Source organism: Giraffa tippelskirchi, chromosome 10, assembly GCF_054371585.1.
Source record: "Giraffa tippelskirchi isolate mGirTip1 chromosome 10, T2T-mGirTip1v1.2.pri, whole genome shotgun sequence".
Taxonomy (NCBI): domain Eukaryota; kingdom Metazoa; phylum Chordata; class Mammalia; order Artiodactyla; family Giraffidae; genus Giraffa; species Giraffa tippelskirchi.
Window position 1 is genome coordinate 19,627,191 of NC_137284.1, and position 288,358 is coordinate 19,915,548.

Sequence of the window (288,358 nt, forward strand, 5' to 3'; positions counted from 1 at the left end):
GGGAGTGCAGGCATTATGGGAAACTCCGAGAATTGCTAAGGCAGCGCATCCTCCCCCATCCTAAACCAAAGCAGAGACGGTCCTCTCCTTTCCTGGTGGGGGGGTGCCTTGTAGCGCAAGCAAGAGGGGGACAGGGAGAAGGGCCTGCCCGGAGCGCACCCCCCCCACCCCGCTCGTTGGTACGGCCCGTCCCCCCGCCGCTGATCTGGCAGGCTGCGCGCGCACCCTCCGGCGGGGCGCTGGGCGCGGGCCGGCGGGGAGCTGTGGCCTCCGCGGCCCGGTTCCCTCCTCCCGCTCCTCGCGTGCTGTTCGCTGGCGCTGCGCCCGCCGGGTGACGCGCCCGCGCGCCTTGGCGGGGAGGAGCGCGGCCGCGGGGGCGCGCCCCGGTGACTCCGCCCACCCACCCCCGCCTCCCCTCCCCTGAGTCCCGGTTGCCCGGCTCGCGCGGCTCCGTGCGAGGAGATCGGGACCCCGCGCCGCCCGCCCCCACGCCCCCCGACCCGGCGTGCGAGGCGCCGCGCCCTCCCGCTGCCCTGCCCGGTGCATGGAGGGGCCCGTTCGGATCGCAGCCGCCGCCGCCGCCGTAGCCGCCGCCAGCGCGCGGGGGATGACCTGGGGGTGGCTTTCGGAGCCGGCTGCCGCGCAGGAGGTCTGGGGGCTTAGCCAGCCCCGCTGAGAGGTGCGGGGGTGGGGTCGCACCTAAGGGTGGGCGGGAGGGTGGCCTGGGGACACCGGGCTTGGGCGCCACGAGGCTTGGGAGCTGGAGGTCCGGGGGAGCGAGCTGCCCGGGAGAGGCTGGGGGTCCAGGCTGCGTGCGGGGTCTGGGAAGGGTAACTGAAGGATGCGCAGCGGGGAGCTCCTAGGTTCCCGGTCCTGGGGACTCTGAGCCACCTCGTGGAGGAGGCGGGGTGAGGTGTCAGTGACACGATGCAATCTCTTTGACAATGATCCGCTGGGGCAGGTGAGATGAAGCATAGCGGGGTGCAAGGGGCGCCGGGCACGTTTTCCCAAGGGAGCCGGATCTCTCGCCTCTCTCAACCTCCATCCCCGCGGAGCGCCCGAGAGAGACAGTGATTTATGTGTAGGGAGAATCAAGAGAAATTTCCTGCACAATGTATCTTTCTCTGCCTTCACAGACTCAGTGACTTCCCAGCCCCAGGGAGCGTATTTTTTCCTTCTCCTCTGTAAAGCATTCTGTGGATTGCATTATCGTTTGCTAAATACATTACAGCCCGCTATTTATTTCACTCTGCAGCTTCCAGACCTTTGTTGCATTCTCTCCACATCTAGGAATTTCAGTAATAAATCACCGAGGGGCTAGAGAGCCTCTCTCGCCCTTCCCTTCATTGTTCTCCCCAGCCCACCAAATCAGGTGGAAGGCTCTCCAAAAAGAGATTTCTCCAGAATGCCTGTTTTTCCCAGTTCAGACTCCAGAGGGTGGCAGGTGCCTGAAGGGCAGGCTGCCTTCCAAGTTGACATCTAGAATTGAGGGAACCTCATTAACCTCGGTGTCCTTAAATCAGACACCTTGAGAAACAGAAGACTGGGCTAAAAGGAAACATGAGATACTGTCTCAGACCAGTGGCCAGTAAAGGTGAACAAGGCCAATTCTCCTTCCTTGCCTCACTGATGCCGCAAGCCGCAGACTTACCAGCTGACTCTTGGCATACCTAGTGGACAGTGTCTGGTAGGACAGGGTGGGAGGAGGCTGGAGCATGAAATGGGTTTATTCTCAGTATAATTCTAAACAGTCTATTACATTTTATAGCTCATTTTTGGGGGGTAGTCTATTTTAGCTGAGAATGTGGGAGTAGTTCAACTTTTAGGACAAGATGAAAGCAACCTCTAGAAAATTTCTGGAAAATTTAAATGAGTGCTTAACTAGAAAGCATTCTTAGGAACCCAGAGAGGCACCAAATACTGTAGTTTCTGTTTTGCACATGTGGAAATAAACTGCCTCATACTCTAAGTTATATGAGAAGGATGGAGAAAACCTGTTTCATTTCGTAAAGACGTGCCCTGGGTGTGTGTTTGGCAGCGTGTGGAGCAGAAACATTTATATTTCTGTAAAACACGCACGCACGCACACACACATGTGTATATTGTTTAACTTTCATGCAAAAACTCGGATATAGTATTTGGGAAATCTGTCTTTGTTTGAATAGTTTAGTCAACCAGGAAAATCAGTTACTAGAGGTACTGTGCTATTGTTTGTGTAGTAACTCACTTGGGACGCCTTGATTGATTGCCATGGTTCTCATCAGCCTCCTCTTCTGTGGAAAGTACTTAAACAGCTCTGACCGTCCAGCCAGGAAGCACAGAGAACCCTTAGGACTTGGAGCATACAGATCTACCTTGTGTAGGCTGGCTTCTAAATCAGTGTTACTCGTCTTCTTTGCAGGTGGCTTGACTGTGCATAGAAGGAATTAAGTTCATTTTAAGATAGGACACCCCCTACCCTCCCATCTGTAAGGTATATGTAAAGAGGAAGTCTTTATGTTGGAGTAAGAACTTCTGCCATAGGGCTGGGCTCCAAGAATTTCAGGTAAAACTTGTTGACTAGTTCTCATGCTAGCTCTTTCTTTTCCCACTTTTGCCCTTATGCTTTTGTGACTTTCTAGATGATTTCATTTATGATTTTGTCAAAATGGAAGTTGAAGTATAATGTTGCTTCTTTAGAAACGTTTCTTATGCAGACATTTGGACTAAAAATCGGTACTGTTTGTAAGTGAATGAATCAGTACTGTTTTTAAGTAAAATACTGGAGAAATGATCTCAAGAATTAAGCCTTATTGTAGCAAAATCAGGCTGGAGATGGGAAATTTAGAGCAATTAAGTGAAAAATTTGTTATTTTTTAACACATTGTTACATTAGCTATTTATTGCCTTGTAGTTAGCATTTCTACTGTGTAAGAGTATAGCCAAGGCAACACATCAGAAGAGAAGCCTTGACCTCTAGGGATAGTCTTTCTATAGACATATGATCTTACTACTTGATAGAAACTAATTAGATTAGAAAGGAAATTTGGAGTCTGGTTGCTAAATAGATTGCTCTGAAGGACTTGATTTAATGTGGGTTTTGATGGGTGCTTTTTTTCGAGAAATTTTATTAACTTGAATTAGAGAATGCTTTATTGTTTGTATTTAAAATTTTACATTATACGTAAACATTTCATTGATTTATAAGCACTCCATTTATAAATGTTGTATATATGGTACTGACTCATTTTTCAGGAAAACAGAAAGGAGAGCTTGACTCTCTTCAATTACAATGAAGAGATAGTATATGGGATATATTTAATTTCACTTTAAATATATTGGATTACAATTAAATGAAAAACTGGTTTGTTGGTTTTTTTTAATCCTTCAAGTTCTCCCTCATTGTCTGTGCTCTTTTCCCCCATTGTCAGGCTTAAAACATACAGTATCATTGTCATCCGTCCCCTGAATAATGGTCCTGAGGTGATATTATTAATGTGGCTTTTTAAAATCAAACTAATTATACTTGCCTAAAAGAGCCACATGTGTGTGATTCTAGCTGCCTGGTGCCTTTTGAGAGCCCTGGAGACAAGCTAGTGAATAGAGCTGAAAATTCATTCTGTATTTGATTAAATGGAACAGACTTGCTGCTCCTTACCCCAGCAGGGGCGATGAGATCTCTTGATCCCCGAAGCGGCTCCAAGACCCTGGGAATTCCATTAGCGAGCACCTGAGGAATTTCTGCCCTGCAGTGCCTTTTTTGTATGTGTGTATGTGTGTGTGTGGAGAGGGAGGGGAGCCGAGTGGTGATGGGGGGTGGTGGTGGTGGGCGTGGGGACAGAGAGAGGCTACATTAGAAGACTCCATATGTTAGCGGATCTAAAATCAAGGCAGGACTTAACAGCTTATCTTGTAAGAGAAGAGCCCAACCCATAGGCAGATTGCTGGCCAGGACTTTCTTACCAGCACGACTGTGGTGATGCGCCTTTACCCTGAAGTGCATGCCACTGTAAGTACAGAAAGTCACTTTTCTGCTTTCCCTCCGAAGCACAAGCGTATACACGTTGCAGACCTGGTAAGTTTTCGCTGAATGATCTTTTGATAACTATGTAAAATCATGGTACAGTTCGGTCTCGCCTGTAAGGGCTGCTTTATTGTTTTAATAACTTTTTCAGCCAAGAGCAGAATCAGACTTTTCTGTGAAGCAGAGTGTTTTGCAGAGATGAAATGCTTGTTTGAATAGGCATATTTGAGTTTGCTGTCTTGTTTTTATATGACGTTTATTGTGTTTTTGTAACATTATTATCACAGAATTTACCTTCGTACAGGGTATGTCTCTCTCTTCTGTTGTCTTTTGAAGAATTCTCTGTGATTGCTAGGATTTTTTAAGGCATCACTTTGCGCACTTGCCAGCGGCCACAAATAAATGAAAATATATCTATCAGAAATATTCTGTAAAATCTTTGGAGCAAAATTTTTGAGAAACATAGGCATGTCCTTCCACTCCACCCCCGCCCTAGCCCTCACCCCACCCTTCTTCCCCTGCCCCTGAATGATTTTTGAATTACAGACGCTTTTCAGACTATGAGCCTGGTTTGTTTCTTGTGTGTTTTTCAAGGAAGAGCAGTTCTGAATCTTGGACGTTCTACTTAATTGATTTTCATCTTCCAAGGATAGTTAAAAATGAGTGAATTCCAGTGCTTGTAGCTTTGAACTAGAGCAGAGAGCAGTAGCCTATTTGATGGTTAATTTGATAGATTTTGTTTCTGATTAAAATCTTGTCGTGTGTCACAGATCTCTCCATTCGATTCCTGTGTAGTCCTCTACTAGAGCCTCCTAAATGTTTAACACTAAATGTTTAAAAAATAAAGAAGCCTTTTAGAGAATATGTTTAACTTTTTTTTCTACCTTCTTCCTGGGCTTGCATTCTACTAGTATGGCCAGATTGAAAAGACTCTGGAATGAATGGGAGTAAACACTAAAGTTAGCATTGGGCCCCTCTCTGTTCACAGTTGTTCAGGCACTTTGCTGTGTGGTATATTTTGATGGCCAGAGATAATAAAAACTATTTCAAAGCAGATTTTGTTTTGCTACCTGTCAGTTGGAATGTGAGTCAGGACTTCAATTCTTGAGAACCAGTGCTGTGCTTTTAACCATAGAGTTAGGAAACTGTCAAGTTCCTTATACTTGAGAAGGGGAGAAATACACAGGTTATGTTACTGAACTGAGACATATTCTGCTTACATTTGGTTACAATATTTTTGTATTGCTCTTGTGTAAACAGAATTAAGAAGCTGACATACAGCTTGCTTTTCTGCCGTTCTTGTCATTGATTAGCTCATCTCTTTTTATTTGTGTGAGTTGGAAAAGTGATTTTGATCTAAGCCTTGATTTCCTCACCCCTACAATGGGGCTAATAACAGTAGTAACTGTTAGCATTGTTTTGGGGATTATGTGAGATACTGAAAGTAAAGCACTTGGCATATAGTAAGACCTCTTTGAGTGTTAGCTGCTATTTTAGGTAACTCCTCCTGTACACAGTAGTCTGTTACTTTGATCCAGAAGTGATTTCTTTTGAAGATTAAATAATGAGGAATTCTCTGAAGTTAGTAATAGTGGGGACACATGAAAATGCTCTAGTTTCAGTATGCTACAGTTCTCTTCATTTTGCAATTGAGACTTAAAAGGCACTTGGAAACAATATTGCATTCCCCCCCCACTTTGAGGTATAATAGAAAAATGTACACAAGTGTACAGTTAATGTATACTGAGCTAACAGCCAGATGAAGTTTTATATATGCACATGTGTGGTAACCGTTACCCAGATCAAGATGTAGAACATTTCTTCATCTTGGAAGGCGCCCTGGTGCCCCTTCACGACTAGTCTGCCGCCCCCAGCCAAGGACAGCTATTTTAACTAGTCTCAACCATACGTGAGTTTGCCTGTTCCTGAACTTTATAAAAATAGACTCACATGATAAATATTCTTTATATCTGGTTTCTTGCACTGCTCCTTATGTCTGAGAGCCATCTCTGTTACTGTGGTAGGAATTCATGCTTTTCAAATTGTTTTAGCATCTTTTGCCTGTTTTGAAATTCATAGTAGTTCATTTTATTGGCACATTAGATATGTGGTTTTTGGGAAAACAAGAAAATAACAACATCTCTTCCTCAGTCATTAGAAAATGAGATCCTAGTCACTATCTTAGAAAGACCTTACGTTTGTACATGAAGTTGGGTTAAAGGTTCCATCACCTTCAGTGACAGTTCCATGAACCAAATCCTTTGATAACTGCCTTCATTTGTGTGTGTGTTTAGAAAGGGAGAGAGGGAGCCTCAAAATAAGGACCATCTAAGGTAGCTAATAATGTTCATGCTTAGGCTTTAATGTCAAAGTCAATACTAAGCATGGTGCATTCTAGGAAAGCAATAACTAGCTCAGCATTAGCGTCGTATTCTGTTAGGAGAAAGTGAAACAACCCAGTGGATTCTTGAAAAAAAAAAATCCACCCATAATGGAAGAAAATGGAGCAAGGATGTTGTTATACTGTGGGAAAGTTTTGAAGAATGGGACCTCACATTTATATCAGGAAGAATTTTAGTCACTAACATTCTGGACAGTTGCTGTCTGTTTCTGCCTATATGTTTGGAATTTCTATCAGTATTGTTGGAGTTCCCTATTACAAAATAAATAAAATTGATTTCACCAAACTGTGAAATAAGAATACTAGATGATATGGATGAATCAGAAGTGTGTTTTTTGTTTTTAAATTTTGGAAGGGACTGTGACTGAGGTTAATAGTGTGTGTTTCTGCTCTTGGAAATGTTGATGAAGCATTTTCTGGGTGTTCTGCTGGGACACAAGCCACTTTTCTCTCCGGAGACATTGTCTTTTTCAACGTTTGTAATTTTATTAACTCTTCTTTTTCATAGCTCCTCGACACCAGGTCCATCTTCACATACAGCCGTGTACAGGATGGGTTCCTTTGGACTACAGGGGGCAAGTGGTCCCCTTTTCTCTTAAATCAGAATCCCCCCACCAAGATTTCACTGGGGGTGGGGAGAGTTGAAATAGTGATATATGATTCATCTTTTGTCCCAGAGGGGCATTCGAAAGATGCGGATTTTTTTTTTTTTTCAAAAGAACTGTTGACAAATGAAGTTGCCTCAGGGTAGAAAATGCTCCTTTAGAGGGCGTGAGCTCCTTGTTGCTAGACATGTTGTAGTGGCATTTGCAAAAGATGCTGCAGAAGAAATCTCTCCCTTGGGTGAGAATTGGGACCTCATGACCCCCAAAGGCCTTTTTACTATGAGCCCACGAGACGGGCTTTCCTGAGGGGGCTGTGCTGCTTAACTAGCACATTCAGAAGTGCCCCCTTACCCCGGGGATCACTTGCTGCAGTTTCATTTTCCTGGGATCAATCGCAGTCCAAAAATATCACATGGAAAGTTCCAGAAATAAACAATTCATAAGTTGTAAGTTGTATGCTGTTCTCAGTAGTGTAATGAAATCCTTTCCCCCCACTGCCGCCACCCAAGATCCCCAAACCTTCAGTGTTTGTCCTGCTGCTGATATCCAACCGCTCACTTCGCCATGCCTGGGTGATCCAGTGTTATCAGGAGCTGGTGATCATCCTTCTGACATATCGCCAGAAGGTCAGTACTAGCCTAATGCTACGTCACAATGCCTGTTACTCACCTCACTTCATCACACCTGGGTGGGCACTTGGTCACCTCCTACCATCATCATCATAAGAGCAATATTTACAATAATGCAATATTTTGAGAGAGACCACATTCATATAACTTTTATTATAGCATATTGTTAAAATTGTTCTATTTTATTGTTAATCTCTTACTGTGCCTAATTTGTACATTCAGCTTTATCATAGATGTGTATGTATAGGAAAAAACACAGTATAAATAGGGTTCAGTACTATACACAGCTTCAGATGTTCACTAGGGGCCTTGGAATATATCCTCTGTGGATTAGGGGGAACAACTGTACATAATTTTGGAGGGAAAAAATGTGTCGAGTCCCAAACAACCATTGGATAAATAAAATTTCTCAAACCAGCCCTAGTTTAAAGTTGAGGACTGCCTCTTCTTGTAGATCCTTTCACTTTAAATGTAATTTTGTTTATCAGTAACAAGTAAATGTCAAATATTCTTTTTTACTTAAAGAGAAAACGGGGCCCTTTCCAGTATTCTAAGAATATCATTAGCAGAAATGAGAACACTTTACAAGTATCTGCTACCTTTTTAGATAAGTACACACCTGAGTTTACTTGAAGCTCCACCACTGGCCAAGTTACTGACTCACTCCTACAGAGAATTACGAGGCTTCCCAAATGGTTCAGTGGTCAAGAACCTGCCTGCCAATGCAGGAGACACAAGAGGATTCAATACCTGTGTCAGGAAGATCCCCTGGAGAAGGAAATGTCAACGTACTCCAGTATTCTTGTCTGGGAAATCCCAGGGGCATGCAGAGTCACTGATCTCACTGGATTTTTAAGGGTAGAAGTGTGTAATTAAGATTAAAAGAAAGCTTTAGATAAAAAAAAAAAGAGTTAAATGTTAAAGATATTAGGACATCTATCATCACATTATCACTGGAATGCTTGTCAAACATTTTACGTATTTAAGATGTTTATTTTTGTTCTGTGCTGTTATTTTGTGCCCAGAGACCTGATGTCAGATATTGTCTGTTTTTTAAATACATATTATTAGAGGAGTTTTCCTGGATTTCTGGCACTAAAAAGTACACTCTGCCTTCTGTCTCTTGCCAGGGAAATTTCTGACAGTTATTGGCTTTTTAGGTATCAGAATAACAGTAATTAGTATTTTCTCATTTACTATCATTTGAAATCTGTTCAGTGAGTAATTGCATACACTGCCTGGTTGGAGGTGAAATTGGCAAAGGGGACGAATGTCTAATGGATAAAATACTACTTTTATCAGGCCATGAAATTACTGTAGTGACATCAGAACTTGGCAGCCTCTGTATTCCAATAAAAAGAAAAATAGCATCATAAGCTAGGGATAAGATTTTTCTTGCCCATTTATTTTGGCTTATTTTCATGGTTTTAGCCTCAGGGCGTGTGTGCAACAAACTAGCACAGTGAATAGCAGGCAATAAGAAGGAGTGAACATAGCTTCAGCTGGAACGGATATACTTTTTTTCACTCACTTCTGTTTCTGTGGTTTAAACTTCCCCTAGATTGGTGAGTGTGAAGTTATGAGAGTAGGTATGAAGAATGCTCCTCTATGAAGTGGAGTTGAGCTTCATTATTTGATGTTACATAGCTTTCAATATCGGAGAAGGCAATGGCACCCCACTCCAGTACTCTTGCCTGGAAAATCCCATGGATGGAGGAGCCTGGTAGGCTACAGTCCATGGGGTCGCTAAGAGTCGGACACGACTGAGCGACTTCACTTTCACTTTTCCCTTTCATGCACTGGAGAAGGAGATGGCAACCCACTCCAGTATTCTTGCCTGGAGAATCCCAGGGATGGCAGAGCCTGGTGGGCTGCCGTCTATGGGGTTGCACAGAGTCGGACACGACTGAAGCGACTTAGCAGCAGCAGCAGCAGCAGCAGCTTTCAATATATTGAAAAAGTTTGATAATTAGCTGTTGTAATGGTCATATGAGGGGGAATGTCTAAATGTGATTATGAGTGGGATTGTGTCAGACAAGTGCTGTTTATTCCTCTTTATAAACACCAGTAAAGTAACATTGTTTGAATCTAGTGTTTCCTCCTGCCTGTATTACCCTGTTCACTCTTGAGATTAGACTAATTAGGCTTTTAGGTATTGCCATGATTTAATGACAACTGATGCACTAGGATTTCAAATTGGTTTCCATGCATCTGAACAGTTGTTCCAGTAGATCTTGGGACTGCTGAATCCTGGGAAAATAGTTTTATGTTTCTTAATAGATTATTAAAACACCCAAGTAGAACCACACTAGTCTTACCATTGTGTTGTGTCCATAAATTACCATGTGGGTTTTCCTGATCACTTTTTTAAACCAGGTCATTTTATTGTTTCTTCCATTAAGTCTTAGATGGTCTTCCAAAATGAAATTACACTTTTTGTTTTACAATAAGAAAGATTATAGTATGGATGGGTTAGATTTTAGACCTAATTTTCCATTTTTACTCCTCCTGAAGAACATGTTTTCAAGTCATATTATAATCTGATTAGAATTGGTCCTGACCTCTAAATTAGTTCTTATGATTTCTATTTATTGAATGTTAGGCATACTTCCTTTACTACGGTCAAGTCCTTTTTGAGAGTAAAACAAAAACAGATCAAACTTCTACTCCGAATCCCTAATTCCAAGCTCTAGTTATTAAGTTATTCATGTTTTGACTGTAGATCCATATAAACGCCTTTCACAGAATTTTCATCATTTTCATCATACATTTTAGAGCCAAAGTTTATTTTTTTTCTTAGCCTCATGGCTGACTAAAGCCAATTTTGAATCATTCTAAGATGGGTTTTTAACTGTGGTCTCCTATTCGGTTGGCCAAGGAAATTGTCATTATTTGTTATTCTTTTGTGTTCGAGGATGCATTTTAAAAGAGCTGTTGTTACCGTGGTTAGGCCTTAAAATAATTTTATGTTTGTCACTGTGACTGCAGCCACAGTGGGATTTTTAATCATAAACAATTCAGCTTGTGCAGAGATTTGATAATCTTTTTTTGCAGCATCAAATAAATTTTAGCTCAGGGATTTGACTCAATACATCTTGTTAGTGTTAATAAGGTCTTGTAGCTAACTCCCAAAGTGAGTTTCTAAATATGAGCTTGGTAAGTCCAGGTTGTATCCTACCCTACAGGAAAGTAACAGTAGAAATTGTTTTAAAGAAAAATTGCCAGTGTTTTACTTATTTGGAGATTTTCTCTTCCAGATAGGCGGATTATTAGGAAAAAGATAAGGAAAGAATTGACCCTGTAGAACAAAGACAACCCTTGATCAGATGCATGTTTTCTCAGCTTGGTGTCGTACCTGTATACTGAATACTTAATGAGTTGTGACTGTAGATGTCAGCTGGGCATGGAATCAAATTAACAGGCACCACATACTAAACTCCTGAGGCCTTCAACGATCAAGAATGAGAGACTGAGTTCTGAGTTTTTCGTTTGTGCAATTAAGATTTCTTTTCCCCCTTCACGTTGAAATGTGAGTTTTCTGGAGAAAGAATCCATTCACTTGCCATTTCCTAGACAAACAGTCCCCATTTGCTTTAAAAGTTCTTTCAAATTCACTGAGAAATACTAGCATCTTTTGTGCCTGAATCATCTAGAGGGATTGTACTACAGAAATACTTGGGCAATTTAACAATAAACAGTATGGTGACAAAGGAGCAAAGTATTGCTTTGGCTACGCCAGGAGCCTTGATTGAATGAGTGCCCTGCAGACTTATCAGAATGATGCTTCCAGAGGATTGGGGAGCGAAAGACGGTCCTGACACTGCATGCACAGACAGGTTGGGTGGAACCCGGACACCCCTACGCTCACTCAGTTCTGTGCTGAGGAAATGCTAGTTCAGTTAGACTCCTGTCCTGTGGTTCTTTTCGTTCTGTTTACAGAATATTTATCTCCTACTCTCTATTTCTAATGGTCGTTATTTCTTAAATAATTCTATAGAGTCCTTTGTACTTTGCAGAGTGTTTTAAAAGTTTTTTTTTTTTTTTCCCTGTTTGCCATAATGTATGAAATGGTAAAGTTTTCATAAGAAGGGAAGTCATGAGGAAAATAAAGATTGAGCATTGGTTTCACACACGGGTTTTTACTGTAGTTCAAGGTTGGGTTAAAATATCTAATGTTGGAAGAGGAGATTATTTGAAACTGTGGTCTTTGTTTTTAAGCTTAATTTAGTTTATAAGTGCACATTTGTCTGATTAGGAATAGAATAAAATGGTTAAATTTTAAGGTTTTGTTTTTGTTTTTTTGGTTGTACCATGTAGCTCATGGGATCTCGGTTTCCCCACCATGGATCAGACCCTGGCGCCCTGCAGTGAAAGGACTGAGTCCTAAACATTTGACTGCCAGCAAGTTTCTTCTTTTGTTTTTGTCTTTGACATTTGTAAACCACAAACTGCATCCTAGATTCTATTGACCTAATGGAAGATACTGAGATAGTGAAGTAAATTTTGCCCAAGGTAAAATTGACTCCCGGGTGTTTTTAAGCTCTTTCCTCTTTAAATAGGTCTTTTCATTTTTTTTTTTCCTCCTAGCAACAGGGATCCTTACTTTCCACCACATTTTTTTAGAGCAGGTACCTGGATTCTTAGAAATTCTTTAATGGTGTATTCCAGCTGAAAATGAAGTTTGAAAGCCCTTTCCAGTTACATGCCCAGTAAGGAAAATAGCAAAGAGGGCTTTTAGAAATAAATCTCATTTTACATATACATTTCTGCTTGTGGAATAAATATCAAATCTAATTGAATGCTCTTTTTCTTAATATTTGTTCCATGATGCCCCTGTGTTCTGAGCATGACAGATAATGTCAATGCTTAATCTTATTCTCTCTTTCTTGGATATGTTAGAAAATGAATACAAACTTTGCAACTTTAAGTGATTCTTCTCATATGTCTTTTGTCAATCATTAACTATTTCTTTTCTTTTTAAATTTATTTTTAATTGGAGGTTAATTGATTTACCATATCATATTGGTTTCTGCCGTACAATAATTTGAATCAGTCATAAATATATATATATCCCCTCCCTCTTGAGCCTGCCTCCCAATTATTAGCTATTTCTTTTCTGTTTTATATCATTGTACAAAAGAAAGTGAAAGTGTTAGTCAGTCAGCCATGTCAGACTCTTTTGCAACCTCATGGACTATATAGCCCGCCAGGCTCCTCTGTCCATGGAATTCTCCAGGCAAGAATACTGGAGTGAGTAGCTATTCCCTTCTCCCGGAGATCTTCCCCACCCAGGGATCAAACCTAGGTCTCCTGTACTGCAGGCAGATTCTCTACCATCTGAGCCACCAGGGAAGCCCCATATCATTGTATAATATTGGCTAAAACAAATGTTAATGCTACAGCATTTAAGGATAGCTTACTTGTGTTCTTTCATTGTAGGTCAAAATAGTTTAATGAGATAGTTTAAAAGTTTTGATGACCAGATTGAGAAGGAAGGAAAGAAAAATAGGTAACTTAAAGGCAAATCTTGCCCCTCCTCCTGGGCTGGAGAGAAGCTCAGTTACAAGAGCACAGAGTCCAGCTCCTAGTTTGAGGTGTGAGGCTGTTTATTTTCACTCTGGAGATGTATATACTATAGAAGGAAGACTCTGGCCTTGCTTAACCTAAGCAAGTCATTACTTATCTACAATCTGGCAAGCGATTTGATTAAGGTTGACAGAGCTCATATAATATCAGAACCAGGCCTTCTTAATGATTGATGAAGCTTGTCTGTAAGTTTTTTTTTTTGAAAGGACAAAAACGGAGCAAGAATGAATACTTGTTCAGATCTCTAACTGCCCAGTATCAGCCAAGTCTGTAATGTAATGTAGTTTTATCTGTTGGGATTAATAGGTATTAATTTGTACGTTATTTTTAATGGTATAATTAAATGGATTTAAAAGAATATTTTTAGGTCAGCAGGTTAATTTGACTTCTACATGATAAAATTCTTGAAATTTTGGAGATCTTGCTTCATACCTTAACATCTTTCTTACAATTTTCTTTGATGTTATATATTCTTTTGTCTAGTGGAATTTTATAACCTACAAGGAATTTTCTTATTTATTTTCTAACGAAACTTGAGTTCTTTGCCAATTTTTGGCTTTAACCTAAGGCATTTTTACCTTCTTGCTGTCTTACCATACAACATGATTTAGAAACTTGTAATAGAGTGTCATTGAGTGTCACTGCTAACCTTTGCTACATGATTTGTTCCTTATTCTCATTACCAGCACGTTCTCTGTACGACTGAAATGTGCCAGATGTTCTTTTTAATTACTTTTTAAAAATTTTAAACTTTTTATTTTGTATTAACAAACAATGTTGTGATAGTTTCAAGTGGACAGCAAAGGGATTCAGCCATACATATACATGTATCCATTCTCCCCCAAACTCCTCTCCAGTCAAGGTCCTGGCAACACTTTTAAATCATTAGTCTACATATTCTGTGTCCAACCAAGACGATTTCTTGTGTTTTAATCATTCATATGTTGCTTAGTAGAAATGAGTATAGAACCAGAAGAACCCTCTCCACCTTATTTTAAGTAAATTGAGCATAAGGAGTTTCCAGATGAGTGAAACAGTTGAGTTGAGAATGAATTCGTTTTCTGTAAATGGAATTTTCATAACCTGGGAGCTTTCAGGCTATTGATCATACAGGTTTAGACTCCGGTAAACTCTGGAGTCAGTGCAAGTGGGATCAAAGCCCGATCCCACCGTCTTCTCGTGACAAGGCCTCTGTGTGCCTTTGTTTCCCTGTCTGTATAATATTGTTAGGACTTGGCTTCCATCGAAGAGAGTGATTAGGTTAGGTGAATAATGTAATAGCTGGTGGTGATTTTCCCATATCCCCAAATAGTTGAATGCATCTTAACTTAATTACCCTAAATTTCAGTTTTGTTTCTTTGGGATCTCCCCTTTGTCCTTCTCATCTCCCCAGACTCAATAGAAACATACTTCAGTACCAGGAAAATAAAATTTTAGGTATGAGATGAACTTCATACCTAGTCTTATTGACATGTTCTTAAAAGCAAGAGCTATCTATGGTTGGAACCCTTTGTTAATTGTTCTTGATAATTTTCCCACCAAAGGTACAAATGTTCTTATCTGTGGGAGATCCCAGTGCTTTCTAGGATTTTGATGTATACGTACTTAATGATGAGTTTGGCTCTTACTTCTCTTTCAAATTACTTTTTTTCTCTTGGGCTTAGATATGGTCAGAGCAGATAAACACTTAATTGGGATTGATAGCTTTGAAGACCACCAATAAAGTATCATTCCCAAGTTGTTTCTAAGAAAGAGATAGAATAGACATGCGATCATCTGATGCAAATGTTTGATTTGGAGGGAGGCCAGTGAAGCAAACTGTCAGCCCCACCCTAGCCACGCCCTTGGGTTGTTTCTCCCTGGCAGGGATAAGCCCTCAAATGACTGTTGAAGGTTGAGATTTAGCAGTAGAGGGGAATCCAAAGAACTGGAGCCAGGAGTTGTGGAATCAGAACATGAAAAGGTGGGGGGCTGCAGGCGTCACTTTCTACCTGATTGTGGCCTGTCTGTCCTGGAGTTCCTTTCTGTCATCAGCAGTGACAGTACTAATGCTTCAGGAAGGAGATACTTTTCTGTCTTACTTTCTTGTTGTTGTTTTAAATACTTTTTTAGTTAAGGTTTGAGAATTCATCTGTTTCTTCTACCTTACAGGTTGGCCTCATTATTGTATTTTTATTATATTACTGGAATCCGGGTTTTCAGGGAAGCACAGTTAATTTTGCAGCAATAATGAGCCTGTTTGCAGAAAAAAACATTGTACCATAACTCTAAAATGCACAGATTTTTAAGATATTCCCTCTGGGGCCAATGGATTAGAGGATAAAGCTTGGTTGAATTGCATTTATAGAGTTTTCTTAAGGTAGTGGTCTTGGTGGCTATGGAGGTGGGTAGCACTTACAAGATTCTTCTAACCTTTTTGATTTGGGGGAATGTGAATCTAGTATCTGAAACTATAATTCTTGTCCTGTCACCCCCATTCTCAGTTGAGTTTTTCAAAGATGTATATAATCAAGGAATTAACTTTGTGTGTGATTAGTTAACGTCTTAACGGAGGTGATAATGTCCTGTATTTTGCTAAAAAGGAGTGGACACTTAAACTTGAATAATGTGCCACTTATCAAAGGGAAAAATTTTTATAAACCCCAATATTGTTTAAAAAAATTTATTATTAACCTCATTTAATCATGTACAAAATAAACTAGATGCAAACTTCTGAGAAAACTAAATTGGCACGTTGTGACAAAAATCACAAAACCAACGTAATTCAAAAATGTTAAAACCTTAAAAATTGTTTTGTTACATTGTCAGTATTGAGTTGAGTAATAGGAAGATGCATGTATGTTAAGTCGCTTCGGTTGTCACTTTTTGTGACCCCTGTAGCCTGCCAGGCTCCCCTGGGATTTCCCAGGCAAGAATACTGGAGTGGGTTGCCATGCCCTCCTCCAGGAGATCTTTCCAACCCAGGGATTGAAGCTGTGTCTCTTACATCTCCTGCATTAGCTGGTGGGTTCTTTACCACTAGAGTCACCTGGGAAGCCCTAATAGGACGATACTGTTGCTTTTTTCATATTTGACTTGTCTTTTTGATTTGATTCTTTGATTTTAAGCATGTTTAACATTATTTTTCTTTTCTTTTTTTAAATCTTTCATTTTTATTTTAATTAATTAATTGATTTATTAATTTTTGGCTGCACCTCGAAGCTTGTGGGATCTAGTCCCCTAACCAGGAATCATACCCACACCTCTTGCATTGGAAGCACGGATTGTTAACCTCTGGACTGCCAGGGAGGTCCCTATTTTTTTCTTTTTAATAATGAACTTGTTTTTAACTATTGGTCCAATATTTTGTGGGCCACTTTAAAAGTACACTCTGATGCATAATACTGAAAAAAAATTTAGAATTCATTCAATAAAATGTATGTATGCATTCATATTTACTTATTGTTGATGAGCCATGGTAATGTGGGATATTTGTAGTACGCATGTTTCTAATGTTATATTATACCATCTGTGATGTCATCTGCTTTTCAAGTTTGGTGCACTTATGCTACCATGAGCTAGAAGATGATTTACAGTTCCTACTTTTCTTTTCACCTGTTTCAGAACTTTCTTTGAATGGTATTGTGTAACATCATTTGACCTTCACATGTCATGGATATGATCCAAGAACACAAATGTAAACCGGGCATGGAAATCTTGTGTCATGTCTTTATTGTTTGGCTGATGACTTAGAATAAGATTACAATAATTCAAGTTTCAGAGTGCAGAAACACAACGAAATTTAAAAAAAATTTTCATACCTTCAGAAATTCATCTGCAGATTAAAACTAAAACAGAGAAAGAGAACTAAAACCTGGTAGATTTAAGCATTCTTCTAGAATGAGAAGTGGCTGTGGATTCACAGTGAATTCAACGGGCATAAAAAAGAGACCTGTACTCAAGGCTCTTCTTTGTTTAAGAAGCTATGTGGGTGAAAGGGTGAAGTGGAGGCCTGGGCTCACCCTGGGTTCGGGCTCACCCCCGTCATTTATTAGCTGTGCAATCTTGGGGAAGTTATCTGAGCACTGATTTTGTGCAGGTGACCAAACTAGATGTGGTTCCCTTCCCTCACGGACCTAATATTTAATCCAGGTCCGGTAGAAATTTTTTACGTTTATATCACCTACAGATATCTAGCCTAGTTCTTTATTTTCACAGTGTAATGAGTCAGGTAAAACCAACTTCTGTACATTCCCTTCAATACTCTTCCTTGGTTACCATTTTTTCTCAGGAAATCAGATTCAAATGAAAATCAAAGCCATTACTGAAGAAGGGAAGTTTTATTTTATCTTCTTTAAAGATCTTGTAGATAGGGCCATCTTTATTTGATGTAACATGATGGTACAGAGAGAAAATTGCTTTAATTTATAGAAGATTACAAGAATTTATTATGGAAATGCTACAGATTCATGTATATACTTGTTCATTGATTAAATTTAATGTGCATTCAAGGAGATATAGGGCGTCTACAACATAGTATTAGAGTGAAATTCCTTATGTTTTATCTCAGTAATTTCTTAAAAATTTGCTTTTTCTTTTTTGTAAAATTTTAAAACAAAGTTTGAAAATAGTCTGCAGAGAAAGTAAGGGGATAATGGGAATTTTGCTTCCCAATAAGGTCTAGAAGTTTGGCCTATTTTGGAGAGGAATGTTAATAATGAAAAGTACAGGTGGTCCTGGGACCAGTGGGGTCTTTTTGAGTGACAGAAACCTGTCAGTACTAGGAGTGAAAATGCTGCTTTTGGGAGATTTGTTGGTTAACATTCAAGATGAAAATCTGAGGGGTGTGTGTGTTTAATGCTCCATTAAGAGACATATTATTTAACCTATTTTATAACCAAATGTTGGTGATGAGCTGTTGTAACATAATCTACTGATTATTAAGAGTGAAGACTTTAAAGTCTTTAGATTACTGTTTCTCAACATTGATCTTTAAACCAGCATGATTTATAATGTGGATTTTATATTCATCTGGAGTAAAATGAGAAACAACCAACTGAAAGACATGGAGTGATTACTTTCGAAAGCCAAATTTATTCTAAAATTACTTTTTGTCTCATGTTCTGTTCTGTTCTAACGAACAATGATTGTAGATGGCAGTTCTTCTTTTCCTTTTTTTTTTTTAACTTGGTAAATGGTTGATATTCTTACATGGGACATATTGGTGTTTTGTTTTATTTTTAGGTGTCTGGTTATTGAAATCCAAAACTCTGGGAACCATTGCTCTAGATTAAATTTGGTAAACTATCAGTGTACAATTTTCTAAATTGGATATGACGTCTTTGCTGTGTCTCATGCTGGATGTTTCTCCATCTGTAATGTTTACGGCCATGTGTTTATGATGCATCAGCATCAAGTCGGATTCTCCCTCTGACCACAGACTTAAGTTGCCTTTTTATCCTTCTCCAGCAGAAATGGTAATGCCTCACTTAGTTTTACGTGTACCTTCATCGTTCCATATACTGAGGTCAGGAGGCAAACACTTAGAGAGTCTCTCTCTATATAAAAGTTGCTTTTAGATGTTTTATTAGTCCTGCTGTTGGTTATTTTAATTACTTGTATGTTTTATTTGTACCCCGAGGCTGTTCAAGCAAAGAATGTAATTCAAATAAACAAAATAATATCTGATTTTTGGAACACCCACACCTGCCAGCTGGGTCTTTCCTCTTAAGTTCTTACTCAGGTTGGCATGGAAGCCGGGCAGAGAAAAAGGAGGTGATTATGTAGAGTTAGGAAATGTTTTCTTCAATGTAAGTTCTTGGAAAGCTTGACAACTTAGTAGTTTTCAAATCAGTGCTGCTGTTTGCTTCATGACCAGCCTTTCTTTTGTAAGACAACTCTGAGTTTTCACAAGAAGGTCTGTCTTAACCTCACAGATAATTTGACTGTAAGATACTGGATGACGCTTTCACAGAGCAGGCAAATTTGCTAGGGAAATTTCTTTAGTTTCTTTGTTACTATTGTTCAGTCGCTAAGTCGCGTCTGACTCTGTTGGGATCCTATGGACTGTAGCCTGCCAGGCTCCTCTGTCTGTGGAATTTTCCAGGCAAGAAAACTGGAGTGGAGTTTTCCTTCTCCAGGGGATTTTCCTGACCCAGAGATCGAACCCCTGTCTCCTGCATTGGCAGGCGAATTCTTTACCACTGGGCCGCCAGGGAACCTCAGTTTCTTTACCAGAATACAAAGTAAAGGGTCTGCCTCTTCAAGTTCTTACAATGAAATCATAAACTTGTTTCCTGCTCTTTTTTTCAACTTGGTTTTTTTTTTTTTTTTTTAAATAAGAGTGAACACAAGCAGTCTCTTTTTTGCTTGCAAACTGGAGGGCTGAACTACATGCTTTTGACTTAATTTTTAGAGCTGAAATTTTGTTGATTTTGGATACCTTTGCTGTTTTTTCTCCCCCTTTCCTCTTCTCTTCATTAGCGCAGTCATGTTTGGAGTCTGCCAAAGATGAGGCAAAACTAGTGTAAGAGGTGCACACAGGCTTTTAAGTGCTTTTTCATTTAAACATAGCACTTGTAAAATGTTTGTCATAGAATTCTAAAACTGAGAGAAAATTGTGGGGTTTTTTCCCCTCTCTTTGCAGACAGAACCTAAGCCACACTAATTTACTAAATGTTCTACCTGACTGAATCCTCTAGGAAAAAAAAGTACATCACTGTAGACTACAACTGTTAATTTTTTAAAAATATATTTTGAATATTCTTGTTAAATATTTTAAAAATATGTTATTAAAAAATTCAGACTCCTGTCACTTTTGGAAACTTTTTTTTTACTTCAAAAAAGTTTTAAATGCTGCTGTTTATATGTAATCCAAGAGTTAAAGATGTCAGAGATTTAAGAAATGAGATCAAGGTCTCTGTTATCTTATTCTACTTTTATGTCATCTCTTCTCTAATCATTTTTTTCCCCCAACTGCTTTGAATATGGACGCTCAATACTTTTTTGTTGTATAAATGAATTGAGAAACTGCTTTTTGTGTTTTTAGGCTACAACTTTCAACTCTACTCATAATGTCTTAGAAAATGGGTTGAAGGAAGAGATTTTAGAAAATTAAGCAAAGGATCCAACCCACAGCATTCTTATACTTTTAAGATCCAAATTAATCATGTGTCATTATGTAAACAATCAAGTTAATAATTCTCTTCAAAATCTCATCAAAAAAGAAAACCAAAAACTCCTCAAGTTGTTCTGGAAGCCAATAATAAGTCCTTAAGAGTTCAGCTACAAGGTATATGCATGTATCAACATATGTGTTTCACAAATGTCAGCTATGATGTGAGTATAGTGTGATATGAAAAAAAATATACCAGAACTATACCAGAACTTAAAACATCTAAATCAGAATTACGTCTTTAAAGAAGTCTGTTATCTTGGGAAGCTGTATAGTTAATATCACATTGCAGTTATTGTACCAAGAAATTTGGAGTTCTTTTGAAATTGCCTTTACTGTTCATGGCACTTTAAAAAAATTTTTTTTATGTTCTTGAGTATTTTGGAACTAACCATTAATAAATTAATTGGGTGATGTTAATGGAGTTAAAATTATATGGGGTTAAAAATCAAGTGTAATCATAATCTAATGAGATGATTTTTATGCCTTGTTTATACATGGACACCAAAAATAATGAACAAAGGATTTTCAGAAAAGTTTTACACAGAGGAGCATCTCTGGAATAAGTTTATCTGTCTTCCTAGTCGGGTCTATCTGCTGTTCTGGTTTTCCGATGATGTCCGTGTGTACTGTGTATGTCTGTGTGAATCTCCTGTATCAGTGTGTTCTTGAATTCTTTCTTTGGACCTTCCTGTTTACCATTGTCCAATATAATGTCACAAAGCAGCTGCTGCTCTTTGGTATACATGTGTGCAGCCCAGCAGAGTTGTCCCAACAAGCTTTGTTTCATTTCTGGTGGACAAGGTGGACCCACTGCTAAAATGGCGTCTCGGGCTCTCCCAGTTGGACTAAAACTTCATGCTGTATTGTGCTGTGTTTAGAAAGATACCCCAGTCTTAACTGATCCATTTTTCTGTGTTCACTTCATCAGGACATTGTATCTTAATCATTTCTTTAATTTTATCTGTCTATCAAAGCTTCTAGGAATGCAAGTTTTTTTTCCTACAGACCTTTGTGTGTTTTTACTTATCTCTATATTTATCTGTCCATTTGTGGTGTTTGTGTGCTAACTGCACAGGAATCTGTGATTGACATGTATGCCAGCCTATGAACGTGCTTGAAGAGTCCCGTTGTCAGTGCCTAGTGCACAGACATGATGCTATGACAGCTCTGACAAAGCCACGTCTGACCTAATTCCCATCATCAGCTTGAACAAAGTGGGCCTCCTGAGAAATATAGACCCCTTCCGTTATTTTATTCAGCTAGGTTTATTTATTTTTGGTTATGTTTATTTTGCGTTTTAAAAATTATTTGTTTGGCCATGCTGGGTCTCAGTTGCAGCATGTGGGGTCTAGTTCCTTGACCAGGGATCAAACTCAGGCCCCCTGCTTTGAGAGTATGAAGTCTTAGCCACTGGACCACGAGGGAAGTCCCTATTTTATTTTTTTTTAATTGGAATATAGTTGCTTTACCATGTTGTGTTATAGTTTCTGCTGTACAACAACGTGAATCAGCTCTGTGTATGCATATATTCCCTCCCTCTTGAGTCTCCCTTCTACCCTCCCTCATCCCACCCCTCTAGGTCATCACGGAGCACCAAGCTGAACTCCTTGTATTTTATGCAGCCAAGTTTAAAGATGGAAGAAAGTACTTGGAGACTGGTATCACTATGTTCCAGGTCTCTAGGAAACTCATAACTCAGCAGGTCATATAATATAAAAATCACCCTGATGGAGGTCCAGTGCCCAACTATCATTGATTCAAGTTTGTTTGCAGCCAAGGTATTTTTTCTTAGATCTCTAATATTTTTCTGTTTTGCTTTTTCCTCAGTATTTTACTGTATACTTTAGAATATACTGCATGGAAATGAGTTTCTCCTTCAGTCCTTATTTCCTCGTTATGAAAATGAAATCTAAACCAAAACCCCATGAGGGTGTCTTTCTTCATGGCCAAGGAAAATTCATCCCATTTGGTAAGGTCTGAGCAAGGCATTGTCCTTATTAACAACTATATTAATTTTATTGCCTAACACTTATCATCCAGAGCTCTTTTTAGAATGTCTTCACATTCCTCCTTCTCATTCTCCATCAAAGAACATTAGCCCAGTGTCTGTCTGGGTCTTTATAATATCAGCCTGTTCAAGTTTAGATAGTTTGCAAACTTAAAATTTTGCATTTGGCATTTGTTTTGTGGTTACCATTACGGTGTTACATTTTCCCAGGAAGCCAATTCCAATGACAAACCCGAAAATCGACTGAGAGTTGGAATTGTGGCAAGTGTTGATTTTGTGATACTTGCAAGGGATTCAAGAACAATTTCCTTGAAACTTGCTGTATTTTGTGTTTTTAATGATCCCTCCTAAGTCATGCTTTAGAATTTCACTTGTCTGTATGCAGCTCTGCTTTTAAATATTTGGAACACTCCTGTACAGCTCACTGTGGATACCAGAATTATCTTATCTCCACAATTCTTGGTTTCCTGTGCTCTAGAAGCAGGAAGAAATAGCCTCTTTGAAAGAGAGTGGAACAGGAACACTTGACTTTTTTTAAAAAAACACACAAATATATGACTAGAACCCAACTCAGCCCTGGCTCAGACTCCTTCTCTTTTGGTGAGTAATTAAGACCACATTGGCTCCCATTGCAGCTGGCAGCCCCTCACGGGTGCCTTTTTCTGCTCATGACCTTTGATCTCAGTGACCTTTCCTGGGGTTAGTCCTAGGCCCTTTTCATTGTGTCGGAGCTGAAGTAGCTCATGTGCAGTTGATTATTTCTTTGCTCATTTGGCCTTTTTGGTGCCATAACTCCAAGTCATTTCCATCTGCTTCCTCGACTTTTGATGGTCCACAGTGAAAGGAAATGCTTGTGGAGGCAGCAGGATCAGCGTGTCTGCTCGGCTGACTTGATTGAGGCTCTGGAGAAGTGGGGGAAGGGCTGTGAGGTCTGTAGGTGTCAATGGTTTAAAAAACTAGATGCTCATAACTTCGTGATCCTTCCGAGCTCATGGAAGCAGATGCCACCAAGAGCTGCGTTTCCAATGGCAGTGGGGGTGGGGGAGTGGGAGTGGGGGGTGGCGGGGTTGGGGGGTGCTGACTGCTGGTGAGAAGAGAGGTCTGCCCATTGTTGACCTGGCCTACATGCTGGATATCCTGCATGTCTGCTTGCACAAGATTTATACACTCCTTGTTCTGCCTTCCAGCTTTGCAGCAGGTCACAGAATGCATCCTTGTCAATTGCACATGACTGCCGGAAAGGATGCTCTGGTTTCTAAAAGCACTAAGAATAGCCCCCAGAGAGGAACATGCTGACTCTTTGAGGCTGTATTTGCTGCCACTGGACTTAGGAGAGCTCTTTCTTCCCTTCTCCTTCCCTCCTCCTTTGCCTGCCCCTACCCACGCCTCCAGTCAGACCACTGAAGGATGCCTGCCAGCTGTTGCTCTCATTTCTTGGGACCCCATGTGGGCAGCCTGAAGACTGTCACTGATCAAAGGCTGCAGGGAAGGAATGTGTCTGGTTACCCTAAACCGTGGTTGGTACCTTTGAAAGGTATACGGGGGCGTGCAAGTCCAGGGACATTTGGGAACTCATTTTTAATTGAGTGTCTGATTCCATCCCTGGAATATAATTTTCTGTCATTTCCTCTTCTGTTAAGACAAAAAACTTTTAATTAGTACCATTGATCATGAGCATTATTTTTGAGAGAGGAATTGGTACCCCTTTAAAGTTGATTTTGTTTCATTTTTAGGCTTTATCCCAAGACTCCTTCGCCCTTAGGGAATCACAGTTTCTCTGTCTGCCCTTGCCTCCCTCATCTCTTTTAAGCTTTTCAGCTTGCCTGCTAGGTCTTTCCTAGAGTTTCTCTTAGATCCAACTCAGCTTATTAGTTCCACACCTTAAGATGCATCCTTTTCATTCCCTGCTAACTCCAAACAGTAACAACAAACCACGGAAAGCCCTGCTGATTCTCGTGCGTTTCCTGTCTCAGTGAAGGCAGTCTTCCACACACTCTTCCACGTCCGAAATCTGGACAGCAGCCTCAATGCCTTTATTTATGGCTGAAGCCAAAGGGAAACAGAAGTGAACAGACAATGGATTCCAAAGATGTCTGAGAGACGTATTCCTTCCCAGGTCACATCATTCACTACCCAAGTTCTATCAGTCCCACTTCCTAAATAGCTTTTGAACTTATCCATGTCTTAACATTAAAAAAAAATCTTTCACATGTATCCCCTGTTATTTCTCTAGTACAGGTCCCCTTTCTTTCTCACAACAGCCTCCTAAACCCTCTTCAGCCTTTCTCCACATGGCAAGGTAAATGGTTTGTCAGAGGCACAAGTCTGATCTTGACTCTTGCTGCCTAAAAGCTGTTAATACTCAACTCGGAGGAAAAAAGCCAAATACTATAACCTGATTTATTTTGTTCTTAATACTCTGGCATCTACTCACCTATGTGGCCTTATCTCTCATGGCTTATTATCTCCTTGTCCTTACTCTCCACTCTAGTCTGCTCTTCCTTACTCTCTGTGTCTCTGATTCTGTGCACATACTCTTCCTTCTGCTTGGAATATGTCCCTCCCCTTGCTTTTTCTCCCTCCCCCCAGACTTCTCCATCTGACTCACCTAATCATTGTCTCCCCTGGGAAGTCTTCTCAGCCTCTGAGTCTTGGTTGGGTGACCCTTCTGTTTTTCCAGTAGCACCTGTGCTTGCTTTATTCTGTAGCTCATCTAACCCCTCCTTACCTACTTTAATTCCTGAAAACTTGTGTATCCTAAAAGCCTTACTTCTTTATCTTCTTCTCTTTGTTTTTGGCCATACCCTACGGATTACAGGATCTTAGCTCCCCGACCAAGGATTGAACCACGGGCCCAGTGAAAGCACCGAATCCTAACCATGGACCACCGGATCATTCCACTAAAAGCCTTGCTTCTTAGTGAAAACCATTTCCATTGCTTTTGATGGGGAAAAAGTCGTGACATGTCCCATCCCAAACCAGGAGAGCTAAACTGTTTTCACGGATAGAAGAGTAAATCAACTTAGCAATAAAAACCAATTCATGTAGGTGATAAACAATGTTTAGAAAGCAAATGGATAGTTTCTTCCTAAATATGTTGCAATGAGTTATTTTCACTTAGCAAAGGAGAAAGAGAAGACTTGAGGGTGCTGGCTGGTGAAGGAGGGCTGGTGAGGAAGTCCTGTTGAGGTGGCAGAGTCCTTTAAAGCATGTAGTTACCTTCCGTTCACATGGCGCTTAAAGTCATAGCACACAAAAGCACCTGATGGCAGAATAAAGGCTAAGCACCAGAGTGTTCCACAGTCGTGAACATGATGTACTCCTGCTGCAGACAGAAGATTAAACATTCACCATCCTTTCTTTCTTGGTATCTGTTCACAGAACATCCAAATAAATATAGCAGGCCATTCAAATTCCTCTAGATACTTTCTGACAAAAACTGTGGCATCATATAAACTGGTGGGTGTATCTTTGCTCACAGCTGTCCAAGTTCCGTTGTTTAGTTTCTGATTGAAAAAGTTATATAAAAGTTTATACCAAATAAAAAGAAGCCATCCACTTCTTAGATACAGCCATCATTTAAAACTGGACATTTAATTTCCAAATACATTTGTGGTTTTTAAAGTGTCTTTGGTAGTAATCTCTCATTTAAATGCTTTCTTCTCTGCAATCACCCTCTATGTTTTCTCAGTCTTCTAACTTTAATGAGGATTTCAGTGGTCAAGTCAAAGATCTCTCTTGGTAAATGTCACATTGCACTTGAAACTATGTGGGGTATTTTCAAATATCTTTTGATATCGACTTCTAACATAACTCCACAGTGATAAGAGAACAGACTCTGTATGATTGCAATATTTAGACCATGAAATTTTTGCATCTTGTTTCACATCCTTGGATATGTTCCCGTGTCTCCTAGTTTATAGTCTATGGAAATTTGAGTAGAATTTGTATCCTACTGTTGTGTGGAAATTGAATAAATCTTAATTCTGTTGAATTGGTTCATGGTGCTTTTCAGGTCTACTGTATCCTTCTACTTTTCTGTATATTCATTCTGTTAATTTTTGAGAGTTTGATGTTGAAACTCCAACTAAAAATCTTAATACTTAAAATTTAATTGTAATATATAGTGAAACAGTATGTAACTTTGTTTCATATTTTCCAAGTCTCCTGTAAACGTGTTATCATACTTTCACAATTTAAAAAAGAAAGAGAAAAAAAAAAAGGCATCCACAACATGCAATAACCTTGAAGGAGCCCTTGTGGCAGCAAGTTTAGTTGTTCTGTTAGGTGAATCAGTATCGGAAGGGCTTCTTGAGTTGTCACCTGTCCTTACCTGATTTGAAGCATCTTGAAGGCAGCTGTCCTGCCTGTTTCGCCCCTGGCTGAGTTCCCAGGATAGCACAGCGCCTGACACGGAGTAGGAAGGCACTTAGTGTTTTGTCAAATAAATTCCTCTGCTTTGAGCTCTTTTAATACTTTTTACATTCTCGTTTACTTATTGTATTTTTATTTATTTCAGAGTTAATTAACGCAAGCCCTCTTTCCAAATTAGGCTGCCATATCCTTTAGCTCAGAAATTATGCCTTCCTCATCTTCCTCATCTTCGTACCTCTCCCAGGATCTTGCCCCAAGTAAATACCCTCCATATGGAATTAATTGATTGAATGAATATTTCTTGGAAAAAGTAAGATTCTCTGAGAAGTCTGTGCAGGAAATGTTGTTTGCTTAGCTAAATTACTCAAATATTCAGAATGAAGAAAACTTGGAGAGGAGATTTAAAGTTTCTTGTGATTAAGGTCAAGGTGGTTCAATGGGTTTAACAAAAGGTTTTTGACTTCCATAACCAAAATTGTACAGAATTAAGCAGTATCTAGTAAAAAAATTTTAAGTAGACCTGCTTTATTTTTTCTTTTGTTTCTTTATTGCCAAAATGCCATTTTTTTTTCCTCCACAGTTGAGAAATAGGACGCTTTGAAATAGTTTGAAAATAAGAATTTTTTTTTTTAAAAGGAAATTACTATTTTATGAAGAAGATGTCTTTAAAAGAGAAAACTAAGAATGTTTTGTTTTGAAGAACAATACTGATCCCAAAGCTGAATTTTTTGTTCACAAATTAATCACAGTTATTCCCTAAGCCTCAAAGAAAACTCGAAGAACATCTGATGTAGGAGTCTAGGGAGGGGATAATGCAGAGAGACCGCTTTGATCATCCTTAGGAAAGCAGAGGCGTTCCTTCAAAAACAGAGGAATCAAATCTAGAAATTCAGGAAAGACTTTTCCCAAAGGATTACTCTGGCAGTGTGTTGAAAAGGGGTTATAAAAGCAACAAGTTCACAACCTGAACAATAAGTTAAATAAATGTTAGGGAACTATTTCCTTTCTTATTCTGAGATGAGGCATACCTTTAGTTTCTCCTTGCCGACAGAAATTCTCTTAAGCCTGGGATGACTTAAAAGTACAGTTTGTAATGCAAGACAAATTGCCTTCTCTGTAGGCATGTGGGAAGGGCTTAGAGAAAGCCCTGAAACTCAGGAGGAACCAGCGAATCTTTAGGTCAGGACTCAAGGAGCAGCACTTGGGCTGTCCGTTACTCTTCTGGTGGTAAGGGATGTTGTTTGTGAGGTTGGACCTAGGTTGTCCTTGGTGGCTGTTGAATATAATTTCAAGCTGCCTGATGCGTAGAGCAACGGAACACAGGTCCTTGTTGTGAATATCACAATTCTCTAACAAGCTGAGCAGGCCTGCCAGGGATAAATATAAACCAAGTCAACAAATATTTAGTCAGTAACTGTTAGGGTGGTAATTCCTTTCCAACCACTCAAATTAACTGACAGAGTGAGCCTCATAGAAACATGGGCATATTCCTGTGTGATAGTGTTTAGGTAGCAATAATGAGCTGTGACGTTTTAAAGGACAGCTGTAAAGGAACTCACTAGATCCCATGCTGGGGTTAAAGTTGACTCTGGAATTTGTTTCACTGCTTTTCAATAAATAAATAGTTGAGGAAAGATTTGGCAAAAGGAAGGAACTCTCCTCCTTGTCCTCATCGTCTCAGGAAAGTGTCTGCTGTTAACAAGTTGTTTGAATGTTTACTTTGCCTTGACTGCTTAGCAGCGGTGTGTCAGTTCTTGCCCTTGAAACAGGGGAGAATTCAAATAAACCAAAAAAGGCTTTCACACAGCTGGCCCTTTCTGCCAGTGAGTGGTACTGCAGTATTTTCTCCCACTTTTAAAAGAGCTCATCAAGGAAACATTTAAAAGGCAGTCCTTGAACTGATAGTAGATGAACTTGAGTTTGCAACTTGGAGATTTTGGAGTCTGTGGTGCAGAGAAGAAGCTAGCAGATCCTGAGAAGTACTTGATTTATTCAAAGACATTCTTAAGATGCTTGCCTTGTATTACTATACCCAGTTTTATCAATGGTTAGACTTAAGCTTTCTTTTCACAAATAAGTATGCATGTAGAATTCTCACTACTAAAATGTCATTAATATAACTCTGGCCTTACATTTTGTTGTGTTTTGTAGTCACAAATTCTGTGTCCTGGCCAAGCAGGAATATGGGGAGTGTAATTTGTCATCAAAATAACCACTCTTTGGATCTCTAGCCTAGCAATAGTACCTGGTATACAGTAGGTACTTACTGTATGTTTGCTGATTTTTGAAATCATATCTATGAATGAATAAGTGAATGAAGGAATACAACTAAAGCTAGATCACATGGAATTCAGTTGAGATAACAGTTCTCATTAAATACTACTTTGTTAAGGTACTTCTGGGAATTACATTCTTTTTTTTTTTTAATATTTATTAAGTTTTTTTTTTCTTTTTCTTTTTTTTAAAAATAAATTTATTTATTTTAGTTGGGGGCTAATTACTTTACAATATTGTAGTGGTTTTTGTCACACATTGACATGAATCAGCCCTGGGTTTACATGTGTTCCCCATCCTGAACTCCCCTCCCACCTCCCTCCCCATCCCATCCCTCTGGGTCATCCCATTGCCCCAGCCCTGAGCATTTGTCTCATGCATCGAACCTAGAATGGTGTTCTGTTTCACATGAGATAATATACATGTTTCGATGCTATTCTCTCAGAATGTCCCACCCTCACCTTCTCCCTCAGAGTCCATAAGACTGTTCTATGCATCTGTGTCTCTTATTCTGTCTCGCATATAGGGTTATCATTACCATCTATCAAATTTGATATATATGCATTAGTATACTGTATTGGTGTTTTTCTTTCTGGCTTACTTCATTCTGTATCATGGGCTCCAGTTTCATCCATCTCAACAGAACTGATTCAAATGTATTCTTTTTAATGGCTGAGTAATATTCCATTGTGTATATGTACCACAGCTTCCTTATCCATTCGTCTGCTGATGGGCATCTAGGTTGCTTCCATGTCCTGGCTATTGTAAACAGTGCTGCGATGAACATTGGGGTACACAAAAATATGGAACGCTTCACAAATTTGCATGTCATCCTTGCGCAGGGGCCATGCTAATCTTCTCTGTATCGTTCCAATTTTAGTATATGTGCTGCTGAAGCAAGCACTGGGAATTACATTCTATGAAGGTATTCCTTTCATTTTCAGAAACATCAAGTGCCTCTTTTCTGCTAGGCATTAGAATTTGCAAAGTTGAGTATGACATCATTCTTGCCTTTAAAGAGGACACAGTTATGTAACCAGATAAATTGCAGAACAGAGCAGTGAGTGCAGTGGTAGGCAGTGATCAGGGTATAGAGTTAGCACAGAGGAGAAGGAATAAAACATATCTGGAGAACGGCATGGATCTTGTAAATATTCCTAATTTATTTGTCTGGTTTATTGTTCATCTCTCACACAGAATGTAAGGTATTTATTTTTGTCTGTTATTTTTTACTTATATATGTATTTAAGCTGCTCTAACCCCAGTTCCTAGAATAGTACCCAGCATATAGTAAACATTCAAAGGGAGGTTCAGAAGGAAGGGAATATATATATATATATATATATATATATATACCTATGACTGATTCATGTTGAGGTTTGACAGAAAACAACAAAATTCTATAAAGCAATTATCCTTCAATTAAAAAGTAAATTAATTAAAATAAAAAACTGTAAAAAAATTCAATAAATACTTGCTGAATGAATGAATAATTTTCCTTCTGAAAGGAGTTTATCAATTTTATTTCCACCAATGAGATATTATGGTGATTTTTACCCACATCTTTACCAGTGCTGGGTTATGTGAAACTTCTTTTTTAGCTTTGTTAATGTGTTATAGAATTTCTATATTAAAAAAACCCCCACAAACCCCAATATTTCCATGGCTGTCATCCATCTGTTCTTAGCAGTTCAATTTTTCTGCTGCCATTTATAGCAGTGGGCTTCCCTGGTGGCTCAGATGGTAAAAGAATCTGCCAGCAACGTAGGAAACCCAGGTCTGATCCCTGGGTCGGGAAGATCCAGATGGCCAAAGCATAGCTGTTGAGCAACCTTCTCTTCAGCTGTTTTCCCCTCTCTAGTCCTCCCCATTTCAGGAAACAGAAATTTATTCTGTTATATCAAAAACTAAGAGTTGTCCTTGATATCTCTTTATCTCGCCTTCTCTACCCAAGCCTTCAGCAGATTCTGTTGGTTTGCCTTTAGAGTTTGCTTTGAATCTAGCGATTCAGTGACTGCCTCTCTTGTATCTGATGCACCCTATAGACCAATGAAAGGCAGTCCCTTATTACATCTATATGTTTTGGTCCTTGGAGCTTGTAAAAGTTCTAGAAACAGTCTTATATTTTAAAAGAAATAAGGCAATGTCCTGACACAGAGCTTAACAACTAGGGCAGTATAGATGAGAGAATCCTTATGATATAAATGAGACAAAATACTAATTCTATAAATGAGAAATGGTAAATGGCTCTTTGAATGAAGCGTGTTGGTCAATTGAAAATTCAACTATTCAGATCCAAATTCTGAACCCTTACAGACACTGCTGTATGTGACTCTCCCAACTCTGTGCCCTTCTGTGAGTCCAGGTAAGAAGAGAGAATGGTGGTTTGGGGGCTGAAGCTTTTCTTCATCTTAATCCTATGAATCACTGGATTCAGTGGCAGCCCACCATTTTGCAAGCTTTATATAGAGTGCATCAAATACAAGACAGGCAGCCACTAACGTAGTGCTTCCACCAGCTTGGTCACACTCTTCCGTTCCTGCCCCACTTCATCTAGTCTCTCCTCCAGTCAGTGATCTTAAAGCGTAATGAGATCCCATTACTCCCTTCTCTAAGTCCTCCAAAGGCCCACCGTTGCCTTTAGGATAAATGCCAACATCTTCACCGTGGCTTTTGAAACTGGGTGAGATCTAGCCTGGCTTTCCTCTGTGCTCTTTTTCTGGCTCATCCCACTCTCACCACCATGGTCTTTGGATGTTCTGCAGAAGGCTCAGTCCCCACCCCAAGTCTGCCCTTAGTTTTCTCTGTGCGATCCATGAGTCCTCATCTGAAAAACAGAGAAGAAAACCAGGAGTACCTAACTCATAGCGTTGTTACAAAGGTTCAGTTAATATATGAAAAGCACTGAGATGGTGTCTGGCCCGTACTAAACACTGTATAAACGTTAGTTATAATTTTGTTGTTTTTGTTATTGTTTGTATTTTAAGGAATGTAGAGAAGGAATGTGTTTTGGTTGAGTTTTAGATGGTTGTGAGTTGTACAAACAGAAACGGGTGAAAGGCCATAATGGATTCATTTGGAATGATTGGGTTCCATGTAAAATAAGTGTCTTAGTATCTTGGAAGAATGAGCAGAACTTCTAACTTTAATGTCTACAGATTATTTTGTGAACTGGGAAGATGTGGATCATTAAATGCCTTGTATTTGATGCAGTCTATATAAAGCTTGAGAAATTGAAGGCTGCCACCACGTGCAGGACTCTGGCTCTTCAGAGAATAGATTTCAACTGTTTTTGTACTTTAGAATTTCCTTCTTCTTTGTTTTTTTCCCTATGTCTCTTAGTGAGCCAAAGCCTGGGTTTTGCCCTGGAAGTCTGCCCTGCCCGCTTCTGTAATCTGGCGCTATGCATCCAGATTCTAGACCCTTACAGACGCTGCTGTACGTTACTCTCCTGATGCTGTGTGCTTCTGTGAGTCCAGGTAAGAAGAGAGTAGGGGGACTTTTGGGCTGAAGCTTGTCCTTATCTTAATCCTATGAAAAACTTCAACTTTAATGCTTTGCCAATAGTAATGGTTTATAAAGACGTTTCTAAGATTTGTTTGACGAGCGGAACAATTTTAAAAACTTTAATTAAACAATTTAAGGATTTCTTAGTAGTGCTTCTAGGCACTCACAGTCCTTCCCATCATCGTCCTTGTAATTTATTCCTTTTGTTGCCTTGAAAATAAATATTTCCTGATCGTGCTTTTTTTCCAACGAGGATATGTTACAGATTTCTGAATTTGGAAATTATAATAGGAATAAAGTGCTGACTACATACCACCAAAGAGGAGTTTTAGAATCAGTATGTAAGAATACTCAACTTGCAATGAGAGAACTTGGTTTGAATCCCAGGTCTCATGACCTTGCCTAATTTATTATCTCTTTGCATTACTGAAAAGCTTAAACGTGTTTATTATTAAATGTACATATAAGCTCAAGGCTGATACATGGCCCATATACATTTCTTTTTATTTTAGATTTGTGTGAAGATTTATATAGAAGTATATACAAATACAATGATGTTTATTTATTAATATCTATTTATTATCTTTGTTAAAAATACTATAACTGTGTTTGATTTAGTAAGGGAAAATTGATTTAGTGGTTTTATATCTGCTTTTTGTTGGGCTAAATAGCAACCTCAGATTCAGTTGAGGCATTTCCCTTAATCTTTATTTCTGGTAAAATACCCTATAAAAGTAGATTCAGCAATTTATTGTGTTTTTTTTTGTAAGTATTTTATTATACCAGATTAACAGGATTCCTCCCCCATCCTCTTTTATGGGTGGAGGAGAGGGATCTGTTTTGATACTTGAGTGCAAGAACTCTCTCCCAAATTCCTGGAAGAATAGACATAACAAATGAAACTATTCCAAACACCAAATAAAAATGTTCAAATTGATACCCCGTTTATCCTTACATCCCAGAAAGGATAGGCTTTGTATTTCAGTGTGGCTTCCTGACTTTCTACTTCTGCTTTCTTAAAAGATGAACATGATTTATATTAAAGCGAAGTAGTCAAGAAGTTATTGTTTTGTTGCTAAGTTGTGTCCGATTCTTTTGCAACTCCATGGACTATAGCCCACCAGGCTCCTCTGTCCATGCGATTTCCCAAGCAAGAATGTTGGAATGGGTTGCCATTTCCTTCTCCAGGAGATCTTTCCAACCCAGGGATCGAACCCCTGCATTGGCAGTCAAGTTCTTTACCACTGAGCCACCAGGGAAGCCCAATCAAGAAGTACCATAATCTTTATTGATAAAACAATTTGCTCTTAAAGTCAAATCCTGTTGATAATATGGAAGAGAATTCTCTTTATTTTGAAAATCATCTTCTATTTTTCAGATGCCTAATTTCCAGTTTTTAAAAACTGCTTCATTCAAAGAGCAGCTCACTATTTCTCATTTACAGAATTAGTATTTTGTTTATTTAGATCGTAAAGCTTGTTATCTGTACGCCCTAATTGTTATGTTTTATATCAGGACATTGCCTTGTTTCTTTTCAAATGTAAAGCTGTTCCTAGAACTTATACAAGCTCTTAAGGACCATAACATATGGATGCAGTAAGGGATTGCCTTTTGTTGTGTATATGCCAATAAGTATATTAAATGTGTTCTTCTTTCTCTCTCCCCTTATCTCCTCTTCTCTCCCATTCCCTCCCCCCACCTCCACCCCTTTGTATACGGGGAATGTTCCCTTGCAGACTTGGCACCTTATTTTGTTTCTGAGCCATTGTCTGCTGTCCAGAAACTTGGTGGACCTGTAGTACTGCATTGCTCTGCTAAACCTGTGACTGCTCGTATCTCATGGTTGCATAATGGAAAAAGATTGGACAAAAACGTGGAACAGATTAAGGTTCATCAGGGCACGTTGACTATCCTTTCTCTTAACCCCTCCCTTTCGGGTTATTACCAGTGCGTAGCCAACAACAGCATCGGTGCCATCCTGAGTGGTCCTGCAACCATATCCACTGCAGGTGAGTTTAATTGTTGCCCCTGTGATAGATGCTTTTTCCTGAAATTACTCTTGGTACCTGCGTTGTTTGAGTCGTGGAAGGAGCACGGGCTTTGGAGTAAGATACATATGAGTTCTCATCTCAGCCTTGACATTTGTTGTGTGTTTAACCCCGGGGGAATGATACTTTAACCTCTGTGAGCCCAGCTTGGTGTCTTCCATTGTAATAAGGGATGTGAAAATTATTTTGTGAAGAGTTAGGACAATTTTCTAATGTGAAACTGAATTTCCTTGTATTTTAAAGTTCTTAATATCAGCAACAACAGCTGTTGTCTGCTTTGACACAGTTATTTCATGCAGTCCTTTATCTTTTTCTCAAATCTAATTGTTTTATTTACTTTGATGACAGAGTGACTTTCATTTATTTAATTGAAACCAGGTTAAAAAAGTGCACAGGGGAGAAAATAATGGCAAAGAAAGGAATGTTGAGTATTGAACTTATGGAAAATCTAGACTGCGTGGTTTTCTTAGTAAGTTTGAGCCATCTGCCTTTCAAATGGTGATGGCTTCCAGTAATGGAAAACGTCTTTGTGAGGGCACCCCTATTTACAGAACAAATCTGGATTCCCGAGGAGTAGTGAGTTTGTCATAACTGAGAAGAGTAAATGTTTTTGTAGAGCTGTGACCCATGGACAGCTCCAAGTCACACACTGGAGGGCTGAATTCCTAGGGGCAGGCTGCAGAGTGCTTTCACCATTGGCCATAATAAAGAGCACTTCCATGCTGGCTCCATCTGTAGTAAACTTAAACAGGGAGAAATTGAGACCTAGTTAGAGGACTTCCTTGGCAGTGGTTAAGACTCAGTACTTCCACTGCAAGGGGCCTGAGTTCCATCCCTGGTCTGGGGAACTAAAATCCCACCCACACACACAAAAGTTTAAAAAAAAAAAAAAGAATTAATAGTATATTTGGGGCTTCCCTGGTGGCTCAGACAGTAAAGAATCTGCCTGCAATGCAGGAGACTTGATTCTCTCCCTGGAAATTCAAATGATACACTGCTTTTTTTTTTTTTTTCTCTATGTCCTAGGTTCATTCTTGTAAACCATTTTATTGCCACGTGAGTAGCTACAGACAGAATAAAGATGCATAGGGAAAGAGAGCTGTGATGAGAGACTGGATTAAAAAGGATTTGTCTTGACAGAATGGGGAACAGTTGTGCTTTATAGTTCTCCCTAATGTTTCAGGAATAGTTTGCTTGTCTTATAGTCTCCTGGAAGCATTGACTTCTGGGAAAAGGTGCCATGACTAAGCCCTAGCCCTCAACCGCACATGTCTATCCCAACTGCTTACTGAGATAAAAAGATTCTGCTACTCTGGGAACTGGCTGGCGTTAGCTCCCACACACAGCTGTGATGCTAATGTTGTTTCTGGTTTTAAAATTTCCTTCGGGGAAGAGAGTTCAAATTTTCATTTATTTATTGATCTGTCTACTTATTTACTTATTTATTTCAGTTCTTGATGATTTTGGTGCATCCACAAAACATATTATTATGGCAGAAGAAAGGAGTACTGGTTTCATTGGCTGCAAGGTACCAGATAGTAACCCCAAAGCTGAAGTGCGCTATAAAATCCGGGGAAAGTGGCTGAAGCAGTCCACAGGTGAGAACTCTAATGAAAAGCCAATGGCACCCATGGAACAAATGTCATTCACCAGCTTCCTTTAAGCTCTGTGGGCTGAGGGATGTGGACGCAAAAATACTTGAGATACATTGTCCCTCCTCTTCAGAGTCAAGTGGAGGAGACTAGAACAAATGGTTACAGTATAAGATAGAACATAATATAGAGTACAGGATAGAAATGATTATAGGAAATTTCCAGGTGGTCCAGGGGTTGAGACTCTGGGCTTCCAATGCAGGGGGCGAGGATTCAGTCCCTGGTCAGGGAACTAAGATCCTGTATGCTCAGAGGAGCAGCCAAAAAGTAAAAATTAAAAAGAAATAATTACAACCCTGCTCCTCCAAGGCTCACTCCTTCAACCTGTTCAGGAATCTACTCAGATGATACTTCCTTCAAGATCCCTCTCATGGCTCTATCTAAAATGATATGCCGTGTTTTCTCTGTCCCCCTTTATTCAGCTTCATCTTTTCTGTAGCACTGTATTATATCAATGATTGTTTGCTTGTCCTTTGCCTCTCTCTTGGCTACCCCATCCCTGCACCGGAATGCTGGCCGTGTGGGTGCAGGGTTTGCTCTATCTGCTTGCTTCATTATTGTATCGCTTGGGCCCAGGCTGTTGCTGGCAGAAAGTAGGCTTTCAGTACATACTGTTGAGAAGAAAGGAATGAAGATGTGAACAAATACTGGGTGGTCAGTGCTGTAGGCAGAGGTTTGCCCGAGGTGATAGCTGTGGTCATTATGTCTTTGTCCAAATATGTTTCTTGTGCTTTTGATTTTCTCAGTGAGTGGTCTGTAGTCATGGGCTTGATTTTGTTACTCAAGTGCTATTGACTTTTTTTCCTGTCTTGGCTTTCCTTTTCCTTCATTTAATGACTTTTCCCTGATTGCTTATCGGCTGCTTGTGTCACATCTACATTTAAAGTGTAACTATCAACCTTTGTAAGTTTTAACTGGTGTCCTTCATAAAGAGAGAAGCCTAACTGCATTCCCTTCCTTCCTCAGAGAATTACCTAATCCTTCCATCAGGAAATCTTCAGATTTTGAATGTATCCTTAGAGGACAAGGGATCTTATAAATGTGCAGCTTTTAATCCTGTCACACATGAGTTAAAAATTGAACCCATTGGCCAAAAGCTCCTTGTGAGTCGTAAGTATTTGGGGGAATCATGGTCACTGGGGAGAGTCCTTGGAAGCATTCCACGTGAAGAGTTTGGAAATGGGAGTTCATTTTTCTTTCACATCCTGTTTGTTTATCATGAGAAAGTCTTATAAAAAATTACATGCCTAAATAGCATAATTCTGTACATGTTTTATTAATACGAATATAATGGCTTTTTAGGAGAGAAGTTTGGTCGAATTGACAGAATAAAATTCATGCGGGGAACTCTGCCTTTTGCTCAGAGAAAAAGAAATTAGAGAGACTTCCCTGGTGGTCTAGTAGTTAAGACCTTTCCTTCCAATGCAGGTTGGGGGGCTAAGATCCCACGTGTCTCAGAACCAAAAAGCCATAAACAACAGAAATTAATTGTAACAAATTCAATAAAGACTTTAAAAATGGTCCGCGACAAAAACAATCTTGAAAAAAAAAAGAAATTGGAGAGCAAATATCACTTTATATCAGTGATAATCAAATTGGTGGCTGATTGTGAGTTATGAAAAAATATTTCTCAGTTCTCTTTGAGATATGGTAATTCATATCTGATTTTTAGCTTAGTGTGGTCAAGTTGTGAGTGGATCAGTAGTCAAAGCACAGTGAAGAAGTGGTCCGTGTGCTTGGTGTGAATTTGACATTTCAGAACTATTAATTCAGAAGTAACCCTAAAGGATCCCCAAGTCTTTTAAATTTAATTCTCAACTGAAAATGGCTTCATTACCAAATAGGACCTTGAAGTGTAAAAAGAGTAAATGGGAAGATGGGGATGCTCCTAGCTTTGCTAAGGAAGAAAGTGGAAGTGGATACTTAATGATAATGATTTTTTTGCTTTACCTTCATTCTCCAGGTCATTCTTCAGATGACTTTCACATTCTTCACCCCACCTTTTCACAGGCATTAGCTGTTCTTTCTCATAGCCCTGTGACCCTGGAGTGTGTGGTGAGTGGGGTCCCGGCTTCTCACGTGCGCTGGTTGAAGGATGGTCAGGATGCTATGGTGGGAAGCACTTGGAGAAGGCTGTATACGCATCTTGCCACAGACAGCATCGACCCAGCGGACTCTGGCAACTACTCCTGTGTGGTGGGAAACAAGTCTGGAGATGCCAAACATGTGACTTACATGGTGAATGTACTTGGTAAGACGTTACTTGTTAAGTGTTTTTTCAAGTCAGGCTATTTTTCAGATCTAACTGATGTTTGAATGGAAGATCTATTTGTGAACACTAAATGGAATAGAGACTATCTAGAAATAGCTACTCCAGTAGCCAAAACAAGCTTCATTTCTCTAAAGCACTGCTGGGACTTCCACGGGGGTCCAGTGGTTTAACATTTGGCGTTCCCATTGCAGGGGGTGGGGTTCAATCTCTGGTTAGGGAACTAAGATCCCACCACATACTGTGTGGTACAGCCACGGAAAAAAGAAGACTGCTCAGTGGGGCAGTATTTCTGTGTAGCACAGAGCCTTTCACCTGGGATGCTCTTGGAACTTCACCCCTAACCTGATTACACAAAACAGAGCTGGTTCTTCCTTCTCAGTGACGTGGAGGAAAGAGACTGGAGTTCAACAGGATGAAGGTTCTGGGCTGTATCAGTGTGTCGTGTCCAGTAACGGTAACTAAGACAGAGTGCGTGTGTGCTCAGTCATGTCTGACTCTTTTTCGACCCCATGGGCTGTAGGCCACCAGGCTCCTCTGTCCATGGGATTTCCCAGGCAAGAATCCTGGAGTGGGGTCGCATTTCCTCCTCCAGGGGATCTTGTCCACCCAGGGGGCGAACTTGCGTCTCCTACATCTCCTGCATTGGCAGGCAGATTCTCTCCCATTGAGCCCCTGGGAAGCCCAACTAAGACAGAGTACTGACTAGAAAATGTCATCTCAAAAGGAAGTGGGTTTCATTTTATTTTCCCTTTTGAAATGGTTTCACTGTAGCTGACTCATAAAATGTGTGTTATTTTCACTCACATTCTATGTGTACTATTTATTTCAACATTGTTCCCTTCTTTTAGCTACCTATCTCACTGTCGTGTGTAGCAACAAAAATGTTTTCCTTTATCAAAACAAATTTTCATGAAAACCAGAAAAAAAAGTTTTGATAGTAAATATAGTTTTTGTCAACCTTCTGTACCTGTTTATGTGCAACAGTGGCCTGACACAGGTTACATTGGCATTAGTGTAGGTGTATGGCAAGCAGGCTTTAAAATTTAATGATAATTAGGACTATATTAATATACATAATCATTTAATATTGGCATATGTTACAAATGCTGATACATGATTTACTTTGTCCAAGTAAAAAGTGGCCTGATGGATACTAAAAGATTTTTGCCCAGAATACACCTAACCTCAAAGCAGGATTCACCAGAAAAAAAAAAGAATTTCAACTTACAAATAAGTGTTCTTTTATTTTTACTCTTGTATAGTATAAAATCCAAGGAAATTATTATTTCAAAACAGATCATCTGAAACTCTGCATGTGTGCATGTGTGTGTGCACACATATGTTGGCTTGGGGGGTGGTTAATTGGGTGGAGAGATCTATTACATAAAAAGGGACTACAACATATTAGTAACATATGGTTTATCCTATTGGAGGAAAGTCGATACATTTCTAATTTTTTGTTGATCATCACAGTGGGTGGGAGAATATGAGGAAACAATATATTTTGGTTTCAACTAGTTATTGGTAGAGAGAGTTTGTATGACTTGTGTGAGGGCTAACTTTATATTTTTTATTTTTTATTAATTTTTATTGGCCTATTAGTTGATTTACAATGTTGTGATAGTTTCAGGTGTATAGCAAAGTGAATCAGTTATGCATATACATATCTCCACTCTTTTTTAGATTCTTTTCCCATATAGGTCATTACAGAGGCTTAAATAAAGGTCCCTGTGGTATACAGTAGGTCCTTATAAGTTATAATATGTTTTATTTTTAGAACATGCTTCAATTTCTAAAGGACTGCAGGATCAGACAGTGTCTCTGGGTGCGACAGTACAATTCACATGTGAAGTTCATGGGAACCCAGTGCCCAACCGTACCTGGTTTCACAACGCACAGCCCATTCGCCCTTCCCCACGACACCTAACTGTGGGAAATGGATTGAAAATCAGTGGTGTTACCATGGAAGATTCCGGGCTGTATCAGTGTGTAGCAGATAATGGGATTGGATTTACACAGTCTACTGGGAGACTTGAAATTGAAAAAGGTAGGCTTTTAGGTCATGTCATCCTAGGAAATTTCACTTTACAGATGGGATTTTGTTTTGATTAAAAATTAAATCATGTTTACAAAAAGGAAGTAATCCTATCACCATAACAGAACTGTGTTCATTTTCCATGTTCCTTTCTACTTGCTGGTAGACATTTCCATGAAGAAGCAACCTTATTTAATCAGGCTCATAAAAATTTTTTTCCTTAATATTTTTTAACAGATACATCATTGCTTTAAAAAGGTATAATTTTAAAAAGTATGTGGTAAAAATCTCACTCGTGTTCCCTAGCCAGTCAGATATCTCTTAGAACTAACAAGTTTTATAATTTTCTTGACTATTCTTGTATGCATGTATATGGTTAATTATATATAACATGTGAGTTTGTGTGCATTTAATAGCAATATCAGTTTTTTTTTTACACAAATGATGCTGGCATTCATATAAATTACCTTGAATTTCTCCTTTAAAAATTTCCTTGGATTTTACCTTAAAAATTACCTTGATTTTTTTTCACTCAGCATATATCTTGGCCATCTTCGCATATAGTACATTAAAGAATATTTTCATTTCTTTTAAAAAATGACTGCTTAGTCCTCTGTTGTACAGTTGTGAAGGTCTGACTGATACCTCATGGACGACTGTTTCTAATCCCTTGCTATTACAAGGAGTCTATGATGAATGTCCTTCTACATAGATTATTTTGCACATATGTGAACATCTTTAAAGTAAATTCTTAGAAATAAACTTGCTAAATAAAAGCATATATGCCTTGGTAATTTTGACAGGTACCTTGCTCTCCAAAATTGTTATCATTCTACACTCCTACAAGCAATGTTTCCTTATATCCTCACCAAGGCAGTGGGTTGTCAGAATTCTGTTTAATGTTTGCTTATCTGATTGGTTTTTCAAAACTACCTTTTGATCCCTGTATTTTTTATTATTATGAGTGACGTTGAGCATCTCATCATGTGTTTCTGAGCCATTGAATTTGCTTTCCTGTGTATTGACTGCTCATTGTCTTTTGTCCATTTTATATTAGGTTGTTCATCTTTTTTATTATTTATAGGACTTCTTTATATATTATGGAAATTAAGCTTTTGCTGAGAGTTATAAATATTTCAAAGAATCAGTATGACAGAGACCAACTCTCTGAACTTGTTGCAGTTGCTTTAGACTCTGAACTTGCTACTTCGATGAATTACTTTAGATGTTAATAATAAAAAAGAATTTTTAAATGGCATGTATTTGGAAATTTAGAATTATAGTTCTCAATGGCTGGGTGAAAAAATCGTAATGGAAATTTAAAATTCAAAATAATAATGAATGTCAAAATCAAACTGTGTGGGATATAGGAGAGAGGAATATAAAAGGATTTATACCGTTAAATGCTTATAAAAAAAAGCTAGTAAAACTAAAAATTAATGGACTAAGTAAAATAACAGAATAGATTTAAAGAAAACAGAAGAAAAGAGATAATAAAGATATGGACAGAAATCAGTTAAATAGAAAATTAAGATAAAATAGATAGGATCAGTAGGGATAAAGTTTAACCAAGGATTTAGCCCAGTAATCAGTCACAAAATTTAAAGTATTGTTCATCCAATTTAATGATAAAGGAGAAAAATAATATGATGATCCCAATAGAAGCAGAAAAACCATTTGATATAATTCAGTATCCATGTTAGACACTCTTGGAAAAGTAGAAGTAGGAGGGGACTTTCTTAACTTGATAAAGAATATCCAATAAAAAACTTACAGGAAACATTACTTTTAGTGGCAAAATGTTAAAGCATTCCCTTTAAAATAGCTTTTAGTTGTCATCATAGTGCAGATTCTAACCAGCGCAGAATGATAAGAAAAAGAAATAAAGATATTAGGATATAAGAAGGCAGGAGGAGAAGGAGATGGTTGATGGCATCACTAACTCCATGGACACGAGTTTGAGCAAACTCCTGGAGATAGTGAAGAACATGGAAGTCTGGCATGCTGCAGTCCATGGAGTCATAAAGAGTTGGACAGGACTTAGTGACTGAACAACAATAAGGATAAGAGAAAGAAACCCAGCTATTATTAATGTTATTAATTTACAGCTCCTATGGTTGTCATTAGAGAGAATCCTCTATAGTTTGTTGGCAAATTATTAGAAATAATAAAAGCTTTAGCAAAGTGGCTGATGAAGACCAATAAACAGGAATCAGTTGCCTTTCTATGCACCAGTGCGTTAGCAAGTTTCTCTAGAGAAACAAAACACAATAGGATATATAAGATACACATCAGAGGAGATATATTGTAGAAACTGGTTCACACAGTTAAGGTGGTCAAGTCTGTTATCTGCAAACTGCAGGAGGAGATAAGCTGATGAAGCAGTTCAACTGTGGGAGAAGTGATGATAAAAGTCTCAACCTAAGCTCCATGGCCGGAGGTCCAGGAGCGCTGATGTCCAATGTCCTTAGGGCAGGAGAAGGATGACTAGGCTCATGGAGAGAATTTGCTCTTTTTCTGCATTTTTGTTCTACTGAGGTCTTCATCAGATTGGATGGTGTCCACCCACGTTGGGGAGGGCCATCTGCTATCCTCAGTTTACCAATTCAGGTGCAAATTTCTTCTGGAAACACCCCTCTCAGACACACCTAGTTATTTGGGCATCCTTTAACCCAGTCAAGTTGACAGATAAAACTAACCATTACAACCAGCAACAGAAAATGTCATTTAAAAGTCACCTTTTTATATTAGAAACATAAAAATGTTCCAAGTATACAGAAGTGTGTAACAGTTCATGGATACCAAAATTCAGTATTAACATACTTCTCAGGTCTTTCCACAAGCTTTTTGTAGATTCGTGCAATTCCAACTAAATCCTATCACTAGTTTGAGGACCTAGACAAACTAATTCTAAATCATATGGATGATCAAAAGCCCAACAATAGCTAAGACACTCTAAAAGAAGAACAAGAATGTAGGGGGCCTTGCTTTACCAGATTTTAGAATATACACAAAAATTTATAGTAATTAAGACAGTGCTGTAGGGCTTCCCTCGTGGCTCAGTGGTGAAGAATCCACCTGCCAATGTAGGAGACTGGAGTTTGATCCCTGATCTGTAAAGATTCCACATGCCATGGAGCAGCTAAGCCCATGTGCCACAACTGTTGAGCCTGTGCTCTAGATCCTGGGAGCCTCAACTACTGAAGCCCATGCACCCTAGAGCCGGTGCTCTGCAATAAGAGGAGACACGGCAATGAGAAGCCTGCACACTGCAACTAGAGAGTAGTCCCCACTCCCAGCAACTAGAGAAAAGCCTGAGCAGCAGTGAAGATCCAGCACAGCCAAAAATAAGTAAACAAATACACAAATAAAATTATTTTTTAAAAAAAGGACAGTGATGTATTACTGGTGCAGGAAAAGGCAAGTAGACTCTTGGAACAAGACAGAGACCATCATCAAGGATATGCACGTAAGGATTTGACCTGGATGGCACTGCAGATCACCAAGGGAAGGATATCCATTTCAGGTTTGCATGTGGGATAACTAGTTATCCAAATGGAGAAGAAGAAATTAAATCTCTGACTCACAAAGACTAATTTCCAGTGGATTAAAGACCTATATATGAAAGGCAAAATGGTGAAGTTTTTCAAGAAAATATAGAAGAATATATGATCTTGGTAAAACTTTTTAACAAGAAAATTTAGGCTAATTTTTAAGAAAAGATTGATGTGACCATGTTAAAATTAAAGCATCCTTATTATTAAAAGATACCATTAAAATGAAAAGAAAAACAGAGAGAAAATACTAATAACAATGTAACTCACAAAAGAACAATATGTAGTTAACAAAGAATCCAGAACCATTATGAAAAAGATAAAGGACCCAAAAGAAAAAAGGACAAAAGGCATTTGACAGAGGAAGAGAAAATGAGTAGCTAGCAGATAAACACGTGAAAAGATGTGCAACCTCATTAGTACTGAGGGAAATGCACGTTATGACCCATGAGATAGCATTTTACACGTACTAGATGGGCAAAAATTCAGAAATCTGGTAATCGTTGAATAACTTTGTCAAACATAGGAAGTAGGACTAGAAAAGGAGAAAGATGTGCTGGAGAAAACATCAAATGTCAAATGTCAGTATTCTGTTGTGAGGTCATGAAATATATGCCCCCAAAATATCTGGGACCAAAAGGAAGGAGGTGGTGCCACTTTAGTTTAGAAACAAAAATTTGTTCATGTATATGGTCAGAAATACATTTATCAACCATAATTCAGAACAAGTTTTTTACCCAGAGTTTTGTGATCTGATTTTTGCCTCCTGGAACCAACTATTTTTTTTTTTTGAAGGACTATTGCTTAGTCTTATACTTCTTTACACTGTTGTCATGGTAAAGGCTGAGGCTTTGGCTTCACATGTTCTGTATTTGCAGTGACCAGATGTGCTGAAGATACCTGTGGGCAAGCTCTGTTCACATGTTCTGTATTTACAGTGGCAAGCTCTCTTCACAGTTCTGTATTTACATTTATGCAATAGGATGAAATTATTTTGCATTGTAGATACTATATATAATGTACTTAATTTTTGTATGTGAATTATTATTTTTTTTAATAGGCAGTGGACTCAAGCCCATTATAATTAGAGCACCAGCGAGTGCAGAGGTGGCAGTTGGTGACTCTGTGACTTTGTCCTGCAATGCCACTGGGGTACCGGTGCCCGACATCCGTTGGTACGACAAGCACGGATTGATAACCAGTCATCTGTCTCAAGCCCTTAGATCTAAATCCCGAAAACCCCACTTACTAAGACCTGGGAGTTCTGACGCAGAGCCTGTCACATCCCGGGCGGGCTCAGGCTCTCTGTACATTCAGGCTGTTGCTCAGGAACACGCCGGGAAGTACACCTGTGAAGCCACAAACGCACATGGCACCACACAGTCGGAAGCCGTCCTTATGGTTGGTGAGTTGTCATTAGTATCTTTTCCCAGGTGAATGGGCTTCTTTGATAGTAAGGGAAAAGCAAAAGATACATTTTTTAGAGATTGTTGAACTTATTAAGTGAAAGTTGCTTAGTTGTGTCCAACTCTTTGCAAACCCATGGACTGTAGCCTGCCAGGCTCCTCTGTCCATCGAATTCTCCAAGAAAGAATACTGCAGTGGGTAGCCTATCCCTTCTGCAGCGGATCTTCCCAACCCAGGAATCGAATCGGGGTCTCCTGCATTGCAGGCGGATCCTTTACCAGCTGAGCCACCAGGGAAGTCCTCATCTATGTATTTCCCTCATCCTTCTGCAAAGTTATTTTTCTAACAAGATGTATACTATTCTTTATATTTTTATTGACGTTGGGTGATGATGACTTAATTTGGAGTACTGGTATATAGAATATCAATATTATTCAAATTAATTCAGATTAGACTTAATTCACAATCAAATCTAATATCAGTGGGCATTAGTGAAGGTGCCCTACCCATAGGACTGGTGTGAGAATTCAAGGAGATTATATCTGTAAAGTGCTTAGAACAGTGTCTGAAAGTATTAATAGGAAGCCTTCAATAAATACTAAGTATTGGGTTATAATTATTGCTATCTAATTATTGTTAAATTATAATTATCCCCTGTGCTTCCCTGGTGGCTCAGATGGTAAGAATCTGCTTGCAAAGCAGGATACCCAGGTTCGATCCCTGGGTTGGGAAGATCCCCTGGAGGAGGGCTTGGCAACCCACTCCAGTGTTCTTGCCTGGAGAATCCCCATGGATTGGAGCCTGGAGGGCTACCATCCATGGGGCTGCAAAGAGTTGGACACAACTGAGCAACTAACACTTTGAGGTAGTGTTTAAGGAATGAAGAAATAGTTCCTGATTTTAGTAAACCTTAAAGAATCCTTAAGTATAGAAGGTAGTTAAGTGTTGCATAAATTTATACACACTTGTGGATGTGTATATGTATATATACATGTGTGTGTTTATGTATCAGTCTGCCAAGCAAAAATAGGAGTGGCTCTGCTCAAAATTGTTAGCTGCAAGATGTGTAATGCAGGTACTGCTAGGGTAGAGCATTTGGCTGAAGTGGTCCTTTTATGTAAATAAGGGGAAGATGGAGCTGTAGACATCACAGTATAGCTGTTGGGATGAAATAAGTGTCTAGTTGTCTGACTGCCTCATTTACTTACTCATTTATTTAATTTTTAATTTTTTTGGCTGTACTGTGTCATGTGGGATCTTAGTTCCCCGACCCAGGGATCGAACCCAAGTCCTCTGCATTGGAAGTGCGGAGTCTTAACCATTGCACCACCAGGAAGTCCCCCTAACTGCCTCACTTTAAATATGAGAAATCCGAAGTTCTTTGAAGATACATAATTTGTTTAGATGAGATATTTTTAGATTTTGAAGATCCCCCTTACCACCAGGATTTTATGTCTTGATAAATATCATTTTTTAATGTATAGTAACCCCATGAACCACATCCTGCCTGAGTGGTCCTCCATTGTCCCTTTTACATGCTCTACAATAATTATCAAGTCTAACTGAGTCTATTAAAGCTCAAAACAGCACGTAACAACCCAATTCTTTCCCTGGAAGTTTCAGCCTATTATTAAATTCTAGCGGGCTGACAGCCTTTGCTTTGTTTATTGTGAAGAGGGCAGTAAGCAAGATGAATCACTCCCTCACATTTTTTTCTTCCCAGACACCTTGGGTTTTTGAGGTTCTGGATGTACAAATATTTGTAGAGTGAGTTGTAACTCTTCAAAACTATAATGACAATTGGCCTAGGGTCCTAAATAGTTTGAGGTGGGGTTGCTGGTTTGAGTGGTCACAGTGGGAACCACTTAGGCAGATTTGGTTCTGTTCCCTGTTGACTTGGTTTCAACTCAGAGTCATTAGGGAGAAGGCAATAGCAACACACTCCAATGTTCTTGCCTGGAGAATCCCATGGACGGAGGAGCCTGGTGGGCTGCCATCTATGGGGTCGCACCGAGTCAGACACGACTGAAGTGACTTAGCAGCAGCAGCAGCAGAGTCATTAACTCATAAACATGGCCACCATCATAGTACTCAGAAAGCCCGTGTTTTATCAATCTCTTTTCCAATTCAAAAAACATTCTACCTTAAAAAATGCTGGATATCTCTTTTAGATGACCATTTCAGAGTTGTTTTGAAGATAAAAAGAGTTGTTGTTCAATCGCTATGTCCAACTCTTTGTGACTCCATGAACACCAGGCTTCCCTGTCTTTCACTGTCTCCTGGAGTTTTTGCAAACTCGTGTCCATAAAAGTCAGTGATGCCATCCAACCATCTCATCCTCTGTGGCTCCCTTCTTCTCTTGCCCTCAGTCTTTTCCCAGCATCAGGGTCTTTTCCAAAAAGAGTTGCTTTGAAGGTAAATTGAGATCATGGATGTGAAGAACCTTTGGAAAGTACTGTGAAGGCTTTATGCATTGTATCTAGCATCTTGTGAGCGCTCTAATTGTGCTATTGGGAACAGTAGAAGAAAATTAATTGAATCTCCTTTTCAATAAAAGTTACGGAAAAGTCTCATTGCAGCCTGAATAACACAAGTGGAATTTTGATACTTCTGCAGTAGACACGGGCTGTAGCATTGCATTCTTCTCATGCCTCTGTATAAACTGCGGCATGTGGTATTCAAACTCTTCTACAGCCAAATACCACTTCCCAGTGGTGACCTGCCCAGAGGATGCATGAAACACTAATGATAAAAAGGTCCTTCTCCACTGCCCTAAGCCACAACTAATTGCCTCCACTTGCTAGAATCCATCTCTGCATTAGCAGGCTCCCAGCCACACCCTTCACATCCAGCCTTCATTCTGACTCACTAAGTAAACACGCCTGTTCCAGGAGCAATATTTGGAAGTTGTCTCAGTGAACTTAATTAATTTTCTTCTATCTTATTTTTCCACTAGCTTCTTGTTTTCTTTGATGGAGAAAGCTTCTGGGACACCTTTTCTCTCTTTTAAACAAACAGAGAACTGACCTCCCACTGTTAGCCCTGTTTTCTGGTTGGTTTTCTATGAAGCTGCAGTTGTTCTAAAAATACTCCCACCTTTTACCAGGAATCTGACTTCATCGTGGAAAAGAGACTCTGCTGTTGTTTCCTAGGCTCCCTTCCTCCGCAAAAGTAGGAGACCTTTTCATTGTCTGTATTAATAGCACTTTAGAAGGATCAGGCTGTCAATCCTCGGGTTTTATTGTGTTGGCATTTTATTTGTTTTCATAAGTTGCTCTCTTATTTTTTCACGGCAGCACCACTAACATTCTTCTGCCAGCTGTTGTCTCTTAAAATCTCAGAACCCAAATTTCATCTGTAAAACGGAAATATTACTATCTTCCTGAGAATGTTGTTTTGAGAATTAAATGAGATGATGGTTATTTAATGTCTGGCTCCATGCTGAGCTCATAATATGTGCTCTGTGATTCTTTTTGGGTGTAGGTGACCTATTTATTTTTTCAGCACAAATAAATTATTTTTACCTTCCTCTGTATTCTGTACACTCTTAGTAGTGAATATTAAGGCTGTTTTTAGATTGGCAGTTTTTGAAAAACTTATTTTCTTGAAGGATAGTTGATTTGTAGTGCCATGTTAATTTTTGCTGTACAGCAAAGTGATTTAGTTATTCATATAATACATTTTTCATATTCTTTTCCATTCTGGTTTATTACAGTATATTGAATATAGGTCCCTGTGCCCTACAGTAGGACTTTGTTGTTTATCTATTCTATATATAATACTCTGCACCTCGGCTAATACCAAGCAACTAGTCTGTCCCTCCTCCACCCCGCTTTCCCTTTGGCAACCACAAATCTGTTCTCTGTATCTGTAGATAAGTTCATTTGTGTCATATTTTAGATTCTGCATATAAGTGATACCCTGCGGTATTTGCCTTTTTCTTATTTCACTTACTATGATATAGACTGGCAATTTCTTAAGCCAACCTTCCATTTTACCCAGAAAAAAAAATTGGAAACAAGTAAAGTCTTCCTTTACCTTTGCTAGTCTTGTTTCACTTCCTCCCTCTTGTCTATGACTCGTCTTCCGAGTATAGGAGAGGTAGTTAGTTGTCTGTTGTTGTATGCAGTGAAAGTTTTAGTCGCTCAGGCTTGTCTGACTCTTTGCAACCCCAGGGACTGTAACCCACCAGGCGCCTCTGTCCATGGGATTCTCCAGGCAAGAATACTGGAGTGGGTAGCCATTCCCTTCTCCAGGGAATCTTCCCAACCCAGGGATCGAACTCAGGTCTCCTGCATTACAGGCAGATTCTTTACCGTCTGAGCCACCAGGGAAGCCCAGGTGTTAAGTTGTTCATCTTTTGTTGTTGTTCAGTCGCTCAATCATGTTTGACTCTTTGCGACCCCATGGACTGCAGCATGCCAGGCTTCCCTGTCCTTCACCATCTCCTGGAGCTTTCGAAAACTCATGTCCATTGAGTTGGTGATGCCATCCAACCATCTCGTCCTCTGTTGTCCCCTTCTCCTCCTGCCTTCAATCTTTCCCAGCATCAGGGTCTTTTCCAATGAGTCGGTTCTTTGCATCAGGTAGCCAGAGTATTGGAGCTTCAGCTTCAGCATTGGTCCTTCCAATGAATATTCAGGACTGATCTCCTTTAGGATGGACTGGTTTGATCTCCTTGCAGTCCAAGGGACTCTCAAGAGTCTTTTCCAGCACCACAGTTCAAAAGCATCAATTCTTCAGCATTCAGCCTTCTTTATGGTCCAACTTTCACATCCGTACATGACTACTGGAAAAACCATCTTTGGAGGTAGTTATAACTGAAGAACAACTTAACAGGACCTTTATTACCTTACAGGTCTGTGGGTTAACTGGATAAAGTGGGCCATTCTGTGGGCCTTGCTTGGGCTCTTTTAGACCTTTGTATTCAGATAGCACCTGGGGCTGGAACAGCCGAAGTGATTTCACTCACACATGTGGCGTCTTTGTGAGGGCTGGACTCCATCCGCATCCTGTCCTCTCCCTCCCGCCCTCCTCCATTTCTCTCCCTTCCTCCCTCTTTTCCTTCCCTGGTCACTTCTCTCCATGAGTAGCTTGGACATCCGTATGTGGTAGCACTATGGTGGGGGTGCCAGGCCTTCTTAAGGCTTAAGCCTGGAGGACCACAGCCTCTCTTGGGCTTGGCATTGGTGTTAAAGGCACTCACTGGGTAGCCTGATTCAACGTGGGAGGGGACTGCCCAAAGGTGTTAATACTAAGGGACCTTTGGGGACTAGCTACCCAGTAGGTAATGGTCTAACTCTTGATCTTTTCTTTGCTACTTATGTTATTTTGTTCCCAAGGGAATGCATTACTCATTGCGTTTCATTTACCAATTAGAGTAAAAGTTCCTTGTTCGCCAACTTAAAATCTTAAGAGGTTACACTAGCAAGTTGTTGTTGTAAAAGAGGGAATGCTAGCATAGAGCAGGGGAAAATAGCATCCTTTCACATCAGAAAGGAAAATCCCCTGGAGAAGGGAATGGTAACCCACTCCAGTATTGTTGCCTGAAGAATCCCTTGAACAGAATCTGGTGGACTATGGTCCACAGGGTCACAAAGAGTCGGAAACGACTAAAGCAACTTAGCACTAGTACTGGCTACTAAACTACTGCATTGTAGAACTGCTTTTTCAGAAAATTAACTTGCTCCTTCATGAATAGTAGATAGCTACTGACGATCAAGCCAGTCAATCCTAAAAGAAATCAACCCTGAATATTCATCAGAAAGACTGATGCTGAAGCTGAAGCTCTAGTAGGTTGGCCACCGGATGTGAAGAGCTGACTCCTTAGAAAAGACCCTGATGCTGGGAAAGACTGAGGGCAGGAGGAGAAGGGGATGTCAAAGGATCAGATGGTTAGATAGCATCACCGACTCAATGAACATGAACTTGAGCAAACTCCAGAAGATAGTGAAGGACAGGGGAGCCTGGTGTGAGGCAGTCCAGGGGGTCGCAAAGAGTCGGACGTGACTTAGTGACTGAATGACAGCAATAGCAACTGGAGATTAGGTGTCTCCACGAATTATAAGGTGAAATGTTACCTGTTTTAACTACTAGGGCTCAGATTGTGCTAACATTGTGTTAGATGACAGCACAATGTGTGAGAGACCCTGAAATAATGAATTTCTTCAATCTCCCCTTTCTTTCTTTCTTTCTCTGCAGTTGCTTTTGAAACAGATACCAAAGCAGAAATAGCCACACTTTCTGATCCCACTCAGAATGATAAAAGTGATGATTCAGAAACTGGATTACTGAGCTCATTTCCGGTGAAAGAGCATTCCAGTGCCAAGGAATCATCATCGGAGAAAAATGCTAGTGGCACCTCTGTCCCTGACGCCCCCATCATTCTGAGCCCCCCTCAGACACACACACCAGACACCTACAACCTGATCTGGAGGGCAGGGAAGGATGGCGGGCTGCCCATCAATGCCTATTTCGTGAAGTATCGAAAGGTAACGTCTTGTCATTTATGATCTTTCTCTCCCCACATCTTCGCATCCTGTGTATAACACATGCTTATTATCTGTCACACTTGTGGAGCGGCAGGCAGCAGAACAGGAGTATCCCAGGGCGGTGAGTTTGAGAGAGAGTCAGCGGTCATGCTGGGTTTACCGGTCTTACAAAAGCAGTAAGAGTGAAGTACAAATAACATCCCCCAGATTGGGATTTTAAGAACTGAGGAACTTGACAGTTGTTTTGTTGACCATTCCTTGGGGTTTGAGGGATCTTAGTTCCCCAACCAGGGTTAGACCCCTGACTCTGACGGTGAAAGCACCAAGTCCTAACCACTGGACTGCCAGGGATTCCCTGCTTCTTGACCTTTTTAATCAAACATTGTAACCCCTTGGGTATAAAGCTTTATAAACCACTTTTTAAAAAGTAATTCCTTCCCTCTGTGAAATGGCAGAAGACAGTTTATTTAGCGAAGAAGCAATTTCTTATTAGAAACAACTGTTTGAACAAAGTTGTCCGTTATAATCTCTGACAAATATTTTCATTTCAAGTTGTCTTCCTAATTGTATTAATATCTTTCATTGTTTGGTTACTTGTTACGGTAAACCTTGGTCTGTCTCAGCTGATTTTTCAGATGATATTTTTTATCCACAGGCTTATATTAAAACAAAATGAAAATCCTCCCCTCTTTGTTTAATGAGATTAGTAAATGAAATGGGAAGAGATGTACTCATATTTAAAATAATTTTCTATATTTAAGATATTTTGGTATCCATCATTTAAAGGAATATTTTTTATCCTTTAGGTATTTTTTTAATTGAAGTATAGTTGATTCACAATGTTAATTACTGCTCTACAGCATAGGGATTCAGTTATCCCTATATATGCATTTTTAAAAAATATTCCTTTCCATTATGGTTTATCACAGGATATTGAATATCTAGTTCTCTGTACTATATAGTAAGACCTTGTTGTTTTTCCATTCTGTATATAAAAGCTTACATCTGCTATTCCAGCCTCCCACTCCATTTCTCCCCCTACAGTAGTATTTTTAATATCTGGGAAAATTAACATAATGATACTTGAAAGTTTATTCACTGTTGGTAACTTGATGATTCTAGATGAAGGAAGTTTCACTGGCAATCCTGTCCGCATGGAAACTTCCATGAAATGTTGGCTCTTGGTTTTGTTAATGAAGGCGTAACAGATTGGATCTCTTTTTCTTTCCTTCAACTCACTGAACAGTGTAAAGACATGAAGCAAGACTGTTAGAAATATATAATGCATAATTGTATAATTTATATAGACATAAACATGTTCTATGATGTATCAGGTATTGTGTATATTACATATTATCATTACTACATATTATTGTTTACTTATTTAATTCTCCCATTAGCCCATCAAGAAAGGAGCAATGTTTCCGTTACCAGGAAAGGAAATGACTGGGTAATCAAGTGACTTACTTGAAGCCCTAAGCTAGTGGCAGCTGGTGAAGCAGTAGTCTTTTTCAAAAACAGTGAGAATCCCAAACTTCTAACTACAGGTCTCCTTCTATTTCTTAATTGGAAGAGGCTTTGTGTCTCTTTCACTTTTGACAGTGTATCGCTTCCCCAAATTCATTTTGGAATTGAAGGACTTGTAGTTTTTATCCAATTGAAATGGAAAGATTTTTCTGCCCTATATCTCCTTGTTTTCGCTCGGGTAGCTGGAGGATGGCGTTGGTGCCGTGGGAAGCTGGCACACAGTTCGAGTCCCAGGAAGTGAGAATGAGCTCCATTTGACGGAACTGGAGCCATCGAGTCTCTACGAAGTTTTGATGGTGGCAAGGAGTGCAGCCGGGGAAGGGCAGCCTGCCATGCTCACCTTCCGAACCAGCAAAGGTGAGTATAATCTCCCTTAGGAGGGAGTTGGCTGTATTGATGTCACTTTTTAATAATTAGTGTCATTTTGGGGTAGCAAAATTTCTTATATGTAAATTTACCAGATAAACCTATTATAGTACCTCTTGGGGCCACATTTAGATGGTTGTATTCTTCTAGTCCGTCTAGCATTTGACAGATATTTTTGAGAGCTTATTATAGGTAAGGCATTAGGGTAAGGGACACAAGGAAAACAAGGATAATCAACACAAGATCCATCCTGATAGAGCTTCTGCTTTGCTAAGAAAGGTAAGACATATACGTAAATGCCAACGCAAGGCAAAATTTCAGTTCAGCTAATATTTACTGAATGGCTTCTCAGTATCAGGTGGTAAACAAAATAGATAATACTCCTTTGCTGTCATGGAGCTTCCATTCTAGTTGGGAGAAATTTACACACAAGTTATAAGAACATTAGTAGGTGGTGAGTGTTAAGAGAAATAAATTAAGGGATGGGTGTGGCATGGGCCGCTCAGGTGGTGCTAGTGGTAAAGAATCCACCTGCTAATGCAGGAGACCTAAGAGATGTGGGTTTGATCCCTGGGTCAGGAAGACCCCCTGGAGGAGGAAATGGCAGCCCACTCCAGTATTCTTGCCTAGAGAATCCCATGGACAGAGGAGCCTACAGAGCTCCAGTCCATGGGGTCACAAAGAGTCGGACACGACTGAAACGACTTAGCGTGCACGCAGTGGAGTAGTAGCAGTTGTCACAGTTTGAACAGGTGGCCAGAGAACTGAGCAACTGACAGCAGGGCAGAACTTTAAGGAGGTGTGTGGAAACCCATGTGAGTATCTGGGGCTAGAATATCCCAGTAGAGAGGACAGCAAGTGGGTGTGCTTGGTATTTCCAAGGAGCACTGAGGGGCCACAGTAATGGGAGTAAAGTAAGTGGAGAGGGGAGATCGCTTGGGGAGATGGATGATCATCAGCACATTGTCCAACCTGCAGGGACACCGCCTTCAACCCTGGGTGAACTGGGAGCATTGGAAGGTTTTGAGCAGAGTTGTGATGCTGTCTCTTGTGTGTTTCAACGCTGGCTGTAGGGCCATGATGACTGTAGGGTAAGGCTAGACTGGAGGAGAGCAAAGGAATCGGGAGGGACCAGATCTGACACTGACTAGGGAAGACAAGATGCCAGAGGACAGTCTTCTGTGGGGCAGCTTGTGAGGGTGGTGGTGGTGGTTTAGTCACTCAGTCATGTCCAACTCTTGAGACTCCAGGAACTGTAAGCCTGCCAGGCTCCTCTGTCCATGGGATTCTCCAGGCAAGAATACTGGAGTGGGTTGCCATTTCCTCCTCTCGGGGATCTTCCCGACCCAGGAATCGAACCCGGGTCTCCTGTATCGCAGGCAGATTCTTTACCAACTGAGCTACGAGTGAAGCCCACCCAGTTTGTGAGGGTAGCTTGATTGAAAAGATGCCATTTCCAGGCTTCACTGGTGGCTCAGTGTAAAGAATCCATCTGCCAACACAAGAGACATGAGTTTGATCCCTGATTGGGGAGATCCCACATGCTTCGGAGCAACTAAACCCATGCACCACAACTGGTGAACCTGTTCTCCAGAGCCCAGGAGTCACAACTACTGAGCCCACGTGCCGCAACTACTGAGGCCTGTGTGCCCTAAAGTCCCCGGACAAGAGGAGCCAAGCCACTGCAGTGAGAAGCCCATAGACCGCAACTAGAGAGTAGCCCCTACTCGCCACAGCTAGAGAAAAGCCTGCACAGCAACGAAGACCCAGCACTGTCATAAATAAATAAATAAAATAAAAATTTTTAAAAAGATGCCATCGCAGGTTGGCCATAAATGAACAAAAAGACTTCTATGAGCAGAGATGGGAATTGGATACAAGAGTTTTTGGTGTGGCACAGTGTTGGAAAGGTGTTCTGATGATTGAAAAGAAATTGTCTATTGGCTTTTAAAAAAGATCCTTTTATTTAATTACTGTGTCTGGACAGAAAAATAATGAATATTTCTTATTTGAAATGTATTTTGAGTTACTACCCATAATTAGTCCTTGATTGTTTATACAGTCTGACCTGCAAATACTGAATAATGAGCATGTATTTCAGTTCTAAAATTATCATTCAATTTCATTTTTCACCCCTTGAAATTTTAAAACAGCATGACAGCTTTTGCATGAAGAAACTTAACAGAAGCTCTTAAATAATGAATTTTTTCTGCATCAGAATTAAGAAATATGTACAGTAAAAATAGAAGTGGATGAATAGTTTGAAAACCTTTACTCTAGTCATTTGGCTTTTTCATTTGTGTCATTTATTATGTGTATAAATTAAAGGTATCCTAGTGAAGAGAGACACATTTTTGTTATAGGTACTAGAAAAAGACAAAGTAATTTTTCAAGTTAATTCCTCATATTAGCTAAGTAATTACAATGTAGGTTTTAAATTTAGACACTGTAACAGATAAGTTCATATATTTATATACCAGTTGAGTTTCATAGTATCTTTTCTTGCTTATGCACAGAAGCTTATTTGTATTATATTATGTTATATTATACCTTTCCAGAGAAAACAGCATCATCCAAAAATACCCAGGCCTCCTCTCCACCTGTGGGCATCCCTAAGCGCCCTGTTGTTTCAGAGGCTGCAGACAACTTCGGAGTGGTACTCACAGATTCCTCTAGGCATAGTGGAGGTAAAGAGAAGGTTCTTCATTTATTCATTCTGTTTGTTTCCAAATGTAACTGACATGTTTCAGATTATTAGGGGGAGGAGTGGGACAGGATATTTATTATTCAAGTTATATCCTACCGTATAGCTCTTTTAGGTTTTATTTCAACCATTTTAAAATGTCTTGGGTGTTCGCTTCGGCAGCACATACACTAAAATTGGAACGATACAGAGAAGATTAGCATGGCCCCTGCGCAAGGATGACACGCAAATTCGTGAAGTGTTCCATATTTAAAAAAATAAATAAATAAAATGTCTTGGATTTGAAATCTTGCTAACCCAGTACCATGATTGATATTCAAAGTAATAAACTCAGATTTAAATGTTATGATACTAAGTTTTTATAACTCACAAAAAGGGTTTTTCTGTCTCTTCTCTGGCATGGAAACCAAATTTGCATTGGAACCCTGAACATCTGACTTGTTTTTTTTCAATGATTTGTCAAAATATGTCATGGTACCTAGGGTATAGCTTGGTTTTTTACTGAGTGATTACGTGTCATTCTCAGCTTTATTGTTATATCATGTTGATCTTACAGTGTTTAGATGTCATAGCAAAAAGATTTTTAAAAGACTTCTTTTTAGTATTTATTCATACATGAATTCTCCTGTTACAACATAATGTGCTTTTTGTGATCAAGGGAAGGCTTAACATTTTATTACTGAGCTCTAAGAATTTTCAAGCTTCTCGTCCCTATTTTTATAGTCTTCCATGAGTTGGTCTCAGACAGAAGCAAGTCATAACATTTGAATGCCTCTCTGGAGTGCCTCTGCGTCTTCAGTATCATGAGCTGCTTTTTCTTGAGTCCTTTCACCTCTGAAATCAGAAGAATAAAAACCTCATGAATTAACATACTGTACTAAAGGCTGGAGCAGCAGAGATAAAATAAATCTTGTCCTTGGAGAGGCTTACAGTATAGGAGATGATGCAGACAACTAAACCAATACCAATATATCAGGGAAGATAGATTAACTAACAACGATGGTTTTGATTCTACCTTGGAATCAAATATTTCACAAGAGAATTATCTAAATCACTTACTTGATAGGAAGGAGGCCCAGTGGCTGGCCATAAGAGATGTTCCCTAAGCTAAGCTTCAAAGGCAAGAATGTTATAGCTGAATGAAGAAGCAGGAGAAACAGTTCTAGGCAGAGACCTCTCATGCAGAGACAGATGAAGGACATGTTCTATTTCATTTAGAGATTCAGAGATTTTATTTAGTGCTATGGGGAATCATGCTACAGTGGGGGAGGAAAGCAGTTGCCTTGTATGATGTCCTTAAAGATTCAGCCTTTCCCTAAAAGCTATGAAGAAGCCTGAAGGATTTTAGATATGGGATGGGGGAGTGGCATCAGATGAGGCTTGGAAATACAGACAGTGACAGTGTGGATGGAGAAGGACACAAACGAGATGAAGGGAACTGAATCCTCACTGAAAAAAAGCAAGAAATATGGTGACTTGGGCAACTTGAACCATTTACTAAGATAGGTGATAAGAATTTCTTGCTGAAGGTTATGGATTCTGTTCTGGCAATCATGAGTTTGGTGTTATCCAAGCAGCGATAACCATAGAGAAATGATTTATTTAATCTTCACAATAACCCTGTGAGGAAGGGAGCATCAGCATATTACAAATCAGGAAACTGGGACTCAAGGGAGTTATGGAACTTGCCTAAGGTCAACCGGAGAGTGGTGGAACTGCTATCCAGTCAGATATTTAGACTCCAAGAGCCGTGTTCTTTATCTCCTTTCACATGCTGTTTCTTTTAGGTATTGATGGTATTCTTCTCTTTAGGGATTTTCCCCTAATACCATTCTTTTTCTACTTGGTCTGTGGTATTCTTTATGAGTTTTAACCTCACGTGAATCAACAAAGGAAGTTGTTTGGGTATCTTCATATTAAAAGAGCAATTCACTAACTTCTATTCATTCTGTTTCCATTGCTTTCTAACTTGAAAGGAATACAGTAAGTATCATGCCAAGTTGCCTGCTTTGAATGTATTCATCTTTTCATCCATTAAACAATTTGTTTTTAAAATGCCACAAATTTCTTCATACAGACACCATATGCAACATTACTTTGTTATGTGTTTGTATTCAGATTGAAGAGTTGTTGAGACAGAGGGGTGTTGGTGGAGGCTAGACCCAACTAGACAGAGATGGGGCTTCCTGAGTAGTTCACTGAAGTGATGTAACCGTGGGGGCTTCCCTGGTGGCTCAGCAAAAAAGAGTCCACCTGCTGATGCAGGAGATACGGGTTCGATCCCTGTGTCGGGAAGATCCCCTGAAGAAGGAAATGGCAACCCACTCCAGTATCCTTGCCTGGGAAATCCCACGAACAGAGGAGCCTGGCAGGCTACAGTCCATGGGGTTGCAGAGAGTCAGACATGACTTAGCGACTAAAGCGACGACAGTGGAACCATGGTCCAGAGCTGGTCCTCCTTGTTCTAGCTCTAGAAACATGACAGTTAGCATGTGGAAGGGTAGTCAGTCTTCTTGATAACCAGCCCATTCTTAAAAAATTCACAGGTGGTTACTGTAAAGTGGGATGGCAGTTTACTACTTTGTCACTGTCATACAGACCAGGTTGTTTCTGTCAGCATCCTTGCTTTGTAGGGACCAAGTGGGGAGCCAGTTATAACCATAAGATTGCTTGGCCAGCAGTTAGGGACATGTGTTTGGGTACACAGTTTAAATGGCTGATGAACTCACTCCTGAGGTTTCCACCTGCCATGGAAACAAGACCGTCTCATCTGTGGGCTAGGACATCCCTCCCCTTGGCCATGCTAACTGAAAGCTGCCTGGTGTTGGCTCTCTGACCCTCCTGTCCTACAGGTTCACGTGGATGATCACGTGGATCATCTGTTTCCTGATAACACTTGTCTTTATTTAACTGTGAATCTGCCTGCCTGCTTTCATCCTGAGCAGTGGTTCTCCCTTCTATTTTTATCAGTATTGATTTTGTTGGTTCAGTTTATCTCTATTTACTGCTTGCAGTCTGTTTTTTGGACTAGCATTCCTGTAGCCTTGAAGTGTGTTAAGATACATACAATAGTAATAGCTATATTGCTGACTATTGACAGGCTATGATCATACAGCTAATAAATAGAACAGTCTGTAGACTGTTGGCTGAATATGTTTTCTATAACTCAGTTGGATAAAGAAAACCATTTAAATAACACATCATTTTGAAAATTTACTAAAAATTATTACCACAGTCAGACTTGAAGCACCAAATAATAAGCACCAAATAATAATTACTTATATTGTTTTAGCATGCCTCAGTGATCATACTCATTAGCTTTCAGATTTTCAGAGATACTTATCAAGTTTATAAATTATCTCACTTTTCCTGCTGCTTCCTCTATTTCATCGCACATTAACTTTTCAGAGGACAGAAAGATAGTCATAATGTTATTAACTCTGGCAAGAATTTTGGTGAAGAGCCTTTGATAAAGTGATGTTTGGGATTTATCTCTCTCAATTCATTTGAGTAATTCTTGTCTCTGATGTTGAGGGTTATCGAAATGAAATGTTTCCATTTTCAGTCCCAGAGGCACCTGACCGGCCTACTATCTCCACTGCGTCAGAGACGTCTGTCTATGTCACGTGGATTCCTCGGGCGAACGGGGGCTCTCCAATCACTGCCTTCAAGGTCGAATATAAACGGATGAGGACTAGTGATTGGCTGGTGGCAGCTGAAGACATCCCTCCTTCTAAGCTTTCTGTGGAAGTTCGTAGTTTAGAGCCAGGTAGTAATATTCAAACATTTTGTTTTAGACCATCAATGCTGACTTTAGACGCGTATTTGTCTTTTTTTTTTGACCATGCCTGCTGCATGCAGGATATTAGTTTCCTGACCAGGGATCCAATCTGTGTCCCCTGCGTTGGGAAGTCTTAACCACTGGACCACCAGGGAAATCGATAAATACATATTCTTAATAATCTAATATTCTTCTAATTGTTAAAGTAATGTGAGCTTATTATGTAAAAATTTGAAAGCAAAATATAAAAAGAGAATAGTCACCCCAAGTCCACCCATCTAGAGATAACCGTTGTTTATATTATGTTGTATTTCTTTCTAGTCTTTTTTCCTTTCTAATACAAACTGGGATCAGTCCATAAATATTGTCTTGTGACCCCTTTTTCCCGTGTTATATCATAATTAACAATTCTTCAGAACTCAGTGTTTAATAACTGTGTATCTACTGTGTAAGTATACCATGATTGACTTAACCTAGTCTTTATTTCCGGGCTTTAGACTATTTCTAACTGCAAATGAATGGAAGTAGGGTTGTAGTGACATCTTTGTGTGCATGTATGTGTATGTATTCTGCTATGAACGAATGTTTTACGAGGAAAATTGCTTGTTATTTGACTACAATTGATCTGATGAGGCATCTTAGCGTGGTTAAACCCACTACTTTGTTTTATGGATATGAGACAACATTCAGCACCTCTTTGTTCTGTTAAGTTTTGTTTCAGCAGCAGGGGAGCTTCTCCAGACCCCCTGCGTGCTTAGTTGCTCAGTCATGTCTGACTCTTTGTGATCCCATGGACTGTAGCCCACCAGGTTGCTTTGTCCTTGGGGATTCTCCAGGCTAGAATACTGAAGTCGGTTGCCATGCCCTCCTCCAGGGGATCTTCCCAACCCAGGGATCAAACCCAGGTCTCCTGCATTGCAGGCAGATTCTTTACCATCTGAGCCACCAGGGAAGCCCATCCAGACCCCCTAATATATGAAACAAACCATAAAAGAGAAAAGCACTAATCACAAATCAACTTTCTTTACTTCTGTTTGTTTGGGTGTCATGACTATTTTTGTTGATGAACTTTTAAATGTACTTTAGCAGCAAAAACCTGTATTTGTCTGACAGGTAACAGGAGGAGCTCAGGAATATGTAGGTACAGTTAGGAGAAGGTGGCAGTTTTAAATATGGGCAAAGCTAAGTAACATTTTATAGATAGAAAAGACTGTTTTCAGAAGCTCAGGGGTTATTTTTGAGCTTTTGGGAAACTTGCTTTAGGGATCTAATTTATTCTTTAGATTCAGATTTTCAGAAACTCACAATCCTTAGAGTTTTTTTTTTTTAACTTCTTAATATCTAAGCCAAACAAATACCTTCTGTTGCAGCTTAAATCTGATCTTTCTTATCCTCTTATTAGAGGGAGCAGAGTGACATCTGTGATCAGCCACACAGTGCCTCTTCATAGCTGTATTCCCTGTGTTAAACTTCGCTTCAGTTGTTTCTTTCAAAGTGAAGAAAAACCTATTGGGTTGGCCACGTTCAGATTTTTCCTATGTTCTTACAGAAAAACCCAAACAAATATTCTTGCCAACCCGATAATTTCAGCAACCCACTCCAGTATTCTTGCCTGGGAAATCCCATGGATAGAGGAGCCTGGTAGGTTACAGTCCATGGGGTTGCAAAGACTGGGACACGACTTAGTGACTAAACACCACCACCATCACCACCAGCTAGTCCTGTATTTGATGGGTATGACTTTAGAACAGGATGTTGAAAGAGAAATGTGCTCTTTCCTCTTCTCTCCTTGCTTCCTTCCATGAGGAACAGCATCTGTCTCTCCCAGGGAACCCCAGTAAGTATTGGAATCTTGAACACACGCAGTGAATGCATGCAATACCAGCGGAGTTGGCAAGTGGGTTGAAATCTATTCACCATCTAGGCTTTAGACCATATCATTGTTATTGCAGAGAGATGCTTAAGTACGATTGTTGTATTTTGAATATTGCCCCTTAAATTCTGTTTGTTTGTTTTTTCCCTCCCTCAAAAGGTTCAACATACAAATTTAGGGTCATTGCTATCAATCATTATGGTGAGAGTTTTCGGAGTTCAGCTTCTCGTCCCTATCAGGTGGCTGGGTTCCCCAATCGCTTTTCTAACCGTCCAATAACTGGACCTCACATCGCATACACAGAAGCTGTCAGTGACACTCAGATCATGCTAAAGTGGACGGTAAGTAAAACATCTTCTCTAATGACAAAAGTTTCTGATGTGACCATGTTAATTTAATATCAGGACATGATACTATGAATGGGAAATTTTTGAACTTTTAAGTAAGAGGAAATTGAGGGGCACAAATTTATGTATAAGAGGGGGAGGTGTTTTTTTTTTTAATTTATAATGGAGTATTAAATGATTGGGGCTTCCCAGGTGGCACTCCAATGGTAAAGAGCCTTCCTGCCAAAGCAGGAGACATAAGAGATGCAAATTCAATCCCTGGGTTGGGAAGATCCCCTGGAGGAGGGCATGGCAACCCACTCCAGTATTCTATTCTTGCCTGGAGAATCCCATGGCCAGAGGAGCCTGGTGGGTTACAGTCCATGGGGTTGAACAGAGTCAGACACGACTGAACTGAAGTGACTTAGCACACACACACTCATAGCTGATCAACAGTGTGATGGTTTCAGATGCACAGCAGAGGGACTCAGCTGTACATACACATATATTATATCCATTCTTCCCCCAAATTCCCCTCCCATCCAGGCTCAGGGGGCAGGGCTAAAAATAAAATGATTGTCTCTTCAGCTCTCATCCAAGTATTAACATAATCACCATTTCATGTTTTATTGCTTTTGAGCCCAATGTACTTTTTTGTCTTTGAGCGGAGTGAGACATATTGCTTTATTTTTGTTTAGCCCTGCAGTAAGCTAAGATGCTCTCAATACCTTTGAATACCTTTAAATTAAATTTTAAATGGCCATCAAGGATGTCTATAAAATGAAGCTCAAAAAATACTGCCACACAGATAAATAAATCTTAATGGATGTAAAAGTTACATTTATTTTTGTCTTTGACAAGTCTTTGCTTCTCTTTTCTAGTACATTCCATCGAGTAACAATAACACTCCCATCCAAGGATTTTATATCTATTACCGTCCAACGGATAGTGACAATGACAGTGATTACAAGAGGGATATTGTAGAAGGTAAGTGCTGTGGACAAGCTAGAGTCTTAATAAGGGAGTTTTGGAGGGAGAGGGTTTATAAATATTATGAAAAACATCCCAGGGTAAAATAGAGTAAAAAATGAAATGACATATATACTATTACTTTTAATTTTTTCCAAAGAAAGTTAATTTGTCCAATTTAATACAGTGGACCCTTGAAGAGTGAGGGGTTGGTGGCTCAGTCTGTAGAGAATCCACCTGCGATGCAGAAGCTGCAGGAGACTCGTGTTTGATCCTTTGTCAGGAAGATCCCCTGGAAGAAGGCATAGCAGCCCACTCCAGTATTCTTGCCTGGAACATCCTATGGACAGAGGAGCCTGCCAGGCTACAGTCCATAGGATCACAAAGAGTCAGGCACGACTGAAGAGATCTTGCACGTATGCATCCTAGTTCAGTTTTGCATATGTGTGTGTATCTGAAATTATTTGCTTAACATTTGCTTCTCCCACTAAACGTTAATGTCCTTATGGCAGAGGGCCTTCTTTCCCACGGCTGTACCCCAAGCCCTACACTGTTGAGTTGTTTGGTATTTACTGAGTGAATGAATGGGTGAATGCTCAGAGTCCAGAAAAGAAGAGTGAAATGTCTAGGGTGATCAGGTTGGAAAAAAGACATCTATTATAGCCAGCAGCAGAACAGCTGTCTTCAAGTTGTTTTTAGTTTATTATTTTGGCTGCTCTAGGTCTTCGTTGCTGTGCTTGGGCTTCTTCCAGCTGCAGTGAGCTGGGGCTACTCCCTAGTGGCACTGTGTGGGCTTCTCATGGTGGTGGCTTCTCCTCTTGCAGAGCACAGGCTCTAGGTGCTGGTGGGCTTAGTAGTTGTGGTGCCCGTGCTGAGTTGCTTCACAGCATGTGGAGTCTTCTCGGGTGAGGGATCAATCCTGTGTCTACTGCATTGGCAGGCAGATTCCTAACGACTAGACCACCAGGAAAGTCTTGTCTTCAGTTATTTAAGGACTAGGATGTGGAAGAGGTACTCAGTCTGTTGGGGGAGGGCAACTAGAAGGAAATCATGTGAGGAAGAACCCTTTCATACCATATTTCTAACATGGGTTCCCTCACAGAATACTCAGTTCAGTTCAGTTCAGTCACTCAGTCGTGTCCGACTCTTTGCGACCCCATGAATTGCAGCACGCCAGGCCTCTCTGTCCATCACCAACTCCCAGAGTCCACCCAAACCCATGTCCATCGAGTCAGTGATGCCATCCAACCATCTCATTCTCTGTCGTCCCCTTCTCCTCCCGCCCCCAATCCTACCCAGCATTAGGGTCTTTTCCAACTCCCTAATTTGGGAGATGTTCAGTAGAAGCTGGATGCCTGTTTCTCAGTGGTATCTTGGAACAGATTCTTGCTTTGGGAGGAAGGCTTCTTCCGAGGTCTTTTTTCACTCTAAGATTCTTTTTTTTTTTTTTTGAAGTATTAATCTCCTAATGAATCATCTCAAAAAATTGTCCCAAGCCAAAGTGACTTTCCTCTGACTTTTCGACGTCAAATAGTTTTTTGTTATAAGTAATCTTATAATAAATTATTTTAATAGATGCCATCATGTTTCTTTAAATATTGTGGTTGTCTTTTTGTTGTTTATCCAGTGGAATTACTTTTGTGATGTGATGAAAAATTTGTTAACTATATTTTAATACCTGGCACAGAGTAGGTGCTCCCTAAATATTTTTTGAATAGAAGAGTGATTATTTCTCAGTCTGGAAAAATAGGAAAGAAATGAGTTCCCCAAACCGGCCTTCTTCATAAAGAATTGGGGAGGTGTGGAAAGATCATTGTTAGTGGCAAAAAAGATTTAGTGAAGTCAGGATGGTAGCTTCCTGGAGGGAGCAGTGGCTGGAGGGAACGTGAGGGGACCATGGGTCCAGGAACACTTGCTTCACCTGGGTGCTGGTCCCACAGCTGTGCTCTGTGTGTGTGAACATTCATCTCTACAGTGATGGACACTTTTTCATATGCATGTTCATGAAAGGAAATAGAATTGTTAGTGACCAATCTACACTGTAGCCCTGGCTCAGTCAGTCTTCATTTAGTTTTGTCCGGGTTAGGCAGCTGGAGCTGTCAGATTTCTAGTTTTAAAATCTTTTGAGAGAGGTTACACTTTCGTTAGAAGGTCATTCTAAACAAGGCAAATATAAATAAAACAAACATCCCTCTCTGTCTCCCGTCAGTATCACTCTCTCCCCTCCCCTTCCTGGTTCAACTCTACAAATCCACTGAGAAACACTTTCTATATTCTCTAGCTAAATCTTTGAACATTTACAGACTTGAATGTTGCGCCTGTGGAGTGTGGAGCTGGGAAATTGCTCTGAAGGAGCTTTTGTTTCTATTACTAGCATCTGTACATGTGAGCTTTGCCTTGTGGTTCACAGAGAACTTGTTTATGAACGTAATAGAGCAGTTAGCTGTTTAAGTGGGCTTCACGGTGCTGTGTAATTTGCTTATTCCTTATTTTCAAGTTTATGCACTTGAAATTCTTTTTGTGGCAGCTGGAAACTATTGGCTTGCTCTCTTGAGCCGAGAAACAGAAGTATTTATCCTTTATATGTAAAGTTTTCTTTAAAGTTTTAGATTACTTACGTATATCAACTCAAAATTGTTTAAGCTTTGAAACTCAATTACATTGGTAAAGAATACAGAAAGAGGAGAGCAATTATACTGGTACCCTACCCTTTGAATTAAGTTCCCCATTTAGATAAGCTGTAACCGTTTTGAACATACCAGTGTTTTTGTGGTGAATATTTTAATCTTGTAAATTAAATTAAGTTCCAAGTAAATTAGAGTATGTCATCCCGATCTTTACGCCTGTGCTTTCATTTTTTACCTTTTCTAAACCATTCTTGGTGAAAAAAACTGCCTGCTGAGCAAACAGCATGCTGGTTGGTTGATTATAAACCTGGTAGTACCCTTAGGTGTCTTATTCGTCAATGACCTGTAAAACCTATCTGGTGATATTTCCTATAATTGGAATAATTTCAGTAACAATGGGATATTATTCTAACAAGATGTGTATTACTTCATTTTCTCTTACTAATAACTTATCAGAAGCTTAGTTTAATTCCATTTTTACTAGTGCTACGAAAGGAAAACTTCAAATCTAGTGTAATAATTATTCAAGTGAATGTTGGTAAGTGAGTGGGGGGGCTGGGCCAGGAAAGACCTAAAGATAGAGAAAAAAGTAGAAGTCTTTTAGCAAAGTTTTTGGAATTTAAAAATAGATCTGTTCCCATCTCAAGTAGATTTTGAGTCAAGTTCCTTTTAGGATCCTCTTTATGCTTATAAATGGGGCCTAGAATTCCCCACTTGTGAGTTTTTCATAGTCCTTCAATCCTAAAATAAGCAGATTCTCTTCCTTATAAAGTATGGGACTTGTAAAATATGAATGAGGGGCTTTGTGTTGGTGGCCTGGAAAGGGGTATGCTTCCGGGTTGAGATGTTTTTGTCTGTGCTGAGTCAGGAAGAATCCTGGAGCCATTGGTTCTGTCAGCCAAGTCGATCTGACTTGTGTGCATGATTTTGTTTCATTTATTTTTTTTTCTTCTCTCTCTTTAATTGACTCTTAAATCAGTTGGTGGTATAGTTGAGTTTCTAAGAAACAGTGAAAACAGTTTGAAGAGGTATTTTCTAAGAAGGATTAAAGGTGCTTGAAGAGTTCATGGAGTCTAGCAGACGTGTCCCTGTTTATTAAAGTTTGTCAAGGTCCACGGAAGTAAAAACAGAGAGTGATTTATATTGAAGTTGCTCAGTTTAGAAGTGTTTCTAAATGAAATGCTGGCTGTGTGCCACGGATCACAGCTTCATTCTTTACTTGTGTGGCTTGGAGACCCTGATTCAAAAGAAAGGAAATGGTGAGAGCAGTAGCCAAGAGATTCCCATGGTAGATTTTGCTTTTTGAGCATTCATTTGTATGTTGGAGGACTTCCCTGATGGCTCAGGGGTAAAGAATCTTCCTGCAATGCAGGAGACACAGAGACATGGGTTCCACGCCTAGGTCAGAAAGATCCCCTGGAGAAAGAAATGACAACCCACTCCAGTATTCTTGCCTGGAGAATTCCATGGACCCAGGAGCCTGGCAGGCTACAGTCCATGGGGTCACAAAAAGTCAGACATGACTGAGCACACACACACACATTGTGTCCCATTAGAGTGGAACTGAGCGTTTTGCTGAGGTCTATCTTGTAATGGCCACTTGTTCTGGGTAAGACATTGTTTTCTGTCCTCGTACATGGCATTGCTTTCTGGTGGATGAACAGAGTGGGTTGACTTGCTCGCTGAAGTATGGGATCAAAGGACCTGAGGGTTTTCTTTTAACTTATGCATAAAATTAATATGTATTTTATGGAAGACTTACTACTAATTACTTGTAATGAAACAAAGTCCGAATCCCCACAGACAGGTTTAGCTTTAATTCAATTTCTCTCTTCTCTTTACCATTTCTTTTCATACCATGCTATAGAAATGCTGTTCATCTGTCATGTATTGCTAAAAGTATAAGGACATTTTTATTACTCAAACTGACTGGATGGTGATGGCTCTTGCTCCAACCTCATTTTGAAATTACTAAATAATTTTATTGACTCTGTTGTTTAGGTTGTGGGGTATTTAAAGCTTATCTTCTATTTTTCCTTTCTAGGTTCAAAGCAGTGGCATATGATCGGCCACCTGCAGCCAGAAACCTCCTATGATATTAAAATGCAATGCTTCAATGAAGGAGGAGAGAGCGAGTTCAGTAACGTGATGATCTGTGAAACGAAAGGTAGGGGAGGGGTGAGAATTAGTGGTTTTTCGCTGGACAGAGCTAGGATTCTGAACTCTGGATTCCTTCTGACTATCGATGTGTTTCCAAAGATACTTTGGACTGTTTTCTAGGTACATCCACTTAGACTGTCTCAACAGTCTAGCCTTATGTTAGCTAGAGCAGCGGTCCCCAACTTTATTGGCACGAGGTGCTGATTTTATGGAAGACAGTTTCCCACGGACCAGGGAGGTGGGCAGGTGGTTTGGAATGATTCAAGTGCATTACATCTATTGTGCACTTTATTTCTATTATTATTACATCAGTTCCACCTCAGATCATCAGGCATTAGATCCTGGAGGTTAAGGACCCCTGGGCTAGAAAACTTGCCTTAAAAGTAGTTTAGATAAGTATTCATTGTAAATTACTGCGTGCCTCTGGGTAGGTAACTTCCCCTTTTTTTTTTGGTCCTCCATGAAGGAATAGAAATATTTGCTGACTAATTTCTGAGATTGCTGAGAAATTAGAAATGCTACCCCAAAAAAGTTAAAGAGAAGGCGCTACCTATGTTTAAAGTGGTTTTTGAATGACGGATATGTATACTGCCTACTTGTTCAGTTAAGTGTAGTAGTTAAGTTCAGAATTAGTCAGTCGATAATTCTAAAGTAAGATTCTCAACTGCCTGCAGACATAGATTAGCTGTAAAATACTACAATTGTTGAAAACAGAAGATACCACACTTTAGTAACAGAAGCAGCCAAAGTGGAAACTGAGGCTCAGAAAGGTTGAATTCATATGCCAAGACTCAGCTTCATCATTTAATTCTGAATCATGTGTCTTTCTGTTTCAAAACCCACGTGTTAAATTCACATTTAAATGTTTATACACACAGACCTGTAGACTAACCTTGAATTTCATTTGTTTAGTATCTATTTGAGTACCTTTTTGTACTGGACACTGTAACATACTAATGAACATTTCTTACTTACCTCCAGATGCTGTGAAACTCAGAACAAAATTACATAAAAATGAAATTTCTTATCTCTGCTCCCAAGACATTTAAGAATCTAGCCAGGCAGAACATAAAACACAGACAACAATGTAATAACTGTATTGTTTTTAATAGTCTTATAGTATACATCATTAATTGACTTTGCTGGGGAATCAAAGGTTCCAGTTATAGACTTTCAGATCAGAGAAAAACAAAAACCTTCTTTAAAATGTTAATTGGAACTTCCCTGGTGGTCCAGAGTTTAAAATTTTGCCTTACAATGCAGGGGGTACAGGTTTGATCCCTGGTCAGGGAGCTAACATCCCACATACCTCGTGGCCAAAAAAACTGAAGCAATATAAAACAGAAGCAATATTGTAACAAATTCAAGAAGGACTTTAAAAAATGGCCCACATAAAATGAAAAATCTAAAAAACTAAAATTTGAACTATTCATGCTGAATGACTTTCTAAAATGTATTACACAATCCCCAGCCTGTTTAAGTAGAACATTGGATGCATGAGTTCACCTTTCTAAAGAAATGACTCAAGGTTCTTATTGTGAACAGCGATTATCTTATCTTAGTAATTCAGTATAGTTTTCTCGGGAATGACACAGTGTTGGAGGCCAGCCACTTCCCCTCACCATTAATGATTGTAGACTATCGTGATTTTTGTTTAGTTCTCTGCTTTCTCTTTTTGTTTTGCCCCTTACCTTGCTCATGTTATGCTCCTGGCTCTTTCTTCTTATTCACATCTCTGGGACCGTCTCACCCACTGCAAAAGTTTTTAAGTTCAGTGAGAGGTTGGCAACTGCTCATCAAGCTTGGTGGAATTATGAATAAATTCAGAGTAAACGAAGAGTGAATAAACCTGAAGGACTTCCCTATGAGTAATTATGGTCTTTCATGTACAATCTGTAACATCCATTTTGCCTCAGAAACTTGTTTGTTGTCTTAGGAATTGGCAGGGGCCTTAGAATTGTATAATCCAACATACCACCCAAAGTAGAAATTTCCTTTAGAGTCTTTGCCAGGTATTCTTCTAGCTTTCAGTGATGCAGAGCTCTTTCCTTTGAAAGGCAGCCTCTCCTTAACTGATTTCCAGCCCTGTTCTGTAGAGCTGAAGTTGCTAGAAAATGGAACCCCAATAAAATATTTGTGGAAGTAGGTTTTTTTAAAGATCACTCGGCTCCTGTAAGTAGTTAGGAACCATAACAAGAAATACAGAATAATAACTAGTGACAGTAACACAATTGATTGGCATTGCCACATGCCAGGCTGTAAGCTGAGAGCTTTTTTACATGGATTAACTCATTTATTCTTTTATGATTTTATTTATTTATTCTAATTTTTTAAAAAGTTTTGGCTGCTTTGGGTCTTCCTTGCGGTGTGAAGTCTTTCTCTAATTGCGGTGTGTGAGGGCATCTCTTGTTGTGGCACATGGGGTTCTCAGTGTGGTGCAGGGGCTTCTCTTTCTTGTGTGGTACACAGGCCCTAGAACACACAGGCTCAGTAGTTGTGGTGCATGGGCTCTCTAGTTGTGCCATAGACCCTACAGCACGTGGACTTCTCTAGTTGCGTCTCGAGGGCTCTAGTTGTGGCCTGCAGGCTTAGTTGCCCCATGGCATGTGGGATCTTAATTCTCAGCTGTTTAGTCGCTGAGTTGTGTCCAACTCTTTGTGACCCCATGGACTGCAGCACACCAGGTTTCCCTGGCCTCCACTATCTCCTGGTGTTTGCTCAGATTCATATCCATTGAGTTGCTGATGCCATCCAACCATCTCATCCTCTATCGCCCCCTTCTCCACCTGCCCTCAATCTTTCCCAGCATCAGGGTCTTTTCCAATGAGTTGGCTCTTTGCATCAGGTGGCTGAAGTATTGGAGCTTCAGCATCAGTCCTTCCAATGAATATTCAGGGTTGATAGCCTTTAGGATTGACTGGTTTGATCACCTTGTTGTCCAAGGGACTCTCAGCCGTCTTCTCCAGTACTTCAATTTCAAAGCATCAGTTCTTTGGTGCCCAACCTTTTTTATGGTCCAGCTCTCACCAGAGATCAAACCCACATCCTCTAATTGGAAATTAGATTCTTAACCAATGAGCCACCAGGGAAGTTCCCTTATTTACTCTTCATTACAACCTTATGATGGAGCTGTTATTATTATGTCTAGTTAACACATGCAGAAACTGGTTCATGGAAGTCCCAGTCATATGGCTAAGGGTAAATGGTCGAACAGGATAGAGACCTGGACAGTCTGGTTCTAGAGACCAGGCCACCAACCACTGTGCTGCCTGCTGCTTCTCTATAACGTAGAGCATTAAGAGCATGTTATCTGGGGACAGAGAAAGTGGGGTTTATGTGCCACCTGTTATTAGCTTTTGCTCTTGCCATTATCCAGAATACTAGTGAGTTAGGTAAAAGGACTGTGTTTACGTAGACCTCAAGAGTTCTTGGTTTTGGAATGTGTAATATTATGTGTGAAGTTTTTGGAACTGTATATAATTGTTCTGGTAGTTCAAAGTCATGTCTTTTAATGTGATTTCCAGGCAAAAGGCATAAAATATGTGATCGTGAGTCTCATTCAGCTCAAAGTGTGTCAGACAGGAGTTTTTGTCCCATCTGTAGGTTAAAATATTTGTATTTCAATTCTTTGGGAGTCTTCTGCCAGTACAATTGAGCAGATCATCATCGTATAGCAGTTTGGGTTAGACCGAGTGCATCTGTGTCTCTGATCTGATGATTTCTCTAGAATTTGTGGCCTAAAACCTTGGCACATTAGACTTTTAAACTTTGGAGCCCTCTTTGTGACTCATTGGTGGTCAGATCATCTCAGTCACAAGTGTAAACAGACTGGCTCGCATTCCTAACCAGACCTCCTTCGGAGAGTAAACCGTTTCATAGAGACTGTCTTCACCCTGACATCATGTTTTCCTTTCTATTTTTCAACTAGTGAAACGGGTCCCTGGAGCTTCTGAGTATCCTATCAAAGACTTGAGCACCCCTCCAAATTCCTCGGGGAGTGGAGGGAACGTGGGCCCTGCCACCAGCCCCACCAGAAGCAGCGACATGCTGTACCTGATTGTCGGCTGTGTGCTGGGTGTGATGGTGCTCATCCTCATGGCTTTCATTGCCATGTGCCTGTGGAAGAACCGCCAGCAGAACACCATACAGAGTAAGTCCTTCATCAGTGTCTCCTTCTCTTTTTTCTAAAGATGGGTAGAAAAATATTGTCAGAATAAATATTGATTTCTAACACATTTGTGCATGAGTGTTGTGGGTTAGAACACATCAGATGCTCTTCATTCAGTGGAGATGACTTTAAGATGGTGCTAGCTGTCAGCCAAAATAAGTGGAGCATCAAATTAAATTGCCCAGGAGAAATAAACAGCAAAGCCCAAACTAAGCAGGTCTCTAAATAAATAGCTGACTCAGTGCTAGGAAACTCTGGTTGTGTCAGACCACCAAAGAGGCTGAGGACTCGAAGCGTGGAGCTCTGGAATTGCTGCAGGAACCCCTCCATACTACTCCAGATCTTGTCAACAAGGAATGAAAAAGGCATGATGGAAAGGAAGCTAGTAAAAACTGTTTAAGTTACTGTCCTGGGATGACACAGATGAAGACACCACGCTCCTGATTCAGTACTTCATGTACCAAAACAGCTCCAGAGTGATGTCCCACCCCCCTAGATGTGTCCAGGAACGCTGGAGCTGTCAGTGATGGTGCTGTAGTAAAACATGTAAACTAGAACCCTCTTCCCTTTTCTTTCCTCTTTTTTCATCCCCCACCTTCTTACTGTTCCTCTTCCCCCCGCTACTATAAAAGAGGACAGTCATATCACTCAGAGGCTTTAGTCTCTGCTAGAAGGAAGTATTTCAGTTTCCTCTTTGGCCCCAGAGTAAAGAGATGAAACAAAAGCAAAGACCCCAGCAGTGATAAGCGCTCAGCAGCCCTTAGCTGGTTCCTGCCTGTAGTCCCTTTTTAGTGAACAGCTCAGGGGGGGGAAAGTGATGTATTTTCATCACCTTGTTGCATTCCAGGAGATAGGCAGGGTGAGAAGTGGTGGAGATGGTGATGGTAGTGCCAAGCCAGAAGAGCTGGCCATCTTTTGGGTCTTTTTCTAAATGGTTCTGTTGTCATTGACTTTGATTGTGTGAGAGTGCGCTAAATCACTAAGAGTACCAATCTGCTTGTCTGAGCAAGATTAATCTGGCTAAAGTTACTTTGCTTTGTGACTTGATAATATGTTAAAAGATGGGAAATGGTAATGTTCACTGATGGAAATGTTCGTTCAGTCATTCATTCAGAAGATAGTCATTGTGGCTGTTAACTTGTGTGCCCCACACTGTGGTGGACAGCGCAGGTATCATGCCCTCTTCATATAGTTTAGTGGAGAAGAGAAGTGCTGACAATAACACACCTGTGCTGTTAACACACCTGTCAGAGGAGGAGGGCCAGCTACTCCAGTCTTGGAACTCTCCTCCAGTACCTTTGAAGAGCTGATCAAAACTGACAACAAATCCTTTGCAGTTTAGATAATATACATTCTAAAGAGCATTTCACGTTTTCTAAATATATCTGGTAGGTGTGCTTCTGGAAATCAGATATTTGAGGCAGCTATAGAAATACTTTTAATGTAAGGAAAGGGAATAATTAGCCTTTCATGCCCCACAATTTCCAACTTGGTTGTAATAACCAAGGACCTGTATGAATAGTGAATGTTTCCCCAATCCCATCCTTTTACTTAAGTGGTGTTTATTGCTTTTTGAAATATTCTACCTAAAGTTAGCCTTTTGCTGGTGTTCTATACAATTTCTTTCAGCACTTTGAAGCATCGGGGAATTTAAACACATTTTCTTAGTATTGCCAGTACGTTGATAGTTGCAACTTGCACAATTTGTTCATTCTCTTTTGAGTAATTTCTCTGGTTGATTTCTCTTCCCATAAAAAGAGTCATAATTAACTCACAGTTCCTGGCTGCCTCCACACCATTAAGGAAATAACGGTAATAACTTGATTAAAGCATATCTCACAAAGAAGCTATAAGTGAACACTTTTTAAGAGTGTATTTTAGTACAGTTGTATTTTATTCAGGATTTAATTAATAAAACTTCCCAAACAAGAAGAATTGTCTCTTTCAGTCCCTTACCCTTTCTGTTTGTTTGTTTGCTTTTTTTGTTCTCTCTCAACAGAATACGACCCACCAGGCTATCTCTACCAAGGGTCAGATGTCAATGGGCAGATGGTGGAATACACCACTCTGCCCGGCACAAACCGGATAAATGGAAGTGTTCATGGAAGCTTCAGCAATGGCTGCTCACATCTGCACCATAAAGTCCCCAATGGGATCAGCGGGAGCTTAAATGGAGGGCTCTACTCCGGGCACGTGAGCTCTCTAACCAGAACACGTGTGGATTTTGAACATCCTCGTCATCTAGTGAATGTAAGAGGCCTATTTATAAATAAAAGCCTCCCTGTGCCCCACGATGTCAGGGTACAAGAACATGGTCAGCACACGTGCTTTCCCCAATAAAGAAACCTCACAGGTTCACTGGTGTAGCTTGTGTCACCGGCAGCCCCTTGATCCAGTCATCTTTGGAAGCTTTCTGTTATCAAGCAGTAGTTGTATTCATCAATCTGAATTATATCTAGAATTATTTAGCACCGAAAGTGCAGGGCCAATTGTAAACAGACTGGAAGTTATTCTTGAGATGAAGCGGAAATACTATTGGCCATGGACCAAGCCACATAGTTTAAATTTGATTTATTTAGAGCAAAGTCTAAAAGCTTATACACTTAGAGGAGTCAGGCAGATCCTGAAATTGAGTGAAACAAGTTGGGGATGAGACGGAAGTAGTGGAAGTATGGGAGAGCCATGTAGAAGCACCCCTGGGGGGCTTCCCTGGTGGCTCAATGGTAAAGAATCACCCTGCCAATGCAGGAGACACAGGTTCGATCCCTGATCTGGGAAGATCCACATGCTGCAGAGCAACTAAGCCCACGTGCCACAACTGTTGAACCTGTGCTCCAGAGCCTGGGAGCCGCAACTACTGAAGCCCACACGGCCTAGAGCCCATGCTCTGCACAAGAGAAGCCACCACAATGAAAGCCCACATACCACAACTAGAGAGTAGCCCCTGCTCACTGCAACTAGAGAAAAGCCCTTGTAGCAAGACCCAGCACAGCCAAAAAATAAATAGATAAAATTTTTTAAAAAAAAGAAGAAAGAAGCAGCCCAGGTTTAGCACCTGTTGTCCACACACCCTGTGTGGCTAGGTCTTCTGAGTTTTCACATCTGTAAATCCAGGTGAAGTCTAGATTTTTTACATGTTGGCAACTAATTCCACTTTTAGAAAAAAGCATTGCATGGGCCATACACAGCATGGCTGTGTGCCACCGGATTGTCACTTCTGACCTCCTGTGAGGGTTCCTTGATTTGTTTTGCCCCACGTGTGTTTTGCGGTTGCCTGTAAGATTTTTATATTTTATAAGATTAGTGTTCTCTTGCCACAAGGAGTGATAAACCTTTAGAACTACTTTATTTCAGTGCAGTGCGAGAGACCCAGGCTCGATCCCTGGGCTGGGAAGATCCCTTGGAGAAGGGAATGGCAACCCACTCCAGTATTCTCGCCTGGAGAATCCCATGGACAGAGGAGCCTGGCAGGCTACAGTCCATGGGGTCGCAAAGAGTCTGACACGACTGAGCGACCAACACTTTCACTTTCAACTAGCTGATGTACTTTCATTTTTGAAATGGGAATAGAATGACTAGTGTATTTTATATTTATACTGGTTTAAGAGATTGCACCAGGAAGCTTGATTTATTACATTGTTTGCATAGTCAACCGCTTTATTTTCAATCACATAAATAACATGTTTAGTTGATCAAATTAAACACTCATTTACATTTTTGTCATTGTTTCAATTACAGATAAATTTGCCATAACCTACAGTGTGCTAGAAATGAAGAAGTTTATACAGATTTATTTAAAAATCTTAAACCATAGTAAAGATTTATTAAAATCTTACCTTTGGAGACCAAAACTATAATACATATTTGTATCTTAAAGCTAGAAATCTAATGACTTTCCTGTGACCTAGCTTTACTATGTTGTAGAAAAAATATTTAATTTGCTTTAGTGCATCATTACCAAAAGTGAATAATGATTTCATTATTTTGTATGGAAAGACATGGCTTATATTCAGACTTTCTAAACTTTTTTTTTGTCACCATTCCTAGTCCAAACTACTAACATTGTCCAAGAAACTGAAGGAGAGAGCATTACTGTTTGAATAGCACATGCTGTTTCCATAAGAAGAAAAAAATAAGTCTAATGTTTGCTTTAGTATTTGAACACAGTACTTTGTGTTTTTTGAACAATGAGTTGCTATTTAAATAATAGCTGCCCCAGTAAGTGTGCAGTTTTAGATGTTATCCTCTGTGATCTTAGCTCATTCATTTTCTTACTCTTCTGGATATGTGGAAATAAGGACATTTTTTAAATGCTTTTGATCATAAAATGATTGAATTAACTTTAATATGTTTAGTGAGTCCAATAAATACACTATCCTGTAGGTTCTTAACTTCAGTTTTTTCTAAAGCTTTGGAGTTTATCCTCCTGGACTGAATATAGCATAGGAATATTCTTTCTCTCAATGTTTTCTCAAAAGCTCCTGTTGCTAGTTGGATCAGGAATGTTGCAAGAAATTTTCAGTACTTTTGGTTTGCTTAGATTCTGGCTGTTGTTATGAGATGAATGGAAATGGAAAGTATTCTGGAAAAAACAATTGCCTGAACTTTTCCTAACCTTGAGGGCCTGTTCTGGGCTTGGGGAGCAGTGTAACAGCCTCCTCCGCCCTTATCAAATTCAGCTCTGCTGTTTTGCTTCTGAAAGCAGAATTTTTACTCTGACCATAAGGCTGATTCAAGTCTTAATCCGTTTTGAAGAACTCTTGCCATTGTATATGTCAAGTGAACATTTTACAGTGAGGTATGTGTTAATCTGGGCATTTTTCTTAATTGCTGGGCAGTTTCCGCCAAAAGCAACAGCACAATATTAATACTCCCCTCCAAGTCATCGCTGGCTGAGAATCTACTCCATCTGGAAAAATATAACATGTTTTAAGACTTCGTGGAGTCAAGTGAACAAACCTAATCGAAATAATTACAGGAAAATGAAGATGGGTGTATCTTGTGACATCATTCAAACAGATTTCCACCCTGTTTCTTCAGCTAGCATCCCATAAAAATTTTCCATGACTGCTAGGAAAGTAAAAGTGAATAGGAGGTTATAACGTATAGTGTATTTTGGGCCCATTAGATTTGAAACACTGAAGGGAAATGACTAAACTTCTCCCTTCGTTTATTTCCCTCTTTCCAGTACAAACATATGTGCAAAAACCCATGGTAGTTGAGTCTGGGGAGAACAGCTTTAGTATTGTGCAAAACTCCTGTGTGAATATAGGTAAATAGTGATAAACATAACACAGCTCAAGGAGATGGTTAAAATATACCACATAACCATTTATTGTTGGTGTGGCTTTATTTAGCATTTGAGATGATCTGATTACTAGTCTGTGACACCTTCAGCACTCTTTTTTCTTTTTCCCTCTACTTCCTTCCTGACAAGGGCGGTGGCCTGTACACAGCGGTACCTCCAACTGACCCGATGGAGTGCATCAACTGTCGAAATTGTCGGAACAACAATAGGTATGTTGGTGTGTATTTGCGAATTGTGAATAGGTATATGACTCCATTGGTTATTCTGGGTTCAGCAGAGAAAGCTCTTGCAGTTTTACCTAAGTTATGTATAAATCTCAAGAGTATGAAATCTTCAGTTTAAGGCTGTTACTCAGTTTTTGCCCCAGCTTTACAATTTTTAACACTTCGTGCTTTGGTTTCTTTCGATATATTGACAATATTAAAGGCTTTATTTCTCATTGAGATGCTGTTAGAAGGTTTGATGTTTTTGAAACCTTTAAATCAGTGTCTTTCTCTTTAGATAAACTTTATCTTTTCTCACCTATTCTATTTTCAGTAGAATTTTCTTTTCTATGCTGTATGATACTTTCTACTCTACATTGTAGATGACAGCCTGTTTGAATGTTAGGGGGGAAAAACCCTGTGTGTATGGTAATGTTTTTTTCATGGTAACATTAATGAAATTTTCTTATCAGGTTCAATTTTTTTAAAAAAATCTTAAAACCTTAAGATAATTAAGTAGCACAAGCTTGCTTTCTTTTAATTTCTGTTTTTTTAAATTAAGAATTATATGTGCTCATAATATTTCAAACAAGATAGGAATATGTAGAGTGACATATACATTTAATTTTTGACAGAATAGTCAGAAAGCTTTCATGCTACTTCTTTATATATTAATCCTGAAGGATTATCAGATATTTTGTTGTACTAAAGTTACGTCTGTTGGAAATCTCAGTTCTTTCTTTTACATAATGATGGTGTTTGATTACATGGTCTCAAAAGTCCTTCTCAGCTCTAAAACTCTGCAATTTAGAAATCATATTACAGTTAGTACATAAAATACCTGGAGTATTGGAGTAGAGTTTGGATATTTCATTATTGAAATGGGATTTGACCCATATTTTGAAAATGAATTATGAAATTAAAAGTTGCATCTGGGAGCTATCAAAGCCAGAACTTAAAGAAGGATCCAGTCAGCCATTGAATTAAAAGTACATTGTTTCATCTTGTGTTTTGAGAGTTGCCGAGCAAAAGCAATAAAGCTTCCTAGAGATTTTTTTCATCATTTGCTTAACCCATTTTAGGGTTTCTGTATTACCAAGAGCCATCTGCCTGTTTTGTGTACCAAGATTTGCTTGTTGTATTTTAAAATGCTATATGACCTTAACTAAATTTTAAGATGCTTGTAACAGTAAAGCCACATTTTTGTCCTGAGTTTGTCAAAGGCTTTGTCACAACTTGTTAGGAACATGCTAAAGAATTGGTAAAGATAGTTCATATGCCCGGTAAGTAATCATACGGATTTAATTAAAACACATCCTCTGTGGCTCCTGTGGCCAGCAGCAAATATGATTCAACCCAGACATTAGAATGATGTAGCAAGAGGACCTCAGGTCTAAGAAGAAATCATCATAGGCTTTGCCGCTGATTAAATCTATGCTCTTGGGAAAGTTATGTAATCTCTCTGAGGCTGTTCCTTATCTGAAAAATGGTGAATTGTCCTAGATAGTGTAAAATTGCTCACAGTGTACTCTGATTATAGCTTTTGGTAATTTGCTGCTAATCATCTTTATAATGAAGTATCATATCCTAGTACCAGAAATACATCCCATTTCCTTAAAAGAATTTGAAAAACTTCTGCCATCTTGTGTTCACTGCCATTTTTGTTTGTGTGAGCTTGTGTGTGTGTGTGTGTGATCTTTGGGGTTTTATTATACATGGTTTTCTCCTTTAAGACAATTAATATTTCTACTGAGTTTCAAGTTAGCGACCTCTTGTATTGCATGTTTAGGGTTTTACTCTTATCTGGAAACATAGATGAATTCTCTGCAGCCTTTGAAAGCCAGCTTCAGTTTCTTCCTGGCCCAAATATTCTTCCTACCTCAGAGTCTACCTATTTAGGGAAAACCTTCAGTTTCCTGCCTGGGCTCCGAGGTTAGCCAAGTGGCTCACCTGGCTTCTTGGAACACTTATGTGATTTTGACACAGATTAACATCAGTAAGTACCTATCTTCAACTCTGCAAAATTGGAATCATTAAATGTAAAGGTTTCTGACTCTTTTTAATGTTGTAATTGAAAACAGACATCTTCTCTCAAGATCCTCAAGATGGCAAAATTTGTAATAAGCTTCAAATACTGAGAAGTAGATGATATATCATTTACTCCCCCGAATATGCACAATTTTAGACAGTTTACACTTCTAAAATATTGACATTATTGCTAAGAATAAGCTTGCATTTCCTCATGCCAACTGAAAAGAGTATGCACACAAAAAGAGGCAAAAATTCAGTTCAGATATATGAGGGCTATCAAGGGGGCATTTTAGAGTTTTTGGCTGTTCAGGCAAAATGAACATTTATTGAGTACTAGCCAGGCACTGGAGTTTCCAGGCAGAAGGAATCAAGTCATGGAAGGAGGAAAGATAAAACTTACATGAGGGTAAATAATCTAGTTCAGTGGTTATCAAACTTTAGCATGCTCTAGAATTGCTTGGAGCACTTGTAGAAACCAAATTACGAAGCTCTATTTCTAGAGTTTCTGACTCAGTAGCTCAAGGGTGGGGACTGAGAATTTGCTTTTCTAGTACTCTTGCCTGGAAAATCCCATGGACAGAGGAGCCTGGTAGGCTACAGTCCATGGGGTCGTGAAGAGTCGGACATGACTGAGCGACTTCACTTTCACTTTTCACTTTCATGCATTGGAGAAGGAAATGGCAACCTACTCCTGTGTTCTTGCCTGGAGAATCCCAGGGACGGAGGAGCCTGGTGGGCTGCCGTCTATGGGGTCGCACAGAGTCAGACACGACTGAGCCGACTTAGCAGCAGCAGCAGCAGTGCATTCCAGGGGTGCTGATGTCTCTGTTTGTGGGATCATGCTTTGAGAACCACTGGCATAATTTGGCTGGAGTAGCCAAGTACAGAGTACTTGTGAACCCCTAACTCATTTTATGAGCCTCTAAAGAATCCCCCTGCATTGCAGGAGACCTGGGTTCGATCTCTGGGTTGGGAAGATCCCCTGGTGGAGGGCACAGCAACCCACTCCAGTATTCTTGCCTGGAGAATCCCCATGGACAAAGGAGCCTGGTGGGCTACAGTCCACGGTGGGGTCACAAAGAGTCGGACACGACTGAACAGCTAAGCACATGCTCCACATCAGGGGCTGAAATTCAACCTCTCAATAAAGTACAGTACTGGTGATCAATCATGTCTGACCCTTTGCAACCCCATGGACTGTAGCCAGCCAGGTTCCTCTGTCCATGGAATTTTTCAGGCTGGAGTGAGTTGCCATTTCCTCCTCCAGGGATCAAACCTGCATCTCCTGCGTCTCCTGAATTAGCAGGCGGATTCTTTGCCATTAAGCCACCTGGGAAGCCCATAGCAGGTCATAAAACTGGAAAACCGGACGGAGTTTATATCATGGATGATCCTTACTGTCAGGGTTTAGTAGTTCATTTAATCAACATTTATTGAGTGCCCACCACGTACTATGCCTCCCTCCAGAGAGCCAACAGTTAATAAGAGGAATTCACAGACAGAGCTTGAAGTATGGTGAGTAGAGTTTGAAGAAGCACGTTGAATCTCATCATATTATATTTAAGGAATAGGAAAAGTCCCTATTGTTTTTGTAATATAAAATATAGGAGAGATATGAGATTTTTGCCTTAATCAAAAAGGGGGGGACATGGGTTAAATGTTGAGACACACTGGGCTTAGTGACATCATTATTCTTTTGAAGATGTTTGAGAAAGGGAACCAGCTATGCAGAGATGTATTTAGGCTGGTTAATGGTGGTAGGATTGGAGGGAAGAGACCAGTGTGATGACTTGTGACGAAGGCCTTAGCTTCATGAAAGGAATGAGGCTAGAAAGGGAGAACTGAGTTAGATTCTAGAGTTAGAATTTTGGGGACTTGGCCATTGAGTGGAATGCACTGATAGGAATCTAGAAAAAGGTTCAAATGAATAGAGAGTTTCAAATGTGAATGGCCTGGTAGTCACCATGGTGATAGTCATAGAAACATGAAACTTAATGAAATGATATATTGAGGGAAGGTGATGATACTGGTTGGATGTTTTTAGAGTTTCAAGTGACAGTTAAACATCTAAGTCAAGCAGACAGATGAAAATGCTGGTCTTGGGTTCAGGGAGAAGGTTGGGACAATGATCTCTATATTTACGAGTCATTTGTATCAAAGTAATAGAACTTAAAGATGGGTTGGATGTTTTGAAGTTCTCTACCTGCATGTAAAAGTTGACCATTTTAAAGATATTTGGTGGTGGTGGGGGATTTTTGTTTTATCAATAAGACATTTATTTGGAAATGCATAAGTATGTGTATATGTATACACACATATATACAGAAATTGCTATTTTTGTAGGATAAAAATGTTTGAATATCACCAATTCCATATTGCCTAATAAAACAAAGTTTGAAAGAAAAACAAATTTAAAAATAAGTGGGAATACTAATGGAGACAGTAACCTTGGCTGATTGATTATTTTTATATGTTTAATTTTTAAAGGCTTTTATTTCTTAAGTATTTAAAGTAATTAGACATCCTTTTTGTAATCCTCTTGTATTGTTATTATTTTTTTGCTTACTGCTTTGATATATTTTCAAAGAGATGAGGCAAGGGGTGTGATTAAATCAGGAGAGCGAAGATTAAAGAGGATTCAATCATTCATCATTCACTCAACAGACATTTTTTGAAAGTCTTTTGTGGACCAGTTGCCAAGCTAGGTCCCAAGGCTACAGTTGTGAACAAAACGGGCATTGTCCTTGCCTTCACTGAGCTTATAATTTGATGGGTAGACACATCTTTTTTCAAAATGGCATAAATAAATCATAAAAATGAATAAATAATTCAAACTGGGTGCTTTAAAGACAATATAAAGAATGCATTAGAAAGGAAAGACTTCACTAAGCAAATGACACTTTACGTGAAGAATTTGTAAAATTAGGTCAAAGAGAATGGGGATAGTTTAAAGCTTTCCAGGCAAAGGCAAGGTACTATTTATGCAAAACCTTTAAAGCAGAATACTGAAATCCTGGGACTTTCCTGGTGGTCCAGTGATTAAGACTGCACTCCCAATGCAGGGGGCCCCGGTTCAATCCCTGGTCAGGGAACTAGATCCCACATGCCATACTAGAAGATCCCGTGTGCCCCAATTGAGACCCAGCACAGTCAAATAAATAAATACTTTTCAAAACAAATAAATAAGTAAATAAAAAGGGACTGCCCTGGTGGACCGATGGTTAAGACTTCATCTTCCAATGCAGGGAGTGAGGGGCGTGGGTTTGATCCCTGGGTGGGTAGCTAGGATCCCACATGCCTCATGGCCATAAAACCAAAACATAAGACAGAAGCAATATTGCAACAAATTCAATAAAGACTTTAAAAATGATCCACATCAAAAAAAAAAAAATCTTAAAATCATTGGTAGCAGATACTATAAGCTATAAAAAGAATGCTGGAATTCTTGTAGAATCAAAGAAAGCTAATGTGGCAGGAATGTAGTAAGAGAAAGGGTCAGAGGTAGATGAGTGAATTAAGACCATATGGAGCTACAGTGAGTCAGCGAAAGCTAGCATGATAGAGCATTCTGGAGGATAGAGTTTGGAGACTCCGTTGGATGGCACAAGAAAGGATACAGGGGATCAGTTGGATGGCTGTGGCAGTGGTCCAGATGAGAAATAGTGCACTAAGATAGCTATAGTAGATGCGAGACAGGTAGGTGGTTTGGAGAGATTTAGAAGGTGCAATTTTTTTAAAAGCTACGAGTAACTGTTTGAGGAGGCCTGCAGAGGGGAAGATGTCAAGGATGGCGTCCAGGTAATTGGACAAGGAAACCCTGCAGGAATGAGCTTACTCCTGTCCACCCCTCACATACCTGGGAGTCATCCCCTTCAACCCCACCTTGACTCAGGGCAGGTCTCTGCAGGTTACTGATGAGTGAAGAATTGACGAAGGCCTTTCCCCTTGGAATCTACCTGCCCTGTATCTTGCCACCCTAGCTTTTTTTTTCTTTCCTGCCTTTTTAGATTTAAAGTCGAATGTATTTCTTGGAGTGGCCTTTTAAAAAGCAAATCATTGCCAACCTTAAGGTCCTTTTATCATCTTTCTATTTCAGTAGTAGAAAACTTTGCTCTTCTTGTCCAAACTGGCATATTGACGTGAAAATTTGAGAACAGGTCAAAGGGGAGTGGACTCAACGGATATGCGTTTGAGCAAACTCTGGGAGATAGTGAAGGACTGGGAAGCCTGGCCTGTTGCACTCCATGGGGTCACACAGAGTTGGACACAACGTGGTGACCAAACAACAGCAAAAGGGGAGTGCACACTCTAGCAATCTAGAGTTTTATTTGCTTCTGGGGTTTTTGTAGCATTTGTAGAGGACTGCCTGCCTCACTGCATTCAGTCCATTTGTACACTTTTCAGGTTTAAGAGTTGCGTGTAACGACTTGCTAGGAACAGCTGGAAAGAAACATATTTAATGTAGCTTTGGGGGAGACAGCCCCCTGCATGAAAGACTCAGTTGAGAAATCCTTGTGCATTGCAAGAGTTAAACAGATTTTAATCAAATAAATCAATAGCTTTCTACCCTTCTCTCTTCAATTCAGAAAACAGTAGTGCAGTTCTGGATATGTCATTAAATGGGGTTTGTCAGTTGCTTGGCTAGTTTAATGGGAAGGGATTGACATTAAGTCTGCTCTGTTTACCATCAGTCTTGATAATTTGTAAGAGAGGACACTGATGAAATTCACAGATGAATGAACTAAGAGGTCCCATCAGGAAGGAACAAAAATTAACTTTAAGTGTCCTAGAGAGATTGGAAATGGGCAGGAAGTTGCCAAGTAAAAATCAACTTGGAAAAATGTATATAATCCATCTGGGGAAAAAAGTATGAGCTGTACATGGCTGGTGGTCAAGAGGAGAAATGAAACTATTGGGAATAGTGCTTTAGAAAACAGATATTATAAATGACCTCCAAATTTTTATGGAATGATCACCTTAAAAGTCTGGGTATTGTTGGGTTTGAAGGTACTCCTTCACCAACTCGAAACCTTCCACTGAAACCAGATATACTCAGATAAACATAAGTGTGTAGAGATGAATATGAAAACATTCCATTATAATAGTAGATCTTTTAGGTGGAGGGTTTGGTTTACCCAATTGGTTTGTGAAATATGAAAACAACTGCTTATCTAAAAGACAATTAGACTCTGCTCCAGCAGGTTAATTGGTTATGATTCAACCCATCTCCTATCCCGGACCACTCAGCTACTTCAAAACTAGCCGTAAAACCAAAGGAAGGAAATACACAGAGCCCAAGATTTGGATTCTCTTCCATCTATAGTAATCTCCCTGATTCTCTGAGAAAAATATTCAAAAAACTGGGTCTAATTTCTTTAATTGATCGATACCTTCCTTTTGGGGGAAGTTACTTATATTCTACTTTTGATATGGAGACCTGATCCTGTTGTCAAGGAGTCACGTGGTTACAATAGTGCATGCTTTTGGTCTTTTTTTTTTTTTTTTTTTTATAAATTTATTTATTTTACTTGGGGGCTAATTACTTTACAATATTGTAATAGTTTTTGCCATACATTGACAAGAATCAGCCATGGGTTTACATGTGTTCCCCTTCCCGAACCCCCCACCCACCTCCCTCCCCCTCCCATCCCTCTGGATCATCCCACTGCCCCGGCCCCGAGCCCTTGTCACATGCATCGAACATGGAATGGTGCTCTGTTTCACATATGACAATACACATGTCTCAATGCCATTCTCCCAGAACGGCCCACCCTCACCTTCTCCCTCAGAGTCCATAAAATTGTTCCATGCATCTGTGTCTCTCATTCTGTCCCGCATATAGGGTTATCGTTACCATCTTTCAGATTCCATATATATGCATTAGTATACTGTATTGTTGTTTTTCTTTCTGGCTAACTTCACTCTGTATAATGGGCTCCAGTTTCATCCATCTCAGTAGAACCGGTTCAAATGTATTTTTTTTAATGGCTGAGTAATATTCCATTGTGTATATGTACCACAGCTTCCTTATCCATTCATCTGCTGATGGACATCTAGGTGCTTCCATGTCCTGGCTATTGTAAACAGTGCTGCGATGAACATTGGGGTACACGCGTCTCTTTCAATTCTGGTTTCCTCGGTGTATATGCCCAGCAGTGGGATTGCTGGGTCATATGGCAGTTCTATTCCCAGTTTTTTAAGGAATCTCCACACTGTTCTCCATAGTGGCTGTACTAGTTTGCATTCCCACCAACAGTGTAAGAGGGTTCCCTTTTCTCCACACCCTCTCCAGCATTTATTGCTTGTAGACTTTTGGATAGCAGCCATTCTGACTGGTGTGAAATGATACCTCATTGTGGTTTTGATTTGCATTTCTCTAATAATGAGTGATGTTGAGCATCTTTTCATGTGTTTGTTAGCCATCTGTATGTCTTCTTTGGAGAAATGTCTGTTTAGTTCTTTGGCCCATTTTTTGATTGGGTCATTTATTTTTCGGGAATTCAGCTGCAGAAGTTGCTTGTATATTTTTGAGATTAATTGTTTGTCTGTTGCTTCATTTGCTATTATTTTCTCCCATTCTGAAGGCTGTCTTTTCACCTTGTTTATAGTTTCCTTTGTTGTGCAAAAGCTTTTAATTTTAATTAGGTCCCATTTGTTTATTTTTGCTTTTATTTCCAATATTCTGGGAGGTGGGTCATGGAGGATCCTGCTGTGATTTATGTCGGAGAGTGTTTTGCCTATGTTTTCCTCTAGGAGTTTTATTGTTTCTGGTCTTACGTTTAGATCTTTAATCCATTTTGAGTTTATTTTTGTGTACGGTGTTAGGAAGTGTTCTAGTTTCATTCTTTTACAAGTGGTTGACCAGTTTTCCCAGCACCACTTGTTAAAGAGATTGTCTTTTCTCCATTGTATATTCTGGCCTCCTTTGTCGAAGATAAGGTGTCCATATGTGCGTGGGTTTATCTCTGGGCTTTCTATTTTGTTCCATTGATCTATATTTCTATCTTTGTGCCAGTACCATACTGTCTTGATGACTGTGGCTTTGTAGTAGAGTCTGAAGTCAGGCAGGTTGATTCCTCCAGTTCCATTCTTCTTCCTCAAGATTGCTTTGGCTATTCGAGGTTTCTTATATTTCCATACAAATTGTGAGATGATTTGTTCTAGTTCTGTGAAAAATACCATTGGTAGCTTGATAGGGATTGCATTGAATCTGTAGATTGCTTTGGGTAGAATACTCATTTTCACTATATTAATTCTTCCAATCCATGAACACGGTATATTTCTCCATCTGTTTGTGTCCTCTTTGATTTCTTTCATCAGTGTTTTATAGTTTTCTATATATAAGTCTTTTGTTTCTTTAGGTAGATATATTCCTAAGTATTTTATTCTTTTTGATGCAATGGTGAATGGTATTGTTTCCTTAATTTCTCTTTCTGTTTTCTCATTATTGGAGTATAGGAATGCAAGGGATTTCTGTGTGTTAATTTTATATCCTGCAACTTTACTATATTCATTGATCAACTCTAGTAATTTTCTAGTAGAGTCTTTAGGGTTTTCTATGTAGAGGATCATGTCATCTGCAAACAGTGAGAGTTTTACTTCTTCTTTTCCTATCTGTATTCCTTTTATTTCTTTTTCAGCTCTGATTGCTGTGGCCAAAACTTCCAAAACTATGTTGAATAGTAGTGGTGAAAGTGGGCATCCTTGCCTTGTTCCTGACTTTAGGGGAAATGCTTTCAATTTTTCACCATTGAGGATAATGTTTGCTGTGGGTTTGTCATATATAGCTTTTATTATGTTGAGATATGTTCCTTCTATTCCTGCTTTCTGGAGGGTTTTAATCATAAATGGATGCTGAATTTTGTCAAAGGCTTTTTCTGCATCTATTGAGATAACCATATGGTTTTTTTCTTTCAATTTGTTAATGTGGTGTATTACATTGATTGATTTGCGGATGTTAAAAAAACCTTGCATTCCTGGGATAAAGCCCACTTGGTCATGATGTATGATCTTTTTAATATGATGTTGGATTCTGTTTGCTAGAATTTTATTAAGGATTTTTGCATCTATGTTCATCAGTGATATTGGCCTGTAGTTTTCCTTTTTTGTGACATCTTTGTCTAGTTTTGGAATTAGGGTGATGGTGGCCTCATAGAATGAGTTTGGAAGTTTACCATCTTCTGCAATTTTCTGGAAGAGTTTGAGCAGGATAGGTGTTAGCTCTTCTCTAAATTTTTGGTAGAATTCCGCTGTGAAGCCGTCTGGTCCTGGGCTTTTGTTTGCTGGAAGATTTCTGATTACACTTTCGATTTCCGTGCTTGTGATGGGTCTGTTAAGATCTTCTATTTCTTCCTGGTTCAGTTTTGGAAAGTTATACTTTTCTAAGAATTTGTCCATTTCTTCCAAGTTGTCCATTTTATTGGCATATAGCTGTTGGTAGTAGTCTCTTATGATCCTTTGTATTTCTGTGGAATCTGTTGTGATCTCTCCATTTTCATTTCTAATTTTGTTGATCTGATTCTTCTCCCTTTGTTTCTTGATGAGTCTGGCTAATGGCTTATCAATTTTGTTTATCTTCTCGAAAAACCAGCTTTTAGTTTTGTTGATTTTTGCTATGGTCTCTTTTGTTTCTTTTGCATTTATTTCTGCCCTAATTTTTAAGATTTCTTTCCTTCTACTGACCCTGGGGTTTTTCATTTCTTCCTTCTCTAGTTGCTTTAGGTGTAGAGTTAGTTGATTTATTTGATTTTTTTCTTGTTTCTTGAGGTACGCCTGTATTGCTATGAACCTTCCCCTTAGTATTGCTTTTACAGTGTCCCATAGGTTTTGGGTTGTTGTGTTTTCATTTTCATTCGTTTCTATGCATAATTTTATTTCTTTTTTGATTTCTTCTGTGATTTGTTGGTTATTCAGAAGCGTGTTGTTTAGCCTCCATATGTTGGAACTTTTAATAGTTTTTTTCCTGTAATTGAGGTCTAATCTTACTGCATTGTGGTCAGAGAAGATGGCTGGGATGATTTCAATTTTTTTGAATTTACCAAGGCTAGATTTATGGCCCAGGATGTGATCTATCCTGGAGAAAGTTCCATGTGCACTTGAGAAAAAGGTAAAATTGATTGTTTTGGGGTGGAAACTCCTGTAAATATCAATTAAATCTAATTTGTCTATTGTATCATTTAAAGTTTGTGTTTCCTTGTTAATTTTCTGTTTAGTTGATCTATCCATATGCGTGAGTGGAGTATTAAAGTCTCCCACTATTATTGTGTTATTGTTAATTTCCCCTTTCATACTTGTTAGTATTTGCCTTATATATTGTGGTGCTCCTATGTTGGGTGCATATATATTTATGATTGTTACGTCTTCTTCTTGAATTGATCCTTTGATCTTTATGTAGTGTCCTTCTTTGTCCCTTTTCACATCCTTTATTTTAAAGTCTATTTTATCTGAAATGAGTATTGCGACTCCTGCTTTCTTTTGGTCTCCGTTTGCATGGAATATGTTTTTCCACCCTTTCACTTTCAGCCTGTGTGTGTCCCTAGTTTTGAGGTGGGTCTCTTGTAGACAGCATATATAGGGGTCTTGTTTTTGTATCCATTCAGCAACCCTTTGCCTTTTGGTTGGGGCATTCAACCCATTTACATTTAAGGTAATTATTGATAAGTATGATCCCGTTGCCATTTACTTTGTTGTTTTGAGTTCGTGTTGAAACATCCTTTCTGTGTTTCCTGTTTAGAGAAGATCCTTTAGCATTTGCTGGAGAGCTGGTTTGGTGGTGCTGAATTCCCTCAGCTCTTGCTTGTCTGTAAAGCTTTTGAATTCTCCTTCATATCTGAATGAGATCCTTGCTGGGTACAGTAATCTGGGTTGTAGATTATTCTCTTTCATTACTTTAAGTATGTCCTGCCATTCCCTTCTAGCCTGAAGGGTTTCTATTGAAAGATCAGCTGTTATCCTTATGGGGATCCCCTTGTGTGTTATTTGTTGTTTTTCCCTTGCTGCTTTTAATATTTGTTCTTTGTGTTTGATCTTTGTTAATTTGATTAATATGTGTCTTGGGGTGTTTCGCCTTGGGTTTATCCTGTTTGGAACTCTCTGGGTTTCTTGGACTTCTGTGACTATTTCTTTCCTCAATTTAGGGAAATTCTCAACTATTATCTCCTCGAGTATTTTTTCATGGCCTTTCCTTTTATCTTCTTCTTCTGGGACTCCTATGATTCGAATGTTGGGGCGTTTCATATTGTCCCAGAGGTCCCGGAGGTTTTCCTCATTTCTTTTGATTCTTTTTTCTTTTTTCCTCTCTGCTTCGTTTATTTCCATCATTCTATCTTCTACCTCACTTATCCTATCTTCTGCCTCCGTTATTCTACTGTTGGTTCCCTCCAGAGTGTCTTTTATCTCCTTTATTTCATTATTCATTCTATATTGATTCCTTTTTATTTCTTCTAAGTCCTTGATAAACATTTCTTGCATCTTCTCAATCTTTGTCTCCAGGCTATTTATCTGTAACTCCATTTTGCTTTCAAGATTTTGGATCATTTTTATTATCCTTATTCTAAATTCTTTTTCGGATAGATTCCCTATCTCCTCCTCTTTTGTTTGGCTTTGTGGGCATTTCTCATTTTCCTTTACTTGCTGAGTATTTCTCTGCCTTTTCATCTTGTTTAGATTGCTGTGTTAGGCGTGGCCCTTCTGTATTCTGGTAGTATGAAGTTCCTCTTTGTTGTGGAGGTTCCTCACTGCGGTTGGGGTTGGACAGGTGGCTTGTCAAGGTTTCCTGGTTGGGGGAGCTTGTGTCGGTGTTCTGGTGGGTGGAGCTGGATTTCTGCTCTCTTGAGTGTAATGGAGTGACCAGTATTAATTTTTGAGATGTCTATGGATTTGGTGTGCCTCTGGGCAGCCTGTATATTGATGCTCAGGTCTATGTTCCTGCGTTGCTGGAGAATTTGCGTGGTATGTCTTGCTCTGGAACTTATTATCTCTTGGGTGGAGCTTGGTTTCAGTGAATTTATGGAGGCTATTGGATGGTCTCTTATTAATTAATGTTTCCCCTGGCTTTCAGTCTTATTCTTGCAGTAGCCTCAAGACTTCTCCTTCCATACAGCCTCAATAATAAAACTTTTAGGTTAATGGTGAAAAGATTCTCCACAGTGAGGGATACCCAGAAAGGTTCACTGAGTTACATGGAGAGATGAGGTGGGGGGGGGGGTTGAGGTGACCAGGAGGGGAAGAGGGGAATTCAAATGTGGAGAGAGCAATCTAGCCAGTAAGCACTTCCCTCTGTGCTTTCCACAGTTTGGAACCCTCAGAGTGATTCACAGAGATACATAGAGAGGGGGGAGGAAGGTAACAGAGGTGAGCATGAGTAGAAAGGGAGGAATTAAGAGGGGAGAGAGAGATCTGGGCAGTATCCTGTTCCTGAAGTGTTCTCCGGTACCCAGAACACCCTCAGAGATTCACAGAATTGGGTTGAGAAGAGAAGGAGGAGGGTGGGAGATAGAGGTTCCCTGGGGGAGAAGAAAGAGCATCAATAGGGGGACAGAGTGATCAGGCCAGTGATCACACTCCTGAGTAAAAATGGGTCCTAAAGATTGGGTTCTTAAATGTACAAAGTTGATATCAAATATGTAAAACACAGATTAAAAATCTAGAGTAGAGGTTAGACTCTTATAAAACTTACAATCTAAAAAAAAAAAAAAAAAAAGGGAACAGTGTAAAAAGAAAAAAAAACAGTAAAACAGTAAAAAAAGAAACAGTAAAAAAATGTAGAACAGGAAAAAAACATTAAAAAAAAAAAAAAACACAAAAGGTATAAGATATATGTATGTAGTTTGCTTCAAAAATAGGGTTTTTTTTTTTTTTTTGCAAGTTAATAGTGGGTTATGAAAATGAAACTTAAAGGTGTAATAGAGGACTTGAAGAAAAAGGAAAGAAGAGAAAAAAAAATTTTTTTAATTAAAAAAAAAATTAAAAAAAAAATTAAAAAAAATAATAATAGTAAAAAATATATATATCCCGGACTTTCTCTGGAGCTGTTGTGAGCAGTGTGGGATCTGCTCAGTTTTAGATAGATCCTTATTCCTGCTTATACTTTTCAAGATCTGTAGGTCCTTTTTAATGCAGTCGGTATTAGCTACAGGGATCTTAATCTGTTGGCCTGTCCCTTCCAAAGCACTTCCCTCTGTTTATTTGGCTTCTGTTTGGAGATCTCTTCAGTATCTAATTTCCGCCCTGCATCAAAGCGGTGGAGGTGATCTCTTTAGGTTCGCTTGTTCAATAGTGCTGTGGGGAGGAAGGAACACTGCAATTCTGGCGTGTGTGTGGTAAGCTCGCAGTGTCTCGGCCGCACTGGGTTCGCCCCCGCTCACGGCGTGTGTGCTTTCCCCGTCTACCCTGCTCAGGCTTCAGGTTACTCGGCCGGGGAGCGGGCCCTGAGCTGCGTGCACTTCCCAGGACTAAGCCGCTCAGGTTCAGGCTCCCGGTTACTCCACAAAGGCGCAGACTCGATTTTGCCCGCGGCTTGTGCCGTTCCCGGTCGGAGCTGCCCAGACGGCCAGGAGTTTGGCGAGGGCGCTGTCCCCTGTTGGGGCGGTGCGGCTTATCACCTCCCTGGTCCCCGCCTCGGTTTACGGGCGCGCCCGGCTCCGGTGTGCTTTGTGTCGGTTCTGGGGAGCTGGTCTCTGGCTGCGACCCTCCCGGCTGCTGTCGACCCTCCGGGATCTCAGGCAGTCTTTGCTTAAAAAACTGGGAGCCTGTTTGCAGTTTGGTAGGGGGTGCCCTCTCTGGAGCCGAGTTTGCCCCTTTCCGGCTCTGGCGGGCCCCGCCTGCCCGCTGTGTCCGGCGGGGGATGGCGCAGTCCGCAGCCGGCTAGCTCTCCTCTGGTATCGCTCAGTCCTTTGTTCTGTGAGCGGGCCGGCAGTGCCTTAGAGTTGGGCTTTTCGCGGGATAGTTCTCTCTCTCGCTGTCCCACAGTTTAGGTTACTATCTCACGTTAGCTCCCTCAGATTGCCCTCGGGGCACTCGGGCCCGGTCTTTACCCTAGGCAATGCCGCCCGCTCCTCTCCGTTCAGCCCCCACTTGCTGGTGGCGGATGATGCGAGCGTCTGGGGTTCTTTGCTGGGAGTTGCTTTAGGCACGTAATCTGTCGATTTTATTTATTTTTCCTCCCAGTTACGTTGCCCTCCGAGATAAAAAATCCTCCCCCACACCCGCCGGTGAGAGGGTTTCCTGGTGCTTGGAAATTCCTCCTCTTTTACGACTCCCTCCCCGGGACGGGTCTCCGTCCCTAACTCTTTTGTCTCTCTTTTTATCTTTTATAATTTCTCCTACCTCTTTTGAAGATAATGCGCAGTTTTTGTGAAAGCCTGACGTCCTCAGCCAGCCTTCAGAAGTAGTTTTGTGAAGTTTGGTCAGCGTTCAGATGTTCTTTCGATAAATTTGTGGAGGAGAGAGTGGTCTCCCCGTCCTATTCCTCCGCCATCTTCTCCCCGCTTTTGGTCTTTTATTTGTAAGATTGTGTGTGTGTGTGAGAGAGAGAGAGTGAGCTTGCCACGTTCAGTAATGCATTCCGTCATTTATAGTCACCCAATATGTGTTTAAAGGGAGTGTTAGTCGCTCAGTCGTGTCTGACTTTGCAGTCCCATGGACCGTAGCCCTCCAGGTTCCGCTGTCCATGGAAAAGCGGGTTGCCATTTCCTTCTCTAGGGGATCTTCCCAACTCAGGGATCAAACCCGCAGCTCCTGCATTGCAGGCAGATTCTTTACCGTCTGAGCCACCAGGGAAGCCGGAGATGGCTGAGTGACTAACACCAACATGTATTGTTGCCTGTTGTGTAACAGCCACCAATAAACTAATTCCCAAAAGGAAACTTCCACTGCACGGCTCGGGTCACTGCAGCCTGTAGCAAAGAGAGTACAGTGAGAACGGAGGACCTCCCTGGCCCTAGAGGAATGTCATCAGGGTTCTGTTGCAGGGTAACTGATGACCTCCTCAAGATAAGGGCCAGGTCAGCAAAGTGACAGACACAGTGGCAAGAGGAAACAGCAAGGGTGAGGTGACCATTAAAGCAAACCACCACCAAGATGAGACCAGAAGATATTCATGGAACACATTTCAGAAGATATTCAGAAGATATTCATGGAACACATTCATGAAAATAAGTATCACGCATCCAAGAGGTTCATGGGTAGTTAGCCCCTGCCCTCCAGGGATAATCAGAAGAGGAAGCTTAAGGCAAAATGTATACAATTATCTAATTACAGAAATTCTGTAAATAATCATGCTTAACAAATATTCAGCTATGTAATCAGAAATGGGATACTTCTCTGTAAAATGTTTCAGAAGTGCTGTGTAGTTTTGCTGGAATGTCCAAAATATGTTTAGTCAAACACTAGTGCAACGTGTTCTTCCAAACACAATGCTGTGCTACTGTTTCAGTTTCTTATTTCTTAGTTTGTGCTATTCAGATGGTTGCTTCAAGAATTTTTTTTTTTTTTTTTTTTTTTTTTATGTCACTGTAATAGTCATTCTCCTATCTTCCAATTTGGTCAGACAGACCTCTCCTGTTTCCTAAAAGATACCTTAGTAATAAGCTAACAGGTCCCAGACCACCTGAATTCTTGCAAAGCAGCACAAAGTTTTGTATGTGGCAAGATGCATGGAGTTCTGTTTACTCAGTGTTTTCAAAGTTAGACAAGATCATTTCATTGAGCCAGAGACAACTCAATGAAAACTGTCACTCCACCTTAAGCCACTAATAACTGCAACTGAAAGATTATTTGAGAAGCCTAAGGTAATGAAATTACAAACTATTTGTATCGTATAAACTGTGAGATGTGCATTGTAAGAGCATCTTAATAATGTCATAAATATGCAGACATTTGCCCTTTTCTCTCTCTTTCACTACCTGTAGATTTGGGTCTCTTACATATATACAGGTACTCTTTTTGTAGTTATCTGGTTGCTTTAGAAATTTTAATTAAAGCATCAGTAAAAGAATTGTTTCACTTGTTACAAGCTTAATTACATTCAGAAGAGGTATCATGTCTCTTTTCTATAGACTATGTCCTCTGTGTTTATATCTTAGCATGTAACCCCCAGGTTAAAGCCATTTTTAGGCTGACCCATGCAGATATCTAAAAATGAACTAGAAGTAATATGACTCAGTTACTTATATTCGGTTTTCTACATCAGTGGTCCCCAGTGTTTTTGGCACCAAGGACCGGCTTCATGGAAGACAGTTTTTCCATGGACCCAGGTGGGAGATGGTTTCAGGATGATTCAAGTGCATGACGTTTATTGTGCACTTTATTCCTATCGCTATTACATCAGCTCCACTGCAGATTATCAGGCATTAGAACGCGGTGGTTGGAGGCCCTGCTCTACGTTGTTAATTACTGATAATTATGAGTCAGGATTCACTGTACTAGAACATTTTAAACCAGTTTGGTTTATCAGGTTGAAATTTGGGTAATCATCACTTTACCAGTCTAACTCACATAATGATTTTACTGTCAGCACCACCCTGTTAATTGAGACTCAAAGTTTGGAATAAAAGTATGCACAGCAGTGGTTTTCTATATCACTTACCTGAAAGATAGATGCTAAAGAACATCCAATGGGAAATTGCACTTTTCTCCTGCTAAATATCTGTAATTTCTTTTAAAACATATGTGTTTACTTGTTAACTCCCAGTTCATAAAACCAGATGACAGTATCAGCTCTCTAGATACTATTCATTGTAATTGGCCCTGGCGCCTCTGTCCTCACCATCCTGTCCCATCTTTGTCGTTCACCTTCATTATCACAATAGTGCTGTATTTTTTTTTCCCACTGTGAAAGAAACTAGTTTATTCATTTGGAAAATGTGACGCCTTGCCACTTGTTTTCATCAGTGAAGGCGGTATCAGAATCACATCTGCCATATTGTAACAGGTCTCAGGCTGGTAGCCAGTGTTGTGATCAAACATCTGTGAAATAAAATGTTCGCAAAAGTGCCCTACACTCAAACTGTTAGACTGCCCGTAGAGGTCCTTTAAAAAATCTCATCCGTTGCTTTAAAGAAATGAGCAGGACAAAAAAGAAACGAAAGGGGGAGAAAAGACAACAGAAGAATTGAAGGCATCTTGTCTGGTGAGTCTTCATTATTTTGTGTTAGCATTATGAAATTTCATTCCTGTTAGCTCTGTGAAAGCCAGTTATTAACTTATAGTATCTTGTTTTTTAGGGAACTGCCCTGGTGTTTCAAATTCTGCCAGGTATATTTTTTTCTTACACCTTAACTTTACTTCTTTAAATGAAAATGTCTCTTTCTAACCTGATCCTTTTTTTTTTCTGTCTTTCAGGTTTCAGGTACCTTTGTATTACTTCCAGATTCCTGCAGAGAAATGGGACATTAAGCCAGAAGCTCACTTTGTCTGTTTTGCATCATGATTGGGGATTTCATTAAGTGCCCGACTGTGCTCTGTCTCTCACTGATCTAAGAGCTTTCTCTGACACCGAGGACAGGCATTGCCCATTCTCCGGAAGACTGACATTTAAGTCAGATAACTTTGAAGCCAACAGATAGAAAGCTAAACAACAGAGCCAATATGAACAAGGACAGAGATAATTTCTATTGTGGTACAGAAATCTTCAGGGGTAAGTATATGCTTCATTCTCACTTTTAATCTATGTGTGTTAGTTTTGGGTGTGACCTATTATAAGATATCTTGACCAATTAGTTTAGTTGTTGCTCTTTGATAATAATTTTACTTGCTTACAGAAAAGCTTATTTAAAAAGTTTGATGTTCGATGTTTATTATGTATCTATTCACCATTTTTGAGGTCCTACGATATGCCATTTACTATGTGCTTGGCACTGGACATTATGACCTTAATTGGAGTCTAACATGCCTTAGTACTTTTATTACTTCCTAGACAGCAAAATATTTTAGAGCATTTTTAATTCTAGTTTCTTCTCCAGTGCTTTGTTATTTGTGTCATATAGCTTAATTCTATAAATATGTAAAATCTTTTAAGACAATACAGTTTCTGTTTTTTTGCGATCAGTGTTTATTCACAGTGCCCAACATTATCTTTGTTGCTATTCTCTCCTTTCTTTTTTTCAGTAAATCTTTATTGGAGTGTAGTTGATTTACAATGTTGTGTTAGTTTTAGGTGTACAGCCAAGTGAATCAGTTATACATCTACATATATCTGCTATTTTTCAGATTCTTTTCCCCTGTAGGTCACTACAGAGCACTGAGCAGAGTTCCCTGTGCTATACAGTAGGTCCTTATCAGTTATCTATTTTATATATAATAGTGTGTATATGGCAATCCCAATCTCCCAATATATCCCTCCCTCCCTGTCACTTTCCCCTTTGGTAACCATGTTTTCTATATCTGTGAGTCTGTTTCTGTTTCGCATATAAGTTCATTGGTACCATTTTTTTTTTAGATTCCACATGTAAGTGACATCATATGATATTTGTCTTTCTCTGACTTACTTCACTCAGTATGACAATCTCTGTGTCCATCTATGTTGCTGCAAGTGGCATTATTTTGTTTCTTTTTACGGCTGAGTAATATTTCATTCTATATATGAGCTTTTCTGTGTGCCTCTTATGTCTCTTAAGCTTCTTGATGTATTTTCCATCCTTTCGTGTCTTCAGTCTGAACACACTTCACGTTCAGTAAACCTCTTGTCATCTGTACTCAATTTCCACTTAACTCCATGAACTGAGTTCTTCATTTAGGTTATTCTACTTTTTAGTTTAGAAATTCCAAATAATAATTATTGTTAGATGCTCAGCCTCTGTTAAAATTCTCCATCTTATCACCTATTTTCTTGAATATAATCATCCAGTTCTTTTAAAGTCATTGTCTCTTAACTCAATATAAGCATCACTTATTTTTCTTTTATTTCTGTCTTTGGAAATGCCTGGTGATTTTTTATTGAATTCTGGACATCACATATAAAAACTCCTAGAGGCTCTGAAAGATGTTTTCTTCCCCCAGAAAGGATTTGCGTTTGCTTTGGGCAGGCAATTAGGCAAGGAGCAGGTCATTTTAACCCACTTAGAGACTAAGCTGATTTAATACTGAGTTTCAAGTCTTTTTAAAAGCCTTGTCTCTTCCTGCTTCACCGTTATTTTTACAGTGTAACCCTTCAAGGGTCCCAGTTGAAAGCCTGGGCTGTTTACTGGGCCTTTTCTCTTTGGCAGGCTCTGAACTCTTAGTTTCTGTCTTCCCAGCCCCATGAAAATGCCAGAAGTTCTCCTCAGTTCCTCAGCTGCCACTGCCTGCTTGACGCCTCAGTGTTCCACCCTGAACTGAACTGGGCAGTTGCCTTGTGAGGACAAGTGCTGCTGAAACTCACATTTACCTTCTTCCTGGAATCTTAGCCACTTAAGTGCTGGGTAGCTCTCTGATGACTCCAACAGATTTAAACTCCAGTGTCTCCATCTTTTTCTTTTTTTTTTAGTTGCTCTTGGCAGGAGAGTTGTTCTGATATAAACTAATCAGTCATAGCCAGAAGCCAGGAACGTAATTTTTAAGAATTATTTTCAACAAATCATGGTAGTCATATAGATTCCCTTGACCAGAGATATTTCTGGGTTTTGGAAATCAGAATCTTTCCTACCCTCTAATTGTCATCTAATGTAATTTCCTCAGTTATACGACACTTGAGTCTGAAATAGCATGGAAGGATACACACTCGTCTCTAGTTGAAATGCAGAAAGTGCCCTACTCTCATCAGCCATACAGCCCTAACCCATCTCAAAGCTGAGTCCCCCCAGTGTCTTACATCTTCTTACATTATACTTACTACACTATAGTGTAACCATTTGTTTACTTGCTCTCCTCTGCTAGACTGGGAGCTGGAACCTGTTGTATTTATCTTTATTTTCAGTGTCTACCACATTGTCTGACATTTAGACGGTATTCACATGTCACATGCTTTTGGAATAAAGGGTTCTTCTAAGTAATTTTTTTTATATAGATATATAATATTCAGTAAATTCTCACTAGAAGTAATTTGAAGACAAAAAGATTTTTCCAGGAGTTCCCTGGTGACCCTGTGGTTAGGACTCAGCACTTTTCACTGCCATGGCCTTAGGTTCATTTCCTGGTTAGGGACCTAAGATCCTGTAAGCCACCTGGCAGGGCCAGAAAAAGAAACAAAAACTTTTCCCCCTGACCTTGCCACACATTTTGGGTGAATACCCTGTTTAGAATCTGTAGTTTCTCATGAAAAGAGACTGATAACTTGGACATTTTTAAATGGATGTCATTTAAAAATGAGAGATTAAATGGAGATCTGTGTTCACCTTTGTTGGCATCCCAGAAAAAATTTTAAGTTCAGAGTTGAATGAAATGTCCAGCAGACCCATGAGGAATGCCTTGCTCTCCTAGAGTCTTGGTCTGCTAGCCCAGTACTTTGATTCTGACTCCAACAAACTTTCTTCCATACCAGTGCTTCCTCTACTTTTTCTTGCCTTAACACTTGCATCAGAATACAGATTTTCTTTGAATCAAGTATGTATTTTTTCTGATAGTATTAAAAGTTAGGATTACCGTCATACTAGATTATGCTGTAGTCATATTTTTCTGTGCAGCTGAATACCTGACAGACATACTTTACTTTCATGCCAGATGACTGGTATCTGAATTCTATTAAGTGTATAGTCGATATATTTCTCTCTTTGAAATTAAAGTTGAACTTATTTAAATTAAGGCTTTGGTTTACTGACAGATATCTTATTCTCTTTCAGGTTCCAGGACTTCAAGCTTAGCATTTGTTATTTCTAATAGCTTGAACCAACAGAGATGCTGGTAACAGTTGTGTGGACTTCCGTTTACTGATTTTATGTTCCAGAAACATACTATCCCATGTTAAAAGGCTGGAAGTCCAAAGAATTCTTATCTTTATTCCCTAACATGCCTAACTCTAGCATACTTGTGTATTTCCTACCTAACATTCCCAACCAAAGCCACATGAAATATCTTCAGACTTTTCTCTCACTCCTAATTTTATAAATAAAAAATATTTTTATCTCATATGTAAATACTTCTGAGTCTCCAGTTTCTGTTAATGATGGAATAGCTTATCATCCACAGGTAATAATGATGAAATCTGGACCATCTGAAAGTATTGTAGAATAACCAGAAACAGGCAGAAACTGAATAAATCTAACCTTGAGAGACAATGGGTAACATTTATCTATGGGTTGTTGCTTGAGGACATTCTTCAATCTTGTATCAAGAGCACAAACTGAAAGTATTGAAAGTTGTTCAACAGAACAACCAGAAAATCGGAGGGAAAAATCCAGTTTAAAAAAAAAAAAGTTACTCTACATGTGAAAAATAGGAAAAAGTGATACTTACTCAAGGGAAAAAAATTGTCAATAGAAACGGACCCTGTTACAAATATGCTCAAGGACTCAGTGAACTACACACAATGCCTTCATGTGGGGAATTTCATCTTAGAAATAGAACCTATAAAAAAGATCAAATGAAAGTTCCCAAATTGAAAAGCATAAATAACTGGAATGGAGAATTTACTGTTTGGGCTTAATATCAGATTGGAGACAACAGAAGAAAGAGTCAATAAACTAAAAGATCAATAGAAATTATCCAATCTAAAGAACAGGAAGAAAAAATTAGAGAAAACATGTATCTTGGATGAAGACAGAAAATAAAAGTAGGGCAGAATTGAAGTGAATGTTTAGTACTAATAAGTCTAGCAATTCTGCAAAGAAAGAAAAATTGAAAAATAAACAAAACTTGGATTTTGAGTATCTAGTTCTTGTAGTGTTTCTTCCAAGAGTGAAAGGGAACATACCTGGTTTCAAAACTGTATTTTTGTTGGCTTTCATAAGGTCATTTCTCTCATGTGGCCGTTAAGTTTCTTAGCTTTCTGTCCTTTTCCTCTTTTCTTGTTTCACTCCTTCCAGCATGAATGGCCTTTTCCTTCTGTGTGCTATATTCATGAGCTAGTTTATTATGAAAGACAACTTCTAACAGTGGACTGAGGCAAAGGATGCATGGGATGGGTCATCGTGTACTGTTCCATTTTTCGTTGGTTTGCATTTTGATGCATTCTCCTGTTGTATTTCACTTTAACTATAATTTTTGAGATCTTGATAATTCAAATCATAGTGAATCATTTAGTTATTTTTAAGCACCAGTCTTCCTTAAGAATCTGTGAATACAAAATACCAAATGATATTTCAGAATAAGTGAATTTTAATTATTGATCCCTCTAGACACAATTCTGTCTCTTTTGGTTTACCCTTTGTAGGTGTTTCACCAAAACCAGCAGCACTTTCAGCAGCAGCCCCCTTCCTGTGGTCCCAGTAATAGCACCTTATCCTCAAGATGGTTTGGAAATGAAGCCCTTCAGTCACATGAAGATGCCTGTGTGTCTGGCTTCCTCGGTCCCTGACTGTGTTCAGTCACCCGAGGAGGGCATCAAAGAGGACGTGACACCAACACCTGCTCAGCCCATCTGCTGTCAAGACAACAGAGATGGGACCAACTCTGATTGTGTGGAAGATACAGCAGAGTTCCACAGAGGTACAGCAAGACATTATAAATCTCAAGTTTCTAGATAGTCTTCAGTTAACTAAAAACTGTATCGAGAGATGATGCTTTCAGAACGTTCTCTCTGTGATCAATTCATATTTCTTAGATTACTGGGTGGGGGTATTGGATATGTCAACAAAAGTTGACTCTGTAAAGGATTCTTTGAAATTCTGGGGTGTTTGAGGATGTTCTTTTGTTCGCGTTTTTAAATTTTTTGGCCTCACCTCACGGCACGTAGGATCTTAGTTCCCCAGCCAGGGATCGAACCTGCACTCCCAATGCAGGGAATCTTAATCACTAGGTTGCCAGGGAAGTCCCTGAAATTCTATGATACATGTCCTTCATCTCTGATTGTTCATCCTATTACATTCTGGAAAATAAATCCAAATAGGCTTTGATTCAGTTTGTACCTGGACAGTAGACTTGCTATAAGGATGCATTTTGTGATCCTAGGCTTCTTTTCTCATCTGAGTTGATTCTGGAGTTGTAGTGATTCTTGAACATGGTTATTTGGGGGCTTTTAAGGGGTTTGCTGTAACCCTCAGATGAATCATGTAACTGTCCATGAGAGCTCAACTTTATTTTAAACCTCTGCCTCCCTCAGATTCAAACATAAACATAACTGGGCTCTAATTTTGCTCATGGTTCTTTCTTTATGACTGAAGATACTGTTTTTAGACTGCTTTGATAAAAATCAGCCTTTCTCATTTCATAATGCTTCCAAACCTTTGTTTTCCAGGAGACAGCTGTGTGCCTTCAGAAGCTGAGAACAACATTTTAAGTTGGAATCCTCTTATTTTGCCACCTGTCTCAAAGGACTGTACTGAAAAGACACCATGGTCTCCTCCTGGCACTCCTGTAGACAGTCCTCCAGGGGTCCTTCAGCAACCCCAGGAAACCTGAGGATGCAGCAATGCCCCGTCATGTTCCCACCGCAAGCCAGTAACTGCACAAAACAACCCTAGGAGTGGACTGTGTAAAGGACATCAATTCAGAGAAAGATCGTTATTTATTTTTTGTTGTAGTGATGCCATATGAATGTATCTTAAATGTGTCCCCTTTTATGTTATTTATGCCTTAAAAGTTTCCCTCCCTCTTCCTCCCCCCACCCCTCATCAGTAAGCAACCTGGTTTGGCACAGTTTCAGTCACCTGAGACCATGTTGTCCAAGAGCCTCAGAGACAGTAAGAGCCCCTCCTGCAAGGATCCTACCTGTTGGCTGATTCAGCTAAGAGGGAATTGCACAGGCCATTAGGAGTTCTCAGATGGAAAGCTGTCTTTCACCATCACATTATCAGACTGTCTGAGAACATTTGAAATCAACCACAGTTGTAATGCCTAACATTTATAATAGATGTCTTGTGAATTTGATGAGTGCCTTCTACAGAAGTGATAGTTGACCTGTAGGCTATCTGCATGTGGGCACAGGTTACATCCAGTTATCTAGGCAGTAATCACGTGTTGTGGGCATGGCGGAGGTTAAGGCGGTCTGGTTGTGTTATTGCAGAAGGCAGAAAGGGAGCCAGAACCAGAAAGAAAAAGAATGCCTTCAAATCCTATTATCATTTAAAATCGCATTCGTTTATAACATGGTCACCATAGGGCTCTTTTTGACTGTTTCTAAGAGAAAAATAAGACTTTAAAGTGGTGACTAGAAGAGAAAGATCCATATTTTAAGAAGGAAAGGAAGGTTCCAGGTGGATCATCTTGGCGGAAGCTCTCCCGTTAGTATAGGAAGTGTTGTGGTGCCACACCCCCTAAAAATCTGTGTCTTCTAAGTTCCAGCTTGGGCAATACCTGAAAGATGTGAGTGTCAGAAAAGAATCTGGAGGTCTGAGGTTTCCTGATGTTTTTCCTGAATGTCGTCATTGTAACAGGCACCTATAGCTTTGATTAGCAGAGCTCGTGAATCAGTTATTGCTGCCTTTGAGTGACGAGGACATTTGCGGCTGCCGTTGAAAGGCTTTTCTTCTCCACGTCTGAAACAAAACAACACAGCACTCTGAGTGTATTTGATAGCTTGACTCAAGCTTTATGGATCACTGCTCTTTTTTGGATTGTGCATCCCTTTGGGGGGGGGGGGAACAGAAAACAATTCACTTTATGGAGAGTCAAGCAATTCCAGCATAAGTGAAAATATTTTTACAGTTTCCCAACAATTGCAGTGAAATAGAGTAGAATACTGTATTAATCGACTTTCTGTGTAAATGCATCCATATTCCCTTACATATGTCTATATATTTTAGAAATAGAGCTGTTAGTGGAATGTGCCACGTGAGCTGGGTCACTATGCAAGGATTACTTGGAGTAGAATGTAGTGGATACAATTTCATAGTCAGGTATCACGGATGCTCCAGAGTCAAATTCTCCATTTCAGACATCCACACCTATAGTGTACTGAACTTATTCTTCATTGTTGCCTAGATGCAGTTAGCTTTGGAGGGAGTTAGCTGCATCCTTTACTTCTGTGGCCAGCAAAGGACAAAGTCCTAGTGCACAGAATATGAAAACATACCCTGTGTCTGCCAGTCGGGTTATAGCACTACACTCACAAAGGGAGTTTTAGAAAACTGGGGAGTAAGTGTTTATAAGCAGTCATTTTGATTCAGGAAACAGAGGTGTATTAGCGTGAGCCTTAGGTCATAAACTGCTTTTAAAGATTGAGTTTGAATATGGGATTTGTCCACTAGGAAGAGAAAAATGACTTTACCTGTAGGGCAATCTCATTGTGGACTGCTTTATTTATATTATTAGTAACGCTGTTTTAAGTGTTATCCCTTTAATTGTATTTTATTTATAAAAAATGCCTTTATATATTGAGATATATAAATATAAATATATATATATATATAATTGCCTTCATGTTTAGGAGTTATGAGTGCTCTCTAACTATGAGTTGTTCTGAACTTTTATGCTCTGCACATTTACCCAAAACAGTCCTACCTAATGTTATTTGCCAGGAAGTCAGAGGACAAGACAGCATGGGCGATGGCTCTAACATTTGTGCAGTAACTGTTATGTACCAGACTGGTGCTTGCTACTACTATCTCAAATCTTCCTGTTAAGACACATCTACTAAGTAGGTGATAAAGTTCCCAGGTCACACGGGTGAGCCACAGAGCCTGAATCTGAACTTATCTGGAGCAGTAATCTGAGCTCTTGTTTTTCCAGACTGCTTTCCAAAACCATTGCGGTTCACTCTGCTGATGGAACCCGTTCTGTAAGACCCCGGTCCTCCCCACCACAGAATTCCTCCGATGCTCTAGCTCCACAACTAGAGAGGCTGTCCCTGTGCCCCGCGGGCAGAGCTCTGAGCTTATTACCTGGTGTCCCGGAGCCCTCATGTCTCCCCGTGACCCACCTTGCTACCACCCCTTCCCTGGAAATTTGACCTCTCAGCATGATAGTGATCCTGTAATCCATCAGACCTCTTCACATCCCTTCTCCTCTTAGAACTCTGTGAGTCTTTGTTTTAGCATCCAACTCCCCCTTCTGCTATATCATTTCTCTAGCTCCCTTTTTTTTTTTCCTTCTTTTGGTTATGCACTGATCCTCTGATGATGGGCGCTGTACAGAATGTAAGTGAAATGGCAATGTTTTAAACCTTTTGAAGTGGTCTTTAAAAACAAAAGGCATTTCTTTCTGGGTTTTGTTTCTGTCAAATGAGTTCACGAAGACAGATACAGATTACTAAGCTGATCGTGATGCAAGTCTCATTCCAGCTACAGGACTGCCAAGAAGTCAGCCTTCTAACTGAATTTCACCTGTGTTACTCTCTCTTAAAGCAGTGATTTTCAGATGCATGTTTTTGTATCATATTGAAAAGTATGTTTTATTTTCCTTAAAGTTGTAATATTATGTTTGAAATTGTATATATTTTAAATGATGTAGCTTTGACAGGTTTTATTTGGCTGATATGATTTTCTATTAAAAGAGAATGCTGCTTTCATGTCGAGTAGCTCGTGAAGATGTAGTTCTCTGATGCTCCCTTGTCTGTGTGAAGCTGCTTATAGCTTGTGGTGGGGGTGGGTGTACGTCTTTGAAAAGTTTTGGACCTGTCCTTCCTTGAAAAATCTCCTCTGCACAACTTAGAGTCAAGTGAGTTAATCCCTTCTGATCTGACTGCAGAGATCCAGGCCCTGAAGGAAAAGGATCTGGGACAAATATATTGGGAAAATACTTGCAGCAAGGAGCTCTGTCAAAGCAGATACATCCCCTTAGGGTGCTTAGCATTTCTTTGGAAGGAAATGGGGGCAGAGGAGAATGAGAAAGAGGGATCCCTTCTCAAACCTTGTCTATTTTTACCGTTAACCTAGAGCCATGTCCATGTGAACCCCAGAAATTTAGTCTTAAGAAGCAGCTTAGCTTTACTGCCCTAAAAAAAAAAGTGTCTGGGGTGGGACTTCCTTGGTGTCCAGTGGTTAAGACCCCACGCCCTCAATCCAGAGGGCCCAGGTTCAATGGTTCAATCCCTGGTCAGGGAACTAGATCCTGCATGCCACAACTAAAGTCTGGCACTTCCCAAGTGGCTTTTCTGGTGGCTCAGAGAGTAAAGAACCTGCCTGCCAATGCGGGAGACATGGATTTGATCCCTGGGTCAGGAAGAGCCCCTGGAGAAGGAAATGGCAACCCACTCCAGTATTCTTGCTTGGAAAATCCCATGGACAGAGGAGCCTGGGGGGCTACGGTCTATGGGGTCACAAAGAGTCGGACACAACGAAGCAACTAAACAACAACGAGATCCAGCACAGCCAAAAACAAACAATCAAACGAAAAACCCCAGTGTCTGGGCTGCTTCGATCAGAAAGCCACCAAGGACTTTTGCATGGGGTGGGGCCCTGTCACGCAGTGTTCCCCAGATTTGAACGGGCTTTTCCTTGAACCTCAGCCCCAGTCCTGAGAGCTCTGAGGGAACCCAAAAGCCCTCTTCTCGTAGAGACTGAGTCCGTGAGAAACTTAGGAGAGCTCCGTTTCTGTCAGCGATCCGTTTCCTCTCAGGCGCCACTTTCCCGATTCCTGGCAGGACCATCCCTTGGCCGTCTCGCTGTTTATCCTCCTCTGCGTCCCCCACGGAGGCAGTCCTGCTGACTCTCGCAGGCAGTGGAACAAGCACGCATTTGTGTTTCACCCAGATGTCAGACACACACGCTCGGAGCCAATGAGTCATGCCGGCGGCTGACAGAGTGTGACTTTGGCCAGCCCCGGGCCCCTGGCAGCCAGCTCCCCCAGCCTGGTGGCAGGAACCCCTGTCCCGTCTTGTTGGCACAGACTCTCGAGCCCAGCGACTGTGAGGCCCTTTGACCACGGCTGGCTCTGTGCTGTGCCTGCAGGAGAGGTAAAAGGGAGACAAGGGCTCCGGGCACCTGGCTCTGCTACCAGCCCTGGTGAAGCTTGTGTTTGAGGGGGAAGGAGCTGGAGATTGGGAAAGAGCCAGAAGATCACATCTCGGCAGCCCTACCATCCTGAAGGTGCTGGATTTTATCTGCTCTCGGAAGCTAAGCAGGGTCAGGCCTAGTTAGTACTTGGATGGGAGAAGAACACATTTCTTGCTACAGTTGCATGAAGGGCACACACACACACCTGCCTGTCTCATCTCCCATCTTCTAGCTTCCTCCCGGTAGAGAAACCTGGGTCCCGACTGAAGCTGGTCAGCCTCTCCGCATGGGAGCTGCAAGTGGAATAACCCTCCACCAGTGAGAGTGTCATGGGTGATTTATTGAGAGATTGCTCAGTGCACAAACTCAGACTGGAGGCAGGAAGCTAGGTCACATGGCTCCAGACACCGTTCCCAGCACCGTGGTTCTCACTTGCCCTCGGACAGCCGGCGATCTTCTCCGGAGTCATGTGTCTTCCTGGTTTTTCCCCCTCTGTCTGCCATGAGCTGGGCCAGGACTGGTCTCGTAACCGAGTCATTAGAGGCCCTGCAGCTGAGCCTTGCACTGGTTGTAAAAGCTGCTTATCCAGCAGGAAGGGGTAGCTGGGGTCTTAGCTACCTTGTCTTTAAGATTCAATGTGATGAGGGGATGTTCCCATCCCCCCAACAGTCTCCCCTAAGCCTGTTGGCACCTTCCCCTTGGGGCCTCATGGTGTGGCCGTCACTGTGATGGTGACATTTACTGGGGGCTCCGTGGATTCGCGTGCAGGATCTGAACCTGGGGTGGTGAGGGATGGTTCGGTGCCTACACAGAATGGACACAAGCAAAGGAGAGATGCCTGGGGGCGTCCCAGGTTGTTCCCAGAGGACAAGAGAGACTAAGCATCATGGGTGACTCGTGACTATTCTCCCGAGTTTGGGGGTAAAATTGGGCTTACCTGGTATTGCCTCGGGGCCACCCCTTGAACCCTGATATTGTTGATTTTGCTCCCTGAGGGTGAAGTAGGAGAGTTAAATTACACTTTACCAGCCTTCCTGTCCAGTTAGAAGAAAATCCTGACCTCCAGAGTGACTGGGCTTCCACACCCACCTGGGAACGAGCAAGCGCCTAAGGCCTGAAGGAAGAAAAGGAAGAGGTACGTTTCTTGAGCAACCAGCGTAGGTCCTGGGAGAATAACTCTCCTGTCCCGAGACTCAGGAACCTGGAAGGGAGTGGCCCTAAATGCACAAGGTTGGAGGTTGGAGCCCTGATGGACTTCTAGCTTTGGGAGGAGCTCATAACTAAGGAAGAACCTAGATTCTTTGCCCGGGGCAGTCTACATATTGTGTGCTAAGTTGCTCAGTTGTGTCCAACTCTTTGCAAACCTGTGGACCTTAGCCCACCAGGCTCCTCTGTCCATGGGATTCTCCAGGCAAGAATACTGGAGTGGGTTGCCATTTCCTCTTCCAGGACATCTTCCCCACCCAGGGATCAAACCCAAGTCTCTAACATCTCCTGCACTGGCAGGTGGGTTCTTTACCATCTGAGCCACCAGGGAAGCCCATCTAATATGAGGCTACTTTACAGGGTCAACAGCCCAGTCCTTGAGCTTCCCACTCACAGGGGAAGGCGTCCGGGTGCCGGGCAGCATACTGGAACACCAGCAGGGAGGCCACTGTCGCCACCACCATCCCTGTGCCTGCCGCGCCCAGCACTGATGCATAGGCGCTGAAGGGGGGATCCGCTAGGAGAGGGTGTACAGGGTAGGTTTAGAGCCACTGCTGAACTCGGCAACAGTGGCTTTAGGGCATCATGCAGGCTGTGCCCTGCTCCTCCGGTTGGCCCTTCACCTGGGGGTTGGGGGCTGCGATCAAGAGCAAGCCTTGACCTAGAGAGTTGGGAGACCAGGTCTCTCCCCAGGAGAGGGTGCTCAGCCTGCCTGAGCTCCTGGGGTGTTGAGTCCCCAGCCAAGCCCCCTCTATCTGGCAGAGCAGGCAATAGGATGGTTATCTCAGCAGCCTGGGGCGGCAGTCTGGTTACCTCCAGGATGGAGAAAGAGCAGCAGGAAGCTGAGAGCCCACCTGTGCCCCAGAAGGTGAGACTGAGGCGCAGAGCTGGGCCCTCACCCTAATTCAACTACCTGCACCTACACCTCCCCTTCACTATTTCTTCTGATCTGAGCTGGACTATGGTTCCCGCCCCTAAGCCCAGACCTCTAGAGACTCTGGGAAGGACGGAAAGACAGCAGTGGGGTTGCTTAAGAGGGGGAGGGCAGAGGAGAGGACAGAGACTGGGGCTGGAGGGGCTCAGGAGGCAGGAACAAAGGAGCGGATGCCGCGTGGAGAAGAAAATGACCCGGGTTGGGTTCAGTGGAGAAAAACAGAGTCCCTCCACGGCGCAAGCCTTGGCACCTGGTGTCTTCACCTCAGAGGGATGTCCAGCCGTGCGATGATTCAAAGCCAGGACACGGAAGGCATAGAGGACCCCCGGGTCCAAGCCCCCCAGCCGCCGGCCCCTGCTCTCCGGCTCGATGTCACCAGCCACGGTCTCCCAAGCCCCTGCCCCCAGGCCTGGGACGCTGGCCCTTCGCTGCACCAGGAAGCCCGTCAGATTGCCGGGGCCTCGGACAGCCCATTGCAGCTGCACCTCGCTCCGGCGTCTCCCGTAGGTCAGGCGGCTGATGGTGACGTTGGGAGGAGCTGGGTATCCTGGGGTGAAGGCAGGGACACATACAGGCATGTGTGTGCATGCATGTGTGCGCTCGAGGGCTTATTAGGGTTTTGTTGAGATACAGCTGGTGGTGTGGGGATGCGGAGATGGGGGTTGTAGCCTCGACCACTTCTGTGTAGTTTTGGTCTGTGTTATCCTAGACTGACACACTGGCCTCAGTTTCCTCCTCTGTAAATGGAGGTGTGCGTTAATTGCTCAATCGTCTCCAACTCTGTGACTCCATGGTCTGTCCATGGGATTCTCCAGGCAAGAATACTGGAGTGGGTTGCCATTCCCTTCTCCAAGGGAATCTTCCCAACCCAGGGATGAAACCCGGGTCTCCTGCATTGCAGGCAGATTCTTTACTGTCTGAGCCACCAGGGAAGCCTCTTATAAATGGAGGAAAAGGAGGTTATTCTGACTACATAGAGTTCTGTTTGCCTGAACTCGAGGGTATCCGATTCACGTTCACATGGGGTTTGTGCTTTTTGAGGGCCCATCTGTGCCTGAGAAAGATAACGCATCCAAGATTCGAAGCAGGGAATCCATGTGCCTTTCCACCTAAAGAGCAGTGGCTGGAGGTTCCCCATTCCCTCTGCACGCACACGTGCACACCACCCCTCACTCACTCAGGACCTCCAGCAGGACGCTCCGACTGCTGTTGCCCAAGGCATTTCGGGCCACGCACTGGTAGGTTCCCCTGTGGTGGGCTGGGTCGGCACCTTGGACACTCAGGCGCAGCTGGGCCCCCTCAGGGTGCAGCGTGAATCCCAAAGTGCCCGGCTCCACCTGCTGTCGCTGAGGTCCCAGCCAGAGGAGCTGAGCGGGTGGCGTGCCCCCCAGGAGGGCACATCCCAGCCAGGCCTCTTCCCCCTCCAGCACTGACACCCGGGGCTCAGCCACTGCCAGTTGAGGGGCTTCTGCAGGGACAGAGAGGGTAAGGTGAGAAGGTGCCCCCTGTGTGGGGGGGATGCTCAGAGGGGAGGGGAGAAAGGAGATGGGAGGGCTGTGGAGTTGACAGTGAAGCCTGCCTTGGCCCAGTCTGCCCCCTCTTTCAGGCTCTCATTCTATGTCGAATTCCCAGCACCACCTGCTCCAAGTTTTACTGACAGTAGTTGTATTTCATGATGCTTCTCTCCCTCCCGACCCCAGAACAGCTCCTACAGGTGGGCCCCCGCCCTATTTACCTCTACATTAACTACCCCCTCCCAGCACCTGGCCCAGGGCCTCCTACCCCAACCCCCAAAGGCCCACAACGCCTCCACCCCGGGCACAGGGCCGGGCCCACAGCAGGTGCTGTTTTTATAGACTGACTCTTAAAGACCCAGGGTTTCAGGTGTTCATGAATCTCCTATGATGGAATTTCCAGTCCTGAGGCTGAGTAATAAGGGAAAGAAATATGTTGAGTGGTGGACCTCCCTGAAAACCATGCTATTCACTTGGCCTTTGCAGACCAAGACGTGAAGCATTTTGTGAGAACCGCTCTAGGTGACGGCTCTGCCGTTCGCTTTTCTCGAATTTTTACTTCAATGTTTAATTCTTTGTTAATGAATTGGCGATAAGTAGGACTGGCAGGGCCAGATGAAGACAGAGGAAGAAATCAGACCAAAAACAAACAGAGGGAGCGGGAGAAGCAGAGGACTTCTGATGCCTGAATCATTAATGCAAATCAAGAATACAATTAGGCACCTTGTGCAAATTGGTGCAAATGAGGGCGACAGAATCCCTCCGGGTCTAGACCTTGCTGTACAATAACAGCCCCCTCCCCAACTCCCCAGCCACGTGTGACGATTTAGCACTTGAAATGTGGCCAGTCCACATTGAGATGTTCTGCCACTGGAAACACACACATTAGATTTTGAAGGCAGTATGGAAAGAAAAAAGAATGTAAATATCACTAATAATTTTATTATTACATGTTGAAATTAGTATATCAGTGTGTTGTGTTGTGTTAGTCGCTCGGTCCTGCCAACTCTTTGTGACCCCATGGACTGTAGCCTGCCAGGCTCCCCTGTCCATAGAATTCTCCAGGCAAGAATACTGGAATGGGTTGCCATTCTCTTCTCCAGGGGATCTTCCCAACCCAGGGATCAAACCCAGGTCTCCTGCATTGCAGGCAGATTCTTTACCATCTGAGCCACCAGGGAAGCCCAGTGTGTTGGGTATATCAAGCTAAATAAAATGTTTCATTGTTTCTTTTTACTCTTTTAAAACGTGGTTACTGGAAAATGTTAAATTCTATCTATGGTCACATTATATTTTTATTGGACAACACAGACCTAGACCAAGCCCCCTGATTTTATGCATCAAAAAACTTGAGCCCCTGGGAGGGGAGGTGACACAGGGTCTTGACTCACTTTGCATTTCTGCTCAGCCGCCAACCCCCAGAGGCCCTCACCCTGATTCCGGAGAGCCGCTCCTCCCACCCTGCCCCAGAACCAAGCCTCTAGCTCTGACTCACCTAGCCGGAGCCGGCAGAGGGGGTCAGAGGCCCTGAGTGGGTGAGTGCCCCGGCATGTGAACTCTCTGCCAGCCAGGTCTTCCTGGGCCTGCAGGAGGTAGACGGCCGGGGAGGAGCTGCTGCTGCCCAGAGGCTGCTCCTGCTCATCAAGCCAGCTCAGCATGGCAGGGGGCTCACCTCCTGGCCACTCACAGCTCAGCATGATGAACTGGTCTCTGACTGTGGCCATGGTCCAGCAAGTGGGGCTTTGGAGTGGTTCCCCTGGGTAGGGAATCATGGCTCAGCACGGCGCTACAGGAGGAGGAAGGGCTGGCAGGCCTACCCATCCCTTCACTCTTCATTAATTGCTTCACTCACTCATGCCTCTGCGTACACAGTCACTCACTCACTCATTCATTCATTCATTCATTTGAAGTTTATTGAGGGCTGACCATGTGCCTGGAAAATAGTGGGAACAGAGTGCAATATAATCTGATGTGTGCTAGAGCATAGGTAGAAAGACAAAGTCTCTGGGCCTTCAGAGAGGAGGACTGAAGACAGAATGACATATGAACTTGGCCTTGGTAGATGGGTAGGAGTTTCCAAGGTAGAAAGAAAACTAAAGGCAAGTCTCAAGGCCAGCATGCAGTAATTGTTGCTCTCTGTTCAGTCACTAAGTCATGTCCGACTCTTCAAGACCCCATGGATAACGCAAGCATGGAAGAATAGAGCAGTAAAAATAAGGTCCTCCCTGGGGGCTGGGAGATGGTAAGGAGGGTGTCATGGGACTCTAAGCCAGACTTAAGCCACCATGTGATTGGAGACCGGGGCTGGAGAGGAGAGAAAAGCTGGAGGTGGGGACTGAGCCATGCTGCCACCTCCCCATTAAGCAGCAGGTCTGGGAGACTGTGGCCTGGAGCCCCTTCTCGGATCCCATGGCCACAGTGGTCTGGCCCCTGGCCCCCTGCCCACTCCTCTGCCTGGACTGGCATGCCCTGCCATCTACCATGTCCACTCACACAGCGTGATCCTGCAGAGCACGGGCAGAGCCAGAGCTGGGTGCCTGCCAGTGCAGGTGAAGGCGCTGCTGTTGGGAAGCTGGGTGGTTGCATAACTCCAGGTGACATTGCTGAGCGCAGTGGGGCCAGCTCCCTGGGGTCCGGCCCACTGCAGCTGGGCAGCTGGAAGCCCCCCAGGCCAGGTGCAGACCAAAGTCAGTACCCCAGGGGCAGGGAGAACAGTACAGGAGGGCTGTGCCTTGGGGGGATCTGGGAGGAGAAGGGTGTGAGGGCAGGGTTGCAGCAGCCCCACGGCAGTGCACCACAGCCGCCCCCACCACCGCCCCCCAGCGACCTGAGAGCCCAGAGGCCTGAGGTGTCAAGGGTGGAGGAAGGAGGGAGAAGTTGGTGAGCCGGGAAAGAATGATCTGTCTGAGGGGCTGATAAGGGAAAGGCAGAGTTCTCAGGCCAAGGGCAGAGGCTGGGAGAGGGGTGGGTATTCAGAGCCCTTGAGGAATCCCAGAGCCCCCCCTAGGCCCCCACCTGGGAAGTCTCCCTTTCTCTGCTTTGCCCTGCTGTCTTTACCCTTCTCTGTGCCTCAGTTCTGTCCCCAGGGCGAAAGAACAATTCCCTGGGGAGGAGTCTACATATGGTCATCCCCCCTTCCTGCCCCTTCCCACTTTGGAGGGCTTTTATAGATGTGCTCTGACCACTTAGCAACTCCGTCTGGTTTCCCGAGTCCTCCCTCCCAATCCACGTCCACACCAGGGCCCCTGGACTCTGCCAGAGCACAGGTTTGGGGGCCTCCTGTTGCGAGGGGCCCCTCCCCACACACTCACAGTAGATGGTGAGCCAGACGCTGGTCTGCGTGCGAGTGTCCAGGCGGCTGTTGCGGGCCAGGCAGGTGTACAGGCCTGTGTGGGCACGGCCTGCACTGGCGATGATGTAGGTGGGCCCGGCGTGCACCTGAGTGTGGTCATGGAGCCACACGTAGAGGCTGGGGGGGTTGGATGCAGCCAGGCAGCTCAGGGTCACCTCTTCCCTCTCAATGGCCCCAAACCCCTCCTCAGTGAAGCCCAGTGGTTCCACGGTGATCACAGGATTGTCTGGACCATCTGGAGGGCAAGGAAGGCTTGTCACAGCTCCCAGCCTTCATTCCTTCAGTCACTCGTATAGTCGTCGCTGAACTCATTCCCTACCCAGTGAGTATCTATGAAGTACCAGCTGTGTCGACTACTGTGCTAGGCCCCCAGGAACTCATGGAGCAGGGGCCTTTGGCACAGTCCAGTGTAGGTGACCACAGTTGTTGGAGGTGAGCACCCTGGGCTGGGGGAGCTCAGGAGGGCAGCTGTGACTGTCGTGTGGCTTCCCTGAGGGACTGGTGGTTGAATTGGGGTGAGGGAATGGGCAAGACCCAGGTGGGCAGAAAAGAGGCAGAGTGCCCAGCCCTTCCCATTTGCCTGGGATTGAGGGGTTTCTTGGAACTGGGGCAGTTGATCCTTTTAGACTGGAAAGGGATGAAAACAGGCTGAGAAGATACCCTGAGCATGACCCTAGCAGCCAGCCCTCCTCACTTCCCATCTCCTGGGTCCTCTCTCTCCCTGATTCCCAGAAAGGACTGAGTTCTCTGCCTGTTTCATTCTGCTCCTAATTCTTTCCCAAGAACTTCTCACCTGTCTCCCCCATTCTACTCTGCTGACAATTTCCACAGGCCACCATCATTAGTGGACATCCTTAGGCGGAGTCCTAGCTCCTTAAAGGCGCTAGACCAGCACTGTCCAATAGGCATATGTGAACCACAGATGTGTTAAATTTTCCAAATCTTAGACAGGAAAAATAACTAAACCGAACCAAGTGAAAAAAACATCAATAAGTTTTAACAATTTTAATAATATTTTGTTGAACCCATACATGTAGAATATTATAGTTTCAATGCACAATCAACATAAAAAGTATTGGGACTTCCCTAGCTATCCAGTGGAGAAGGCAATGGCACCCCACTCCAGTACTCTTGCCTGGAAAATTCCGTGGACGGAGGAGCCTGGCAGGCTGCAGTCCATGGGGTCGCTAAGAGTCGGACACGACTGAGCGACTTCACTTTCACTTTTCCCTTTCATGCATTGGAGAAGGAACTGGCAACCCACTCCAGCGCTCTTGCCTGGAGAATCCCAGGGACTGCAGCGCCTGGTGGGCTGCTGTCTATGGGGTCGCACAGAGTCGGACACGACTGAAGCGACTTAGCAGCAGCAGCAGCAGCAGCCATCCAGTGGTTAAGATTGCCCGCTGCAGTGGAATGGGTTTGATCCCCGGTTGGGGAACTAAAATCCTGCATAAATAATGTACAATTATTCAAAAATCATTTTTAAAAGTATTGATGATGAATATATATGTATATATAAATATATATATGGATGTGTGTGTGTGTTAGTTACTCAGTTGTGTCTGACTCTGCAACCCTATGGATTGTAGCCCGCTAGGCTCCTCTCTCGATGGGATTTCTCAGGCAAGAATACTGGAGTGGGTTGCCATTCCCTTCTCCAGGGGATCTTCCTGACCCAGGGATTAAACCCAGGTCTCCTGCATTGCAGGCAGATTTTTTTTTACCATCTGAGCCACTGGGGAAGCCCATATATATGCACAGATATACATACTTATTTTTAGATTAAATCTTCAAAGTCTAGTGTGCATTTTACACTCAGAGCACATCTCAGGTTCAGCCACATCCCAAGAGATCAAAATCACACAGTGGCTACCGTATTGGACAGTATTGCGGTAGACTATCTGTGACTTCATCTTTCACACAGACCACTGATTTCATTTTTAAATAAAAAAAATCTTTTGAAAAAAATTTTTAGAAGTTAATTAGCTACATGTGTTCTCTTTACTGAAATAACTATTTTTGTCTTCAGTCCACTTTTGTACAGATTGCTGCTTCTTTCCTCACTTGTTTTGGAGATCTTTCTAATCCTTTGTTTGCTATGTGTGCTTTCAAGACAAGTTTCTGATTTCTAATAGCAACCTCTCAGCTTCAGACTTAGGATCAAATAACCACCCTCTTTTTTCACTGAACCTCCCTTCCTGTTTCTTCAGGGTTCAGTTGGTCAAAAGCAGAATTTCTGGGCCACCCCTGAAATTAGGGTAAACTGACTATGGATGTATGCACATTTTCCTGGGAAGAAGGGCCCTTGACCTTGAAAAGGTGAAAATGCCTTGTACTAGAGCCATGTTTGACACCAGTGTGTACAATGCCTTGACTCCCGCCTACTGGAGCCTCTTGGAGAGCTAGGGTACTCCTGGGGGTCCCGAGATGTGTCAGGAGGCCAGGTCCAGGTGGATAGGTGGGTGTCAGCCCTGACCCCTTCCCCTTGGCCATTGTGACTCACAGATGACGTCCAGGAAGGCCCCATCACTGCTCAGCTGGTTGACGGTGTTGTGGGCAGTGCACGTGTACCAGCCCAGGTGTGTCCGGTTGACAGGGTCCAGCTGGATCAGACGCTTTGTGACCCCCATGAGAACCTCTGCAGAGCCTCGGGGTGCCTGATGCTGCCAGGCAAAGGTCAGGGGCTCCGTGCCCTCCCGCACTGCACACGTGGCCACCAAGGAGGCCCCCTCCACTGGGGACGGGTCACTCAGCTGCACCTGAGGCTTCGATACGGGCACTGGCCAGAGGAAGGAGAGGCCCTGTGTTTGTTATTGCAGACCCAGGCCGTATCCGGCCATGCCCAGTGGCCCAGTACTTGCTGGCAGGCCCCTGAGCATCCCTTTCCATGATCCCAAGTGTGCTTGCTCCCAGGAGCAGGGCCCCATAGAACCCGAGCCCAGCAGAACACAATAGGCAGCACATGCAGATAGAGTCCAAGCAGCCCGCACAGCAGCTCAAGCCCGCCGGGGTGCCTGGCCAGGTCCCTCACCCAGCACAGCCAGAGAGAAGGAGGAGTAGGTGGTGTGGAGCTGGCCGCTGGCCTCATGCAGGGCCTGGCACAGGAAGTGGCCGTTGGCCCCCTCCTGCAGCTCCCACAGCACCAGGCTGCTGTTTCGCAGACTCACGGCCCCCAGAGCTGAGGCGCTGGCCTCCACCTTGAACTCCCCTCCACTGGCGACAGCCACAGGCTGGGGAATCAGCGAGCCCAGGGGGGTGAAGCTCCAGAAGACCACCAGGGGGGCAGACTGGGCGCCACAGTCCAGCTCTACTGAGCCGCCTCGCACTCCCTGGATGGAGGAGGTCTCCTTGGGGGCTCCTCGGGTCGGGTGGGGCTGCCCTGGAGACAGAGAGGCAACTCAGACTGTCTGGACTGGTCTGAGGTCTCCTGCTCCCCTTCCTTGCCTAGAATCTCTGTTATCGGTGGTCTGCAGGTCAGGCCGACTGGGCAGGGTTTGATAAGGCAGCATAAGCCCTTCTAGAGCTGGTGGACAAGAGACGGTTTCTGAGGGACCCACGGAGCTTCCTGTCTGGCTGTGCTATACGAGTGGCTGGGGTTAGGGGATTTCTTGAAATCAGGGAATGGATTAGAGCAGAGGTTCCCATTAGGCCTTTCGGAAAGCTTGATAAAACTGTAGATTCCTGGGCCTCATCTCGGAAGACTGAGTCAGAATCCCCGAGGGGGGAGAGGGGTGTCAGGGCCCAGGAATCTGTATTTTAACAACCATCCGGAAGACAATCTGATGACCAGCCAGACAACAACCCCCGAGGCTCAGGAGGTATATGTGACCACTGGTAACTCAGGCTCTGGAGATGTCTGCGTAAAGACTCCAGGGGATTCCAGACCCACTGCAGCAACAGGAAGATGATCCCAGCCTGCCGTCAGCCCACCTAGCACCCGATCATTCATCAGCTGTTAATCTGGAGCACCTGCGCCAGGCCAGGCATGGGCTACCGTGACACATGAGCCCTCCATCTCTGCCCTCATGGAGCTTCTGGTCCACCACGCAGTAGACAGCTGTGATGGGGAAGGCAGACCCAGCAGGCAACCTCATGCCTGCCTGCGCACCCTGTTCTTCTGTCGCTTGTGGTCAGCATGCTGCAAGGAGCCTCAGCAAACTTAGGAAAGATGAGTGCCTCAGAGGATGACTGAGCCCCAGGGCTCCCTCACACAAGTTTCTGCTGGCTGAGTGTACCCCCCTCACCCGTACCATGCCTGCCCTGGACTCTTCCCCTGCTGATCACCTACTCATCTTCACCATAACAACCACGGCACCCCCCCCCGCCCCGAGACTTGGAAACATGAAATCACTTCGTCTAAAACCACACGGTACATGGAGGAGCTGGGGTTGGAGCCCTGTCTAATCCCCGGCCTCAGATTCTCCCCACTGCTGTCAGCTTCCCCAGAGAGAGAAGAGGAGGAGACAGGCGTGGTGTTGGAGGGACGGGATCAGAGTCAAGATTCTGATGTTCAGCTGGTCAAGGAGAAAGGCATTTAATCCAGAAATTGGTTCTTTCCAACCCTGTGGACCTAACTTTGGACGCTATGAGCATCTCCCACTTGGACTATTGCAAAGATCTCCCCACTGCCTCCAGCACCCTGAAAACTGTCAGCTTTGGAGGGAATGTCCTGAAACCCAGGTCTGACCACGTCACACTATGCTTACACCCCAACAGTGGCCCTCAGCACAAGCTCTTATGGCTTTTCAAGGTTCAGCAGAGCAGAGCACTCTTGGTGCTCCGGCCCTGCCTCCCCAACCCGGCACAAGAGGTCACTCAGTGCAACCCTGGCTGATATCTGGCAGGTGGATGAAGTTAATGGACTTCATTGAATGGCTACACAAGTGCAAAAAGAGGATCCTGAGGAAGAAAGGGGGAGAAATAATGGGATGTGAGTAGGGGTGGGCTCCTGTGGAGGGCGGATTGAGCATCACTCACCCGAGGCCCCTGGATGCAGAAGGCAGAGGGGTGCCAGCAGCAGGAGGCCGAGGGGGCTGTGCAGGGCCCCCTGACCCACCATGGCCCCATCTCCCTGCGTGGTCATCCCGCCGAGGTTCCTGCCTGCCTCTCAGGCTCCCTCTCTCCAGAGCAGAGCCCAGCCCTAGAAGGATGGGGGGCAGTCTGGCTCAGGTTGCCAACCGGAGCCTTCCTGACACATCCACCCCAGATCTCCCATTACCCTCACCATCCCGATTACAGGTGAATTATTTACCAGATGATTCACTCCATCCATAATGCAGAGTTGGGGAGGGCGAGACCGGGCCGGGGGAGGACCTGCACGCCCCGAAACTTGATTTCAGTAATACAAAACCAGAGTCTGATCATGGATGTGGCAAAGGCCCCAACTTCGTCAGGTCCAACCATCCATCCGGTGTGGGACCCCCGCGTGCAGCCCTCCACACCATGGGGATCAGGAGGTTCATGTCTGCTGTCGCTTCTCGTGTTTCCCTCATGTTTCGTGAGGAGAAGCTGGTGGAGTGTTGGCAGGAGCCCTGGAGTCAAACACACTCCAGAGTTCAGGTTTGACTGATGAACCGAAAAATTTTAGGACATTTCTGAACCTCTCGAGCGTTAGTTTCTTCACTGATAAACAGGGATAATAACACCTCCTTTCTTGTAAAGATTATTTATTGTGACTATAAACAAAAAACTTACACTGGCATCTGGGGGGCTTCTTGGGTGCTTGTAACGTCCTGTTTCTTGTCTCGGGTAGGAGCTACAGTTCATCAAGCTGTACGTTCATTTTGCATCTATGCTTGATACAATTTATACACACACACACATGTGAATGGTGCACATAGTTGGTGCACTAACATTCAAGCTCTTGGCTAGATCTGGCCTGCAAAGTCAGGGCCCTGGAGATGGAATGGAGACCAGCTTTCCTGCTGGGCTGGCCTCTCTGAATCCCAGCTCTCTGTCTCTCTCTCTCCCTCTTTGTTCTCAGCATGTTCTGCTGCTGTAGCTGTCTCTGAGTGACAGCTTGACATAAGGTCAGAGTTTTCCATTATCTGATGGCAGGGTTGTGGGGAGGGTGAGATTCATGGACCCCAGTGAGATGAGCTCTGATGTCGGGTGTTAGGTTCCTTGGGGCTCAGCCGAGACAGGGGCTGTCAGAGCTGATGCCAGGCAGGGCATCGCTGGGCCCAGAGATGTTGGCTGTGGTACTCTCGGCCTCTCAGTGGCCATAGGACAGTGGAAAGACCCCTGTCCTTCACTCAACCCATAGCCAAGTTTCCTCCCTGTCTTCCACAGGGTCTTCAGCCTCCATTCGCTCCTAACTCAGCTTTGAGTAGAATGGTAGATGGTTCCTGGGGATTGGGGTCCCATGTAGTGGGGATAGGTAGGGCAAATAAAGTACTGTCCCCTGCTTGCCCTCCCCTTTTGGCTCTATGGCCCTTCCATTCTGAGGCCCCCATGCTAACTTGGGGAGCATTAGAACGTCCACTAGCCATTCTTTGGGGAGCAGAGAATAGGGAACTGGGATTTCCATACACCCCAGGGTGGCTGGCACCCCCTGTATCCAGAGAAAACGTGAGGATCCAGACAGGGTGAGTCAGAAACCCTTAAAGTAGGCGTCCCCAACCTCTGGGATCTAATGCCTGAGGATCTGAGGTGGAGCTGATGTAACACTAACAGAAATAAAGTGCCCAGTATACATAATGCACTAGAATCCTCCCCAAACCACCCCCTCAACATACACACACACACACACACACACACACACACACACACACACACACACACACATCCAGCATCTGGTAAACCCCTGGCCCACAGTGCATGTCCAGTCAATGTCTGTTTCTTGCCCTCTTTGTGTTTTGGTTGAACTGGAATCTGCTTTCTGGACACATCTGTCCTTGGGGTTGAGTTCTTCCAATGAAACTTGCGAAACTATTCTAACCCCCCTTTCAAATGAAAGGCATCCAATATTTGCAACAGCACATCCAGCCCTCCTCTTCTCCATCTGAGTGGTAATCAGAGTTCCTGTCCATTGACAGGCCTGTGCTGGAGGTGCCAGGTGTTTTCTGCCCGCCAGTAAAATAGCACTGGCGTCTGCATTTCACGAATGAGCTAGAATTCTCTCCATCTGCCCCCTCCAATGCCTTTATTCCCCACCTGGCTACCTACCTCTGGGCCTTCTTCAGTTTGTCCCCTCCCACCTAGGGCTCCGCCCCCTCTGGGCTGGCTAGGGGCCCGTGAAACTGCTAAGTTTCTTCTCCCTAGCAAGAAGACTCAATCTCTCTCTCAGTGATGTACTGTTAGGGTTTTGCTTATCCATCTGTTGTTGTTCAGTCACTCAGTCGTGTCCAACCCCTTGTGATCCTACGGACTATAGCACTCCAGGCTTCTCTCTCCTTTGCTATCTCCCAGAGTTTGCTCAAACTCATGTCCGTTGAGTTGGTGATGCTATCCAACCATCTTATCCTCTGTTACTCCCTTCTCCTCCTGCCCTAAATCTTTCCCAGCATCAGGTTCTTTTCCAATGAGTTGGTTCTTTGCATCAGGTGGACAAAGTATTGGAGCTTCAGCATCAGTTCTTACAGTGAATATTTAGGGTTGATTCCCTTTTAGAATTGACTGGTTTGACCTTGCAGTCCAAGGGACTCTCAAGAGTCTTCTCCAGCTGCTACTGCTGCTGCTGCTGCTGCTAAGTCGCTTCAGTCGTGTCCGACTCTGTGCGACCCCATAGACGGCAGCCCACCAGGCTCCGCCGTCCCTGGGATTCTCCAGGCAAGAGCGCTGGAGTGGGTTGCCATTTCCTTCTCCAGTGCATGAAAGGGAAAAGTGAAAGCGAAGTCGTTCAGTCGTGTCCGACTCTTAGCGACCCCATGGACTGCAGCCTACCGGGCTTCTCCGTCCATGGGAGTTTCCAGGCAAGAGTACTGGAGTGGGGTGCCACTGCCTGCTCCGTCTTCTCCAGCACCACAGTTCAAAAGTATCAATTCTTCTGTGCTCAGCCTTGTTTATGGTCCACCTCTCACATCCATACATGACTACTGGGAAAACCATAGCTTTGTCAGCAAAATGATGTCTCTGCTTTTTAATACATGCTTTTTAATACACTGTCTAGCTTTATCACAGTTTGTTTTTCAAGGAGCAAGTGTCTTTTAATTTGATGGCTACAAGTCACCATCAGCAGTGATTCTGGAGCCCAAGAAAATAAAATCTGCCACTGTTTATCCATCTAGTAGACACTGATTTCCTGGCCACCATGTACCAGGGTGTGTTGATTCCACTGCTTTGCGGGGCCCACACCCAGGCTCATAAGCAAGGCTGGATGGAACTCAGCATTCTGAGAGGACACGGTGGCTCCATGGCACTCCCCAAGCTCTGAACAAGGGAGGGGTGTGGCTGCAGCCACTATCCAGGTTTCTGGCCACTGCCTCACTTTCCAGGAACCTCTGCATTACTGTGGGCAGCATCACACCAGACTGTGACACTTGTTCAACTTTGGGGCCAAGAGACCCTCATGCCCAATCTCTTCCCATCTTGCCCTCTCATCTCTGCTTCTCTGAGCCAACCTGTAGGTCCCTGGTTCTGCGTTGTGGTTTTAAGCCAGCTCGACAGCCTGTCACAACCATCTTGAATTTTGATGCCGAAGCCCCAGGCCTCACTCAGAAGGAGCAGAGTGTGGAAGGATGGGGACAGCTGGGCTGGAGCAGAGAAAGCAGATGCTCCTAGAAATAAACGGCTTTTCCATGTGTGTCCACGTGGACTTTGTTGGAGGCCAACTATAGGCCCTGGGGACCGCGGCGGGAGATGAGCCAGGGGCTGGAGAGGAAATGGGCCAGAGGCTTTGCGGTCCACACGGCTCCCGCTGAGTTCACGGCTGAGAGGAGGGGGTGAGGGGAGGCAGAGGGCCGGAGGGTCCAGCAGGGGTCACCCCTTAGTCACTTTGTAAACTGCTCCTTGGAGGCCGGAGAGGAAATGAACAAGGCCTAGGCGGAGGGGTGAAGAGAGGGAGAACCACAGAGCAAGGGAGGCGGGGAGGGGAGGCAGAGGCCCCTCGGGGCCTGGGGTCCCTGCTGCCTCTGCCTGGAAACAAGCCCTCCTTCCCTCTGCTCGACCACTCTCAGTGGCCTCTTCCTGGCCTGCTGTGGGCAGGACACCCTGTTTCTCCTGGTCTCCATTTCCTGATGGATTAACAAGGTGGTTGTCATGCCCACCAGCTGCTTCTCGGGGTTGTAAGAGTGTGGTGAAGGAGAGGACTGTAAAAAGCATAAAAACCACTGTACAGAAGGGGGCGTGGAACCAGGGCAGACCTTGGAGTCAGATCAGTGTCCAGATCCTGGCTGCATCATCCACTAGCCGGGAGACAGAGAACAAGTCACATATTCCAAGTCTCAGTTTTTCCCCCATAAAAGGAAGCTACTCTTAGAAAAATTGTTGGTTTTGTTCTGTGTGATAATAGTTTTGTGTTTATATAAGACAATGTTTCTGTTTGTCTTTTAGTGAATACTAAGACATTCGGGGATGAGATGTAGTGGTATCTCTAAAATACCTTGGTGAACCTAGAGGGGTTGGATGAGGGATGGGAAGGAGGCTCAGAGGGAGGTGTTACATGCATGCATGAGTGCTAAGCCACTTCAGGTGTGTCTGACTCTTTGCGACCCTATGGACTATAGTCCTCCAGGCTCCTCTATCCATGGGATTCTCCAGGCAAAAACACCGGGGTGGGAGCAGGCCCTCCTCCAGAGGATCTTCCTGACCCAGGGATCGAACCCATGTCTCCTGTGTCTCCTGCATCGCAGGTTCTTTACCACTGTGCCACCAGGGAAGCCCCAGATATATGTATACATACAGCTGATTCACTTTGTTGTACAGAAGAAACTAACCCAACATTGTAAAGCAACTATACCCCAATAAAAAATTAAGTATTAAATACAACTACCATTAAGAATCCTGGAGAAGGAAACGGCAACCCACTCCAGTATTCTTACTTGGAAAATCCCACGGACAAGGGAGCCTGGAGGGCTGCAGTCCTTGGGGTTGTAAAGAGTCGGACACGACTTAACAACTGACCATGCACGTGCTATTAAGAGAAAAAAAAAACCTACGTGAAAATAAAATCAATGAATCATCTTCAGCCAAGTCTTTAGTTCCACATTGCTTCAGGGGTTTTTATAGGGCAGATGAAAAACCTGCTTAATAACAAAGTTGTTTTTTAGTCGCTAAGTCGAATCCGACTTTCTGTAACCCCATGGACTGTAGCCCACCAGGCTCCTCTGTCCATGGGATTGCCCAAGAGTGAGTTGCTATTTCCTTTTCCAGGGGATCTTCCCAATCCAGGGATAGAACTGCATCTCCTGCATTGGCCGGCAGATTCTTTACCATTGAGCCACCAGGGAAGTCAGATACCAAAGTTAGCATTTCCTTATTTTTGTGAAGCCCAAATTCATTGAAAAGTCATGTCAGGTATTCTCAGTGGAAGTGATGAGCAGGAGAAAGGAAAAAGCATTTGGAGGCAGAATGGAGAGGGAGAGATTTTCCTGAGTTGAGGATAGGTCACAGGTCCCTGGGTCCCTGGAAAAGGATCAAGGTCAGGGCCATGACTGCTGGAAGCGGAGAAGTGGAGAGGTCCCCAGAGGCTCAGGCTACAAGGTCAGCAGCAACCACAAGGAACCTGAGGTTCGAAGCTTCTCTGTTTTTGGTAACTCAGAAAACCCTGGGAGGGGCAAGGACTCCAGTATGGAATCCACTTTATCTGATTTTAGTGAAATAAAGGAACAGATACTCTTGCACATGTAAGTTTGTGGAGTGAGATTCACACCCACCTCCCTGCTGTTGTTATCATCAGTGTTGCTGTTATTGCTATTATGAAATAGCCTGGAGCCTGGGCCCGGACACCAGATTTGAGAGCATATTGAATGCTGCTCCAGTAGAGGGTCCTCTCCAAGAGAGGTTCCAGGCCCTTCCCTGTCCCACCTGGTGCTGGGGCTTCTATCATGCCTGGAGTGACAGTGCTAAGACACCTTTCTGTGATTGAGGGCCTGGTTGGAGCACTCAGCCTTGGCTGGACCCAGTGAGCATCTGTCTGGACAGGGCCATTGGGGAGCCAGGCATCAAGGTCGGCAGAGAAAGTCAGGGCTCAAGGAAAGCTCTTGCCTCTCTCTCCATCTTCAGGCCTGGGCTGCTCCCCTCCACCCCCTCCCAATCCTCTGCTCCCCAACCTGGCTTGATTCTCCAAGTTCCCTGGCTGGGGAGCTGGAAGGAGAAGGGAGTTTCCAGAATGTCTCTGTAGAGCTCCAGGGGGAGGCTTGGCAACTGGAGATTGTCAGCCGTCTCCTTGGCAACTGGCAGCCAAATAATTCTGGGAATGGAGAAGGGGGGAGCGCTCTGCAGGGCGGCCAAGAGAAGCAGATCCCCAGCCTTCTGAAAACTTCAATTCTTCATTACCTGTGTCAGTCGGGGTCCAGGAGGGAGACAGAAACCACATCAGTCAGTTGAAAAGAGAATTGACTATAAAGAATTAGTAACTGGGTATAAAGTTGCTGATTAGGTAACACAAGAGCATGCTTGGGTGTCACAGAGCTGGCAACGGCAGGGGCTGGGAAAACAAAGGAAGAGGCTGGAATCACCGAACCTTCAACATGGCGAGGAGGGGGACCCAGAGCCTGGGACCCAGATCCCTGAGGAGGAGGCTCTGAGCAGCAAGCGAGGACCCCTGGACTTGTGACCAGACCTCAGGAAGGGGCACCTGCCAGCTGGTGCTGGGTGCTCTGGGGCAGGCGTGTGGGAGTGGGTGGTGGATGATGAAGCTGTCAGTGTTGGAAAAACTGCAAACTGCATTCAGCCGCTGCTTCAGGGTGGGCCTGCTGTTGCTGGGGTGGAGAAGTGTCGTTGGAGTGAGGCAAACGGGGAACACACAGGCGCAAGGAGATGCCCACCCTTCTTTATCCATCCCATAGCTTCCCTTTAGCGGCTCCTACCGGGAAATCCGAGAAGAAATAGCTAGCAAAGCAGAAATGGGGTTCACAGGGTCCAAGGTTAGCATCGCAAAGCAGTGGACAGAGGATGGCTCTGGACCTAAGACGCGAGACCCTTAGAGTAAGGACTTCCCTGGTGGTCCAGTGGCTAAGACTCCACACTCCCAATGCAGGGGCCTGGGATTTGATCCCTGGTCACGGAACTGGATCCCACATACCACAACTGAATTCACATGCTGCAACTAAAGATCCAAATGTCTCAGTGCAGATTGAAGATCCCACGTGCTGCAAAGAAGACCCAGCACAGCCAAATAAATAAATAGAGAAGAAAAAGAGCAGTGTCCAGATCTTTACTTCTTTGAATCTCTTACACAAAGCACAGGGCCCAGCCTTATAATTGGCACTCAATAAATGTTAAATTGGTAATCATGCCTAGCTTTTATTAAGCACTTTTAATAAGGCCAGGCAGAGTGCTAAGCCACGCTGAGCATGTAGTCGGTACTCGTCTAGTATCACTGTCTGGCCTCTGTCTTGGTTGGTTCCTGAAAGGGCACATGGGCCAGCCTTCCCTGGATGGACTCTGGCTTGTCTTGAAGAGTTACTGACATTCACAGGCTCTGACAGCTGGAAGGAATTTGTATAATGTTAGAGATGAAAACAACATCAGTGAAGAAGTATTTAGGTAAAAGTGGCCTTAAGAAAATGAACTATAAATCATTGTGATCAATTCATACATTAAAGGTAAAAGACAAGATAAATAGATCCAGGGGATGGAAATAGAAACCAGTTGGGAAATATAACCCAGAACATATGGATTATAGTATAAGAATAAAGGTGGTATTTCAAACCAGTGGGGAAAAAGGATAGTTTATTTAATAAATTGTATAGACACAACTGGCTGGCTGGCTGAAAAAACAAAACAAGGTTAAGCTCTCTACCCCACGAGTTATTAAAACCAAGTTTCAAATAGATGAAAGATTTAAACGTATTTAAATTTAAACATTGAAAACAATTTAAATATTGGTTTTTATATTTAAACAATTTCACAAGGAATTATTTAAAACAATTTAAATATTTAAAACAATTTAATGAGGAAAAAATTAGGAGAATATTTATACAATCTAGGGTTTGAGGAGATTTTTCTAAACAAAGCAGAAAGTCCAGAAGCTATAGAGGAAAATTTTAAATGTTTAAATTTTGAAAGAATAAAAGGTAACATATACAAAATCAAAAGACAAATTATATACTGGAGCAAATATTTCAATTACCACCAATAAAGAGTTAACATCTATAATACACAAAGAGCTCTTATACACAATAAGAAAGAGAAATGACCTAGTTGAAAATGGACAAAACAAATGGTCAGTACATTTACGGGAAGATGCTCAATCTCACTAATAGTCAAGGAGATGCAAATTTTAAGATGTGACATCACTTTTCATTTATTGGAATAGCAAAACTTGAAAAGAATGATGATAGCTAGGGCTGGTGAAGATGTGGGAGAGACACACGCTCAAATACAGCTGGCAGGTATGTGAATTACCTTGGACTTTTGAGAAAGTGATCTGGTAACATATATAAAAATTAAAAATATGCATCTTTTTAATATATTCATGTCATTTCTGGAGTTTATCCTACAGGGGAATAGAAAAAAACCCTGACAAACTCTAGTACACAAGGTTATGGATGCAAAAAATTCTTTATAACATTTTTTGTGGTAGGTTTTCCCACCACACCAGTACTATAACATTGTGCAGCTATTCCAAATAATAAATTGCACAAACGCTGTATGATTCCACTTTAGATACCTCTAAAATGGTCAGACTTATAGAAACAGAAAGGATGGTGGTTGTCCATGGCTGGGGTAGAGGCGGGATGGGGAATTGTTTAAGGGGTAAGGAAGTTCAGTTTTGCAAAATGAAAAAGTTCCAGAGGTTGGATGTACAGCAATGTGAATACTTTAACATTACTGAAAGTTACACTTAAAAATGGTTAAGATGATAAATTTTGTGTTATATGTGTGTGTGTGTGTGTGTGTTCTGTCATGTTTGACTCTTTGGGACCCCATGGACTGTAGCTCACCAGGCTCCTCTGTCCATGGGATTCTCCAGGCAAGAATACCAGAGTGGGTTGCCATTTTCTTCTCCATGGGATCTTCCAGACACAGGAATCCCCGTGCACCTCCTGCATTGGCAGGTGGGTTCTTTACCACTGAGCCACCTGGGAAGCTGTTTTACCACAATATAAGAAAAAATAAATTAGAAGGATTTTCATGAGGTTAGGTGAGAAAAGCAACTTGCAGAGACGTTGGTGTGATATTTATGAAATAAACAGCAATGATTGCAAACAAATGTCTGTTGGGTGGTCAAGATCTGCTTGGCCATGACCCATGTCCTCTGATTCCAGAGCATTCTCTTTTCTCCTCAAAGCCCAGGATTCTAGACTGGCATTGGATTAAGCTCACTAGCTCTGTCAGCCTTTGGGCGGCAAAGCACCCTTCAGACTTTTGCTCTAGTGCTCCCCCATCTCAACCCTCCCCCTGCAGATTCCCACAGGCTCTGGCACTGCCTGTCAAGGCCCACAGCTGTTTCCAATATTCTGCATAAACTTTATTGAAGGAGAAGCCCCGTTTATCATCCTTTAGGCCCTAGCTCCTCCTGATTAGGTACATATGACCTGACCTGTCAGCAGGACCTGAGCCCCAGTCAAAGGGGAGATTGTTCTGAGCTGGGAGGTGAGAGGGGCAGGAGCCTGGGGAGCTGAAAAGGGCCCTGAGGAGACTTCAGCCAGCCTGGAGCAGATGTAGGTGTTTTCAGTCTCAAGGAGAAGGGGAGGCTGAGCTGAGAAAATTCTTTAAGGGCCCCTGGTCTGCTTGTCTTCTCCGGCCATATCTTCCGTCTCTCTAGCCTCCAAGTTTAAGGTGTCCTGGTGGTAAGTTTAGTTGCTAAGTCATGTCCCACTCTTGTAACCCCATGGACTGTAGCCTGCCAGGCTCTTCTGTCCACAGAATTTCCTAGGCAGGAGTACTGGAATAGGTTGCCATTTCCTTCTCCAGGAGATCTCCCTGACCCAGGGATCAAATCCAGGTCTCCTGCATTGCAGGCAGATGCTTTACCATCTGAGCCACCAGGGAAGCTCCCTCTAGCCTCTTCCAAGAGATGTATCCTACGGGATGACCATCTCCGCATCTCCAGGCTCTAAACTCAGCCCAATTTCTCTTTCCTCTCATCTCTCACCTGTACCACAAAACACCCCTGGATATAATAAAAAAAAAAAAAGAAAAGGTATCTCTTCACTGTTCAACTCTTCCCAAAGCTGTGGAAACTTAAATACTGAAAATAACTTCAGTCAGTTCAGTTCAGTTGCTCAGTCATGTCCGACTCTTTTCGACCCCATGGACTGCAGCACACCAGGCTTCCCTGTCCATCACTAACTCCTGGAGCTTGCTCAAACTCATGTCCATTAAGTCGGTGATGTCATCCAACCATCTCATCCTCTGTTGTCCCCTTCTCCTCCTGCCTTCAATCTTTCCCAGCATCAGCATCTTTTCTAGTGAGTCAGTTCTTCACATAAGGTGGCCAAAGCATTGGAGTTTCAGCTTCAGCATTAGTCCTTCCAATGAAAATTCAAGACTGATTTCCTTTAGGATTAACTGGTTTGATTTCCTTGCAGTCCAAGGGACTCTCAAGAGTCTTCTCCACCACCACAGTTCAAAAGCATCAATTCTTCGGCGCTCAGCTTTCTTTATAGTCCAACTCTCACATCTATACATGACTACTGGAAAAACCATAGCTTTGGCTAGGCAGACCTTTGTGGGCAAAGTAATGTCTCTGCTTTTAATATGCTGTCTAGGTTGGTCATAGCTTTTCTTCCAAGGAGCAAGCATCTTTTAATTTCATGGCTGCAGTCACCATCTGCAGTGATTTTGAAACTCAAGAAAATAAAGTCTGTCACTGTTTCCATTGTTTCCCCATCTATTTGCTATGAAGTGATGGGAATGGATGCCATGATCTTAGTGTTTTGAATGTTGAGTTTAACTTAGAGTCACCTAAGTTTCAACTTACTCTCAATGTAGAAACTCTCTCAATAGTATCCTTGACCAATGGCCATGCCAGTTGATGCTTGAATATTCTAAGCAATATGGTCCAGTAAGGTAGTCCCTAGCCTCACGTGACTGTGCTCAGTTGTTCAGTTGTGTCCAACTCTTTGCAACCCCATGGACTGTAGCTCACTATGCTTCTCTGTCCTTGGGATTTCCCAGGCAAGGATACTAAAGTAGGCTGCCATTTCCTTCTCGAGGGGATCTCCCTGACCCACAGATTGAACCTGAGTCTCCTGCATCTCCTGTATTGGCAGGTGGATTCTTTACCACTAGTGCCACCTGGGAAGCCCCAACCATGTGAGTTAAATAAATATATGTTAATTAACTTGATTATGGCAATCGTTTCACAATGGATCAAATCATCACTTTCTATACTTTAAATATATACAATTATATTTGTCAATTACATCTAATAAAACTAGGAGAAATTTAAAACTAAAAATTTAGTTTCTTAGTCACACTAGAAACATTTCCAGCTTTTAATAGCCACGTGTCATACAATGTGTCAAGAAATTCAAGAAATCTCACCTCTTGCCCTAGTTGCAAGTTAGGAAGTTAATCTGCCAGTTCTGTGGATGCCAGCAGAAGACATGAGAATTCAGGATTTGAGATAAGGACTTTATTATTTATAGCAGTATCAGCAGTCAGAGTATCAGCATTTTCTTTCTCTGGTTTCCTGAGTTCCAATTCCCACAGGGCAATGTGAAGAAGGCCAGAGATACCTGCTTATATGGACATGCTGCTGCTGCTGCTGCTAAGTCGCTTCAGTCGTGTCCGACTCTGTGCGACCCCATAGACGGCAGCCCACCAGGCTCCGCCGTCCCTGGGATTCTCCAGGCAAGAATACTGGAGTGGGTTGCCATTTCCTCCTCCAGTGCATGAAAGTGAAAAGTGAAAGTGAAGTCGCTCAGTCGTGTCCGACTCTTAGCGACCCCATGGACTGTAGCCTACCAGGCTTCTCTGTCCATGGGATTTTCCAGGCAAGAGTACTGGAGTGGGGTGCCATTGCCTTCTCCAATATGGACATGCAGTGGGTCACAATACAGGACTAGAACTCTGAGTTTAGGAGACCTGGATCTTTTCTAACAGGCAGGAAGCACAAAGTCTTTTGCTCTGGAGGAAGACACTACCTTTTCCTTCCAAAGCTGTTGGCTATATAAATGCCCTTGAGAAGTGTCCAGAAAAACAGGCATTCAGTGCCTCTGCTTTCAAATGTGAAGAAACGCAAGACACATGAAGAACTGTCTCCTCGCCTACAGCGGGTAGTGAACATTTCCATCACTGCAGAGACTTCAGTTGGACAGAGCTGCTCTAAGCAATGGGGAGCTAGCTGCTTTGCTGGGAGTTCCCAATCACTTCTGAGTTCTAACCCAAGCAGTCACTGGGAAATGAGCCAGCATTGGCTCTTTGTATCCTTACGTATAAGTTTCAAGATAAGGTGTTTTCCTTGACACAGATGTTCTTTCATACCACACTTCCTTTCTTTCCTAACTAATGAGTTAACATGTATATGGTGCTTCACCCAGGGTTTTCCTATGTTCTGTGGTCCTGGGGACACCATGAGGATACAAGATACAGGGGCAAAGGTGACTCAACCAGGACATTCCTGAGGGGTCCAACAGTCCAGTGCAATGGTTCCTGAACTTTAGCAGCATCAGAATCACCTGGAGGGTGTAAAAAAACCTTGCTGAACCCCACCCAGTTGTCTGTGATGCACGAGGTCTGCGGTAGGACCTAAGAATTAAGATTTCTAAGAAGTTCTCAGACAGTTCTGATGCTGCCAACCTGGGGACCACACTGAGAACCACGACTCTGAAACCATGGGAGCACTCTGAGCTGCTTGTAAGGTGATATATGGATGATGATTATTATCTCAAGGTTATTCGTACTCTAATGCATGTTAGAAAAATATAACCAGCATGTCAAACTAGCTATATTTTTAATAACTTTTATTTATTTATTTATTGGCTGTTCAGGGTCTTTGTTGCTGGACAGGCTTTTTCTCTAGTTTCAGGGAGCAGGCCCTACTTTCTAGTTGCAGTGCTCAGCTTCTCAGAGAAGAGAAGCAGTGGCTTCTCTTGCTGTGGAGCACGGGCTCTAGGGCATGTGGGCTCAGTAGTTGCGGCTCCCAGGTTCTAGAGCTCAGGCTCAATAGTTGTGACACACAGGAGTTGTTGCTCCGAGGTATGTGGGATCTTCCTGGATCCGAGATTGAATCTGTGTCTCCTGCGTTGGCAGTCAGATTCTTTACCACTGAATCACCAGGTAGGTCCTACCCAGTTATATTTTTAAGTAAAAATAAATTGTTTTAAGGATATATTTATATATCTCTGTCGTGTGAAGATTGGCAAAGAAGGTGAAAACAAAGAGTGATAGAAGTCTGGGCAATACTGATGCAGGGAAGGGCAAAGAACAAGGATTCAGACAGACCTGCAGTCCAATGCCAGATCTGCTGCAGGATGGAAACCACAACTTCTCAGCTGCTGCATTTATCAAAAGGGATCTTTTATTTCTTTTTCTGTCTGGTTTATTTTACTTAGCATAATGTTCTCCAGGTTCATCCATGTTGTTACTAATGACAGGTATTCCTTCTTTCTCAAGGTTTAATGATACATTTCACTTCATTTGTATACACCACACCTCCTTTTCCATTGATCTTGGTGTTGTTTGGTCGCTAAGTTGTTTCTGACTCTTTGCAACTTCATAGACCATACACTGTAGCCCACCAGGCTCCTTTGTCCATGGGATTTCCCAGGCAAGAATACTGGTGTGGGTTGCCATTTCCTTCTCCTGGGGATCTCCCCTACCCAGGGATTGAGCCCATGTTCAATCCTGCAATGGCAGGTGGATTTGTTTTACTACTGAGCCACTTGGGAAGCCCTTTCCATTGATCAATTGATAGTCAAACAGCATCTTTAGGTTTCCCAGGACTAGTGAGGATCGAGTTACTCCCTCCCTCTCTCCTTCCCATCCTTCCTAAGGAGGCAGACACAACCCCCACCTTTAGGCTGCTAACAGTCTAGGAGACACACTATGTCATCTTTAAAAGCTTAAAAATCGTAGGAGTTGTTACAGTCCTGATTCCCCATCCTAAGGTAGGAGCCAAAGCCCTCCCTCCCTCTGGCTGCAGCCCAGGACTCTGGAAGGAGTGATAAGCCCAGCCTAGGGGGCGAGTGGAGGGCCACACAGGCATCCCCTCGGGGATAGGCAGACCAGCCTCCCTCTACTCCATAGTCCTTCCCTTTGGGGCAGCTGTTCTGTTCCTAATCACACTGCCTCAGGTTAATAACACAGCTGCTTGGTGACTCCTGAGGAGCCCAAACCCACGTGAGAGGGCAGAACCCGGGCCTGGCCCAGGAAATTCACCCAGGACAGAATCCACGCTCATTTTTTTAGAGCAACAAGGCCCTGACTTCATGAGCCTGCTGTCAGTGGTAGTAGGGCAGCAGGAAAGAAAAAAATATGACTTCATGAGGCAGGAAACCCAATATTCTTGGGACTATCTGCAAGAAGAAACCTCACTGGGGGGCGGAGGGCTGTAGGGGGTGGGGTGCTTCAAGGAACTCAGACCAAACCCAACTGGGTAGAGGCGGCCTTTTAAGCCAACCCGCTGGGTTCGTGCTTTAGGCTAAGGCTTCCAGACTCCAAGTGGGGTTCCCGTCCTGCCCCCAGTTCCACGGGGCTTTCTGCTCCCTGCCCTCTTCGTTTTAATGATCTCAGACAGACATAAAAACAGCTGAGCTCAGCACAGGCGACTGAGACAGGAACGTTGCCTCAGGGTCCCCCAGGACCCCAGCTGGGTACCATGCCGCCCTCGGCTCCATTTTGACTGGATAAAGTGAACTCATTTATTCGGTTGTTTTAAGTGAGCTCACACCAGGCAGTGCCAGAGAACGGAGGAGACATAAATCTCTCCCAGCTCACGGAGTCACTGCCAAACACCTTGGATAAAACTCTCTGCCTGTTCGAGACAGTTTCCCCCCCTTTTAGAAATGAGGAGGGAAAAAGTACTAAAAATCGAAGGGAGTCGGGGGAGGGTGTTAGCAGATTCTGGGAATGACAAACTTGTCAACGCTTTTGCCTAATAAAAATTCTTCCAGTAAGAAAGGCAAACTTTTAACTCAGAGATTTTCCTGAGCGGGCTTTCAGGGGAGAGGAGTAAGGTGGAAGGCATTGCTGGTCATCTGGCCGGGGAGTGGGTTAACCCTAATGAGGGAACCAGGAGTTTTCTTACATCCATCAAGGCTGTGTCTGCACCAGAGGCGGGCGGCTGGTCACACTTCACCCTCAGTGCTGTGGGTACAGCCTCAAATGTTTCTACACTAGAGCAAACTCAGGCAGGCTGTTGGAAAACATTTTGAAAACTCCCCAACCAGAGAGCAACCTTACCTCCAGGGGTGTAGTCACTCAGGGAAAGGACATTGAGTGATGGGGCCTGGCCAACCCCCAGTCACCACGGGACCAGCAACTGCTTTTGCTTTTCCTGCACCGAGAGAGGTCCTTACAGTTTGTAGTCTTTGCAAACACTGAAAGCAACAAACACGTAGTTGAAAGTCACCCACAACCTCACCAGCCCTATGATGCAGGGGTCCCCAACCTTTTTGGCACCAAGGACTGGTTTCGTGAGAAGACAGTTTTTCCATGGACAGGGGGTGGAGGGGATAGTTTCAGGATGATTCAAGTGCATTACATTTATTTGCTCTTTATTTCTATTATTATATCAGCTCCAATTCAGATGATCAGGCATTAGATCCCAGAGGTTGGGGACCCCTGCTATAATGTATCCAACTGTTTTGTTTCCACATTTCTTGTCTACACACAAACTTTTAAAGCATCATTGTGACTAAGACTCCAGGCAAACCTCCTGTCCACTACCTCTCCTTTTTCAGCCAAGAAGTCTCACCTAGATCAGTATTCTAGGATTTCACTACTCAGAATGTGCTCTGCAGACGAAGGGCATCATAGCCACCCAGACCTGGGATCTCAGGGCCCCAGCTTAACACGCTCCTTGGTGGTTTCGTTTACACTCATGGCTGGGAGAGGGGGCTCTGAACACGTAGGCAAGGTCTAAACTCTTCTATAAGCCGGAGCAATGCCATTCCTTCCTTCCCCGCTCTTTCTGTAGGAATGGGGCCCAAGTGAGCAGCAGGCACTGGTCTGGGTGCAGGATGAGTTAAGAGGGTACCTTCCTGCACTACCATGTCTTACCCCACACGAAGCAGAGATGAGAAGGATTTCAGAGCTGGAGGGGACCTTGGGGGATGGAACTAGAAACCAGGTCTCTTGACCCCTCCAGATGGGACACTGTCTCTCACCTGGACTCCCTCAGGCAGACAAGTCAGCAGGTGGGCGTGCCCGGCCCTACCTGGGAACACTCAGAGAGACTCCTCACTTCCCCACCCTTGGTGGTCACAGCCTCCTGGGCAGGCCATGCTTGTCCATCCCCTTGTGTCTTGGCTCCACGTGCGCTTCCTGACCTTTTTGAGACAGGAAAGATCTGCCTCACGATTCAATATTGTAAAGAAATCAGTTCTCCACCAACTAATATATGGACTGAGTAAATAAATTATTTCTGCCAAGTGGGTACAGATAAAAATTAAGAGGGTTTTTGAAAGTTGAGGACATGGATCTAAAATTACTCTTGAAGAATAAAATTGGTAATGATATTTTTTTAAAAAGATGAGAATTAAGATAGCCAAAAGGAGGAACAAGTCCTTACATTAAAGCATTATATAACAATAATACTTAAAATTATAGCACTGGCACAGGAATAAACTGAAATTAAGTACCCAGAATCCTACTATATGTGTGTAGATATATAGAAATTTATTAAGATAAAGGAGATAGCAGAAGAAAGTGAAAAAAAGAAAGACTTCTCAATAAATGGCATTGGAATTATTGGCTTTTTTAAAAAAGAGAAAATATGACCAATATCTTTTTTAAAGATAAAATCACAGTAATAATCAAGAATAAAACTGAATGTTTCCTAGAGCAGGGCCAACATTCTAGAACCAGCAGACAAAATCCATACAGCTGCTGCTAAGTCGCTTCAGTCATGCCCGACTCTGTGCGACCCCATAGACGGCAGCCCACCAGGCTCCGCCGTCCCTGGGATTCTCCAGGCAAGAACACTGGAGTGGGTTGCCATTTCCTTCTCCATTGCATGAGAGTGAAAAGTGAAAGTGAAGTCGCTCAGTCGTGTCTGACTCTTCGCGACCCCATAGACGGTAGCCTACCAGGCTCCTCCGCCCATGGGAGTTTCCAGGCAAAAGTACTGGAGTAGGTTGCCATTGTGTTCTCCACAAAATCTATACAACTATTGAATTATCTCATTAAGAAAATGAGACAGTTTTGTGTGTAAAAGCCATAGTACAAATAAAAAGGGCAAACTAGAAAAGCGTACGTTCAGTAAAAAGTTAACCTCTTTATTTGGAAAAACCAAGTCACATATGTATTTCACAAACTTAATAAGGACAACATTAAAATCTCGTAAGATAAATGGGCAAAGGACATCACAGATGTTTTTCAAACAGTGAACCACATGCCAAAAAATTTTTAAAAAAGGAACTTTGTATTAAAAGAAATGTAAACCAGAAAAAGTTACCAAGCAATTTTGAAATGAAAATAGGTGGGTGAGGTGAAATGAGTCAGGGTAATATAAACTTACATAGTTGTGGCTTTGAAAGGAATTTGACAGTACCTATCAAAAGTCATGAAAATGCTCCTATTTTTTGACCTACTGGTCAAATGGAACATCTCTAATTCTAAGAAATAATTCAAAACAATGGGCAAGAAGATTTGCTGCAGCTTTTTTTTTTTTTTTGTCCTGTTGCATGGCTTGCAGGATCTTAGTTTCCCAACCAGGGATCGAACCTGAGCCCTCGTCACTGAAAGTGTGGGGTCCTAACCACTGGACCACTGGGGAATTTCCAGCATTATTTATAATGTTGAAAACCTGGACAACCACATAAATGTTCAACCAGGATAGTGATATGCATTGTGTTATATTCACCTGATAGGATAATCTGATCAATCGGTGTGATTATAATAATTCCAAAGACTATGTAGTAACATGAAAAAAACACTTTAATGTTTCAAATAAAAGGAGACAATACCATCTATGCACTACAATCAACCACAGTCATATTAAGATGAAAAGGACCATTTTCCAGACAATGTTACAATAATTTTGATAATTATCCCCATCACTTTTGTTTGCTGTTTTATTGCTTTTATTGTGTTAGTCACTCAGTTGTGTCCAACTCTTGTCACCCCATGGACTACAGACTGCCAGGCTCTGTCCATGGAATTCTCCAGGCAAGAGTTCTGGAGTGGATTGCCGTTTCCTTCTCCGATTGCTTTTATAATGTAAATATTAAATAAAAATCATCCACATTCTGCATAAACTGATGAAAATAGGTATAATGGTTACACAGGGAAGATGGTTACACAGGGAAGTTGGCAGATGTGATAATTAAGGCAGGTTAGAGTTATTCACTCCAGGGACTTCCCTGGTGGTCCAGAGACTAAGACTCCATGCTCCCAATGCCAAGGGGGCCCAGGTTCAACCCCTGGTGGGGGAACTAGATCCCATATGTAGCAACTAAAGATCTTGTGTGCCACAACTAAGACCCAGTGCAGCCAAATGAGTAAATACATTTTAAAAGGAAAACTTAGCCACTCCGTTTTCTTTTCGCTTGTGGGAAACAATCTTCCTCTGTACAAAGCTCCCATCGCTCATACTCTCCTGTGTGTGCGTGTGTGTGTGTAGGTCTGCTGTGTGGGGTCATGGAAACTTAGCATTTTAAAATGGGTGGAGTCTCAGATCATTTTATTTCCGACTCCCAGCTAATTCAAGAACCAGAACTACAGTGTCCATTGCAAATAAGTGTAATGGATGCTTCTGAATGATTGACTATTCCCTCAAGTGGGGAGCTCACCACCTCTTAGAGCAGCCTGATCAGGCTCTGCCTTCTCAGCCGCACCCAATGCTGTGCAGAAACACACCTCCAACCCTCACACAAAGCGGGGCTCCCTTGTCAATCGCTTCCTTCCACTGAGATTTCAAGTCACAAATCACAAACTAAGGGACTGAGTGAGACCGCATCACCTCCCTAACAAAAGGAAAACCAACGCAAAATAAGAGACGATCCCCATTCATGTCAAATGTATTGTAGAAATGGGAATGTAGAAACCCACGGCTATTCTATTGAATAGGAAAAAAAAAAAGTTATTTGAAAGAAATGAATCCCTAAAGTGCGACAGATAGTTGCCTATGCTTCTCCCTAAAAACTAATGACTTTTTTTTTCTTTCTTTGTTTTGGTCGTGTTGTGCAGCATGTGGGATCTTAGTTCCCCGACCAGGGATCAAAATTGTGCCCCCTGCAATGGAAGCTCGGCGGAGTCTTAACCACCAGACAGCCAGGGAGGTCTTGAAACTAAAGACTTTAAGATCTATAAAGACTCTCATTTAGAAAATTCTTTCAGTTGTTCTGAATACCAGATGGCGAAGGCCATCTTTTCTGTGCTCATCTTTCTCATTATCCTAGTGCTTCTGGTTAAGTCTAAGGTCAGCACCATCAGTCTAAGCATCAGTACAAGGCTGATGAGCACAGAAGGAGGGCTGGCAGCCCTACATGGGCAGTGGGACTCTGCCCTGGGTTTGCAGGACACACGAGTGCTTCTCTTAACCAAGAATTATCCCATTTCACGTGTGTTTCCCGTATTTTGTGAGAAGAGTCCAAAAGTTTCATGTTTAAAGGTGGGGTGGAAGACCACATTAAAAAGAGATAATGGTGCTTCTGTGTCAGTTGCTCAGTTGTGTCCAACTCTGCGACTCCATGGACTGTAGCCCACCAGGCTCCTCTGTCCATGGAATTTTCCAGGCAAGAATACTGAAGTGGGTAGCCACTTCCTCTTCCAGGGGATCTTTCTGACCTAGAGATTGAACCCAGGTCTCCTGAATTGTAGGCAGAATCTTTACCATCTGAGCCACCAGGGAAGCCTACTGTCCTCCACCCCAAATTCATATGTTGAAACTTTAACTGCCTCTTGCCTCACCATGTGATGGTATTTGCAGGTGAGGCTTTGGGGAGTTAATCAGGTCATGAGGGGGGGCCCCATGGTGGGACAGTGGGATTAGAGATGCCAGGTAGAAGGCATGTCCCTTTCTCTCGGCCATGTGAGGACACTGTGAGAAGGCAGACCAGTCTGCACTTCACCAGAAGTCGACCCTGCCGGACCTTGATCTCAAATTTCCCAGCCTCCAGAAATTTAAGGAAATACATTTCTGTTGCTTAAGCCCCCCAGTCTATGTGGTTTTTTTTTTTTTTGGTATAGCTTGTTTAAAAAAAAATTCTTTTATTTAATTGGAGGATAATTACAATATTGTGATGGTTTTTGTCATACAACAACATAAATCGACCAGAGATACACATGTGTCCCCTACCTCCTGAACTCCCCCATCTCCCTCCCCACCCCATCCCTCCAGGTTGTCAAAGAACACTGGCTTTGGATGCCCTACCTCAGACATCAAACTCCCACTGGCTATCTATTTTATATATGGTAACGTGGATGTTTGAATGCTCTTCTCTCAAATCATCCCACCCTCTCCTTCTCCCACTGAGCTCCAAAGTCTGTTCTTTATGTCTGTGTCTCCTTTGCTGCCCTGCACGTAGGATCGTCAGTATCATCTTTCTAGATTCCCTATATATGCATTTATATATGATATTTGTCTTCCTCTTTCTGACTTGGTTCACTCTATGTGGCACTCCGTCACAGCAGCCCGAGCCCACGGAGACACGAGGCAGGAAGGGAAATGGAAGAAGAGGGCAGTGTCTCTGACATGGGCCAGCTGCCCCATCCCTCCTTAGCGAGCCCAGGAGAACAAAAAGGAGAATGTTGGCCTGAGGAGGGAGCAGCACCATGGGGGAGGAGGAGTCAGCGGAGGGAAGGGAGGAGTGGGAGCCCCAAGTCTTCTCTCAGCCGTTGAGTAAAAAACAGAAGATGCTGGGGTGAGTTCTGTAGGGGTTCCTCCCAGGGCTGAGAGCTGGTGCTCCCCACTACATAGTGCAAGGCTGGGGTTTTTCTTGGTCTGTGGGTTACCACATTATGAGGGTCTTCACTATACAAGCTGACTCCCTGAAGGTGGTGGAGGGTGGAGTAGGGGGAGGAGCTAAGAGTACCCAATTCTTCTGTTGTTCCTTGGGGGAAACTACCGTGGCCTCTGGACTAGCCTGCAGGGCTGTCTGTTTGGCAGCAGGAAGGGCCCTGAGCTCCGAGGATGAAGATGAGCAGGCCCATGGGGAGCCCCTTGCTCTGGACCCCATGGCAGCATCCATGCCTGCAGTTGTGCTGTCTAAATCTGGGTCCTCTAGCTGACCTGCCCACCACCGCCTTGAGTCAAAGGGAAGGAGGCTGAGCCTCTCAGGGAACCAAAAGCAGAACCGAGGCTGGACACTGGCTCCTCTCCCAGGGTCTTGTCTGGAAAGGTACCACTCATCTCCCCAGCAATCCTCCAGACTTTCCACCATTGACCACACATGTGGAGGTGGCCAGAGCTCTCCTGGGGCCCAAGCTCTGCTGGGAGCATTAATACTTTCTCAAGGGCAAAAGCCATCACATCTCCTGGGAAGGGCTGTCAGACATCCTACCAGACCAGGACCCATGCATTCACCTTTCCTGTCATTCATGCTTGCCTCTGATCCAGCACCTAACGTCCAGGATCTGTGCCCCCGGGAGCGAGGTGTTCACTCACAGCTCCCACTGGAAATCACAGCCCTGCTATACGTAATCAGGAATTTCAATATGCTCACAGTCTGAAGCTGGCCAAGATAAACCTAATGGGTCTGGTTTAGTATCTGGTGCCAAGTAATACACAGCTGATTAACCCAGCTCCCAGATGCGCTGGAATCATCTGGCCATTCCCAGCTTCTCCATGGACTCTTTCTCTCAGGCAGGCATCCACGGAGAGAGACAATCTGGCCCGGCCAGGCACGAGGATGCGGAGACTGCTGGCAGTTCTGAGCAGGGTGCTGCTCCCCACGAGACAAGCCTTGGGAATGTTGACTTGCCAAACCGGACAGTCAGTGTGCAGACAGCTGAGATGCACACAGAATGGGGATGGCTTTCTTCCTCTTTGGTGGCGAGACAAAGGGAAGTGAGGAGAAGGGTAAAGAGGGAGGGAAGGATGCACACTATTTGCAGACGCCGTGGGAACAGCTGCCAAATGGAAGATGTTTGCCAGGGTAACTGGTAGAGCCTCCATCAGAGATGGGGTCCAGAGGAGGAAGTGGTAGAGTCTTGTTTAGGAGACCCCCAGTGCTCAGCTGACTGTGATGGAAAGTCCAACTCAATTCTCAGATAGGGAGAGAGGTCTAGCGATCCTGATATACTTCCTATGGTTATTCATCTTGTGCTACAGGACTGGGGTTCAAAACTAAGATGGCAAACATCAGGGAAGGGTGTTAGTGAATGAAGAAATGGCAGAATATTTACTCAACAGAACAAGTATTCACTGAGTGCGTATTAGGTGCTGGGGGCTGGGTACTGAGAGGACAAGCTGATCTGGCCCCGAGAGGAAGGCAGACACGCGAAAGGAGAAGAGGCAGAAGTTCCACGGTTTACAGATTCTGTCTCTGGGACTTGTCTTTGTCTTGGCAACTCCTCCCTACCACAATGGTCTTAAGGACCTGTGGCTTTACCTGTTCTCGGCTACGACAGGTAATTGTGTTTCTGGGCTCTACCCTAAAAGAGTCTGGATTTCTGTGTACACTATGGGGAAGAAATCTATTTTTCTCCCAAGTTCTCCAGGTAATTCTGGTGATGAGCTGGATCTGGACCTGTTAGGTGACAGCAAAGTGGTACTAAGTACTTGTCGGGAGGCATCTTGCAACCCATGTCCTCTCTGGTAAAAAGAAATGCAGTGTCTTCTCCTCTGGGAAGATGGCCCCCATGGTGCTGGAGGTCCCTCCTCTGTGCCCCTTATTTAAACAAAGACCATTATTAAAACAAAGCTGGCTTATTCTGAGTCTCAGCTGTGAGGCTCTGAATTCGGAAATGACTGGTACATCTTACTCATCTCTCTTCCTTGGTGTGTAGCCTACAGGATGCACAATAAATACCTGTTGGAGGATGAGGATGTTGGACGATTTTCATCTCTGTCTGAGCCCTGCCCACGGGAATAAAACACTGGCAGGTGACATGCATGTGGAATACCAGAAGCCGGGAACCGCACTCCAACCTGGGATGACAGGCACACTCCCCAAGGACGCTGGTGGCAGTCTGGTGTGACAGAGCTGCAGCAAGACTCTGGCCGCAGGTTGCAAAGCCTGCTTCGGGCTTTCTGGGAGAGTATCGATTCCCCGCCACCACCCCGTTTACTCAAGCCCACTGTTTCATTTCTCTAGAAGTAAATGTGAGAAATGAGAAGCATCTCAACGGGACTTGTAGGAAAATGTCTAGGATTCTCACATCTACCTTGAGATTCTGAAAAGCAAACCTGACAGCTCCCTGAAACGTCACCTCTTTAATAAGGCAAGTGGGTTCCCCCAACCCCCACTGACTGTCTTGAAGAAATGCCTATAATAAAACCACATTTTCATAGACTATAAAATAACTGAGGATGGATTAAATCTTCTCTCATTTGAAGACATTAAGAACTAAAATAGAAAAATATTTTGAAATTCCCTATGTCAGTTGAAACGTTAAAAAAGAAGCAAAATGTTCTCTCTTTCAAACTGTTTTACTTTGTAAAGATTTTACCCTGTACTCACAGGGAAGAGTGTGTGTCTGTGCATGGGGGTGCATGCATGCAGGGGGCGGGGCGGGGGGCGAGACCCTGGGGTGGGAGGCGCAGCGCTTGTAACCACTGAAATGCCAACAACAGTGACGTTCTACTGCCATCTCGTGGCGCCCTAAGCTGCTCACAGGCAGCATGACCGACTCAGATGCTTTATAAGAACTACATCCCACAACAAGCCAGCAGCCCTGCAAAGATGTTTATCTGTGAAAAGACTGGAGTAAGAAATTATCTCACTTTTTTATTCAAAAGAATCAACTGCTTCACATCAGTTTGGTTCAAAAACATCTCAGGTCTTAAAACTGAGGCTACCATGATATTTATTTTGCCATATGTAACAGCTTCGTGTTGAAAAAGGCTTAACATAAAAAATTACCTTCAAAACCTACATTCTCACATAAACCAAAATACATCTAAATGATAAAGTTATTTCTTCAATATTCAATCTTTTCAATTTCATCCATGTCTTCAGGGTCGAGTTGCTTAATACTGCTGTCTAAAAGAGCAAAAGAGAATGGAACAGTCTTATCCCAGGGCCCAAATGAAATTTCATTCCATCCAACTACATCTCTGAAGACAGTGACACCTCATATGGGAATCCTCAATATAGGAACATTCTCTAGATTAGGTGAGGATGGACAGATGTCCAAATAACCAATTCACACCAACCACAACAGCATCAAATGCACCAGGCAAAAGAACATTCAGGTCTATATACCTTGGGGCAGAAAAAAAGGCCAGAGTGCAGAGAGGGGAGCCTGGGAAGGGGCCTGGCTGAGTTCATGGGGAGTGAAGTGGGTGTGTACATGCATGGGGGGGAGACATTTCTGGATGGCAACAGGGAGCATTGATCACCACAGCAACGGCAATCTTAATGGGTCTTTCTCCACACCCATCCCTGCTCCATTATCCTAACACAAAGAGTGCTTAACCAACTTCCCTGAAGGGTCTACAGTTAGTAAGCAAACTTTTAAAATTATATTTCAAATTCCATATCTGTGCCTATGGGCACTCCCCCAGGGACAGTATACTTTGCTTCCCACAGAGGATAAGTACGACTGTCCTAAAGGTGAAAGATAACGTTTGGGGGCCTGCAAGGGTTGCTCTTCCCCTGCCCCCCAGCCATCTCCCCAGCAGATTATCAGAGCCTGCCTTGTTTACATGAGGGGAAGGAGGGCTGGAGGAAAGCAGCAAGTCTCAGGATTTAGGATTGCCCAAGTTGGTCGCTGGGACAACAGGGAAGAGGAAAATGCAGACAAAAAAGGAAGCTGGGGACACAATATAATCTTACAGGATCTCATTACTTACAGTCGTTCTTTATGGATGTGAAATCTGCTTCAGATCCCAGAACAAACAATAAAATAGAAATCTGAGCTCATATTAATTCCATTTAGCTTTCAGGTCTTTCTCTACCCATCTCAGGTTAGGAGCTCTGACACTAAGAAGCGGACTCCTTCAACTGTCTGGTTCCCGCCCCCATCCTACTATATCATGAACCCCGGGCTTGAGGCCCACGACACACGATCACTGTCAATGTGGGCAGGCCCACAGCTCTGACTGTGAAGGGTGCCACTCACTGAAGTGGTCCTGGATCTTCATCAGTAGAGGCAGCTTATCCACCTCAATCATGTTGAAGGCAAGGCCTTTTTTCCCGAAGCGGCCCGTGCGCCCAATGCGGTGGAGGTAGGTCTCGTAGTCCGGCTCCTCTGCTTGGTTCACAGGGAGGTCAAAGTTCACGACGATTGTGACCTGCTTCACATCAATCCCTGGAAGAGGAAGGACATCACAGGGCCCTGCAGCTTCCACCTCAGGACCCAGCTATCCAAGAACCACATTTGCTGAGGGAATTCTCATTTCACAGACAGAGTCTAGAATCAAATCTGCTTTGACATATATTTGTTTGTAAGTATGTAAGTCTAAGATGCTAGGTAAGAGTGTCAGTAGAAGTGAACTCTAAAGAAGTCTAACTATGTACCAAGTGTGCATGTGTGTGTGGCGGGGGGAGGGGGCTCTCACCAAGCCAAAAAACCCCCTCTCTCTGCTCCCGCTGGGCGAAGTCCCCTGCAGGTTCTCTTCCCCATCAGGGCCCCAGCTCCGCCCCACCCCACAGCCACTGTTCTCATCAATTTTTTCCATGGCCTCATTTGTTACAACAATTTCTGGACTTGCTCCCCAGTCCCTCAAATCCTACGCCTCTAATTCTCACTACGGTTGCCACAGCTATGTCCAGAGCACTTGTGTTTAGAACTCGGCTGTCCAAACCTTACAGGATAAAGTACAAACAACTCAAGACTTCCAAGGGTTCTCCCCTTCCTTCCACACCTCTCACATCTAATGTTTCCAGGAAGACTTCTGGGCTCACCCGGGGCCTCCACGCCCAACACTAACAAGCTGCTGGCTCGTGATCCTTATCCTCCCTGTACTGTGCTTTGACTCTGGAGCTATCTGTGCCCCCTTTCCTCTGGGGTTCTGCAGATGTGCTATATATAGTATGGTAACCATTAACCTCACGAGGCTATTTAAATTAATTCACATTAAAAATCCAGTTCCTCGGCCACACTAGCCACACTCCCAGTGCTCAAAAGCTACTATCTATGGCTTGGACAGCAGAGAATAGATTTCTACCAGTGCAAGCATTTCAACTGGACAGCGCTGGTCTAGAGGGTCAGGAGGTGGTGTGCTCCCAAAGGGAAGGCCTTTTTTCAGGTTGCTCCTCCAAAATGCCAGGCTCAGCCCTCATGGCAGGTCCTCAGTTCTGTCGGGTGAACCAGTAATAAACTAGGAAACAGGGTTTGAGTATGTGGTATAGGCAAGGATACAATGGGGAAGTGAGGAGAGTAGGAAGACCCTTTGCTTGTAAAAAAACCAAAGATTTTTTCCCAGCAGTCAATAGTTTTAAAATTAAAAACACCTCAGAGATGACCAACATCATTAGCCATTAGGGAACACAAGTAGAAAACACAAAGACACCACATACATTTACTGGAAAAGTTAAGATACCAATTGAAAAAGTGTCAATACCAATTACTGACAGGGTAGAGAACAACTAGACCCCTCCTGTACTGCTGGTAGAAATGCAAAATGGCATGGCTACTCTGGAAAACAGTTCTGCAGTTGCCTCTACAGCTAAATATACATTGACCCTATGACTGAGAAATCTTACTCCTAGGTATTTACCCAAGAGAAAAGAAAACATATGTCTGCATGAGCCCTATACATGAATGTTTATTACAGCTTCAGTCAAAAGAGCCCTGAGCTGTAAGCAATCCAAATGTCCATCGACAGGGGAATGGATGAACTAATTGCAGTACACCAATTCAACGGAATACTCAGCAATAAAAAGGGATGACCTACTGATATATGTAACAACACTGATGAATTCCAAAGTATGATGTCAAGAGGAATAAATCAGACACTGAGGCTACCAACTGCGTGATTTAACTTACATGGTATTCTGGAAGAGACAAAAATAGAGAGGCAGAGATCTGGTTCAGTAGTGGTCAGGGGCCATTAGTTTCAGAGACTGATTGCAAATGAGCACAGAGAAATTTTGAGGGGAGATGGAATTGTTCTGCATTTTGATTACAGAGATGGGTACATGACTACATATGTTTGTCAAAACTCACTGAACCACACCCTTAAAAAGAGTCAATTTTATCACATGTAAATGATAACCTCAATAAACTTGACTTTAAATACACACACACACACACACACCTCGAGCGCAGACGTTGGTGGTTATAAGGACTTTCTCCTTCCCATCCCGAAACCTCTGGATGATGGAAGCTCGCTGATCCACAGTCAGCTCTCCGCTCAGCAGAGACACCTGGTGGCCATCCTGTATCATCTCCACAGTCAACCATTTGGCATTTCGACGAGTCTGCAGAAAAATCAAAGCCCAGCACCACATCCAAGTTGAAGCAGCCTCACTGTGTGTGCAGCGCTCACGTCTGCAGGGCATGGGAGCTGGGGGTATGGGGGTTGCAGAGGGGTTTTGCTCCACCTTCCTTTCAGGCCTAGAGAGACCTGTGAATATAGCATGGAGTTCTCCTGCCCCCAGGCCTCTAAGGGGCACACCCTCTCAACCTGTCAGAACTCTGCTTCTCAGCCCTGAAACAGAATAAAATGCTCCATCCACTTCTTGTGGTGGTTGGATGACAAAATGAGGTAACCTAACAATGACGGGCTCAGTGGTAAAGGATCCACCTATCAATACAAGAGAGCAGGAGATGTGGGTTTGATCCCTTGGTCAGGAAGACCCCTGGAGAAAGAAATGGCAATCCATTCCACTATTCTTGCCTGAGAAATTTCATGGATAAAGGAGCCTGGCAGGCTACAGTCCATGGGTCTGGAAAGACTCAGATGCGACTTAGTGACTGAACAACAACAATGATGATTAAGTTGTTGTGTGTGCCAGGCACCTTGCAAAAACCTTTACTTACATCAGGCTCATCTGCTTTCATAATGATCTGATGAAGTAGGTGTCTAAGCTCATTTGAAAAAACTAAAAAATTAACCTAACGTGTAAAACCATTAAGTGATCTGCCCAGGGTTACATGGCTACCCTGTGGCAGGGCTGCACTTTCCTTTACTCAACAGGTGTGTTTCCAAGGCCGTCCACTGCTGGGCGGGGCTGTTCCAGGGTGGGGGCATGGAGGTATAGGGAACAGACTTCGCTCTCATGGAGCTGACAGTGTTCACGTGGTGGTGAGAAAATACAATCAAGAACAGGAACACGAACAATGTCAGAGAGAAAAAGTAAATATGAAAAGAAAAATAAGGGGCTATCAAGAGTGAGTAACTGAGTGGCTGCCTTGCTCAGAGTAAGTTTGGAAATGAAGAGAACATTCTTAACCTGATAAAGGGTATCTGTGAAAATGCCACAGTAAACATCAATCTGAATGGGGACACGTTAGAAGCAGTCCCTCTAAAAGAAGGATGCCCAGGGAGTTCCCTGGAGGCCCTAATCCTAATTCCAGTGGTTAGGATTCTGGGCTTTCACTGCCATGGCCCAGGTTCAATCCCTGGTCAGGGAACTGAGATCCTGCAAGTTGCATGGCATAGTCAAAAAGGAAAAAAAATTTTAAATAAACCTAAAAGGAGGATGCCCTCCTTTTAGGATGTTTCATGTCATAGGAAGTATCATTCCACTGGAATTCCAGTGGGAGTAGTCATTCCACTACCTCAGTGTCACCCATAAAATACAAGTAATCTATATTCAAAGTTGCTCTGAAAATTGAACATCATGTATAAACAGTGTGGAACACAGTGCCCGGCTCCCTGGCTCTCACTCATCTGACTGTCCCCTGCCCCCGTCCGCACAGAACTCTGGGCACGAGGAAGGTGAGTCCCAGCAGAGTTACCTGGCAGAAGATGATGGCCTGGCCTATGGTGATGCCGCCATAAATGTTGCAGAGAGCCTGGTACTTGTCTTTCCTGCTCCCGCACAACACGTAGTACTGTTGGATGTTGTTCAGGGTCAGCTCCTCTTTTCGTAACTTGATAACATTGGGGTCAGGAATGATTCGCTCGGCAAACTGCCACACAGAGTCTTCAAAGGTTGCTGAAAACAAGAGCATCTGGCACTCGGAGGGTAAAGCTCTGGGAGAGAGAAGGGAAAAGGGCATCACCCAACTGCCAGGCCTGTCCCACTCTGGGGTGGCAGCTTCCAGCAGTGGACGCCCATGGCCATCAGCTGCCCCCCACGCCCCTGCTCCTGCTCCAGGGTCACCGTGAAGGGCACTGTGGCCACAAAAACTACAGCTGTTGCAGAGTGCCACATGTCAGCCCCTCCTTCCCACTCAGGGTTTGGGGAAATGCATAAACTGAACATGGGGCTCCAGAATGAAGATCAGCTAAGCGATCTGGAGGACTTGGGGGTTTTCAAGCCAGTCTTCTCCTTAGGAGAGATGGCTCATAGAGCCTAAGGTGTCAGTCCAGGGGCCGTTTATGGCAATCATCTCACATGAACTCCATGCGGATGACGGGCACAGAGGCTCATCACTCAACGGCAGGTGTTCTATCAACTGAGTCGGAAAGAACAGTCACGTGAAGTCTATGTGGAATGGGAAGACCTGGATATAAATAAAAGGGGTGCAGAAGGGGAAGATGCTGCTACATGGAAAATGCAAACTAAACCCACACTGAACATAGGACAATTGATACCCCGGTTCAAAAATAGGTAAGATGGACCCACAGAGTCAGCAGTTAGGACAGAGCTAAGTCTGAGGGGGAGAGAGGGCTGGTGACAGGAGAGGGCTTGCAGGGCCCTTTCTGGAGCGCAACTGAGAAAGATTTCAGTCTTGATCAGGGCCACTGTCCCATGAGCATAGCCTCTTTGTGATAATTCACCCAGTTGTATACGTAGGATTTGGATATTTTTCTGTATGTATATTAAACATCAATTAAAAACTTAGTTTTCAAAAAAACAGAAGAGAGACTAGAGAGAAATCACTGCCTTTAAGAAGACAACAGAGCGCTTAAGAGGAAAAGTCCTTAGTCCTCAAAGGGAGCAGGAGAGTTCACACAGCTCGGCGATCCCCAAACATTATTTCAAGCCTGGGACCTGAATCCCCGGGAGCTTCTCACACATCTGGACCACTTTCGGGTTGATTGTAGGAAACTGACTACATGTGTTACTTTCTCAGTGTCCCACATCACACTCACGTGATTATAAAGGGATGACGACATGAACTCACAAAACGTGAGGAATCCAAGAAGAGAAATGGGTGGAAGAGACATCCAATATATTTTTGCAAGATGGAAAAGCATGATAACGGAGAAGATGGATGAAGCTAAGGTACGTGTGCTACAGAGGGAAATGCTGATGGAAAGGCAGTGGATGTCTCAGAACCCCGGGAGGCCTAAGACTGCTGAGACCAGAGAATTCAGAGGGAGGACTGGCAGGGGGTGGGGGGCTGCGAAGAGACTGGAGGAGAATCTGCAATGGCCATGTGTTTTACTACAATCTTTCATCCGAAAAAATACGGCCCCAGGACTGGTACCCCCAGGCTGGGGTCATTTCCTTCCAAAAAGTAAATTTATACCAATTATCCAAGGGAAAGAAACATGGGTTGTTCTGTAGAACACACTGGATTTTGAAGACTTAGTATGCAAAAAAATGCAAACTATTTCATTAATAATTTTTATACTGATAAAATATTGGTTGCTTGTTAAGACACTCATTTTGATATGTCAAATTAAATAAAATGATTTTTTTATAACATGAATTTCACCTGTTTCTTTTTTTAATGTGGCTATTAGAAAATTTTAAATTACACATGTGGCTTGCATTGTATGTCTATTGGACAGTGCTGTGGTTGAATGTATTTTAAACAAAAGGAAGGAAAAACTAAAAAATGGAGTCTTAAAAACATCTTGACTTCTATGAAGTTTTTATACAACACAGAAAATATAAAACAAAAGGCTGCTAGACGTTGTATCCAAACACAAACCAGCCTCTGTTCAACCCCTGGCAGGAACAGCAGACAGAGCAAATATAAATTCTGGCAGATTCCATTCAACCTATGAACTCCTTACCAAAGAACACGAACAGCTCTTACCAGCTAAATGTCCTGCATCTTTTGTACATAACACTACTAAAAAGGCATACGATTTGCTTCCCTGTGATACTAAGCTGTTCATTACCAAAGTTTGGGGGTTCTTTGTTAGGTCAAACTTGCAGAAGCCTTATAAGATTTCTTTCTGTGAAGGAATGGAAGCAGAGTGCTCCCTTGGACATGTGTCTACAAGATGTCAGCCACTGTAGCTGGCCAGTGAAAGGATTTAAAATGTTAGTCTATTTTCAAAGCTTGAGACAAAAACAATGTCCATCTCTAATTTAGAAATACATTAAGGATGAGAACAGAGAAGATTATAGTAAAACAGAATTAACACACTGTATCTCCAAAACGGTCTCATGACCCAGGAAGATGCTGTATACTGACTGTACCCGAGTTGTCTGGTGTTCTGTAAAGGCTGCAACAAAAACTCATGGCAAATATTTAAAATGGGGAACCAACAAGGACCTACTGTACAGCACATGGAACTCTGCTCAATGTTATGCGGCAGCCTGGATGGGAGGGAGGTTTGGAGGAGAATGAATACATGTATATTAAAAAGCAGAGACATTACTTTGCCAACAAAGGTCTGTCTAGTCAAAGCTATGGTTTTTCCAGTAGTCATGCATGGATGTGAGAGCTGGACCATAAAGAAAGCTGAGTGTCAAAGAATTGATGCTTTTGAACATCAATTGGAGAAGACTCTTGAGAGTCCCTTGGACTGCAAGGAGATCCAACCAGTTCATACTTTGGCCACCTGATGCGAAGAACTGACTCATTGAAAAGACTCTGATGCTGGGAAAGACTGAAGGCAGGAGAAGGGGATGACAGAGGATGAGATGGTTGGATGGTATCACTGACTCTATGGACATGAGTCTGAGTAAGCTCTGGGAGTTGGTGATGGACAGGGAAGCCTGGCATGCTATAGTTCATGGGGTCACAAACAGTCGGACATGACTGAGCGACTGAACTGAACTGAGTCCCTTGGCTGTTCCCTGAAACTATCACAACATTGTTCATTGGCTATACTGCAAAACAAAATAAATAGTTCAAAAGGAAAAAAAAACTCGCAGCAAAAAATGACTTATTTTTCCTTTTTTAGAAATAAAACTGCTTCCTAAGTCCAGCCAAGTTGAGGACTTTCTCATTTCTTTACTAAATTTGTAAGGAATCCATCTTTTAATTTCACAAGTTTAAGTCACCTCTGTGGTTTATAATCTTTTTGCCTGAGGAGGAGAGGTTTCACTTATGATGAGATCTAATAGACTTTGGGGTGTTTGAAGATGGACATTTTAGGCATGGATGACCCAGATGATGGATTTATGGATGCAAAGGATTTGAATGACAAACACTTGGTCTACCAAAACAAGTGTGTGGATGCAGTGGAAGAACATTCCGAGGCAGCTGGAAATTCTTGCAGGTCTAAAAACCACTGTTGCTAGCTCCTAAGTATTCTATGCTTGGACACTTTTATTCAGAGGATATCTCACTGGACTGATACCAAGAATCACTGTGGGCTTCTCATATATATATATATATATACACATATATGTGTGTGTGTGCGTGTATAGAACAGATAACTAATAAGGACCTACTGCATAGCACAGGGAACCCCACTCAAAACTCTGTAATGACATATATTGGAAAAGAATCTAAAAAAGAGTGGCCATATGAATAACTGATTCACTATGCAGTACAGCAGAAACTAACACAACGTTGTAAATCCACTGTGCGTGTGTACTACACTCCAAAAAAAAAATCAGTGTGGGCTTACTGATGGCAGAGCTGCAAGTCAAAATGAATTTTATATTTGACTTTATTCGTTTTACTGCCACATACAAGGAAAGAAGGCTGCAAGGAGTCCCAAGGACACTGGAAAAGAAACATCCTATAGCACTGTGAGACACAGAACAACGTGTCATTACTATCTCTGTCATTAAATACAGGTAGTATGTGTAATTAGTTCTAACGGATTTACAGTCTCTTCATAAAAAGTTCTGTAATTCTGTATTTTAAAAATACACAGTAGGGACTTCCCTGGTGGTCCAGTGGGTAGGACTCTGTGCTCTCACTACCAAGGGCCAGGATTGATCCCTGGTCAGGGAACTAAACTCCCACAAGCTGTGTGGTGCAGTCAAAAAAATAAAAAATGAAAGAATATACAATAGTGCAGCCTCCAAAATTTAAGCATCCAATCATGTTTTAAAAGATTAAATTGCTGTATCAGAGATCAAACATTATTGTATTTTTCTCATGCATATTTAACGAATTCTCCTATCAGTTTAGTTGCTCAGTTGTGTCCGACTCTTTGTGACCCCGTGAACCACAGCACACCAGGCCTCTGTCCATCACCAACTCCCAGAGTCTACCCAAACCCATGTCCATTGAGTCGGTGATGCCTTCCTACCATCTCATCCTCTGTCGTTCCCTTCTCCTCCTGCCCTCAATCTTTCCCAGCACTAGGGTCTTTTCCAATGAGTCAGCTCTTCGCATCAGGTGGCCAAAGTATTGGAGTTTCAGCTTCAACATCAGTCCTTCCAATGAACACACAGGACTGATATTCTTTAGGAGGACTGGTTGGATCTCCTTGCAGTCCAAGGGACTCTCAAGAGTCTTCTCCAACACCACAGTTCAGCACCAATTCTTCGGCGCTCAGCTTTCTTTATAGTCTAACTCTCACATCCATACATGATTACTGGAAAAACATAGGAGAAAAAAAATTCTTCTATGAATTATTACTAATTGCCACAGTTTAGTTCGATGGTTGTTTTGTTTAAATAATAGCACTATGTAACAGAAAAGTACATAATATTATATAATTTCAAATAAGCATATATTTTACATATTTTTATGTTAAAGTAATAACACATGTGCATGATTAGTTCTTCAGTATTATATTATTATATATACATGATACATATGTGTGTGTGTGTATTTCCCTGCTGTGACTGGGTTGGCTTCCTAAAAAGTTAGTCACTGTAGGGAAAGAAGTAACATAAGAAATTTCCGCAGATGTGGTTGACACAAATTCTGCAAATGAAAAGCATGTGCCATGTGTATAGTACAATGAAGAAAAAAAAAATCTGAACCAAGCCGAGAAGTTTCATTATACCATGGATAAAAAATTCCAAAATCTTCTAGAGAAGAAAGAACGTCACAGACAAAAGCCTGGGGATAAGGATGACATTAAACTTTCCAGTAGCAACACCAGAAACAGAGTATTAACTACAGTAAAAAAACCAACCAACGAAAAGAAAAACAACAACCATTTTTCTGTCTTCAACACTGTTTCTCAATTTATGGGGAGAAAGCTTTCTAAGACAGGATTCCACATTCAGGTAAAATCAATTCAGAGATCAAATTTACAGGCACAATAAAAACATTTTCAGACATGCAGGGGCTAGAAAATGGACTTCCTACACCTCCTTTTGCAGGAAGTCACTGGACTGTATGTTCTAGCATATTCAGTAAACCAAGAAAAAGGACCCACAGGACAGGAGATTCAAAACTATAAATGAGGACAGGGAACCTGTAACATGGCTGTGACTGCAAGAGTGCAAAAACCAGAGACAGTGTGTGTGGAAGATCTCCTGGAAAAAAAGAAGCCAATGGAGTTTTAAGATGTATTTGACTATCTGGAGATATCACTGACATATGACACCTCTGATGAAATAGGTAGGGAAAACACTGAAGGGCCCTACACAACGATAGTAGCCAAAAAAGGAAAACAGGCAACTTTAGGAGGAAAAGTTACACACAACAAAACATAATTAGAGACTCCCTTGTGGTCCAGTGGTTAAGAGTCTGCCTTGCAATGTGAGGGACAAGGGATCGATCCCTGGTCAAGGAACTAAGATCCCACATACCCACAAGCCACAACTACTGAGCCTGCAAGCTCTGGGGCTGGTGTAGTGCAACTAGAGAAAGTCCATGAAATGCAATAAAGACCCAGTGCAGCCAAAATAAAACAACAACAAACCCACATAATTATAATAATTCAATGCTCCACAGTGAACAATACTTGTGTTGTGATAATAATATTAATACTGACCATTAATGTAACCAAACTCTTATGATACAACTACCGAGAGGTCATAGAGGGGACAGGAAAGTGAGAGTGGGAGTGGTATAGAAGGACTAAATTCCCACTTTCTCTAATGGGAAGTCAGCTGTTGTTTAGTTGCTCAGTCATGTCTAACTCTGCATCTCCATGGACTGTAGCCCACCAGGCTCCTCTGTCCATAGCATTTCCCAAGCAAGAATACTGGAGTGGGTTGCCATTTCCTTCTCCAGGGGATCTTCCCAACCCAGGGTTCCACCCGCATTTCTTATACTGGCAGGTTCTTACCACTGAGCCACCTCGGAAGAGACAATATACAAAGAGAAGCAGCAATATGAGCTTGTTATTTAAAGATACGACAGTTAATGCCAAAATGGACAGTGTTCTCTAGGGTTTGGTGGTAGGGGATTACTGGTTTTCATTATAAGTATTTCAATATCCTATTATAACTTAACACAGTCCCCTGTAGCTCAGTTGGGAAAGAATCTGTCTTTAATGCAGGAGACCAAAGTTTGATTCCTGGGTCAGGAAGATGCCCTGGAGAAGGAAATGGCAACTCACTCCAGTATTTTTGCCTGAAAAATCTCATGGACAGAGGAGCCTGGTGGGCTACAGTCCATGGGGTCGCAAGAGTTGGACACAACTTAGCGACTAAACTACCACCATCATAAATACTTTAAAAATAAGTGATACAGAGAGGCCCACTCCCAGAAATTCTGATTCCGTAAGGTTCAGGTTCGGCCTGATAATCTGAAATTTTAAGTCCCGTGGTGATCCTGAGAGGGAGGCCTAGCAAAATAACAAGATTTACTTAACAACTTACAGGCAGAGTCAGGACTAGACCACTAGGCTGCTGACCCCAGGTTACTGCGTCTTTACAATAGTGCCATGGGGTTTTAATAAATTCTCTTTAGAATTTTGCTCAAACATAAGATTATTGGCAAAATTTGGTGCAGATCCACTATATGGATTCCATCTGTGAGTCTGCAGCACAAGAGTAAAGCAAGATTACAAGATGAAGTGGGAAATTACAGGAGGTCGAAGGCTCACTGAGCTGCTGAAAATCATGAAAATCCAATCTGCCTTAAAGGAGAATGAAGTGGGGAACAAGCAGTAAAGACAATGAAGAGCAGTGGACAAATGAAATCCCTCATCTGGTCGGAAGAAAAGGATGGATGTGAAGGTTACCTTTGAATACGAATGCTTTGGTCTGCGAATCCCTGCGTGTCGATCATCACATCGGCTTCATCCAGGACAAACACACAAATCTTAGTCAAATCAATTAATTTTTGCTTGAAACACCAATCCAGGACAGTCCCAGGAGTGCCAATTACAATCTGTTTGGTGATGTCCGTACCTCTGGGAACTAGGGAGAAAAGGGTTGGAAGGCCTTCTTTAGCTGCACACCACTCTAACCGTCTGGAATTCTGGGTCATGCAACACATTTCCTAATGGTTTCCCAAGGGCAAACCCTGAGGGTCATTGTGGTTTCTGATTTTACAGAGTTTTAGGAGAAGCCCCCGAGTTTCTCGGTTTACAGTAATGGTAACAGTCCTGAGTTTCTGATTCTGCCTCACAGTCATCTAAAAAGCCGGCCTGCAACATCTCCACTGTCCTATAGGAAAGTGGCGCAGCAATGAAAGGCCTACAGACCCTCCCCAAACAGAAAACCACCACAATGTCCATCAAGAGGTCCTATGAAAAAAATTGATGGAATATTATACAGCTGGTCAAAAGGAGGATGTGGGGCCATACACACTAACACAAAAAGATGTTTAAGATGTGTAAGTTTTTGAACAGTACAAAAAAAAGTGCTCCCATTTTTTGTCAACACTCAAAAACGAAAAACCCCACAGATTTGATAACAAAACCATAGTTGTCTTTGGAAATAGGTTTTTGAAAGATGAGAAAGGATAACTTATACGTTTACCTTTGAATTTTCTGTTTTAAAGACTTTTTTAAAGCTATATGCATGTAGCACTTTCATGAAGAAGTAAAACAATAATAGCTGTTCTGTACAAAACAACTGAGCCTCATGGAAGAGAACAGGCAAAAGCACTGAGCTGTTGTTCGGGCTGTGGGAGTGATAAGCTAACATGTACTGGATCTTTATCACATGCTGGAGGTGTACACGGTGCTTTATCTCTATCATTTCATTAAATTCCAGTTAACAACTCTATGATACAGGTGTCATTATGTCTTCATTTTAGAGACAAGAAAGCAGAGAAGGTATTAATATACCATGATTGCTGGTGGAGTCAGGATCTAAAATATGAGCCAGGGAAACTTCCCTGACAGTCCAGTCATTAAATGCAGGCAGTGCAGCTGTGATCCCTTGTCAGAGAACTGAGATCCCACATGTCACGGGGCTCAGCCAAAAGAAAATAAGATGAAATTTAAAAGCTGGCTAAAAATAAATAAATAAAATAGTTGATTTAAGTATATATATATCAGCCAGGACTGGCTCGCTGGTACATACTTCGATTCCCTCGAATGGCATACATCACTTGAACATCCACACAGAATTTCCCCATCCGTTCGACCACACGGCCAGTTTGCAGAGCCAGTTCATAAGTAGGAGCCAAGCAGAGGCACTGACAGAGAGACAAGGGGGAAGGAGAAAGATTCATAAGAGCCATTATGCAATTCTGAAATACAATTAAAATTTGTGGCGGTATAGTGACATTATGTATAAAATAGGTAACTAAGGAGAACCCACTATAGAGCTCAGGGAACTCAGTGCTCTGTGGTGACCTGAATGGGAAGGAATCCATATATCCAAAGAGAGGGGATATATGCATACGTGTGGCCGATTCACTTTGCTGTACAGTAGAAACTAACACAACATTGTAAAGCAACTACACTCGTGTCTGCTCAGTCATGTCGGGCGTGCTCAGTCAGGTATGATTCTTTTTGGCCTCATGGACTGGAGCCCACCAGGCTCCTCTGTCCATGGGACTTCCCAGGCAAAAATACTGGAGTGGATTGACATTTCCTTCTCCAGGGGATCTTCTCGACCCAGGGATTGAACCTGCCTCTCCTGTGGCTCCAGTTCTAGCCCCTGCTCAGCCACTCTCTGACAACTGTGACCTCACAGGCGACCTGTCCCTCTCCAAGGCTGTTTCCTTCTGCCTTAAGTAAGAGGGATGAGGTGATCTACAGCCTTATAGCCATTGCTCACTTTATGTTGAGCACAGTGCTAAAAATGTGTATTATTTCACTCAATCTGCATGACAATCCTATGAGGCAGATACTCATTCATTCAGTGTTTAAGGAGTGGTTTCTACAGGGCAAGCACCGTGCTTGTTGTCAGGTTTCAAGGGCAAACTGGACAACTGTGATCCACACCTTTATAGATGTTATTTTTATTAACAAGAAAATGTACTCGAAAAGATTTACTAACTCTCCTAAGGTTTTCAGCTGGTAAGCAGAGAGGCTGGTATTGGAACTAGTCGAACTATGAAGACTGTGCTCTCAGTCACTACCCTATACTGCTGCCTATAATCCTACGATTTTATGAAAGAACATCTATTCTAAAGATCATCACATCATGGCAGCACTACTGCCCATTACTAAAATATCATTGGCACTGCAAGCATTCCTCTCTCTCTCAGCCTTTCCTTACCTGTGGAAACAATTTCAAGGCATTAACTCTGCTGAGCATTGCCAAGACAAAAGCAGCTGTCTTTCCTGTTCCAGACTGGCTCTGGGCTATGAGGTTCTGAGGTCTGTAGGAAAGAGGGGACGCTGGGCATCAACTGAATATGAGACCAAAAATAACCAAGTTGCAATACTATTTCCCTGGAAACTCACGGATGTGCCAGCATCATTGGGAGAGCCATCTCTTGAATTTTGGATGGTCTATTAAATCCCATTGCATAGATCCCTTTTAGTAATTCTTCCTTGCTGTCAAAAAAAGAAATCAAATACTTGAAGGCTATGACGCATCAGTAGCCTCAGAAATACAAACATGAAAAGTGCACTTCTAAATTAGGCCACTTTGCAACTGAGTATGAAAAGTATTAATAATATATTTAAATCTCAACTCTCAAACATATACAATCATGCCTGTACATTTGGAGCACTAGAGCAGTAAGTTATGTTATTAGTTTAGACCATGCATAGTAGTAAGGGCCTAAAGGTGAACTCTCTCTTGAACCAAGAGAAAACAAAAGGGAAAACTCATCTGAGAGAAGTACAATTTTCCAGAAGAGTTTTGTTTTCCACACAAGCAGAAAACTAAGTGAGATTTATCATTTATTTCTTTTTAATCAATGACAAACTTCTATGTTTTAACTGTAATTTTCAGAGAAGACAAAATTTCATTTAGGTGATTCTTATATCAGTTCTATCTAGGAGCAGAAGATGCAATATTAGCTCATTCTTCTAAGCTGGTATTTTAAATGCCTCTTTCCTGGGGGGGGGGTCTCATGACAGGTGTTCAGAAGAGAATAAAGTGACACTACAGTGACATGCATAGTCTGGATGTGTTTAACTGGTAGATGAACTGGTAGATTACTGGCAGCCAACTTTTCATCATAGGTAAGCGTCTCCCCATTTAGAAACAGGGCATCAGGATTTTGGATTTCTCCACATCAGTAACTCTCCCTGTTAAAATACATTTCCTTAATGCCAACTGATAAATCCCTAGGAAATACAAACCAATTTGAGAAAGTTATTTACAAACCATTTGAGACAAAAAGTAAAGAGGTAAAAGTTTGTAACTTATCTCAAGGGATATTTGGGCCACCAAATTTCCTGTTATCTGTATTCTGGTATTGTTATTGCCGTTTAGTTGCTAAGCCATGTCCAACTCTTCTGTGGCCCCATGGGCTGGACTGCAGCCCATCAGGCTCCTCTGTCCGTGGGATTTCCCAGGCATCAATACTGGAGTGGGTTGCCATTTCCTTCTCCAGGTTATCTTCCCAGCGCAGGGATCAAACCTGTGTCTCCTGCATTGACAAGCGGACTCTTTACCACTGAGCCACCAGGGAAGCCCTGTATTCTGGTATGGAGAGTAGTAATGTGGCTGTGTCTGGCTTAGCTATCCCCCATAGCACAGCAAGATTAAAAATTTTACCATCAGAAAGGTTCTCAAGTCATTGTACAACTCAGATGGCCTAGTGTTTCTCTTTGAGCTGTATTTTATTTCCATGCAAAACGTCCACATCTCAGTTGAATACTGATTATTAGAACATGAAGGAGAATCTGATGGTTTTATTATTAACAGATTAGTTTGTTCTGTGCTACACTTTCTGGCATTTTCCCACACTTAAGGCACAAATACTCACAGTCGCAGCTCTTCAAATGTTTTCACTGAGTAGAGTGGAGAGCTGGGATCCTTTTGTAAGACTTCAACCCGGTGGCTGGATTCTACTAAGGACCGCCGGATTAACTTGTTTAAGAGTGAACTGGCTGCCAAATCCACTAGAAAAGCGAGGATAAAAAGGGGGATATTGCAGGGGAAAAGTCAAGCCTCCCGAATGACATCTAACAAGTTGCTTCCTTCCATTCAGTGACTGTATATCAAGCAACTGCTCCTGCTGTCATTTTTCTTCTAAAAGAAGGTTCTAGAAAGAATGACATAGCACTGAGAATACTTTTTTCAGTGTCTTAGGCTCCGCCCTACACCAGACTCTATCGTCAAGCGAGCCTACATCCATTGCCACCAGACCTACTTTGTCCTTGCCAGTTGAAAATTCTTAACCCATTCCTACATATTCTATTTCAATTTTCCTCTAAAGAGGTAATCCCCACTCCCAAGTTAGTGTTTCTTCTGACCTTCACTATTCATAAAGAAAACAGAAGCAAAGATGGTTCTTTTCCACTTAAGATATTATTCATTCACATTGTGAAGTCATGATTACATGAAACAGAATGCCAGTAAATACCCACAAATGGATTTCCTACCTACATCATCTTCATCATCTTCTTCGATCCTATTAACAGAACCGTCTAAAAGGATGTGAGGAAAAAAAACTGTAAAGATAAATGCCAAGCAGAAACATCAAGCGTTATTATCCCAGTTTCTCCTGCTGACTCTACAGTGTGCACAAAAGAGTCAAGCAGTAGAGAAGAGGGTAAAAAGACTGGGAAGGCAGTGGAGGGCCCTGAGTGTTAAGTTAAGGGAGCTAAAGTTGGGATATGAGGAAAACAACACTTTTTCAAGGAACTGAGCCCAATCTCCTTTAACAGCACTCACCTACGTTTGGGATGCTGGCACTCTTGATACCCAGAAGGTTCTTCTGGGAGTGGATGAGGTTTGAAAACTATTGAAAGACACAAATTTCAATCAATATTGGGAAGCAAACCATGAAGCAGCCCAGTGCTGCCCCCTAACATACTGGAAGGAAGAAAGGGAAGATCCCCCTCCCAATACTGTTGCAATGTTATGTATAAATGGATTCCTTTGAGGAACTGGTCTCCTGTATGAATTACCCTAAAATTGGGAGACTTTCCGCTGCCCCTGCATGTGAAATTCCTCTTTATAAGCCTCTGGTCTAAATGGGACGGTCCTTGGGGGTCACAGGACAAGCAAAGGAAAGTAGACAGGAAAGCGTGTTGGTAGCTAAGATGAAGATGAAGGCTAGCCGAGGCTTAGTGGTCAAATTGGGAGAATAGAAAAGTCAGGGTCTACTTGGGGCCACCAGCTGCGTTCCCTCCCGGCGCAGGTGTCTTCATTTTGCCCTTTCCAACCAAGGTCCTGTTTCTCTCAGAGTCTCCCTTCCGGTGGCCCTCTTCCAAATCCTTGCCACATCTCTCTACCAACTGACACCCCACTCCAAACGCTACCGGGGCTCACCCTTGCCCTCCCTAGCATATTTCCCTCCGCGGGAGTGCTGTTCTAGCTCCCACCCGCTGGCCCTCCCCGGCTCGGTGGCGGTTACGTGGCCGTTCAGCCGTTCGCTCTCCGCGGCACCCGCGTCGCCTCCCCAAAGTAACGACGCCATCGCTGCGACGGCTGCTTCCGGCCCCAGCACGTGCGACAGTCACAGGCGCGAGGCAGCGCGCGGCCCCAAGCAGCGACCAATGGGCTTTTCTGCGGCCGGGCGGGGGGTTGGGGGGGTGGGGTGCAGAGCTACCACCCGCCGCGCGCAGGCGCCCTAGCTCCGGGGAGGTGGGAGGAGTCAGGGGCGGAGGGCGTGGTCCGAGGAGGAGGGGGCGGGCGGTAGCGGTCCTCCACCTGGCCGCAGGTCGGCTCCAGGCGTTAGAAACCTGGCACCGGCGCTTCTGTGATGAATGTTAGAGTGTTAGGCGGACCTCTGCTGAGTCAGCAGCGGCGTGGGAGACTCTAAGCGGCAGGAATCTCCGCACTGATTCTAGAGTCCTACTTCTTCTCCCCCACCACCCTCTCCCCAGACTATTCTCCAGGTGGTGGGACAGGACCCCGGCACCCCGCTTCAAACTCGCATGTCCGCCTTCCTCCGAAATTTCTGCTGCTACGTTGCAAGATGTCAGAAAGGCTAGTAGTGAATGGCATAGAAAAGTGGAGTCAGACGGAGTGAGGTTCACTGGACAAATGGGAAAGATGCAGAGAGGAAGTAAAGTTATTCAAATTCTAACTACTACCCCTGTTACTCGATACCTGGTCATGTTTCCAAATACCGGCTTATTTTCACCTTAGTTCGGATACGTGCCTCATGCTGAAACAACGCGGAGAAAACTGTTTCCCCTGCACAATCAGGGATAGATTCTTTGCACCAATGACTGCTAAATCTGGACAAAAGAAGCAGAATTTTTTTTTCTTCAAGTTTTCTAACCGGAATCTTGATATTTCAATCAGCATTTCTAGAAAAACGCGCAAAATCCTAGTTATGATCTCTCCGTGGTGCTGAAGCAAGACTCCCCATCCTTGTTCGGTCACTCAGACATTTCGGTCATTTGTTATGAGACGATCACATTCCTTTTCAGCCCTTTATGTGGAGTCTAATTGTAAATGGTTTTGATTCTCAATGATAGCTTTCTACTAATTTAACTACGAATAAAATCGGGTCAAGTTCTTTAAATTTAACGTTCTATTATTTTAGCGGACTAGAAATTACCTTATTTTTTATTCTTGTCCTCGCGCAAGCCCCAGATCATGCCTTGTTGGAGGTGCACAGATAGTGGCCGCACTACAAAACATTAGGCAGATTTCAATGTTAAACCTGCGCTCCCAGCTCTTAGAACTACGTCGCCCATAAAGGTGGACTACATTTCCCATGAGGCCCCGGAGGAGCACGTAGAAGACGCAAAGTGACAGCTTCCTGTCTTGAGAAAAGCTGCGTGGCCGACAACCGGAAGGTAAGTTTGCGGATTTTAGGGGGTGAATTATTTTCTGGGTTCTACAAAGAGAAACGAACAGATGGACAAACAGGTGGACATTTCTCTCATTTCCCCTATGCTCCCTTTTCTGTACCTTGATCTTTTCAGGAAAGCACTGAGTATGGAAGTGGAACCTCGCTAAAGACCCTGTGTTTTTGTGTCTGGTGCTTCTTGGAGCAGTTGTCAGAAACGTGCAGCAGTTAGGAGCTTCTTTACTTCGATTTCTTGAGGGCCCAGGGAGTGCGGAATGTAGTCTCTTCTGCCTCAGAATTCGTTCCCTCATGAAACCAAATATTAGTAGAAGTGGAGATTCCGGTAGTATGTGGAGTGGGGAGGTGTGGCAAGTTTCCCCCTAAATTTGAAAATTGGTTTGATAATTTGGTGACCCTTTCTTGGACTTCCCTGGTGGCTCAGCTGGTAAAGAATCCGCCAGCAATGCTGGAGACCTGGGTTCGATTCCTGGGTTGGGAAGATCCCTGGAGAAGAGAAAGGCTACCCACTCCAATTTTCTGGGCTGGAGAATTCCATGGACCGTATAGTCCATGGGGTCGCAGTCAGACATGACTGAGCGACTTTCACTTCACTTCCTGGTATTACACGGCTGCTTGAGAACCACTGCGCTTCACCCTGAGGAGGGGAGGTGGTATTCTGGGGAAAGCTGTACTGAGTCAGTTCTCTTTTGCCAAAAATGTCTTATTACCGGTTTAATACCTTTGGTCTAGTTAATTGGTTTAATAAGGTAGGTAATATTGGGCTTTGAGAAATATATGAAGAGGCAAATTAGGAGTTTTTTCTAACTGATTTGTATGTAAAAAATGCTATGTGGCTGTTAACTTTTTAAAAAGAGGTACAAACTACCTTGAATCCCACTACCTGGAGTTAGGTGTGTTGATTTTTCCTTGTGCTTTGTGTGTGCAGTAAGATCGTGCAGCCTATTTGTTTGATCTAATTTTCATTTTTCTACTAGCTTCCCATATATTTCCAATGGCTAATGTCTAATTCATTATTGTTGGACAGTTTGCAGTTTTTACTTATCTGCAGTGAATGTTAGTCTCTGAGACTGCTTCATGTATCTTTGAGCCATTGATTATTTCTCTCCCTGATGAATGGTTAACAATGGAACTGGGTGAATGAATGATGTAACTTAAATATTACAGAGAAAATATATTTTAGCAGATAGTAATGGTTTGTTACATGGCCGTTTTTCCCTTGAACAAGCAAACTATTTTTGCTGTCACTCTTCTGTCTTAAATGCTAAATCTCACAACCTCCAGGTTTAGATATTATTGGACCAGAAATCAAAAACAGATCCAAGTTCAGATGAGCTCAGTTAGTGATTTGGTCTGTACCCTAACAGGCCAGATTCATTTTGGTTATTATGTCTGCATCTGGCTCCAGCTGCTAGTAGTTTGAAGTTCTGTTGCAGTGTGGCAATAGCCTTCAAATGACAGACATGATTTCTAAGAAAATCTCAGAGGTAAATTATAAAAAGTATGGTATTCCAGAAGTAACAAATGGAGGGCAACATATTATTGAAATAATTCTGAAACAAAACTTGGGTTAGAACCTTGCATGTGATATCATGCTGTTATTGAGCATCTATTAAAAAACATTTAACACGGTTGGTGGAATTACTGTATTCCTTTAGTAACAAAGGTTACCTTGCTGTTCCTTCATGTAGACTTGTGTGTCAAGGGCAGGTTTTTGTTCATTCCCTTTGGCTCTCATTTAGGCGCTGAGAGTATGATTGGAAGCAGAATCATAACCTAGGTTTGAGATTGCCTTTGGAAAATATTTAAGGGAAAATAAGGTCAAGTTCACAAATTTCCAGAAGTCTTTAATAGATAAGCTTACTGCTCAGCAACTTTAAAAACACACTGATAAAAACAGCAACTCACATTGGCCAAAGGTAACAAGTTCATGAAACGAATAGTGCTGGCTTTGCTCACTAAGACAAAACAGAAAGCCTAGGTCTGTTTTTCTGGCATGATTCTTCTTGTAGTTGCTAGATTTGATGGTCATTTGGAAGTTAAGTAGCAGATACCAACGTGACATATACCTAGGAAAGACCAGTGATGGGTGAAGTCCTTACTCTGTGTTCCATGGTATTTTGAGTTAGTTGTTTCTATTTAAATAAAAGGAGAGATACTAAGAACCAGGTTATTGCAAACAATCCTGTGAAAGGAGAGACAAGTTAAAAAAAAAAAAAGACTTAAGAAGGAGAAAGAGGGAAGGAGGGAAGTTTCTTGGGCATCACACCATTTGCAAGGTCACAACGAACACCCCAGCGAAGGGCAGATCGTTTCTTCTCAGTTGGCACTAGGTAATTGTTTGGAACATATATATGCTGAGGCTTGGACTGGGCTTCTGCACGACAAAGCATCTGCTCTCGGATACCCCAGCGTAATTCCTTCCTATGATCTTCACCAGGTAACCGTATGGAGTCCCAGTCTCGTTTATATTCAAAATAGCGGGCTACCCGGTCTACCTTGCCCCGGTTTCGGCTCAACTGGTCCAGCCTTGGGAGGATAAAGGACTTGGGCCGGCTGGCAACAATCAGGTCTTGTTCATAAGCTGGAGGGCCCATTTCTTCTCTTCGTAGATAGCAAATGAGCTGATCTTGAGAAATTCCTTGGTATTCACGTGGTAGACTAAATTTTTGTGAAATATCAACTGGAGATTCCCTGTCTTCCTGGAACTGCAGATTTATCAGCCTTTGTCTTAAGTCCCCGACATCCATGTCACTTTCTGTACCGGACTCTGATTCACTGATCATCGACTCATCCGTCACTAATACTTCCCCACCTGGCTTTCGACGCAGCACCTTTCTCTTCATAACTGGCTTTCGGAGTCTTTGGGAGGTCTCTGAGACTGCTTCTGAAGGGGCATTGCTTTCTATATGGGGATAATGCAGCCGTGCAGGAAAAGTAGGTCGCTTTCCTGAGGTTACTGAGGCTTTACTGTAGGGATCATACAGGATGGACTGGGCTTCTCTTCTGACATCTCCCTCACCGTGGCCTGCACAGATATGAGTGAAAGCTTTAGCAGCTACTAACATTCGTTCTTCTGGATCCATATCAGCCCATTTTTGTCCACCAGGTCCCACGAGTTCCTCCACTGCTTCCCCTATACTGAAAGACCTTCTGTAAGAGAAAATCACCAATTAGTTTTCTGATAATAAACTCCCAGCTCAAAAACATTTCCCTTCCTATGTACTATTTTATAGCAGTGAAACAGAACAGTCATTAAGTACAACAGTTAAGTATATGGTAAAATACAGGTTAGTACAGGCAGTAAGGGAGCACTTTGGAGGGGCATTAACTCAGTTCAGTTCAGTTGTTCAGTCATGTCTGACTCTTTGTGACCCCATGGCCTGCAGCACGCCAGGCTTCCCTATCCATCACCAACTCCTGGAGCTTGCTCACTCAGGTCCATCGAGTCGGTGATGCCTCCAACTGTCTCATCCTCTGTCGTCCCTTCTCCTGCCTTCAATCTTTCCCAGCATCAGGGTCTTTCGCATCAGTCAGTTCTTCACATCAGGTGGCCAAAGTATTGGAGCTTCAGCATCAATCCTTCCAATGAATATTCAGGACTGATTTCCTTTAGGATTAACTGGTTTAATCTCCTTGCAGTCCAAGGGACTCTCAAGAGTCTTCTCCACCACCACAGTTCAAAAGCATCAATTCTTTGGTGCTCAGCTTTCTTTATAGTCCAACTCTCACATCCATACATTAACTACTGGAAAAACCATAGCTTTGACTAGACAGACCTCTGTTGGCAAAGTAATGTCTCTGTTTTGTAATATGCTGTCTAGGTTGGTCATAGCTTTTCTTCCAAGGAGCAAGCGTCTTTTAATTTCATGGCTGCAGTCACCATCTGCAGTGATTTTGCAGGCATTAGCTCAACTCAGGGTTTATTAACCCGCTTTCATTTCCAGGCTCTTCTTAATCACTCCCAATTTTACTGCCTGGAAGTCTTGGCACCTTTAGTAGCTCCTAGAATAGGTGGGTTCTGGCATAAGAAAAGCTCAAGAGACTAATGATATGGGGCATAATGCTTCATGTACATTATCTAACTTGTACTTAAGAGGGACACTTTATGTACCCAGCACTGTTTTTTTGTGCTTTACATTTATTAATTCACGTAATCCTCACAGCTGTGGGATAAGTACTCTTAGAAACTCCTTTTCACAGATGAGTATCATGAGGCATGGACAGATTAAATAGCCCAAGGTTACAGCGCTAGTAAGTGGTTGAGCTGGAATTCTAACTCAGGCAGTCTGGGTTCAGAGTCCATGCTTTTAAGTGTGAGAGTGATTTAATCCAAAAGACCATCACATGCATACACTCCTTATGCTTAAGTACTTTAAGTACCCAAACCAACACCCAATGCCAATTTCCTGACTAGATCTAGAATAGGTATCTACTGCCCACTATTCTTGTATCTCTGATATTTTTCTTAAGCTGAAAAACTAATACATATATAGTTTAAAGCAAGGACCCCCACACACACCCAAACCAAGTTTCACTGTCAAAGGCAGCTTCTTATCATTTCTCCAGTAATTTTCCATACTCATATGCACATTTTTATACCATAAAGGAACTCTTCCGAATCGTAAACAGTCTTAGTGATCCAGCTGTGTCAGTGTCAGAAGTAACACTGACTTCATTGTTTCAAGGTACATGGAATTCCAATGTATGGATGTACCATAATTTATTCAACCTGTTCCTGAGTGATTTAATTTAGTGATTTTATTTTTGTTCTTAAAAACGAGTCTTATTTCTTCCCAGTTTGTTATTTAACTTCTGACATTTTGCTGTTAGAAACATATTCTTAGGTGGTTGCATTTTTTGGGTTTCTGCAGTGCCTTACTTATGCCTTTCCTACTTCAAGATTGTAAGAAGGTTATGTCATGTTTTCTCCTAATACTTTAATAGTTTCATTTTCTACATTTAAATTTGTAATCTATCATAGATATAAAAACTCAAAGAGCAAAAAACTAAATGAGCTACCTAGACTTTAAGTAACCATCAGTCAAAGATTGTCTAGTACTGTCCCAGTTTACAGATGTAGTACAGTTGTCCTCAGATTATTGCAACATGTCAGAAATTTCAACACTGATATCTAAATTATATGATCCAGAGTGACTTTATTTTCCAGCGTGACAATTTTAACTACTAGAGGTACAGAAATCTCTTATCAGAATGTGCATTAAATTTGACTTAAAAAGATCTTGATGCTTAATTACCTTCTTTGTGCCATCAAAGCTGCTTTAGGGGGAAAATCTTGATTCCAGATTCTACTTCCAATATGAAGTACAATCACTCACAAGTTTCTTCCACTGGGCCAGCTTCTATTGCACCACCTTTAAGACAGAACTGTTTTAGATGACAGAACATACCACCCATCCCAAGCACTAATTTTATCTGCAATATTAGAAAGCAACAGAAACTTGGAGTAGACATAAAACTCCATATAAAAAGATTTTATGATTGGAAGATAGCATGAATATAAAGAGAAGTCAAAAGGAAATGTTTTAGGGGAAAAATATCAATAACATCAGTCCTCCACCATCTCAGCTCATGAGGAATAGAGAAATGAAATCTACATTTCCCCTAAATTCTGACTACTTAAATCTTAACAATGCTAGCTGGATTCTTTTTTCTTTTTTTTGACGCTACCTTCCTTTCCCACTGTGAATTGACCAGACATGATGGAAAAGAGTAATATCTAGATGATCGACCCATATGTATCCCTGGGCAGAATCAAATGTCTATATATCCTTTAGGCCTCAAATTAAATCTTAAGATACTGTTTGAACATAATGGAATGATACCGACATCACCAAGGCAATCAGCACTAAACTTGTATCTCTTTCTTCTCTTTTCAGATAGGGTGGATCTCTTTGTGTTTATTCCCGAGGTTGTCATATCATGGCTGAAAATGATGTAGACAGAAGCCAGACTGAGAAACTCCTAAAAAGAGTACAGGAACTCGAGCAGGAGGTAGAGCGACTTAAAAAAGAACAGGCCAACAAGGGCTCAAACATTAGAGAGAATTCTCCAGGAGCTGGGGGAAAAGCTAAGCGTGCCTTTGATTTCAGTGCTCACAGTCGAAGACATGTAGCTCTAAAGATCGCCTATCTCGGCTGGGGATATCAGGGCTTTGCCAGTCAGGAAAACACAAGCAATACAATTGAAGAGAAACTGTTTGAGGCTCTAACCAAGACTCGACTGGTAGAAAACAGGCAGACATCCAACTATCACCGGTGTGGACGAACAGACAAAGGAGTTAGTGCCTTTGGACAGGTAAGGGCCACTGTACTGTTTCGCAAAGCAAGCAATAGCAATATATTCTAGGTGTACATATGAGAATTCAGATTATTTGTATCTCTAAATATCTTTCTCTTTAATTTCACAGGTGATTTCTCTTGACCTACGTTCTCACTTTCCAAAGGGCAGGGATTCTGAGGATTTTAATTTAAAAGACGAAGTCAATGATGCGGCTACCGAGATCCGTTATACCCACATTCTCAATCGGGTGCTCCCTCCAGACATCCGCGTGCTGGCCTGGGCTCCCGTAGAAACTAGCTTCAGTGCTAGGTTCAGCTGTCTTGAGCGGACCTACCGCTATTTTTTCCCTTGTGCTAACTTAGACATTGTAACCATGAACTATGCAGCTCAGAAGTATGTTGGCACACATGATTTTAGGAACTTATGTAAAATGGATGTAGCCAACGGGGTGATTAATTTTCAGAGGACTGTCTTGTCTGCTCAAGTACAGCGAGTGGGCCAGAACCTGGCCGAGGAGAAATGGCAAGAACCCTTTCAGTTATGCCAGTTTGAAGTGACTGGCCAGGCGTTCCTTTATCATCAGGTCCGCTGTATGATGGCTATTCTTTTTCTGATTGGCCAAGGAATGGAGAAGCCAGAGGTTATTGATGAGCTGCTGAACATAGAGAAAAACCCCCAGAAGCCTCAATATAGGTAAGTTAAAAACACAAACCCATACTGCCCCCCACCCAAAAAAACAGCTATTGCCCTTAGATATATTAGAATATATTTTAAAATATTCTTTCTCTCCCCACCATTGTCTAAAACACTAAGTTTCTGATTCTCCCTTCATGAGGCTTTTACTCTAACCTGTAGAATGTTATGAACATGTAACTGATTATCTTTAATTTTCTTCTATCCCTTTAGTAATGTCTGGACCAGGCCCCTTAGATAGTTTTACAGCATTATGGTGGGGCCAAGTCAACTCACTTCTAGGTGACTTGTTACCACTGAAATTTACTCTAATGTAGATCAAACCTAACTAAGTGATCCATGGTTTGCTGCCTTTTTCTTTTTTTAATTATAAAGTTGTTCAACGTTAGGGATGGTATCATATTTTCTCAACTGTTAGATACTCAATATTAACAAAATTTTCCCCCTCCTCTTAACCCAGCTAATCCTGTTTTTTTAAGAACTATTGGATGGCTGCTGTGTATTCTCATACTATTTCTTCTCTAGTATGGCTGTGGAATTTCCTTTAGTCTTGTATGACTGTAAGTTTGAAAATATTAAGTGGATCTATGACCGGGAGGTTCAGGAGTTCAATGTTACCCACCTTCAGCAACTATGGGCTAATCATGCTGTGAAAACTCAGATGTTGTATAGTATGCTACAAGGACTGGACTCTGTTGCAGTAGCCTGTGGAACAGGTATGAAGGGAACCAAAGTTATACAGGGTTGTGGGGGAGGGAGATTCACAGACAGTTTGGAAGCGATTCTGTTGTGGTAAAGTATCCATTGTAATGCTTAACTGTATACATTACAGGACCAAAGACGAATAGAATGATAGAATGGAGAAATGTTAAGCCCTCTGTCATAAAGCAGACCAGTGCCTTTGTAGAAGGAGTGAAAATGCGCACTTATAAGCCCCTAATGGATCGTCCTAAATGCCAAGGATTAGAATCCCGGATCCAGCATTTTGTACGTAGGGGACGCATTGAACACCCACATTTATTCCATGAGGAAGAAACAAAAGCCAAAAGGGACTGTAGTGACACACTAGAGGAAGAAAATACTGTTTTTGAGAAACCAACGAAGAGAATTTGTGTTGATACAGAACTTAAAAGCATCATTTAACCACAGAAAACTCACCAAGATCTAGGAGGCAACAAAAGACCATTAGGCTAAAGAAATCTTTCTTGAACAAGAAAGTTTAAACATTCCTTCATTCCTGTCCAGAAGAACTAGAGGTGGGAGAAGCAAGAAGAAATTTTTAAATGGACATATATTTACATACACCTGGAAACCTGTGCCTTGTGTTCAAATTCATTAAAACCAGAACCCACAAGTATCTGATTTGTTGTGCTGTTCTTCTTAAAAGCAAATGATACTACTCATCTGAGTTCTCAAAGAGCTTTGCCCAAGTGTCAAACTTAAAAACACAGAACTTAGTTATATATTTGATAAACTGGTTTAGTGAAAATGACCTAAGTAGATAAAACACAGCATCTTTTATGAAGCTTATCGATCTATTAATAGTGCTATGTGGGCCACAAATGGTCTTTCTCCTTTAATTTTAAGGTAAAGATCCTTCTGTTTTTAGCATAATCATGGAGTGTAGCAAAATATTCCCACTTAAACATATAAGAACCAAAGCATTTTATTTTTTTCAACTTTCTGCCTTATTTCAATGTACTTTCACTGGCATTAGTTTTCAAGTAAATAAAAACAAAAAAACCTAGGAAAAGAACAGAGTTTAGGGAATCAAAAAAAAATTAAAAATCAACTCTAAAAAATGATACATGGGACAAAAAGCAACTAACTAAAAAGCCATGCTTAGGAGAGTCTATAGTAGAAGCAAAAGAGAGAGGATCAGGGTCTTTGATCTTAAGTGAAATCCTTTCAAGGTTAACAAGATGTATTATCAAATCTAGAAGAATACGGATTTAGTGACATTATTTTTGGTAGCTGCCTTCTGAAAAACTCAGGACAGTCATCACAGATGAAGCAAATCAGAAGTCCCCAAATGTAACTTTGCAGAATTATCTGTATTGTACAATACAATGTACAAACTCCAAAGTCTGACCCATGGTAAGGACTAAGTGAATGTGAGAAGTAAAGTAGGGCTTAGCTTTTACTTTGGAAAACAATTATTTCAATAGGTTGTGAAGTTTAAACAAGATTTTATATACATAACACGTAAGTATATGTTACATATATAAATAAAATGGTGCTTTGCAAGAACTATTAGACATCCATTTCAGTGTTCATACAATACAAAACTACCTACTGAAGAGATAAACAGAACAGAGGAAAGTAGGGACAGAAATGGAACAGGGCACTGGGCTGGATGGATTTCCAACACTAAAGCCCAAAGTGACTTTTTTAATGGCATGTGTACTATACTATGATTAGCATGTTTTCTTTGCAGTTAAATTATTGCACACTTTTTCTTGAGTGTATGAAGATAGGTGTTTGCAAATAATAAAATATATAATTTAGCAAGATCCCTAAGTCGCTGTCAGTTTTTTCTTTCTTTTTTAATATAAAGAATTGATAATCCTTCCTCCTTACCTATAGGGAAACTTTCACACAGAAGCTAGAACAGCTTATATTTTGTAGATAAATACAGATACTATCAATCAAAATACCCAGCAGTACCTTGTCAAAATTTGAAATCAGTCAGAATCAGTGTTCACGTTGAGTTAGTTACAAATGAAAGGATTTCAAGGGTGGAAGGGAAGGGTTTTAAATTGGAAGAGGGGCTGGGTCACTAGTTAAGATTCTAAACTTTGCTGAGTTACAACAAATTCCTCTACTTCTTGGAAGGGAAGCATGTAGCTTCAAGCATGGCCATATTAGAACAAAAGGAAACAAAATACCCTAAAAAAAGACAACCATAATCCAAAGACACAACCGACTAGTGGAAATACTATAACAGGTTCAAAATCACTAATTCACATTCCTCTTAGAAAGCTATTAAAAGGTACAAACACCAAAATAGGGAAAAGACAGATGATTTATCAAAGAAGTCATGACTAACATAAAAAGTTCCATCTCATGAATAATGCAAATAAAAACATTAAGCTATCCTTTTAGATTGGTAAGATTTTTTAATGGAGGGCAGAGTGTGGAGAAATATCCCCTCCCCGTTTAGCCTCCCTCCCACCCTGAACCAGAATTTAAATTGTACCATCATTTCTAAGCCACAATCCATTTCCAAGAAATTATTCTAAGGAGATAAACTGGACAAGAATGCAAGCATATATGTGTGCAAGTAACCACTACCATATTATTTTCTGATGATGAAGAAATTAGAAAAACAAATGTCCATCCATTAGGGGACAGGTTAAATAATATGGCATAGTAGAGCCACAGCAAGAAATATTATGCACCCATTAAAAGTGATAATGCATGTCTACATTTGATATGAATCAAATGTCTTATTCCTAAACTACTAGGGACTGAGGCATGATCTGCTTTTTAAATGAAAATGCTTTGTTATATTCAAAATAAATACATTTTACAGTCACGTAAATATCTGAATATTGTCACCCTGCTTATTTAACTTATATGCAGAGTACATCATGAGAAACGCTGGGCTGGAGGAAACACAAGCTGGAATCAAGATTGCCAGGAGAAATATCAATAACCTCAGATATGTAGATGACACCACCCTTATGGCAGAAAGTGAAGAACTAAAGAGCCTCTTGATGAAAGTGAAAGAGGAGAGTGAAAGAGTTGGCTTGAAGCTCAATGTTCAGAAAACTAAGATCATGGCATGTGGTCTCATCACTTCATGGGAAATAGATGGGGAAACAGTGGAAACACTGTCAGACTTTATTTTTTGGGGCTCCAAAATCACTGCTGATGGTGATTGCAGCCATGAAATTAAAAGATGCTTACTCCTTGGAAGGAGGGTTATGGCCAACCTAGATAGCATATTTAAAAGCAGAGACATTACTTTGCCAACAAAAGTCTGTCTAGTTAAGGCTATGGTTTTTCCAGTGGTCATGTATGGATGTGAGAGTTGGATGGTGAAGAAAGCTGAGCGCCGCAGAATTGATGCTTTTGAACTGTGGTGTTGGAGAAGACTCTTGAGAATCCCTTGGACTGCAAGGAGATCCAATCAATCCATCCTAAAGGAGATCAATCCTGGGTGTTCATTGGAAGGACTGATGTTGAAGCTGAAACTCCAATACTTTGGCCACCTCATGCGAAGAGTTGACTCATTGGAAAAGACCCTAATGCTGGGTAGGATTGGGGGCAAGAGGAGAAGGGGACGACAGAGGATGAGATGGTTGGATGGCATCACTGACTCGATGGACATGGGTTTGGGTAGACTCCGGGAGTTGGTGATGGACAGAGAGGCCTGGCATGCTGCAATTCATGGGGTCGCAAAGAGTCGGACACGACTGAGCGACTGAACTGAACTGAAATATCTGAAGTAAACCCAAATATGAACTTTTTTTTTTTAATGTGTGGGTGATAGAATCTCGAGTATTTTCTTCCTTTTTTAGTATGTATTTAACAGTGCTTGGATTTCTAAAAATAATGAGACTGTATAACTTTTATAACCCAGAAAAAAAGGTTTGTTTGTTTTCATTCTGGGGCAGAACTATAAGGTTCTTCAATTCTATACGCTATCCTCACTAGGCAAAGAGTTCCTCGAACTGTAACATCCAGAATTTGACAAAAGTGAAAGCAACTATAAGGGGAGAGGAGGTTTCTCCCTTCACAATGACAACAAAGAGCCCGCACCAGCTGGCCCGGGGTGTGGCCAGCCTCCGGGGAAGCTGACTCCTCCGCGGGCACGGGTCCCGCCGCCCCAAGGCCCGGTCACCTCGCAGAGCCGGGTGGACGGACCACTGGGGTCCTCGCCGCTGCAGCCGCCCGGCGGGCAGTGGACCGGAATGGGAACATAACGTGACCTCGGGGTTCGGGCGCGCCGGGGGCACGCACAGCGCCGCTCACACATGCCTCCGGAGGCCGCACACCTGGGCTCTGCACCGAGCGCCCGGGGGACCGGCAACCAGGGGAGGGAGACTCCAATTCCTCGCTACTCAGAGCCCCATCTCTACAGCCGTGGGCGGGCGGGAGGCCCTGGGGGGGCCCGCCTACCACCTCTACCCTCCTTTGCCCGCTTACCCGCCTAGCCGACATCCGTCGTCCGCACCGAGTCCCGCGGCGCGGCTATCGCACCACCGCAGGTTTCCGTTAGGCTCTCACAGCTCACGCAGGCGCACGGGCCGCAAACTCCTCCAAGCTGCCGTTAACTGCCGGGCCGTGCAGGTTTAAATCCGAAGAGCGAACGATCCCCTCCTCGGCCCCGCCCTCCGCCTTCTTATTGGCCCAGAGAGTGAACGTCTTCCAAGTCTACATCCCGATTGGTGCGTATTTTCTCTTGGCCCGCCCCCACGGGCGGGAGGAGGCCTGGGACTCGCGGCTCGGATTCGGCGAGGTCCGGACGCCGCCAAGCTCAAGCGCGTAACCCGAAACCGTCGCGGCGTCGCCTGCAGGTGACCCGAAGGGGAGGAGCGGACTCGTGAGCCTCGGTTAACTCTCGAGGTTACCTACCAGCGGGATAGCTGGATTTGGGGAAAGGCATTCTAAACGTTCCGTCTACCTCAGGGGAATCAATCTCTTCCCTCTTTTGGAGCCCCCCTCCTCCGATTCCGCCTCTTCCACCGCCCCCTCGTCCCCTCGCCACCCCACCCCGCTCCGCATCAGTCTCCCTGGAGTCTGATAAGCGCAGTTTCCGTATAAAGACCCGTGTAAAGCGCAGTCCTTTCCCTGGCTTCCTCGGCTCTCTGGTTTGACCCATTGTGTGTCTCCAGCGCTTGCAAACGTGACTCAAACTGATTCCGCCACTCCGACTTCCTTGCTAGAAGCAGCCCTTGCTTAAGCTTAAATGCTCCCTTCTACTCCCTTCTCATAATCTTAACCCTTAAGTGCTGTTTTGTTTACATACCTGGGAAAAAATGTTCTAGGGCTTTGGGAAATCTTGAGGGTGAGGCCTAGAAGAGAAAAAGGGTAGAGGTCTTCACAGCTCAAGGGCCTAGTCACCTCCTCGCAACCTATCTAAAGCAACTTGTCCTTCCACCTCCTGAGCGTTCTATACCCCACCTCATGCAAATAGGAAGGTGACAGATTTAATTTACATGATTTGTTAAATTCAAGATTGAGTGAGAGGGAGAAAATTGATCTTTAACCTGTTGCTCCAAACTTAAGTTATCCTTTACTCTTACCACCTTTTTCCTAGGGCCTGTGCACTTTGGATTTGTTGAGGAAAAAGGAATAAACAGAGGAGAAGATGACAAGTCATTTTGCAAAGGTTTGAATGACCCTACCCCTAGATCTCCAGTGTCTTAACACACCTTTAGTGCACATTCTTTTCTCATGAACAAATATCCTATGTTGCAATTTGGTCACCTCATCCCTGCATGTCTTTTTCATTGGCATTGAATCTCCACTTTGTCTTAGAAACAAGAGTGGACAGAATCATTTTTCTTAACTATTGCTTTGCTCATTCAACAAACTCCTTACACACATCCCTTATCAGTTTCTTGTCCTTTCTGTTAGAATTTTATCTTTGAAACCCTTTAATAACTTGAAGCATCTATCTCCTGTCATATTTCAGGTGGAACCTTGTGTTGTAAGTCCTTGTTTTTAGATGGACCACTTTATCTTCTAACTTTGTCTAGATCTGATTTGATAATCCCCAGGATTCCTTGAAATCTATAACCCAGGTCAAGAAAACTTAACCAGGGTCATCTAAACTACAGTAAATGGAAGAAAATCCTATTCTTTTTGTTTTTTTTTTAGAAAATCCTATTCTTGTAAAGCAAACTGCATCTTCAAAAAAATGTATTGAGGAAAATTTCAAACAAAGGGAAAAAATGAAGCTACATGAACTCAATGTCCAGCTCCAGCAATTATTAACTTCTGGCCAATCTCTTTACAAAAAGATAGTCAAAGCTATGGTTTTTCCAGTTGTCATGTTTAAATGTGAGAGTTGGACCATAAAGAAGGCTGAGTGCTGAAGAATTGATGCTTTTGAACTGTGGTGTTGGAGAAGACACTTGAGAGTCACTTGGACTGCAAAGAGATCAAATCAGTCAGTCCTAAAGGAAATCAGTCCTGAATATTCATTGGAAGAACTGATGCTGAAGCTGAAGCTCCAGTACTTTGGCCACCTGATGCGAAGAGCCAACTCATTAGCAGAGACCCTGATGCTGAGAAAGATTGAAAGCAGGAAGAGAAGGGGACAACAGACAGAGGATGAGATGGTTGAATGGCCTCACGACTCAATGGACATGAGTTTGAGCAAGCTCCTAGAAATGGTGAAGGACAGGAAGCCTGGTGTGCTGCAGTCCATAGGGTAGCAGAGTCGGACACAACTGAGAGACTGAATAGCAATCTCTTTACTTCTATATCACTATCCACATAAGTCCTGTATTTATTTGAAGCAAATATCAAGCATCAAAAATCTATAAATATATCAGTATGATTTCTAAAAACATAAAAGACTTTTAAAAAGCATAACCACAATCTTATCACATCTAAAATATTTAATGTATTTCCTTATTTTCTACTTGTCACATAGTTTTTTTTTTTTCTTTACTGTGCTTGTTTAACCTAGGATCCTATCCATTTCACACGTTGTGATTGGTTGCTAGGTCTTTCAAGCTTCTCTTATTCTACACGTTCCACCTCCATATTTCTCCCTTGCATTTTGTTTGAAGGAGCCCAGTTTTTGGTCCTGTGGTGTTTCCCGTAATCTGAATTTTGTTGATTGCATGATGTAGATTAACATAGCTTCCTTACCTTTTGGTAGTAACGCAGCCCTTTTCCAGATGCTTTCCCTGATTCAGCCTAACTGGTTTAATTAACCCATCTGTGTCTTTGTACATTCAAATATTGCTATCAACTAGTTATTTACTCCGGAGAAGGCAATGGCACCCCACTCCACTACTCTTGCCTGGAAAATCCCATGCACGGAGGAGCCTGGTAGGCAACAGTCCATGGGGTCGCTAAGAGTCGGGCATGACTGAAGCGACTTAGCAGCAGCAGGAGCAGTTATTTACTCATGCTTAAGTTAATCACTCCTTTGTGATATCTTTGCTTACCTCAGCCCTTTGTTGACATATTCAAACTCCTTCAACTGTAGCCCTCTCTTACTTCTTACTTGCATGTGTGTGGATAATAGTGTAAGGAATAAGTGAGAATGAGATCTTCCGGGAGAGAATATAGAGTGAATTAGAAGGCAGCGGCTCTCTTCTTGAAAGTCTCGTCTGTTGAACTCTGGGAGATTGCCCTATCCTGCTTCTGCTCCTGCTGCTCTCCTGCCTTGCAACTTTGCTGGTCCCCAGAGAGTGGTTCTTTTTTTTTTTTTTCCTCCCTTAAAGAGCTTAAATAGTTTTGTTGCTTCCTTTACTCATTTTATGTGAGATAATTTCAAAAACCTATAATTTCAATCCTTCCTCTCACCTGAGTTTCTAAAATGTATGTTATCTGCATACTCTCATTTCTACGTGGATATCTTTTCATCTTTCCAAATGCAACATGTCTGCAATACTACTCATCTTTCTCCTCTGGATTCACCTGTGTGATTTCCAAGGGTGAATGGTATTATCGTTTCCCTGTGTTTTCACTCCTGAAGGGATGATCGTTTTTCACTCTTTCTCATCCCCACGTGTCTCATAAATGCTAAGTTCTGTCATTTTGTTCCCTTGTAAAGTCTCATCTCTTCCTTACATTTCCTTTTTCCTACTAATCACTAGTTCAGCCCTAATTATTTTGTTCTTGGATTCTTTCAGACACATTTAATAATACTGAAGGATATGGCATAGAAGCAAAGACTGTAGGCTGTGGGGTCATGTTATCTGGGCTCAAATTCTGACTCCTCCACTCCCTGGATTTGTGACCTGGGCAGGTTATGTAGATTCTGTTTTCTCATTTTAAAAATGGAGATGATAATTCGACTTCCTTCATATGGTTTTTATGAGAATTAAATGAGAAAAACGAGCATAGTGTCTATGAAATAACAGCTCACTGTATTATAAATATTGTATAGTATTCTTTAATCTATAAAATTCTTTATTATTCTTATTAGAAAAATAGCTCTTTGCCTTCCCTTTTATTCTGTTGACTCAGTCCATCCTATATGTCATTGCCATATGAGTCTTTCTAAAACGTTAGTCAAGTTATTCTGCTTAAGCTCCTGCAGTGGTCTCTGTCAGAGTAAATTCAGCCTTCCTGGGACTCTGCACCATCTTGAGCCATCATGCCTTTTCAGCCTCATTTCCCAGGTCCTAGGATTTCCTTACCTGATCTAAGTTATCCTCTTCTCTCAAATCCTATACCTCTTGAATGTTCATCTCCAATTTATCCCTAACACTAAGCCAGCCCTGATTACTTTCAGCCTTTGGAATTGGACTCTTTTTGAAATTCATATAGCACTTACCTTTATTTCTTATTTAACATCTAAAATACCTAGACTGAGACTGTTAATATTCTGTTTAGTTTAATCTTATCTCTTCATCGAAAGGTGCTCATTCCATTCCAGTCTTACTTTTTGATACTTCATAATAGGAGCCCTTCACCAGTCTACTCACTGAGCATTCACATATCAGCAGTGAAGGATGCTGATGATATGATGATATCATCATCTATATGTATGTATGATAAGGATGTACATTTCTCCTAGTGCTTATACAGGGCCTTCTCTGCTCACCTCTCTTTCTCTCCTTTTTTTAGCAGTCACAAAGGCAGTGGTTGCAAAGGAAACAGCAAAGAGTCAGGAATCAGGAGACCAGAGTTCTGTTCTCAGTAAGTTGCTATCATAATTTGGACAAGTTAGTTTCTCTGTGTTTGTTTTCTCAGTTATTAAATGGAGTTAGATATTATGTTAATTAGATTATTATGTTAATTGCTTTCCGTTCTAAAATCCTTTCATTTTAAATCTATTTAAAGGGCCAACTTAAGTATGTTATTCCCAATCATTCTTATTTACATCTTAAGTCCTGATACTCATACCTTGCTTTTTATTCTTATTACTTTTCCATGTATGTATTTCTTATCCTCCCAAGAAGATTCAGCTCTTTAAGGGCAGTATATGCATACATGTCTCATATTTGGTATTATTCAGCACAACTGTCAAAGCTATGTGTATAATGAAGTTAAGTATAGTCGAATTACATTATTATGGGGATGGGAAAAATCTTCCACCAGCAAAAGAGACTCTTCAGGATTTAGGGGCTCCGTATCCCTACATTTATCATTCCAACTTATAGTGTCCTTTTCTAATTGTAGATGCGCAGTATGAGGTTCTGTGTTTGGTTTTCAGCAATTTCAGCCCTTAGCTCCAGGAGGAGCTAAAGGTCTGCATGGCACACTTAGAAGCTTCCAGTCATTTATGTGGTCCTTGAGCTGGAAATTTCAAATCCCCGAAGTCATCCTTTTACTGCATTGTCTGACATGGGGAGTAACTAGGTAATCTTAATTGTTAGATCTCCACATAAAAGTTTGAAAGTATCAAGACATAGTCATCTGATTCTTGTTTCTTGTAAGTGGCTGATTAGGAGTATTCAGCATTGGTTATCTCTATTGCCAGATCTTGGCATGGACTGTCAGTGCTCTCTATACTGCTAGAAATAGTCATTAGTATCTTTAAATCTAATCAAGTTAGAGCGCCAATTCAGAAGCCCCAGAACTGATTCAGAAAACTCATCTTTAAAATTCTGTTCCTCTAGAACCATGCTCAGGCTTCCCTGGTAGCTCAGCTGATAAAGAATCTGCCTGCAGTGTTGGAGACCTGGGTTTGATTCCTGGATTGAAAATATCCCCTTGAGGGCATGACAGCCCACTTTAGTATTCTTGCCTGGAGAATCCCCACGGACAGAGGAACCTGGCAGACTGCAGTCCACGGGGTCACAAAGAGTGGGACACGACTGAGCAACTAAGCAGAACCATTCTCAGTACCAAAATCTGTATTAGAGATACATATTCAATAGGATTGACTGACTGATTGAATGGCTGATTGAATTGGTTAATGTGATTATGGACACCCAGAGGTCCAACAGTCAACTGTCTGCAAGCTGGAGGACCAGGAAAGTCTGGTATAATTCAGTCTGAGTCCAAAGGCCTGAGAACCAGGATTCTGGGTGCCTGTCCTGGCTCAAGCAGAGGGCATATTTGCCCTTCTTCCACATTTCTGTTCCGTTCAGTGGATTAGATGATGCCCACCCTCATTGGTGAAAGTGATCTTCTTTACCCAGTCTACTGACTCAAATGCTAATATTTTCTGAAACCATCCTCACAAATGCACCCAGAAATAACATTTTATCAACTAGCTGGACACCCCTTAGCCTAGTCATATTGACACAGAAAACCATCATATCTTCCACATGCATCCCTCCCCATGCTTTAATGTTACTTCTCAATCTTATCTCCTGAGCTACAGTCACATAATTACTGTCTTTTTGCCATTTTTACATGAATGGCTCACTTAACTCCCAGATGTAATGTGTGTAAGTTGAATCATCTCCGCTTTTCATGCCACACTTTGAGGATTCCTCAGTGAGTAGTGATACTTCTACCCAGTGACATACACCAAGTCCTTGGGAGTCTTTGATATTCATTCCTCTTTCCCTCCTAAGTAGGTCAGTACATTTTCACTCAAAATGTATCTCAGATGCTTCCATTTTTCTTTGTCTTTACTATTGAAACTCTAATACTAAACACTAACTCCATGCACCTCCTAATCAGTGTTCTCACTTCTCTACACTGTTCTTCCCACAGCAACTAAAGGAAGTCACTCTCCCTTGTTTCTCATCTCATTAATCTGCAGCCCTCTTCCTTGATTTCCTTGAATAAACGTACCCTTTTAACTTGCCTTTGGATCTTTGCATATCCTTCCCATCCACTATTCCACACTGAGCAAATATTCATCCTTCTTTCTCTTAATGGCATCATCTCCAGAGCTCTTCCCTGACCACCTAATCATTTTGTGTTTTACACCCAGGACCCTCTTTGGATTGTTAATAACACATATCAACCTTCATTCTTTTACCTGATTACTTGCGTGTACATTTCATGAGAGTAGGAACCACCGGCTATGATAGTTATCATTGTCTTCTCAGCTCCTGGGACAGTTCCTCGTATCTAGAGGTGGGATCAGTGAATATTTGCGGAAGGAATGAAAGCCTTGAGACAATGCCTCTGCTTCTCCTTGAAATGAACCCTCAAGAAGAGCAGCCTCATTCTATGGCAATCACAATGTTGTCCACCAGGGGGTGTTGCCTGGGAGAGAAAGTGTTTCCATGGGATCAGGTCTGCTTTAGGGTCTCTCCACTCCACTAGTGGAGGAGGCTTTCTGTTCCAATTGTCAGCTTTCTTACTGAGGAATTTAACTCCGCTGGGTTGTAATCACACTGTAAACTGCTTATCTTGAAAGTATGTGATTTGAGAGTGGATGTTATGTGTGAGGGGAATAGGCAAGAACATCAACTTCTTTTTGCATTCCTAAAATTGTTTAAAATTATAACAACCATCTATTATTTTATAATTAGAAAATTAAGTTAAAATGTTTAAAAATAAGAAATATAACTAGGCTGGGAAATAATAATGCTGCATGATTAATTTCTGTAATGGTTTTTACTGATCCCAAGAGACTTGGCTTCAAGCATAAAATATTTCTTTGAGCAGAGTCAGACTGAATCAGACTGTTTTCTTTATTTGCTGTTTACTTGCTTTTCTTCCTAATCTTCTAAGAATTTCTTGTGCCATTATAGCTTCGTTTTCTTTTGGTTTTGATTTGTCTAATTCTGACTTGTGTTCCGAAGGGCACTGCTCTTTCAAAATCAGGGCAGTTCTCCTTTTTTTTTGAAATTTATTTTATTGAAATATAGTTGATTTACAATGTGTTAATTTCTGTTCTACAGCAAAGTGATTCCGTTATATATACATAAATATGTTCTTTTTCATGTTCTCTTTCATTATGGTTTATCACAAGATATTGAATATTGTTCCCTTTGCTATACAGTAGGACCTTATTATTTATCCATTCTATATGTAGTAGTTTGTATCTGCTAATCCCAAACTCCCAATTCTTCTCTCCTCCAGCCTCCCTCCCTCTTGGCAACTACAAGTCTGTTCTCTGTGTCTATGAATCTGTTTCTGTTTTATAGAAATGTTCATTTGTATCATATTTTAGATTCCACATGATATCACATGGTATTTGTCTTTGTGACTTTCTTCACTTTGTACGATCATCTCTCAGTCCATCCATGTTGCTGCAAGTGGCATTTTTTTCATTCTTTTTTTATGGCTGAGGAGTACTCCATTGTGTGTGTGTGCGCACGTGCGTGCGTGCGTATACCACATCTTTTTTATCCATTCGTATGTGTGTGCGTGTGTGTGTATATACCACAACTTCTTTATCCATTCATCTATTAGTGGACATTTAGGTTGGTTCTGTGTCTCGGCTACTGTGAATAGTGCTGCTATGAATGCAGAGGTTCATGTATCTTTCTTTTTTATTATTATTTTAATTTTGATTTTATTGGAGTATAGTTGATTTACAATGTTGTGTTAGTTTCAGGAATACAGTAAAATGATTCAGTTATACTCATTGTTTTAGATTCTTTTCTCATATAGATTATTACAGAATATTCAATAGACTTCCCTGTTCTAACCAGTAGGTCTTTGTTGGTTATCTATCTTACGTATAGTAGTGTGTGTATATTCATCCCAATCTTCTGATTTATTCCCCCTACCCTGTCCATATTTTCCCTTTGGTCACCATAAGTTTGTTTTCAATATCTGTAAGTCTATTTCTGTTTTGTAAATAAGGTCATTTGTATGTTTTTAAAATTAGATTCCACATATGAGTGATATTATATATTTGAATGACAGTTTTGTCCAGATATATGCTGAGGAATGTGATTTCGGGATCATATGGCAGTTGTATTTTTTAGTTTTTTGAGGAACTTCCATACTGTTTTCTGTAGTGACTCAGCACAGTTCTTAATCTTCCCTCCAGGGAGGGAGAATAGAGGAAGATTCCATACTTTTCCGAACTAGTATGATCTTGCAGTATTCTGGGAACAATATTTGTGCAAAAAGATCATCATCCTGCCAAGGTTTTCTATTCAGGGGCTCATCAGTAGACAGCCGTGGCCAAAAATAGCACCTGTACTGCCTGACAGCGGAGGCTGTGGACAGGAACCTCCTGTGCCTGGAGGTGGGAAGGAGGAGGGAAGGATTAGAGACACTGTGGCTCAGCAGATATGCACAGCGGGCGGCTCCAGAAGGCTGCATTGTTCAGTGTGCTTTCCAAAGAATTCAGAAAGGGACTGGATTCCAAAGTGGGCTGGCTCCACCCTAGGGCAGAGAAGATGTACATTTGCAGCTCTTAATAATGGCCGGAGAGAGCTCCTCTTTTCTCTCTCTGGCCAGAGAAAAGAAAAATGTATATTCATAGAAGGGGCAGAAAAGATGGGGGTGTTTGGTATGTTTGTATTAAAATTTGTTCCTGTGTCTCTCCTTGTACACCGTGAGACACCAGAGTATCCTTAGAAGAAATTCCTCTTTTTATTTAAGCTAGTTTGATTCCTATTACTGATACTTGCAAACAGTAGGTTCCTAATTAATATTTGCATGTTGATTGCAAAACTGCCAACCAGGTGTTATGAATTAGGTTAAATTGGTTACATCTGGAGAAAATAGAGAGCAATAGAGGCTGTAAGAAACTGGACAACCTTTGACTGAAAAGGCAGCAGCTGAGGAACTTGGGCTCATGGTAGCGATGCGGTATTTCAGGTTCAGCACTGCCAAATAATCCGTCGATTCAAAATACACAAAATAGTTTTTCATGTGGATTTTAGACTATCCACAGATCTGGATATTTGTGTAACTTCCTCTTGTATTTAGTGCTGCATAATTAATAAAGCACTACTGTGCCCTGAAGGCCAAACAAAACATATTTGGTAGCAGAATACATGAATAGTATTGATTTGTGTCTTCCTTCAATCACTAAACTCAGAGAAAACAGTCCCTGGGACTATTCCTTGACCTTAATTGTCAAGGAACCCATGGATTTGTCTCATGCTAACTCCCCATGTACAGTCACACTGCATTTTTCTGGTGCTCATACTCTGTACCTGGTGAACTCATGGTCCATTTTTTATTTATGCCTCGGGCAGTACTCCCAGGAAACATAGGCCATTTTCCCTTTGCTGAATGGAAAGGGAAAGTGGCCTCTTAGTCTCCGCTGACTGAGACCTTCATTGAGCCCATTGGCTTGTTTCTCCCCAACCCATTGCCATTGCCTGCCCCCCCAACCCCAGTCTATGTCTTTAGAACATCTTTGTGTCCCACAGCAAACCCCAAGGCAGGCCCAATGGCTTTCAATTCAGTGTCCACTCCATACAGGAACAAGGGTGGTTTAGAAAAGCTCTCCTTGGGGTCCCCTTTTGCTGTCTATGCTTTTCCCCCATGGTCACTGTGAGAAGCCTCTGCCCCAGATCGGTAGAGGACAATTGTGTAAGGGGAACTTCCTCCCAATGTCCCAGACAGGAAATAGGGCAAGATTTTCCATGAAGTTTTGTCTGAGTACCTCAGTTGTAATTGTTGACTTGAGAAGGAGCTAAAGAGAGTTGGCTAATCCTTTTCCCTTTTTTTTTCCACAGTAACCTGGCTATTGTCTTCTACATAATCTGATTTTGAATGTCAATCTTTGAATATTGTCACTTTTGTTTTAGTTGTGAAACAAATCCCATTTCATCCCTGGATAATAAAGTTGGCTACTGCAAACACCAAAAGTAAAAAGTAAAATAAAGTCGGTTATTTTTTACTTTCTCCCAGTCTCGGAAGCCATGGGATCTATGTGCAGGACCCTGGTTGCCAGGCTGTATCTATCTACCTTAGTCCCTAATTAGAAGGCTAAGCTTCAACCTAGAATGTCAGCTCTAAACCTTACATATTCTCTTTTAGGCCAATGGAATGTCTTTTCTCTCTTCTTCCTCTTTAATTAAAAGTGAGAGAGCTCTTCTTCAGAAATCTAAATTTACGTAGTATTTTACTGAAAATCTTGAGTCATTGCTTTCTCCAATACTGTGTTATGTTGCTCCCTTCCCTCTGCCTCTCTAACCCCAATACCTTGGCAGGCAGTTTTTCTCTCTCTCTATTATGTGGTCGGAAATTGAACATGCTGATTTCTGCTACTATCCGTAAGGCCAAATACTTGGTCCAGGGCTATTAACAGGTTGTCATCAGCTACTTTGAAATCCTAACAATATCTAATCCAGATCGCTGAAGGCTCTCTCTCACTCTTGGCTGCCTCTCTGCCTAAGGGCTGACTGCCTTCCACACTTTAGTGGGTTGATCCAAGAGCAATTCAAACCACTTTTCTCCAGGCTCTGTGTCTGTTCTTCTTATAAAGCCCCCTTAAAGGACTTCTCTTGCAAGTTTATTTGGGAGTGAAGGGGGTTTGTGTTATCATGTTCACTAATGTACTAGTTACATGTAGTTGATGACCCATGTTAGTTTTAGCTCCACGAGAACCTTTGTTGAATTTGATCTTAGGCACATTTTAGAATTCTTTGGTTTTGCTCCCAATATACTAATCATAGTCATAAGCATCTAATGAACATTTTCTTGTAGTAAACACTCTTCTAAGCTATTTGCATATGTCATCACATTTCATTGTCACAAAATACTATGAGGTTAGTAAATTACTTTTAAAGATTAACTTAATTAATAGTAGATAAATACACTAAGATTAGTCTATTTTTTTAATTAATAAGGAAAGGAAAGCACAGAGAAGTTAACTTGTGCATGATTGCATCATTAGTGGGAGGCATGTCCGGAATTTGAAGCCAGATAGTCTGAAGCACAGTGCTCATCTGCTAAGACGCTGCTTGTCATGGTTTGGGGTTCTGTGGAAGGATAAAAGAGGGAAGGCCACACTTCTCCTGCCCACTCGTTTATTCCTAGTAAAACCACAATAAAAGATTGTAGGAATGTTTACGATTTTAGAGTGTTATGATGTTTGAAAATGTGTGGTTTAGCAAGAGAAGCAAAAATTTTAAACTGTACACAAAATATGCCTATTTTCATGATTTGAGGGACATAAACCCCCAAACCAAAGAAAACTCATCACAGGTGGACAAAATCCAGCTCCTGGCTGTGGTTGTCTCTCTGCCCTCTGTAAATCCCCTCCATCCTTTTGAAAAGGTACCCTCACATGCCCTAAGTCCTACCCTCAGGAACAGACCCACTTCGTGCCCCCTAGAATATATTCTGATGTACAATAAGTCACAGACTCTTTCACCCAAAGTGCATTATTCAGACAGGCATTGGGGTTGTATTTAAGGAAAAGATCCTCCATAGTCTAGAGGAGAACAATAGGAATGATCCGTGGTCCAAAGGTCGTCATCACTGGTATGCCCATTCAAAAGGGTTTTGAATCTTGGGACCCATAAAACAGTCCTGGATGGTGTTGCTGGGCCAAGTTCTCTCCTGCTTAAGATCACTTATCAGCATAAGGTGTTATGTCCTCCTCGATCTTGCTCACCATTCAGCAGGAAAATAATGATATTCATGTACCTGCATACACACACACAAACGCACACACACAGGCTCACACATGTGAACACAGCTCACACATATACAGAAGCTTATCATTTTCTGAAAAATTGATTCTCAGAGACAACACAGTCAGTTTAGTTCATAATCAGTAAGGGAAATATTCTCCTAAATGTAATCTGCAAAAATTTATACCAACCCTGTTTCATCTTATTAGGCAGCATGATAAAAGGACCTACTTTATTTATTCTCCTTCTAAACCATGGTCAGTGACCTCAGATATAGAGAAATATGGGGTATAGATCCAGTTTTTTTTCATTTATTTTATTGAAGGATAGTTGATTTACAATGTTGTGTTAATTTCTGCTGTGTAACAAAGTGATTCATCTATACGTGTATATTCCTTATCATATTCTTTTCCATCATGGTTTATTACAGAACATTGAATGCAGTTCCCTGCGCTATATGGTAAGTCCTTGTTATTTATCCATTCTGCGTATACTAGTTTGCATCTGCTAATCCCCAACTCCCAATCCTCCCCTCCCTCGTACTCCCTCCCTCCTGGCAACCACAAGTTGGATTCCGTTTTTATAAGCAACAGAGTCTTTGGTGCCTGATTGCCAACCAACGGTTGTGCAAAGACTTGGCTGAAATTCCGAAACTGCTGTTTTTGAACCACACTTTAAGGCTGACTGTTGTTCACTATTCTCTTTGAGGGAAGGAAGGCAGCAAGATGGTTTGTTATTCTCACATTACAAACCAAAAAGCAGATATGGGAGCTGTTTTTCTGGATACATAAAAATTTGTGACTTATAGCACAGTGGTTATCAGACCATCCCACCTTTCTTATGTAACCAAAACCTTCCAAGACAGTTGCTTTACATTTGTAGAATTTGGCTGTCTAAAAAGTAAACAGTTTGAATCTTAAATGACCTATATTACCTAAGATATAACCTGTTGTGTGTAATGACGGGAACAATTTGTGGTCTAGAAGTCCTTCCCCTTGCCTGCCAGGTAAACAGAGGAGAAAAAAAAAATCATCATTAACCTCACCCTTGTGGCATCCTAGCTTCAGTGGGAAGAAGCACATTATTAATTAGAGATAAAGGGCCCTATGAAGAAAGAAAGGTCAGGAAAATATAGGCAAAGAGACAAAGGTTGCAATAGTATCACAAAGTGAGGCCTGAGAGAGTGAGCACTTCACAGGGTACAATTACCGATGCTGTACTCACAGCATTGAAGAGTTGTGGCCCTTTGTGATCAATCATTCTCTAACTTTGTGGCTCTCTTTCAGTCACTCGTGGGTAGAGTTGAAGAGTAGGGTTTTTTATTTTTCCCAAGATGGGGGAAACGAATGAACTCCAGGTCAGGTCTTTGGGAAGGCAAATAGGGAAGAGGAGAATCAACTCAGCATTCAGGACTCAGGAAATTGTGCCTGACTCTGCACTAGGTCTAGGAATAGAGTCTTTTCTAATGATCCTGAACCAGCTCCCTTCTGCCTTCTCCTGGAGAAAAGCTACTTGTAGCTAGGAGTTTGGCATCTAGAAAGGCTCTTGGGGACTCCCAGAAAATCCTGATGAGAAGGGAGGTCTGGAGATGGGGGAAGAGATACAAGGGGATGATTCCCAGGACACTTGAGCTGAGTGCCTTTTAGAGATCAAAAATCTTTTGGTTATTTCTGCAGTCTTTGATTATTCTGAGGAGGAGCACTCTGATGTCACCCTGTTTCAGTGAATGACAGCTTAGTTAATTTCCTTGCAGCTCACTCATCTGAGAGAAACCAATCTGTGCTGAACCTGAGTCCCTGACTTCAAAGACTGTTCTGAAAGAACTTGTTCTTGATCTTCCTGCCCACTCCAACACACAAGACATGCCTCCACCTACTAAGAGTTGACCTTCAGCATGTCATTCCTCTCGCCACCCCCACCGTTGGGTTCTTCTCCTTGACAAGCCAGAACTCAGTGGCAGACCATGGCTGTCTTTGGACTGCTGACCTCTCAGGGTACTCTGTGCTGACTGAAGCCTCTATACTACTCCAGCTGGTGGGACTGTATGGCTCCTGAGGTTCCCAAGTGCCAACATCTGCCAAAACTCTTAGCTCTGTTATGTCCTTGTGCCTGGCATTGGGAAGCACATTCAGTTCACTTTTGCCTTGGGAAATAGAAATAATGAATCCCATAGAGTCATGTTACACAGTGGTAGGGCTCCCACTGTACAGCTTTATAACAAAATAACCTTTTGAAAGGGTTCTCCTACAAAGTTAGAGAATCTCCTGCCATACTGGGCCTCACGTCTAAGAGGGGAAGTGAAGTACAGCAAGAAAGGTGTAAATTCCACAACAAAAACTCAACATATCACATCTATCATGTCAACTAGGATAGTCTTTAATATCATGACCATGAGATACACCTACAGAAATATTATATGGAGATAAGGCAGGATATTCACATTGTTATTCTCAGGCTCAGGGGAACAAAGGTAATTTTATTTACTTAATAAATTTGGTGTAATTCCAAAATTTCTGTGACTTTTATTCTGCGAATAATGTTGTTCAAAGTGGCTGAACAAATGCAGGGGAAAGACTTGGGTTGCTTGGAGTTTGGGATTGAGGCCCAGGTTTCAATCACTAATGCAGGAGCATTTTTCCAGAGAGAATAGGAGGTCCTGTACTTGCAGGGCTAAGCTTCATGCTCTTAGCTCAGACCCCCTGGGACTTCTGTCCATGAATTTATGCATGGGTCTTACATGTTCCAAATGCAAGACATGCAAAGGTGGTCCCTATGTGAATTACTTCCTTGAAAATGGCCAGTAAGTCTTAAATCCCAGCCAGGCTTCTGGGAACCTGAGTTTCAGTGGAAGTTTGCCCGTGAATAATGTTTTCTCTGCGAGCAGGAGATTTTATTTTTTTATGGAGGCAGTATTTTTCTTAGCCATTCTCCACATCTCTCACTGCCATGTGATGATTCAGGGTGCAGGTCACTCTAGAGCTAGAGCCCTGGGAGCCCTTCTCCCAATTCTAGAGAAAAGGAGACAGCACGGTGGAGTGGACAAATAACAGCCCACTAAGTCAGACAGGTGTGTGCCTTGTGACATCTGGAGAAAGATGCTACACCTGTAAGCACTCCTGGGTCAGTGGTGAGATGGAGTCAATTATTCCCAACCTACGAAGTTGTTCAGAGAATTCAAAAGATGAAGTGGGTCTCATGCCCAAAGACTGCTTGAGATGCCCAGCAGGTCTTCATGTTTGGCCCCTCCCCTTTGCCATTACCCACGAGTGAGTCTATTAAGTCCTAACAAAGATATCAGATATAGCTCTGAGAGGTCCTGTCTCACCTATGCAATCACGGGGCACAGAGACGTTCAGTAACTGTTCGAGGTCACACAGCAGACAGGTAACACGCTTGGGCTCCCCTCCCAGGTGTGCATGGGGTCCTCTCCAGATGAAGATCACATGAAGGATCTCACTTGGGTAGATTGTGTGTCTGGCTCTGGGGATGAGCTTGTTCAGGTAATCAGCCCCCACACTCCCTTCCTTCCTCCCCGAGAAGGGCGACCTGCCATCACCACTGCCTGTCTTCTGTGTTGGGGCTCCTAACTGCAAGGTGAAGGCCGGGAACTTGAAACCAGGCTGTCCCAGCAGAGGCCCCACCCCCTGTGCCTCTCAGGTGAACCACACTCCTCGTGCCATCCACTTTCGCATCAGGTGACTTTGATGAACTGATCTGTGCAGGGCATCATTCTAGCTGCTGAGAAGAAAGCAGCGCAGCACACGAAACTCTTGTTTGTGGAACTTCTGTTCTTGTGAGGGGAGAGAGACAGAATAGCCATAAGGAAGGAGAAGCTAGAGAAGGACAAAGTGGGCTAAGTACTCTGGAGAAGATGTCACATAGGAAAGGGGCCTGGGAAGTGTGGTGAGGGAGTCTGGGGTATGCGCATGGACACATGTGTATCCTTAGCTCTAACTTTCTAATCCCGCCACATCCCCTTTCGAGAGAGTAATCAAAGCATTTCTTCCTTTCTCCCCATCACTCTGAGCGTTTGTCTCTCCATTGTAATCATTCTTGATCTTTGTCCCCACTCAAATTTTAATGAATAAAGCTGGAGGGAAGCAGGGATCACTTTCACCTCATCACCTGTTTTCCTGGGCTGTCCCATCCATCTCAGACAGGGATGCTCCACCGGGCAGTCAGAGGAATCGGGGAATCGGCTGAGGTGAGTGTCCGGGAGGGTTGTGGTACCTTAAGGGGCCTGAGAAACTCTCCCAGATGCTCAGTGGCCCCAGCTTTGTTGTAGCTGAGTGGACATCACGTGGCTGTGGACATACACCTGTTGTGTAGACCAACAGGCAGAAATACAATCATGAAGAGGTACTAGGGAGAGAGATTCAATACCAGCATTAATTAGTATTTTATGCTAGACCTAATAAAATGAACCAGGACATCTGCTTGGCCTGAGTTCTAAGTAGGTGGAAATAGACAGGATGTACTGTCTCCTGGGAACACTGGAGAGAGAGGATTCGAGTGGACTGACCTGAAATTTATGATTTTGCGATTCTGGTGGGATGCCTGAGGGCAGGTGGTGGGGATAAAAAAGGCTGGAGCCTCCTACTGGGACCTCTGCAGGAATGGGCCCCCAGATGTTCAGGTTGCTTCTGATGAGCATGTTCACGGTGCTCTTCATGAATGACAGTAAGCCTGCTGAGGGCGTCACCTGGTGGGCAAATTGGGGGCAGAGAATGTATGGGGAGGAGGAGGGGCTCGGTGACTTGGCTGGAGTGACGTGGTTCACGGATGTGTGGGGAGGAGGAGAGGGGCTTTGTGACTTGACTGGTGGGAAGTGGTTCACGGATGTGTGGGGAGGAGGAGAGGGGCTCGGTGACTTGGCTGGAGTGAAGTGGTTCACGGAGAATTTATCTTCTTCTTTTTACAGGAGACAGAGTCCTGACATTAAATTGTACGGTGTAGTTCATTTTCAGTTCTTGGATAAATAATGCCGCAATGGGAGGGGACATTTTTGAGTTCTTTTCACATTATCTCTCTACCCTCCCTGACTACACTCCCCTTTCCCCACTGACTGGTCTAGTGTCTTCTTTTAGCCCCCAGCCTTGGGTGAGAGGGGGAGGTCTTTAACTTCTTGAGGGGAGTAACAATCCCCTGACAGAAGCTGGGAGGGTGTCCGCATCCCTCCTGTGTGTGTTACACCACTCAAGTGTAAAGGTTTCCAGGTGGGGGTGGGCTTCTGAACAGAATCCCTGCCCCTAGAATTCTGCATCAGTTTTCCTCTCTTCCTTTAGGGATACAGTTTTGCAATTCATGTGATTTCTACGATGGATATAGTTGCCACAATGGGATGAAATCTTGCTGGAAATTTAAAACCCCTAACCTGAAGAGAGCTTGTGTCACAGACCACTTTTACTATTATGATCGTCTTGCAGGTAAGTGGGGTTAGAAAGAGACAAAAGATACTATCAGTGGTGGCGCCATGATCCCTGGATTCAACACGTGGAGTGAGACTAGGACCACGGCAGGTGGGAAAGTGGGATTCTCCGTACACAGACCTGGGATGGAGGCTGTCTGGGAGGCAGATACCTTTTGCCTGGTCCTGTTGAGAGAGACATATATGAAATGCAGACATAGCTATGTGGCAAGTTTCCTGTGTATAGGAGATTTTCGAGGTTCTGGGGAGATGTCATTGCTAGGAACATGGTGAGATCAAGCAAGGTGATCACATTTACTTTTCCATTCTCTTTAGATAGATATAACTACAGATACTCAGTGCTGTCTTGTGTGGCTTGTGAAGAGGGATCGTCCCTGGTATTTCATGACTTATATAGAGAAAGATTTTGCTGCTCTGATGACAATTGTAATGATCCTGAGAAAAATCAGGACGTGTCAAAGATACGTGTGTCATATTAATAAAACAACAAATAAAATAATTATGATTTTTAAAAACCATCACTCCCAGTTATTTTTTCCTCTTCCTTACCCTCTAGCCACATCATCTCACATTTTCTCAGAACCCGGACCCCACTACTATATTCCAGTAGATCTACTATGGATGCTCTGTCTTCTGATATTGCTTCCATTAATAGGAAAGTGCAAAGCCATAGGCCCCCCAAAGCCAACTTGGCCTTCTGGATGGATTCTCATCTATTAACTACCTGACATCTCCTGGCAGTCTTTACTTGCCCTTAGGTCTGATGCTAAATTCAGAGTTCTAAAGTTTCTGGCAAAGGGAGCAGAGTATTTTTCTGATGGAGCTTCAGGAGAAAGCAGAGGGGATTAAATTAGGGACAAGAAATCACAAGAGATTGTGGGAATATTTGGGAGGAGGGTAGAAGAGGTATTTGGTGGGGGTTGGAGAGGGCTGGTATTCAACAGGGGCTTGGGAAAGTCAGTGTGAAATTAGAAAACACCAACTTCCATGAAAGGAATCGTCAGTACACTGCACTCGAGAGTCACAGGGTCTTTGTGTGTTTCTAATCACGTTGTCATATTTTCATGTTCAAAGCCAAGTATATCAGGATGGGCACGTGGCTGAGTGGTGGTCACCTACCCTGTCTCCTGGCATGTGAGCAGTACTCGACCCCCCAGTCCTCAAAAATATTTAAATATTTTCTTGCGTTCAGTGTACTCATGGATAGAAAACTGAATGTCTTTCATCTACTGGGCACAGCCCTGCAACAGAAAATGTCAAAGAGAGAGAAAAGTTTCAGATCTTCACCGTAGTTTTTATTAGAAGATAATTAGCTGTGAAATAAAAATAAAATAATTCCCAAGTTATTACTTACTCACTTTTGGTTAAAAAAATTTCTTTTGCATATTAACCGTTCTGTGTGCTAGAATCTATAGATACTACTGTTTTTTAGGTATATAATTATACACACATGCACGTATATATATGTAAAATATATCATGCTTTGTGATATTCCACTTGATAATTGGGCTTATGATTGGTTATTAGTTCTTCTATATTCTATTTTCATAAATAGAAGGATATATTTTTAATATTTTATTATACAAACTAATTATTATTTTATTATACAAACTAAATATTTTCAATTTATACTGGAATTTCCCCCAAATTGTAGCATGTTAGAATGAATATTATACTTTAACATCTTGCAAAGTAGAAAATGTGGTAGAGCTTTCCATTCAGGGTTGTTTAATTAGTTTATAAGAGTAGAATGGAGATAGTAGCAGCAGGTTCCAAATATGAAATGATTCATGGGGGACTCACTGTGATGTGTGATTAGTTTCTAGAACGGTCTCAAATAAGTCAAAACTAGAAACCAAGAGGAAGCTTCACGTTCAACTCGAGATACAACGTGAGGACGGTAACTGGTACAGGAAGGGGAGCGGGTACACACTGAGTGATTCAAACGGAGATTGCCACCACGTTGATAGCTAAGGTGGAAGTGAAGATCCTGTGAAGCACTGTGACAAAGCCCCTCGAGTTTCATCATCGCATCCGGAAGACTCCAGGTCCAGGCTTCCCGAGTCTGTCCTGTCTGCTTCCTGTCTTGGGTTTCCATGAGATTCTGACTCCCGTACTGCCCCATGTTACAGCCCCCATCACCCCCTAATTTTTTGGGTTCAGTTGTGGTACCACTTCACTCCTTACATTTCGCAGAAACAAATGGGAAGTGGAGGGAACAGTGAGGGAGGCCAGTCCCCAAGCAAGTGCAGTTACTCCAGATTCAGGCCCCGTGTTCTCTTCCAGCCACCGGCGCCTTGGTGGGAGGTGAACCTAAGCTGGCAAAACTGATCCAATAAGACAAACCAATTGTACGGAACTTTCAAGCTGAAGGGTTTAGTAATATTAGGAGAAACAGGGTTTCTTTCGTATAAATGTGTGTCAAATCATAGATTTCCAAAAGAAAGGCATTCATTATTGAAAATTGTCAGAAAGTCGCATCTCACAACTTTTGTTTGCAAACTTTATACAAGTTGTATTGGAATCCAGGAACCTGGGTCTAAAACCTCAATAGGCACTGTTCAGAGACATTATATGATGGGGGCTTCCAATCTGACCTCATGTTTTCATGGACTGGGCCCTAAAACAACTGCTGAATTTCAAAATGTGCCTCGTGAGTATTTGATACACAAATGTGTGTGGATTTCTTGATTTATGCTGGTAAGGTGCTGCTAATGGGGACAAAGAAAAACTGGAAAAACAAAAAATGATTTGTACTCACTCTTTCAACCACGTGGGTATTTATTTCTGTCAGGGATTCACTGGGGCAGGGAAACTTGCCCACTGGTTCTCAGATAAATTAACGGCCACCAGGAAGGGTGCTATGAGCTAGCTGGAGCTGGGAAGAGGCTGTGAGTCAGGAGGCTGAGGTGTTTACGTAGTGGAGTTCCTGAGTTGATTGTAAAGCTTTGCTTAGGATTGTCTAGGCAGAATTATGGCTTCCATTTTGGGACATGTTGGAGGCTAGCAGTGTGGTTTATAAATCTCCACGACAAGTAGGATAGTAAAAAGAAAATTCCCATCTAAAAAATCAGAATCTACTAAAGTAGTGTAAGCCTTCAAAGATCTCAGAAATATAGAATTCTGCCACTCACATTCTTTCTGAAAAAATTCCTTCTGAGGAAGAAAGGAACTGTCAGTAGAAATGAAATTTAGCAGGGGGAAAAGATTAAGAAATAGGTAAAAGTTCAAGTAGGGGAGGAGACAAGAGATAGCAAATCTTGGATATTATTATAGAGATTGCTTTATAAAGACAAAAGCAAAGTTTACTTTGCTTTCAGTGCATTCAAGAGATGAAGCTAGTTCATAGCAACACTATTTATAGTGGCCAAGACATGGAAGCAACCTTAATGTCCACCAACAGATAAGTGGATAAATTGATACATACACACACACAAACACATATATACACACTGGAGTATTACTCTGCTGTATAAAATGAAATATTGCCATTTGCACTAACATGGATGGATCTAGAGATTTTCATACTATGTGAAATTAAGTCAGAGAAAGACAAATATATGACATAACTTATATGTGAAACTAAAAAAATGGTACAAATGAACTTATTTACAAAACAGAAATAGACTCACAGGCATAGAAAACAAACTTATGGTTACCAATGGGGAAAGGGTGGGGAGAGATTAATTTGGGATTAATAGATACATCCTGCTATATATAAAATAAATAAACAACAAGGAGCTACTGTATATTGCAGGGGAACATATTCAATATCTTATAATAACATAATGGAAAAGAATCTGAAAAAGAATTTATATATTATATATGTAATATATATAGATGTATGACTGAATCATTTTGCTGTACACCCAAAACATTATAAATCAACTATACTTCAATTGAGAAAAAAAGATGAAGCTAGGAAATGTCACCTGGTCCTTTTCCATCTCCCATGTAAGACTCTCCCTATGGAAAAAATACAAAAATATACTTGACCTAAAAGGACTGCAAATGAACCCCATGTATATATTAGAAGAAAAATGAAATAAATCCCGTGCATATAGAAAATACCAGAAAAGCACAGCTCCAGAACAGAAACTCAGTGGGCCATTTCAAAGTAAACTAAGTGAAAGAAATGAGGGAAATGATAGAAAAGTGAACCAAGGTGAAAGAAATGATAGAAATTCTGAAAAACCATAAATCAAACAGGATTCAATTGCTTCTTTTCTAAGAATTTGGTCTAAAAGCCACTTGGGCTGATTAAGGTAGGTCTCCATGAAGGAGATTAGGCCCATCACAGGGTACTAGAAGCCCAAACTGGGGTGAGGATAACATCCATGCATCTTGGTACAGATTGCCAGAGTCTGACTTTGGTGACGTCGGTGTCCACGCAGAGAGAAGTAGTGGTGCAAGTATGTGAGCAAGGGTAGTTGGTGACTGAGTAGATTGGGTCTGGTGTTGGTTGTTAGAGTCCACACCATGTGAGAAGGGCAACTTATGTAGAGGAGATCAGTGGCAGCCTAGCGAAGAGTGTTAGAGTTCAAGTGGATGAGTGGTGGTGGTGGTGGTGTAGTCACTAAGTCGTGTCCGACTCTTGCGACCTCATGGACTGTAGCCTGCAATGTTTCTCTGTCCATGGAATTCTCCAGGCAAGAACACTGGAGTGGGTTGCCGTTTCTTTCTCCAGGGGATCTTCCCGACCCAGGAATCAAACCTGGGTCCCCTGCATTGCAGGCAGATTCTTTACTGACTGAGCTACAAGGAAAGCCCCAAAAAAGGATTCAGAGACTGAGAGTTGTGAAGAGGGTATCTGCACAGGGGGTAGCAATGGCAGTGGCCAGAAGGGGAGTGTGGCAGCCCAAGTAGGGTAAGGTGGCAGCAGTGGGAGTCTGGTTTTGTGCAGTGGAGACTGACAAAATAAGACATGTGTTGAAGATGATGTCTCCTCATTATTGTAGATTCTTACAGTTGAAGGACTTAAAAATACAGAAAGAGGTAATGCTAGAATGAATTGTAGATGTAAGTGTGTGTTTGTGTATGTGTGTATATACCTTTGTTCTCTGACTATGGAAAGGACCTCGGAGCAGTGACACGCAATACCCTGATTTTTGGCTTCCAAATATCTTTTCCCGCTAAATAGAAGTAGGACTTCTTGGACGGAAAGTACAACAGGCTTCTTGGACCTTGGACTATTTCACTGTGACAGATTAAGGAAATGTTCTAAGAATGCTGGAGAATGTTGACAGAACTCAGAATCAAACTTGAAACGATGCTTTCTGGCCAAACTGAATATCAAGGTATGTATCATAGTATCAAAATAGAATCCACTGAATGGAGTAAGAATTGTGAGTTTATATTTATATAATCAAATACATAAATAGGGAGAAGAGAAAGACTTCCCTTGGTAGAATGTCAGCTAATAGACACAAAAGAAATGTTTGAATGAAAAAATCACCAGCTGGCAACAATCATGGTAAGAATTAATTTAGGTGAGAAATACTGATGGATGCTGAAGCTAGGTAGTGAAAGTGGAAAAATAATGGATTGTTCACATAATCTCAAAGAATTTCCCTATCAATAGTTGTTAATTACCAAAAAATGAGTGATGTTATAGAAAAGAAATAATTGTAATTGCCATGAGTTGCCATCACTAGCAATGGGATGAAACAAAATCATGTACTATGTGATAGGATACATGAAGAGAACACAGCATCACTTCTGTGATAATCCTGCCAAAGATCCCTAACCCAAATCTAATCGTGATAAATATTGGGTAGTCCTAATTTGAGGAACAGTATACAAAATACTAGCATATAGTTTTTAAGGTCATGAAAAGAAAGAAATGACTATGGAACTGTTCCAGATTAGAGGATGCTACAGAGACATGGCAACTATATGCAATATTATTATCCTGGATTGAATTCATTTGCTATAAATGATATTATTGGGAGATTGGTAACACCTAGATTGAGGTCTATGATTTCCTGATGGAATAATGTACCAATGCTATGTGATGGTTGTAGAGTGGCTACAAAGGAAAATGTCCTTGTTTTTAGAAAACACACACTAAAGAATTCAAGGATAATGAGGCATCATGTCATCAACTTATTCTCAAATGGTTCGGAAAAAAAAATTCCTTGTGGTATTAAAAAAAATTAGCACTTAAACCAAACTAAGATCAGTCTAAATTATATGATTTAGAATTTGGTCCTATTAAATACAATTTGAGAAAAGAAAAAAAAACATATAGAAAAGCTTAGATGTGCTATGGCTAGCAAACAAAAAATTAACAATGAGGGACATTCAAGAAATCCCTGTAAAAGACATTTCAAAAATGAATATTACACTTTTGGCTCTGGTTAGGATGTGGAGAGTTGTTAGAAACAATGTATCCCTCTGTGATAAATAGAAAAAATGGATAAAATAATACAAAGACAAATACTTTAAAATGATATTGGAAATCTGTGGGTTCAAATTAAAAAGAAACTCAATTCCAGAAAGGAATGAGTGCTTTTGAGGTAAGAAAAGACAGTCAAGAACTTTCTTCCTTGAAAACAACTGCCAAGGCTTTTCAAAGTGCCTAGAGAAACAGGCTTGGCATAGAAAGAATGACTGAATAGGAGAAACCAGCATAGTTCTTTTAACAGCCTCTTGGGCAGATGTGATGGTTTGGAATCTGTAAATCTCAAAATGTAGTTCTACTTCTCCCTGTTCACTGACTGTTTCCCAGTGAATATTCACAAGTGTGTGACAGTGGATTGGCAGCTGGCATCTTGACTGGAATGCACAGATAAATATCTGTAGTTGCAAAGTTCTTAGATTTAAAATTTCTGCCAGATGTTAGATGAAGGAGATTATGCCGTCCGTAGATGTAGCTCCCACCGCCCCAACGCATGGTGATGTGGTGAACTGAAACCAACTCTTCAACATAGTCCTGACCTTGCTCAAATATTGACTGGATATAGGAGAGTTTACTCCCTCTGGGAGGTAGATATCACTGTTTAGTATGCTGGGAATATAATAAAAATTTATGTGAAAGTAAAGAAGCAGGAAAATGTAATCGTTAAGCTAGAGGAATACAGTCTGAAGAAAATACAGTTGGCCCTTTGTATCTACATATCCATGGATTCGACTGAAGGATGGAAAATATTTGAAAAAAAACTTCATGAAATTCCAAAAAGCAAAACTTGAGTTTTCCACTCATCTTCAACTATTTACATGGCACTTACGTTATATTTGGGCTTCCCTGTTGGCTCAGACAGTGAAGAATCTGCTGCAAAGCAGGAGACACGGGTTCGATCCCTGGGTTGGCAAGATCCCTTGGAGAAGGGAATGCCTACCCACTCCAGTATTCTTGCCTAGAGAATTCCATGGACAGAGGAGCCTGGCAGACTACAGTCTATGGTGTTGCCAAGAGTCAGACATTGCTGAGTGACTAATGCTAAGCTAGAGAAAAAATAGCCAATAGAAGCAGATTCATAGATTATCCAGATGTTGTAATTATCAGATGAGGACTTTACATATATATAATGGATAAATTAAATGAGAGAAAATATGGAAAAGAGAAATTTTGACAGAAAAATAGAATGTAAGAGCCAAATGGATATTCAAATTGAATTAAGCAGTCATTTGGTTAGCTTAGGGGATTCCAGATCCAGAAAGTGAAATACTAAATAAACGGAAATGTAGGTCAACAGACAATCCAAAATGAAACATAGAGATGTTACTGCTACCACTGCCACTAAAGGTAATAACACATGTATTATTATTATTATTATGTTACAAAACACATTGAGCATGACAGATGTATGGGTCAATATCCAACAGTTTAACATACTCATAAATGATTCCAATTGGGAAAGAAGAGAGAAAGAACAAAAAAGTTTTTGAAGTGACTGTGATCCCAAATTTTCTAAAATTATCAAAAAAGTCATCAATGTAGAGTATCAAGAACCTCAGTCTCAAACAGGATTAATAATAATAATTTAAAAAAGCAAACAGCAATAACAACAAAAGTCTCACCAGGGTACATTATAGTCTACCTGTTATAAACCCAAAGACAATTATAAAATTTAAGTGTAGCCCAAATAAATGACTCATTATCTTAAAAAGAGCAACAATGAAAATAATGAACAACTTTTATTAGAAACAATGAAAGCCAGGAATTAATTAAATGACATGTTTGAAGTGTTGAAAGAGAAAAATGTTCACCTACAAATTCTTATACTCTAACAATTGAGATGAAATAACATTTCAGACAACTGAGAGAATGTTATAATCATACCCTCACTACCTAAATTTATAAAAGGCAAATATTAAAAAATAAAGTTGTATGGATAAAAATGCCAATATATAATTAAAGGAAAAATTTTAAAATATTTAGCAAAAGAAAAGAAATACAGGAACATAAAATAGAGGGGACAAATGGGAAACAAGTGGAAAAATGGTTGACCTAAATCCAACCATGATAATAAAATATTGGTGATCTAACAACTCCAATTAAAAGTATGTGTTGTCCCAACAGATAAAAAGCAATACCCAACTAGTTGCTATCTATGAGAAATGCCTTATAAATGTAAATAATATTAATAGATATATTAAAAGTAAAAGGGGATTGGGAGGGAGGCTCAAGAGGAAGAGGGTATATGTATACTTATAGCCGATTCACATTGTTGTACAGCAGAAACTAACACAATATTGAAGAACAATTATCCTCCAGTTAAAATTTTTAAAATACAAAAGAATTAATACCTAAATAAATAAATAGATAACCAACAAGAACCTACTGTAAAAAATAAATAATTTTTTAAAGAAAAAAGTAAAAGAGAAGGAAAAGAGGTACCTGCAAACAGTAAGCATAAGAAGGGTAAAATTACGGTCACATTACTGTTAGATAAGGTTCCTTCAAAATAAAAAATATTTTGGAGGGGGATCACGATGGCAGAGTAAGAACATGGAGTTCACCTCGTCCCACAAACACATCAAAAATACATCTACACGTGAGACAATTCTTACGAAAAACTAGCTGGAAACTGGAAGAAGATCCCTTATACAACCAAGGCTGCAAGAAAGATTCCTGTGTAACTGAGTAGGAAGGGGGAAAAAGCATTGAGTTGGGACCTGTGCCCCAGGAAGGGTCTAGGAGGGAAATAAAGAGCACACGAGTGGACTCTGTCCGTGGGGAGTGAGCAGATTGAGACAGACTGGGTGTCCCAGTCCCGAGACTCCTGCATAGAAACAAACCAGCCCCCTTGGCTGGTGGGAGAACCCTAGGACAGAGAGAAAGGCTAGAGAAGCCTAGACTCCACTCCCAGGGAGTGTGCAGCTGCTGGCTCACTCACAGGCAGTGTTGAGAGAGGTTTGCCTTAGTGGCTGCCACCTGGCCATGCTTACCAATCTGAGTTGGATGAATCCACTGGTCCTGCTTGCTCCATGCCACAGCTGAGCACAGGATCTAGGGCAGACACAAGATCTAGGGCTGCCAGGCTGGGGAAAGATTCAATCGAGGGATACAGAGGCAGCCTAGGAGCCTGGGGTGCGGTCCATGTGGGGCTAGTAGCCATGATTGGTGCTTACTCAAACAGCATCAGGAAAACAGCTCACACCTACAGCAGCGCAGTCACTTCAACTCCTACAACCATAATACCCCTTTCCCCAGTTCTAGCCTAGTGAATGCTCTGGCCCCATTCATCCCAAGCCACAACTTCGCCCTGGGTCTGGGATGACCAAAACAGAAGAAAACATGACCTTGGGCTGTGTCCAGGCAGAGCTGTGGATGCCTACTCAGGCAACACAGCAGACTTTCGCAAGCACACGAGCCTCGTTTACTTCAGCACAGCCCCTCCTTTGGGCCAAAAGCCCTACAATGGGAAGAAGAAAAAACACATCCTTAAAGGGAACACAGCCAGCTTGAGCCCCACCCTCTGTAATGACTGATACAAGAAAAGAATCTTAAGAAGTGACTATATGTATAACTGATTCACTTTGCTGTATACTTGAAATGAACAGAGCACTGTAAACCAACTGTACTCCAACAAAAAATAAAACTTTTTTTAAAAATGCTGCTGGCAGACTTAGAGAATGAACTTAGGGTTGCTGGTGGGAAGGATCGGGGGAAAGGATAGTTAGGGAGTTTGGGATTGACATGTATACACCGCTATGTTTGAAATGGATAACCAGCAAGGACCTGCTGTATAGCACATGGAACTCTGCTCTGTGTTGTGTGGTAACCTGGATGGGAGGGGAGTTTGGAGGAGTTTGGTTGAGTCCCTTTACTGTTCACCTAAAACTATCACAACATTGTTTCCTAATTGGCTATTGTTCAGTCCCTAAGTCTTTGTGACCCCATTTTTTTTTTTTTTTTTTTGCTGTTCAGTCGCTAAGTCATGTCTGACTCTTTGCAACCCCATGAACTGCAGCAGGCCAGGCTTCCCTGTCTTTCACTATCTCCCAGAGTTTGCTTAAACTCATGTCCATTGAGTAGGTGATGCCATCCAACCATCTCATCCTTGTTCACCCCCTTCTCCTACTGCCTTCAATATTTCCCAGCATCAGGGTCTTTTCCAATGAGTCAACTCTTCGCATCAGGTAGCCAAAGTATTGGAGCTTCAGCTTCAGCATAAATCCTTGCAATGAATATTCAGGGTTGATTTCCTTTAGGACTGACTACTTTGATCTTGCAGTCCAAGGGACCCTCAAGAGTCTCCTCCAGCACTACAGTTTGAAAACTTGGCTATACCCAATACAAAATAAAAAGTTTTTTTTTTTAAGTATAAAAAATAGTGCTGGGAAAATTGAACAGCTACATGTAAAAAATAAAATTAGAACATTCTTCAATATCATACACAAAAATAAACTCAAAATGAATTAAAGACCTAAATATACTATAAAACTGTTAGAGGAAAGTGTTGGCAGATCACTCTTTGACATAAATCGCAGCAATATATTTTTCAGTCCATCTCCTAGAGTAATGGAAATTTTAAAAAATTAACAAATGGGACCTAATTGAACTCAAAAGTTTTGCACAGCAAAGGAAACCATAAGCAAAATGAAAAGACAACCTACAGAATGGGAGAAAATATTTGCAAATCATGTGACTGACGGGATTAATTTTCAAAATTTACACAGTTCCTGCTCTCAATATCAAAAAAACAAACAACCCAGTTTCAAAAATGGGCAGAAGACCTAAATAGACATGTCTCCAAAGAAGTTATACAGATGGCCAAGAGGCACATGAAAAGATGTTCAACATCACTAATTACTAGAGAAATGCAAATCAAGACTACAATGAGAATATCACCTCATACCAGTCGGAATGGCCTTCATCAATAACTCTACAAACAATAAATGCTGGAGAGGGTGTGGAGAAAAGAGAGCACTACTACACTTTTGGTGAGAATGTAAATTGGTACATGGAGAACAGTACAGAGATTCCTTAAAAAACTAAAATACCCTGCAATCCCACTCCTAGGCATATACCTGAGAGAAAACATGGTTCAAAAGGATATATGCACCCCAGTGTTGATTTAGTGCTGTTTACAATACCCAAGACATGGAAGCAGTCTAAATGTCTATTGACAGATGAATGGATGAAGATGTGGTACATATATTCAATGGAATATTACTCAGCCATTAGAAAGAATGATATAATGCCATTTATAGCAACATGGATGGACCTGAAGATTGTTATGCTGAGTGAAATAAGTCAGAGAAAGACAAATACCATATATATCGCTTATATGTGGAATCTAAAAAAAAAAAAAAAAGATACAAGCAAACTTATTTGCAAAATAGAAACAGACTCACAGTCTTAATGAACAAACTTACGGTTACCGAGGGGAAAGGGTGGGAAGAAAGGGATAGATTGGGAGTCTGGGACTGACATATACACACCACTATATTTAAAACAGATGACCAACAAAGACCTACTGTATAGCACAGGGAATACTTTGCTCAATACTCTGTAACAATCTAAATGGGAAAAGAATGTGAAAAATAACAGGTACATATACATGTGTAACTGAACCACTCTGCTGTATACCTGAAACTAACACAACATTGTTCATCAACTCTCCTCTGATATAAAATAAATATTTTTTAAATGTTAGTAATAAAAATGCTAACTGAATTAAGAAAGAGTAGTGATATAAACACAGATGATTTTAACAAAAAACTGTAAAGACACAATCAGAAATAGATAGTGCCATTTCTGAGATAAAAAAACATTTTAGAAACAATCAATAGCTGAATAAATGACAGAGAAGAACACATGAATGTGGTGATATAAAAGATAGAATAGTGGAAATCACCCAATCAGAACAACAGAAAAACTAATTAAAAAAAAATGAAGCAACATATGAGATCCATGGGATAATATACAAGGTGCCAACATCCACATGCATTATAGGCTTTTCAGAAGAAGAGAGAGAATAAGCAGTAAAAAATGTACTTCAGAACATTATGGCTGAAAACTTTCCAAACCTAAAGAAGGAAATATATCCAGATATATGAAGCACGTGCATACATGCTCAATCTGTGCAACTCTTTGCAACCCCCTGGATGATAGCCTGCCAGGCTCCTCATCTGTTCAAGGAATTTCCCAGGCAAGAATACTGAAATGGGTTGCCATTTCCTACTCCAGTGGATCTTCCTGACCTGGGGATAGAACCTGCATCTCCTGCATTGGCAGGCAGATTCTTTACTACTGTACCACTTGGGAAGTCCAGAGGGTCCCAAAGCAAAATGAGTCCAAACAGACCCGTATCAAGACATATCATAATGAAACTGGCAAAAGTTGAAGAGAGAATTCTAAAGACAACAAGAGAAAGAGTCATATACAGGGGAATCCCCACAAGGCATCACCTGATTGCAGAATCTATGCAGATCAGAAAGGAGCAGCATGATATATTCAAAGTACAAAAGGAGAAGAATGTGCAACCTAGCATGCTCTACCCAGAAAGATTATTATTTAAGAGAGAATGAAAGAGAAGCTGTTTCTCAGATAAGCAAAACCTAAAAGAATTCAGCAATACTAAACTTCCCCTAAAAGAAATGTTTTCTCTAAATGAAAAAGAAGCAAGAATCTAAAGCCAGTGCATAGATTACAAAAGAAAGAAAATTGTAAAAGAAACTGTACAATAAACAGTGAAGGGATAGCATGAAGATATAGAGTTGTTGTTGTTCAGTCGCCCAGTCTTGTCGAACTCTTTGTGACCCCATGGACTGCAGCATGCCAGGCCTCTCTGTCCCTCACCATCTCTGGAACTTTGCTCAAGTTCATGTCCATTGCCTCAGTGCTGCCATCCAGCCATCTCATTCTCTCATGCCCTCCAGCCATCTCATTCTCTGATGCCCTCTTTTCCTTCCGCCCTCAGTCTTTCCCAGCATCAGGCATTTTTCCAATGAGTCAGCTGTTCGAATCAGTTGACCAAAATACTCGAGTTTCAGCTTCAGCATCAGTCCTTCCAAATAGTATTCAGGATTGATTTCCCTTAAGATTGACTGGTTTGATTTCCTTGCTGTCCAAGGGATTCTCAGGAAGTCTTCTTCAGCACCACAGTTAGAAGGCATCACTTCTTCTGCTCTCCGCCTTCTTTACAGTCCAGCTCTCATATCCGTACGTGACTACTGGGAAGACCGTAGCCTTGACTATGCAGACCTTTGTCGGCAGAGTAACATTTCTGCTTTTCAACACACTGTCTAGGTTTGTCATAGTTTTCCTGCCAAAAGGCAAACGTCTTCTGATTTCATGGCTGCAGTCACCGTTCACGGTGATTTTAGAGCCCAAGAAGAGGAAATCTATCACTTCTTCCACCTTTCCCCCCATATTTGCCATGAAGTAATGGGGCTGGCCTAGGCCCCTCTCGGCCGCCGCCTCCGGCTCCCGGCCCGGCCTAGCCCCTGTCGGCCGCCGCCCCTGGCTCCCGGCCCGGCCTAGCCCCTGTCGGCCGCCGCCCCTGGCTCCCGGCCCGGCCTAGCCCCTCTCGGCCGCCGCCCCCGGGCCCCGGCCCGGCCTAGCCCCTGTCGGCCGCCGCCCCCGGCCCCCGACCCCCGGCCCCCGGCCCGGCCTAGCCCCTCTCGGCCGCCGCCCCCGGCTCCCAGCCCCCCGGCCCGGCCTAGCTCCTCTCGGCCACGCTTCTGCGCCGAGCCGTCACAGCCGCCTCGCTTCTGCGCCGAGCCGTCGCAGCCGCCTCGCTTCTGTCGAGGCCGGGGGCGGAGGCCGACAGGGGCTAGGCCGGGCCGGGGGCCGGGGAAAGCAGCCGACAGGGCCTAGGCCCGGCGGGGGGCTGGGGCCGGGGGCGGCAGCGGCGGCGAGAGGAATTACCCAAGGCCCAAGGTAAGAGAAACCCAAGTAAGACGGTAAATGTTGCGAGAGGGCATCAGAGGGCAGATACACTAAAACTAAAATTACAGAAAATTAGCTAATCTGATCACACGGACCACAGCCTTGTCTATCTCAATGAAACTAAGCCATGCCGTGTGGGGCCACCCAAGATGGATGGGTCATGGTGGAGAGGTTTGACAGATTGTGGTCCACTGGAGAAGGGCATGGCAAACCACTTCAGTATTCTTGCCTTGAGAACCCCATGAACAGTATGAAAAGACAAAAGGATAGGACACTGAGAGATGAACTCCCCAGGTCAGTAGGTGCCCAATATGCTAATGGAGATCAGTGGAGAAATAACTCCAGAAAGAATGATGGGATGGAGCCAAAGCAAAAACGATACCCAACTGTGGATATGACTGGTGATAGACACAAAGTCCGATGCTGTAAAGAGCAATATTGCATAGGAACCTGGAATGTTAGGTCCATGAATCAAGGCAAATTGAAAGTGGTCAAACAGGAGATGGCAAGAGTGAACGTTGACATTCTAGGAATCAGCGAACTAAGATGGACTAGAATGGGTGAATTTAACTCAGATGACCATTATATCTACTACTGTGGGCAAGAATCCCTTAGAAGAAATGGAGTAGCCATCATGGTCAACAAAAGAGTCCAAAATGCAGTACTTGGATGCAATCTCAAAAACGACAGAATGATCTCTGTTCGTTTCCAAGGCAAACCATTCAATATCACGGTAATCCAAGTCTATGCCCCAACCAATAATGCCGAAGAAGCTGAAGTTGAACGGTTCTATGAAGACCTACAAGACCTTCTAGAACTAACACCCAAAAAAGATGTCCTTTTCATTATAGGGGACTGGAATGCAAAAGTAGGAAGTCAAGAAACACCTGGCGTAACAGGCAAGTTTGGCCTTGGAGTACAGAATGAAGCAGGGCAAAGGCTAATAGAGTTTTGCCACGAGAACGCACTGGTAATAGCAAACACCCTATTCCAACAACACAAGAGAAGACTCTACACGTGGACATCACCAGATGGTCAACACCGAAATCAGATTGATTATATTCTTTGCAGCCAAAGATGGAGAAGCTCTATACAGTCAGCAAAAACAAGACCAGGAGCAGACTGTGGCTCAGATCATGAACTGCTTATTGCCAAATTCAGACTTAAATTGAAGAAAGTAGGGAAAACCACTAGACCATTCAGGTATGACCTAGATCAAATCCCTTATGAGTATACAGTGGCAGTGAGAAATAGATTTAAGGGACTAGACCTCATACACAGAGTGCCTGATGAACTATGGACAGAGGTTCGTGACATTGTACAGGAGACAGGGATCAAGAAAATCCCCACGGAAAAGAAATGCAAAAAAGCAAAATGGCTGTCTGAGGAGGGCTTACAGATAGCTGGGAAGAGAAGAGAAGCGAAAAGCAAAGGAGAAAAGGAAAGATATTCCCATCTGAAAGCAGAGTTCCAAAGAATAGCAAGGAGAGATAAGAAAGCCTCCCTCAGCGATCAGTGCAAAGAAATAGAGGGAAACAACAGATTGGGAAAGACTAGAGATCTCTTCAAGAAAATTAGAGATACCAAAGGAACATTTCATGCAAAGATGGGCTCGATAAAGGACAGAAACTGGTAATAGCAAACACTTCTGTTAGGTATGGACCTAACAGAAGCAGAAGATATTAAGAAGAGGTGGCAAGAATACACAGAACTGTACAAAAAAGATCTTCATGACACAGATAATCACGATGGTGTGATCACTCACCTAGAGCCAGACATCCTGGAATGTGAAGTGAAGTGGGCCTTAGAAAGCATCACTACGAACAAAGCTAGTGGAGGTGATGGAATTCCAGTTGAGCTATTTCAAATCCTCAAAGGTGATGCTGTGAAAGTGCTGCACTCGATATGCCAGCAAATTTGGAAAACTCAGCAGTGGCCACAGGACTGGAAAAGGTCAGTTTTCGTTCCAATTCCAAAGAAAGGCAATGCCAAAGAATGCTCCAACTACCGCACAATTGCACTCATCTCACATGCTAGTAAAGTAATGCTCAAAATTCTCCAAGCCAGGCTTCAGCAATACGTGAACCGTGAACTTCCAGATGTTCAAGCTGGTTTTAGAAAAGGCAGAGGAACCAGAGATCAAATTGCCAATATCTGCTGGATCATCGAAAAAGCAAGAGAGTTCCAGAAAAACATCTATTTCTGCTTTATTGACTATGCCAAAGCCTTTGACTGTGTGGATCACAATAAACTGTGGAAAATTCTGAAAGAGATGGGAATACCAGACCATCTGACCTGTCTCTTGAGAAACCTGTATGCAGGTCAGGAAGCAACAGTTAGAACTGGACATGGAACAACAGACTGGTTCCAAATAGGAAAAGGAGTCCGTCAAGGCTGTGTATTGTCACCCTGCTTATTTAACTTATATGCAGAGTACATCATGAGAAACTCTGGGCTGGAAGAAACACAAGCTGAAATCAAGATTGCCGGGAGAAATATCAATAACCTCAGATATGCAGATGACACCACCCTTATGGCAGAGAGTGAAGAAGAACTAAAGAGCCTCTTGATGAAGGTGAAGGAGGAGAGTGAAAAAGTTGGCTTAAAGCTCAACGTTCAGAAAACTAAGATCATGGCATCTGGTCCCATCACTTCATGGGAAATAGATGGGGAAACAGTGGAAACAGTGTCAGACTTTATTTTTTGGGGCTCCAGAATCACTGCTGATGGTGACTGCAGCCATGAAATTAAAAGACGCTTACTCCTTGGCAGGAAGGTTATGGCCAACCTAGATAGCATATTTAAAAGCAGAGACATTACTTTGCCAACAAAAGTCCGTCTAGTCAAGGCTATGGTTTTTCCAGTGGTCATGTATGGATGTGAGAGTTGGACGGTGAAGAAAGCTGAGCGCCGCAGAATTGATGCTTTTGAACTGTGGTGTTGGAGAAGACTCTTGAGAGTCCCTTGGACTGCAAGGAGATCCAATCAATCCATCCTAAAAGAGATCAATCCTGGGTGTTCATTGGAGGGTCTGATGTTGAAGCTGAAACTCCAATACTTTGGGCACCTCATGCGGAGGGTTGACTCATTGGAAAAGACCCTAATGCTGGGTAGGATTGGGGGCGGGAGGAGAAGGGGACGACAGAGGATGAGATGGTTGGATGGCATCACCAACTCGATGAACATGGGTTTGGGTAGACTCCGGGAGTTGGTGATGGACAGGGAGGCCTGGCGTGCTGCAATTCATGGGGTCGCAGAGAGTCGGACACGACTGAGCGACTGAACTGAACTGAACTGAATGGGGCTGGATGCCATGATCTTAGTTCTTTTTAATATTTAGTTTTAAGCCAGCTCTTTCACCTTCATTACATTACATTACATTACATTCATTACATTACATTACCTCCCTAGTAGCTGGAAGGTACTAGCTCCCTGTATCTCCATTTGTAACTGGAAGGTTGTACATTTTGACTCCATTCTTCCAACTTCCCCTCCACCAGGGGTCTTATATAAGACATCTCATAGGTAAAGCAATCTAGTTCAAGCTGATAACAATTGAATTTTGATTATCTACAAAAGTTTTACCCTTTCACTTTGTCCTTTTTATATTTTGAAGTCATTATTTTCCTCTTTTTATATTGTGCTATCCAAGTGGCACAGTGGTAAAGAATCTACCTGCCAATACAGGAGACACAAGAGACTTGGGTTCGATCCCTGGGTTGGGAAGATCCCCTGGAGTAGGAAATGGCAACCCCCTCCAGTATTCTTGTCTGGAAAATTGCATGGACTCACTCCATGTGGTCGCAAAGAATCAGACACAACTGAACGACTGAGCACACACACCCACACACACACAAATACACATTCATTAACAAATGATAGTAGCTAAATTATTTTTAATGCTTTTTCCTTTGATCTTTGTAGTATAGTTCAGTGGTTAACAAACCATGCTAATAAGAGTTTTTTAAGTCTGACTGTATATTTACCTGTACCAATGTGTTATATGTTTCCATATATCTTCATGTCTTTAATTAGCATATTTTTATTTCACCTTGTATTAACTAACCCCTTTCTGTATTTCTTGCAAGTCAGATCTAGTGGTGATGAATTCCCTTAGCTTTTTTTTTTTTTTTTTTTATCTAGGAAGGCTATGAGATTTTTTGTGTTCTTTACACAAATTCTATATAGGATATCAGTATTGCAAATATTTTATCCAAGTCTTTAACTTGTCTTTTCACTCTCTTAATGATACATTTTGATGAACCAACATTGTACATTTTAATGAAATCTAATTTATCAATTCTTAAAAATGGTTTTGCTGTTTCAGTCAGTTCAGTTCAGTCGCTCAGTCGTGTCCGACTTTTTGTGACCCCATGAATCGTAGCACACCAGGCCTCCCTGTCCATCACTAACTCCCGGAGTTTACCCAAACCCATGTCCATCGAGTCAGTGATGCCATCAAACCATCTCATCCTCTGTCATCCCCTTCTCCTCCTGCCCCACTTCCTTCCCAGCATTAGGGACTTTTCCAATGAGTCAACTCTTCGCATGAGGTGGCCAAAGTATTGGAGTTTCAGCTTCAACATCAGTCCTTCCAATGAACACCCAGGACTGATCTCCTTTAGGATGGACTGATTGGATCTCCTTGCAGTCCAAGGGACTCTCAAGAGTCTTCTCCAACACCACAGTTCAAAAGCATCAATTCTTCGGCGCTCAGCTTTCTTCATCGTCCAACTCTCACATCCATACATGACCATTTTGCTGTTTAGGTGATGTTTAAGTAACCTTTAGCCTATTCCAAAGTTATTAGTACATGCTATGCTTTCTTCTGGAAGTTTTATTGTTTTACTTTTCACTTTAGACCTACATTCCAAAAAGTTTGAATTTGCTTTTTGTGTATAGTGTATACTGTGAAGTAGAGGTAATGTGTAGAAAAATTTAACTGAGTAGAGAAACCAGACTGTTAAGTGCTAATGGAAAGAGGCATATCAAATTAGTTGAGAAAAATACAAACTTTTATATAAATATTGTTGGGTTAATTGGCTAGTCACATGAAAATAGATTAAATTGGATCAATTGCTTACAAGGATAAATTCCAAATGGGTAATCAAAATGTTAATTTAATCCATGAAACTATTAGAAGGAAACATGAATGAATTATTTTCTTACGTAGAATAACTGGAATTCTCATACAGTACTGGTAGGACTCTATATTAGTATCACCACTTTGGTAAACTATTTGGTTGTTTCTTTTAAAGTTATGGATATGCCTACCCTGTGACTCATACATTTTACTTTTAATTACCTGCCCAAGAGAGATGAGTGTGTATGACTGTCAAAATTCTCACATGATAAAAAATTTAAAAATGGCTCATAAGAGAATGTTCATAGCAGATTTATTTACAATAGCCCAAAACTGAAAACAACTCATGTCCATCAATAAGAGAATTGATTTAATAAATTGTAGTGTATGTATGTGCTATGCTGTGCTTAGTCGCTCAGTTGTGTCCAACTCTTTGCGACCCCTTAGATTATAGCCTGCCAGGCTCCTCTGTCCATGGGGATTCTCCCATGGAGAATATTGGAGTGAGTTGCCATGTCCTCTTCCAGGAGATCGTCCCAACCCAGGGATCAAACCCAGGTCTCCCACATTGCAGGTGGATTCTTTACTGTCTGAGCCACCAGGGAAGCCCAGTGTATGTACACAATGGGAGAAAAAGAACAAACCTTTGGTACAAGTGAAAACACACATGAATCTTAAAAATATTATGGTGGGTGATCGAAACTAGATGCAAGACAGTATTTTCTGTATAACTTTCTTTATAATAAGTTCAAGAACAGATAAAATTAGTTCTATGGTGATGGAAGTTAGAATAATACTTTTGGGAGTAGATTGTTACTTGAAGAAACTTATAGGAATGATGAAAATGTTCTATGTCTTAATTGGGATGATGGTTATATAGGTTTATCTACTTATCAAATCACATCAAACTCTATACTTAAAATATGTGCATTTTATTATACATGAATTATGCTTCAATTAAGAAGATAATTGCCGGAAGTGGGAGAGAGATTCAAGAGGGAGGGGACATATGTACACCTATGGTTAATTCATGTTGATATGTGACAGAAATCAAACCAATATTGTAAAGCAATCATCAATCAGTTAAAAATAAATATTACAAAAAGAAGATTATTATTCAATTATTCAATTATTATTCATTATTCAATTCAGTGAATGACAGATCTCGCTAATAATAATCAGTAGGGGCTCAAGCTGTTAGATGCACAATTGAAGGGAAAGTTTATATTGCAGAGATAAATCTGAGAGCAACAAAACTTATATAATTAACCCTGACATTGTTAAAACTAGGAAAATGTCTGCCTTCAGATATTTCCAAGTGTTGGGCCAGATTACCCTTTCTAAACTTCCAAGCTTATTTTGTAAGGCTTTGATATAATAATAGTTTTAATTTTGAATATTGAAGTAAGTAATGAGTTTTGGAAGAATCTCATCAAAAAAATTTTTTTCAGTTAGTGTATTTGAATACTGGAGGGTCCCATAATCAGAAATGTCCTTTTCATAATTTCTTTGAGGGAGCCACATGGTATGTTGGCTCTGGAGTGAAAGTTCATGTCTGGTAGGGAGTAGTGGTTACCATTCTCAGTACACTCAACAAAATAAGTGAAAAACCAAAAAGCCATGATACACAAATGGACAAGAAAAATTCCATCAGCTTTACTGGCAGCTCTTTTAAACCCAATGAAGTCTAATTGGCCAGCTAAAGGCAATTAGAGATGAGTAAGACAAGGCACGTGTTCTTGCTGTGATTTATAACAGTCTAGGGCAAATTAGACAAACAGAAATGATTCCTTTTTTGTGAGGAAGAGGGGGAAAAAGTACCTATAAAGTGACTTGGGTATTCAGAGGAAGGAGAATTTGTATAGCAATGGTGTGGGTCGCTGGTGAGTCAGAGTGGAAGTGGGTGGCAAAAGAGGAAAGGAATTGAGAAAGACTAGAAGAGGAAGAGGAAGAAGTGAGAGTTGTAATATATCTTGAACATACATTTTGACAGGCCTAGAAGTGGCTGTATGTGAGCTGTGAGTGTCACAGAGGCAAGAAGTCCTTTATTTGCTGTTCCCTACTAACACTGTATATAGAGACACTTCGTAAATGCCAAGAAAATCATGACCGAGTGTGAGGTGGACATTGCCCATTATCCACTGGGGACAATAATTTTTGTCCACAGAGGAAAATCTCAAGCGTCCAGCATCTGTTTTTTTGCTATTTCTGCTTAACTATAATCATGATAAATGTCAGTTTCAGACAAAAACTTTTGTGAATTTTCAGCTAAAGAATTTCTAGTCCACCTCCATTAGCTAAGATAATCCACCAGGATCTAGAATGGTCTTATTTTAAAATTTTCTACTGTGCTTCTGAGGGTAAGCTTCTTGAAATACAGAAATGCCAGTTCTTGTAATGGAAGAAATCTGTTGTTCAGAATAGTAATCCTCTGATTGAGGTAGAAACCAAGCTTGAGGCAATAGCAAGGATAACACTGAATTACAGAGAGGGCTGGGGTCCCTCCAGAACAGACAGGGCAGAAAAGCCAGGGCCGGCCGACTGTGAAGGCAGAGACGTATTGGTAATGTTTTAAAGGGAGAACTCAGGAGTAGAAGTATTTCGGTGTTTTGAAGTTACAATAATTGTAGTTGCAGCATTTGTGAACATAAGTTCGACCCCGGAAACTGTATGTCAGATCTCTGCAGAATCTCTGACACACCAAATACGATAACTGGAGGATGCCACCTATAGTAAGAAGGAATCATAGAAAAATCAGTCAGTGATCTAAGTTCTTTAAAGAAAAGTCACACGTGGCACTAGTCCTGTCCATAAAGATTTAATAGGGCATCAGGGATAGGTTTGGGGTTGGCTTCCCATCTTGTACTTCCCAAGGGGACTCAGGCAGGGAGATGATGACATCACGGGTCCCCTGCAGGAGTTATTTGCCTAAGTTCCCTGGAAAACCTCAACCCTCTGTACTGATGTTTCTTCCTCCTGGCTCATTTCCCCAAGTCCTCTTCAGTCTGCATGCACAGGGGCCCATGCCCAGGGCTACGTGGCACTTTGGTTCCTCTCTTGAATTGACCTTAGCCTGAGATAGAAATTTGCTGACGTACTCTCCTAAGAATTTTCTAGGACTCTCACAGCACCTCCCCGGACCCTCAAACTTACCCTGGAAGATCTTTAAGATCATGCATGTCTCATGATTCTTAGCAACACAGACACCAAAGCCTCTTCTACAGCGATCTGTCTGTGTACGAAGGTGGCAGGTTATGCATCTCAGTGGTGTCACTGCTGGAGAGCACAGAGCTGGTGTAAGGCCAGGGGAGTCAGAGACTTAAAAGAAACTAGATCTATCTAGACCTGGGAGTGGGCTGGGGGTATAGTGCATGGGGTGGTTGGGATCAGGTAGTAAGCAGTTTGAGCTCTCACCAACTCCACATCCGGAAAAATGTCATTGTGAGTGTAAAAAGATTCTCACCCCCAATTTAGCCCTTTTAACCTGGTGAAAGTGAAGTGTCTGACTCTTTTGTGACCCCATGGACTGTAGCTCTCCAGGCTCCTCTGTCCATGGAATTCTCCAGGCAAGAAAACTGGAGTGGGTAGCCATTCCCTTTTCCAGGGGATCTTCCCAACCCAGGGATTGAACTGAAGACAGATCCTTTACCATTTGAGCCATCAGGGAAGCCCCTTTAACCTGTTAACTTTCAGCAAAGATTTAGCCTCTATGGCACGGATTTTCCGGCTTAAAGATGATTCTGTTAATGCTAACCTGGCTTTCTTGGCAGCAGTGTAGATAGAGTGGGATAATGAAGCCGAGTGCTTTAGAGTGTTTGACTCACTCTGATGGGATTTCTGATATTCATCACTTAGATATGGTTAGGTGATATAGTCTGTTTTGAACTTCAGACTGAATCTGTGTGAAAACCTCCTGAATTATATACCATAGTCAGTGCCACTTTATGTGGTACTGTGGGGTGAACTGATCAAAATAAAGTTTAATTTAAAAAAATGCTCCCTAATACACCTAAGTGAGAAAGTATCATTTCTTGAGAATCTCGTTTAGGCCATGTTCTCTTTCTTTGTTATCTGATTTAATTCTCACAAAAGCCTTGTAACTAGGTATTTCCCCATTTCTCAGATGAGCAACCAGAGAATTTAAGACAGTGACTGAATTATTTTTTAACCTGTCTGATTCCAGTGCATCCAGTATTTTCTTTCCTACAACCACTTGTTTGAATATAAAAATCCCTGGTAAGTGTATCAAAACCCTTGATGTCACTAAAACCAACTATGAAATTATTCACTGTAGACTGACCAGCTGCTCAGCAAATGGGGCACAGATTTATATATGGGAAGGATGTACTGAGGGAGACCTTGCTAGGAGTTTTGATTATGGGGAATGGTAGGGACAGAGTGGTAGGGGAACCCTCTGAAGGGGCAGCCATAGAGGCTTGAGCCCTTGGTGGGGAACGGTAGAATGTTATAAAGGTCAGACAAGTTGGCGTGGAGGGCCCAGGGAGCACTCTAAAGGCTGGCTTCCCTCCCATATAAATGTAGTCAAGACTCAGCCCAGCCTGGACACCACCTACACATACTGAGTGTCCCAGGGAGCCCCCTCGATTCTGGCTCTGGAGCCCGTTCCTCAAGTCTCCGGACTCACCCACAGTGCAGCAGAGGAGGAATAAAAGCAACAAGAAGCGTATGTCCATCTTGACAGAGAAATCCCTTGCACAGGAAGAAAAGAAGCCAGGGGCAGCACGCAGAGGCCTGTAGGCTACAAGACGAAACCTTGCTCTTCATCACAGGGCAGGGATTATTCATGCCTGAGGGGAACCAGCCCCACAAAGTCATCTCTGGGCGCTGCAGTTTCGTGCTTTCTCCACCCATCACAGAGGATGGTAGTTAAAAAATGTCGGCATTTACATGAAGTTAACTTTGTTTTTTTTTTTGTAATATATATATACTATTCATCATAGTAATTATTATTAACGTAGCTATTATTCTTATCCTAATTTCACAGAGGAGGAAGCTAAGGCCTGGTGAGGTCCAGGTGTGATCTTTCCCAAGATCACATATCTAGTGACTTATAGTGCCAGTATGCAGAGCAAGATCTTCTAGTTCCAGAAGCCATACCTTTTGATTGAATGCCTGTTGGAGGTTTGTTCATACATTCAACTAATATTCATTGAGCACTTTTATAGGCCAAGCACAGTTTCATGTATGAAAGCAGGGCAACGGATAAGATAAAAAAAAGCTCACCTAGATCCACGCCTTGTGGGTGAGCAAAAGAAGAGTGAGAGAGGTGAAAAGATGGATCATCCACGACTAAGCTGGGCCTTCCAGTTAGAACTTCTAATTCTCAGCCCAGAACTCTTTCATTTACCAGAAATCTGTTTTCCAAGGCTAGGAGATATTTACTTTGTAGGGCTGTGAAATCGTCTCTAAAATTATCACATGGCTTGATCTTTTGCGAATGTATATTGTGTATGTGGCCAGTTTGGCCCACATGCTTTAGGGATCTGTCTCTACAAAAATTAACTCAGGTAAGGTTCACCATGCGTAAACCACTGGAAAACTATGACTGGTTCAGGCACTGTCAGTCTCTGACAGTTCACTGGCCCATCAGTGAACTTATGGTACTTTGGCTAGAGATAATAGGAATCTTCTATCGTGAACTCATTTAATAACATGTTCTTTAGCTGTAGGAACAGTATGTTCTTCAAAATGTCTCAAGCATGACATTTTTAGATGACAGATAACGATTGGGTGAAATCAAGCCTTAGCTCAAGTGCCATGAAATTTATGATGTTCCTTTTATGTGAGCACAGTGTTGAGTCCATCTCTGCCTATGAAGAGAGCCATAGGCCTTTAACATGAGAGAGTCTGTTCCTTTGAAAATAATTGATTCTAGAATCGAAATCAACTTTGTGAAGTCTATGAATCCAGTTTTCTATCTTCCATCTTTCAGAAAAAGATGTTAGAAACTGGGATAGCATTTTTCAGGACTTTCCAAAGGCTTATCAAGAAGGCAAGCTTCTGAGCCTTTATGTGCCACCTGTTTCCTCTCCTCTATCTTTAAAGAGAGTGACTCTAGAATCAAAGCAAAGGAAGAAGAAATTCTAGGTTAAACCACAGAGGGTTTGCCCAGTTTCTATGCTACTGCCTTCAAGGTGCCCTCTGGCAGATATTTTCTGAAAGCCCCACTGAGTTTTGAATCTCTTTCCTGTTTCCAGTTAGGACTGTAGAATTTTGCAATGCCACCCACGCACTAGGTTCTCTGATCTTACTTCCCATCCCTCACCCATCAAATTTTCTCTTGGAAACAATATACTGTGGTATCTGTGGGCCTTCTAAAGTAGAATGGATATTTGTGGATATGAATCTGGAACTCAAAATAGAGGTCAGAGGTAGAGATATAAAACGGCATCATCAGCACGTGGGTGACCTCAAGCTCGAGCTGTGAGAACGGACCCAGTTCTCATGCAGTCTTCAATGAATCAGAACTCAATTAGTTCCCAGCTGCTAACCCACCCAAAGCAAATTAAACAGTTTGTTCTGAAACTGATGGTGTCTTCAAAGTTCATTCCAGAAGAAGCTGTCAGTCTTTCCATCTTTTCCAACACCCAAAGCCCAAGGGAAGCCTTGATGAAACAACATATGACATGATGCTCCCAATTATCATCCTCACAGCCAGGCTCTTGACCCTTGAATGCCAAAACCACAGCCACAGCCACTCCATTACCACCTTTCCTGGCCAGGTGCCCTTTCCCACACATTGCTCTTTTTGACTGAGGTTTCTGACACCTACCCTAGCAAAATGACCCAGGCTGCTCCTGAAGTTTTAAGCCCTGCACAAGGGATTCATGTTTGATAGTTTCCAAGGCCTTCACACAGACTTGCATATACTACTAACACCAATCTTACAATGAAAATTCATTCTCAACGTTGGTAACATACCCAGAGTCACAACATTGGCAAGCAGTGGAGCCAGGATCTGAACCCATATGTGTACTAGATTTGAGCCTGGGATAAAGGGAGATGTCCTTTCTAGAATTCAATATTGGTACAGAAGAGTGGGTACTTTAATGTCTTTTCCAGTCCTGGGGAAAATGATGCTTTTCATTGACTTCTTGCAATTGTAATAGTAAGCAAGAAATCCCACTTTATGTGCATGGGACTAAGTAATCTCAGTAGCAAGCACCGAGCATCATCCCCTGCAGCCCCTCTCTCTACTTACCTGCCGTCACCTCCAGCAAGATGCATCTCTCTGAGTTTCTTGCTCACCCATGTCTCTAGAACCACATGACCAGCTCTCATCCCCATGTGGCAGGTTACTTGTTATCTCTGCATTTTGGCATTTGCTGTGCCTTTGGGTGCCTGTCCTTATTCACCACTCTATTGTGGTGTTGGAGAAGACTCTTGAGACTGCAAGGAGATCAAATCAGTCAATCCTAAAGGAAATCAACCCTCAATATTCATTGGAAGAACTGATGCTGAAGCTGAAGCTCCAATACTTTGGCCACTTGATGCAAAGAGTCGACTCATTGGAAAAGACCCTGATGGTGGGAAAGATTGAGGGCAGGAGGAGAAGAGGGCAGCAGAGGATGAAATGGGTGTATGGCATCACTGATTCAATTGACATGAGTTTGAGAAAACTCTGGGAGGTAGTGAAGGAAGGCCTGGTGTGCTGCAGTTCATGGGGTCATAAAGAGTCAGACAAGACTAGTAACTGAACAACAACAACAACCCTATTCACTTCTTCTACCTATTCCTTGGTTAGGCAGTCAAATTTGAATGTCCTTTATCTAGGCCTCCAAGTCAACTGTGGTTGACGTACTTGTGTTCACCTTAACTAGCCTCTAACCTTTGTGATGCTGCAGATTAGTGGCCTGATTTCCTTGGTATCTTCTCTTTTTATAATACTTGCATTTGGTATGTGTGTAGAAAATATTTACTTTTTAAAAAGACATCGACGAATTAGTAACCCCTGAAGGCAAAGTAGGCATATCTCTCCTCCTGAAACTTCCCTTTCCTACACCACAGCAGGGACACTTCAGTGTTTCCCTCACATTCAGACCATACCTGAAATCCTGGATTTAATTCCTAGTGCCTCAGTCTAGGGCTTCCCGGGTGGTGCTAGTGATAAAGAACCTGACTGCCAATGCAGGAGACAAAAGAGACGCGGGGTTCAATCCCTATGTCAGGAAGATCCCCTGGAGAAGGGCACGGCAACCCACTCCAGTATTCTTGCCTGGAGAATCCAATGGACAGAGGAGCCTGGTGGGCTACAGTCCACAGGGTTGCAAAAAGTTGGATATGACTGAAGTACACGCTCCAGTCTAAGTGAGTCAATGACAAATCTGATTATTATGAGACTATCAAAAAGAGCTAAAAGGAACAAAGGATCCAAACCCTGTCTTAAAAGGTTAAAATGTGGCAAAGAGACTTAACTTTCCTTGCAGAGCAGAAGGCTTAGCTATAGAGGAGAATTTTAAAATAGATGGTTTATGGGCAGTGGACTGCAGTGGTGCTTTGGTTCTTTCTGGGAACACTGAGATACTGCTTGTCACTGAAATTTTATGATTATATGATTTAGAAGAATAGCCCAAGGACAGAACACAGATGGAGATCAAACAGTACCTTCCACAGGCAACTGCGCATGACCAAAGTCCCAGGATGTTTGTTCTGTTTCTGCTGTGCATTGTCATTCTAGTCTGCATGAGTAAGGGTAAGTCCTGGAGACAAAGGGAGGGCTGGTTGTTGGTTAAGAGAAAAGAAGGTGCTAGGGGAGGAGAAATTTCCAGAATTGGCTTTTGGGGCTTTGGCAGATGCATATGCAGCTATGATAAGAAAAACTTCTCTTTTCACAGGTGAATTTTATGAACATATGAAAGGTACGACCATGGCTAAAGTCCTCGGTAAAAAGGTTATTGGTGACACTTTAGGAGTAAACCTCCCCCTCCCTCTTTTGAGAAAGCTGTAATCCATTCTTACTGTAAAATCCTAGGAGTTTGATCTTACCAATTTTGTCCATTTCATGAAGTTAGGAAGCTAAAATCCCTGTCTTTGCTTCCTTTTCTCCATTACTGAACAAAATCATCAGGCTAGATAAGGGGCTCATTACTTGGGGACCAGAGATAAATTTTTAGGGGAACTCTGACCTCTTGAGATTACATTCAATGTTTGATTTATGTCTGTACAAGTTTGCTTTCACAAGATTATCCAAAGGAGTCAGGGTCCCAAGAAAAGCTGGGAAGCACTAGGCAGTAGTAAGTTCCTGTTGGGAAGCCCCCCAGCCTGGAGAACCTTCACCATAAAACCACATCCTATAAGCACCTCTTTCTGTGTCTGGCAGAGCCTTCAATGATGTGTTATAAATGTAAAAAATATCATCTCGGGATATGCTATGAAGCCATGAGGTCCTGCACCCTGAAGTACAAACAGACATGTGCTGTTGAAAACGTTTACTTCCTTACCAGAAAAGGTAGTGTTGGGCATAGAGTAACTTGAGAAGTGACCACCTTTCCCCCACTTAGAGGCAGTCACCTCCTTTTGTCATTAGAACGGAGGGGTAAGGATGAGATGGTCCTGCAAAGATGGACTTTTCTTTAAGACAGTATTGAGTGAAGGAGAGGTGAATGTCCCCTCTAAGTTAGAAAATAAAATCCATTCTCTGGGTCAGTAGTTAATAGACTCCGTCTTTTAGCTCACTAGGGTCTAAAGAAAAGTCAGTGAAGGTCTGAAGAGAGGTGATCCCCAGGAATATGGTAGGAGAAAACAGAGTCATCATGGTTGTATTCCCTTTTTTCACCTCCTCAGGGCGGAGTATGTATTTTTATTCGAAACTGTCGTGTAAGGCCAACTGTGAGGACATCAACTTCTTAAGTTTTGAGAAGAGGACAGAGCTCATCTGTTGCAAACATAAAAGCTACTGCAACCTCCCTGAAGGTGTCTAGTTCTGCATCTCTCCTGGAGTTTTGATTATTCTTCAACTCACCATCGCCTTTATGTTTTTGTGCCAAACCTGTGTTTTGTTCTCCTCTTCTAACCAGTGGCAGAGAGTGAGAAAACCAGCAGACAGTTAAAAGAGTAGCCATCATTAATGATGGAGCCCCAGACAGAATTTTTGCAAATCACTATTTACAGGGTTTTGTTTTTTTTATGGTAGTACTGCCATGGATAGTGTTGGGATTTCAATTGGTTATTCATTATGTCCTATATGGAAATGCAAAGTGTTAGTCACTCAGTCACATCCAACTCCTTGCGACCCTATGGACAGTAGCTCACCAGGTTCCTCTGTCCATAGAATTTTCCAGGCAAGAATACTGTACTGGGTGGCCATTCCCTTCTCCAGGGGACCTTTTTGACCTAAGGATCAAACCTGGGTCTCCTGCATTGGCAGGCAGATTCTTTACAGTCTGAGCCACCTGAGAAGCCAACTTTAGGTAATGTAGTAATATCAAATCTTGTTTTAATCACATAAATGTCTGTTTTTATTTATCCCATTCTGAATGGAAATGCAAAGACTTGGGTCAAAATTATCCCAAACCAGTACTGGGAATTCTGTAACCACATTTTATCCTTATTCATAGTCACTGCTCTGGGCTAGGATTCTCTGGATTAGTGCTGGCACTCTCCTTCTGTCCACGGGTTATGACAATAAGAGAAGACTAACTCGAGTTTTCTAATCTGCTGGCAACATGAGCCACATCTTTCTCTTGTAGACCTCTTTAGGGGAATCTCAGGCCAAGAAAAAACTGGACAAGCATAGGAATGAGGCTTCAAGAACTATTTTAGGGGCATTTCAGTTTGTGGAAATTAAGATTCGAGAAACAGTTTGGTGTGGGTGGAGCTGCCATCACCCTCTCTGACCAGGTAGCACTTGGTTGAACCAGGTGATTGAATTGGAAATGGTGACCTTGTGCCAGAATGGCTAATCTGTTTCTTCTCATAAGAATGTGAAAAAAATGTTGATAATAAAGCAGGTGAAGATAATCGAATGTATAGACTCCATGCAGTAGTGTTCTAGTTACAGAGAGCCCTATGTAAGATGCAGTTATGAGTAAGCAGAAAGAGTGATATAGCGAAAGCTAATGGTGGTGAGAGACCGAGACAGTCAGTCCTACAGGAAATCAACCCTCAATATTCATTGGAAGGACGGATGCTGAAGCTGAAGCTCCAATACTTGACCACCTAATATGAATAGCCACTCATTGGAAAAGACCCTGATGCTGGGAAAGATTGAGGGCAAGAGGAGAAGGGGGTGACAGAGAATGAGATGGTTGGATGGCATCACTGACTCGATGGAAATGAATCTGAGCATGTTCCAGGAGTTGGTGATGGACAGGTAAGCTTGGAGTGCTGCAGACCATGGGGTCGCAAAGAGTTGGACATGACTTAGTGTCTAAACAACAACAACAGTGGTGGGAAGAGATGCAGATCCCTCCCTCTCTCTCCCTTTTCTCTCCCTCCCCTTCCTTCTCCCTCTCCCTCCCTCCCTTCCTTCCTCCACTCTCTCTCTTTTTCCCTCCATCCCTAATATAATAAAACAGATAGGCAGAGAGAGACTGCACAGCATTGGTGGTGGAACAGCACGTCTGTGGCCAAGGTGGCGAAGCCTCCTTGGGTACGAAATAACCCCAGCATTTCTCTCCCTGTGAATGAAGTATACTGCAATTCTTGGTCCTGGATTTCCATGATCAATTTTCTCCCTTATTATGCCACATGAGATTCTCACAATAAACCAATCACGCCTCTACTTGAATAGTATTGTGTACTCTCTGCCTTTGCCTGTGTTTGAAAATATAATCCTTCCGGAGAGATTCTCATTTGAGATTTTTTTTATCCATACAAAGCTGGGATAAAGAGAGACATGTAGATAACTTTTTAAAAATAGGCAGGCAGGTTGGAAAAGTCAATCAAATAGTGATATTTTGAGTTAAGGGAACACATATTCTTAAAAATTTTATTGAAGTATATTTGATTTACAGTGTTAATTTCTGCTGTGCAGCTAAGTGATTCAGTTATACATATATATATGTATATATATATATATATTCTTTTTCATATTCTTTCCCACTATGGTTTATCACAGGGTATTGAATATAGGTTCCTGTGCTGTATAGTAGGTCCTTGTTTTTTATCCATCCTGTATATAATAGTTTGCATATGCTGACTCCAAACTCCCAACGCTTCTGTCCCCCATACACCTCCCCATTGTTAACCACGAGTCTGTTTCCTATGTCTGTGAGTCTGTTTCTGTTTCACAGATATGTTCATTTGTGTCATATTTTAGATCCTACGAACAAGTGGTATCATATGGTACTTGCTTTTCCTGTCTAACTTACTTCACTTAGTATGATAATCTCTAATGCATCCATGTTGGTGCAAATGGCATTATTTCCTTCCTTTTAACGGCTGAGTAATATTCCATTCTACATATGCACTGCATCTTCTTTATCCATTCATCTGTGTATGGACATTTAGGGGAAACAGCATATCTTTATTTCTGACTTTATATAGGCTCTCTCACCTGTTGAATTATAGGGTTGGGAGATGTCATCTAGGAAAAAAAAAAGAAAGAGAGAGATCATTGTTTTCCATTGGGTTTCAAAATAGACTTTAAAAATATTTGTGACTCAATGTTTGGACAAAACTTGGCTTTGTTGAACAATAAGTTTCTAATTATAAAACCTTTCCTGAATCTTTCAAGAACAAGCATTGGTACTCTCAGCATTAAAGCACTGAATGTTACATTATATATGGATGATTTTGATTTGACTTTGGTGCCCTGCTCGAATCCTTTTTGCTGACTAGTGCACCTGCCACTCACCTGCACTGAGTGTTGGTTTATGACAACTCACAGCTATTTCCTTCTTTGGAGAATAGCCCTCTGCCAAATGGGAGCTGCCTTGCCTGGATACTAAGCTCCCAACTAGAGCAAACACCTCAGCCAACAAATGGCCAACTCCTCCCATCAAGTTGGGACTAAGTCTGTGGCAGTTCTTGTGCCAGAGCTTTTCTGTGGAATCTGACCAAAGCCAGTCTCCAGTTGAGACCATGTTATTGTTAACATTTCCCCTGACCTCCCTTGCTTTCTTTGCTCCCCCTGTAAGTTTTAGGCTGAGAAGACCACGTGTTTTCTCCCATCGTAGGGCATGGAGCGCTAAAACAAGGTGAGGGAATTCCCCAGTGGTCCCATGGTTAGGACTCTGCACTTTCACTGCTGAGGACACAGGTGTGATCCCTGGTTGAGGAACTAAGACCCCACAAGCCATGTGATGTGGCCAGAGCAAAAATTTTTTTAAATAATAAAATAAAACAAGATGAGGTTGGGTTATAAATGTTACATTTTGGTACCTCTGAGTGATAGTGCATGTGGTGTGTGAATTGGCCTTATTAGGCTTCCTTACAGCCAGACAAAATCGCTCTAATCTTGGAGAGAATTTTCTTTTGGTTTACTGTATCTTGGGATATTATTCCTATTTCCATTTTCCAACTTGAACAAATGAACAGAATAAGACCTAGGTGAAAATTTTATGTAATAAACATAAACAACAAGAACAAAAGATCTGTTACTATGATTGTCTATTGTTGTCAAAGGAAGAATTGTGGAAACAAGGGGAAAAAAAAAAAAAGAAACTCCAGTGGGTCAGAGAGCAGAATGGAGAAGGATAGAGAATTGATCTCTGCATCCGTTTTCTTTCATTTAAGTGGAAACTACATTCCCAGTACAGGGAATGAAAAACTTCCCATTGCAACCTTGGGAGATGATAGCAATTCAGTCATATTCTCACCAAAATCTAGGAAATAGCTACCACCCAGGGCTCTTTCTGGGCTTCCAGGTGACTCAGTGGTAAAAAAAAAAAAAAAAAAAATCTGCTTTCAATGCACATGTTCAATCTGTGCGGGAGATATAGCCTCGATCTCTGGGTCAGGAAGATCCTCTGGAGAAGGGAATGGCTACCCACTTCAGTATTCTTGCCTGGACGGAGGAGCCTGGTGGACTACAGTCCATGAGGGTCAAAAAGAGTTGGACACAACCAAGTGACTAACAACTTTCAAGGTCAACTTTCAGGGCTCTTTCTAGTGGGAGTCAAGGGAGAAAGTTGAAACGATCAAGCAATGTAAAATCCTTGATGCAGTCCCCACTTTTGTAACTGGACACGAGGCCGAAGATGACAGTCACAGCTGCATTCACACTGCCTGCTCCACCTTCTCTCACTTCTGCCCATGTCTCAGCTGGACAGAGCTCTTGACCTGATGGCATATTCTAGCCTTCAATACTGTATGATCTGAACTCTTGGTGGTTTTATCCTTATCGCATCATTACAGGTTTCTATTGAACAAGACTACTGGACAAGAGAGTACTAAAGATGTTCCAGCGTATCCTACGGTTTTCAAAAAAGTTCTTCATGCTGTCATCATGTAGTAACAGCCTAAATTCCCTTGTAATCAAAATCAATTACTTCTTTTTTGCTGCCTGTGAGACTCTGATATTTTGCTCCCTCTCCTCCCCTACCCTCACCTTTGTCTTATCCTAGGGTCAAGCTGATGCAGGGGACGGGGGGGACCAGGCATACCCTTTACACTGTAAAGAGAATTGTCCCATAGGTGTCTCCCAGTTCTGCCATAAACGAAAGGGAAAGGAATTTGGGAAACTCCTCAGAGTAATTCCCTGGCTTACTAGGCTATTGTCTTGTTGCAAAATATGTTTTAAAAATATAAAACCCTACCTATTACAGGGCTTCCCAGGTGGCGCTAATGGTAAAGAATACTCCTGTTAATGCAGGAGACGCAGTTTCCATCCCTGGGTCCCCTGAAGGAAGAAATTGCAACCCACTCCAGTATTCTTGTCTGGAGAATCCCATGGACAGAGGAGCCTGGCAGGCTACAGTCCTTGAGGTCCTAAAGAGTTGGACACAACACCATGCTCACACACACACACACACACACACACACTGTGTATTGCTACATTATTTTAGCTTTCTTTTGTTTTATACCAAATCTTGTTTTATTCCTAGACAGAGGCTTACCCAGGATGTAATGGGGTCAGGTTGGTTCCTGCGGGAGGCAAAAGTGAAAAATCACATAAAAGATAAAACAGGGGACTTCCCTGACAGTCCAGTGGTTAAGACTTGATGCTTCTACTCTAGAGGATGCGGGTTAGATCCCTGGTCTGAGAGCCAAGATCCCACATGCTGCATGGCCAAAATAAATAAATAAATAAAATACAATAGAGCTTTGCCTGGTACCACTTTTCCCAGTCTCAGAAGCCTCTACCACTGCATGTGGGACTTGGGTTGCTGGGCTTCAGTGCCCGTCAACTAGGCTGGGTTTGGGTTCAGAATGTCAACTTGAGAGCCTTCAAGCTTTTCCTACCAACCAACATAGTGTTTCTCCTATCTTCTTCCTCTTTAATTAACTGTAGTAAGCAGTGAGAATTTTCTAGGACCTCCTCTTATATCTTAGGAAATCTATGCTTCTACAGTACTAGTTTTTTTAATTTATTTAATTAAAGGATAATTACAATATTGTGTTAGTTTCTGCCATACATCAACATGGATCAGCCATAGGTATACATATGTCCCCTCCCTTGTGAGACTCCCTCCAACGTCCCAACCCATCCCATCCCTCTAGGTTGTCACAGGGCCCTGGTTTGACTTCCCTGAGTCATACAGTAATGTTTTGCTGTCAAAAGCCTCAGAAATCTTCTCAAGTCCTGAATTTCCCAACTATGTTCCTATTTGCATGGCTTCCACCACAGTTTATCTAACTTCAGCATATAAGCAAAGACATTTTGAGTTTTTTTCCCCATAGGTGGCCAAAAGCTAAATGTACTCTCTCTGATACCATCCATGAAACCAAGTTTCTATTCTAGGGCTGTTGAACACTGGCCATCATCTACCCTGAGGCACTGACTGCTTTGAAGCCACAGGCAGTGAGCAACACAGGCCCGGAGGCTTTCTCACACTTGGCTGCCCTCCAGCTCAAGAGAGGACATGTTCCCACATTTGAGCAGTTTGATCCAGCAGCAATTCAAAGTACTCCTCTCCAAGTTCTGTTTCTGAACTTTCTGCAGACTCTGTATTCACAGGGTTCCTCTTGCAAACACATTTGAGAATAAAGGAGACTTGGGGCTTCCCTGGTGGCTCAGTGATCAAGAATCCGCCTGCCAATAAAGGAGACAAGGGTTCAATTCCTGGGTTGGGAAGATTCCCTGGAGAAGGAAGTAGCAACTCAATCCAGTATTCTTGCCTGGGAAGTCCCATGGACAGAGGAGCCCGGTGGGCTACAGTCCATGGGGTCGCAAGAGCAGGACACAACTTAGTGACTAAACAACAATAACAAAGGAGAGTTAGTCTTGTTCTCTCTCCTAATTTAGTTTAATCCTATAACTGCTTCTCAGTGCAATCTTGTTTCCACAATAGGCCCTTGTTCACTGAATACTGTTCGCCCTCTGGGACTCCTTCACCACCATCCTTCTTGATGTGATAAAAATTTACTATAAGCTTAATTTTAGCATTCAGCATATAATGAGCATTTTCGCATGCCAATTGTTGCTCTAAGCCCTTGACACACAGTACCTCATTTTATTCTCACTGCAACCTTATGAAGTACAGGAAGTTAAGATGCTTTGGTAAGGTTACATATGTAGTTAGAGCTGCCATTTGAAGGCACAATTCATAGGAGCATTGTTTTAAGCTGATATGACACTTCTTTCATAAAGTGGACCTCAATAAAGGAGTTCATGTATGAAGGCCCAGTTCCTTTATTCCAACAATACCATCTTTCAGGGCTGAATGAATATATCAGACTTTATGGAGTGGCTGGCCTAGGTGGAACAAAAAAGCAAACTGTTGGGTTTGTCAAAAAGTTCATTCAGGTTTTCCATAAGAACTTACAGAAAAACAGAAACAAACTTTTGGGCCAACCCAATATAAGCTAAATATGGCTATCTCCATATCTATGGTACATCCATAGTGTGGAATTTCGTTGTTGTTCTTTAGTCGTCCAACTCCTTGTGACCCTAGGGATTGGGGTATTCCAGGCAAAAATACTGGACTGGGTTACCATTTCCTCATCTAGGGGATCTTTCTGACTCAGGTCTCCTGCCCACATCTCCTGCATTGCAGGTGAATTCTTTACCACTGAGCCACCAGGGAAGCCCAGCTATCTCCATAGTCCAGTGGAAAGAAAAGGAAACTGAAATTTATCCTAGGCCCTCCCACACACAGGATTCAGGTCCTAGCTTTGTTCTGTCAACCTAAGTAAAGATGGAAACCGAGGCAAGTTTCAATGACTAGAAATTGAGGTTATTCAGGAATAGCAGGGGAACTGCAATTCTGGAAAGGCATGCTGAAGCAAGACACAAGCATGTCTGTTGAGGGCTTGGGGTGGGCTGTGTTTACAGGCAACAAGTGCAAAGAGGGGTAAGTCCAGCCAGAGTTCAAGCAGTAAGTTCACTGGCTTGAGGATGGGGAGGGATTCCTGCTGGATGTTCATCGGTCAGGAGATAATTCTCAGTCTTCTGTAAATCAGGCACGTGTGCAAAATCAGTCTCTCAGTTATCAAGTTCTATACTTCTCAGGGAGCACACATGAGATTCGTTGTTACATGTCCCCTGGTTCCATTCTTTAAAATTTGTTTATTTTTAATTGGAGGATAATTGCTTTACAATTGGCTTCCCTAGTGGGTCAGAGGGTAAAGAATCTGCCTGCAATGCAGAAGACCTGGGTTCGATCCCTGGGTCAGGAAGATCCCCTGGAGAAGGAAATGGCAACCCACTCCAGTATTCTTGCCTGGAGAATCCCATGGACAGAGGAGCCTGGCACTCTGCAGTCCATGGGGTCACAAAGAGTCGAACACAACTGAAATGACTTAGCACAATTGCTTTACAATATTGTGTTGGTTTCTGCCATACATCAATATGAATCAGCTGCAGGTATGCATATGTCTCCTCCCTCATTCTTCAACCTTCCTCCCACCTCCCTCCCAATCCCACCCTTCTAGGTTGTCACTGAGCCCTGGATTTAAGCTCCCTTAGTCATACAATAAATTTCCACTGGCTATCTAATTTTACATATGGTAATGTATGCTTCAAGGCTACTCTCTCAATTTGTCCCACTTCCCGCCCTGTGTCCGCAAGTTTGTTCTCTCTGCCTGTGTCTCCATTGCTGCCCTGTATATAGGTTCATCAGTACCATCTTTCTAGATTCCAAATATATGCATTAATATATGATATTTGTCTTTCTCTTTCTGACTCACTTCATTCTGTATAATAGGCTCTAGGTTCATCCACCTTATTAGAACTGACTCAAATGTGTTCCTTTTTATGGTTGAGTAATATTCCATTGTATACGTGTACCACAACTTCTTTATCCATTCATCTGTCAATGGACATCTAGGTGGCTTCCATGCCCTAACTATTGTAAATAGTGCTGCGATGAACACTGGGGTGCAGATGTCTCTTTCAATCATGGTCTATTCAGGGTATATTTCTGAGTGGAATTGTTGGGTTATGTGGTAGTTTTATTCCTACTTTTTAAAGGAATCTCCATACTGCTCTCCATAGTGACTGGATCAATTTACATTCCCACCAACAGTGCAAGAGGGTTCGCTTTTCTCCACACCCTTTCCAGCATTTATTGTCTGTAGGTTTTTTGATGATGGCCATTTGACCGATGTGAGGTGATACCTCACTGTAGTTTTAATTTGCATTTCTCTAATAATGAGCGACGTTGAGCATCTTTTCATGTGTTTGTTAGCCATCTGTATGTCTTCTTTGGAGAACTGGTTCCATTTTAGATCAAAATCCCTTCCTCTAGTCCTCTGAATCCTTCTTTAAAGCACTGTTTCCCCCTCTCCTTGTCTCTTTGTTCATAGCAGTATCTCCAGCACCTCAAACAATTTCCCAATATCTATCAGATGGCAAACATCCACTATATTTGTTGATGGTTGAGTAATCAACTATTAATTATTACTCTATTAGACCTGCTCCCTCCCCAGCAGTCTGATGGCAATGCTTGGCAACCCACAGAATTTTGAACCTAAAGCGCTGATTTGGACCATATTGCTGTGGGCTTGAGCATGTATATTTCTGGACAGTCTCCAAATTGAGCCAAAAGTGCAATGAATAGTTTCAGCTCCCCAAACCCTATTACCTTTGAGATCTTTCCAGCAATACCAGGTGAGGCTAAACCCCCTCAATCATGGTGAATTTAGGACTTCTCTGGTGGTCCAGCAGTTGAGAATGTTTCTTCCAGTGCAGGGGACATGGGTTTGATCCCTGGTTTGGGAAAATTCCACATGCTGCAATGAAGCCTGTGCTTAGTTGCTTTACAACATTACATAATTTTCATGTATACAACATTATAGTTCTACTTCTATATACATTACAGCATGCTCAACACCAAAAATTTAGTTTCCATTCATCATCACACGCTTGGTTCCCTATACTCATTTCATCTAATAGCCACCCCTTCCTCTCTGGTAACTACTATAGGTGACCCTTGAACAATGTCAGCGTTGGGGTGTCAACTCTCCACCAGTCAAAACTCCACATATAACTTTACAGTCAGGTTTCCTTATAGAAGATTCCACACTCACAGATTCAGCCAACAGTGGATTGTGTAGTGCTGTAGTATGTATTTAATCTTAAAAATCTAGGAATAAGTGGACCCACGCAATTCAAACTCATGTTGTTCAAGGGTCAACTGTACTCTGTTTTCTGTATCTGTGTGTTTGTTTCTGTCTAGGTTTGTCATTGATTTTTGTTTTGTTTTATATTCCATCTATGAGTGAAATCATACAATATTTGTTTTTTTCTATCTGATATTTCTCTCAGTGTAATACCCTCAAGATCTATCCATGTTGTTACAAATGTCAAGATTTCATCTTTTTGAAAGGCTGAGTAGTATATCATTGTACATATATTAATATAAATATTATGTATTTGGAGTACACAATGAAGCAGGGCAAAGGCTAAGAGAGTTTTGCCAAGAGAACGCACTGGTCATAGCAAACACCCTCTTCCAACAACACAAGAGAAGACTCTACACACCGACATCACCAGATGGTCAACACTGAAATCAGATTGATTATATTCTTTGCAGCCAAAGATGGAGAAGCTCTATACAGTCAGCAAAGACAAGACCGGGAGCTGACTGTGGCTCAGATCATGAACTCCTTATTGCCAAATTCAGACTTAAACTGAAGAAAGTAGGGAAAACCACTAAACCATTCAGGTATGACCTAAATCAAATCCCTTATGATTATACAGTGGCAGTGAGAAATAGATTTAAGGGACTAGATCTGATAGACAGAGTGCCTGATGAACTATGGACGGAGGTTTGTGACATTGTACAGGAGACAGGGATCAAGACCATCCCCATGGTAAAAAAAGCAAAATGGCTGTCTGAGGAGGCCTTACAAATAGCTGTGAAAAGAAGAGAAGTGAAAAGCAAAGGAGAAAAGGAAACATAATCCCATTTGAATGCAGAGTTCCAAACAATAGCAAGGAGAGATAAGAAAGCCTTCCTCAGTGATCCAGGCAAAGAAATAGAGGAAAACAACAGAATGGGAAAGACTAGAGATCTCTTCAAGAAAATTAGAGATACCAAGGGAACATTTCATGCAAAGATGGGCTTGATAAAGGACAGAAATGGTATGGACCTAACAGAAGCAGAAGACATTATGAAGAGGTGGCAAGAATACACAGAAGAACTGTACAAAAAAGATCTTCACCACCCAGATAATCATGATGGTGTGATCACTCACCTAGAGCCAGACATCCTGGAATGTGAAGTCAAGTGGGCCTTAGAAAGCATCACTACGAACAAAGCTAGTGGAGGTGATGGAATTCCAGTTGAGCTATTTCAAATCCTCAAAGATGATGTTGTGAAAGTGCTGCCCTCAATATGCCAGTAAATCTGGAAAACTCAGAAGTGGCCACAGGACTGGAAAAGGTCAGTTTTCATTCCAATCCCAAAGAAAGGCAATGCCAAAGAATGCTCCAACTACCGCACAATTGCACTCATCTCACACGCTAATAAAGTAATACTCAAAATTCTCCAAGCCAGGCTTCAGCAATACATGACCGTGAACTTCCAGTTGTTCAAGCTGGTTTTAGAAAAGGCAGAGGAACCAGAGATCAAATTGCCAACATCCACTGGATCATCGAAAAAGCAACAGAGTTCCAGAAAAACATCTATTTCTGCTTTATTGACTATGCCAAAGCCTTTGACTGTGTGGATCACGACAAACTGTGGAAAATTCTGAAAGAGATGGGAATACCAGACCCCTGACCTGCCTCTTGAGAAACCTGTATGCATATCAGGGAGCAACAGTTAGAACTGGACACAGAACAACAGACTGGTTCCAAATAGGGAAAGGAATATGTCAAGGCTGTATATTGTCACCCTGCTTATTTAACTTATATGCAGAGCACATCATGAGAAACGCTGGGCTGGAGGAAGCACAAGCTGGAATCAGGATTGCCGGGAGAAATATCAATAACCTCAGATACGCAGATGACACCACCCTTATGGCAGAAAGTGAAGAAGAACTAAAGGGTCTCTTGGTGAAAGTGAAAGAGGAGAGTGAAAAAGTTGACTTAAAGCTCAACATTCAGAAAACTAAGATCATGGCATCTGGTCCCATCACTTCATGGGAAATAGATGGGGAAACAGTGGAAACAGTGGCTGACTTTATTTTTTTGGGCTCCGAAACCACTGCAGATGATAATCGCAGCCATGAAATTAAAAAACGCTTACTCCTTGGAAGGAAAGTTACGACCAATATAGACAGCATGTTAAAAAGCAGAGACATTACTTTGCCAACAAAGATTCGTCTAGTCAGGGCTATGGTTTTTCCAGTGGTCATGTATGGATGTGAGAGTTGGACTGTGAAGAAAGCTGAGCACCGAAGAATTGATGCTTTTGAACTGTGGTGTTGGAGAAGACTCTTGAGAGTCTCTTGGAATGCAAGGAGATCCAACCAGTTCATCCTAAAGGAGATCAGTCCTGGGTGTTCATTGGAAGGACTGATGTTGAAGCTGAAACTCCAATACTTTGCGCACCTCATGTGAAGAGTTGACTCATTGGAAAAGACCCTGATGCTGGGAAGCATTGGGGGCAGGAGGAGAAGGGGACAACAGAAGATGAGATGGCTGGATGGCATCACTGACTCGATGGACATACTTTGGGTAAACTCTGGGAGTTGGTGATGGACAAGGAGGCCTGGCGTGCTGCAATTCATGGGGTCGCAAAGAGTCGGACATGACTGAGGGACTGAACTGAACTGAATTGAATGTCCATATATATAAATGGGCTTCCATGGTGACTCAGACTGTAAAGAATCTTCCTGTAATGCAGGACACCTGGGTTATATCTCTGGGTCAGAAAGATCCCCTGTAGTAGGAAATGGCAACCCACTCCAGTATTCTTGCCTGGATAATCCCATGGGAAGAGGAGCCTAGCGGGCTGCAGTCCATTGGGTTGCAAAGAGTCAGACATGACTGAGCATGCATGCAACACAACTCAAAAGTTTTCTTTATCTATTCTTTATAATAGAATAAAGAATTTTCTTTATCTATTCATTCATTGATGGGCACTTAGGCTGTTTCCATATCTTGGCTAACATAGACAACACTAAGATGAACACTGGGGTGCATATATCTTTTCAAAGTAGTGTTTTTGTATGTTTTGGATAAATACCCAGAAGTGGGTTCTGGGAAAGTGGGATAAGTGAATCATATGGCAGTTCTTAACTTTTTGAGGAATATCCATACTGTTTTCCATTGTGGCTACACCAATTTACATTCCAATACCGTATGAGGGTTCTGTTTTCTCCACGTACTTGCCAACACTTGTGATTTCTTGCCTTTTTGATAATAATCATTCTATTTTGATAATAGCACATTCATGGGTGTGAGATAATATCTCACTGTGGTTTTGATTTGCATTTCCCTAGTGATGAGTGATGCTGAAGATCTTTTCATGTGCCTGTTGGCCATCTGTATGTCTTTGAAGAAATAAATGTCTATTCAGATAAATAAATCTGTCTATTCAGATCCTCTGCCCATTTTTTAATTGAGCTTTGTTAAGTTGTATGAGTTGCTGAGTTATATAATTCTTTATATTTTGAATATTAACACTGTACTGAATGTATCATTTACAAATATCTTCTCCCATTCATCAGGTTACCATCCCTTTTTTTCCTTGGCCACCTTTCACATTCTTTCTTTGTCTTCGACTTTTGACCGTCTGTCTTGAAGATGGTCTTTTTGCATTGAAGCAATTAGGTGTTCTCTTAGTTTCACGGGCTTGTGTATCCAGTTCCTCGTCAGGTTCAGGAAGTTTCAGATATTATTTCTTTAAGTAAACTGTCTCCTCTCTTCTCCCTCTCTTCTTCTCCTTTTGGGATAACTGTTACCCTAATGTTGCCCTTCCTAAAAGATTTAGTTAACTCTCATAAACTTTCCTCATTTTTTTTTTAGATCTTAATTCTTATTCCTCTTTTACCTGTACCACTTCTAGATTTCCATTTTCTAGCTTGCTAATTCTCTCTTCCATATGATCTGCTTTATTGTTAATGCATTCCAATGCATTGTCCACCTACCTCATTGAGTTCCTCAGCTCCAGAATGATTTCTGCTTGCTTCTCCCTTAGAATTTCAGTCTCTTTGGTAAGGTCCTCCTGCTCATTACTTTTATTCCTGAGCTCATTGAATTGCCTTCTTAGTTTGCTTGTAGCTCATTGAATTTCATGACAGCTATTTTGAATTCTCTATCAGTTAGACTGTAATATTCTGTGACTTTTTTAATTTCTGGGAAGTTTCCATTTACTTTTTATGTATTAAGTGGTTCTTCATAGTGCTTGATGGTTCCTTTGCCAGCACATTTGAAGTAGCAATCATCTTTTTTCTTTAAAGATTTTTTTTAAACTTGATTCCAATGATTCAGCAGGTTAGAAATTAGAGGCTTCTCTCTTGTTTTCCAATGAGTGACACTATAGTAAGTTTTCAGCTTCTTATACATGAACTGCCTCTGGCTGTGAGTCTGCAGTGTGTCATAGGCGGAGCCCATTGTGCTCCTGAACGCCGCTGTGTCTCTGGGGTTGCTGGTGTCTGGCTGCTGCCAGTGTCTCTGGCCTCACCTCCTGGGGCACAGAAATGGCAGGCACTTCCGCTGCAGCTACAACCTCCTGAACGTCACTCTCTGCTGCTTAGGGGAAGGGCAGGAGCTGAGATCAGGGTACCTCTGCCATTTGTGGTACTGTTGGGTTGGTGGGAGCCACTGCTATAGGTGGTGGGTGGAGGACCTGCATTTTGGATGCCTCTGTGGCTGGAGGGAAGGGGTCAAAGGCTCCTCTGTCACTGATACCCACTTACCTGTGTCTGTGAGCACCACGGCAGCTGGGAGCCCCAAGGCATATGGCCATCTCTTCTGCTGCTACCAGGTTCTCTGGGGCTGCAGGCTCAACCAGGGTGGCTGGGGGCCAGGATTGTGGGCTCCACCTGTGCCCTGGACCTGGTTCCAACTCTTCTTTGTGTTCCAGCCCACCTACCTTTAGATACACAGATATATGGATTTTCTGTCGTCCTGAGTGTGTTGGGCAGAGCTGCTCTGTTGAGTTGTGGATGTTTAACTGGTTGTTGATAGAGGGGGAGAGACAAAGGATGCATCTCAATCCACCACGATGCTGATATCAATACCATTATCTTTTTTGGTTTGTTTTTGGCCACACCTTGCAGCATGTGGAACTTCCCTGACCATGGAACCAGGAATTGAACCCGTGCCCCTACAGTGGAAATGGGAAGTCTTAACCACTGGACCTCCAGGGAAGTCCAATACCATTATCTTTTTAATAAATATTCTATGATTTGAAAGCCCATGACTGGCTGCAAAAGTCTGAGCTGGTTTTCTTTTTTAAAAATATTTTATTTATCTATTTGGCTGCATTAGGTATTAGCTGTGACACGTGGGATCTTCACTGCAACACGTGAGCTTCTCTCTAGGTGGTACCAGCTCCAGAGCACAGGGCCTTAGTAGTTGCTCCACAGCATGTGGAATCTTAGTTCCCACACCAGGGATCGAATTCATGTCCCCTGCATTGAAAGATGGATTCTTAACTGCTGGACCATCAGGGAAATCCTGGAGCTGAAGTTTTGAATCTACTACTTTGCTTTGGGAAGAACACTGTTGTAGGCAGGGGATTACTATATTGCTCTCTATGTGTGAAGAGAGATAGCAAGAGAATTAAATAGTATTATATCCCCAAATGAATCAGCAGTCAGAGAGGTGGTTGTGTAGGTGTTAGCATATGTGCAGCGAGATGGGGTATCAGAATAGGTTGCTCATCTAGATGCATAAATTTTGTGAAACAGTGTAATAGTTTCTCTGTCATTTCTTAATCTGATACATTCAAAACTTCCCAAGAAGTCTTTGCTTTAAATTCATATAACAAATATCAAAATTATAAGATGCTTGGGATCTTAAGTGGCCTTTATGGAAGTGGAGAGAGAAGCCATTTAATCCAGGGCAAACATGTTGTTTGCAGAAATAGGAGCCTTCACACTGGGCTACAGTGCAGAGATAAAGGAACTCTCCTTACCCAAATTGGCTGGGAAGAGTGAAGTCATTGAATGAGAAAGCAAAGGGCCTTCCAAGAAGATAGGGTAGGTAGGAAGAGAGGTAGAGGGGACTGCCAGTGACAGCAAAGGCATGCATGTTTGAGAATCTGGAAAGTCCAGCAGCGGGAATCTTGATGGCAATTTATGAGCAGTGTCAGGGAATAGAGTATGAGACAGTTGGATGGCATCACCGACTCAATGGACATGAGTTTGAGCAAACTTTGGAAGACAGCAAAGGACAGGAAGCCTGGGATGATGCAGTCCAGGGGGTCGCAAAGAGTTGGACACAACTGAGTGACTGAACAACAACAAATCGGAGAACTTCCTGATTAGAGGGCAGCGCCTGCTCTTCACTACCTCTGAGACAGAAGCTCTCTGCTACTCTCGCGCTGACTTCTTGGTTCCCACCATGAACTGTAGTATGAGTGAGGGAGTTTTTGATCTTCCTATCTACTTGAGGGTAACATGTGAGTCCACATGATCTGGAGCCATCAGAAAATCATTGAGTAATTGATAAGATTCCTGCTCTGATATGTTAAAGCTCGGGAAATTTTGCCTGACCTAAACTTGGCTGGGAAATAGATTTGTCTCCCAAGAATTCTGACCCTCCCTGCAGGCTCTCTCCTTCCTTTTACCCAACAACCCCCTCTTCTCCCCCCAAGCAACCTAGGGAATACTGCCAATTCCCAGAAGTTTGGAACATCTAGAAGGGCTCTGGTGGGTTGCCAGCATTCTCTGGGAGTTGGAAACCCTAGAAGTGAAGAGGAGACACAAAGAGAGGCTTTCTAGACATTTAACACAAGCTTCTTGGGACCTCTCTGCATCCTCTGGCTGTTTCCTAGACTGTGACCATCCAGAATTTTCAGGTGGAGTCCAGTCTCACCCAGATACACTAACAGAGCTTGGTGAACATCTTTGATGTCCACCCACCAAGGAAAACCAGACAGTCTGCTCTGAACCTGAGCCTCCATCTTCAAAGGTCATTCTAGAAGAAACTGTTCCTGACCTTCTTGTTCACTTGGAACACGCAAGTCAGATCTGAGCCTTGGTGGCAGTTAAAATTTAACAGGCCACTTTTGCAGCCACCCCCACTGCCAAGTTCTTCTTCATCCCAATCCAGAGCTTTAGTTGCAGGCCCCTAGCCCACTGTACTCTCTGGGCAGATGACATTTTTCAGAGAGTGGTTCCTGCTGGTTGAGGTTTCTGACATTTGTCCTGGCTAGGAGGTCAATGCTATGATGCATATGTGGGTGCTAAGTCACTTCAGTCATGTCTGACTCTTTGCGACCCCATGGGCTGTAGCCCACCAGGCTCCTCTGTCCATGGGATTCTCCAGGCAAGAATACTGGAGTGGGTTGCTGTGTCCTTCTCCAGGGGATCTTCCCCACTCAGGGATTGAACCTGCGTTTCTTATGTCTCCTGCATTGGCAGGTGGGTTCTTTACCACTAATGCCACCTGGGAAACCCCCAAGGCTACTATGGAAAACTATTAAAAGTGTTCCATGTTCTTACCAGAACCCAACCGTGCAGGTTTTTATTTGAGTAACCTTGGTGAACACACATTTGATTCACTCCTGGCTTGAGGAATAGAGATATTGGATTCCATGGTGTCACGTTTGCCAGCCACTTCCCAACAAACTTTTGACGTCAAAGTCAGTGTTATTACCCTGGCAGGCATTGTACTTGGATTTAGCGGGGCAGGGGCCGGGAAAAGGGGTAAGCAAGAACTGGCAGAAATGCACCACTATGGGGGCAGTATAACCTCCACTCCCTCTTCTCCAGCCTGACAAATCAATGTCCCAGAAGCCTGTATGGTAGGAAGGAATGGGTGACCATCTGTTGTGACTGCAGTCCTAGATAATAGGTTGGGGATTGTTGTTTGGGGCAGCTTACAGGAGCCTCCCATCTGTACTCATCACTCCTAAAGTTGGTGGGTTACTCTCAGAGCACGGGACTTGAAGGCGATAGCTGGGGTGAAGGGATGGGGCTTGAGGGAATGGCCTCAAGGGAAAGCCTTCTCCACCTTAGAGACTGAGACCCTGATAATTCATTCCTGGAAACGTCTCAGGAGGGGGTCATGGAGAAACCCTTCAGAGGAGTCCTTGTGAAGCAGCTAGTTATTCCTGGTCTTACCGCAGGAAGACCTCCCTTTGCATGTGTTCCAGGAGTTAATCTCCTAAGCCCAGCATGGAGAAGAGCTGAACTAATGAAAAGTGGTGACTCAGAATCCAAATCTGACTCCAAGTTCACGTTCCCTGTTTCTCTTACCTGTCAGACATGCTCTCTGCCCTGCTGACTGAGAGGACATGGATCAGCATCTCCCTCTGCCTTTACACTGCCTTGAAATCTGAATCCAGTCCTGTTTCATAGGTGTGAAGTCAAGGCATTGGGCAATGTTACTTCCATGCCCAGCTCCTCTATTTTACCCGTTTGGTAAAAGCGAACCTTTGAGACTGTCCAAGCCTAGAAAGTTGAGAAGACCTTAGTTAAAGGGGGATAAGTGGGGCCAAGTCAAGAGGCTGATTTGGGTTGACTACTGAGGAAGAGAGGGTGGGTCAGTGGTTTCTGGGGTGAGATCCAGATGTGCAGGGCAATGTCCTGAGGTTGATCCAGGCAGCTTGAGGGAGCAGGGGTTGGAGGTGGGTCGCAGCGTCAGGAAATCAGCTGGTCTGGCAGTGAGGCAGGAGAGAGGGAAAAAACGTGACTGTTTCCCCAACCCACACTTTCTTTCTCCTGCTTGGCCGGGGGCTCTCATAGAACCTAGTAGTAAAACAAGTTTGTCTCCTCTGACTCCTCAGGGACAAGATGATCCACTCTCAGCCCTCCTGTCTGCTGAGCAAGGCCAGCAGCAGTGCTTGTCTGAGGTTAGCTGAAGTAGTTGAAGATATTGCTGAATGCAGGAAATATTTCAGGAGAATTTTTTTTTTTTTTTTACTTTTACGCTGCACCTGGCAGCACGGGAGATCTTCCTTTCCCAGCAAAGGATCGAACCCACACCCTCTATATTGAAAGCACAAAGTCTTAACCACCAGGGAAATCCCTGAGAATTTTTGTTTTTATTTTCCTTTGCCTTCCATGCTCTTTCACTGTCCTCCTGCAGGGGCAAAGTAAACCCAGCTTTGGGCTGACTACAAAGGAGCCTAATTTGACCTCAAAGTCATTCCTTTCCCCTCCTTCTGTAGTTCCAGCGCATGGGTATGGCTTGTGCTCTGAGGAGGACAGTGTAGGATGGCATGTCCCACAAGACCACCTCCACCCATGTCTAGTGAAGAGCAGCAAGTGGTGGAATGCCCTTGAGTGGCGGCTAGGGGTTCAGGGAGCAGGAGCAGGCCCTGGGCATCAGGAAGCTGGGGGGTGCTGAGAATCTAGTTCTTGGGACTCATTTAAAGGCAGGGAGAAAAAAGAGGGTTGGAAAGCCTGTCCTCATCTATCAGTGGCAGGGAGAGGTTCCCTAGCTGTCCTGGGTCCATCTGTGACCCACACTGAAATCCTGGGCTGAGAGGTGTTGAAAGGCTAAGTATCTGGCAAGGCTTCTGGTGAGTCAGACAGGCTCAGATTTCAGCCCTTGGGAAGGGGTGTCCCTGAGGATCAGCTCCGGAATCTCCTGCCACATCTGGGCCTCACATTCTAGGAGAGGAAGTGAAGTACAGCAATAAGGGTGCAAATTCCACAACAAAGACTCAGCATATCACATCTATCATGACAACTAGGATAGTCTTTAATATCATGACTATGAGATACACCTACAGAAATATTATTATATGGAGATAAGGCAAGATACTCACATTGTTATTTTCAGACTCAGAGATACAAAGAGAATTTTGTTTACTTTTGAATAAATTTGGTATGATTCCAAAATTTCGGTGGTTTTTATTCTGAGAATAATGTTGCTCAAAATGGCTGAACAAATGCAGGGGAAAGATTTGGGTTGCATGGATTTTGGGGTTGAAGTCCAGGTTTTAATCACTGATGCGGGAGCATCTTTCCAGAGAGAATAGGAGGTCCTGTACTTGCAGGGCTAAGCTTCATGCTCTTAGTTCAGACCTCCTGGGACTTCTGTCCATGAATTTCTGCGTGGGTCTCACATGTTTCGAACGCAAGACATGCAAAGGAGGTCCCTATGTGAATTACTTCCTTGACAACAGCCAGTAAGTCTTAAATCCCAGCCAGGCTTCTGGGAACCTGAGTTTCAATGGAAGTTTGCCCATGAATAATGCTTTCTCCACGAGCAAGAGAGAGATTTTATATTTTTATGGAGATGGTATTTTTCTTAGCCATTCTCCCCATCTCTCACTGCCATGTGATGATTCAGGGTGCAGGTCACTCTAGAGCTAGAGCCCTGGGAGCCCTTCTCCAGATTCTAGAGAGAAGGAGACACCATGATGGAGTGGATGGATAGCAGCCCACTAAATCAGGCAGATGTGTACCTTGTGACACCTGGAGAAAGATACTGCAACTCTCAATGCTCCTGGTCATCAGCGGTGAGATGGAGTCAGTTATTCCCAACCTACGAAGTTGTTCAGAGAATTCAAAAGATAAAGTGGGTCTCATGCCCAAAGACTGTTTGAGACGCCCAGCAGGTCATGTTTGGCCCCTCCCCTTTGCCATTACCCACGAGTGAGTCTATTAAGTCCTAACAAAGATATCAGATATAGCTCTGAGAGGTCCTGTCTCACCTATGCAATCACAGGGGCACAGAGACGTTCAGTAACTGTTCAAGGTCACACAGCAGACAAAGATATCAGATATAGCTCTGAGGGGTCCCGTCTCACCTATGCAATCACGGGGCACAGAGACGTTCAGTAACTGTTCGAGGTCACACAGCAGACAGGTAACACGCTTGGGCTCCCCTCCCAGGTGTGCATGGGGTCCTCTCCGGATGAAGATCACATGAAGGATCTCACTTGGGTAGATTGTGTGTCTGGCTCTGGGGATGAGCTTGTTCACATAATCAGCCCCCACACTCCCTTCCTTCCTCCCCCAGAAGGGCGACCTGCCATCACCACTGCCTGTCTTCTGTGTTGGGGCTCCTAACTGCAAGGTGAAGGCCGGGAACTTGAAACCAGGCTGTCCCAGCAGAGGCCCCACCCCCTGTGCCTCTCAGGTGAACCACACTCCTCGTGCCATCCACTTTCGCATCAGGTGACTTTGATGAACTGATCTGTGCAGGGCATCATTCTAGCTGCTGAGAAGAAAGCAGCGCAGCACACGAAACTCTTGTTTGTGGAACTTCTGTTCTTGTGAGGGGAGAGAGACAGAATAGCCATAAGGAAGGAGAAGCTAGAGAAGGACAAAGTGGGCTAAGTACTCTGGAGAAGATGTCACATAGGAAAGGGGCCTGGGAAGTGTGGTGAGGGAGTCTGGGGTATGCGCATGGACACATGTGTATCCTTAGCTCTAACTTTCTAATCCCGCCACATCCCCTTTCGAGAGAGTAATCAAATCATTTCTTCCTTTCTCCCCATCACTCCGAGCGTTTGTCTCTCCATTGTAATCATTCTTGGTCTTTGTCCCCACTCAAATTTTAATGAATAAAGCTGGAGGGAAGCAGGGATCACTTTCACCTCATCACCTGTTTTCCTGGGCTGTCCCATCCATCTCAGACAGGGATGCTCCACCGGGCAGTCAGACTGTATCTGGGGAATCGGCTGAGGTGAGTGTCCAGGAGGGTTGTGGTACCTTAAGGGGCCTGAGAAACTCTCCCAGATGCTCAGTGGCCCCAGCTTTGTTGTAGCTGAGTGGACATCACGTGGCTGTGGACATACACCTGTTGTGTAGACCAACAGGCAGAAATACAATCATGAAGAGGTACTAGGGAGAGATTCAACACCAGCATTAATTAGTATTTTATGATAGATCTAATAAAATGAACCAGGACATCTGCTTGGCCTGAGTTCTAAGTAGGTGGAAATAGACAGGATGTACTGTCTCCTGGGAACACTGGAGAGAGAGGATTCGAGTGGACTGACCTGAAATTTATGATTTTGCGATTCTGGTGGGATGCCTGAGGGCAGGTGGTGGGGATAAAAAAGGCTGGAGCCTCCTACTGGGACCTCTGCAGGAATGGGCCCCCGGATGTTCAGGTTGCTTCTGATGAGCATGTTCACAGTGCTCTTCATGAATGACAGTAAGCCTGCTGAGGGCGGCACCTGGTGGGCAAATGGGGGGCAGAGAATGTATGGGGAGGAGGAGGGGCTCGGTGACTTGGCTGGAGTGACGTGGTTCACGGAGAATTTTCCTTCTCTTTACAGGAAACAGAGTCCTGACAAGGAAGTGTACGGTGTAGTTCATTTTCAGTTCTTGGATAAATAATGCCGCAATGGGAGGGGACATTTTTGAGTTCTTTTCACATTATCTCTCTACCCTCCCTGACTACACTCCCCTTTCCCCACTGACTGTTCTAGTGTCTTCTTTTAGCCCCCAGCCTTGGGTGAGAGGGGGAGGTCTTTAACTTCTTGAGGGGAGTAACGATCCCCTGACAGAAGCTGGGAGGATGTCCGCATCCCTCCTGTGTGTGTTACACCACTCAAGTGTAAAGATTTCCAGGTGGGGGTGGGCTTCTGAACAGAATCCCTGCCCCTAGAATTTTGCATCAAAGTCTTCCTATCTTCCTTTAGGGATTCGATTTTGCCTTTCTTGTGAATATTTTAATGGACTGCAATGTCGCAAGCCTATGAAAAGCTGTTGGAAGTTGAATATACTGCCTACTAACAGGAGTTGTACCACAGAACACTTTTACTTTTATCATCGTCTTACAGGTAAGTGGGAATAGAAAGAGACAAAAGATACTATCAGTGGTGGCCATGATCTCTGGACTCAACAGGTGGAGGGAGACTGGGACCACGAGCGGCTGGGAAAGTGGGATTCTTCGTACACAGACCTGGGATGGAGGCAGATACCTTTTGCCTGGTCCAGTTGAGGGAGACATAGATGAGATGCAGACATAGCTGTGGGGCAAGTTTCCTGTGTATAAGGGACTTTTGAGGTTCTGGGGAGATGTCATTGCTTAGAACATGGTGAGATCAAGCAAGGTGATCATATTTGCTTTTCTCTTCTCTTCTCTTCGGTTCTGCTGGTAAAGAATGTGCCTGCAATGCAGGAGACACGGTTTGACTCCTAGGTCGGAAAGGTCCCTAGAGAAGGAAATGGCAACCCACTCCAGTATTCTTGCCTGAAAAATCCCATGGACAGGGGAGCCTGGGAGGCTACAGTCCATGGGGTCGCAAAGAGTCGGACAGGACTGAGTGGCTAACTTTTTTTCTCTTCTCTTTAGGCAGACAGCTCTACCATTACTCAGTACTGTCTTGTAAGGATTGCGAAGAAGGAGTGCGCCTCCTACATCATGACTTAGTGAGAGAAACATATTGCTGTATAAATGATGACAACTGCAATGATGGAAGTACCCTCCCAGAGAAGTCAAAGTTTGGACTAGAGGGAAGGGAAAGTATATATGATCTTGAACCAGTTGTCTACAAGTAAAATGATTAACATTTTGAAACCATCCTTCCCAGTAATTTTTGCCCTTCCTTTACCCAGTGGTAATACCATCTTACGTTTTCTTCTTGTTAAGAATGTTTTATTTCTTCATTTAAAAGTATATCAAGAGCAGTCTGAAAAGTGCTTGCTTTCTTCTCATTGTATAACTTATAATACTGAGCATCTTAGCTCTACTTTAGCAAATTGTCACATTCCTTCTAAGTTTGAATTAGCTTCCAAAATTTTATCCTTTGTGCTGTCAGTGTATTGCAACACCTCTGGGAGTTCCTTCAATGTGAAGTTTATCAACAGCATCACTTCCTCTGAGACTGGTTCATCCTTTACAACTGTTTTCCTCAGGTAAAACTTTATGTTCGCTTTCACTAAGTTCTTCCTCTTGCACATCTAGAGCTTATTCTTAACTGGCAACAGTGTCAACATTAACCCAGTCATCTTCATCTTCTAACTCCATTTATATTCTATTCAAATTGTATAGTTTTTCACACAGTACAGTTTCTCACTGCTGTGCAAAACAAGGACTACCTGTAATTCTTGGTGCAAATTTGGGTACACCCAAATGCAAATTGGGGTGCAAATTTCACAGTAACATCCTTATCTGCACTTGTAGTTTCACTGAATAACTTAACATAATTCATGTCGACTTTGAAACAATGAAACCAGCCTTAACCGACAGTAAATACATGTATATTATCATATGTGAAACAGAACACCATTCCATGTTCGATGCATGAGACAAAGGCTCAGGGCCGGGGCAATGGGATGACCCAGAGGGATGGGATGGGGACGGAGGTGGGTGAGGGGTCCAGGGAGGGGAACACATGTAAACTCATGGCTGATTCATGTCAATGTATGGCAAAAACTATTACAATATTGTAAAGTAATTAGCCCCCAACTAAAATAAATAAATTTATTAAAAAAAAAATAGATGTCCTTGTAATTACCATTTTCCTTCAGCACAGCAACTAACTTCAATACAAAAGGATTTGAGATTTGGTTTTGACTCCACTCCTCAATCCAAAGTATAAGTAAATGCTCCATTTCAACCATAAGTGATTTTCTATTCCCAGTGCAAAGTAAACTAAACGATGTTGAAGCAACTTTATCTTGTTTTTATATTCATCAGATTTTTAAAATATGGTTTGTACTGCAGCTTCATGTGGGCCTAGGTCTCATCCTATCTTTGCTTTCCTGTAGCCATTTTCCAATCTTCTAATCCAGTCTAATTTCACTTCCAGTACATCACTTTTCACTTCTTTGTTCTGTCATATTTGTTGACTAGTTCCCTCTTTTTATTGTCAATTTTTGTAAAACACCGCATCAGTTTATCACTGGGAGACAAGGAGGAAACACAACTATATACTTCACTATCTATGTGTAACTAATAGCTCTTCAGTGACCAATCATTAAGACTTTGAATGAAGTTATGTACTTGTTACTGTTCATGATGAATATCTTTTATTTGCATAATGATTTTTAAATAAAGGCTAGTAGCAAAACTAATGCAATTGTTCACGGTTAATATTGTGACAGCTAAAAGTTCAGCCTCATAGGGGAATAGATGTTGTTTAACTACACTGTGAAAACTGATATTCGTGCATGTTGAATTGGTGTAAAGGATTACCTGTAGCTTATTATATAAATCTTTGAATTGTTTATAAATCCAACAGTGTTCTCTAAGAAAACCATCCTTCAATTTTATTCCTCCATTGCATGTTTCTGGCAATTATCTCCCAAGACCCAAGAATCTTTTTCCAACATCTCCAAGAATATTAATTCCTTGAAATGAAACTTTTCAGCTAGAATCTGGATAAAATAAGCAAAAGAGGGGAAAAGAGCAATCTTGCTGGGAAATGTTGAATTCATTCTTGCCAGCTTATTTCCTCTTTAATTTCCCCCATTACTGCAAAGGATCTTGCAGAAAAGAGGCTGTTGAATTAAAAGTTGACTTATTTTGGTATTAGATTCTCATTCAAGCTCTTCTAGGTCACGTACTTACAGTCAACCACACATTATGGTTTCTACATTATCTCCATGTCAGAGAACTGGAGACCCATCAGCATGCCCCTGGATTCACCTCCACATTGGTCCTGTCTTTCCCATCATCTCACGTTTTCTCAGAAGCCAGACCCCACTACTGTACTCCAGGAGATCTACTATGGCAGCTCTGTCTTTCTTCCCATATTGCATCCATTAACAGGAAGGTGCAAAGCCATAGGCCCCCCAAAGTCAATGCTGCCTTCTGGTTGGATTTCTCATCTATTAACTGTCTGACATCTCCAGGCAATCTTTACTTGCCCTTAGGTTTGGTGCCAAATTCAGAGTTCTAAAGTTTCTGGCAAAAAGGAGCAAAGTATTTTTCTGAAGGAGCTTCTGAAAGAAGGTCCGGAGAAAGCAGAGGGAATAAAATTAAGGACAAGAAATCACAAGAGATTATGGGAATATTTGGGAGGAGAGTAGAAGAGGTATTTGGTGAGGGCTAGAAAGGGCTGGTATTCAACAGGGGCTCGGGAAAGTCCGTGAGAAATTAGAAAACACCAACTTCCATGAAAGGAATCATCAGTACACTAGACTCATGCGCCAGCCATCATTTTGGGGGAACCGTACCAACCACAGCTACTCCTGACCATGTGGCACTGGGTCACTGTGTTTCTATTATGTTATCTAATTTTCATGTTCAAAGCCAAGTATATCCGGATGGGCACTCAGCTGAACGGTAGTCAGTTACCCTGTTTCCTGGCATGTGAGCAATACTCAACCACCCAGTCCTCAAAAATATTTAAATACTACCTTGCATTCAGTGTATGCATTGATAGAAGACTGAGGTATTTTTGGCTCTTAGCACAGCCCCTCAACAGAAAATGTCAAAGAGAGAAAAGAATTTCAGATCTTCACTGTAGTTTTTCTTACAAAACAATTAGTTGTGAAATGAAAATGATTAATTTTCAAGTTATTATTCACTCACCTTTGGTGAAAAAATTTCTTGTATCATATTAACCTTTCTATGTGCTAAAATCTACACATGCTACTATTTTATTTTTTAGCTATGTATTTACATACACATATATATTATTCTAGATGTTGCAGTATTCCTCCTGATATGCACGCCTATGATTAGTTATTAGTTTCTACCATATTTTATTTGCCCAAATAAAAAATTTTAATACACAAATTAATTTTAAAATATTTCCAATTTATGTGTGGTGAAATTTCCCTCAAACTGTATCATGTTAGAATGAATATTATACTTTAATATCTTGCAAAGTAGAAAATGTGGTAGAGCCTTCCATTCAGGGTTGTTTAATTGGTTTATAAGAGTAGAATGGAGATAATAGCAGCAGGTTTCAAATATGAAATGATTCATGGGGGACTCACTGTGATGTGTGATTAGTTTCTAGAACGGTCTCAAATAAGTCAAAACTAGAAACCAAGAGGAAGCTTCACGTTCAACTCGAGATACAACGTGAGGACGGTAACTGGTACAGGAAGGGGAGCGGGTACACACTGAGTGATACAAACGGAGATTGCCACCACGTTGATAGCTAAGGTGGAAGTGAAGATCCTGTGAAGCACTGTGACAAAGCCCCTCGAGTTTCATCATCGCATCCGGAAGACTCCAGGTCCAGGCTTCCCGAGTCTGTCCTGTCTGCTTCCTGTCTTGGGTTTCCATGAGATTCTGACTCCCGTACTGCCCCATGTTACAGCCCCCATCACCCCCTAATTTTTTGGGTTCAGTTGTGGTACCACTTCACTCCTTACATTTCGCAGAAACAAACGGGAAGTGGAGGGAACAGTGAGGGAGGCCAGTCCCCAAGCAAGTGCAGTTACTCCAGATTCAGGCCCAGTGTTCTCTTCCAGCCACCGGCGCCTTGGTGGGAGGTGAACCTAAGCTGGCAAAACTGATCAAATAAGACAAACCAATTGTACGGAACTTTCAAGCTGAAGGGTTTAGTAATATTAGGAGAAACAGGGTTTCTAAATAGGAGACAAAAACAAAGTCAATGAAACCAAGTGGTGGTTTTTTTTAAAGATAAAAAGAATTGACAAAGCTTTATCCAGGCTCACCAAGAAGATAAGGGAGAAGGCCCAAATGAATAACAACAGCAACAAAAAAACCCAAAGAAGTAAAATAATACCTGATGCCATAGAGATACAAGAGATCATAAGAACATTTACATGCCAACAAATTGGACAATCTGAGGACTCTGAGGGAGAAGGTGAGGGTGGGACGTTCTGGGAGAATAGCATTGAAACATGTATATTATCATATGTGAAACAAAACACCATTCCATGTTCGATGCATGTGACAAGGGCTCAGGGCCGGGGCAATGGGATGATCCAGAAGGATGGGATGGGGAGGGAGGTGGGTGGGGGGTCCAGGAAGGGGAACACATGTAAACCCATGGCTGATTCATGTCAATGTATGGCAAAAACTATTACAATATTGTAAAGTAATTAGCCCCCAACTAAAATAAATAAATTTATAAAAAAAAAAAAAAGAAAAAAATGGATAAATTTCTAGAAACATACACCCTGCCATGATAGAATCAAGAAGAAGGAGGCAATTTGAACAGTCAGATCACTAGAAGTAAAATCGAATTTATAATAATAATAATAATAAACCTCCAAGGAAATGAAAGTCCAGGGCTAGGAGGCTTCAAAGGGGAAGTCTACTTACCCTTCTCAAACTATTCCAGAAAAATTGAAGAGGAGGGGACACTGCCAAATTCATTTTGTGATACCACTATTATCCTGATAGCAAAACTAGGCAAAGACACATCAAAAAGGAAAATGACAGTCCAATATATTTGATGAATGTAGATGCAAAAATTCTCACAAATCCAACAATATATAAAAAGGGTCATATACTGTGACCAAGTTGGATTTATTCCAGTCACAAGGATGATTCAACTTTCAGAAATCAATCAATGTGATACATGACATTAGTGAAAGGAAGGGTAAAAATCATACAATCATCTCAATAGATGCAGAAAAAGCTTTTGACAAAGTTCAGCATCCATTTAAGATTAAAAAAAAGTAATAATAACTCCCATCAGAGTTAGTATAGGGCTTCGGGACACCAATTCAATCCCTAGTCCTGGAAGATTCCACATGCCGAAGAACAACTAAGCCTGTGTGCCACAACTACTAAAGCTGACACGCCCTAAAGCCCATGCTCCATAGCAAGATAAACCACCAGAATGAGAAGCCAGCACTCTGCAGCTAGAGAGTGGCCCCTGCTCACCACAGCTTGAGAAAGCCCACACATAGTAGCGAAGACCCATTGAAGCCATAAGTAAAGAAATAATTTTTAAAAGTTGGTATAGAGGGAACATATCTCAACATAATAAAAGCCATTTATGACAAACTCACAGCCAGTATCACAATGGTGAAAAGCTGGGACTTCTAGCTGAATTCAGAAACAAGACAAGGATACCCACTTTCACCACTTCTTTTTAACGTAGCAGTGGTAGTCCTAGCCAGAGAAATCAGACAAAAAGAAAATGAAAGAAGAGATACCCAAATTGGAAGAGAAGAACTTAAAAGTGTCACTATTTGTAGACAACATGATAACTTCATATAAAGAATCCTAAAGTCTCCACCTGAAAATGATTAGAACTAATAAATAAATTCAGCAGCGCTGCAGGACACAAGACTAGTAAATAGAAATCTGTTGCATTTCTATACATTAATAATGAAATATCAGAATGAGAAAATAAAGAAACAATCACATTTAAAATTGCAACATAGAGAATAAAATACCTAGGAACAAACTTAAGGAAGGAGGTAAAAGACCTATACTCTGAAAACTATAAAATATTGATGAAGGAAGTTGAAGATGATACAGATAAATGCAAAGATATCCTGTGCTCTTGAATTAGAAACATCAATGTTATTAAAATTACCATACTTCCCAAAGCAGTCAATAGATTTAATGCAGTCATTGTCTATACCAGGACATTTTTCACAGAAGTAGAACAAATAATTTAAAATTTATATAGAACCACAAAAGACCTGAATGTCAATGTGATCCTGAATAAAAAGAATAAAGCTGGAAGTATAATCCTCCCAGACTTCAGACTATACTGCAAAGTTATAATAATCAAAACAGGTTGTATTGGCACAGAAGCAGACACAGATAAATGGAACAGAATAGAGCCCAGAAATAAACCCATACACCGATGATCAGTTATCTACAACAAAGGCAAGAACATACAATAGAGAAAAGACAGTCTCTTCAACAGTGGTGCTGGAAAAACTGGACAGCCACAAATGATAGTATTAGAACATTCTTTCATATCATATATAAAAATAAAATGGTTTAAAAATCTAAGTGTGAGACATGAAGCCATAAAGCTCCTAGAAGAGAACATAGGCAGAACACATCCTAATAGAAATGGTAATGCAATTATTTTGGAACAGTCTCTTAAAGCAAAAGACATAAAAGCGAAAATAAACAAATGGGACCTAATTTAACTAAAAAATTTTTGCAAGGCAAAGGAAACCGTTGACAAAGCAAAAGACAATTTATGGAATGGGAGAATATATTTGCAAATGACATGACTGGCAATGGGTTAATATTCAAAATATACTAACAGCTCATACAACTCAATATCAAAAAACAAACAACTTGATTGAAAATGGGCAGAAGACCTAGATATCCATTTTTCCAAAGAAGAAACATACAGATTTAGCTAACAGTCACATGAAAAGATTCTCGACATTATTAACCATCAGAGAATGCAAATTAAAACCACAATGAGATATCACCTCACACATGTCAGAATAGCTATTGTCAAAAAGAACACAAATAACAAATGCTGGTGAGGATGTAGAGAAAAGGGAACCCACATCCACTGCTGGTGGGAATGTACGTTGGTGCAGCCACTGTGGAAAACATGATGGGGGTTTCTCAGGAGACTCAATCTAGAGCTACGATGCTGCTGCTGCTTCCCTTCAGTCATGTCTGACTCTGTGCGACCCTATGGACTGTAGCCCACCCAGCTCTTCTGTGCATGAGATTCTCCAGACAAGAATACTGGAGTGAGTTGCCATGCCCTCTTCCAGGGGATCTTCCCAACCCAGGTCTCCTGTGTTTCCTGCATTGGCAGGCAGGTTCTTTACCACTAGTGCCCCCTGGGAAGCACAGAACTACTGTATGACCCAGCAATTCCATTCCTGAGTATATATCTGAAAAAAGCAAAAACACTAATTTGTAAAGATACATGCAACCCAATATTCATAGAAACATTATGTACAGTAGTCAAGATATGGATATAACCCAAGGGTCCATCAGCAGATGAATGGATAAAGAAAATGTGGTGTATACAGTGAAAGTAGTAGTGTTAGTCAGTCAACTGTTTATGACCCCATGGACTATAGCCCATCCGGCTCTTCTGTCTATGGAATTCTCCAGGCTAGAATACTGGAGTGGGTAGCCATTCCCTTCTTCAGGGGATCTTCCTGACTCAGGGATTGAACCCAGGTCTCCTGCATTGCAGGCAGATTCTTTAGCATCTGAGCCATTAGAAACTGCTAAAATCTGGTGTATATACACACCAAAAAAAAAAAAAAGGGATATTACTTGGCCATAAAAAAGAAAGAATGAAATTTTGCCATTTGCAGCAACATGTATGGACGCCTAGGGTATTATGCTAAGTGAAATAAGTCAGACAGAGAAACACAAACTGTATGATATTACTTACATGAGGAATTCAAAAAATACAACAAATTGGTGAATATAATGAGAAAATAAGCAGACTCACAGATATAGAGGACAATCTAGTGGTTACCAGTGGAGAGGGGGGAAAGTTGGAAGGGCAATACAGGGGTAGAGGATTAACATGTACAAACTATTATGTATAAAATAAGCTACAAGGATATATTGTACATCACAGGGAATACAGCCAATATTTTATAATAACTATAAATGAAATATAACCTTTAAACATTGTGAACCATTATATTGTACACCTGTAACTTATATAATATTGTACATCAACTATACCTCAATATTTTAACAGGTATAGGAGGCAGAAGAAAAAATAAATTGGAATACATCAAAATTAAAAATTCTATGCATCAAAGGAAAGAATCAACACAGTGAAAAGGCTGCTTATGGAGTGGGAATTTGTATACCTGATAAGAAGTTGTATTCAGAATGTATAAAAAAACCCTACAACACAGTAACTAAAAAACAGTCAGCTGATTAAAATGTGGACAAAAGGACTTGAATTTTTCCAAGGAAGATATGCAAATGGCCAGTAAGCACATGGAAAGTTGCTCAATATCACTAATCATTAGGGAAATGCAAATAAAAACCACAATGAAATAACATTTCATGCTCAAAACGATGACTACTAACAAAAACAAAAAGACAAGTGTAGGTAAGGATGTGGAGAAATTAGAACCCCAGGCCACTCTTGGTGAGAATGTGAACCAGCATGGCCACTGTGGAAAACAGTATGACAGTTCCTGAAAATTTAAACACAGAATTACCATCCAATTTAATAATTTCACACAAGACTGAGTGACTGAACTGAACTGAACAGAATTGGATGTATATATCCAAAAGAATTGAAAGCAGGGTCTTGAATGGACATTTGTATACCTACGTTCCTTGCAATATTATTTGCAATAGCCAAAAGGTAGAAGTAACCTAAATGTCCATCAATGGATGAATGGATAAACAAAATGCCATAAGTACACACTATGGGATATTATTTAGCATTAAAAATGAGAGAAATTCTGGCACATTCTATGACATGGATGAACTTTGAGGACATTATGCTAAGTGAAATTAGTCACAAAAGGACAAACACTGGATAACTGCATTTATATGAAGTATCTAATATAGTGAAACTTAGAAACAGAAAGTAGAATGTGACTGCCAGGGGATTGGGAGTATTGTTTGATGGATACAGAGTTTCAGTTTTGTAGGATGAAAAAGATGATGGGTGTAAGATCCACGTGGAGATGGATGGTGATGATGGTTGTATAAAAATGTGAAATTACTTAATGCCACTGAACTGTATATTTAAAATAATTAAAATGGCAAATTTTGTGTTAAGTGTAGCTCACCACAATAATAGTAGCATAAGAAGCAGAAATGAGTAAATGGAATCCAATTCTTATATTCAATAATATTATTGTGTTGCTAATAAATTGGCAAATGTACTAATTTAACGTAGCATGTAAACAGTTAAGTAGACATATCTATTAAAAGGATTTTTTAAGAATGTATAAGGTAGTAGAGAAGATAAAATGACAAATACTAGATTAATCCTAAAGAGTCCAAGAAAGAATGAGAAAATATTCTATAGTTGCATAAAACAAAATATTTTTGGTCATAAAGCAAGTTCTGCTAAAGTACATTGAAAACATCCACAAAGTATCATTCTTATTCTCCTATCCATGGGGAGGAAGTTCTAAAACTCTTTTTTGTTAATGTTTTTTCCCTTACCAAAAGATTTTTTTAAGAACTTGGACTTCAAAGAATGCTGGACTCTTCCATGAAAACAGCTAGCTTAATTAGCAATCTACTATGCCAGAAACAACCCTTAGACATGACTTTTTCTGAATTTATACACTGTTTTAAGTTTGTCTGTTAAGACTCTGGCATTTATTCCTTATCCCTTTATGCTTTTCATGCTATGTTTATTTATTGGAGTATAATTGCTTTACAATGTTGCGTTAGTTTCCGACACACAAGGTGAATCAGCTGTATGTATACACATATTTCCTCCCTCTTGAGCCTGCCTCCCAGTCCTCCCCAACTATCTCTAGAGTTCCAAACACACCCTCCTTTCTTCTCCAACCCCTAGCCCCAGAGAGTCTCATTCTATGCGGCAGACGATCTTTCTCTCTTCATGGTTCAGGCACGAATTTCTTTCTCCATTCTGCCCTTCTCCTCACTCTGGGAATAACATTCATGAACAAAATTCAAGAAAACTCAATTGGAGTGAGACAAGAAGAAAAATACCAAGAGAAAAAAATGAAAATATTCTGCCTCAGAAAGAAGGGAAGGAGCAGGAAAAACAAATTGACTTATCCTCTTCTTCCTTTTCTTTTCCTAAATTGATTTTGTAATTGGAGGATAATTGCTTTACAATGTTGTGTTGGTTTCTGCCACACATCAACACAAATCAGTCATAATTATGTATGTATGTGTGTGTATATATACATCTATCTCCTGTCTTGAGCCTCCCTCTCACCTCCCCCCATCGCACCCCTCTAGGCCATCACAGAGCACTAGGCTGGGTTCCCCGTGGCAACCCGATAGTTATCTGGGCTTCCCTGGTGGCTCAGATGGTAAAGAATCTGCCTGCAATATGGGAGACCTAGGTTCGATCCCTTAGTTAGGAAGATCCCCTGGAGGAGGGCATGGGAACCCACTCCAGTATTCTTGCCTGGAGAATCCCATGGACAGAATAGCCTGGCAAGCTACAGTCCGTGGAGTCACAAAGAGTAGGACGCGACTGAGTGACTAACACAGCATACAGCTAGTTATCTGTTTTACACAGATAGAGTGTATATATGTCAATGCCACTTTCTCAATTCATCCTACCCTCTCCATCCCCCTCTTCTTCCTCTCTGAAGCAGCTTGGGTGTTCAGTGAATGCACTGGATTCTATAACAACATGCAGGATATATTGATCTTGTGTTCAAGATGTTCCCCATACACCCCCCTCCCAGGGGCCATGGCAGAAAATCTGGAAAAAGAGAGGGCTTTCTTCTTACATATGCAGAAGGCAGAGCCGTGTGTTTCCAATCTAAAACGTGTTTTTTTAGATTACTGTGAAGAGGTGGAGCCAAGAATGTCACCTAGCCAGAGACTGGAACCAGAAAAGAACCAGTGATTTCTAGATGTCTTCATTGCAGAAGTCATGGCTCCTGCAACACCTGAAGTTCACCAGGTAGACACTCCACTTTATGTTGTTCACATTAGCGCAGTTCTTTAGGCAACCCCTGAAGGTTAACCAGAGAGTGCCATCATCTGCAGAAGTAAGAGAAACTTATCAGCATAGAGGTTTCTAAAAACAAAACAAAAACAAAAAACTTCCCAGCCCGCACCAGTGTACAAAAAACAACCTTGTGTAGTTCAAGTCTTGGTTATTTAAACCTGAAGAATTGGAAGATGCTGCAGTCTGGGTACTTCCCAAAAGAGAAACAATAGCAGAGTAGTTTAAAGCAAAAAAAAAAAAAAAAAAAAAAAATCCCTGAATGTGGGGCTGAAATGACAGCAGCAATTCAAGGATTGCCAGAGCTGGGTGTTTCTACTGAGAATGTTGACACTGGTATAAGTAAGGGTTAGAAATACTAAGGTATCGCTCAGCACAAAGGATAGGAAAACCGAGAAATCATGCTGTTCAGACTTACCCATGAAGGGCCACTTAGCCTGTATCTATTGCTGACCCTGTCCCCACAGAGAAGGCCAGGCCGGGAAAAAACAAAGTGCCCGACTCACTTTAACATTTAGCTCTGTTCTCCACTGGCCTTTCCTTTTCCGTCAACTTAGTCTCCTCTGTTTTGTTCAGGCTTCTCAAAATACTGATTCCACAGCCGTAGATACCCACTCCCTAGAGACCACCTCTATCTATTTTTCATCATGGCATGTGATGGGGTGGAGATATTCAGTCATCCTAGGGCTTCCCTGGTGGCTCAGACGGTAAAGAATCTGCCTGCAATGCAGGAGACTTCCAGTTAGGTCCCTGGGTTGGGAAGATTCCCTGGAGTAGGTAATGGCAACCCACTCCAGTATTCTCACCCGGAGAAGTCCATAAATAGAGGAGTCTAGCAGGCTGCAGTCCATGCGGTCCTAAAGAGTCCTACACAACTGATAGACCCACACTAGGAACACTAGGATTGATCTGAAGCAAGGTCCCTCCTTTCTCCTGTAGCCAACATGTCCCTGTCTGCTTCCACAGCCCCCTCCTCCCACCCCCAACCCACAACTTACTTTTGAAAATCCTCCCAGTTGTGCAAGCCTCGTCTTTCACTGCAATACATAGTCCTCTGCCTCTGGAACACTTCTGTCTCGGAAACTGGATGTGGCACGTCCTACACTGAATAATTTCTATAATTTGGGCCAGAGAGTAGGGAAGTAGATGTGAAAGCGCTGCTATGAAAGGACCCATCTTCCCTTTCAAATCTGAAGTCTTCTGGGAGGCCCAAGGGCTTTCTGGAGACCCATGAAGGGAGGGCATCCACCACTATCAAACAGGCTGAGCCAAGAGAAGGGCTAGAGTTTACGGTCTCTGGAGTTTTAGCTCATAGAACAGGCTGGAGGATAAGGAAAAGAGGAACAAAATTAAAGCTGAGCACATCAGGTCGTATCCTCCTCATACTCACCAGGAAAATGGCGTTCACCAACAAGTAGTTCACGGGCTGTGCTGGCAAAGAAAAATAACACGTAGCTGCAATTTTCTCTAAGATTTACCCTTGCCTCGCGTCGCTGTAATCCTCGTAAACACACGAGGCCCATTTTGAACTCTTCACCTGGAGCCACTCTGGGCCCTTCTGTCCCTCCAAAGCCTAGTTTCCATCTCAGGGCATCTCTGTAGCTCTCCCTCATTTCAGCTCTCTTCACCTCTCGAGGGCCTCTCAGCTTCTCCACCACCCCTTAGGATACAGCACAGACTCGAGGAAGAAAGATAAATGAACATTTTGTGTGTGTGTATGAGTGCCTCATTGCCTTCTTTTTTTAAATTACTTTATTTTTGGCTGAACTGTGGGTCTCCCTTGCTACACACCAACACTCTCTAGTTGCCGCGACTGGGGGTTACTTTCTGGTTGCAAGGCCCAGCCTTCTCATTGCAGCGGCTTCTCTTTGTTGCTGCTCACGGGCTAGATAGAGAACTCGGACTCAGTAACTGCCCTGGGGTGTGTAGGATCTTCTCAGACCAGGGATTGAGCCGGTGTCCCCTGCTTTGACAGGCAGATTCTTAACCACTAGACCCCCAGAAAAGTCCCACATCCCCTTCATTTTAACTGACCTCTCTGACTTTCTTATCCACAGGCAGCAGAAAGCTGACAAGGTGACAAAGCCTCTGAAATTCATGAAATTGCTACTCTGTGGATTTAGCCAGCTAGCGCCTGAAAAATCAACATTCCACTTCCCCCTTTCCCTTTCCCTCATCTTTTAACACAAGATCCTTTCCCCTGGCACCCGCTGCTTGTGTTTTTACATCAGGCTCAAAGTCAGTTTCCACCCCAGCCCCATCCTGCTGGAAGCAGTGACCAAGTGTTGGAATCCAAGGTTTGTCTCTGGATTCCTGTCAACCCTCAATGCTCATACATCCCCTCTCACCTCCCCCTCCCCTCAAATTGCCCTTCCCACACCACTGATCTGTTTCTACTCACTTTCATGTTCTTGGTCTGCAAATGACCCATATAGTACTGTTAAGGAAAAAAAAACAAAAAGATATATTCTCTGCAGACCTCATTTTACAAACTCACCTCACAGCTTTTATGAAAATCTTATCAATTCCCTTATAATCTACCTATTTCCTTCTGCAAGCAGACTAAGACTTTGCTGAAGGTTCCAGGGATGGGATGCATTGTCTGTGAAAGTCATGGCATTAGAATGACAGCTTCTGTTACATATGACTCTCATAAGAGAACCTCTGTCATGGGAACCCCGACCCATTCCAAGATCCTGGACACACCTCTCCAACTGTCAACCACAGGGACTCTCACCTCGAAAGCAGCAGAGGAGGACAGGGAGCCCTAGCAGGAGGGACTTGTCCATCTCAGAGGGAGGAAAGAGCAGGTTGGAGCAGGAAGCTGCAAGGTGCCTCTTTATATATCTACCAGGTTGGGCTTTCCCAGGAAGGGCTAGGGGTGGGGACGTTACAGATGTCCTTCAAAGGTGTTTCCTGCTTCAAGGGAAGCCAAGAACTCTAAAATGTTTCTTTTTTGGCAAATTGTGAGGAAGAGGGACTGCCTAGGTAATTCCTGGGTCTGATTTATTTCAGTGCTAGCATTCAGGAAGCTCTGATGCCATGTCCTGTGATCTTTTCACTGGACCACAGTGTGGGAGAAGACAAGGATAAATCAGGGCAAGCCGGGTTAGATTCAGAGACATTTACACGGAGACGCTCATCAAAGCTGAGAGAAGAGACTTCCCTGGCCGTCCAGTGTTTAAGACTTGGCCTTCCAATGCAGGGGGTGAAGGTTCGATTCCTGGTTAGGAAGCTAAGATCCCACGTGCCTCACAGCCAAAAAACCAAAATATAAAGCAGAAACACTATTGTAACAAATTCAATAAAGAATTTCAAATGGCCCATATCAAAAAAAAATCTGAGAGAATGTGAGTGTAAATAATTGGAATATAGGAAGTCCAAAAGAGGGGTAACCAAAGAGCTTTTAAAAGGCAGTACTATAGGAAATGGGGAAGAGAGATGGAGAGGTTCAGTGCAAACGAGGTGACAGGGTGCTCGGGAGGGAAATAGTTTCCCACTGTCAGTCAAACTGGAACAGAGCAAACACTGGGGCAGAGGATGAGAGACTGGAGGAAGTGTCTTCTCATACTTGGAGTTTCCCGATGATTGAGATTTAGGCTTTTATTAAGAGAGAGGTTTGAGATTACTTCTCCTGGAGGGAGGTCAGCTGGTCCCTCCCACTTGATGCTGAGCCAGCCAGGTATGAGGAGGGGCAGTTACGTCAACTCTGAGAGGGACGAGGTAACCAACTGGGGTGGTGACTGAACGTAGAATTCCCGTGGAGGGGATTGAGGCTGTGGATTCTAGGAAAATCCTTGGGATTCTCCAGGCAAGAATACTGGAGTGGGTTGCCACTTCCTCCAGGGGATCTTCCTGACCCAGGGATCGAACACCCATTGATGGTCAGGTTGTTTACCTCTCAGCCACTTGGGAAGCCCTGTGTTCTGCATACCCACTGGCAGACCTGTCCCTTTCCTGCTCTCAACGCTGGGAAACTTAGCATCTTCTCTTGCATCCCCACATTCCTTTCTTTGACCTTTGAGATCTCCCCTCCTTTCCTTCTAGGAATTCTGTATTTAATTCTTTGGCTAATGGCAGCCCACACAAAAGGAGGGAAGGTTTTCTTCCTCTACCCCACCAGAAACTGTCTCCTCACTTCATTACACTTTGTTGATATTATTATATCCCTTCTCCTAAAGCAGAAATGTTCCCTTCTCAGCTTTACCAATCCACCTGAACTCCTTGTTTATATTTGAACACTATTTTTTTAAGTATTTATTTTGTTGTACTAAATCTTAGTTGTGGCATACGAGATCTATTTCCCTGACCAGGGATCAAACCCCAGGGCCCCTGCATTGAGAGTTCAGATTCTTAGCTACTGGACCACCAGGGAAGCCCCGGAACTCTATTTTATTAGCTTATTTTTCTCCTAAAATCTCCTCAAATCCACATTCCTGGTCTTAGTATCCCATAATACCTGATTTTCTTACTGAGTCACAGTCCATACCTTTTCTCAGTGTTTCTAATCCTTTTTCTAATCCTCTTAGGGCACCCAAAATAATCATTCTTATGTCATAAATTACAGACCCATGACTTAAAAGTATTCAGGAAAGAATCCCTTTTGCTTATTGCTTCAAACCTCACGTGGAGTCAGATCTTATGCCTTGGCTCAGATGGTAAAGAATCCACCTGCGATGCAAGAGACCCGTGTTTGAGCCCTGGGTTGGGAAGATCCCCTGGAGAAGGGAATGGCAACCTATTCCAGTATTCTTGCCTGGAGAATTCCATGGACAGAGGAGCCTGGCAGGCTACAGTCCAAAGAGGTGGACACGACTGAGTGACTAACACTTACCTTCTTCACATGGCGTCTGGAAACCTGTACTCAACGATGCCTTTCTCTCCATCACAGGGTTCTGGAGGTACAGTTAGTCCAGAGGAGCAGCCCTGGATTTTCCTCACCTCTGAAAGTGACTAGCTGAGTACTCAGTTATATCTTTATGTAGATGATTAGAAGATGTTTAGATGATGAGCTAGGATTTTTGGTTTGCATCTCCGTTACCATGCAAAACAATAAAAATGGTATTTCTTGAATAGACATCCACTTTCCAACTGTTACTATTATTTTCAAAAGACATATCACTACTCTTCATGGTAAATACAGTAAAAATATCCTGAACTTCAATGATAATTGAGATATTGTCACACAACGTCATTTCTGAAGAGCTTAATGGGGCGGATGGTGATTGCCAGGATTTGATTTGAGACAAGAGCTCTCAGCTTAGGCAGATGCCACCTTGAAAGTGGAAGTGTTAATGGCTCAGTCATGTCCGACTCTTTATGACCCCATGGGCTGTAGCCCAGAAAGCTCCTCATTCCGTGGAATTCTCCAGGCATGGAATTCTCTAGGCAAGAATACTGGAGTGGATATCCATTCCCTTCTCCAGGGGACCTTCCCAACCTAGGGATCGAAGCCGTGTCTCTTGCATTGCAGGCAGATTCTTTACCATCTGAGCCACAAGGGAAACCCCTTGGGGGAGGTCAACAAGATGAAGAACCACAGTTACTGTTCCAAGGCAGCCCAGTGACCGTAAGCTCCTGGGGTTTTCCCACTACCCATAGGATTTATACCAGTGATCTGGCAGAAAAAGAACAATTTCTTCTAGATCAGGGTTTGAAGGAACAGTTCAGTCAGAAAATCATGTCTCTTTTTCCCTAAAGCAAGGGAGCAGCACCATTCTGGTTGGCTGAGACTAAATGAAGCCAGAGAAGTTCTACCCTCTTGAGGGATGTGAAAATGAGATTTTCAGACAATATGTGGATACCCAGGAAAGAACATAAGAGAAGTGTTTCTGGGGAGACCTTCTATGTGTATTCTTTTCTACCATGAGACTCACCATCCCCAAGGATTTGCTGGGATTCTCAAAATTGTTCAACATGTCCACAATTCCCTAGATAGTTCATACCAATGGTGCTGAGGGTGGGAGAAGATAAAATGATGTTAAAGTGACTAGGGAGGTAGTCAACAACAACAATGAAGTAGCCAATAATCTATCTACCCATTGTTCCTGTTGTAGCTTACAGCTCAAATCAAAGGCCCTGGGCTTCCAATCTGCTGCATCAGCCAACTCTGGCTATTCACCAAGAGAACTCTTTCTAACGACTTCAGCAAAGGAGAAATAAGAGATTTGTCTTCTACTTTTCATGGTAAATTCACCAGTAAGTGAAAGCCATGCTCAGAGACCAGCAGTCCCAAGGTGGCGTATAGCCCTCTGCTTTGCTGAGTTTATTAGTAAGGTTTTACATGTATCCCTTTAAATTCTGCTCAATGTCATGTGAGAGCCTGGATGAGAGGGTACTTTGGGGGAGAATGGACACATGTATATGTATGGCTGAGTCCCTCTGCTGTGCACCTGAAACTATCATAACGCTGTTAATCAACTATATTCCAATATAAAAAATTTTTTTAAGAAACAAAAATAAATGGTATCCCTTCAGATTATAAAAACAATTAGTGTTCAGAGAGACTATCCCTGACCAGTTTACTGAAGTTCTGTATATAGATTCCCCCTGTTATTTCCTGTGTGTGTGTGTGTGTGTGTGTGTGTGTGTGTGTGTGTGTGTGCGTGTGTGTGTGTAGATGGAGGGAGCAAGTTGGGAGAAAAGCTATTATTTTAAAAATGCCACAAAGCTTTCCTACCATGTGGAAACTGTCTCATTCAGATTCATCCTTTCCGTGGTTGCTGTAAACCTGAGACAAAGTTGATTGTGATGACTTTTACTCTTGTGGTCAATGTTTCTCTGAGGGGGACTGTCCTTCAGAGTTCCCTCCTCTGACATTTCCACTGATGATGTCTCCTGGCCTCCTCAAAAGCTATATTTTAAAACAGTTAAATAGCTCAAGTGTGCTAATTTAGCCCTCACAATTCTTCTTGATAGATAAATATATTATATATATTCTCTAGTGAAAAAAAATCCCCCCAGGTCAGAGAGGTTAAAGGACACACACAAGGTCACATGTCCAGCAGGTGAAGAATTAGATTTAAACAGAGCTTCACCCAACCCCTGAGCACGATGCTATAAAGTTCTCCTGTGGGAAGAAGGCAGTTGGTTTCCACAGGCCAAGGATTCTTAATCACTTGGCAAGATTTTTAAAACTCTTGTAATGTTCTTGTGTTTGAGGTGATTGGCCGTAAAATTCCCAAACTGAGAAGTGTGTCAGTACTATCTTTCTAGATTCCATATATATATGTGTTAATATCCGATATTTGTTTTTCTGAGCATTTGTTGAATTACATCCCTTGAAAGGGAGTCTTATGAGCGTTGGTTAAAGAATCAAGCTTTCTTCTGGTCCCTGGAGTACAGGAGAGCTGTCATTACAGAGCTGGGATGATGAAGCTGCTTGGAGGAATGAAGAAAGAAGGAATGAAAGTTGGAAAGAGAGATTATTTTAAGCACTTCAACCTGGGCAAAGGCTCGGAGGAAGGAATACAATGATGAACCTGCTGGAGGTGTTGTCTAACCAAAGTCAAGGAGATGAGACTCTGAGAGAAGCACATCCCTTGGTCATGACCTACAGTGCCAGGGAGAGTCAGGTTGGATCCTGCTTTCAAAGAGGGACAATAATGCAGGGAGTGTTCTTGGGAGTTTCATATAGCCCAAGACAGGGTAGGAGGCAGGTTGTGGACACAGTAGTTCAGGGATATGGAAGCCTGTTAGGCCTGGGAACTAAGACTCGGACACAGCCTGTGGGGTTAGGAGAACAGAATATCTTCTTGAGGTCAGAGATGAGATAGTTTCTGGTCATTAAAGTCCAAATGGGCATCAGATGAGAGGTGAAAAGCTTAGTCAGGTGAGAAAAGGAACAAGGCAACCCTGGAACTCTTGGCACCATACAGAAGTGGGTGGAGAAGGAACAAGAGGGCATGAGTGCATTTAGAAGCTGTAAATATACTCGAGGAAAAAAAACCCCAACTCTTATAATTTCAAAGACTTAAACATGTGCCAAACTGTTGACAATGCAAAATGAGAGGACAGTCTCCTTTCTATGTCTTAGAAACTTCCTGAGAATGTGCGCTCATACAGAGTACAAGAAAGTGAGGGACTTCCCCGGTGGTCCAGTGGCTAAGACTCTGCACTCCCAAAGCAGGGGGCCCAAGTTTGATCCCGGATCAGGGAACTGGATCCCACATGCTACAACTAAGAGTTTGCATGCTGCAACTAAGACCCAGCACAGCCAAATAAATAATTTTTTTTTAAAAGAAAGGTTCCTGTGACATCTCCACTCTCCCCTCCTCATCTCAGAAAAGTTCCTCTCCCCAGTAGAAATCTGGAATTCAGGTTCAAAGATATCGTGATGAGGACTTTCTGCTCAGGTCTCCGTAATTTCAAAATTGATGAAATAGTACCACAGGTATACTGGAGCTTAATTTGAATCATAATATATACATATTTAATTGTCAGGTTATTTTTCGTTTCTCGCTCTGCGTCAGTAGTCTACCCTCTGTCTTCTGTCCCATCTCCTACCAGTTGGTACCACCACTTGGCTTTATGGGCTATTGGATTGGGGGCCCTACTTCTGCTACTTCCATTATCCCAACTGCCCCTATTCTTCTGGGCTGATCCTCGGAAGACAATCAGCAGATACGAATCTGACTGTACTTGTTCAGGAGGATTCTTGGCAAGGAGCATAGGCCACACTGTGAGAGCCAGACTGAAAACAGTGTTTATGGGGCATGGCCTCTGTGCAGGCCAACACACAAGAGCTGTACAAAATAACAATAACAATAGCACTGCAGATAATAACTGCAGCAGCAACAACAGCAACACATAATAACATCTGTGGCTTGAGTTTCAGGTTTTTGTTTTTCTTTATCTTTTCAGTACCAAAAATCTGAGGCTATGGACATAATATGCCTTCCGCAGTCCTTGGTCCTCTTACCCTATTAATTAACTCCTCTAGTGAATAGGGGGAGAAGGCAATGGCACCCCACTCCAGTACTCTTGCCTGGAGAATCCCATGGATGGAGGAGCTGGTGGGCTGCAGTCCATGGGGTCGCTAAGAGTTGGACACGACTGAGCGACTTCACTTTCACTTTTCACTTTCATGCATTGGAGAAGGCAATGGCAACCCACTCCAGTACTCTTCTTGCCTGGAGAATCCCAGGGACTAGGGAGCCTGGTGGGCTGCCGTCTATGGGGTTGCACAGAGTTGGACGTGACTGAAGCGACTTAGCAGCAGCAGTGAATAGGTATCATAGTTCTAAATACCCTCAATACACTGATAACTCACAAATCTTTATCTTCTCTTCTAAACTCCCCACTGCCTTTTTAAACTTTTTAAGACATTTATTTATTTGGCTGTGTTATGTGTTAGTTGCAGCATATGGGATCTATTTTCCTGGCCAGGGATTGAACCAGGGATCAAACCTGCATTGGGAGCGCAAAGTCTTAGTCACTGGACCACCAGGGAAGTCCCCTCACTGCCTTTTTTAATATCTACATTTGATGGACATTTCAGATCTAACGTGCCCCCCAAACAAAAAATTGATTTCATACTCTAACTCAGTCCAACATCATACCCTCCACACACCACCCTCCCAACTGCCTCCAGGTTTACCTCCTTTTCCTCACATTCTTTCCCATGTCACCCCGTAACTGCACCATTCACTCATTTGCTCAGGCTAAAAACTAAGGGTCCTCAGAGATTTCTCTTTCTTCTCTCCTGGTTCCCCACCCCATCACACATTCAACTAGCGAGTCCTATTGGCTCTCTCTGCAAAGTGTTACCCAAGACCCATCATTTCTAGGGTGGTCCAGTGGTTAAGAATTTGGCTTGCAATGCAGGAGACACCAGTTCGATCCCTGGTCTGGGAAAATCCCACGTGCCCCAGGGAAGATAAGCCCATGAGCTGCAACTACTGAAGCCTGTGCTCCACATCAAGAGAAGCCAAAGCAGTGTGAAGCCTGTGCACCACAACTAGAGAAAGCCTGAGAGCAGCAATGAAGACCCAGCACAGCCACAAATAAACAAACAAACAAACAAAGACCTGACATTTCTTTAAAAAAAAAAAAAACTTTCTATTTTATATTCGAGTAGAGTTGATTATTGCCAAATTCAGACGTAAATTGAAGAAAGTAGGGAAAACCACTAGATCATTCAGGTATGACCTAGATCAAATCCCTTATGATTATACCGTGGAAGTGACAAATAGATTTAAGGGTCTAGACCTGATAGACAGAGTGCCTGATGAACTATGGACAGAGGTTCGTGACAGTGTACAGGAGACAGGGATCAAGAAAATCCCCATGGAAAAGAAATGCAAAAAAGCAAAATGGCTGTCTGAGGAGGCCTTACAGATAGCTTGGAAGAGAAGAGAAGCGAAAAGCAAAGGAGAAAAGGAAAGATATTCCCATCTGAATGCAGAGTTCCAAAGAATAGCAAGGAGAGATAAGAAAGCCTTCCTCAGCGATCAGTGCAAAGAAATAGAGGAAAACAACAGATTGGGAAAGACTAGAGATCTCTTCAAGAAAATTAGAGATACCAAAGGAACATTTCATGCAAAGATGGGCTCAATAAAGGACAGAAATGGTATGGACCTAACAGAAGCAGAAGATATTAAGAAGAGGTGGCAAGAATACACAGAAGAACTGTACAAAAAAGATCTTCACGACACAGATAATCACGATGGTGTGATCACTCACCTGGAACCAGACATCCTGGAATGTGAAGTCAAGTGGGCCTTAGAAAGCATCACTACGAACAAAGCTAGTGGAGGTGATGGAATTCCAGTTGAGCTATTTCAAATCCTCAAAGGTGATGCTGTGAAAGTGCTGCACTCGATATGCCAGCAAATTTGGAAAACTCAGCAGTGGCCACAGGACTGGAAGAGGTCAGTCTTCGTTCCAATCCCAAAGAAAGGCAATGCCAAAGAATGTTCAAACTACTGCACAATTGCACTCATCTCACATGCTAGTAAAGTAATGCTCAAAATTCTCCAAGCCAGGCTTCAGCAATACGTGAACCGTGAACTTCCAGATGTTCAAGCTGGTTTTAGAAAAGGCAGAGGAACCAGAGATCAAATTGCCAATATCTGCTGGATCATCGAAAAAGCAAGAGAGTTCCAGAAAAACATCTATTTCTGCTTTATTGACTATGCCAAAGCCTTTGACTGTGTGGATCACAATAAACTGTGGAAAATTCTGAAAGAAATGGGAATACCAGACCATCTGACCTGTCTCTTGAGAAACCTGTATGCAGGTCAGGAAGCAACAGTTAGAACTGGACATGGAACAACAGACTGGTTCCAAATAGGAAAAGGAGTCCATCAAGGCTGTATATTGTCACCCTGCTTATTTAACTTATATGCAGAGTACATCATGAGAAACGCTGGGCTGGAAGAAACACAAGCTGGAATCAAGATTGCCGGGAGGAATATCAATAACCTCAGATATGCGGATGACACCACCCTTATGGCAGAAAGTGAAGAAGAACTAAAGAGCCTCTTGATGAAGGTGAAAGAGGAGAGTGAAAAAGTCGGCTTAAAGCTCAACGTTCAGAAAACTAAGATCATGGCATCTGGTCCCATCACTTCATGGGAAATAGATGGGGAAACAGTGGAAACAGTGTCAGACTTTATTTTTTGGAGCTCCAAAATCACTGCTGATGGTGATTGCAGCCATGAAATTAAAAGATGCTTACTCCTTGGAAGGAAGGTTATGGCCAACCGAGATAGCATGTTTAAAAGCAGAGACATTACTCTGCCAACAAAAGTACGTCTAGTCAAGGCTATGGTTTTTCCAGTGGTCATGTATGGATGTGAGAGTTGGATGGTGAAGAAAGCTGAGCACCGAAGAATTGATGCTTTTGAACTGTGGTGTTGGAGAAGACTCTTGAGAGTCCCTTGGACTGCAAGGAGATCCAATCAATCCATCCTAAAAGAGATCAATCCTGGGTGTTTATCGGAATGTCTGATGTTGAAGCTGAAACTCCAATACTTTGGGCACCTCATGCGAAGGGTTGACTCATTGGAAAAGACCCTAATGCTGGGTAGGATTGGGGGCGGGAGGAGAAGGGGACGACAGAGGATGAGATGGTTGGATGGCATCACCGACTCGATGGACATGGGTTTGGGTAGACTTCAGGAGTTGGTGATGGACAGAGAGGCCTGGCGTGCTGCAATTCACGGGGTCGCAAAGAGTCGGACACGACTAAGCGACTGAACTGAACTGAGAGTTGATTAATAATGGGCTCAGAGATTTGGCTGGGGCCACATCCCAGGCCCTCCAGGCTGTCTCCATGCAGGTAGGTTCAGTTCTCTCCCAGAGCTGCAGATTAGGAAGTGCTTGGAGTTGGCCTTTGCCAGCGTCAGTCTCTCTATAGGTACAAGTCCATGTTCCTGATGAACAGTGAGGCCAAACAAAATAAGTTTGGAGCAGAGAGAGATTTATTGCAGGGCTTGCCATGAGACGAGTGGTTCATGCTCTTTAAAAAAAAAAAAATGCTGAGCTCCCTGAAGGGTTTTTGTTTTTTTTCTTTTTTTAAGTCTTTATTGAATTTGTTACAATATTGCTTCTGTTTTATGTTTTGGTTTTTTGGCCAGAAGGCATGTGGGATCTTAGCTATCCAACCAACTAATCCTGTTGTCTTCACAAACTGAAAGTAGAGTTATTTCTTTTGTTGGGAAGATTTAGGACTCCCGAGCCTCCCGAGCCTCCCGAGCAGAAGCCTGGGAGACAGGATCTCAGTAACTCTGAGAAAATTGCTCCAAGGAGGTGGGAGGGGGAGTCAGGTTATATACAAGTTTGCAACAAAGGGAGCAGGCAGTCTGAACATCAAAGATTAGGTATTAATTTAAGGAATTTAGCATTCTATATATGGGAAGATGCAAGCCTCTGGGCTCATGGAATTCATTCCTCTCATATGCACCTCAGCTATTTGGGGCCAAATCTTGTTTCTTTTTTTTAAATTGGTTTATTTTAATTGGAGGATAATTACTTTACAATATTGTGGTGGTTTTTGCCATATACTGACATAACTCAGCCACAGGTGCATATGTGTCCCCCCATTCTGAGCTCCCCTCCCACCTCCCTCCCTATCCCATCCCTCTGGGTTGTCCCAGAGCACTGGCTTTGAGTGCCCAGCTTCATGCTTCGAACTTGCACTGGTCATCTGTTTTACATATGGTAATATATACATGTTTCAGTTCTATTCTCTCAAATCATTCCACCCTCACCTTCTCCAACAGAGTCCGAAAGTCTGTTCTTTACATCTGTGTCTCTTTTGCTGCCTTGCATATAGGATCATTTTTACCATCTTTCTAAATTCTATATATATGCGTTAATACACTGTATTGGTGTTTCTCTTTCCAACTTGCTTCACTCTGTATAATAGGCTCCAGTTTCATCCACCTCATTAGAATTGACTCAAATGCATTCTTTTTTATAGCTGAGTATTATTCCATTTTGTATATGTACCACCATTTCCTTATCCATTCATCTGCTGATGGACATCTATGTTGCTTCCAAGTCCTAGCTATTGTAAACAGGGCTGCAATGAACACTGGGGTACGTGTGTCCCTTTCAATTCTGGTTTCCTTGATGTGTATGCCCAGCAGTGGTATTGCTGGGTCATATGGCAGTTCTATTTCCACTTTTTAAAGGAATTTCCACTCTGTTCTCTGTAGTGGTTGTACTGGTTTGCATTCCCACCAGCTGTGTACGAGGATTTCCTTTTCACCACACCCTCTCCAGCATTTATTGTTTGTAGACTTTTTGATGGCAGCCATTCTGACCAGCGTGAGATGCAAATCCTGTTTCCTTTTTCACCTTAAGCAGTGGCAGATAGCTGCTTCTTGCATTCCTCCAGCTCCTCTGCAGTCTCTGGGCTGGTGGGGAGACCATCCACTGGATCGAAGTTTTGGGACTCTCATTCACATGTGGAGGCCAGAAGTCACTGATGGCTGTGACATTTCTTGTTTATTGATACAGCAGGAGATATTTTCATTTCACAGAGTCTTCAAGGGAAGGGAAGGCATATATAAAGAGTTAAAGTTCGGGAAACAAAAGTTTTCCAGGTCATTCAAAGACAAGGGGACATAGAGAGGATTTTGATAAAATAGGGTTTGCTAGGTTCCTTGTGCTGGACATTTTTTAATGATAACTGAATTTGTAGTCTCCAACTCCATTAATTAATTACTTTGTTCTTTGGCTGGGCTGGGTCTTCACCGCTGTGCACAGGCTTTCTCTAGTTGTGGTGAACAGGGGTTATTCTCCAGTTGGGGAGAGCAATGAATATTGCGGTGGCTTCTTTTGTTACAGAGCTCGAGCTCTAAGCGCACAGCCTCATTAGTTATGGCTCCCGGGCTTAGTTGCCCCACAGCACATGGGATCTTCCTGGATCAGGGATCGACAGTTTCTTAACCTCTGGACCACCAGGGAAGTCCCTCCAACTCCATTCTTATCAGACATTCCCCAAATCTGAGGTGAGCTAGTTCCTTACCTTCACCTGAGTGATCTCTCCTTTTACCAGACCAGTGTTAGGAGATTTGGCTCAGTCGAGGAACCCAACACAACACGGGAGTGTTCCGTGCACTTGTAATGCCTGCAAAGCAAAGCCCAATACCTGGGCTCAGGGGGACAGTCTGCAGCTTTACGCACAGTAAGTTGAATAAGCCGAGAAAATGTGGACTCTGAAGGTGACTTCCATCTCTGCTTTACTTAGATCCCCTGTCTTCTCTGGGATGAGGTTCTTACTATCTTGAGGAAGGTCACCTCTTTCCCATGCAAATTTCTTGGTTGAGTCCCCACGTTGGCGGTGGAATGAGAAGAGGAAGCAGAACACCCACGACCTTACAGGCAGGGACTCCCGATATAGGTAGAGGAAGTGTAGCTCTTACAGCCCAGGGCATAACTCACAGAGCAGATGAGGAGGGAACCACAGCTGCAGTTCCATTCCGCATCCTGTCTGGTGCACCATCGCTAAGCACTTCCGTGAGATTGCCTGCCTCTTTGCCCTCTCCTCAGAGTGTATGGATTGGCTCCTATTCCTCCTGCTCCCTGGAACCCTCGTGCTTCTGTGCTGGTCTTTCAGAGAGGGTGAGTCCAACAGCAGGGAGGCAGAGGGGCAGGGTGATGGGGGCCGGGAGAAATGTCCAAAAAGACCTAATTGGGGAGCAGGAGCTACAGAGACAGCCTTTGCTGGAGCCAAGCCCCTGAGCCTCAGCGGCTGCTTCTTCCCTTCCCAATCATCAAAACCGTTCCTGAAGACCCTGCTGCTCCTGCCGCTCAGTAGCTCTCCACGCTCTCACTCCAAGAATGGTGTGAGGGAAAGGAATGATAAAGAATTACTGGGGCTGAGCAAAATCAAATCGAACTCTTGGACTGAAGTGAATGAAATTGAGAGTCTGTTAGTCGTGTCTGACTCTGTGACCCCATGAACTGTAGCCCACTATGCTCCTCTGCCCATGGAATTCTCCAGGCAAGAATACTAGAGTGGGTAGCCACTTCCTTCTCCAGGAGATCTTCCCGACCCAGGGATTTAACCTGGGTCTCCTGCATTGCAGGCAATTCTTTACCATCTGAGCTACCAAGGAGTTATTTCTTATAAATGCCTCTGATAATCAAAAGAAACTTAAGTCATCTAGGGATTCCCAGGTGGCTCAGCAATAAAGAATCTACCTGCCAATGCAGGAGACTTGGGTTAGATCCTGGATCAGGAAGATCCCCTGGAGGAGGAAATGGCAACCCATTCAATATTCTTGCTGCCTGGGAAATTCCCGGGACAGAGGAGCCTGGCGGGCTACAGTCCACGGGTTCACAAAGAATCGGACACAACTTAGCAACTAAACAAACAATAGCAATCACTTCTAACCAATCCCTGCCCTCTGAACATCCCACTGTAATAACCAATCATTGTAATGTTAAACGACTTCCTTGTTTTCACTCTGTAAGTCATCCTGTAACATCAGGTCTCTGAGCTTCATATCAGTCTCAAATTTGAAAGCTTCCGGCTTATGAACTGCTCTTACACACTTAAGAAACTCATGTGTATGTGTTAGTCTCTTGGTCGTGTCCGACTCTGTGACCCCATAGATTGTAGCCCCCTCTGTCCATGGAAATCTCCAGGCATGAATACTGGAGTGGGAAGCCATTCCCTTCTCCAGTTAATAAACTCATTCTAAATTCTATTTTATTGAAAAAAAAAAAAGATTCAGTGGGTTTCCCTGGTAGCTCTGCTGGTAAAGAGTCCACCTGCAATGCAGGAGACCCCAGTTTGATTCCTGGGTCAGGAAGATCCAGTGGAGAAGGGATAGACTACCCACTCCAGTATCCTTGGGCTTTCTTGGTGGCTCAGTTGTAAAGAATCTGCCTGCAATGCGGGCGACTGGGTTTGATTCCTGGATTGGGGAGATCCCCTAGAGAAGGGAATGGCTACCCACTCCAGTATTCTGGCCTGGAGAATTCCATGGACAGAGGAGCCTGGAGGGCTACGTCCTTGGGGCTGCAAAGAGTTAGATACAACTGAGCAACTTTCAAAAAAAAATACTATTTTATTGAAAAAAAAAAGAACAATTGAGGCATGAATAGCTGGAAAAGTTAGACTCATCAACTAACACCCAGGGCTTAATAAGAAAGCTCAGAAGGGAGATCCTCCTCCTTCTTCTCCCCCATTAGATTCTGGGCCATCTCTCTCAACTAACCTCACCCAGCCCTACTAGCAATGAAATGCCCATCTCATTGCCCCTTTCAAACCCACAGCTGCAGGGTGAACTTGAAAAGAAAGAAGGGAGAGGGCTTCCTGGTTACCGTGTGACTCTAAAACAGATTCCTTGGTAGATCTGGCTCTGCAGAGAGCATCTTCAAGGAGCAAGGAGGAAGGCCTGGGAAGTCTGGTCTTCTGCCCTCAATCCTGACACCTACAGCAGCAGCCTGGCTCTCTTCCCCTTCACTACTTGGCATTCCTTTTTCTCACCCTGTGGTTCTCCCGTATTGTCCAGATCCTACCATGAGATTGATTTCTTGCACCTCCTGTGATGAATATATTGGCAAAAACTGCAGAAAGAATTTAGGTTCCTGCCAACCCAGATATCCTGATTTAGCATGCCAGACCAAAGAAGTATACTCTCAACATTACACCGGAGGTGAGAGGCAGGCAGGAGAATGGGGAGGGATGGGACATTGACTTTGTTACAGTTTCTCACCTGTTCAGTGATGGGGTTTTGATGGATGGTCTCCAAATTTCTTTGCATTTCTTGTACTCAGTGACTGAATCCCTAATCGAGTTTGTCTGTTACAACAACTTTGCTGTAAATGTGTGCGGGCATTGGGAGCAGAAGCAAGTCACCCTGGAAGGAAACTGCCCCTTTTGTGGAAGGGGCTTCAAGTCCAGGGTCTACCTATGGGGACAGGAGGAAAGGGAGGGACTGCTCACTTGGGAACATTCCTATGTCTAACCTGTGGCCTGATTATTCTCCTACCCTCTTCAGATTATATCTACCAATATTCTGTGCTGGGTTGCCCAAGAAGATGTGCAGAGTATACACGCATCACCCCTCGGGAGAAAAACGTGTTCTTCTGTTGTAATACAAGCCACTGCAATAGCTTATCAGTAAAGGATGTGGTTCCATTCAATCCCATGGCAGTAGAGGGTTAGCCCGAGATATTCAGCTACTTTGTAGTGACCTCCCTTTGACAGCATACTGCACACCATTCTTTAACAAACATCAAGATCCAGAAATGCTTTCACACTTAGCCAACACCCACACTGCCTCCTGAGAGCCAAGAAGCCCGAGAGAAATCAAACGTGGACAAAAAAGAAATGTAACGCGACTTTGAAATGCTGTCTGGGTTCAACTTAGACAACCAGGCCCGGTTGTCTGGTTCTGCTGTTCTGGTTGGGGGTCAAACCCCAAGTCTAAGGAATGGGGGAGGCTGCACTGGGACATGGGGCCACTGAATGTATTACAATAAAAACTCTACTAAATAAAAAGACGCTATTCAGGGGAACTCATTGGCTGTTCCCATAACGTACCCGATAAGAAGGAAGGCATAACGGACAAAGAACGATCTGGCAAAAGTCTCCAAGTTATTTTACTTCTCAAATGTCCAGGATCCTAAATCTCATCAGGCTCCTAACACTCGAGGCCTGGAGAGGTCCTCAAACAGGGAGAGCCTTACAAGGAGGGCCTGGCTTCCCATGGAGAACATTCCATGTCACTTGAGAGGAATGCATATCCTGCTGTCGTTGGCATCTACACTTTGTATACGTCTATTACATCTAACTGGTTTATGATATTGCTTAAATCCTCTAACTCCTTATTGATCTTCTATATGTTTTTCCTATCATTATTGAAGGTGAAGTATTGAGGTAGAATGTCTATTTCTTTTTTCAACTCTGTCAAAGTTTGCAATATATATTTTGGTTTCTGTTTGGCCTATGTATAATTGTCACAGCGTCTTAATGAACTGGGATTCCCAGGTGGTGCTAATGGTAAGAACCCGCCTGCCAATGCAGGAGACATAAAGTGGTGTGGGTTCGATCCCTGGGCGGGGAAGATGGAGGAAGGCGTGGCAACCCACTCCAGTATTCTTGCCTGGAGAATCCCTTGGACAGAGGAGCCTGGCAGGCCACAGTCCATGGGGTTACAAAGGGTTGGACATGACTAAAGTGACTTAACACACACAAACACACACACTTAATGACTGGCCCTTTTATCAACATATAATGTCATTCTTTATTTCTGGTAACTTAGATCATTTTGTTATTAGCGTAGGAACTCTAGGTCTCTTTTGGTAACTATTTACAAGGAGTATCTTTTTTCATCCTTTGAGTTTCAACCTATTTGTGTCTTTAGATTTAAAGCGAATCTCTTGTTGTATAGCATATGGATGAATAATTTTTTTTATAAATCTGTTCTGCCAATCTCTGCCTCTTTATGAGAGTTTAATCCACTTACAGCCAAAGTAATTACTGACAAAAAAGGGCCAAACCTATGCCATTTTAATATTGGTTTTCTGTATGTCTTATAGCTTTTTAAGCCCTCATTTCCTCCATTACTATTTTCATTTGCATTTTGTTGATTTCTTTGTAGTGAACAATTTTCTCTTTTAAATTTCTTTTTGTGTATATTCTACAGATATTTTCTTTAGTTACCATAAAAACTACAGTTAGCATCCTACAGTTATAATAATTCAATTTGGATTGATATGAACTTAACTTCATTAACATTCAATTCAAAAACTCTACTCAAATACAGTTTTAATCATTTATGTTAGTAAAGTCACAAATTGCATTTTCATTCATTGCATGCCCAATAACATAAATTTGCAATTTTTTATGTTTATGTTTTAAATCATGCAGAAAATAAAAAGCAATTTGCCTTCCCAAATGAGAATAACAAATGTTCTTTGAGAAGTTGCTAATTGTCAGACACTTTTCTAAACACTGTACAAGTACTGAATCATTTAAAATTATCACAGATCAGTGAAGTACTTGCTGGTATTATTCTATTTTACAGATGAGAAAATGTAAGCACAGACTTAAAGTACTTTGTTTAAGTTCATAGAGCCGATATATGCTATAATCAGGATTTAAAAATCCAATGTCTGAGGACAGGGTGTGCATTATTATAATAATTACTACATAATAAGGACTTCAATTATATTCCTTGACCCATTATTGTTTAACAAATTACGTATTGTATTTACAGCGTGGATAGAAAAAAGCAAAATAGATTTTATTTATTTATTTGGCTGCTCCAGGTCTTAGTCGCAGCACGTGAGATCTTCAGTGGCTGCACGTGGGAACTAGCTCCCTGGCCAAGGATCGAACCCATGCATTAGGAGTATGGAGTCTCAGCCACTGGACCACCAGAGGCTGATTCTGCTGCTGCTGCTGCTAAGTCGCTTCAGTCGTGTCCGACTCTGTGCGACCCCATAGACGGCAGCCCATCAGGCTCCCCCGTCCCTGGGATTCTCCAGGCAAGAACACTGGAGTGGGTTGCCATTTCCTTCTCCAATTCACGAAAGGGAAGAGTGAAAGTGAAGTCACTCAGTCGTGTCTGACTCTTAGTGACCCCATGGACTGCAGCCTACCAGGCTCCTCGGTCCATTGTATTTCCCAGGCGAGAGTACTGGAGTGGGTTGCCATTGCCTTCTCCGGAGGACCACCAGAGGAGTCCTCATAATAGATTTTACATAGGCATGCTAATCAGTTATATCAGTCCTATGTAGAATTCTCCTAGGTTCATTGGCAGAATTTATCAAATATGCTTCCAGCTCCCCTCTGCTGTGCTGGATTTCCACATTTAGATAATCATTTAGAATAGATAAGAGAGTTGCAGAGGGAGAGCCAGGGAGACTCCATTTTTAAAATGAAGATTTAAAAAAAACGAGGAAAGAAAGAAGAGAGAATGAAGAACAGAGAAAGGGAATTAAACAAATAAATGACCCCAAGGGAAAAATCTGTGTCCTGTTGGTGAGGTGCTTTGTCCGTCAAACTATGCCACCTTAATCTATCCATCTGATTCACCCCTCTGACTCTCAAGTGTATGGTCAGAAACTTTGTGTCTGCTCTCTTCAGTTTTATTATTCTAAACAAACAAACAAACGAAGCATCACTTTGAGGACACCACCAGGTCAGAGAGTAAGGCAAATTGAGACAACCGGGGAAGAACTGATTCTTAGGCCCTGACATTTTGACTGTCTGATGTTTGAGGAAGCCACTGAACAAAGGGGAAAGTGCTTTGACCCTGTTTCTGGAAGAGATGTATAGAGTCTCACTTAAAGGGGGAAAAAGAGACCAGGGGAGGCATGACCTTACTGCTACAGTTATTGTCCTAAAATGTCCTGGGAGAAGTGGGATTGCTGGCTCATACGGAAGTTCTCCTTTTAATGTTTTGAGAAAACTTCATCTTGTTTCCCATAGGGGCTGTACCAGTTTCTATTCCCATCAGCATATACCAGGGTTCCTTTTCTTCACATCCTCACCATACTCTTGTTATCTTTTATTTATTTATTTATTTTTAATATATTTATTCATTGGCTGTGCTGGGTCTTCGTCGCTGCGTGGGCTTTTCTCTAGTTGTGGCGAGCAGGGGCTACTCTCTAGTTGTGGTGTTTGGACTTCTCATTGCTGTGGCTCCTCTTGTTGTGGTGTACAGGCTATAGGGCGTGCAAGCTTCTCTGAACTAAAGAGACAGATACCTGCTCTCCACGCACCTAATGTAGAAGAGTAGGAAAGAGGTAGAATAACTGCAATAAACACTTCCATTCAAAAGGAGATGATGTGAGACTTCTCTGGTGGTCCAGTGGTGAAGACCTTGCCCTCCAATATGAGGGGGTGCTGGTTTCATCCCTGCTTGGGGAACTAAGATCCTACATGCCTTGCAGCCAAAAAACCAAACCAAACAAACAAACAGAAACAATACTGTAACAAATTGAATCCAGACATTTAAAATGGTCCACATCAGAAAAATCTTAAAAGGGGAAAAACAGACAAAGGAGATAATTTGAGACACAGTCACAGGTCCACGACAATTCTGAAGTCCAACCTTTCACAGGTAGTCAGTCCTGCAACTGAGAATGGTTCCCTGTGGGTCTTAGCTCTGCGTTCTGCCCTCTGGGCTCTCCGTTCCTTCCTCTGAATCACTCTTCCTTCTCCAAAAGAAATGGCCCATGTTCCCAGAAGTCTCAGTCTGCTTCCTGTCTCTAGAAAATTGGGGATCAAAAAGACTCTTCATTTTTACTGTCTCTGTGTCTGTTAGCCTATGCTGATATAACTTCCCTTTTAATATGTATTTTAATTTATTTATTATTGCTTATTTGGTTGCACCAGGTCTAACTTGTGGCATTCGAACTCGTGCAGCATGTGGGATCTAGTTCTCCAACCAGGAATCAAACCCAGGCCACCTGGACTGGGACCACCAGGGAAGTTCCTGATGTAACTGAAATCTCTGAGCTGATGTAGATGCTCTCAGCAGCAGCCATCTGAGACCTCCTCATAGCCTCACTTCACTCACTGTCCAGTGGCTGCAGAGAGCTCTTAGAGCCCAGGAAGGGGTCAATTTTTCAGAACGGTGGTGAAGGAAAGTGTGCTTTCACGATATAAGGTGCGGGTGGTGTGTAATGTAGGCTGTTTGAGTTCTCTTATGTGAGTTATCTGCACAGAATGTATCAGAAAAGCTGGGAAAAGCACAGAAAAGACTGCCAGCCTCTCCATGAGAACATTCTGAGAATGTCTTTGGTCAACATTGCTGTAAAAAATCTCTCACGTGATAGATACACATAATTATGCATTTGTCCAAACCCATAGAATGTGTAGCACCGATAGTGAACTGTATTGTAAATTATGGTCTTTTGGGTGACTATCATGTGTTAACATAGTTTACCAGTTGTAACCAAAGTACCACTCTGGTGGGGAATATTAATGGGTAGACTATGCATTTTGGTGGTAGGGAGTATAACGGAAACCTCTATACCTCCATCAATTTTGCTATGAATCTAAAACCGTTTTTAATAAAAGTCTTAATTAAAACATTTAAATATCTTTCCTGTATATCATACAGCATTGTTAACTCTAATTGTCATGTTGTGTGTTACACCCCTAGGACCTATTTAATTTATAACTGGAAGTCTGTATCTTTGGACCACCTTCATCCAATTCCACTACCCTCACCCACCACCTCTGGTAAACACAAATCCAATCTCTTTTTCTGTGTGCTTGTTTATTTTGATTTCACAAATAAATAAGATCATATAGCATTTATCTTTCTCTTTCTTACTTATTTCACTTAACATAACGCCCTAAAGATCCATCCATGTTGTCACAACAGATTGGCAGGATTTCCTAATTTTTTTTAAATGGCTAAATAATGTTCCAGTGTGTGGGGATTTCCCTGGTAGTCCAGTGGCTAAGACTCCAAGCTCTCAATGCAGGGGGCCCAGGTTCAATCCCTGGTCAGGGAACTAGATCCCACATGCCACAACTAAGACCCAGCACAGTCAAATAAATAATATATAAAGAAAGATTTTTAAAAAATATTCCCATGTGTGTGTTTATACATTTAGGTTATTTCCATCATTTATTCTTGAGATTGTCTTAAATGAGGTGTGGGACCTTAAGTTTTAGAGGTGGGAGAATCCAACTTTCTCCCCTGTACTCAAATCAGTTTCTTATATGGCATGGTGTCTGAATACTTGGGAAATTTCTTTGAGAAGAGGGAGTGAGGGGCTAAGTCCTGGGTGTGGGGTGGTCAGGCACTTAATATCGAAGTCTTGCATCACTGGGGACAGACCAGAGACCGGCCGTTGTACACCCATCCTGGGTTCAGTCTCACTCTGGCTCTCCTAAGATCCCAAGCCTACCTTCATGTCTTCAAATTTCCCTGTTGTTAATCACACAATATTCTAACAGTCTAAAACTCCTCCAGTACATCGAAATATCCTAGAGATAAAGAAACTCTATATAGCTCACCAGTTTTCATCCAGTGGTTAGCCCAGTAGGTTTCCAGAAAGTGCTTGTTATCAGTTCAGTTCAGTCGCTCAGTCGTGTCCGACTCTTTGCGACCCCGTGAATTGCAGCACGCCAGGCCTCTCTGTCCATCACCAACTCCCGGAGTCTACCCAAACCCATGTCCATCGAGTCGGTGATGCCATCCAACCATCTCATCCTCTGTCGTCCCCTTCTCCTCCCGCCCCTAATCCTACCCAGCATTAGGGTCTTTTCCAATGAGTCAACCCTTCGCATGAGGTGCCCAAAGTATTGGACTTTCAGCTTCAACATCAGACATTCCAATAAACACCCAGGATTGATCTCTTTTAGGATGGATTGATTGGATCTCCTTGCAGTCCAAGGGACTCTCAAGAGTCTTCTCCAACATCACAGTTCAAAAGCATCAATTCTTCGGTGCTCAGCTTTCTTCACGGTCCAACTCTCACATCCATACATGACCACTGGAAAAACCATAGCCTTGACTAGACGGACTTTTGTTGGCAAAGTAATGTCTCTGCTTTTAAATATGCTATCTAGGTTGGCCATAACCTTCCTTCCAAGGAGTAAGCATCTTTTAATTTCATGGCTGCAATCACCATCAGCAGTGATTTTGGAGCCCCAAAAAATAAAGTCTGACACTGTTTCCACTGTTTCCCCATCTATTTCCCATGAAGTGATGGGACCAGATGTCATGATCTTAGTTTTCTGAACGTTGAGCTTTAAGCCGACTTTTTCACTCTCCTCTTTCACCTTCATCAAGAGGCTCTTTAGTTCTTCACTTTCTGCCATAAGGGTGGTGTCATCCGCATATCTGAGGTTATTGATATTTCTCCCAGCAATCTTGATTCCAGCTTGTGTTTCTTCCAGCCCAGCGTTTCTCATGATGTACTCTGCATAGAAGTTAAATAAGCAGGGTGACAATATACAGCCTTGACGGACTCCTTTTCCTATTTGGAACCAGTCTGTTGTTCCATGTCCAGTTCTAACTGTTGCTTCCTGACCTGCATACAGGTTTCTCAAGAGACAGGTCAGATGGTCTGGTATTCCCATCTCTTTCAGAATTTTCCACAGTTTATTGTGATCCACACAGTCAAAGGCTTTGGCATAGTCAATAAAGCAGAAATAGATGTTTTTCTGGAACTCTCTTGCTTTTTCGATGATCCAGCGGATATCGAAATGGTTGTTATACAAATGGTTTTGAAGAAGACGCCAGTCTATTCCACCAGCAAGGACAGCTCTTTCTTACAGGAGAGTTATCTTGGATACTGGGTCTTTCATGAGATGTGACTTCTCAAGACCTAAAGCAGAACTCCTTTTATGGGGCATGTAGCCTTTGTAGGGGCTTCCTAGGTGGCTCAGTGGTAAGGAAACCGTCTGCCAATGCAAGAGACATGGGTTCAATCCCTGGGTGAGGAAGATCCCCTGGAGGAGGAAATGGCAACCCATCCCAGTACTCTTGCCTGGGAAAATCTCATGGACAGAGGAGCCTGGCAGGCTGCAGTCCATGAGGTCACAAAAGAGTCAGACATGATTGAAGCAACTAAACAACAACAACAAGCCTTTGGAGAATATTCCTTCTCTACGTCCAATCCTAAGGGAGAGTGGACGCTTGCTATCTTACAGTCGTTTTCTCTGGCCAATGGTCTGGCTCTCATTGTGACCCCTGTGGATCTGATTTTCTCTTGCATGGTGGATGAGATGATCAGCTGTGAGAAAAACTGTTCCAATTGTGAAACAAGTTCTGTTTTTTTCAGCATGCTGAGCATACCCTCTGCCATTTTGATTTCTGCAATAACCACACTAAGTCATTCAGGATGAGGTTTCCAATTAAACCGCCCCTTCGTAGAGTTTTATCTCTGTTCACTCCCTTCAGAGCGATCATTTCCCTGAATGAGGAGTTTCTAAAAAGAGAAGTTGTTCAGTCAATGTCTTTTTTTTTTTTCCTGGTGTTTCTTTCTATTAAATATGTTTAGAGTTGATTCAGGCTTTCAGTCCATTCTTATGAATCAGAAGGGAGAACGTTAGCACAGATGGGGTGGGCAGATATATCACAAGCTGAAGACAGGGAGGAGGGCAACTGACCACGATAAGAGTCACATTTGTTTTAACAGATAGACATTTCTTTCCTCCTTTCCTTTCTTTTTACCTTCCTCCTTTTTTAGCTCTTCCACTCTCTCTTCTTCAACCTCTCCATCACCAAGGCTCTTTATTTTTCTTAAGGCTCTTTTTTTCAAGTTTTGAATATTTATTTTAATTTAGAATCCACAATCACATTACACAATCGGAAATCAGGATGGATTGATTGTGCTGGAAATCTTAGAAGAGAGTTATATAGGAAGGGAGTGTTCTGATAAACATCTATTTAATGCACATCATGTTACCTTCACCGGGTCTGTAGTCAACACAATTAGGAGCATGTTGATGTGGGCTATGACAATGGTTGTATAACTGTGGATATACCAAAACCCACTGAATTGTAAGTTTTTAAACTAGTGAACTGTATGGCACTCAAGGTTTATCTCAATCAAACCAATAGGCAAAATGGGTTTCACTGTGGTTGAATGTTCTCTTCCTTTCCCAAAGTCTGTAACATCTTCATTCATGCCTCTGTACCATCACCTTCCTTCTGCATCACAGTGTGGAGCCCCATGCCAGGGCCACAGGGCAGTATATCCAGAATTAGCCAAGCTCCATGGCAGCTATTGTCATGAGCCATCCTGTTTGTCATGAGCTATGGCATCTTGATTTTCTTAAACCATCCTGTCCCTAACCAGCCAGCTTCCAACTCTATATTAAGTAACATATGTGCCATGTAGAATACTGACCAATGACCTAATGCAAACCCTTGCCACAGGAACTTGCCTTGTCCTGAGGCTATAAAAATTGACCACAAGCCCACAAAAGCATCGATCTCCCTTGAGCCAGCCTGCTGGTCTAACTGTGCCGATCTCCCACTCTGTTCTCCCTTCCGTCGACTCTCCCTCTTCTTTGGGAAGTCAGCCCACTGTCTTTGCAGCGCCCCTCACTACCTCAGTCTTTTGCTCTCTTCTGAAATACTCTGTGTCTGGAAATTCTTTTCCATCCCGCGCCCGGACTGCCTCAACAAAAAGTATTTACTAAAACTGAAGCAGCTCTGTGCAGGCTTTTTGCGGGGTGGGGTGTGCAGGGTACAAGCATACATTGTGTGGGCAAAGGGGCTACAGAAAGACCAGAGAACAGACTTCCCCAAGGTCAATGTACCCACCAGACATAGTGATACAAGAGAAACCTCTAACAGAATAAATATGAATCCTGAAGACAAGAAAAGAGATTAGCCTGAGTTATCAGGAGGTAGAGGATATGACCAAGTGACCCCCATCTCACACTATTATATTGCAAATAACTTTGCGAGGGAATCCCTTATTCTGCAGCAGGTTTTCAAGAGCAGTTCCCTGCATAACCTCCTCATTATGGCAGCAAGTTGAACTCGGGGTCTCAATTCATGTCAGAACATTCCCTGCGAAAGAAAAAAGTAGAACACACTGTTCCCAAAAGCCAAGTGTGCGGGAAGCCATATTGCTTTAAGGAAAGAGATTTATAGAACAGACAGGCTCCAGAATGGAGCACGCCTCTCAAAAGCCCAATCCAAGATTCTCCTAGGATTCGCTAATACGGTGCTAGCGGTAGAGAACCAGCATACCGATGCAAGCGACTCAGGAGACATGGGTTTGACCCCTGGAAGATCCCCTGGAGAAGGAAATGGCAACCAGCTCCAGTATTCTTGCCTGGAGAATTCCATGGACAGAGGAGCCTGGCGGGCTACAGTCCATGGGGCTACAATCCATATGACTGAAACGACTTAACACGAGGGAACTAGCACCATCAGGGGGAGCTGTGGTTCTAGTTGTTGACTGCATACAGCAGCTTCTCTCTCTAAGCCAGGGAAGCATGAAGCACTTGCTGAAAACCTGCCGAGTTCCAGGCTCAAGGAAAAGTACTAGAGGTGGCGTGGTGAGCAACGCCAGGAGAATATTTTTAAAATATTTTTTTATTTTATATGGCTTCATTGGGTCTTAGTTACAGCATACGTGAAAGTCACTCAGTTGCATCTGACTCAGCAACCCCATGGACTATACAGTCTATGGAATTCTCCTGGCCAGAATACTGGAGTGGGCAGCCTATCCCTTCTCCAGGGGATCTTGCCGACCCAAGAATGGAACCAGAATCTCCTGCATTGCAGGCAGATTCTTTACCAGCTGAGCTATCAGGGAAGCCTACAGGATCCTGTAGTTGCACCATACAGGATCTTAGTTCTCCTGATGAGGAATCAAACCCACGCCCCCTGCATTGCAAGGTGCATTCTTAACCACTGGACCATCACGGAAGTCCCTCAGAGTTAACAAGTTTTATGGACAGCACGCTAATTGCCTAGCTTACTGGGGCAAGGTAGACCTGTCGTTCTTGCTGCATGATGCAGGGAGATTAAATCAGGTGCTCTGTGACAACCTAGAGGGGTGGGATGGGTGGGAGGTGGGAGAGAGGTTCAAGAGGGATCGGACATATGTATACCTATGGCTGATTCATGTTGATACATGGCAGAAACATAATATTGTAAAACAATTATCCTCCAATTAAAAAAAAATTTTAATGTAAGAAGTGCTCCCTCTTCTAACCAACTCTCCACTTAGCCAGAGGGAAAAAAAGATTAATAGAGAAAGCAAGGTAAGTTCACTACAGCAGCAGGCCGTATATACCAGAGACCTTAGCACAAACAGGGGGATGCAAGGGAGGTTATCTCAGTGTAGTTGGGATGAGCTAGATCTCAAAGACAGTCAAATTAAAGAGTAGAAAATGGTATATTCAGAGGAGGTGAATTTCCCTGGATATAGCAGAGAGCTGGAGGTTATACCAGAGGGATTATGAAATGACCCTTGGTGGCCCCCATAGCAGTCCTCATCTTTTAATCAATTTTGCTGCTGGTTCCATGGGTTTGTGAGATCAAGATTTTTGATTTTTCCTCCCAGCACCTCTCAGATGTACTGCGGGGCTTGAGGGCTTGTCACCATATCAACCCTTTGTCTCTTAGCTGAGAGAATTGGGATTCAATGACCCCCAGAGTGGGCCAGGGGCTAGGTAAGAGATTTCATACATCAGTGCTACTCTCGTTAATATGTCTGGAATGTGCTGGCATGCTCTTCTGTACTTATCCATGTCTATTTCCTAATCATGAGTCCATAGAGTCCTTCCTGTCAACCTCCTGAAGCCCTCTGTTTTCTGTGCAGTCCTGTACTGAAACACACCACCCACACCTAATGCCACTGAGCACTCCACTTCCCTCCTGATGAGCTCCTCCGGAAGATGCCCACCTTCCCTGGGCAATGAAAGCCCTTTGTGGTTGCAGGACTGTGACAGAGTTTCCTCTGAGAACAGTAAGTCAGATGTAAGCTCCAAACAGTAAAGAAGACCAGAGTGGAAAGTCCATGGCCCAGGTACAGTTTCTCCAAGAAACGTGGGATATAGAATTGTGGGGGTCCAGTGGCGAAGATTCTGGGCTCCCAATGTAGGGGATCCAGGTTCGATCCCTGGTCAGGGTACTAGATTCCACATGCCCCACCTAAAGATCCCACATACCTCAAAGAAGATTAAAGATTGCACATGCTGTAACTAAGACCCAGTGCAGCCAAATTAATTAATTATTTTAAAAAGAAATAAATATGGGATACAGAACAGACATTTGATGGAACAACAGAACTTTCTTGCTCTCCAAGGCCAAGGAATAAACGAAAAGCTGTCAAGCATCACCAAGATCTACTGAGATAACACAGCAGAAACACTGAGCATTTGGAAAGGCAAACTGGCCATACATGCAGCACATCAACTCACAGAGCATGGAGGAGGAGAGTAAACCCGAGACTCAGTGCCATAAGGACTTCCGTCTAAATCTTTGCCTCTGCCTCATCAGAGCGTTCATCCAGAGCTGATTGTCACTGTGAGATTTTTAACTGAAATAATTTTTTGTTTATTAAAGAAGAACTACAGTGTATTGTCAAAAAACAGATCATGAATGGACATCCATGTGCCAGAAAAAAAAGAAGTCTAGACACAGACTTCACACCTTTCACATATTTTACTCAAATTGGATCATAGACATAAAGGGAAATTGCAAAACTATAAAAGTATTGCAGAAGTACATAGAAGATCAAGGTAACCTTGGGTTTGGTGATAACATAGATGTAACACCAAATCTACAACCCATGAAAGAAAGAATTGATAAGCTGAACTTCCTTAAAATGAAAATTTTCTGTGCTGCAAAAGATACTGTCAAGTGAATGAGAAGACAAGCTACAGATTGGGAGAAAATGTTTGCAAGAACGTGCTCATGAAGGACTGTTATCCAAAACACACTATGAATTTTTTAAAAGTTAACAACAGGACTCAATACTCTATAATAACCTAAATGGGAAAGGAGCTGAAAAAGAACAGATGTATGTATATGTATAACCGAATCGCTTTGCTGTACACCTGACACTAACACAGCATTGTAAAAATCGTCTAAACTCCAACATAAAATAAAAATTAAAAAACAACAAAAAACCTCTCAACAAGAAAACAAACAACCCAATCGAAAAATGGAGCCAAGACCTTAAAAAGATCTCACCAAAGAAGACTTACAGGAGGCAAATAAGTACATGAAAAGATGCTCCCCATCATGCACTGTTAGGGAAATGCGAATAAAAACAACAGCGACGTAACACTATACATCTATCAGAAGGGGCAATACCAAGACACTGACAGCCTGAAATGCTGGCAAGAACGTAGAGCAATAGTAAGTCTCATCTATTGCTGCTTGGAATCCAAAATGGTACAGCCATTTTGGAAGATGGTTTGGCAACTTCTTACAAAAATAAATATACTCTTACCATATGATCCAGCAATCACACTCCTTCATATTTACCCAACTGCACTGAAAATTTACAACGATAACTAGAGACTGGCTAAAACAACTTTATAGGAGCTCTGGTAAACAAAAATATACAGCAACCAAATGAATTGTTGTTGTTGTCTAGTCGCTAAGTTGTGTCCGACTCTTACTGATCCCATGGACGGTAGTCCGCCAGGCTCCTCTGTCTATAGTATTTCCCAGGCAAGAAGAGCTGCCATTTCCTTCTCCAGGGGATCTTCTCGACCCAGAAATTGAACCCACATCTGCCCTGTAGGCAGATTCTTTATCACTGAGCCACCAGGGAAGCCCTGTGTATGTGTATATACTTATCATGAAAAAGCCAATAAGATACACATTATACATTAAATTATCACAATGTTTCTCTCTAATGACATGTTTGGGTGGTTTTTTCCAACAACTTTTAATTCTGCAATATTTTTCAATTTACAGGAAAAATTTATCACAACTAATGAGAAAATATTGATTTAGCTCTAAACTGTATATTGCATTCATATTTCCTTAGGTTTCTGCCTCGTTTCTGTTTTCTCTTTCAGGATTCCACATTTCATTTGCTCATCGTGTCTCCTTCCCTCCTCTGGGTTGTGGCTATTTCTCAGACTTCCCTGTTTTTTTAATAGCATTCAATCTTTTTGAGGAGTATGGAACCTCAGTATGGGTTTTTGTGATGTTTTATTAGACCTGGGTTATGTGTATATAATACCAACCTGTCTTATCATGGATGACATTAACCTTGATCACCTACTGAGTAATTATTTGCCAGATTATTTCTTGTAAATGTCCTCCCCCAACCCTTCCCATTTTTGTGCTTTGCTCTTTGGAGTGAGTCAGTAAGTATAGCCCTGTTGCAGAAGCATTTTATTTTCTGTGATTATTTGTATATTCCAAATTTTCTACAATACCTACAGAATTTCCATCAATCATTAGTGAAGAGTGAAGGATAACAAAAAACAGGACTTTTGCAGGAATTGTTTTATCTTCATTTTTATTGAAAGGATAAAAGTGCATCTTTTAAATTTCTCTATTTGCTTTTCAAATTTTTAATTAAAAAGGCAAAAACACATAAATAAAATATATCCCCTTAACTGTTCCAAAGAGTAGAGTTCAGTAATGTTAAGTATATTCGCACTGTTGTGAAACTGACTTGCAGAACTTTTTCACCTTGCAAAACTGGATCTCTGTATCCTTTCAGTAATAACTCTCCATCTCCCACCTCCCAAGCCCCTGGCAACCACCATTCCACTTCTTTCCAACAGGTATACAGGGGAGCTATGGCTCGTTCTGTTCCAGATCACCACAATAAAACAGCTATTGCAATAAAGTGAAGCATGGTAATCGAGGTAGGCCTGTATATGCATTTGTCTTGTTGAGGAGCCTCACATAAGTGGAATCATACAGTATTTGTCATTTGGAGACTGGCTTGTTTTACTTAACACAATGTCCTCAAGTTTCATCCTTGAGGTGTCAAAATTTTCTTCCTTTTTAAGACTAAATGATATTCCTTCAGAGAAGGCAATGGCACCCCACTCCAGTATTCTTGCCTGGAAAATCCCGTGGATGGAGGAGCCTAGTGGGCTACAGTCCATGGGGTCGCTAAGAGTCGGACATGACTGAGCGACTTCACTTTCACTTTTCCCTTTCATGCACTG

General features: G+C 42.3%; 8 protein-coding genes, 3 long non-coding RNA genes and 2 other non-coding genes across 28 annotated transcripts; 6 read left to right on the forward strand and 7 right to left on the reverse strand.

Annotated features, from left to right (window-relative positions):
• The first annotated feature begins 201 nt into the window (after positions 1-201).
• CDON (cell adhesion associated, oncogene regulated) lies at positions 202-103,153 on the forward strand. Of its 5 annotated transcripts, none has more exons than XR_014066937.1 (22): positions 224-679; positions 7,519-7,635; positions 32,379-32,515; positions 34,280-34,552; positions 36,043-36,189; positions 37,210-37,353; positions 38,207-38,494; positions 40,293-40,562; positions 45,165-45,509; positions 51,713-52,002; positions 53,712-53,886; positions 56,454-56,582; positions 60,165-60,368; positions 62,413-62,594; positions 63,461-63,566; positions 68,220-68,342; positions 72,264-72,485; positions 74,503-74,753; positions 77,941-78,020; positions 96,415-96,681; positions 97,254-97,310; positions 99,800-100,093. XR_014066937.1 is itself a non-coding variant. In XM_081535044.1 (22 exons), exons 4-22 carry the CDS (start codon positions 32,440-32,442, stop codon positions 102,513-102,515), a joined length of 3,744 nt encoding a protein of 1,247 aa, XP_081391170.1. In that variant the 5' UTR covers positions 224-679; positions 2,402-2,545; positions 7,519-7,635; positions 32,379-32,439; the 3' UTR covers positions 102,516-103,153. The 5 variants fall into 5 exon arrangements, 4 of the variants coding, with proteins under 4 accessions (XP_081391169.1, XP_081391170.1, XP_081391168.1 ...); XM_081535044.1 differs by lacking the exons at positions 96,415-96,681; positions 97,254-97,310; positions 99,800-100,093 and adding exons at positions 2,402-2,545; positions 101,329-101,603; positions 102,352-103,153; XM_081535043.1 differs by lacking the exons at positions 7,519-7,635; positions 96,415-96,681; positions 97,254-97,310; positions 99,800-100,093 and adding exons at positions 2,402-2,545; positions 101,329-101,603; positions 102,352-103,153 and having other exon boundaries at positions 202-679.
• LOC145523915 (uncharacterized) lies at positions 2,153-7,575 on the reverse strand. The gene is made up of 2 exons (XR_014066961.1): positions 3,943-7,575; positions 2,153-2,410 (listed from the first exon to the last, which is right to left on the reverse strand). It is a non-coding gene; the product is annotated as an uncharacterized LOC145523915 (long non-coding RNA).
• LOC145524989 (U6 spliceosomal RNA) lies at positions 29,834-29,940 on the reverse strand. The gene has a single exon (XR_014068011.1). It is a non-coding gene; the product is annotated as a U6 spliceosomal RNA (small nuclear RNA).
• LOC145524994 (U6 spliceosomal RNA) lies at positions 56,746-56,852 on the forward strand. The gene has a single exon (XR_014068015.1). It is a non-coding gene; the product is annotated as a U6 spliceosomal RNA (small nuclear RNA).
• Positions 103,154-107,693: 4,540 nt separating the features above from the next.
• On the reverse strand, positions 107,694-119,052 carry VSIG10L2 (V-set and immunoglobulin domain containing 10 like 2). Its single transcript, XM_081531142.1, has 10 exons — positions 118,971-119,052; positions 117,025-117,372; positions 116,497-116,772; positions 113,953-114,228; positions 113,135-113,383; positions 112,137-112,397; positions 110,305-110,595; positions 109,378-109,674; positions 108,588-108,710; positions 107,694-107,791 (listed from the first exon to the last, which is right to left on the reverse strand). The coding sequence occupies exons 1-10, from the start codon at positions 119,050-119,052 to the stop codon at positions 107,694-107,696; spliced, it is 2,301 nt and encodes a 766-aa protein (XP_081387268.1).
• Positions 119,053-143,132: 24,080 nt separating this feature from the next.
• Positions 143,133-161,454, reverse strand: DDX25 (DEAD-box helicase 25). 5 transcript variants are annotated; one of them, XM_081535099.1, is made up of 12 exons: positions 161,367-161,454; positions 160,682-160,748; positions 160,390-160,434; positions 159,771-159,906; positions 158,293-158,385; positions 158,105-158,207; positions 156,959-157,073; positions 155,668-155,845; positions 148,224-148,461; positions 146,578-146,740; positions 144,438-144,626; positions 143,133-143,356 (listed from the first exon to the last, which is right to left on the reverse strand). In XM_081535099.1, exons 1-12 carry the CDS (start codon positions 161,427-161,429, stop codon positions 143,295-143,297), a joined length of 1,452 nt encoding a protein of 483 aa, XP_081391225.1. In that variant the 5' UTR covers positions 161,430-161,454; the 3' UTR covers positions 143,133-143,294. The 5 variants fall into 5 exon arrangements, with proteins under 5 accessions (XP_081391225.1, XP_081391224.1, XP_081391227.1 ...); XM_081535098.1 differs by having other exon boundaries at positions 160,390-160,458; XM_081535101.1 differs by having other exon boundaries at positions 161,282-161,454.
• A 1,278-nt stretch (positions 161,455-162,732) lies between these two features.
• Positions 162,733-171,126, forward strand: PUS3 (pseudouridine synthase 3). Of its 6 annotated transcripts, none has more exons than XR_014066949.1 (5): positions 162,733-162,835; positions 168,674-169,091; positions 169,204-169,769; positions 170,230-170,485; positions 170,602-171,126. XR_014066949.1 is itself a non-coding variant. In XM_081535105.1 (5 exons), exons 2-5 carry the CDS (start codon positions 168,717-168,719, stop codon positions 170,910-170,912), a joined length of 1,443 nt encoding a protein of 480 aa, XP_081391231.1. In that variant the 5' UTR covers positions 162,733-162,835; positions 168,674-168,716; the 3' UTR covers positions 170,913-171,126. The 6 variants fall into 6 exon arrangements, 4 of the variants coding, with proteins under 4 accessions (XP_081391231.1, XP_081391230.1, XP_081391233.1 ...); XR_014066948.1 differs by having other exon boundaries at positions 162,733-162,762; XM_081535105.1 differs by having other exon boundaries at positions 170,295-170,485.
• Positions 164,600-175,046, reverse strand: HYLS1 (HYLS1 centriolar and ciliogenesis associated). 3 transcript variants are annotated; one of them, XM_081535149.1, is made up of 5 exons: positions 174,924-175,046; positions 170,928-171,019; positions 170,392-170,474; positions 168,032-168,148; positions 164,600-165,926 (listed from the first exon to the last, which is right to left on the reverse strand). In XM_081535149.1, the coding sequence occupies exons 4-5, from the start codon at positions 168,043-168,045 to the stop codon at positions 164,996-164,998; spliced, it is 945 nt and encodes a 314-aa protein (XP_081391275.1). In that variant the 5' UTR covers positions 168,046-168,148; positions 170,392-170,474; positions 170,928-171,019; positions 174,924-175,046; the 3' UTR covers positions 164,600-164,995. The 3 variants fall into 3 exon arrangements, with proteins under 3 accessions (XP_081391275.1, XP_081391277.1, XP_081391274.1); XM_081535151.1 differs by lacking the exons at positions 170,392-170,474; positions 170,928-171,019 and having other exon boundaries at positions 164,600-165,923; XM_081535148.1 differs by lacking the exons at positions 170,392-170,474; positions 170,928-171,019.
• A 184-nt stretch (positions 175,047-175,230) lies between these two features.
• Positions 175,231-189,882, forward strand: LOC145523911 (uncharacterized). Its single transcript, XR_014066957.1, has 5 exons — positions 175,231-175,294; positions 176,038-176,109; positions 179,535-179,606; positions 187,803-187,832; positions 189,126-189,882. It is a non-coding gene; the product is annotated as an uncharacterized LOC145523911 (long non-coding RNA).
• Positions 189,883-214,811: 24,929 nt separating this feature from the next.
• On the reverse strand, positions 214,812-215,667 carry PATE3 (prostate and testis expressed 3). Its single transcript, XM_081531143.1, has 3 exons — positions 215,646-215,667; positions 215,381-215,518; positions 214,812-214,954 (listed from the first exon to the last, which is right to left on the reverse strand). Exons 1-3 carry the CDS (start codon positions 215,665-215,667, stop codon positions 214,812-214,814), a joined length of 303 nt encoding a protein of 100 aa, XP_081387269.1.
• PATE2 (prostate and testis expressed 2) lies at positions 215,276-223,209 on the forward strand. Its single transcript, XM_081535167.1, has 5 exons — positions 215,276-217,369; positions 220,809-220,940; positions 221,083-221,106; positions 221,568-221,696; positions 222,032-223,209. Exons 2-5 carry the CDS (start codon positions 220,835-220,837, stop codon positions 222,166-222,168), a joined length of 396 nt encoding a protein of 131 aa, XP_081391293.1. The 5' UTR covers positions 215,276-217,369; positions 220,809-220,834; the 3' UTR covers positions 222,169-223,209.
• Positions 223,210-256,102: 32,893 nt separating this feature from the next.
• Positions 256,103-259,633, reverse strand: PATE1 (prostate and testis expressed 1). Its single transcript, XM_081535168.1, has 3 exons — positions 259,037-259,633; positions 257,298-257,489; positions 256,103-256,334 (listed from the first exon to the last, which is right to left on the reverse strand). The coding sequence occupies exons 1-3, from the start codon at positions 259,086-259,088 to the stop codon at positions 256,201-256,203; spliced, it is 378 nt and encodes a 125-aa protein (XP_081391294.1). The 5' UTR covers positions 259,089-259,633; the 3' UTR covers positions 256,103-256,200.
• Positions 258,980-274,267, forward strand: LOC145523914 (uncharacterized). The gene is made up of 4 exons (XR_014066960.1): positions 258,980-259,130; positions 262,356-262,497; positions 273,276-273,419; positions 273,765-274,267. It is a non-coding gene; the product is annotated as an uncharacterized LOC145523914 (long non-coding RNA).
• Positions 274,268-288,358: the final 14,091 nt, after the last annotated feature.

Coding starts and splice junctions, on each gene's coding strand:
- CDON (XM_081535043.1), top strand. CDS start 32,440: ATGCATCCAGATTCTAGACCCTTACAGACGCTGCTGTACGTTACTCTC. Junction 72,486..74,502: donor CCAGCAGAACACCATACAGA/GTAAGTCCTTCA, acceptor CTCTCTCAACAG/AATACGACCCACCAGGCTAT. Junction 74,754..77,940: donor ATCCTCGTCATCTAGTGAAT/GTAAGAGGCCTA, acceptor CTTCCTGACAAG/GGCGGTGGCCTGTACACAGC.
- VSIG10L2 (XM_081531142.1), bottom strand. CDS start 119,052: ATGGTGGGTCAGGGGGCCCTGCACAGCCCCCTCGGCCTCCTGCTGCTG. Junction 112,398..113,134: donor GCTCTGCAGGATCACGCTGT/GTGAGTGGACAT, acceptor TTCCCTACCCAG/GGGAACCACTCCAAAGCCCC. Junction 109,675..110,304: donor CGTCCTGCTGGAGGTCCTGA/GTGAGTGAGGGG, acceptor CCTTCACCCCAG/GATACCCAGCTCCTCCCAAC.
- DDX25 (XM_081535098.1), bottom strand. CDS start 161,429: ATGGCGTCGTTACTTTGGGGAGGCGACGCGGGTGCCGCGGAGAGCGAA. Junction 157,074..158,104: donor CCTTGAAATTGTTTCCACAG/GTAAGGAAAGGC, acceptor TCTCTCTGTCAG/TGCCTCTGCTTGGCTCCTAC. Junction 148,462..155,667: donor CAAAGCATTCGTATTCAAAG/GTAACCTTCACA, acceptor TCTCTCTCCCAG/AGCTTTACCCTCCGAGTGCC.
- PUS3 (XM_081535105.1), top strand. CDS start 168,717: ATGGCTGAAAATGATGTAGACAGAAGCCAGACTGAGAAACTCCTAAAA. Junction 169,092..169,203: donor GAGTTAGTGCCTTTGGACAG/GTAAGGGCCACT, acceptor TTAATTTCACAG/GTGATTTCTCTTGACCTACG. Junction 169,770..170,294: donor CCCCAGAAGCCTCAATATAG/GTAAGTTAAAAA, acceptor TTTCTTCTCTAG/TATGGCTGTGGAATTTCCTT.
- PATE3 (XM_081531143.1), bottom strand. CDS start 215,667: ATGACATTTTTCCGGATGTGGA. Junction 215,519..215,645: donor GACATTTTTCCGGATGTGGA/GTTGGTGAGAGC, acceptor GCCTTACACCAG/CTCTGTGCTCTCCAGCAGTG. Junction 214,955..215,380: donor GATCTTAAAGATCTTCCAGG/GTAAGTTTGAGG, acceptor TTCTTACTATAG/GTGGCATCCTCCAGTTATCG.
- PATE2 (XM_081535167.1), top strand. CDS start 220,835: ATGGAGATCAAACAGTACCTTCCACAGGCAACTGCGCATGACCAAAGT. Junction 220,941..221,082: donor TCTAGTCTGCATGAGTAAGG/GTAAGTCCTGGA, acceptor CTCTTTTCACAG/GTGAATTTTATGAACATATG. Junction 221,107..221,567: donor ATTTTATGAACATATGAAAG/GTACGACCATGG, acceptor TGTGTCTGGCAG/AGCCTTCAATGATGTGTTAT.
- PATE1 (XM_081535168.1), bottom strand. CDS start 259,088: ATGGACAAGTCCCTCCTGCTAGGGCTCCCTGTCCTCCTCTGCTGCTTT. Junction 257,490..259,036: donor CCTCCTCTGCTGCTTTCGAG/GTGAGAGTCCCT, acceptor AGAAGACTTCAG/ATTTGAAAGGGAAGATGGGT. Junction 256,335..257,297: donor AACTGGGAGGATTTTCAAAA/GTAAGTTGTGGG, acceptor TTACTTCTGCAG/ATGATGGCACTCTCTGGTTA.